Source organism: Megascapheus bottae, chromosome 17 (assembly GCF_031878675.1).
Source record: "Megascapheus bottae isolate mThoBot1 chromosome 17, mThoBot2.hap1, whole genome shotgun sequence".
NCBI lineage: Eukaryota > Metazoa > Chordata > Mammalia > Rodentia > Geomyidae > Megascapheus > Megascapheus bottae.
The window spans coordinates 3,251,476-3,496,956 of record NC_143525.1 but is presented as its reverse complement, the minus strand read 5'-3'; the positions used below and the strand labels follow the sequence as shown (position 1 = coordinate 3,496,956).

General features: G+C 46.2%; 4 protein-coding genes across 11 annotated transcripts; 3 read left to right on the top strand and 1 right to left on the bottom strand.

Annotated features, from left to right (window-relative positions):
- Positions 1–7,251: 7,251 nt before the first annotated feature.
- Cops3 (COP9 signalosome subunit 3) lies at positions 7,252–39,225 on the top strand. The gene is made up of 12 exons (XM_090349397.1): positions 7,252–7,398; positions 11,465–11,594; positions 17,123–17,235; positions 17,325–17,374; positions 19,016–19,108; positions 22,338–22,517; positions 27,044–27,184; positions 29,023–29,196; positions 34,876–34,962; positions 37,267–37,380; positions 38,272–38,352; positions 38,912–39,225. The coding sequence occupies exons 1-12, from the start codon at positions 7,344–7,346 to the stop codon at positions 38,963–38,965; spliced, it is 1,272 nt and encodes a 423-aa protein (XP_090205523.1). The 5' UTR covers positions 7,252–7,343; the 3' UTR covers positions 38,966–39,225.
- A 3,778-nt stretch (positions 39,226–43,003) lies between these two features.
- Flcn (folliculin) lies at positions 43,004–65,934 on the top strand. Its single transcript, XM_090349396.1, has 13 exons — positions 43,004–43,349; positions 44,860–44,968; positions 46,660–46,933; positions 49,780–49,926; positions 54,235–54,456; positions 55,208–55,368; positions 57,685–57,776; positions 59,536–59,726; positions 61,166–61,279; positions 61,904–62,027; positions 62,719–62,850; positions 62,963–63,068; positions 64,656–65,934. Exons 3-13 carry the CDS (start codon positions 46,685–46,687, stop codon positions 64,855–64,857), a joined length of 1,740 nt encoding a protein of 579 aa, XP_090205522.1. The 5' UTR covers positions 43,004–43,349; positions 44,860–44,968; positions 46,660–46,684; the 3' UTR covers positions 64,858–65,934.
- A 5,781-nt stretch (positions 65,935–71,715) lies between these two features.
- Pld6 (phospholipase D family member 6) lies at positions 71,716–76,263 on the top strand. The gene is made up of 2 exons (XM_090349395.1): positions 71,716–72,229; positions 75,623–76,263. The coding sequence occupies exons 1-2, from the start codon at positions 71,806–71,808 to the stop codon at positions 75,868–75,870; spliced, it is 672 nt and encodes a 223-aa protein (XP_090205521.1). The 5' UTR covers positions 71,716–71,805; the 3' UTR covers positions 75,871–76,263.
- Positions 76,264–84,485: 8,222 nt separating this feature from the next.
- Positions 84,486–211,767, bottom strand: Mprip (myosin phosphatase Rho interacting protein). Of its 8 annotated transcripts, none has more exons than XM_090349387.1 (25): positions 211,298–211,767; positions 180,857–180,934; positions 178,999–179,064; positions 134,550–134,701; positions 130,425–130,509; positions 129,199–129,418; positions 127,807–128,317; positions 124,439–124,580; positions 123,585–123,698; positions 121,611–121,667; positions 120,355–120,423; positions 117,457–117,546; positions 114,316–114,425; positions 110,725–111,295; positions 107,944–108,060; positions 101,260–105,069; positions 96,532–96,679; positions 95,847–95,964; positions 94,433–94,592; positions 92,042–92,161; positions 91,475–91,561; positions 90,082–90,244; positions 88,265–88,350; positions 87,699–87,764; positions 84,486–84,842 (listed from the first exon to the last, which is right to left on the bottom strand). In XM_090349387.1, exons 1-24 carry the CDS (start codon positions 211,418–211,420, stop codon positions 87,732–87,734), a joined length of 7,230 nt encoding a protein of 2,409 aa, XP_090205513.1. In that variant the 5' UTR covers positions 211,421–211,767; the 3' UTR covers positions 84,486–84,842; positions 87,699–87,731. The 8 variants fall into 8 exon arrangements, with proteins under 8 accessions (XP_090205513.1, XP_090205514.1, XP_090205512.1 ...); XM_090349388.1 differs by having other exon boundaries at positions 87,703–87,764; XM_090349386.1 differs by lacking the exon at positions 87,699–87,764.
- Positions 211,768–245,481: the final 33,714 nt, after the last annotated feature.

Genomic DNA, 245,481 nt, shown 5'->3' with positions numbered 1-245,481 from the left:
TAGTGTCAGCCTTGAGCAAAACCACCACCTCACCTCCTGGAGACTGGGGATGTGGCCTAGAGGTAGAGTGCTTGTCTGGCATGCACGAAGACCCAGGTTCGATTCCTCGGTACCACAGACATAGAAAAGGCTGGGAGTGGTTCCGAGGCTCAAGTGGTAGAGCTCTAGCCTTGAGAAAGTCCAAGGACAGTGCTCAGGGCCTGAGTTCAAGTCCAGGACGGTAAAAAAAAAAAAAAGTGTGTGTGTGTGTGTGTGTGTGTGTGTGTGTGTGTGTGTGTGTGTGCCACTCTTCAGGCTTGAATTCAGGCCCCGGGAACTATTCGTTGCTTTACTTTTTTCAGGACGAACATCCCAACACTTGAGAACTACTTCTGGATTTTTGGTGCTTAATTGGAAATAAGAGCCTCACACACGTTCCTGCCTATGCTGGCTTCAAACATCAACCCTCAGATCCCAAACTCCTGAGTAGCTAGGATTACAGGCGGGAGCCATTAGCCCTGGCTTGCCTTCCCCACCCCACCCACATATCCAGTATCTATTACCATGAGATTAAATAAGTTGTGCTATAGCCATAAAGTAGAATATTGATTAAAAACAAAAAAAAGAGGAGCCAGGCACGGTGGCTCATGCCTGTAATCCTAGCTACTCAGGAGGCCAAGATGTAAGGATCAAGGTTCAAAGCCAGATCCGGCACAAGAGGACCTGAGACTCCAGTTAACCTCTAGAAAATGGGTAGTGGGGCTTGGCTCAAGATTAGGTCAGTAGCCTTGAGCTGAAGAGCTCAGGGACAACACCCAGGCCCAGGGGTAGAGTGGTAGAAAGAAAATCAGAAAAAGGAAAAAATGGAGGTAAATGCATAATGTGGTGAGTCTTTATGACTAGCCAAAAAAGAACAAATGTATTGCATAGTAAATGACCTCTAAAGGCCCAAAAGCTTGGTCCCTAGGTGGCACTATTGATCTGGTCTGCACTAGTGGCCGGTTTTCAAGTAGTTATGGATATGTCTGTCAAAAGAATTATATGGGACCCTCTTCTACTGCTCATGCCCTCTGGCTTCCTGGTTGTCAGGTAAGCAGTTTTTCCCTGGTGTTCCTGCTGTCAGATTGGAGTCAATCAATCATGAACTGGAACCTCAATAACTGTGAATTCAAAGCAACCATTTTTATTTGTATGTTGTCAAGTATTTTGTTCTAGGAATAGAAAGCTGAACAACATAGTATGGTTCCACTTATATTAATTGCTAGGGAATTCAGTCTAGTATATGGTGAGCGAGGATGGTTGCTAGGAAATTGGAGCATGTGAGGGAGGAAAGGGATTTACGAAAGGACAGAAGAGCCAGCATGGTGGCTCAGGCCTAGAATCCTAACTACTCAGGAGGCTGAGATCTGAGGATCACAGTTCAAAGCCAGCCAGGGCACTAACCAACCATGACTTTCTTATCTCCAATTAACCCCTAGAAAACAGGAAGTGGGCCTGGCTCTAGGGGTAGGACAGTAGCCTTGAGCTGAAGAGCTCAGGGACAGTGCTCAGGCCCAGAGTTCAAGCCCCATGACCCACAAATAAAAAAACAAAAAAAGGACAGAAGGAAATTTGGGGGGCAATGAGGGACTCACTAAGGAGGTGCTTTTACAGGTCTCTGCTTATGTTAAAATGTATCCATTGAAGAAAATGTATCAAAATGTTTCTTTTAGCCAGGTGCCAGTGGTTCATGCCTATAATCCTAGCTACTCCTGAGGCTGAGATTTGGTTGAAATCGAGCCTCTGCAGGAAACTGTGATACTCTTACCTCCAATAAACTACTCAAGAACAAAGCCAGAGGTGGCCCTGTAGCTCAAGTGGTAGAGCGCTAGCCTTGAGCAAAAGAAGCTCAGGGATGTGGCCCAGGCCCACAGTTCAAACCCCACGACTGGCAAAAGAAAAAAAAAATGCAATTTTAAAATATGCCTATGTGGGGGGAGGGGAAGAAAGGAAGGACAGAAGGTAAATGTAATGGTGAGTGATGTTCAGATTGCTACATTGTCTGTATCAGCATTTCATGAATCTGCAGACCAATTGACTGTTAAGCTTGCCAAGAATACAATTCCTTTCCTTTTTTCTCCCTTTATCTGTCTTTCTCTCTTCTTCTTTCCATCTTTTTTTTCATTTTTTACAATACTGAGGCGTATACTCAGGACTTTGTGCTTGACTGGAACATGCTGTTACCACTGAGCCTGATTCCAGCCGTGTGTATGTGTATGTGTGTGTGCTTAGATTTTTTTTTTTTTTTGCCAGTCCTGAGGCTTGAACTCAAGGCCTGGCACTGTCCTGGAACATTTTTTTTTAATGTGTCACGGGGCTTGAACTCGGCCAGGGTGCTGTCCCTGAACTCTTCATCTCAAGACTACCACCTTACCCTTGAGCCAAACTCCACTTCCCGTTTTCTAGAAGTTAATTGGTGATGAGAGTCTCAGGTCCTTTTGTGCCTAGGCTGGCTTTGAACCTTGATCCTCAGATCTCAGCCTCCAGAGTAGCTAGGATTACAGGTGTGAGCTACATGCCCGGCTTAAACCATTTTTTTTTTTTTTTTTTGGCCAGGCCTGGGGCTTGAATTCAGGGCCTGAGCATTGTCCCTGAGCTCCTTTTTCTCAAGGCTAGCACTCTACCACTAAGGCACATTCCCAGCCCCTAAATGAGTGTAAACTATGCTTTCTATAAGTTGCAATGTAGAGTTCTGTAGGAGAACCCTGCCCTCTGAGTGGCTGTGAAAGAGCTGAGAATGGCAGTTGTGTGTAGTTGAGACTTCATGGTTTCAAGTATGTTTAGAAACTTTAAAGGTGGACATGGTAGGAAATATAGTTGATTCCTACCCCCACTCCACCCCCACTCCAAGGAAGTTCCTATGGGTGGGGCTGCCTTGATGACATATGAAGGCGGTGGAGAGCTCCAAGTTCTCTAAGTCAGCTTGGCCATTAGATTCCCATCCTGCCTCCCTTACCAGTTTATAAAAATCTGTTAAGGGACTGGGATGTGCATCAGTTATCGGGCAGATGTTCGTAGGTTATAGGCACATTGTGTATCATTTAATATAAAGGCCTTGTGCAGCTGTGGATTTTGATGTCCCAGGAAGATCCTAAAACCAAGCCAAAACCAATTCAGAAGGCCAGACAAGTGTTCATTGTATTAGCTCTGTCATCAACTTGCTCCCCTGAAAGCCCCTATATTGGTTACCAGAAGTCCTTGTTTATTAGAGCTTTCCTCTGATTGGCTTAGCCTAAGCCATGGTGGCTTGGCTTGCTGTTGAGGAGAAGTGAGAGCCACTCCCGCCTCTTGGGTTCAGAGTTCCATGTTTGGTTCTTGGAGGCATGTATATGCATTTTCTCACAGAAATGGATTAGCACTAGACTAACCACATTGGCATCTTTTTCCCCTGTCTGAAACACACAAAACTTGTGTGAGTCTTTTTTTTTTTTTTTTGCCAGTCCTGGGCTTGAGCTCAGGGCCTGAGCACTGTCCTTGGACTTTCTCAAGGCTAGAGCTCTACCACTTGAGCCTCAGCACCACTTCCGCCTTTTTTCTATGTATGTGGTACCGAGGAATCGAACCTGGGTCTTTACGCATGCTAGGCAAGCACTTTAACCACTAGGCCAAACTCCTGGCCCCACTGTGTGAGCCTTAAGGTCTCTGTCCACCATGCATGTTCCTCTGTTTTCAAAGCTGTGGCCTCAGATCTCTCTTATCAGCTCCTTCTCACCCTTAGACCTCGGGGAAACATGGCCTTTCCTTCCTAAGGTTCAATCCCTGTCTTTGCTTTTCTCCACAGTGCATATGACCACCCCCCACCCCCCCCTACCCCGGAATGTGTCCTGTTGACTTGCTAATAATCTTCTCTTCCCAGTCACCAAGGACTTCTTCTTCATCAAGGATATATCTTGCAAATGAGGTATAGGGTTTATACTTCTTTGATACAAAGTAAATATGTGTTCAAAGAATGAAAGAATGAAGGATTCTAAGTATCAGCTCACCCACTGCTGAGTCAGCCTTTTGTCTGTTAGGCTTGTTTCTAGTCATTTCTACATTTTCCAAATGACCTGCTGCTGAACAAAAATCAGGCAGGGTGTTGGTGACTTATGCCTGTGAAATCCCAGCTACTCAGGAAGCTGAGATCTGAGGATCATGGTTCGAAGGCAGCCTGGGCTATGGGATTCTTTATCTCCATTTCTTTTTCCTATTTTTTTTTTTTTTTGCCTGTCCTGGGCTTGAGCTCAGGGCCTGAGCACTGTCCTTGGACTTTCTCAAGGCTAGAGCTCTACCACTTGAGCCTCAGCACCACTTCTGGCTTTTTTCTATGTATGTGGTACCGAGGAATTGAACCCGGGTCTTCATGCATGCTAGGCAAGCACTTTAACCACTAGGCCAAACTCCCAGCCCTCTTTTTCCTATTTTTTTAAATGAACTCTGGACCTGGGCACTGTCCCTGAGTGCTTCAGCTCAAGGCTAGCACTCGACCACTTGAGCCACAGGGCCATCTCACTCTGTTTTCTCATGGTTAATTGGAGATAAGAGTCTCACAGAGTTTTGGACTTTTTGTCCAGGCTGGCTTCAAACCTCAATCCTCAAATCTCAGCCTCCTGAGTAGCTAGGATTACAGTTGTGAGCCACCAGCGCCTTGCTTCTTATCTCCTTTTAACCACTCAAAAACTGGAAGTGGTGCTGTGGCCCAAAGTGGTAGAGCACTATGCTTGAGCAAAACATCTCAGGGTCAGTGCCTAGGCTCCAAGTTCAAGCCCTATGACAAAAAAAATAAATTAAAAAAATCTGAATATAGGGGCCGGGAGTTTGGCCTAGTGGTAGAGTGCTTGCCTAGCATGCACGAAGACCCGGGTTCAATTCCTCGGTACCCCACATACATAGCAAAAAGCTGGAAGTAGTGCTGAGGCTCAAGTGGTAGAGTTCTAGCCTTGAGAAAAGTCCAAGGACAGTGCTCAAGCCCTGAGCCCAAGCCCAGGACTGGCAAAAAAAAAATCTGAATATATTCAAAGTTTTTTTTTTTTTTTTGCAATTTCAAGTCTTCCAGTTTATTCTCAAGAGAAAGAAAGAAGGGTGGAATTGCTTTTGGCTGTTTCGAAGCAAGTGTAATTTCTGTACTGGCCCAATCTGCAAGAATTACAAGAAATAGTCACAATGATGATAAGAAAACTTGGCAGAATTTTATTGGATAAGCAAGCAAACAAATAGAAAGATAAATGAGTCTACCAGAGTATGGGTGCTCAAAAGAAGACATACCAAGCTCTTTTGCCATTAACGATCTCCAATGCAGGATTTGGCTTAAAATTATTCTAGTATAAACATTTTTCTTTTTTTCTCTATTCTCACACCTGACACATTTATTTATTTATTTATATTTTTGCCAGCTATGGGGCTTGAACTCAGGGCTTGGGCACTGTTCCTGAGTTGTTTCCTTTACTCAAGGCTAGCACTCTACCACTTGAGCCACAACACCACTTCTGGCTTTCTCTGTGTATGTGGTACCAAGGAATTGAACCCAGGATTTCATGCCTACTAAGCAAGCACTCTACCACAAGCCACATTCTTAGTCACCTGACACATTTAATCACTCTTGGTGTTAGACTTTTATCACTTGGGCTTAGGGTCTCCAAGACTGGCCTGTACATTAAACTTTGGTCATTGATGTCATGGCATCCCTTTAAAGAAAAATGTATTCTGCCACACATAGTTTTTCCAAGACAAATACTCATCCTTAAATTAAATACTTTGTGCCAAAAGGAGTCATTTTTCCCCATGTATTTGCTTTTCCAGGATAAATATCTTTATGGTGTCCCTGTTCAGTTTTCAGAGCACATTGATTATTTGTGGGCCAACAAGCAAGCTGATTTTCCTTCTTTCCTTCCTTCCTTCCTTCCTTCCTTTTTTTCTTCTTTTCTTTCTTCCACTTGGTATTGAGTTCTGTCCCTGAGCAAGACTAGTTCTCTGATAGTGTTGTGCCCAGATTGCAGGGTCCCCAAAGACCACCAAAGAGCTGAATCGGATGTAATAGCACGAGAGTCTTTATTGCAAGCTTGAGCCTGGACTCACAACTGACACCATCACAGCAGGTCTGTGAGAGTCCTGCCTTCTGGTTGCACAGGGTTTTTTTTTTTTTTTTTTAATAGGGTTTTGGGAACTTTCCAAGCATAGTCACAAGTTTGAGCAAATCATAACACACTGCGGGAAAAATCAAAGAATAATACTCAAAGTTGATTCGTGCACCTAATGGCAGGCAGGTATTTGACTAGAATTGGTTAGCTGGAAGGGTTGATGAATGAATTGATTGGCTAGTGCTAGGGGATAAGTGCAGTTTGTGCTTAGGGGATATGTGCCAAACTGCAGGGCAGCTGAAGGGCAGCTGGTCAGGATATCATAATGGTTATCTCAGGATGTCTCAATGGTTATCTTACCCTGGAGCCTTAAATCACTTTTACACAGGGAGTCGTCTGGAATTCATTTTGAAACTGCTATCTCTGCTGGTTTAGAGTTCAGAGTGACCTTCTGGCAGGGCCTGCTTAAAAATAACTTTCTACTGAAGTTCATCGAACTTCCAAATTAATTGAGGCCTCCCAACAGTTGATCCACAGCTCCTCCTCCGGAGTCTTGCCGTTTAATTGTAGATAAGAATGTCACAATCTTTCCTTCCGAGGCTAGCTTCAAATCTCAGCCTCTTGGGATTACAGGCGTGAGCCACCAGTGTCAGGCTCAGTATATATATCTTGGGTGAAGATGCAGTGCTTGCCCGTTTGCTAGGCGCTTTTCTAAATGTTTCATGTGCTTAGGACATTCTGAGGTTTGTACATATTAGGAAAGCAAGCCACGGTGCTGTCAGGTAATTTGCTCAAATCACAAGGTGCTAACAACAGAGGAGGCACTTGAGCCCAATCTACTGAGAGCATCAAATGCTACTTCACAGGGAAAGAATATCATGAAAGACATGTCCAACTAGCTGTGCTGTAAGGATCTTCCAGGTGAAAAAGATCCTCGCAAACTCCTAGCAAAATCCAAGCTGGAAAACGTACTTAGTTTACAAGTAGCGGTTACACCGCTGCACTTAACGTGGGGAGAGTTTTCTCAGGGGCACAAAGCGAATGGGGGGGGGGGAAGAGCGACTTCCGGCGACGGTGAGCGGCGGAACTGTCTCCTTGGAAACAGCAGGGGCGTTCCAGCCCGAGGAGATCTCGCGGTGCTTGAGTAAGCGGAAGTGACGTCGCGCCGCTTTCCAAGCCCTCTAGTGTAGCGCTGCGGCCCCTCCTCCCAGAGCGGCCGCCTTTTCCCGCGCGAGCTGCTCCTGCCGCTCGGGCCGCCTGCGGGAAAACATGGCGTCTGCCCTGGAGCAGTTCGTGAACAGTGTCCGACAGCTCTCAGCTCAAGGTAAGGTCTTGAGTTGTAGTAGGACTGGGCCTGGGGTGGCCCCTGGGTCTGGGCCTGCATCCCCAGGCGCCAGCGCGGACGGCTGGGACCGCCTTCACAGACTGATGGGCTCTGGATAGCGAAGCTATAGACCGAGGCGGGATGGAGCGCGGCTGGGCGTGAGCAGCACCTCCGCTCCGGACTTCAGCCTGGCCGCCGCCCGCCCAGCCTCCCCGCTTTCGGGCCCACGGGACACTCCTCCCCCCGCCCCCTCCCAGGCCCGGGCCCCAGCCACCGGCGCTCCGCTTGACAGTTTGGGGCGTGACTTCCGCCGGGCTCTTTCCGGAGCTCGCATTGGCTCGCTGGTCTTCCGTTCTCCTCGGTGATTGGCGCAACACCCTGCCCGTCTTGTCCCTCCTGGCCGCCCCTGACCTAGGCCTCTGGGAGCCGGCAGGAGGCGAGTCCTTTTTGGGCTCCTTGACTTGGAGGCTCTTCTTGGCTGGCCTCTCGGCCCGCGGCTGGCGCACGCTTGCCTATTTTGGGCCTACAGAATACCAGGGGAACTCTCGCTTGTAGAGCTTCATTTCTAGGGGATACAATTACAATTGTTGCCTTGATGATTGACCCGTAGTTTTCATGCTGTTGGCTAAATCATCTCATCTTCCTAATCTCAGAATCTTGGGAGTCGAAGTCATTGGAATCAACTATGTAGGTCCATTTAACTATTTGTGCTTCGGTTTCTTCATCTGCGAAGTAAAAATAAATCCCCCCCTATATGGCGTTGTGGGGATCGAATGGAGAAACCATGTAAAAATACTCGGTTGCCTAGAGTATGTGATCAAATCAATTACCGCTACAAGTCCTAGAGCTGTATGACCTTGGACACGTCACCTTTAATCTCTTCGAGTCTCATCTCCATTTGTGGAAAGGTGTTGTGTTTGTGTCTGCTATACCGTTACTGTAAGGCTTAAAAGATCTAGTACGAGTACCTGCTTGTGTGAATCCATGCTTAGTAAATAACACTTAGTAAATAAACACTAAACATGTGTTTAGGAATGAGGACACCTTCATCATTTGTGCCATAAATAATTTTTGTTTTCTAATTTGTGATATGACTAGAAGATTGAGATTGGAACCTCAGTCATTTCTGTGAGCATTTAATTTTATTGATTTTTTTTTCTTGCTAGTCCTGGAGCTTGAACTCAGGGCCTGAGCACTGTCTTGGGCTTTCTCAAAGCTGGAGTTCTACCACTTGAGCCCCAGCACCACTTCTGGCTTTTTTCTCTGTATGTGGTACTGAGGAGTCGAACCTGGGTCTTCCTGTATGCTAGGCAAGTACTCTACCTCTAAGCCAAACTCCCGGCCCCATCTGGGAGCATTTTCATTTCTTTAAGCCAGTATTGTCATTGACAACATGAAAGAGGAATGTTGGGAGAATTAAGGAAGGTCTCTTCAGCTTTGTTTTCAAATCTGTGTAAGACACTACTTTTTTTTTTTTTTTTGGCCAGCCCTGGGCTTGGGTTCAGGGCCTGAGCACTGTCCTTGGACTTTCTCAAGGCTAGCACTCTACCTTGAGCCTCAGCACCACTTCCGGCTTTTTGCTATGCATGTGGTACCAACGAATTGTAACTGGGTCTTCATGCATGCTAGGCAAGCACTCTACCACTAGACCAAACTCCCAGCCCCTAAGACACTACTTCAAGAACAGTCTGCTAGGAAGAGATAAATATAACTTTCAGTGTTGTCAGCTTCTGTGCATATTTTAGCTGCTATTACTCAGGATTTTCTCTTTCTCGTGTGTGTATGTATGTATGTGTATATGTGTACATGTGTGTACGTGTGTATGTGTATGTGCATGCACGCGTTCCAGTTCTGGGGGTCTGGGGACTTGAACTCAGGGCCTAGGTGCTCTCCTTGAGCTTGTTGGCTTAGGCTAGTGTTTTTGTTACTTGAGCCACAGTTCCACTTTCAGCTGTTTGGTAGCGATAAGAGTTTCCTGCCTTGGCTGGCTTTGTACCATGATCCTCAGATCTCAGACTCCCGAATAGCTAGGATTACAGGAGTGAGCCACCAATGCCCTGCAGTACTCAGGATTTCCTAATGTGCATCTAGAGTGAAGAGAACTTTATTTCCAGTTTTCACTGATTAGAGGGAATTTCACCAAACACATTTCTGACTGGGTTCATTTCAAATGTATATGACACATGCTTTTGATTTTTTTTTCATTGGCCTTGCACTAGTTAGCTATTTGATAATTCCACACTGTCCTAGTTTTCATTGTAAGATTCAACTCCCTATTTAATTTAATTGGGAAAAACTAATGGACAGGAATGATCATTTCCAGGTATTTCAGATTGTTGATTTATTTAGAGTAGTGGGTTTAAAACAAATGTAAATTATTCAATGGAAGAAGCTATTTCATTCTATCATTAGGTTGTAAAATAAAACAGCGGTGTGTTGGTATTGGTGCATTGGTGAATTTATAGTGTGAGAAATAACAATGTTTTCCATAAAACACTGAATTTAAAAGTGTCATTCAAAAAAGTGCCAGAAATTATTTTAAATGTTATAAGGAAAATAGGAAAAAAAGTAGAAATATTGAAAGGTAAAACTAAAAACGAATGCCCATGGACTTATACATACTACATATTACTGCCTCTAGAAAGTGAGTCTGCTAGTTACCAGAATAACATTAACATGAATCGTAAAGTACCAATTCAGTACTAATTAGGCTCCTTGCTTTTGTTGGTAAAACATAGATCAATTAAATTATTTCAAGCTGCTAGTTGATGGGCTACCCAACAGGCACTGTATTCTGAAACTACATAAACAAGATTGATCTGAATTTATTATTACCTTCCCACCACAATCCCATGTATGCAAAAAAGGCACAGAAAGGCCAGATGTCCAGTATAATCATAGGGATGAGGGTGAGGTGAGGCTTAAGCTAATTGTTAAGTGTGAAATAGGAGTTAGGTAGTAGATGGGGAGGAGAGGGATGGAGTTTAATGTCACAAAAGAAGGTGGTGTGTGAGGGGTGGTAGCAGGATGTAAGAGTGGAGAAATAGCAGCAGACCAGTTACTGCAGGGGCTTTGTAAGCCTTGAACTCAGGGGTGTTTATATTTCTTAAAACCATTGGAGTAAATAAGCTGAGTTTAATATCATCCCAACCTGCTCTCTGTCTGGAGCTCAGGCTTGAGTACTTTCCCTTAGCTTTTTTTTGTGTGTAAGTCTGGCAATTTATCACTTGAGCCACACCTGTATGTCAGGTTTTTTATTTATTTATTTTTTGTAGGTTGTGAGGCTTGAACTCTGCCTGGGCGCTTCCCCTGAGCGCTCCAGCTCAAGGCTACCACTCTGCCCCTTGAGCCACAGTGCCACTCTTGGTTTTCTAGTGGTTAATTGGAAATAAGAGTTTCCCAGACTTTAGTGCCCAGGCTGGCCTTGGATCTCGATCCTCAGATCTCAGCCTCCTGAGTAGCTAGGATTACAGGTGTGAGCCACTGTGCACAGCTTACTTCAGGTGTTTTGGAGATGAGAATTTCAGTGACTTTTCTACTTGGGCTGACTTTGAACCTCAGTCTTCAGACCTTTACCTCCTTCCTGAGTAGCTAGGATTACAGGTGTGAGCTCCTGAATTTCATCTCGGAAAGATGGAAGCAGACATACTATTAGAAGATTATGATATAGTCTGGACAAGAAATGATGGAATCTAAGTCAAGAGGGGAGAGAAAGGAATATAGCTGAAGGGTTTAGGGAGTAAAATCATTGGATGGCCTTTAGGGTATGGTGGGGGAGATGAAGGAGGTGGTAATAGTAATGTATATATTTTTGGCTTGGGGGACTGGAAAAGGGACTAGAGGAAAAGAAAAGCTTCTAGATCCTGAGGGAAACAGGATTATCTTTTGATTAGTTCTAATGCATAAGTAGATAGTTTTACTTCTTTGTTTCCTTCAGTGTTCAATTGAAGGGAAGGAGACCTAAGAAATCAGCTTTAGGCATTTCAACTTTAAGCACAAAATCTGGTTATAGTTCCCTTAGTTGGGTTTAGTATTGTGACTGAATGTTAACATTCCTGTTTTGCAGGGCAAATGACCCAGCTTTGCGAACTGATCAACAAAAGCGGGGAACTCCTTGCGAAGAATTTGTCCCATCTGGACACTGTGCTCGGGGCTCTGGATGTACAAGAACACTCTTTGGGCGTCCTTGCTGTTTTGTAAGAGTCATTTTCTTTCACAGTTTCATGGTTGTTAAAACTGAGCATTCTGTACCTGTGTGTGTAGAAAGTAAGTTATTGTACACAATACTGAACTCCTTTTATAAAACTATAGTTTTACTAAGTTTTGTGATTTGACTCATCCATGTTTATACAGATATGTATTTTATTTATTTATTTTTTTGTGGATCATGGGTCTTGAACTTGGCCTGTGTGCTACTGCCCTACCCTCGAGCCAAGCCCCATTTCACACTCTTTTAGAGGTTAATTGGAGATAAGAGTCTCAAGTTCTTTTGTGCCCGGGCTGGCTTTGAACCTTGATCCTCAGATCTCAGCCTCCTGAGTATCTAGGATTATAGGTGTGAGCCACTGTGTCTGGCTTGTTTATACAGATTTTGAAATTTATTAAAAAAATAAATAGGTCATCTCAGTTGAAGATAATATAGCTACAGTTTACAGTTTTCAGTCACTGGAGTAATTTTTTTTTTTTTTTTTTTTTTTTTGGTACCAGAGGCCTGAGTGCCGCCCTTAAGCTTTTTTTGCTCAAGACTGGTACTCTACTACTTCTGGCTTTTTGGTGGTTAGTTGGAGATAAGAGTCACATGGATTTTCCTGCCCTGACTGGCTTTGGACTGTGATCTTTATATCTGTCTCCTGGGTAGCTGATTATAGGTGTAAGCTACTGGTACCTGGTCTTATTGGCATACTTCTATTAATGTAATCTATAGGCTTTTTTTTTTTTTTTTTTGCCAGTTGTGGAGCTTGTACTCAGGGCCTGAAATCTGTTCTTGGGCTTTTTTCAAGGCTAGAGCTCTACCACTTGAGCCACAGCACCACTCCCAGCTTTTTTCTATGTATATGGTATCAAACAATCAAACCCAGGTCTAGGCAAGCACTCTACACTAGGACAAGCTCCCAGTCTCTATAAGCTTTTGATGTCATTGTTGGTACTGGTGCTTGAACTCAAGACATTGTATGCTTACTGTGCTAGTGCTCTATCACTTGAACCACACCTCTAACACTGCTTTTTGATGGTTATTTTTTTTTTTTTTTTTTTTGCCAGTCCTGGGCTTGAGCTCAGGGCCTAAGCACTGTCCTTGGACTTTCTCAAGGCTAGAACTCTACCACTTGAGCCTCAGCACCACTTCCAGCTTTTTCTATATATGTGGTACCAAGGAATCGAACCCGGGTCTTCGTGCATGCTAGGCAAGCACTTTAACCACTAGGCCAAGTTCCTGGCCCAGATGGTTATTTTTTTACATGGAGTCTCATGGACTTTTCTTCCTGAGCTGGTTTTGAACAGAGATGCTCTGGATTGCAAAACTTTAGAGTAACTAAACTTGTAAGCTTGAGCCACTAGCACCTGGCAATTTTTTTTTTTCTCACCAGTACTGGAGCTTGAACTCAGAGCCTGAGCACTGTCCTTGGGCTTTTTTCCTTAAGGGTAGTGCTCTGCCACTTGAGCCACAGCACCACTTCTGGCTTTTCTATGTATGTGTTACGGAGGAATTAAAAACCCAGGCCTTTGTACATGCTAGGTAAGGACTCTACCATTAGACCAAACTCCTGGGCTGTCAATTGTTTTTCTAAACTAGAAAGAAAATGAGAAGAGTGATGATGGACATGATGGAATACATTAATTGATTTGCTGTTTTATAATTCAAATTAAATAGATGAAATTAAATAGACTTAATTCAAGTGGGCTTCCTTGTAACTTGTGTAATTGACAGTAAAAGTGTATTTTCCCTCAGGGTTATATTATAGATTGAGATTGATGGCAGATGATAAGATCATTTCCATGGAAACATTTTGAAGCTTTAAGTTCTTTTAGTGTATTTTATGGAGAGAGAAGCCTAAACTTGTGACTGTTACCTTGGGTTTAAAATCTGCTATCTTCCAGTTACAAGATATGGGGCATCAACTTTATACTTTCATTTATATAATCAGAAACACCATGCCTCACTGACCTATTGTGAACTCCAAAGTATAATTGGAGATACGAGCTGACATTGTTATGTTGGACAATGCTGTATAGATAGATGGAAGTAGTCAAAGTGAAAGATATAGGGGGATTGTTTATCCTGATACTGGTTTTGATAGTTCTGTTTTTTCTTTAAGAGGGTCTTGAAATTGACTCATAAGCAGTACTCTAGTGGTGGGAACTTGTATACTTTCTCCCATGCAGCCCTCTTTCTTATGGCAAAGGATCACACCATCTGGCCAGTTACTTAAAAGAGACAATTTGAGTACCCCTTTTTCTCCCTGCTCCTTCTTTTGAGTCTTGCCTATCAGTTCTGCCCCCTCTCTATCCCCTAGACAGACTACAGTATCACTTGACTGATTCCTGGCTTCAGTAATTTGACCTGAGCCCCAACTTCCTGCCAGTCTATAACTGTCATGTTGGCTGCCTCAGTACTTCCCTCTTTAAAGCAGGAAAAGCAACACCTGATTTTTGTTTTTGTTGGTACTGGAGTTTGAACTCAGAGCCTCATGCTTGGTAGCCATGTACTTTGCAACATAAGCCACATTCCTGACCCTTGTTTTGTTTTTTTTGGTGGATCATGGGGCTTGAACTCGGCCTAAGCCTGTCCCTGAGTTCTTCAGCTCAAGGCTACTGCCCTACCCTTGAGCCAAGCCCCACTTCATACTTTTCTAAAGGTTAATTGGAAGTAAGAGTCCCAGGCTGGCTTTGAACCTTGATCCTCAGATCTTAGCCTCCTGAGTAGGATTCTACAGACATGAGGTGAGCCACTGTGCCCAGGCTCTCAGCCCAGATTAACTCAGCTCCCAGCCCCCAGCTGGTTAACTTGGGTGTGTTTATGTGGTTTTTGTTTATGTTGTTTGGCTGTTCCTTGGGCTTGAACTCAGGGCCTACACGCTATCCTTGGATCTCTTGGTGCTCAAGGCCAGTTTCACCACTTGAGCCACAGTGCTATTTCTGATTTTCCAATGGTTAATTGGGGATACGAGTCCCATAGACATTTCTGCGTAGGAAATCAGATCTCAGCCTACTGAATAGCTAGAATCCTAGCTATTACAGGTGTGAGCCACACATGCTTGGCTGCCCTTGCATTCTTACTCATGTCTTATTTATTCATTTATTTATTTATGGCAATCCTAGGCTTGAGCTCAGGGCCTGAGCACTGTCCTTGCGGTTTTTTTTTTTTTTTCTCAGTTTTGGCTTTATCTATGTATTTGATACCCAGGAATCAAACCTGGGTCTTGGTGCATGCTAGGCAAGCACTCTACCACTAGGTCAAACTCCTGGCCCTCTTTTTTTTTGTTGTTGTGAGGCTTGAACTCTGGGCCAGGGCGCTGTCCCTGAGTTCTTCAACTCAAGGCTAGCACTCTATCACTCGAGCCATAGTGATACTTCTGGTTTTCAGGTGGTTAATTAAAGATAAGTCTGAAGGACTTTCATGTCCAAGCTGGCTTTGAACCCCGATCCTCAGATCTCAGCCTCCTGAGTAGCTAGGATTACCGGTGTGAGCTTCCTGCGCCCAATGAGCTCTATGTCTTAAACCACACCTCCAGTTAATTGAAGATGGAGTCTCTCAGACTTTCTGCCGGGGTTATCTTCGAACCATTATGCTTCAGATCTCATCTTCCTGGGTAGCTAAGACTATAGGTATATTCCACTAGTGCTTAGGAACTATTAAGTGGGGGTGTTTTTGTTTTGTTTTTTAATGGTGTAGTTGGCGGTAATGGGTCTTGAAATCAGAGCCTCATACTTTTTTTTTTTTTTTTTTTTTTTTTGCCAGTCCTGGGCTTGAGCTCAGGGTCTGAGCACTGTCCTTGGACTTTCTCAAGGCTAGCACTCTACCACTTGAGCCTCAGCACCACTTCTGGCTTTTTTCTATGTATGTGGTACCGAGGAATCGAACCCGGGTCTTCGTGCATGCTAGGCAAGCACTTTAACCACTAGGCCAAACTCCCGGCCCAGAGCCTCATACTTTTTCACTCAAAGTTGGGACTCTACAAAATGAGCCATACCTTCACTTGCAGCTTTTTGTTGGTTAATTGGAGATAAGAGTCACTTGAGGGCCGAGAGCGTGTCCTAGTGGTAGAGTGCTCACCTTGCATGCACGAAGCCCTGGGTTCGATTCCTCAATACCATATTCGCAGAAAAAGCCTGAAGTGGCGCTGTGGCTCAAGTGGCAGAGCACTAACCTTGAGCAAAGTGTCCAAAGACAGTACCCAGACTCTTGAGTTCAAGCCCCAGACTGGCAAAAAAAAAAAAAGTCACTTGAATTTAGCCAGGCAGTTGGTGGCTCACTTCTGTAATCCTCGCTACTCAGAAAGCTGAAATCTGAGGATATCGGTTCAAAGCTAGTCCCGGTGTGGAAGTCTGTGAGATTCTTTTTTTTTTTTTTAAATGGGTCATGGGGCCTGAAGTTGGCCTGGGCAATGTCCCTGAACTCTTCAGTTCAAGGCTACCACCCTATTCCTGGGCCTGAATGATGTCCCTGAGCTTGTTAGCTCAAGGCTACTACCATACCCTTGAGCTAAGCCCCACTTCTTATTTTCTAGAGGTTAATTTGAGATAAGAGTCTCAGGTCCTTTTGTGCCCAGAGTGGCTTTGAACCTTGATCCTCAGATCTCAGCCTCCTGAGTAGCGAGGATTACAGGCATGAGCCACTTCTCGGCCATGAGATTCTTACCTCCAATTAGCCACCAGAAAACCAAAAGTGAATCTGCTGTGGTAGAGCAATAGCCTTGAGCTAAAGATCTCAGAGCACGGAGGCCCAAAGTTCAAGCCCCATGACTGACCAAAAAATAAAAAAGGGAAGAGTCACTTGAATTTGTCTGTTCAATTTGGCTTTGAATTACAGTTCTCAGATCACAGCCTCCTGAGTAGCTAGGATTGTAGAAATGAGTCACCAGTGCCCAACTTCAGAGGGCAGTTCATTGTTACATTTCCATATATATTTAACATTATTCCAGTCCTACCACAGCCAGCAATTCATTTTTAATGAAATATCCTGACTACATTAAACCTAAACAGAAAATTATAAACAATTTTTCATTAAAAATTTATATTTATCTTATTCACAAGTATCAGCAACCTGTATATAGTTGCATTTAAATGAGCTTCTCATTTTGAAAGTTGTCTCTTTTTTGGGAGGGATTGGTGTTTGAAACTCGGGCTGCCTGCTTGCATTTGATTAAGTTGACCTTTTTTGTTGTTGGTCTTGGGCCTTGAACTTGAGTGAGGACTGTACCCTGTCCCTGAGCTCTTTGCTCAACGGTAGCCCTCTACCACTCTGAGCCATAGTGCCACTTCTGGTTTTCTGGTGGGTTAATTAGAGAGAAGAGTCTCACGGACTTTCCTGCTCAGGCTGGCTTTGAACTGTGATTCTCAGATCTTAGCTTCCTGACTAGGTAGGAATACAGATGTGAGCCACCAATGACTGGTAAAGTTGGCCTTTTTTAACCTCACAGTATTGGAAGCAGGAGCACCTCATTTGTAAGTTTACGTTTACCCTAGGAAATACCAGGATAATTAGATCCTTTTCTTCCTATTGTAGGTTTGTGAAGTTTTCTATGCCTAGTGTTCCTGACTTCGAAACACTGTTCTCCCAGGTTCAGCTTTTCATCAGTACTTGTAATGGGGAGCACATTCGATATGCAACAGACACTTGTAAGCTAAATAATATTTTATTCTTGTTTGAATATGAGTTACCTTTATGATTATTTGTATTTTCACTGTTTTGTTATTATTGTATCTAGTTGCTGGGCTTTGCCATCAGCTAACAAATGCACTTGTGGAGAGAAAACAGGTAAGAAATGTCGTGTAAGTATTCATAGTTTTGTTATAACATGTATCTAACTCACATAGTTAACTAGTTTAAGTTTCCAGGTTAGTACTCAGCATCTCAGCACTTAATATATATGGTTCCTTGAACAAACCCCAAGCCTTTGCTGTAAGGATGTCTAGATTTCAGAAGAGTCAGTATCTAGAGAGAAATGACTAATGTTATTTAAATCTGCCAATCTGGGGGGCTGGGAGTTTGGCCTTGTGGTAGAGTGCTTGCCTAGCATGCATGAAGACCCGGGTTCGATTCCTCAATACCACATACATAGAAAAAAGCCGAAAGTGGGGCTGAGGCTCAAGTGGTAGAGCTCTAGCCTTGAGAAAACCCAAGGACAGTGTTCAGGCCCTGAGCTCAAGCTCAAGTGGCCAAAAAAAAAAAAAAAAATCTGCCAATCTGGGCTGGGAGTTTTGCTTCATGGTACCTTTTTGGTATGTGTGAGGCAAATGGTTTTATCCCCAATCAATTACTGTCTGTTATAATATGCTACATCTTGTTAATATTATTCACTTAGTGCACGCATGTGTGTGTGTGTGCGCGTGCTTGTGTATGTGTGCGCTGGTTGTGGGATTTGAACTTGAGGCCTGGGTGCTGTCCCTGATGATGATGATGATGATTATGATGATGATGATGATGATGATGATGATTTTATCTGTTGGAGGGCTTGAATTCAGGGCTTTGGCCACTGTCCCTGAGCTCTCTTGCTAAAGGCTAGCATTCTACCCTTTGAACCACAGCTTCACTTCTGGCTTTTCTTTTTTTGTATGATTAATTAGCTTTAAACCTTGATTCTCAGATCTCATCCTCCTGAGTAGTTAGGATTACAGGCGTGAGCCATAGGTACTGGGCTTGAAAGTGAACTCCTTCCACCCCCAGTCCTGGACTTGAATTCAAGGCCAGGGCACTCTCCCTGAGCCTTTCTGTGCTCAAGGCTAGTGTTCTACCTCTTGAGCTACAATACCACTTCAGTTTTTTTCTGTATATGTGATACTGAGGAATTGAACTCAGGTCTTCATGCATGCTAGAAAAGCACTCTACCACTAGGCGATGCTCCTGGCCTTGAAAGTGAACTTTTAACATTACTGCCTGGAAGGAGGCAGAACACAAAAGGAATTCATTGTTTTTCTGTTCTGTAGAAGTACTAAGTAGAGAATTTGGCAGAGATGACTTAAAAAAATGTTCCTGTCTTGAGCTGGGAGTTTGGCCTAGTGGTAAAGTGCTTGCCTAGCATTCATGAAGACCTGGGTTCGATTTCTTGGTACCACATACATAGAAAAGCCAGAACTGGTGCTGTGGCTCAAGTGTAGAGAACTAGCCTTGAGGAAAGCCCAGGAACAATGCTAAGGCCCTGAGTTCAAACCTTGGGACTGGCAAAAAAAAAAAAAATACGGTACTGGATTATCTAAATATTCTTAAAAAAAAAAAAGTTAAAAAAATATTTCAAAACTTAATGAACACAGGCATTTCCTGACAGAGTGTGGAGACCTCGTTTTCCTATTTGAAAGAACCTATCAATTAGTGTTATTTTTTATTTGTAAGTGACAACATTAAGATCCATTGTGCTGCCAACTTTGAGAACTTATCTGAAAGAGATGTCATTTCTGACAGCCCCTCCGAGGAATTGGCATCCTTAAGCAAGCCATAGACAAGATGCAGATGAATACAAATCAGCTGACCTCAATACATGCTGATCTCTGCCAGGTAAGCAACCGAAGTGTGTGATTCTGAGGCTAGAGTATAAGACTATTTAATAGGTAAAGGTAAATGGCTGTAGATTATGCTATGTTGTAGAAGTTGAAATATGTAAAGTGGGGGCTTGGCTACTAAGCTTTTAGGATAGAGTAATTTTGACATTTTGAAAAATTAAGATCATTTTCTGTAACTGAGAATAAGGACAGGTAACTTTTTTTTTTTTTTTTTTTTTTTTGCCAGTGCTGGGCTTGAGCTCAGGGCCTGAGCACTGTCCTTGGACTTTCTCAAGGCTAGAGCTCTACCATTTGAGCCTCAGCACTATTCCGGCTTTTTCTTTTGTATGTATGTGGTACCGAGGAATTGAACCCTGTCTTTTGTGCATGGTAGGCAAGCACTCTACCACTAGGCCAAACTCCCGGCCCCACAGGTAACTTTTATATGGTAAAAATGTTGTTTAGCCAGGTGCTGGTGGTTCATGTAATATTAGCTACTCTGGAGGCTGAGATCTGAGGATTACAATGTGAAGCCAGTTTGGACAGGGAAGTCCATGATACTCTTATCTTCACTTGACCACACACTAACACGCACACACACACACACAATTTATCTATTTACTTATTTTTTTGTGGCTTGAGGCTCTTATCTTCATTTAGCTACTTAAAAACTAGAGGGGGAGGGGCCGGGATTTTGGCCTAGTGGTAGTGTGCTTGGCTAGCATGCACAAAGATCCAGGTTCGATTCCTCGGTACCACATACATACAAAAAAGGCGTAAGTGGTGCTGAGGCTCAAGTGGTAGAGCTCTAGCCTTGAGAAAGTCCAAGGACAGTGCTCAAACCCTGAGCTCAAGCCCAGGACTGGCACAAAAAAAACAAAACAAAAAACCTGGAGGGGGAGCTATGGCCTAAGTGGTAGAGCAGTAGTTATGAGCACAAAAGAAAAACATTTGGGGACAATATTTAAGTTCTGAATTCAAGTCGCAGAACCAGCACAAGAAAAAAAAAGGTAGAAAGGAAGGTATGAAGTATTCTTTTTCTTGTTTACCAAGCACTGTTTCTTTCCAAAGAAAAACCTGGTAGTGGACCTGGAGTTTGGCCTAGTGGAAGAGTGCTTGCACAAAAGCCCAAGTTTGATTTCTTGGTACCACATACATAGAAAAACAAGAAATGGTGCTGTGGCTCAAGTGGCAGAGCATTAGCCTCCTGAGTAGCTAGGATTACAGGCATGAGCCGCCACTCTCGGCTTTGCTTACTATTTCTATGTATTTGGGGGTTTTGCCAGTTCTGGGGATTGAACTCAGGGTATGGACACTGTCCTTGGGCTTTCTCAAGGCTAGAATTCTACCACATGAGCTACAGCATCACTTCTGGCTTTTTTTGTGTATGTGGTACCGGGGTATTGGATGCAGGGCTTTGTGCATGCTAGGTGAGCTCTCTACCACTAGGCCATTGCTCTCTGCCCCTCTTTCTATGTATTTGTAAGAGTCACTTTGGCAAGGCTCTAGTGGCATACAGCTACTCAGGAGGCTAAGATCTGGAGGATCAGTTTGAAGCCAGTTCAGGCAGAAAAAAGTTCGTTCGACTTCATATTCAAAATAACTGGGAAAAAGCAGAGCTAGAGACATGGCTCAGGTGGCAGAATGCCAGCCCAGAAAGTACAAGGACTGAATTCAAACCCCAGCACCTCTACACACATTTAAAAGAATAACAAACCAGGGGCTGGTTTTGTCCCCATTTCCCTCTCCCCACCTTTGTCGGGGTCTTCCGTCCCCAGTCCCTCTCCATCAGCAGGAGGGACAGGGAGAACCTGCCCCGACCAGGATGAACCCAGCGAGATTAGGGCCCACTGACCACCCAGCCCTCCTTCTCTGGAGCACAAACAGCCACATCAGGCAGCTTCGTCAAGGCAGGAATCTCTCTTTGTTCCGGAAGTCCCCCCTCCTACTATCAGGTGCCAGAGCCTATCAGCACAAAGGTGGGCAGGGCAGGGAGGTCCCACTATAGGTCTCAGCAGAGAGTGATAAAGTAACAACACATTTGTAAACAATGGTAATCAAGTTTTGCGCCTTGCCTCATTGCCCCTTGCCTCAAAGCAGTAACACTTGCATGTTGTCTTGCCTCTCAGCAGAAAGTAATTACTGACGATATAGCTCAAAGTTAGACATGGTGTTACTGGGCCCCCAGCACACCGGAGTTTGGCCGGGAGTTTGGCCTAGTGGTAGAGTGCTTGCCTAGCATGCATGAAGACCCAGGTTGGATTCCTCGGTACCACATACATAGCAAAAAGCCGGAAGTGGTAGAGTGCTAGCCTTGAGAAAGTCCAAGGACAGTGCTCAAGCCCTGAGCCCAAACCCAGGACTGGCAAAAAAAATAAATAAATAAAAGAGAGACAAGGGCCTAAGCTGGGTGCCAATGGCTCACGCCTACAGTCTTAGTTACTCAGGAGGCTGAGATCTGAGGATCGAGGTTCAAAGCCAGCTGGGCCACAAAAATCCATGAGACTGTTAACTCCAGTTAACCCACCAGAAAACTAGACGTGGTACTGTGGCTCAAGGGGCAGAGTGTAACCTTGAGCTGAAGAGCTTAGGGACAGTACCCAGGCCCAGAGTTCAAGCCCAGTACTGGCAAAAAAAAAAAAAAAAAGGAAGAAAGTGAAAGAAAGAAAAGAAAAACTTGTTTGCCCTTCTGTAAACAAATGGGTATTGGCTAGGTTATGTGGTAACTAAGTACATTTGTTCAGTCTTCATTTATTTGCTTATTTATTTATTCATTTATTTAGTGCCAGTCTTGGGGATTGAACTCAGGGCCTGGGTGCAATTCCTGGGGTTTAGTGCTCAAGGCTAGTATTCTTACCACTCCAGACACCATACTACTTCCAGCTTCTTGAATAATTAGAAGAGTCTCACAAACTTTTCTTCTTTGTATGGCTTCTAACCACAATCCTCAGATTGCCGTCTCCTGAGTAGTTAGAATTGTAAGGATGGGCCACCAGTGCCCAGCTTGTATTTATTTTTAATTTGTGGTGTTAGGTAGTTATTGTTTTTAAAATAAATGCTGCTTTATTTTGTCTGACTAAGAATTATGGTGACATTTTGATTATTTTAATCAATAAATTGTAAAATAAGACATTTCCTTGAAATTTATAGAATCTATGGATTTGTTTTCTGCTAAATCCTGCCACAGTAAAGTTAAAATGATGATTTGGGGGGGAAAAAGTGATATGGCATAAATGTTTTCACAGCTTTGTTTGCTGGCAAAATGTTTTAAACCTGCCCTTCCGTATCTTGATGTGGACATGATGGATATTTGTAAAGAGAATGGAGCATATGATGCAAAACACTTTTTATGTTACTATTATTATGGAGGGATGATCTATACTGGACTGAAGAACTTTGAAAGAGCACTCTACTTTTATGAACAGGTAATACTTCCTCTACATTTCCCTGAGGTAATTTGAACTTGTATATCTTAGGGGGCCCCTCTAGGTTTATAACCGGAGTGGATCAGGTGTGGGGCTTCTATAGCTTAGGAGGTAGGTTTTCTCAGAACTTGGTTCCTTTGATTATGTAAATACAAGTCACTTGTCACTTAGATCCTATTAGACTTTTCTTTTCTTTTTTTTGCCAGTCCTGGGCTTAAGCTCAGGGCCTGAGGACTGTCCTTGGATTTTTCTCAAGGCTAGAACTCTACCACTTGAGCCTCAGCACCACTTTGGCTTTTTCTAAGTATGTAGTACCAAGGAATTGAACCCGGGTCTTCGTGCATGCTAGGCAAGCACCCTACCACTAGGCCAAACTCCCAGCCCGCCTATTAGACTTTTCAAGTTAAAAAATCTCTTGACCTTTTTGGCTTTTTTTGTTTTCCTATAGGGAAGAAATTGAACTCAATAGTCTCTGGAGTATCTTCTTATTCTAAAGCTTGATTTGAACCTAATGTCAAGCAATGTCTATTGGGTTGAACTTAGTTCCATACTCTCCCCTACCCCCTGCCTTCCCAAGCTGGCAGATGTGCCTCTTGAACCATACCTCCAGTTCTAGCAACCTTAAGTATGTATGCAGTTATAGATAGTATTATCTAAATTCCAGAAAATGACAGATTTTTTTTTTTTTTTTTTTGCCAGTCCTGGGCTTGAGCTCAGGGCCTGAGCACTGTCCTTGGACTTTCTCAAGGCTAGAGCTCTACCACTTGAGCCTCAGCACCACTTCTGGCTTTTATCTATGTATGTGGTACCGAGGAATCGAACCCGGGTCTTCATGCATGCTAGGCAAGCACTTTAACCACTAGGCCAAACTCCCGGCCCTGTCTCTGAGCTTTTTCAAGGCTATAGCTCCACCACTTGAACCTCAGTACTACTTCTGACTTTTTCTATATATGTGGTACTAAAGAATCAAAGCCAGGTGTTAGTGCATGCTAGGCAAGCACTCTACTACTAGGCCAAGCTCCCAGCCCAAGATGTATTTATTTTATTGATTGTGGGGCTTGAACTCTGGGCCTGAGTGCTGTCCCAGAGTTCTTCAGCTCAAGGCTACTGCCCTACCCACAATACCACTTCTGGTTTTCTGGTGATTAATTGCAGGTAAGTCTTATGGACTTTAGTGCCTGAGCTGGCTTTTGCTTTGAATTGTGATCCTTAAATCTTAGCCTCCTCAGTAGCTAGAATTACCACTGTGCCCAGCTCCTAGATTTATTCTGTATTTATTTTATTATTTTATGGGTCATGTGGTTTGAACTCTTGGCCTGGGTGATGTCCCAAAGTAGCTCAAAGCTACCACCCTTCCCCTGGGCCTGGGCCTCATCCCTATGCCCTTCAGCTCAAGGCTACTGCCCTACCCTTGAGCCAAGCCCACTTCCCAGTTCCTAGAAGTTAATTGGAGATAAGAATCTCAGGTCCTTTTGTGCCCAGGCTGGCTTTGAACCTTGGTCCTCAGATCTCAGCCTCCTGAGTAGCTAGGATTACAGGCCTGAGCCACCGGCATTATTATTATTATTATTATTATTATTATTATTATTATTATTATTATTATTATTGTGTGAGAGTAATTGCAACCTGAAAGCCAGTGGCTCACACCTATTATTCTAGCTATGTGGGATGCTGAGGTTGTTGGGCACCCTTTAATGTCAGATTGAACTGAAAAGTTCTAGAGACCCATTTTTCACTGAGGAGGGGTCTAGCTATATGGGAAACCTAACATAGGTAGACTTGGCCCAGACACAAGCCTAAGCAGAAAAGGACATGGAAATACAAATCATTGTGTCATACTAGTTCACATCTACTAAGATTACTAACATGTAAAAAGACAGCAAGAAAAGTGGCACTGTGGCTCAAAAGTGGTAGAGTGCTTCTCATGGAGAGTGCCCAGGCCCTGAGTTGAAGCCCCACAACCAACAGAGCATATTTTGGGATACAGTTTGAAAGGGATCCACCCTCACTGCTATCATGCAACACATGTTGGTGTGGGGCCTGGTGCTAAACCATTTGTAGATGATCTGTTTCTGGATTGGGTGTGTAGCAAAGTAGCTCTCTTGCTGTGATCTGTTAAAAATGAGTCACACACATGCGCACACAATAAATAAGAAAAGCCATGACTCGGGCCGGGAGTTTGGCCTAGTGGTTAAAGTACTTGCCTAGCATGCACAAAGACCCGGATTCGATTCCTCGGTACCACATACATAGAAAAAAGCCAGAAGTGGTGCTGACGCTCAAGTGGTCGAGCTCTAGCCTTGAGAAAGTCCAAGGACAGTGCTCAGGCCCTGAGCTCAAGCCCAGGACTGGCAAAAAAAAAAAAAAAAAAAAAAAAAAGAAAAGCCATGACTCAGTTGATAGAGCACTTGTCAGTGAGTGTTAGATACTCAGTTTGCGTTCCTTTCTCATACCAAAAAAATATCAACCCTTATCTGGGCCCCAGTGGTTCATGCCTATAATCCTAGCTACTCAGGAGGCTAAGATCTGAGGATTGTGATTCAAAGCTAGCTTGGGTAGGAAAGTCCATGAGATTCTCTCTTTTTTTTTTTTTGGCCCTCCTGGGGCTTGAACTTAGAGCCTGGGCACTGTCATTGGGCTTTCTCAGGGATAGAACTCTGCCACTTGAGCCACAACACCATGTTGACTTTTTCTGTTTATGTGGTACCAGGGAATAGAACCCAGGGCTTTGTATATGCTAGGCAAGTACCCCATGAGATTATCTACAGTTTACTATCAAAGTACTGGAAATGTCACTGTGGCTTAAAGTGGTAGAGCATTAGCCTTGAGCATAAGAGCTCAGAGGCAGTGCCTAGCCCCTGAGTTCAAGCCCCATGACCAGCACCAAAAACAAAACAAAACTTAAAAAATGGTAACCAGTTTTGGCAAAAATGTACAAAATTAAGAACTTTCATAATTTACTGGCAAGCTTGTAAAATGACACAATTACTTTGGAAATGAAGTTGGCAGTTAAACTCAGTGTTTGGGAGTGTAGCTCAATGGTGGAGTACTTACTTTATCTACTTAACAATCTGTACACCCCTACTCCACTCCCCCCAAAAAGAGAAGGACAGAAAAACCTGGAGTTACCATGTTTTACTCCTAAGAATATACGGGTAAGAAAAATGAAGACATATGTCAACACTAAAACATGTAATAAAGCTGGAAGTGGTGCTGTGGCTCAAGTGATAGAACACCAGCCATGAGAAAGCTCAAGGATAGTGCCCAGGCCCTGAGTTCAAGCCCCAGGACTGGCAAAAAAGAAAAAATAAATGAGCCACAGGCTGGGAGTTTGGCCTAGTGATAGAATGCTTGCCTAGCATACACAATTGAACCTGGGTTCAATTCCTTGGTACCACATACTTAGAAAAAGCCAGAAGTGGTGCTGTGGCTCAAATGGTAGAGCAAAAGCTCAGGGATAGTGCTCAAGCTCAAGTTTAAGCCCCAGGACTGGCAAAATAATAATAATAATAATCATAGGTCAGGCTCACAAAACACCATCTGGCATCAGATCTTTGGCCAAAATGAAAACTAGAAGCTCATCAGGTATGGGACAAGTAAGTTTATATGAATTGATAGCAGTTAATGCTCCATGAATAAATTTGATTCACAGTTATGAAAATAATTTTCTTTTTTGCCAGTCCTGGGCTTGAACTCAGGGCCTGAGCACTGTCCTTAGATTTTTCTCAAGGCTAGAGCTCTACCACTTGAGCCACAGCACCATTTCCGGCTTTTTCTATGTATATGTGGTATCAAGGAATTGAACCTGGGTCTTCGTGCATGCTAGGCAGGCACTATACCACTAGGCCAAACTCCCGGCCCAGAAATGTAAGTTTTTATTATTCATGAGACTGCTTTATATAGTGCTTTAAATTATTTTCTACTGATAGGACTAGATTCTAATTTAATTAAGGAAACTTATAAGGGAATAATAATAATAATGCGTCAGGTATTGGTGGCTCACACTTGTAACCTTAACTCTTCAGGTTGCTAAAATTTGAGGATTGAGGTTTGAAGTGAACCTTGACAGGAAAGTCTGTGAGACTCTTATCTTTTTTTTTGGCCACCCCTGGGGCTTGATCTCAGGATCTGAGCACTGCCCTTGGCCTTTTTCCTCAAGGTAATACTCTACCACTTGAGCCACAGCACCACTTCTGGCTTTTCTCTGTATGTGGTATCGAGGAATTGAACCCTGGTCTTTGTGCATGCTAGGCAAACACTCTACCATTAGGCTAAACTCTTGGCCCTTGAGACTCTTTATCTTCAATTAACCACCCAAAAACTGGAAGTAGAGCTGTGATTCAAGTGGTAGAAGCACTGGCCTTGGACAAAAAAGCTCAGGGACAGTGTCCGGGTCCTGAGCTCAAGTCCCAGGATTGGTGCATGTATGCATCCCCACATATGCAAGTAATAATGAGTCATTACCTCTTGCTGTTTCTTCCTGCAGTGTACTGTTTCTTGACACTATACATTCTTCTCTTACTCAGGCTATAACTACTCCTGCCATGGCCGTCAGTCATATCATGTTGGAATCATACAAAAAGTATATTCTAGTGTCTTTGATATTACTTGGCAAAGTACAACAGCTACCAAAATATACATCTCAAATTGTGGGTAGATTTATTAAGGTGAGTTATTAAAATTAATTTTTGTATATGATATATACATAAATTTTAATGACATGTCTCTAATTTTATTTTATAATGATTAAGCAGTTTCCCAAGCAGTTTCAGATTAGCAGACCCTTATTAACTGCCCTGTAGCATTTCAGTTAGTCAGTGTACCTAGCTTCATTCTAGTCCACAAACACTCTGCTTATCTGCTGCAAAGAACATTTCTCAGAATGCTCTTTTTAGACTAAGTACTAAGATGGCAGGTATTTAAGCTGTTTTATAAGGGTTGATTTTTTCAATTTTGATTTCCTCATTACATTTAAGCCAAAACGCTAGGAGAGAGGAGGGGTAGAGGGGGATGATGTTGATTGGATTGAACTCTACCTTTTCAAATGTGGGAACATCTTACTAGAGCTCCAGTATGAAGACCACAGCTCTGTCTCACTGTACTTTTTTGTTCTAGTTCTGACAACCCAGCTTTGTGACAGTATTTTTAAAATACCTTATTTTTTATAAAGTACACATTTATAAAAATTGACACTTGGAAGGGATTATGAGTATAGTCTTTTTGTGTGTGTGTGTGTGGGGGGGGTCATTGGCCTGGGCACTGTCCCTGAGCTCTTCAGTTCAAGGCTATTGCCGTACCCTTGAGCCAAGCCCCACTTCCCATTTTCTAGAGGTTACTTGGAGATAAGAGTCCCACCACACCTGGCTTAGTCATTTTGATAGTAATTTTTACCCTTATCCTTAAAACAAAATTCAAAAGTTTTAGGAATATCAGGCCTGAAAATCTTCCTGATGAGATTTCATTCTGGCTTATTCAAGACAGCTAAATGTTCTTTACCCAAGAGCCCTGTGTGGCTCTCAGGGCTCTGGTTAGCTGGTCACAGGCAAGGGGTGAGTAGATAAAAAGATACTTCAGTCCAGCGACATAGCTCACGCCTGCAATCCTAGGTGCAATCCTAGCTACTCAGGAGGCTGAGATCTGAGGATCAAGGTTTAAAGCCAGCCCCGGCACAAAAGGACCTGAAACTCTTTATCTCCAATTAGCCTCTAGAAAATGGCGAGTGGGGCTTGGTTTAAGGGTAAGGTGCTAGCCTTGAACTGAAGAGCTCAGGGACAGCGTACAGGCCGAGTTCAACCCCCACAATCCACCAAAAAAAAAAAAAAAGATACTCCAATCAAAGAGTGGTAAGCAGTGTAGGTTTAGGACAGCTAGCCTCAGCACTGTGGAGAGCTGTTGTGGGTCCCTCTACTGACCCTTCGGCAGGCCTGTTTTAGAAGGCATGCTTCATAAAAGTAAAGTCTTCATGTTCAGGGCCTCTATAGCCTATACTCATATTACTTAATAACTTACAATGATAACCATTGAAGTTCAAAGGAGCAGTACTTCAAGGTCAGAGGTGGGTTTAAACATGGCTGATGGCTGAGCTTCTCAAGACCTATACACATTCTCTTAGAACTCTGCCTCAATTGCTTAATAGAAATTATAAATTGTTCCACTGCAGGTGATGAGGTATATGTGAGAGAGTTAGGGAAGATGGATGCTTTACCTTCTTTATTCTTAGTAGGACTAAGCAATAGAAAAGCATAGAAACACTGATAGAGGGGAAAAAAGTCCATCTTTCAACCTGCTTTTCAATTATTGATGATAATAAAGTTTTCTTGGTAAATTACTTGAAGTGAATTTTGTCTTAAAAGCTAGGCATTTGCTTTAGGTAAATTGTAAGTTGATCAGAAGAGCATGAAATAGATTTGCTCAAAATAGAATTCTATAAGTTCATTTTTCTTATCTAAGTTTTAGTTCTTTAAAGCTTTAATCTGATTTTTTCCCCTTATTTCCAAACTTTTAGCCCCTCAGTAATGCATACCATGAATTAGCACAAGTTTATTCAACCAATAACCCCTCAGAACTGCAAAACCTGGTGAACAAGCACAGCGAAACTTTCACCCGCGATAACAACATGGGACTGGTGAAGCAGTGCCTGTCATCTCTCTATAAGAAGAATATTCAGAGGCTAACAAAGGTGAGGCAAGCGTGGCCCTTGGATGGTGTCTCCAGACTGTCATGGGCCTGGTTTCTTCTCTTTCCCTTTCAGCATAGAGGAAGCAGGTCCAGAGATAAGTGTGGCAGGATTTCTATACTAAGAGAGAACTCTGTTGCATATGGGTTCTTAGAAGGAGTTTGATTGATACCTTTTGGTCTTTTCAGGGCTAGAGCAGGGTATTTGAGAAGAGGAGCAGGTGAAGAGGAAGCAAGGTAGGAGATACGGCTACACTGGGAGGCAGAAAAAGTAGCCCTGAAGGGGTCACCAGTTCCATATGGGCAGTTAGGGGTGCTAGTGATAATTGGCCTTGAACTTCTTAGGTTGTGCTGATCTCTTCTTGAACATCTTATTTAAACATAATATGACTCTTGACATGACCTTTAGGCCAAGGCTGTATAAATCACATGCAGTTGAATTCTAGGACATAAAGAAATTACATACAGTTTTTTTGTTTTGTTTTGTTTCGTTTTGAGACAGTAGTCTCACTATCCAGAAAGGCTTTGAACTTGATCTTCCTGCTGTATCCTCCTGTGTCCTGGGATTATAGGCATGCTTTACCATGCCTGGTTCTTAAGTTTCTATTTTCAAGTTTAAAATAATTGATGTTTTCTAGGTGCCAGTGATTCATACCTGTTATTCTAGCTACTCAGGAGAATGAGATCTGAGGATCTGCTGTTCGAAGCCAGCCCAGTCAGGAAAGACTTGTGAGACTTATCTCTAATTAACCACCAGAAACCAGAATTGGAACTGTGGCTCAAATGGTAGAACTCTAGCTAGCCTTGAGCTAAAAAGCCCAGGGATAGTGCCCCGAGTTCAAGCTCCAGGAATGGCACAAAAATAAAAGGACTGATACTTTTTGATTGTAGAAAATATGTGCTGGCTTATCTACTCAGAAGGCCTAGGTGGGAGGATTACTTGAGGTCAGTCTCAAAGCATGAAAATGCTCTTATTATTGCTTAAATCATACAGAGAAGCATAAGAAGGCAACCAATCACCTGTATTCAAAAAGCATGCTGCTGCAAGTAATTGGAATAAGAGTATCTTAAGCGAATAGGACATTGCTTTTATTCTGGTGAGAAGTGTGGTTGGAGACTCAGCAGGTGACAGCTAGTGTGATCTTCCCTATCCACATCTGTAATGGGGGGAGGACTTGTAGGAAGAACAGGTACTGTTTGTGGCCAGGCTCTCTCCAGCAATTAGAAGTAGTGATTGACTTAGCAGTGCAAGGACTAGGAGAGGAGTTGGGCAGATGGGCAGGTGATTAAGGACATGCGCTGTGGAGGAGAAAGAGTGTCACTGAGTAGGGAGGAATTTCCTCTGAATACTCGGGAGAGAGTAATATAAAGTTTGCTGAATCATAAGGAAATCAGAGAATTTGTAAAACATTAACTTGTAAGAGAAGAACAGAGAAAATGAAAAAGAAAAGCAACTCAGGAAAGAAAAAAAAATGTGACCAGTTAGCCAGGAAAAAATTGACTCTCAGACTGAAAGGACCAACAAGGCATTGCTGCAGCAGTTGTCAGCTTTTATTTGAAGTTCAGATACAAGTCTTCACTTGAGAATTGTTGGTAGGTTGTAACTTGAAATGTCTGAATAGTAAAATACACTTTTCTGTTTTAGATAGGAAAACTGAGAGCAAGAATTTGACCAAACAAACAGGAAGGGTCTCAGGGTATTCAGGCCAGGGCTAAAGCAGTAACTCACCAAGTCATTTTGTCCTGGATCCTTCAAGTACTGACTTATGGGATATTGTAGAGCTCTGGGCTTATGAACACTGATAGAGGGCAGTAGGGGAGGACCACCTTACAGTACAGGAAGCAGGAATGCTGCATTAACACATACCTAATTCAAAATGTAAATTTGTGATGATGGCTTCTACACTATGCATTAGGTCCTAGTGCCAGAATAATAAAAGCAGAAAAGAGCCAAGGATTTTCTTCCCAAGTGAAGCCTCTTTCTTTCTTTTTTTCTTTCTTCTTTTGTTAGTCTTGGGGTCAGGCCCCAAGGGTTTTCTCAAAACTAGAGCTCTACCACTTGAGACATACCACCATTTCTGGCTTTTTCTATGTATGTGGTATTAAGGAATCGAACCTAAGTCTTTGTGGATGCTAGGCAAGCACTCTACCACTAGGCCAAACTCCTTGAAACTTCTTGAAAGTCAGAAGCTTTTCAAAAAGTCATAGCCTGTGGCCAGAAAGTGTGGCCTAGTAGTAGAGTGTTTGCATAGCATGCCTGGAGCTGTGGGTTCAGTTCCTTGGTAACATACATACAGAAAAAGCCAGAAGTCGTGCTGTGGCTAAGTGGTAGAGTGCTAGCGTGGAGAAAGCTCAAGGACAGTGCCCAGGCCCTGAGTTCTAGCCCCAGAACTAGCAAAACAAATAAATAAACAAAAAACCCCAAAACTCATAGCCTGAGCTGGGACATCAGTGGTTCATACCTGTAATCCTAGCTATTTAGTAGGCTGAGATGAGAGGATAGAGGTTCGAAGCCAGACAGAGCAGGAAAGTCTATGAGACTATTTCCAATGAACCACCAAAAAAGCTGACAGTGGAACTGTGGTTCAAATGGTAGAGCTCAGGCCATGAGCACAATAGCTCAGAGAGAGTGCCCAGGCCCTGAGTTCAAGCCCTAGAACTCTCACAAAAAATAAAACAGAACAGCCAGGTGTAGTGGCTCAGGCCTGTAATCCTAGCTACTCAGGAGGCTGAGATCTGAGGATCCTGAGGATGGATGGGCACTAAAAAGCATGAGACTCTTATCTCCAATTAATCACTAGAAAAGGAGAAGTGGGGCTGTGGTTCTAGGGATAAGGCAGTAGCAACAATTTTGACCTGTAGACTGCATTAATGTAGTGCTAGAAGTACATCCAGTGGCATTGCTAGCTGAAATCAAGCATACAGGATCCTTGACTGAGGGTTTTATATGCTGCCTCTAGTGTGCAGATTATCCACATTTTGTATCTTGTAAAAATTCAGTTGCATGTAATTGAGGCTATGTTCTATATGTTATTCTTTATTTAGCTTGCTGCTTTGCATGTCTTTTCTGTGGACATGAACCTGAGTCATAGTAATAGTAGTCCCTTGTGTGAAGGGATCATGGAAATTCCTACTTATTCTGAGATAGGCAAATGATAGTTTTATAGTCTTGAAATCTCAGTATTTCTTAGTGTTAAACTACTTTGTTACTTCTTAGTAATAATTTCAGTTCCTTGGATATTATTCCCCTATTTTATGGAATTAGTGGGGATTGAACCCAAGGCCTTGGGCACCGGATGCTATCCAGTTTCCAAACTATGAAGATTTTAAAAATCATTGCCTTATAAAGAATTTTGATCGGAGAGTATAGCTTAGTGATAGAGTGCTTACCTGCTATGCCTCTGAGGCCTTGGGTTTGATCCCCAATACTGGGGGGGAATTTCAAGACTAAGGTTTTAATATGCCTGACTCTGAAAATATCATTGTTGTAAATTTTATCAGTTGCCACTGAAAAAAGAATTTGTTCCTAAAATTGACATTTTTCATCAAATCCCAAATAGAGCAGTTGTAAACCTTGCTTTCCTTTGTGCTTTGCAAGAGTGCAGCCTTTCCTCTGATTCTCTTGTTTAAAAATTTTGACATAGGGCTGGTGGCTCACACCCATAATCCTAGCTATTCAGGAAGCTGAGATCCAAGGATCCAGGCAGACAAATTTGAGACTTTTAGATCTAATTAACCAGCAAAAAAGTTGGAACTGTGGCTTCAGTTGCAGAAGCAACTGTGAAAGCAATGAATTAAAGAGTCAAGTGACAGTGCAAAACCCTGAGTTCAAGCCGCGGTACCTGCACTAAAAGAAGAGCTTTGATTTTGAAGGAAAATGTGATTTTATTCTACTTTATTTAATAGATAATACACTTATAATACAAAATTCAAAGGATAATAGAGATCTTTGTTCTGTTTCTGTATCCCAGTGACTTTTTAGTCTTTCCCTACAAATAACCCAATATTTCTTTAAGTTTAATGTTATTGTTGGGGTAATGTATAGAGTTACATTTAATTTGTTAGGTTACAGTTAATTCATCAAGTAGTGGGTGCATTACTTCTTGCACATAGATACCCCTTCTCATGTTTTTGTTCCTGTTTTCTACCCCCACAACCCCTCCCAATCATCTTGCCCCCCCTTCCTTATTTCAAATAAACAAATAAACATATATAAAATATACCGGGTAACAAAGTCAGATATATGAGATTAACTATAAGAGGAAAAAAAAGGGAAAAGGAATAACATAGTACATTAAGGACAATAATCACAAACCTCTTGTTTCCATATCCTAGAGTTCATTTTGTTTAGTCTCATCCTGTATGATCATATGTACATAGCTTTTGAGCTATTGTGATCCTCTGCTAAGAGAGTCCTAGATGTATACTAATTATTAAAAATGAAGGAAATCATGGAGCCTATGTTTCTTTGGGTCTCACTTACTTCACTTAATATGATTTTTTCCAAGTCTTTCCATTTCCTTACAAATTAGGCAATGTCATTCTTTCTGATGGCAGCATAGAATTCCATTCGTCTACTGAGGGCCATCTGACAACCCAGTATTTCTAATGAGTGTTTGCAGTGCTTTCTAGAGGTAGCCCATTTGGACATGAATGCACATGGGCACACAATTGCTTGTGTACACGTGCACATACGTACATGTAGTCTTCTCCTTTATTCAGCTGTTAGCATGTCATATCCTCTGTTAAGCAGCTTTTTCCTTGCTTAATGTATGTATCTTGGATTCCTTCCTTCATAAAAGATGGTCTTACATTTTTTTAAACAACTGTAGAGTAGTCCATTCGTATGGATGTGCTTTACTTAAGCATAATCCTCTGTGAACACAGAGATGATTTCTGGTCTTTCATTATAGTAAACACTGTTTTCTTACAGAAAGAGGAAATTATATATAAGATCCATTTCTCAGGTCAGGTGACCTGTGTGTTGCTAGATTAAGGGTACTGCTGGCTCATCTTCCTATCATCTGTGTACATTCCTGCCAGCCTGCACTGGGGGCCTGCTCCTCACACCTTCACTGGTGCAGTGTGCCATTGTTATCAAACTTTCAGGAGCCTCAGCAAGTGTATAAAATAGAATCTTGATATAGCTTTACTTTATATTTTTGTAATGGTCATTGTGATGAACATTTTTTTCACATGTTGTCAAGTCCTTTTTTCATGTCTTTACTCTTTATAACTTTAGGGACTTTGGCATTTTTCTTGTTAACAGCACTATACATACATATATTAATATGTACATATATTAAATTAAGCCTTTGTCATTAACCTACTTAGGATTTTCTTTGGCTATAACTAACTATTGGGCTCCATCCATTTTAAACTAATACTTATTTTGTGTAACAATGGAGAAAATTACGTTTTTTTGTTTTTGTTTTTGCCAGTTCTGGGGCTTTGAACTCAGCCTGGACACTCTCTGAGCTTCTTTTGCTCAAGGCTAGCACTCTACCACTTGAGCCACAGTGCTACTCCTGGCCTTTTCTGTTGATGTGGTAGAACGCAGGGCTTCATGCATGCTAGGCAAGCACTATACCACTAAGCCACTTCCATTCCCCCAAAACTACACATTTTGAAAAGTTTGTCTTCTGTTATTTCTACCTGTGATTAATTTACTTCTGATTTTCAGACCTTCTTAACACTATCGTTGCAAGATATGGCAAGTCGTGTGCAGTTATCTGGACCTCAAGAAGCAGAAAAATATGTTCTACATATGGTATGTGTGTTTTCATTTAAACATTTTAACTAGTAGATTTGTATCCTTTTAACAGTAATGGCGCTGCTGCATGTAGTGGCCTGTGCCTATAATCCTAGCTGCTAAGGAGATGGTCGCAACAAGTCTGGTTCAAGGCTGGCAAAAACATGAAGCCCTATTCAGAAATAGTGTCTATTTCTGAAACACAAAAGGGGTTTAGTGGGGCATATTTTTAAGTGGTAGATCTTGAGTTCAAATCCTAGTGTCAGCCCATCCCCCCCAATTTATTTATATGTATATATTCAGTGTGGAATAAATCAAGAAGGAGAAGAATGGGAACTCTAAAGTCAGTTACTACTATTACATCTGGTCAAATCCCCTAAACTCTGTAGTATTTCCAAGTCATGGCTGCTAACTGAGCTTTTTCTGTTTTCTTTGTATTACTGCAAGGAACTGCCTTTATGGGGGGGAAATATATATATATATATATATTACCCGAGCGTCAGTGGCTCACGCCTGTAATCCTGGCTGCTCAGGAGGCTAATATCTGAGGATCATGGTTCAAAGCCAGCCCGAACAGAAAAGTCTCCATGAGGCTCTTATCTCCAATTAACTGACACAAAACCAAAAGTGGTGCTGTGGCCAAAAGTGGTAGAGCAGTAACCTTGAGCTGAAGAGCTCAAGGACAATACCCAGTCCAAGAGTTAAATCCCCACAACTGGATTCAACTGGGGGTCTGAATGATATCCCTGAGTCTCTTTGTGCTCAAGGCTCTTTACCACTTGAGCCACAGCTCCACTTCCAGCTTTTTCAAAGTAGTTTATTGGAGCTAAGAGTCTCATGGATTTTTCTGCTTGAAATAGGCTTTAAACCTCAGTCCTTAGATCTAAGCCTCCAAAGTAACTCGGTTTACAGGTGTGAGCAACCAGAGCCCTGTTAGGTCTTCACTTCGTAAAATGGCAGCTGTAATATAAATTGTGTCTCAGTGTAATGGGTGTTTAGAGATATGAGGGCAGGAAACTTGGCACTGGTAGCTCACACCATGATCTTATTAGTCAGGAGTCTGGGATCTGAGGATTGTATCTTGAAGGCAGCCTGGGCAGAAAAGTTTGAGAGACTGTTAGCTGCAATTTAACCAGGAAAATATTAGAATTGGAGGCACAGTTCAAGTAGTAAAGTGTCAGCCAAGGGCAAAAAAAAGCTGAGCTAGAGTTTTAGTTCCTGAGTTTAAGCCCCAGTACCAGCATTAAAAAACAAACAAAAAAAACCATAGGCCGGGAGTTTGGCTTATTGGTAGAATGCTTGCCTAGCATGCATGAAGACCTGGGTTCGATTCCTTGGTACCACATATATAAAGAAAAGCTGGAAGTGTTGTGGCTCTAGTGGTAGAGCTCTAGCCTTGAGAAAGCCCAAGGACAGTGCCCAGGCCCTGAGTTCAAGGCCCAGGATTGGCAAAAAAAAAAAAAAAAAAAATCCAGGTGCTAGAGGTTTTTATCTATTTCCCTAGCTACTTAGGATGCTGAGCTCTGAGGATCACAGTTTGAAGCCAGCCTGGTCTGACAAATCAGAGATGCTTATCTCTAATTAAAGAAGTGCCAACCTTGAATAAAAAAGCTAAGGGACACTGCCAGGCTCTGAGTTCAAGTCTTTTTTTTTTTTTAAAAAAAAAAAAAGATGTAAGAGCTGAGTGTTGTGGCTCATGCCTGTAATCTCAACAAAACTTGAGAGGCTGAAGCAGGAGCATTGTGAGTTCAAGGTCAGTGTGAATTGCATAGCAAGACTGTCTCCAAAAACAGAGAGAAGGGGAGAGCATTTGCCTACTATGTATAAGGTCCTGAGTTTAATACCTCATTGTACAAAAGAGAAAAACGTAAGGATACTTCCACTGTGTTATGCTGAGAAAAGGGCCATGTATGGAAAGTACCTAGTACAAGCAGATTCATAGAAGGCAGATTAGTGATTTCCAGGGGCTATGGGGACAAATGAATGGGGAGTAGATACAAAGGATATTAGGTTTCCTTTTGGGATGACACAGATTGTTTACCTTGTAGTGGTTAAGTCAGCATGGAGGCATATTCCCTCAATCCCACCCTTCTGTGGCCCCAGCTACATGAGAGTTGTAGTTAGAAGAACCAGTTGTAGTCTGGTCCTGGCAAAATTGAGACTGCCAGAAGCCTTGAGTTCAAATCCTAGGGTTGCCAATAATGAAGTAGATTCCTGAATTTACTTATGTGTTGACCTCTGTGCTTTTCTTGGTTATATCCAATGACTAAATTCACATGGTGTTCAGGTCTAGAATTCTTTCTTGATTTTTTTTCTTTATAGATAGAAGATGGTGAAATTTTTGCAAGTATTAATCAGAAGGACGGTATGGTCAGTTTTCATGATAATCCTGAAAAATATAATAACCCAGCCATGCTTCATAACATCGATCAGGAGGTAAATGTGTTGCCAGGTTTGGGCATTTTTGATTGATGGCTTAGGTGCTGTACTGGAAATACTGCTCCAACATAGTTTTAGTTCAAGATAGTTTCCAACTTAAGAACACTATTTAGCAAGCTACTTAAAAAATGGGCTGCTTCAAACTCTTCTGGATGGCTACACTGAATGGTAGGTTAGGTTAGACTTCTTAACAGGCTCACCAATGCCTACTTTAATTCCAGAGACACTTTGAAGGCTCTACTACAATGTTATCTGTACCCAACTGCCACAAGGTAGCCTTGTGTCTATGGATGTCTAGATAGGGGGTGGTCAGAAAGCATCTCTTCTGTGTCAGGCGTAGTAGGGGCAGGGGAAGCAGGAGGAGGATGACACTGGAGTGTCCTGTTGGTAGCAGCATAGGTCTCCCCTGCTGCCAACAGTGCTGCTCTGTGTTCTGGCTATGAGGTGCCATTAGGCATTTGCGTTTCTTATCTCTGAGTAAAGTTATTGAATTTATGTCACATTCAGAAACTTAAAAGCAACACATACATACAATTCCTTTCTTGCAATTAAAAGCTAGAAACTAGAAATCATTTTGGCAATTCATGAATGGAAAATGTCACCTGAAATGATGTATAGTCTTCACACTTAGTTTAAATATGCTTCAGTTTCACTGGAAAAGATGTTGATGTATTTGACTATAGGTGCTGCTCTGACTGCTGGGGTGTTAGATAGAATACATCACTACTTAAATAGCACTCTGAATTCACAGCGTTCTGACTTGAAAACCTGTTAGTGCTGAAGTTCCAGATTAGGAATTGTGAACCTCTGGCACATCTAAGAACAGTTGGGATTCCAGGGGTATGACTGACCCACGCCACCTTGCTGACCCTGAGTTCTGTCATGCAGATGCTGAAGTGCATAGAGCTGGATGAGCGGCTGAAGGCCATGGACCAGGAGATCACAGTGAACCCCCAGTTCGTGCAAAAGGTGAATGGGGTTCCCTTGATGCGACAAAACTATCAGGTGGAGAAGGACAATGGTTGCCTCCTTTCTCCAACCTCAGGCACAGGAAGTTAGTTTTCGGTTATTAATTACTTGGTTGGTTGTCCTTGAAAACCATAATCACAGCTGGGTACTGGTGGCTCACACCTGTAATCCTAGTTACTCTGGAGGTTGAGATCTGAGGATTACAGTTTGAAGCCAGCTGGAGAAAACAAATCCGAGGGACTCTCATTTCCATTTACTAGCAAAAAGCTGGAAGTGGAGATATGGCTCAAGTGGTAAAGTGGCCAGCCTTGAGCAAAAGCCAAATGAAAGTACAAGACCCTGAGTACCAAAAGTGGGGGAGGGTTGTTGTCTACAACATTAGATGTATGCTTAGGAATGTGCAAGCAGGTCCCCCATGTTGATCCCAGGTTGACACTACTGTCATTCCCAGGGTGCCTTCCTGTGGGAAGTACAGGGAATAAATAGCTGTCATGCTTGTTTAGGGTTGAGACCCCCTAAGAAAAGCAATCATAGACCACGTTTGCTTTCCCCTTCACAGAGTATGGGCTCACAAGAAGATGATTCAGGAAACAAGCCCTCCAGCTACTCCTGAAACGAATGCCCATCCTGAGTTGCACAGGCGAACGTCACCTTGGTGGCTGATAGCGTGAGGAGGGCAGCAGGGAGCACCAGGCCTGTTCCACCTGGACATTCAGTTTTGTTTTGACATCTTCAGTCCTATGTGCTTTCAGAAAACCATTCTCTCTGCAAAGAAAGGAAAAAAATTCAAACTAGAGTCTGTTGTGGATTTATTTATCCTCAGAATATTGTTATTATTGCATTAAATTTAACATTTTGTTTTAATTCTTTGAACATTGATGTGTCTTCTGTATCACTTTTTTTTAATATGCATAGCTTTTAAGGACAACATTCACTGTGAGCAGAAGCAGTTGGATATTAGCACTTTTTTGAAGATGTAATCTGAAAGTTGATATCAATCTAAAAAAAAACCTTAATAGAATCTATAAGGTAAAAAGCCAGGTTTATGTTGTTGTTTTTAATTTGTTTTGTTTATTTTTTATCACTACTGGGGCTTGAACTCTGGGCCTGGGTACTGCCTCTGACCTCCTTTTGCTCAAGGCTACTGCTCTACCTCTTGAGCTACAGTGCCACTTCTCGATTTTTCTGTAATTGGAGCTAAGAGTCTCACAGACTTTAACGCACAGCAGGTTATCTCCCAAAATGTAAGGTATTATACAGAGTGGGGCTTCATTGATGAAGTTCCACAACTTTGCTATATGTTCCAATCAATTTTACCTCTACTGTATCACTCTCCCTTTCTAATTTTACTCTTAAATTTTTTTTTTCTGAAGTTGGGTGTGGTGGCTCACACCTGTAATCCTAGCTCTTATCTCCAATTAACCACTAGAAAGCTGGAAGTGGTGCTGTGGCTCAAAGGGTAGGGTGGTAGCCTTGAGCTGAAGGGCTCAGAGACAATACCCAGTCCCAGAGTTCAAGCCCCACGATGGACCAAAAAAAAAAAAAAAAATCTGGTGGGTTAGGAATGGTGGGTTTGTGGTACAGTGCTTGTCTTGTATGCATGAAGCCCTGGATTTGATTCTTCAGTACCACATAAGCAGAAAAAGCAGGAAGTGGCACTGTGGCTCTTCTGTACAGGTTAGGATATAGCTCAATGCTAGGGAGCTTGCCTAGTGTGCATGACTCACTTTTTCAGATGTGTTAAGCTGCGTTATTAATTGTATTTTTGTCTGCTTGTTTATTATTTATTGCTGGTCCTGGAGTTTGAACTCAGGGCCTGGGCACTGTCCCTGAGCTGCTTTTGCTCAAGGCTAGCATGCTACTACTTAAGTCACAGTGCCACTTCTGGCTTTTTCTGAGTAGTTTAGTGGAGGAAGATGAAGAGTATCTTAGACTTTTCTTTTTTTTGCCAGTTGGGGCTTGGACTCAGGGCCTGAGCACTGTCCTTGGACTTTATCAAGGCTAGAGCTCTACCACTTGAGCCTCAGCAGCACTTCTGGCTTTTTTCTATGCGTGTAGTAATGAGGAATTAAACCTGGGTCTTTGTGCATGCTAGGCAAGCACTCTATCACTAGGCCAAACTCTGCCAGGGCTGGCTTCCAACCACAATCCTCAGATCTCAACCCTGATATCTTAGATGACAGGCATGAGCTACCAGTGCCTGACAATGTTTTTGTTAACACATTTGTTTTTGGTTCTGAGGCTAGAATCCGGGTTTTGCAAGCCTAAGCAACTGGTCTGTCATTGAGCCACAGCTCAGCCCATGTTTTGTTTTTCTTTTTCCCTCCCTCCCTCCCTCCCTCCCTCCCTCCCTCCCTCCCTCCCTTCCTTCCTTCCTTCCTTTTGTTTGTGGGGCATGAACACTGGAACCTAGCACACTGTCCCTGAGCGCCTCAGCTTCAAGGCTTACCCCTTGTGCCATAGCACCATTTCTAGTTTCCTGTTGGTTAATTGGAGATTAGAATTTCACAGACTTTAGTGTCCAGGCTGGCTTTGAACTGCAATTCTCAGATCTCAGCCTCCTGTTACAGATGTGAGCCACCAATGCCTGGCTCATTTATTTTGTTAGTTTTATTTTGTGATTTTGTCAATAGTGGGGCTTGAACTCGGGCCAGGACACTGTCCCTGAGCTCTTTTTCTCAAAGCTAGTGCTGAGCCAAAGCTCTACTTCTGGCTTCAAACTGAGATCCTCAACCTCCAGAGTAGCTAGGATTACAGATGTGATCCACCAGCTCCTGGCTTTTCATGTTGAAAAGGAAAGTCTCTCCCTCTCCCCCTCCCCCTCCTCTCCTTCCTCCTCTCTCTCCCTCCCTCTCTTCCTCTCCCCCTCTTCCCCAGTTCTGGGGCTTGTACTCAGGGCCTGGGCACTGTCATTGGGCTTTCTCAAGGCTAATGCTCTACCACTTGAGCCACACCGCCACTTTCTGGCTATTTTTTCTTGTGTATGTGGTACCAAGGAGTCAAACCCAGGGCTTTGTGCATGTTAGGCAAGCATTCCACTGCTATGCCACACTCCCTGTGTTGAAAATCTTAAAAGTGTCCTGAGCCATGATAGAGACCACACTTTGATTCTGTGGCTGTGTTGTGAGTGGCAAATAGATTTGGCAAGGTGTTCATTTGGAACAGACCTATAGGTTTAGTTGAAAAAGCACTGCTAAAAGAAGTAGATAGCTGAGCCAGTGCTGAGGAAGATATTACTGGTATAAATCAAAGCCCAGTGGTGCTTCCTTCCAACAGGACTTTATGAGCCTATCACTATGGAAATAAGTAAGGTGGTGGCTTCTACCAACAACATGAGAATAGAAATTCCTGGGTCCAGCAGTGGGGACTAGTGGTAGAGTGCTTGCCTAGCATGCATGAAGCCCTGGGTTTGATTCCTCCATACCACATACACACACAGAGAACAAGCCAGAAGTGCTGTGGCTCAAGTGGCAGAGCACTAGCCTTGAGCAAAAAGTGTCCAAGGACAGTGCCCAGGCTGAGTTCAATCCCCAGGACTGGCAAAACAAGAAAACAAACTGGTATAAAGTTAATTTTGTTGAAATTTTCAGTACGTCTGGGGCTGGAAGGCAGAGCTCAGTCAGTTGTAGCTTGCCTAGCAAGGGAAAACTTGGGGTTCGATTTTGAATGCACAAGAACACCTACCACTAAGAGAAAATGAGGGAAAATATTTAAAAATTAATCTTAATAAAGCCAAACATGAATGAAAATGTGGGGAGTAAGTGAACCATATTAATATTCCGGATTGCAGGACTGGCCACCTCGGCGAAGTGGAAATTTGGGCTCTGGAAAGCAGATAAGGTGCTGTGAACATCTCGCATCGTTTAAGGCTTTTAAAGCATCTTGCAGACTCAGTAAAATTCAATCCTTTATATTGTTGATGGCAAAAGTAAAAGTGAAATTCTAAATTACCCTCTCTCTCAGAAAATGGAGTCTGTGTCTTCAGCCCAGCTGCCCGTGTGAGCCGCGTGCCAGGTGGCAGCCGGGGACGGTAGAAAGCGGAGGTGGGCTGGCTGAGGGCTGGGAGCCTCAAGCCCCGCACGCCCTCGCCCCGCCCACCGCCCCTGACGCGTCGGCCCCGCCCCCGGCGGCGGCTCGGCCCCGCCTCCTGTCACGTGACGACCCTGCCGGCCCCGCCCACCCTCTGATGGGAGGACGGCGGAGAGGACGACTTCCTTGGCAGTTTATTAAAAATGAGGAGCGAGTCCACCGGGAATGACAGCGCCCTTGAGAGGCTGTCGGTTTGTTTCGTCTCTTATACTGTTGTAAGCGAACGCCAGCATCCTCTCGCGCGGGAAATGGTTTCTTCCGGCAGCCTCCCACCTCCTCCCCCCCGCCCCGCCCCGCCCCGCCCCGCCCCACGCGGGCTGCACCACTCCGCACTTCTCCAAGGGGGACGCTACATAGCCACGACTGAGAAGGCAGCTGAGTCTGGTTCCCTTCCAAACTCGAGTCGTTCGGGCAGGTCTGCGGTGGTGGGTGGGTGTGCCGGGCGTTCCGGGCCCCGCTCCCCTGGCCCTGCAGGGCGAGTTCAGGCGGGCTCTGCGCCCCCCAGCAGGGCTGGGCGGATGGTGCGGCCCGTCCGAGTCACGCGCCCGGGCTGAGGGCGGGGGCGGGGAGGCCGGAGACCACGGCTGAGGGTTGTGGCCCCGGCTTCCGCCTGCTGGTCCCGCGCTGGAGCCCGGGCCGACGTGCCTCTCGTGGGGTCGGGGGCCACGGGGACCCCGCTGCGTCCTCCTGCCTAGCCAGTCAGCGGCGGGGCTGCTGCCTCCCGGGGTCCCGCGAGCCCCGCGTCTCGGAGCCGGGCTGAGGCCGGGACGCGGGCGGACCTGAGGAGAGGTGGTCGGGGGCCGGCAGTGGGGGCGGAGCTGAGAGATGTTGGTGGGATGTGCACGGGTGATGAGGTAGCTTCGAGCTGAGTGGAAGGCGTCGTGGAGACCTCGAGGTGCCGAGGGACGGTGAGTAGCACCTCTTAAATTCGGGGGATGAAGAAGGTGACCTGGGGCAGCCCCTGGTCAGGGTCATCGCTTAATTCCCCGCTCTCTGCCTGCCTCTTGCTCCGGTTGTCTCTCGTCTGGTGCCTTTCCTCCCTGGCTGGCCTGAAGAGGATTCTCTGATACGCAAATAGGCCTTAGCACAGCTTCCTCTGGGGTCAACAGACCCCCTTTTTTGTCTTTTCCTTGGAAAAATTAGCCAGCTCAGTAGTTGGGCTGCGGGTTGATGTTCAGGGTGGTCCACGGAAGGCAGGGGGGCAAGGAGCTTGTTGGACACCTGTCACCATTCAGGGTGCCCAGCCAGCCTGGCAGGAAGAACTGTGTCCCGGCAGAGAAAGGCTACTCTAGTGCTGGAGGCGCTAGATTATCATCATTGTCATTAAGTGATTGAGCAATTGTGACATGTGACACTGTTTGCCCTTCTAGTGTGGTAAGTCTGGGAGCTCTGTAAATAAATAGAAATCCCGGTGAAGCTGGCACAAGTAGGACACAGGGAGCAAGTCTGAGCTGGAAGGAATCTGTGGAAGTTTTCATCCCTGTGTGCTTAGCTGGGATTCCAGCTCCTACTGAGTGAAGCTCCCCTGTGAGGGTTGAGTTTGTAGAGCTGCATGCTTGCCATTGGTTCAGATCCATTATAACACCTTAGTATATACTGTGAGATGCCAGGAGGCCTTATTCAATAGGCAGCAGAGCTGACCATATATATAGTGTTTTGTTATTGTAACAAAATACCTGAGAGAATAACCTGGAAAGGAGGAAAGGCTTAGTTTGCTTCATGATTTCAGTCCATAGATGCTTGGTCCCTTTGAGCCTATGTTGAGGCAGAACACCTCTTGACAGGGGAGTACATGATGGAGCAAAACCATATTTTGGGGGTTGTAGACATTTTGGTATTTGGTCACATCATGGTGGCCAGGAAACAAAGAGGAGGCTGTTTGTTGAGGGGAGGAGAGAAGGGGAAGGGGCAGCACTCCCCAGATTCCTTCAAGGGCACACCCTCCAATGATCTAACTTTTTCCCACTGAGCCCTATCTCCTGAATGTTCTACCACTTCCAAACCACCATTAACTAGGCACCAATCTTGGCATTTGGTAGGCCTTGGGACCTAACATGTAACAACAGGTGAATCTCTAATGAATCCCTCTTGCTTTGCCCTGATTTGAGGGCAGCTAAAATTTGCTTGGGAAGATTTTTTCTTGCTACAAAGATGACTGCTTTTAAGTCAGGAACCAGTGTGGCTGATGCCTGTAATCTTAGCTACTCAGGAAGCTGAGATCTGGAGAATCAAGGTTCCAAGCCAGCCTGGATAGAAAAGTCCATGAGACTCATCTCCATTTAACCACCAGAAAGCCAGAAATGGAGCTGTGGCTCAAGTAGTCAAATAAAAAGATTAAAACAAACAAACAAACTGCTCCTAGAGTTAGCTCTGACTTTTTATTTCCCTGACTTTCTCTGACCTTTTTTCTTTCCTTAGACAATGTCAGGGTTTTAAATCTGAAGTTACCACATTTGATTCATCTGGTGAGACCTTGAGTGCTTTGGCCTAGCTGAGATGGTAGAAGTGTGCTTCTTCTAAATATAAGGTTAGTATTGATGATTTGCGTATGGAGTGAAATAATTGTGAGCTGCTTTCCTGAGGCTGTCTTACTGAGAGATATCCATTTCTCTTTTCGTGTTTCTCCAAGGAGTTTGTAGCATTTTTTTCCAGTGCCAATGCCTCTGCCTTTACTTTGGATTCTGACTCCCCATCCTCCTCAGACTCTTTATTCTGATCAGTTTCTGTCTATCCTTATTTTTTGTTTTTTTGTTTGGCAAGTTCTGGGGCTTGAATTCAGGGCCTGGGCACTATCCATGAACTTCTTTTACTCAAAGCTAGTACTTTACCACTTGAACTACAGTGGCACTTCTGGCTTTTTCTGTTTATGTGGTACTGAGGAATCGAACCCACGGCATGTATGCAAGCAAGCACTCTACCCTCTACCACTCAGCCACATTCCCAGTCATTATATTTGTCTTTTGACCTCACTCTCATGAGTCCCATGAGCCCTTTTTTTTTTTTTTTTTGCCAGTCCTGGGGCTTTAACTAAGGGCTTGAGCACTGTCCTTGTACTAGAGCTCTACCACTTGAGCCTCAGCACGGCTTCTGGCTTTTCTATGTATGTGGTACCAAGGAATCATACCCGGGTCTTCATGCATGTTTGGCAAGCACTCTACCACTAGATCAAACTCCTGGTTCCCCATGAGCCCTCTATTTAAAACCAGTCCACTTGGTTCTTTGCCCCTAATGTCAATGTCCTTTTTGAGGGTGTCTTTTCTAACTTTGCTACCCACTCTAGAAAGTGGAGCCACCTCAGTTATCATCTGCATGTCAGCCTTGCAGCTCAGCTCAGGTCTTCAGCAGAGACAGCCTGGCTGTCCCTCAAAGCACTTTCAGGAGCCTTGCTATGGCCTGCAAGGTCCAAGAGCTCAGCTTTCCTTCCCTTCTCTAGGCTCCACTCCACCTGGCCAGCATGTTCCCGTTTCAGTTCTCCTGGGGACCTCGTTGTGGGATTTTCTTGCCCTGGCTCACCATGTCTTCTCCACAGCCTTTCTCCACATGAGGATGAGCAGTGTGTGTAAACTCACATGCATGTGCATACGCATGTACGCATGTGTGCATGTGCCTGCCTGCCTGCCTGCCTGCCTGCCTATCTACCTACCTAGGTGCCTTATCTGTCCATTGAGATGAGCCCCCAAGGGTGTATCACAACATCCAAACTTGCCTGGCAGGTAGGAGTGCTAGCTGAAGTTCCCTCTCCTGTGGCATTTTCTTTTTCTTTTTCTTTTTGCCAGTCTTGGGCTTGGGTTCAGGGCCTGAGCACTGTCCTTGGACTTTCTCAAGGCTAGAGCTCTACCACTTGAGCCTCAGCACCACTTCCAGCTTTTTTCTATGTATGTGGTACCGAGGAATTGAACCCGGGTATTCATGCATGCTAGGCAAGCACTCTACCACTAGGCCAAACTCCCGGCCCCTCCTGTGGCATTTTCTTTGTGTCTTTCTAGTAGTGCTGATATGGTACTGCATGGTGGCATTCTAAAGTGCATTCTGCTTGTCTTCTGCCTCCTAGTTGAGCTACTTCCACCTGGGGAACTTTCTGTGCGATTAGAACAGGTACCTACCTGATTGAGCTGGCCAGGTGACTTATCTCTGCTGGACAGGAATCCCTTAAGTGATAATGTGCTCTAGAGGCTGTGAACAGGCACAGGTCTGCTGACCGTGTTCCTACCTCCACAGGCTTCTTGCTCATCCTCAAGGCATCATGAATGCCATTGTTGCCCTCTGTCATTTCTGTGAACTCCACGGCCCCCGGACTCTTTTCTGCACAGAAGTTCTGCATGCCCCCCTGCCCCAGGGTGCTGGGAATGGGGATAACCCTGGCCAGGGCGAACAAGCTGAAGAGGAGGAGGGCGGCATCCAGATGAGCAGCCGGGTTCATGCCCATAGCCCAGCCGAGGGTGCCAGTGCCGAGTCCAGCAGCCCAGGGCCCAAGAAGTCAGAAATGTGTGAGGCAAGTGTTTTTTTGGGGTCCTTGGGGGATATTTTGGGTCTTGGAGAGGCAGGTGGGAGGATGGAGGAGACTCCAGGAATGTTGAGAACATTGGATAAGGCCCTCAGGACATGACGCAGACCTCAGGGGCTCTCCTGGACCCTCTGCATGCTGACATTTCCCTCTAGTCCCTTTGGTTCATTCTCATTGTCCCAGTATTAGGTTCTTAAAAAAAATTTTTTTTTGCCAGTCCTGGGGTTTGAACTCAGGACTTAGGCACTGCCCTTGGGCTTTCTCAAGGCTAAAGCTCTACCACTCGAGCCACGGCACCACTTCTGGCTTTTTCTGTATATGTGGTACCAAGGAATCAAACTCTGATCTTTGTGAATGCTAGGCAGGTACTTTACCACTAGGCCAAACTCTCAGGCCCAGTATTAGCATTTTAAGCCACGTATGCCTTAGCATGTTAAGCCATAGACAGTTGCTGCTCTAGTGTGATATTTACCCTTGTATCCACCAACTTCAATTAGCCTAGTCATATGTCCCTTCTGCTGAGTGTCCCCTAAAGGAGTTTCTTCCTTGCTGGATCCTTGTATTTCTCATTGCAAATCTTATGAGCAAACCTCATGTTCTCCCAGCAGGCCACACTGTGTGGAGGTCTTTGATCCTGTCTGAAATCGGGTGGTGGTTGTAGCTATGCTTGGGCAGGAATCCAGCTTTCTTATGCTGGGCATGGTAGTTCACCCCTGTAATCTCAGCTGCCCAGAGCCAGCCCAAGCCAAGAAGTTTGTGGGCCCACATAAATAACCAACAACCAATAAGCTAGGGCAAATTCCCTGTAACAATAGATAGAGAAAGAAAAGGAGGGAAGGAAAGAATGTGGGAAATGTCACAAGGGATTTAATTGTTGTAGGAATTATTAGGCCACAGGAGCAAGAAAGAAGAAAGACAAGGAGTCTTGGAAGGCTGAGCCAAACATCTGGAAAGTTCCTGGATCTCCCGGAATCTTAGCTCAGTGTCCACCTGTGTTCAGTCTTGGGCTGGGACCACTCTTAAGCTTCAGCACTAGTGTGGCAGTGGCTCAAGGCAGTGACCATGTGTCTGCCAGCATAGCCTGTTCCATATCTACTGCGGTAGGTGGTCTGAGTGGTGGTCCTCAGGCTGCCACACTGACCCTCTGAAGCCCCTCATCTGAATGCTCACTCCCTTACCTACTGTCAAAGCCTTTGCCACCTGGGACTGAGACCTAGGAGGAAGTAGATGGTGTGGCACTGCTTTGTGTCCTGATTCAGACCACTTTTCACTACAACCTCAGATGCCATCTGTGAAATGGAAGATATCACTGAAAGGTGCCCAGAGTTGTACTCAGGACTGAGTGAGGTAAAACAGACAGAGCAGTTCTCAAAGCACCTGTTACCGGTGCTGGTCCTGGGGTTTGAACTCAGGGCCTGAGAAATTTCCCTTAGCTTTTGTTTTTGTTTTTGTTTTTGTTTTTTTGCTGAAGACTTACAGTCTTTCCATTTGAGCCACAGATCCACTTACAGCTTTTTGATGGTTAATTGGAGATCAGAGTTTCATGGGCTTTCTTACCCTACTGACTTCAAACTGCGACCCTCACATCTCAGCCTTCTGAGCAGCTAGGATTACAGGTGTGAGCTACTGGTACCTGGCTCGAAGATGTAGGCCAGTCTGGTCTCAAGCTTGCGATCTTCCTCCCTCATCCTCATTACCTGCATGTACTGCTATGGCCAACCCTACCAATTTTTGTAACCTTTGTCGCCCTAGGAGCTTGCTTTTCTTAATTAGGAAACTCTTTGTTCCTGAGATGAGTATAAATCTAGAAGCCAACTATTTATTTATTTATTTTGGCTAGTCCTGGGCTTGAGCTCAGGGCCTGAGCACTGTCCTTGGACTTTCTTAAGGCTAGAGCTCTACCATTCGAGCCTCAGTACCACTTCCGGCTTTTTTTTTCTATGTATGGTACCGAGGAATCGAATCCAGGTCTTTGTGCATGCTAGGCAAGCACTCTGCTACTACTAGGCCAAACTCGTGGCCCAGCCAGCTGTTTTTCTATACAACAGTTGAGAGTTTGAGGGGATGGTACATGCTTGTAAGCCTAACAGTTAGGAGGCTGAGCAGGATCCTGAGTTCTGGGTCAACCTAGGGTGTAGAGGGATTCCCATCATAAAAAAAGGAAAGGGGGCTGGGCATGGTGGCTCATGCCTGTAACCCTAACTACTCATCTGAGGATTGTGGTTCAAAGCCAGCCCGTGCACTAAAGAACCTGAGACTCTTATCTCCAGTTAATCACTAGAAAAGGGGAAGTGTGGCTGTGGCTCTAGGGGTGGGGCAGTAGCCCTGAGCTGAGCTGAAGATCAGGAACAGCACCCATTCCCAGAGTTCAAGCCCCATACCTTTCCCCTTCCTCCCCCCGCCCAAAAAATAATGAAGAGGCACCATTGGCTCACTAGCTACTCCAGAGGCTGAGATCTGAGAATTGTGGCTTAATGCCAGCCAAGGCAGCAAAGTCTGTGAGACTCTTACCTTCACTTAACCAACAGAAAACCAGATGTGGTACTGTGGCAGAAAGTGGTAGAGCATTAGTCTTGAGCTAAAGAGCTCAAGGACAGTACCCAGGCCCAGAATTCAAGCCCCACAACCAACAAAAAAAGAAAAGAAGAGAGTTTAGCTTTTTTTTTCATATATTTTTTATTGTAATTAATAGAAGGGTTACATTATATTTGCCAGATAGAAGGTGTATTACTTCACATACATGGATACGAGAGTTTAGCTTTCTAAATGCATATTTGTGCAGGTTTGTTGCTTGCCTGCTTCCATCTAATAGGCTATTTTGTCCTCTTGGGCAGGGCTGCCGGTCACTTGCTGCAGGGCACCCAGGCTATATCAGCCATGATAAAGAAACGTCAATCAAGTATGTCAGTCACCAGCACCCCAACCATCCCCAGCTCTTCAGCATCGTCCGTCAGGCCTGTGTTAGGAGCCTGAGCTGCGAGGTAAGCCTGGGGCCTGTCTCTGTGGCAGACCCACACAGACACAGTTCAATACTGGTAGAGTGGTTGCCTAGACTGCATGAAGCCTTGAGTTCAATTCCTCAATACCACATACACAAAAAAAGCTGAAAGTGGCACTGTGATTCAAGTGGCAGAGCACTGGCCTTGAGCACAGAGTCTCAGGGACAGATTCCAGGTACTGAGTTTAAGCCCCAGGCTGGGGGTGGGTGGGCGGCGCCCGGGAACCCCAAAACTATAGAATGAGTTATAGTGGGCTCTCTCTGATTTTCCAAGTGGGTGCTAACTTTTTACTGTAAGTACCAATTGTTTTTTGTTTAATTGTTCATTTAAAGAAATTTCATTTTTAAGTAGTTATGCAAAGAGGTTATAATTCTATAAATCAGGTTAAGAGTACCATGCACCTTGATCAATCAATGTAACCCCTTCCATTCTTCTTCATTATTCCCCTGCCCCATCCTTACCTTTGAGTTATGTAGTTTGGGGTTTTTTTTTTCTTTTTTTTTGTCAGTCTTGGGGCTTGAACTCTGGGCCTGAGTGCTGTCCCTGAGCTCTTCAACTCAAGGCTACTGCCCTACCCCTTGAGCCATAGCCTTACTTCCCATTTGCTAGTGGTTAATTGGAGGTAAAAGTTTCAGGTTCTTGAGGCCAAATGAAAGGACCTCCAGGATATGGAAACAAGAGCTGTATAATGAGTGAATGTTGTTCTTAATGTACTATGTTATTTCTTAAAAAAAAAAAAAAGAAATGCTCCACATCTCTGGTCATAACAAAAATGCGAATCACAACAACTCTAAGATTCCACCTCACTCCAGTTAGAATGGCCAGGATCAAGAAAACTAATAACAACAGATGCTGAAGGGGATGTGTCCAGGAGGGACCACTACTACACTATTAGTGGGAGTGCAAACTCCTTCAATCACTATGGAAAGCAGTATGGCAGTTCCTCAAAAGACTAAACATAGAACTGTCCATGAACCAGCAATTCCACTACTAGGCATTTACCCAATCATCCAGAAACAAAGACATACTAAATCCACTAGCACAGTGATGATCATTGCAGCACTATTTACCATAGCAAAGATACGGAACCAATCCAGATGTCCCTCATTTGATAAGTGGATCAACAAGATGTGGTATTTTTACACAATGGAATTCTATGTTGCTGTCAGAAAGAATGACATCGCCCCATTTATTAGGAAATGGAAAGACTTAGAAAAGATAATATTAAGTGAAGTAAGCCAGACTCAAAGGAGCATAGGCTCAACGGTTTCCCTCATTTGTCATAATCAGTGGAAACCTTGGGCTCTCCTAGCAGAGATTTGCAGTTGAGCAAAACCTAGATACATAAGGCCATATAGTATGATGCTAAATGAAAGACCTCTAGGATATAGAAACAAAAGCCATGTAATGAGTGATTGTTGTCCTTAATGTACTATGTTATCTCTCATCTCGTTTGCTGTCCCTTGGTTATCTCATATTGCTACAGTATCTCACTTTGTTATCTGATATATTGGATATAGTTGGTTATTTGAAATTGGATAGGGAAGGGGGGAAAGCAAGATAAGGGGTAGGGGTGTGGGGGAGGGAAATGGGGACCAAGACATGAGAAAGGATATCAATGTATGTGCATTAATGCGCCTTCTAACTGGCCAATATAATGTAACCCTTCTATTAATTATAATAAAAAGTATATGGGGAAAAAAAAGTTTCAGGTTCTTTAGGTGCCAGGGCTGGCTTTGAACCACTATCCTCAGATCTCAGCCTCCTGAGTAGATAGGGTTAGGGTTAGGATTACAGGCATGAGTCACCAGCTGTAGTTCAGGTTTTGCATAATGTAACTTGAATATAATGACTGCAATATAAATTCTTGGTTTTGGCATGCAGGTTATTGTGTGTATAGTTTTATGCTTGCTAGGCAGGAGCTCTACCATTTGAGCCATGTCTTCTCCAGCTCCTTTTTGCTAATCTTTTTTTGTCCATTCCTTTATTTGGTGTGTATGCACACACACACACACACACACACACACACACACACACACACACACACACACACACTACAATACTGAGGCTTGAGCTCAGGGTCTCACATTCTTGCTCATCTTTTTTGTTCATGCCTGGAGCTCTATCACTTGAGTTATGTACCTAGTCCTGCCTTTTCTGATTATTTGGAGATAAATGTCTTCTAGATTTATCTGCCTAGGTTGGCTCCAAACTGTGATTCTCAGATCTCAGCTACTTGAGTGACTAGGATTATGGCATCAGTTTATCTGCAAATGGTTGTACAAAGGGATTTTTGTTAATTCCTGATGGACATTTGTTTTTTGTTTTTTTGTCAGTGGTATGGCTTGAACTCTGGGCCTCAGCACTGTCTCTGAGCTCTTCATATCAAGACTAGGGCTCTACCACTTGAACCATAGCTCCACTTCCAATTTTCTGGTGGTTAATTGGAGATGGAGTCTCTCAGACTTTTTTTTTTTTTAATTTTTTTTATATTTTTTATTGTAATTAATAAAAGGGTTACATGATATTTGCCAGATAGAAGGTACATTAATTCACATACATTGATACCCTTTCACATGTCTTGGTATCTCTCAGACTTTTGCGCCAAGGCTGGCTTCAAACTGCAATCCTCAGCTCTCAGCCTCCTGAGTAGCTAGGATTCTAGGCGTGAGCCACTGGTGCCTGGCTTGGACATTTTTTTTTTGTCCTGGGCCTTGAACTCAGGACCTGATAACTGTCCTTGGACACTTTTTGCTCAAGGCTTATGCTCCGACACTTGAGCCACAGTTCCACTTCTGGATTTTTCTGTGTATGTGGTACCGAGGAATCGAATCCAGGGCTTCATGCATGCTCATTGAGCACTCTAGCACTAGGCTACACTCCTGGCTCAGGAGTGGGTCATGGGGCTTGAACTCGGCCTGGGTGCTGTCCCTGAGCTCTTCAGCTCAAGGTTACCACCCTACCTTTGAGCCAAGCCCCACTTCCAGTTTTCTAGAGGTTAATTGGAGATATGAGTCTCAGGTCCTTTTGTGCCCAGGCTGGCTTTGAACCTTGATCCTCAGATGTCAGCCTCCTGAGTAGTTAGGATTACAGGCCGCCTGGTCTAGACAGGAATGATTTCTATGATGTGTATGTAGTTTACTTTTTTTTTTTTTTTGGCCAGTCCTGGGGCTTGAACTCAGGACATGGGCACTATCATTGGACATTTTTTGCTCAAGGCTAGTACTTTGCCATTTGAGCCACAGTGACACTTCTGGCTTTTTCTTTGTATGTGGTTTCAGGGAATCGAACCCAGGACTTCATGCATGCTAGGTGAGCTCTTACCACTAGACTACACTCCTAGCCCTGTAGTTCATTATTTTACTGTCTGAATCATCACATGTTTTTGGAAACCCAAGGAGTAGATTGATATGTTTCTGAACTCCATAGCTGCTGCTTTTGGTCTACAACAAAGAGCTCATGGTCAAGTCACTAAGCTTTCCTGCCCATATCTGTCCACCTGAGGAGGCTCCTCCCATCCCCTGCTGGTTGTCACTGTTGCCATGTGTTCTCATTACCTGCTATGTGTCTACAAGCCAACAGACTGTCATGTGTGCTCCAAGTGTGTACTAAGTAAGAGTAAGAGTGTTGTAGGGTATGGACTGAGGCCTGAGAGGTGCTGATGGCCAGGTTCTGTCGCTCAAAGTGGTAGAGTGCTAGCCTTGAGTGAAAAGCTCAGGGACAGTGCCAGACAGATCCTGAATTCAGGTCCTGTGACCAACCAAACAACAAGAAAAGTGCAGATTTTGCCTTACAGATTCTGCAGTGGCTGCTGGTCTTTTCCATTCTGCATGAACAAGCTGCCACGTTAGTCTGGAGTAGATGGAATATTTGTACAGAGTGATCTATGGCTCAAGGAGGAAGAAAATAATGAGCCCAATGTCCTGGTCCTGTTACTCCAGTAATGTGACCTCTAGAATGTTTGCTGGAGGTGAGGATGTGGCTTAGCAGTAGACCAGGTGCTTAGCATGTCCAAGGCTTTAGATTTCATCCTTCACATTGTAAAAATGGAAAAGAACTCGTAAATGAAAAGCTCTTCACTCTCATCCAACTCCTCTTGCTCTCCTTGGGTTTCCTGTGGCTAAGCCATGATGAAAGGTTCAAAGAGGGGCTGGGGCTGTAGCTCAGTCGTAGAGCACTTACATAATATATGCTAGGCCCTGGGCTGCTCTCCCGAGGTTAAGGAGGCTTGGACCTGTTTTCTTGGATGCCAGCAGAGCTGTCTTGTGAGTTACCCTGGTTTCCTCCCAGGTGTGCCCTGGCCGAGAAGGCCCCATCTTCTTTGGGGACGAGCAGCATGGCTTTGTGTTCAGCCATACCTTCTTCATCAAAGACAGCCTGGCCAGGGGCTTCCAGCGCTGGTACAGCGTCATCACCATCATGATGGACCGGATCTACCTCATCAACTCCTGGCCCTTCCTGCTGGGCAAGATCCGAGGGATCATCGACGAGCTCCAGGGCAAGGCTCTCAAGGTGACGCTGGGGCAGGAGTCACGGTGGCATCTTTGCTGAGGGCACTGGCAGCTGTGCTCCTCATCTCCTGGCAGCTGCTATGTGCCCAACTTGTTCTCTTGGCTTCAGAGTTGAGGATGAGTGACTACCCTGCTGGCCAGCCTATGGGTTCTGGCCTTGCTTGTACCACCAGCCTGGCTTCTTCCCTTCCATTTTTGCTTCTTTTGCCCTTCCTGTCCCAACTGTCCATGGGTCTGCCTCGATCCCCACCTTGTGTAAGCCCTCTCAGGACTGGCAGGCATGCTTTGGTGACAGCCTCCACCTTGTGGCATGCTTTGGTGACGGCCTCCATCTTGTAGTGTTTCCAAATGGGTGAGAGCTATTCCTTGAGTCATCGCAGGGTACACCTCTGGGTGTCAGAGGCCCTGTCCTCAGAGGTCCCTGCTGGAGTTAGCCACCTGTCTCTTTCACCCACATACCCAGTCTGGAGGGGGGCAAGAGCACTTGGAGATCAGCATTCAAGACTCCTATGGTTTGTGCACGTGTGGTCTGAATGCCTGGCCTATGCCTGAGGTGCCAGGGGTAAGATAGCAGATGGGATGGGAGACATTCTGTGGTAGCTCCTCTTCTTGAGGAAGCTGCGCTACTTTGCATGGGATTGCCAGGCTCTTGGAAGCTTCCATGCGCTGTAAAGGGCATGTCTGCGGCACTGGGTAGCAGTGGCTCTAAAAGAGCAGTTATTGAAGGGGATGCCCCCCACCTTGTATTCCAGGTGTTTGAGGCAGAGCAGTTTGGGTGCCCCCAACGTGCCCAGAGAATGAACACAGCCTTTACACCGTTTTTGCACCAGAGGAATGGCAATGCTGCCCGCTCGCTGACCTCCTTGACCAGTGATGACAACCTGTGGGCATGTCTGCACACCTCCTTTGCCTGGTAACACTTCCCGGGGCTTGGCAGCTGTCATCACATCTTGGGAGGACAGCCCGTGGCCAAGGTTGCTGGCCAGGGTGGAGCTGACCTATGGGTACTGATAAGTGAGCAAGGAACCCGGGAGCCTTGTACCCAAGGGACAGTCCTCTCCCAGCCTCAGTTATCTAGTTGTTATACAGTTAGGTGGAGATCACTTCCCATGACAGGAAAACCATTTCTGTGTCAACCCAATGAAGAAAATATACAGTAGACATCTGGCTTAGGTCTCAGGAATTTGCATTGGCAGGGCCTCCATTGAGTTCTGATTTGAGCTACTTCTGAAGTGGCTCCTTCCAAGGGCCAGTGTACTGTGAGTTGAGGCCTCCTGGAGCCCATGTCCTCAGATTGAGTTGTTCAGGAGAATGGGGTGGAAATCATAGGGCCGTAGGCCCTGGTTTGGTAGGCATGTGTGTCCCTTGTTCAGTAGAGGCATGCTGTGTCACTGTCCCAAGCCTGCCAGGGGAAGATTAGCCTTCAGTGCTTGTAGGGAAGAGGATCAGGGGGGTGAGTTCATGGTCATACTGGATTCCAGTCTCTCCTAGCCACGTGTGGGCTGCTCTGTCCTTGTCCCTTTATTGATCGGCCTCAGTTCTCGTCTGTGTGTGAATCTTGTCTTGGTGTGAGTGAGCTCCTATAGGGAGCTCCTGCAGGTCCAATTCCTAAGGAAAAGTACCTGCCCCCACCCAGTTCTTCCTGTGTTTAAAACATTCTTTGAAGTTGACAAGTAAACATTAAATCACATACACGTGTGCTCTTCAGCATTGTATGTAATATGCAGGCACATGCTACCTTTGGCACTTCATTTAGTAGCCACCTCAGTAGGACAGTTCTCTCAAGATGGTCTTGCCTGAAATGGGTGGCATGTTCACCCCCACCCTGTGTTGTCACACAGTGACAGTGTTACTTCACCTTGCCATCCTTTTCTTTGTGATGAAAAAACTTAAAACCTTACTCAGCTTGCACCTACATTTGAAAACCATTATGAAATTCCACAGGCTCAGAGTAAAGCAGACAGTGCAATGAGCCTCCAGCTCCAGCATCTCTACCATTTCACTTTTTTTCCTGTCCCCCCCCCTTTTTTTTTTTCCTTTTGCCAGTCCCAGGACTTGAACTCAGTGCCTGGGCACTGTCCCTGAGCTTCTTGTGCTCAAGGCGAGTACTGTATCACTTGAGCCACAGCATCACTTCCAGCCTTTTCTAAGGAATTGAACCCAGGGCTTCATGCATGCTAGGCAAGCACTCTACCTACCAGTACGCCACATTCCTTCACTTTTTTTGTGTATGTGTGCTGGTCTTGGATCTTGAACTCTGGGCATTATCCCTGAGCTTCTTTTGTTCAATGTTAAAACTCTATCACTTGAGCCACATATAGCCATTTCTGGCTATTTTGGTGGTTAAATGGAAATGAGAATCTCACAGACTTTTCCTGCCCAGTCTGGCTTTGAACTGTGATCCTCAGATCTCAGCCTCCTGAGTGGCTAGGATTACAGGTGTGAGCCACTAAAACTTAGCTGTTCCTTCACTTTTTTTTCCTAGAATATTTTCTTTTTGGTTGCAGGGCTTGCACTCTGGGCCTAGGCACTGTCCCTGAGCTCTTCAGCTCAAGGCTACTGCCCTACCCCTTGAGCCACAGTGCCACTCCCGGGTTTCGAGTGGTTAATTGGAGATAAGAGTCTCATGGTCTTTAGTGCCTGGGCTGGCTTTGAACCATGATCCTCCTGAATAGCTAGGATTACAGGCATGAGCCACTGCACCTGGCTTCCTAGAATATTTTCAAAGCAAATCTCAGTTACATCATTACAACTACAAGTATACCCATAATAACATTTTACCTAACAGAATTGACTGGTTCCTTAGTGTTAGCCAATGCAGTCCATGTTAATCTTCTTTTTTTTTTTTTTGCCAGTCCTGGGGCTTGGAACTCAGGGCCTGAGCACTGTCCTTAAGCTTTCTCAAGGCTAGAGCTCTACCACTTGAGTCACAACACCACTTCCAGCTTTTTCTATATATGTGGTACCTAGGAATTGAACCTGGGTCTTTGTGCATGCTAGGCAAACACTAGGCCAAACTCCTGGCCCCCATGTTAATCTTTTTGTCTCTGAGATGACCTTGCATCAAGATCAGAACAAACAGTTCCTTTTATTTCTTCCTCACACTCTTGAATGAAAGACCAAATGTCCACATAGGGCCATGGAGTACACTCCAGCCTGATTGTCAGGCTTAGAGCCTTGATGATTTTCTACTTGTAAGGAACCTTACAGCTGGTGCTGTGTTCTTCAGGCTTCTGAAAGCATGTGGCAGCCGACTGACTGAGAAGCTTCTGGAGGGCGCGCCAACTGAGGACACATTGGTCCAGATGGAGAAGCTCGCTGGTGAGGCCGAGTGCTACTGCTCGGACCTTTTGCCTAGGGTTTCTGTGGGGGCCAGCAGGAGGAGCTCCTGCAGTTTTGTGAGATTCCTCTTCCCCTCCCTCTCTCCCTCCCTCTCCCACTCCCTCCATGTCTCCCTCCTTCTCTCTCTCCCTCCCTTGAAAGAGGTAGGATGAGAAAATAACCATGAGGACTGAGTGAAAATCTCTGCCTCTATTGTATGATGATAGCCATGTGCCTGGCATTGTAGCCATTCTCTTCCAGTTTGCTCAGAACAAAGAACAGGTTGTTTGTGTTGGACCTGAGTCTTCATCCAGGGCGGTGGCTCCCCAGCCTACTAGGGGTCTGGCCTCACCCACATTCATGATTGAGCTTCCACACCTGAGGCTGAGCTCTCTGTGGCTGACTTCTCTGGAGATCCTGCTGTGGGGCACCCAGACTATCCTGAGGAGACCCTTCTCCTCAGTTCCCACTGCTGTGGGGTGGGGGGCAGTGCTCACTTGTAGTATATGTCGTGCAGTTTTTTAAAGATGGCCCTTCTGAATAGTTGAAACTCTTTTCTCTGGCAGTACTGGAGTTGGATGTCAGAGTCTTGTGCTTGCTAGGCAAGATGGCTCTGACCCTTGAGCCACCAGTTCTATGTGGAGCTCTTTTAAGGTTTTCTCTGTACCCACATGTGGTTTTTTTGTTTGTTTTTGTTTTTGTTTGGTGGGTCGTGGGGCTTGAACTCGGCCTGGCCACTGTCCCTGAATTCTTCAGCTCAAGGCTACCACCCTACCCCTGGGCCTGGGCATTGTCCCTGAGCTCTTCAACTCATGGCTACCACCCTACCCTTGAGCTAAGCCCTACTTCCCATTTTCTAGAGGTTAATTAGAGATAAGAGTCTCAGGTCCTTTAGTGCCGAGCTGGCTTTGAACCTTGATCCTCAGATCTCAGCCTCCAGAGTAGCTAGGATTACAGGTGTGAGCCACCGAGCCCGGCCCCACTTGTGTTCTTGAGAGCTCTTCTGTGAGGTCATTCAGGAGAGCAGTCTCCATAAAAGCAGAGCACATTCAGAAAAGACAGCCTGTGACATTGCCTGCCTGTTCTCATGGTCAGTTGGCCATAGATGGCTTGTTATTTGCCACTTACAGACTTGCACTTCAGTTCGTGCAGTCATAATGTCTAGGTGAGACCTCAGGTCTACTAAAGGGAGACATGTTGGCGAGTGAGGCTCTGCCATGCCTGCACTGTATTGGTTCATGAAGGAGCTGAGCATGGGCTTAGGCCCACACTCAGGAGTCAAACATGACCTCATATCCTGGCTCTGCTGCCCGTAGGCCCCCCTCCCCCACCCCAGGCCTCATCCTGAGGTGCAATGCAGATGTGATTGTGAGGTCTGCCGTGGGGATTAATTGAAGTGATAAGTCTGTGCCTCTGTCTGTGAGGGTGAACGAGGATGTTGACCAGCATGCTGGGGAGGACTGAGTGAAGCAGTGTGGCCTCCTGCAGAGGAGCACAGGACACCCGCTCTGTGCAAGTGCATGGTTGGTTTGAGCTCTCCCACCCATAGGGAGGAACTCTTCATCTTTCAGTGAGAGCCTCTGAAATGTTTCCTCCCTGGCCCCAATAAAAACTTTCCTGCCTTCCAGATGCCCTGGGCAACAGGCAGATAGCTGAACACCTCCAGAAAACCACAGGTGGTGTTGTAGCCACCTGTAGCTTGGAAGGGCAGGGAGGGCTGGTGTGATCACAGGAGGAAGCCACATTCCTTGTCTTGTAGACTTAGAGGAAGAATCAGAAAGCTGGGACAACTCCGAGGCTGAAGAGGAGGAGAAAGCCCCTGTGTTGCCTGAGAGTGCAGGAGGACGGGAACTGACCAAGTGTCCTACAGATTCATCCTTGCTCTCAGACTGTGGCACCTGGCAGCCCCGAAAGCTCTCAGTCTTCAAGTCCCTTCGACACATGAGACAGGTAAGCACAAGTGTAGAACCCAGGAACAAAGCTGGGAGAAGAGTTCAGACTTCATCCTGCACACACTGTCTTCTGGGCCCCAACTCTTCCAGACCCAGCAGAGAGTGACCAGCACTGGGTGGTTTTAGGTACAGTGGGCATTGAGGCATATTAGCCACAGAAGCAGGGCTCTTTTAGTACAGTGTAGGTCTTTGTGCATGCTAGGCATGTACTCTTACCACTAGGCCATGCTCCCAGCTCTCCTGAGCCACAGCACCATATCTGGTTTTCTAACTGGAGATGAGTCTCCTGGACTTTTTTGCCTGGGCTCTCTTGGAGCCACAATCATGATATCCCAGCCTCCTGAGTAACGTGAGCCACCGGAACCGGCTTCATAGCTTCTTTTTGGCTATTTGGTTTCAAAGTCACTTTTGTCCAACACTTTCCTCTTCTGAAGTGTTATGGTTGGCAAGTTAATGTTCAGGGTGGGTGGGGAGAGCCTGTGCTGGGTTAAAGTAAGGACAAGTGGAAAGCAGCCAAGACCCTGTGCTGTAAAGGATGCTGTTAGGAGGCTGGCACCCCTGGTAGCCTGGTCTGGCCTGTGTGGGCGAATCCCATGTTCTTCCTGTTCCTGGGGTGTGCCTGCTGCAGATCACTTCCAAGCGGCTCAGCACAGCAGAGTATGCCTTTAGGGAGGGTGACTGATGTACACCCTATTCATGCTTCCGAATAGCATTGGGGAGCCGGGCATGGTGGCTCACACTTGTAATCCTAGCCACTCAGGAGGCTGACATCTGAGGACTGTGGTTCAAAGACAGCCCGGGCACTAAAGTCCGTGAGACTCTTATCTCCAATTAACCACCAGAAAACCAGAAGTAGCGCTGTGGCTCAAAGGTAGCCTTGAGCTGAAGAGCTCAGGGAGAGGGCTCAGGCCCAGAGTTCAAGTCCCATGACTGACCAAAAAAGAAAAAAAAAATAGCATTGGGAGAAGAGTATTTCAGTGTAAGTCTCTTGGAGTCTTGTCTTTTTTATGGTTGTGGGGCTTGCACTCTGGGCCTGGGCATTGTCCCTGAACTCTTCAGCTCAACTCTACCACCCTTTCCCTTGAGCCATAGCACCACTTCCAGTTTTCTACTGGTTAATTGGAGATAAGAGTCTAGAGTCCTATGATCTTTAGTGCCCAGGCTGGCTTTGAACTGTGATCCTCAGATCTCAGCCTCCTGAGTAGCTAGGATGACAATGTGAGCCACTGACGCCTGGCAGGTCTTTCTTGTCTTTGAGTTACAGATCAAAGCTTCCTGTGTTTCCTGTCAGCCTCCCCGGGAATAGAAGTGGCTTTGTCCTCTTTACACAGCCTTCTTCGCTGTGCAAAGAAATTTTCTAAATGCAGAAAGTAGTTCCAGCAGGGGAGAGAAAAGCTAACTGTGGGAATGCAGAAGGAGCTGTGTGCTGTGTTTCAGGTTCTGGGTGCCCCATCTTTTCGTATGTTAGCCTGGCATGTCCTCATGGGGAACCAGGTCATCTGGAAAAGCAGAGATGTGGACCTCGTGCAGTCAGCATTCGAAGTTCTCCGGGTAAGAGCATATTTGCTTATGTACCCTGTGGCTGGGCTGTGTCAGCTCAATTCCTGACTTTGGATGTAACTGTGACCACTAGCACAGAACCTGTGTGCCATCTGCCCCAGTCTAGACCCAACAGTGACAGTCATTACCATCACCATGCTTTTTCTTGTGCTAGTCCTGAGGGTTGAACTCAGGACTTTTTTGCTCAAGACTGGTCCTCTGCCACTTGAACCACAACTCTACTTCTAGCTTTTTGGTGGTTAATTGGAGAGTACAGATTTTCCTACCAGGGCTCCCTTTAAACCGTGATCCTTAGATCTCAGTCTCCAGAGTAGTTAGGATTACATGTATGAGTCACCAGCACCTGTTGTCATTCTCAAGATCTATCTCTAATGGAAAGTCTTGTCCTAGTAGATAACCTCCCTATCACCTCCAAGAAGCCATCTTGCAGATGTTCTTGGTTGGTGTGTGAATGATGGTCAGGATAGGAGTTGGGGGCCTCTTGATGGGAGACCACCCTGAGGAACCAGGATGCCCCAAGGAGAGAGGCTGTGAGCCAGCTGCAGAGGGTGTTTAGAATTGAGGTGTGGGGCAGGTGGGACTCTGGTGGGCTCTGAGCTACCCTGTCCTCCATAGACTATGCTGCCTGTGGGCTGTGTCCGTATCATCCCGTACAGCAGCCAGTATGAGGAGGCCTATCGCTGCAACTTCCTTGGGCTCAGCCCGCACGTGCCCATCCCCGTCCACGTGCTGGCCTCAGGTATGTGCCTCTGTTGGGATATGCCCTTCTTGCATCTCAGGGAGGCTCCCCAGCTCACAAGTGGACCCGTCATGGATTTGGGCACTTGCTTTCCAGTGGCTGGGGGCCTCCCCTTCTGACTTGGGAATGGGTGGGAGTCCAAGAGCGAGGGAGGTTCATAGCCCCATGCTTCTCACATAGCCCTGCCTCGTGGCCTTTCTAGGGGTCATGTTAGGAACAGTTAGGAAAGCTCTGCTTTCTGTAAGAAGTTCTGCTGTGAGCTTCTTACACTACCAGCTGAGACCTTAAGCAAATTCCTGAGCCCTCAGGCCTGTCTTGTCTATAGAATGGGAACATGGTAGAGTGAGCTATATGGACCTGAGTGCTGTCCCTGAACTCTTCAGCTCAAGGCTACCACTCTACTTCTTGAGCCATAGCATCACTTCTGGTTTTCTGGAGATAAGAGTCTCACGGACTTTAGTGCCCCAGATGGCTTTGAACCACAATCCTCAGATGTCAGCCTCCTGAGTAGCTAGGATTACAGGCCTGAGCCACCAGTGGCCAGCTACCCAGTGTTTTAAACACTACAACATTACTCTCAGGAGACCTTTGCTTTGGCAAAGTGCAGTGCAGGGTGTTCTGGCTGATTTATGATAATTCGGGGTGTTTGTTAAGGGGTGACCACAGGATGATGTGTTTTGTGTTGCTGCAGAGTTTGTGGTAATTGTGGAGGTCCACACAGCCACACGTTCCACTCTCCACCCAGTTGGGTGTGAGGATGACCAGTCTCTTAGCAAGTATGAGTTTGTGGTGACCAGTGGGAGCCCTGTGGCTGCAGACCGAGGTAGGTGCCACTGTGTGTGTGGGGGTTACCCTATGGCAGGGCAGGAGGGGCACCAAGACCTGCCCTTCATCCAGTGTTGATGCTATGCTCTGTGCCTCTGCCTCATCCTCAGTGGGCCCTACCATCCTGAATAAGATCGAAGCTGCTCTCACTAACCAGAATCTGTCAGTGGATGTGGTGGACCAGTGCCTCGTCTGCCTCAAGGAGGAGTGGATGAAGTAAGCATCGGGCCTCAGCCACCAGAACTGCCTTGGAAAGGCAAAGCTGCCCATGTAGCAGGCTGTACTAGGGGAAAAGCAGAAGCTATTTCTGCTAAAGAGGCCATGCTGTGGCCCCTGAATGTTGACATAAATGGCAGTTAAGAGCAGGGTTCAGAGATCTGCCTTGAAATTGGTGACTTGGAAGGTCTTGCAGATTTTTCTGTCTCTGTTGTCCTTGAACTTTGGTGCTCTGGGTCTAAATCTCAGCCTCCTGAGTAGGATTACAGGTGTGAGCTACCAGCACCACCACCCCCTTTTCTTTTTTTTTTTGCCAGTCCTGGGGATTGAACTCAGGGCCTGAGCACTGTCCTTGGGCTTTCTCAAGACTAGAGCTCTGTTGAGCCACAGCATTACTTCCAGCTTTTCCTATGTATGTTGTACTGAAGAACTGAACCCAGGTCTTTGTACATGCTAAGCCAGCACTCTACCACTAGGCCAAACTCCCGGCACCCAACGCTTCTTTCTTAATATTGGGCATTGGACCTAGGTCTTTGCCCATATGGGCAAGTGCCACATTATTGAGCTCTACATTACCTGATCCCTTCCCTTTCTTCCTTTTGTTCCCCCTTTGGTGGTATGTGGATTTGAACTCAAGGTATCAAGTTTCTTTAGTCAGGTGCTTCATCACTTGAGCCAGGCTCTAATCCCATTTCCTTTTCTTTAAAAGCATATATTATTTTCTTGCTCTTTGCTATTTTTTTTTTTTTGACCAATCCTGGGCTTGCGGTCAGGGCCTGAGCACTGTCCTTGGACTTTCTCAAGGTTAGAGCTCTACCACTTGAGCCTCAGCACCTCTTCCGGCTTTTTTCTATGTGTGTGGTACTGAGGAATTGAACCCCGGTCTTCGTGCATGCTAGGCAAGCACTCTACCACTAGGCCAAACTCCCGGCCCTGCTCTTTGCTATTTTTGCTCAAGGTTTTAGTTAGCCGGATATTGTCCTGGTTTCAAATAAAGCAGTGAAGCTCAGAAATAACCAGGTTTCTTCTTTGACTTGAAGAGTTTTTGTTTTTCTTTGTTTTGTCTTGTTTACCAGTTCTAGGGCTTAAAGTCAGGGCCTGAGTGTTACTCCTGAGCTTTTGCTCAAGGCTGATGCTCTACCACTTGAGCCACAGCTCGGCTTCTGGCTTGTCCATGGACATAGTTCTCATGGACTTTTCCACCCAGATAGCTTCAAACACTGATCCTCAGATCTCGGCCTCCTGAGTAGCTGGGATTGATCATGGGCACAGCCACTGGTGCCTGGCCTTTTTCTTTTCTTTTGAGTATCCCTATGTTTCCCAGAGTGTTTGAATGTTCAGGTGATCATCCTGCCTAGCCTCTCAAGTGGCTAGGACTACAAGCATGCCATACCATGCCTGGATCTTGCTCATTTTTGCTGTGTTGTCTAGTAGTCTTTTGCCATGGGCTAGATACAGGTCTTAATTGAGTAGCTGCTCTTCTGAACCCTTTCATCTGAGTGTGATTTCCAGCAGCTGTTTTGGCCCTATAGCAGAGCTCTGGTGCTTGTGCTGTGGGGCTGAGTGTACATTCTTATGTTTTTGCAGCAAAGTCAAGGTCCTCTTTAAATTCACCAAGGTGGACAGTCGCCCCAAAGAGGATACACAGAAGCTCCTGAGTGTCCTGGGTGCATCGGAGGAGGACAATGTCAAGTTGCTTAAGTTCTGGATGACAGGCCTGAGCAAGACTTACAAGTCACACCTCATGTCCACAGTCCGCAGCCCTACAGCTTCAGAGTCTCGTAACTGACATGAGGGGCATCTGTGTCTGCATCTGGAAGCGCAGCGTGCTCCAGCTGCAAAGAAGAGGCCTGCTGGGGTTTCTCAACTGCTGTGTGGAGCACTCAAGAAGTGTAGATCGCTGGGTTGCCCTTTCCTCTGCTTATAAGGCTAGAAGACGGGGTGGTGGAAGGCATTAGGTGTCTCTGTTAGACAGTCAGGTACAGGAGGCTGTCTGGAGGATGTGCCTGCACCTCTGGAGAGGTGAGAACTGTCTTGAGCCCAGTGGGCTCCAGGCCTGACTCAGTGGGTGAGCTGCAGGAACTGCCTTCTCTTGGAGTTAACAGCACTTCCCACTTTGAAACTCATCAAAAGTTTCCTGGACTTGTGTTTATGTCTTGCTACACTTGTAAATATTCAAGATTGACTACAGCCATCTCTTTTGGCAGTTTACTTAGGGCCCTGTGAAGGCTCTTGGTGAAGCTACTGTGTTCCTCATCTCTGGGCATCTGAAGTTCTTGTTGCTGTGGGGTCATGGTCCGTGGGACTTGAGCCTACAGTTCAAGGATGGAGACCCCGATCTCTAACAAAGATGAGGCTTTGCTGAAGCATCCGATCCTTCTCCCCTTGTCTTGCCCAACTGAAGACACCACAGCCCATTCTGCCCTGTATCATTTTTCCTCTGCTGTCCTCACAATTTATTGTGGCTGCAAGTAACTGCTTCCAGTGTGGCATCTCCCCCACCATACAGTTTTATAAAGGACTCAAGGCTTGGGAAGATTTTTGGCAGATTTCCCAATTTGTTTATAGTTTTGTTTATATTTAACATAAAGATTGAGTTTGTGGGGTCAGGAGCATAGCCTAGTGGTAAGAATGCTAACCTAGCATGCACGAAGCCCTGGGTATGATTTCTTGGTACCACATACTCAGTAAAATCTGGAAGTGGTGCTGTGGCTCAAGTGGCAGAGTGCTAGCCTTGAGTAAAATGTGTCCAAGGACAGTGCCCAGGACCCAAGTTCAGGCCCCAAGACTGGCCAAAAATATGTGTTCAGATTTCTGTATGATGCAAGAACATTGAGACACAGTAAATACGTATTTTTGTAAGTTGCTACTGCCTTGATTTTATGTTCAATGCTTAATAATGAGCTATATGTACTCTCAGGAAGCATGGTATTTCTTACTAGGGGAGGTATGTAGAGCAGGGGTCAACAGGCAACCCATTGTGCAAACATCATAGACAACAGGTGGGACCAGTGTCATATGTGTGGTGATGGAAATATGGTTACATGCACTCAGTTATAGTTAAAGACAGCACAAGGGAATGGCCACTGCTCAGTGGATTGGAATTTAGTGTTCTGGAAGTGTCTTTGTGGAGCATATATTGGAGAGCAGCTAACATTCGCAATAAGAAGGAGAATGACATGAGCTAACTTTGCATTATTTTATCAGGGGATGGGGAGGGTATCTGCATTTCTAAGGAAAATAAAGCTGTGGGAATGGGCACATAGGCTCCAATTCTGACTAGGCTTTTTATGTTGCTGCAGGCCTCCTCCCTGAAAATAGTGTATTTTCCTTTCCTAGCATGAGCATGTCTATATGAATAACTGCTAACAAAAATTAAGAACTTTACTGGGCCAGGCACCCTATAATGATGCATGCCTATAATCCTAGCAACTCAGGAGGCTGAGCTCTGAGGATTGTGGTTCAAAGCCAAACCTGCCAGGACTGAGATAAGGCTAGCCAGCTGCCTACTTCTCTAGGTGGTGGCTGCCAAGTCTTAAGTCATTATCTCAGACTCATCATTTGCCTCAGTCTGGAGAAGAGAGGGAGCACTCATTGCCCAAGCCTGAAAGCTCTTGGTGGTGCTGGAGTCACCAGCAGCATGCTATGCCCTGTGGTGGAGGCCTCTAGAGGGCAAGGTACCCCAGCCTCTATTTGGGCAGGCTCCATATGGTCTTACACTGGCACTTCTTCAAGACCTTTGTGCTCCTCCCTAAATTCAGTATTCCTGGGGCCTGACAAATCTGAAGTGGTAGCAGCAGCAGGGGTTTCCCCATCTGCTGGCATCTTGCCTTGGCATTCCATGCCTTCACCAGCAAGGAGCAACAGCAGCTCCTACAGCTCTCCTCCATCTTCTCGTGGGATAGGTGGTTGACACATTCATCTTTGTCTTGGTTCAGCTCACCCAGGACACCCTCTCTTCCTTACAGATAGCTACAGACTCTTGGAAGGGGCTGACGTGCTCTGATGGCTGGCGATATCAATGCTGGGGTTCATCCACTTGACTCTGGTGGTCCACCTTGTCAGGCGGGTCATGGGTGAAGCCGATTTTCAGCGGCTTCTTAGGTACCTGCGTGTCTTGCTTCCAATCCTGTCACACCATGGTTCCCACTTTTGGGGAAGAGGGCATAGTGTTCCAGCTCTTTCTGGCACTGGGTTGCCAGGTAGGCCAGGCTCCTGCAGCTGCTTGCTGAGTTTTACCTTTGTTGACTCAGCAATTGACAGTGTTTTAAGGTAGAGAAATCCCTCGTGGTTTGAGGGTTTTCTTCATCATCTGGGATAGTCATGTCCTCTGGAGTTGCTTCCTCACCCTATCTTCTTCATTTCCCCCAAACTCCCTCCTTTATCTTTCTAGGGAAAACCAGGAAGCTCAGCTGGACCCGGAGCTGCTCATTCTTCTGTCTTGCTTCCAGGCACTTCAGAGTGTCCTGTGACTTTTGAGTCTCCATCAGGTCCCCCAACTTGTCCCCCAACTCCAACTGCACCTGCTCCTGCTTCAGCTGCTCCAGCATCTGAGTGTGCCTCAGCAACTGCTGCTGCAGGGCTTCTTTCTCTGAGCTCAGCTGCTGACTGGAGGCCACGTCCTGATCACAGGTGGCCCTGAGCTCCTGCAGCTGGGTCAGGTACTGGCCATGCAGCTCCTGCAGATTTTGAGCCACACTGGCTCTATCTCAGCCATCTTTTCCCACTCTTCTAATTCCTCCTCTGGGTGCTCCAGCCTCTCCAGATGTTTTTTCACCTGCTGCTCTGAGGTCAGAATACTGGCAAGCTCTCCCTCTCAGCGCTCAAGCCTGCGGAAAGCATCCTGCAGCTGAGCCAGCTTCATCTTTCAGCTCTCTGTTGTGCACATGTATGCATCTCACGGTCTGGAGGATCTTGTGCCAATCCTTGGCATGCTGTTCCCATTCCTCCACCTTCTCCAGTATCCTCAGCCATTCCTGCTGCTCCAGCTTCTGGAGACCCAGGCTCTGGCTTTCCTGAATATAGATGTGAAGTTGTTGCTCCAGGCTCTTTAAATCCTGCCTATAGTAGGCTTGAGCCTGCTGCTGCTGCTGCTCAGCCTGAGCTGGTCCTGTAGGGGGCTGCAGCTCAGCCAGCTTCTTCCTCAGTTCCTTGCATCTCTCAATCCAACACCTGCGTCACCCCTGCTCCTTCTCAATTGGTTCATCTGCTCTGAGAGCTGCTGGACCTTCTCCATCCTTTTCATGTTGTCTAGTTGTCTTTTCAGTGCAGCCTACTCCACTAGTGCTTGTTGAAACTTGCAAATTCTGATCTTCATGTTGCTCTTCTGTGTCCAGAGCACTTCCAACATCTCCTGCAACTTGTTCACATCCTCCAGGTCGTCATAGCTTCAGTTTTTGTTTTTGTTTTTTCCCTGGAGCTGAAGCATCACATCATTCAGGTCTTGGATGAGCTGTAGGTCCTTTTCAGTCAAATTCTGGTGGTGACTGCAGACAATTATCATCTCTAGTTCTGTGCTGCCCTGCTGTGACACCTGCAGGTGGCTGGCAAGACTCATGTTCCAGTTCTCTCTTCATTGATTATGTGTTGCATATAGATCAGGGCAGATTATAAATCACATTCTGCTGAAACCAACATCTGTATTGATAGCTTGAGAATGTTCAGCTCTGTTTTCAGTACTTCTGCACATACTCTATCTTCTCATTCTCTTTTTCCTGTTGATCCTGTAGGTCTTTCTTTTCCTGCTTCAGTTATTCAATATCACTACACAACTGTTGTTTTCTTACTTTGCCGGGGTCCAGGGCAAGTAGCAGATGTTGGTAGCATCTCTCCAGATCCTCAGTGTTCTTGTGTCCCATCTTGACTCTGGCAGGTCTGACTGTGCCCAAAGGCAGGGAAGACTCAGGGTCAGCATGGTCTTTGGCTGTAGCCTCAGTGGTGTTGGTCTTAGGGATGCCTTCCTTTTTAGTTTTCTTTTTCTTGAATTTTTCAGGTCCATGAGGACAATTCTTCTGCTAGTGTTCTTGCAGTATTTTTTTTCCCTGCAGGTATTTTTTGTCCTGTTTGTTCACAGTGGTGAGCCACATTCCCAGGCTTTCTGAAATCATCTTACTTTTATTCTAGCAATCACTAACAACTATGTCTATTTCCTACTGTATCTCCAAAATCACCTTGATTCTCTTACCACTCAGCTACCTTTACCTTCCTCAACTGCTGGTAGTGATGTGTAAACCAAGAGGGAATAACCTTGCTACTAGGCAGTATGGAATGTGGACATAGCTCCAATTCTTATATCCCATTGGTCAGAAAGAAACATAATAGGAGGTACAGCCAGAATCTTGGGATCCAGGAAGAATGAGTGGAAGTCACAATGACAGCAACTCCTATAGTCCAATCCCCACCTAACTCCGTCCAGTTTGGTTGAGGACCTGCTTTAGCTGCACATGTACTGTCCTGGCTTCTCTCACTCAGCTGTGGCAATTAGAGTTTCCCCCCAGGCTTTCAATTGTCCTTCAGGAAGTGGCACCAAGAAACACAGCTATCTGCCCATGTCCAATGTCTTCTCTTCGTTACTCTATGCATAAGTAGCTCTATTGTCCTAACCATATTGGCTGATACTTGTATTCTGTTCAGGGAGTCACTGAGCTTCATAATGTTCTTGATATAGCGTGCTCTTCCAGCCCCAGTGGGATTGTAGGGTTCAGGGACATCATGGGTCCAGGGCTCCTCTCCATTAGTGCTGGCCATGCTGCTCTCCTAGGCCATGTCTAGAACAGCACATTATACACTTTGGTTGTTGATCTCAGAAGAATCAGAAAAATAATCATGGGAGAAATGAGAGTATCTGAAAAGTCCATGCTGCTGTCTTCCAGGAGTATGTGAACTCCACATCAGCACAAAAAGAAGAACCTGCACAGGACCCAAAACAAATCTGCTAGCCAAGCAGCCAATCCAAATATGTTGTGTCCGGAATCCAAGTTCTGGGACAGTCTTCTACCACTCCAGAGTCCTTGCACATGTATTTCGGTTGCTAAAGTGATTGGTGAGTTCACTGTGTGTAGCCAGGTTTTCCTTCCAATGAAACTTGGTGCTGGTTGTGGTGGTACACACCTTGTGTTCTCTGCTGAAGTCACTTTGGATTAAGGGCTTGTCTCCAGGCTACTATGAAATACATGTTGCAAGGACTTGGGCTTGTGACAACTCCTTAGTCCCTCAACTAAAAGGGCAGCTGGTTCTCAGCCCTCTTAGAGCTGCTTAACCAGCCCATTCTTTTAATCTGCTCTTGGCTAGGCCTCACTGCTCCAGTGCAGCTTTCAGGTCAGTCACTTGCAGCACTGAAAGAGGTTTCCCATCTGTAGTCACATCATCCAGCTCTGCTATCTCACATGAGGTACTTGGACTTGTTTTTGTTTTTGGTCCTAGAGCTTTCTCAAGGCTAGCACTCTGTCAATTGAGCCACAGCATCACTTCCAGCTTTTTCTGTGTATGTAGTACTGAGGAATCAAACCCAGGGCTTCATGAATGCGAGGCAAGCACTCTACCACTGGGCCACACTCCTGCCCCCCTCAGTTATTTCTTTAGGGAGCACTGGCTCCTCTTGCCTGAGAAGGGCATTAGGTATTCTTGTGGCTATTGGCATGGTGTTTGTTTCTGAATCCCATTCATGGCCAGAAGTGGGTTGTGGGAGGGAGGGAGTGAGCACATATGATGCATATTTGTTGGGTGAACCTGAGTTCTAACCACAGGGATCCCTCTAGCCTTCCCCCTTTTTCTTTTAACTTCCCTGTCCAAAAGAGCCTGGCTAGGCCAGCTGCAGGTGCTAACTTCCTGTGAAACCCTGCATTTCCAGAGTTGCCAGGCAGGTCCTCTGTGAAGTAAGCTTCCCCTCCCGGCTGTGTTTTAGGGTCAGCTGATCCCAGGAACTCTCACTCACAGACAGAAGCCGGACTCGAACAGGAATCAGGACTCCTCCCCAAGTAGCTCAAGCTTTGCTCTGGGACAAGCATGCCGGCTCCTCTGGCCTCTGCTCAGAGCGGCGCAAGCCCTTGCGGAACAGGAGTGGGAGGAAATCTGGGTGTTTCTTCTCCCTCGGTGTGGCCTCCACGGGCCCCCACGACGTCGGCAAAGTCACCAGCAGCGTGGAGCCAGGCCTGTTGTGCGGTGCAGGCTGGGTACCCGCACAGGGCAGCCACGGCGATGGCGAGTGACCCCAGCCCGAGGGGCAGTGTGAAGACGTGGGGACGGGAGGACCCTGGTGCCCCCACTCGTTCTCCAGGCTACACAGGGAATGGAGTCTGCCTTCTGCTGCCGCGGTGGGAAGCCGGGGCCGCGGCCCGAGCGCGACGGGGCTGGCTGGGCCCTGGCTGGGCCTTCACAGCCTGGCGTGCAGCCGCTGGGAAGAAGGGTGGGCGGATGGCCTGCACGTGGGGTGCGCCGCGGGGAGGGGTCTCCCGGGAGGGGCGGGGCGTTACCACGTGACGGGGAAAGGTGCAGGCGTGGTGGGGTGAGAGGTCGTGCGTCCGCACGTGGCGAGGCGAGGGGGCGTGGCGAGGGGCGTGGCGAAGGGCAGGGTCGTCGCGCTTAAGTGCGCGGAGAGGCGAAGGCGTGGTGGGGTGAGAGGTCATGCGTCCGCACGTGGCGAGGCGGCGCAGAGGCGTGGGGCGTGGGAGGAGCCCGGCACGTGACTGAGCACGCAGGCGCAGTGCTCTCAAGGCAGGGCCTCGAAGGCGACAGCGTCATGGCGAAGGTGAATTGGCGGTTGGTGGCGGCGGCGTTCGCGGGCGTTGCCTTGGCCCTGGAGGCGCTGCCCTCGCTGGTGCGTTGGCTGAGGGCCGGGCGGCAGCCGCGGCACGAGGTGCTCTTCTTCCCGTCGCAGGTGACCTGCACCGAGGCCCTGCTGCAGGCCCCGGGCGCGGCGCCGGCGCGGTCCCCGGCCGACTGCCCGTGCAGCCTCCCGCACAGCGAGAGCTCGCTGAGCCGCCTGCTGCGCGCCCTGCTGTCCGCCCGCTCCAGCCTCGAGCTCTGCCTCTTCGCCTTCTCCAGCCCGCAGCTGGGCCGCGCCGTGCAGCTCCTGCACCAGCGCGGGGTGCGCGTGCGGGTCATCACCGACTGCGACTACATGGCCCTCAATGGCTCGCAGATCGGCCTGCTGCGCAAGGCAGGTAAGTCGAGATGGGGCCAGGCCGCTAGGCCGCCAGCCCGGCCCGGGCCACTTGTGAGGAGGGCGTTGGACGGGCCGAGGCCTCATGCCATTTCTTTCCCTGTTTGTTTGTTTGTTTGTTTGCCTGGAGCTTGAAGTCGGGGCCTGGGCACTGTCCCCGAGCACTCTACCTTGAGCCACAGCACCACTTCCGGCCTTTTCTGCGTAGGCGGTATTGAGGAATTAAACCCCGGGCTTCATGCATGCTAGGCCAGTCCTCCACCACTAAGCCACAGTCCCAGTCCTTCATGAATTTCTTGCATTGTTTATCCTGGAGAAAGTAGAGTTTGCCTCCCAGGTCAATCTGGCCAACATGGCTGGACTCTGAACAGAGTCCTGCCTCAGTGTGCTCAGGAGGAGAGGAAGAGTCCTGGGGGCAGGTGGTGCCTCTGAAATTCCCACTTGTTCTCATGCCCTGGCAGTGGGCTTGTGACCTGCCTGGGACAGCTTGTACCTAGGTGGAAATGAGGAAGCACCAGGCAACAGTTTGGGAACTTGCAGCCTCAAGTGTTGATGGCTCATGCCTGAATCCTACCACGCTGCCAAGAGAGTTGGGATTCCAAGCCAACAAGAAAGTCCTGGAGACCCTACCTTTAATTAACTAGCAGAAATTTGGGCTGGAGGCACGACTCGAGTGGTAGTGCGCTAGCTGAGCAAGCAAAGCAAGTGTGTGAAGCCCTGAGTTTGAATCCCACCTATGGGGTGGGTAAGCAATTGAAGTATGTAGCCAACAGAAACCTTAAGCCTGACTGCTACCCTGTTGGCAAGTGAGCTAGGCCAAGATTTGGCTTCAGCTATGGGAGATGGGGGAAAGTTGTTCACAGCTGCACTGGTGAATCTCATGCTGGGTTCTGAAAATGCATAAAAATTATCAACTCAAGAGTAGAGGTGACTCTCCATAAGGCAGGGACAGAGGAAGCAGGCAGTATGAAGCAACCTATGTCCTCAGCCTGTGGATTCTCTATCCTTTTACCACATGACACAGGCAGGTGTGTTCTGCAGGTCTACATGTTAGCACCAAAAAGGGTATCAAGCTTGGGTGTCTCTATGGCCCAGGCTACCAGGGCAGTCAGCACACTCATTTATCTGGTCTGGTATTCTGGTGTCCACAGTGGCTTTGATGCTGGGAGCCCATGAGTGGCATCTGGGCAGCATAGTAGTTTGAATGCAGCTGCCCACTAACCTGGGGCACCAAAGCCATTCTGGGAGCAGGCTCCCTTAACTCTGGGTGACACTAGTCTTTACTCTAGGCAGTACATCCTCCTGGGGTTTAGATGTTGGTATTTTTGCTTCCCCTTACTGGCAATCCCAGAATTCTGCATGTAGATCGTTTTGTTGGAGTTGGGAGATATGTGGGTGACCTCCAGCATGCACTTCATTTTACTAATTTTTGGAGATTCCCCAAATCCCAGGTTTGGAAAGAACCAAATTCCCACTGAAGGCTGGATACTCTGCCAATGAGTCTTGCTACCTCTGGGTGACCGCTAGACTATCCTTTAACTCAACAGGAACATTGTGTCCCTATATTGGTTACAGTTGGCTCTCCATGTATAAGCACACAAATCCCAAAGGTCTGAAAGCCTCACGGGCAATGTTAGTGTGGAAGGAAGGAAGCATGGTGGCCAAGATGCTACCCAGAGCCACAGCCAGTATCTTCATTTGAATGAAGCAGTGGAGCACGGGGGTTGGTTTATTCTTTCTTTCTTTTTCTTTTTTTTGGGGGGGGAGCAGCAAGTAGGAGTATCCCAGTTATGAGCTGATGTTAAGAGATAGCAAGAGGTCCTCTGTGGTTTGAAGGTGGGAGCAGCAAAAGAGGCTCAGGGGCCTGTGGTATCTGCTTATAATGTTTCTGTGAGGTCATTGAAAGATGCTTTGAAGTTATAGTTGACAAGATTAACTGATGAGCTGGGCCCTGGTGGCTCATGCCTATAATCCTAGCTATGCAGGAAACTGAGATCTGAGAATCAGGGTTTTAAACCAGCCTTGGAAGAAAAGTTTGTAAGACCTTTTTTTTTTTTTTTTTTTTTTTTTTTTTTTTTGTCAGTTGTGGGGCTCAGACTCTGGGCCTGGGTGCTGTTCCTGAGGTCTTCAGCTCAAGGCTACCACCCTACCTCTTGTGCCACAGAATCACTTCCAATTTTCTGGTGGTTAATTGGTGATAGGAGTCTCATGGTCTTTAGTGCCCGGCTAGCTTTGAACCCCAATCCTCAGATCTTAGCCTTCTGAGTAGCTAGGATTACAGGTGAGACCCACTATGCCAGGCTTGTGAGACTCATCTCCAGTTAAGCACTAGAAAACCAGAAGTAGTGCTGTAGCTTAAAGTGGTAGAGCTCAAGCCTTGAGTGACAGGGCTCAGGAACAGTGCCTAGGCCCTGAGTTCAAGCCCCATGACCTACCAAAAGGAAAAGGAAAAAGATTCACTGGTGAGCTTGTGCCAGGATGGTGCGGAAAGGAAGGGTTAGGTGGATCCTAAGGCAGGGATTCAAGGATAACATCTGATACATTGGTGATTTGATTTTTGTATAAATTAGTAATTGTCAGTGTACTTCTGGAAGCTACATGCAACACACACACACACCTACACACCTGCCTTCCAGTTTTCTTCATTGTTCAACCGAAACCCAATCTCACTCACTTGGAAAGCCTATGGTTTTAGTGGATGAGTGTGACATCCCTATTCCAGAGTTCCTGCTTTCAACTCTTCTTTGAGGTTGTCCTCATTCTGTGAGCAGATGATACTGGCAGCAACTATAGGTATTGCTCCTGATAGGGAGTGGGAAAGCTAAGGATGAAAGCAGAGAAGCTGAGGGCCTGTAGCAGTCGCTTTACCTAGCATCCTAAATCCTCGGGTTCCATCTGCAGCACTGCAAAAGCCCCAAATGCCTCTCCCATCCCTGACACATAAAAGAAGAAGAAAAGCCAGGATCTAGGTTAGGATGGCAGGTGAGACGGAGGGACAGTGAGGTACCTAGAAAGTTCTGGCTGAAGTTCTTGCTCCCATCCTATTCAGGCCTCTCTGTAGTCTTCAGTTTGTCCTTTCCTAGCCCAAACATGAATGAAAATGTTAGGTTGATGCCACATGGCCCTTAAGGTTGCTTCTCAGTTTGGGCTCAAGGCCCAGCAGGGGGTGATAGGATGGTGGTTCCTCAGAGGAAAGAGCACAGTGTTGCTCATGGCCCCTGCTCTCCATGTTTCTCTGACCCTTCCATGCTCTGCCTTCTTCCTCTCCTATGCATCCATCTGGTCTTAGCAGATGACCAGTAAGCTTCTCTGGCAAGCTAGCTAGGAACAGCAGTATTAGTGGCCGCAGTGGCTGTGTGTGGCCAGTGTTGTGAGAAGCTGCCTTGCCCTGCAGGTATCCAGGTGCGGCACGACCAGGACTTGGGCTACATGCACCACAAATTCGCCATCGTGGACAAAAAGGTGCTCATCACTGGCTCCCTCAATTGGACTACGCAAGCCATCCAGAACAACCGGGAGAATGTCCTGATCATGGAGGATGCAGAGTATGTGAGACTGTTCCTGGAGGAGTTCGAGCGCATCTGGGAAGAGTTTGACCCTACCAAGTATAGTTTTTTCCCCCAAAAGAAGCGAAGTTGCTAAAGCTGGGTTGGAGTTGAAGGGGGAAGGGGTCTGAGCTGTACCCAAGTCCCCCATACTAGAAAATGTCTAGTGTGAAACTGGCTCCTTCAGGTACTTTACTGATTGGGAGAACTCAGGATCGAAAGGGAAGTTTCTGTTGATTTAGACCAGGTCAGTCCCATGACAGCCCAGTGCAGGCTGCTTAGCTTTTGCTCGAACTTACCCTGCAATGGACCCCAGGGTTTTGACAGGGGCTCTCCTTCAGAGCTGAACAGTCCCTCTCCCCTCCAACTTTTTTCTATTGAGTCTGGCAGTCCAGTTGTTGGCTCCTGGCTGATGGGGACAGGAAGCCAGGAGCCTCATCCCCAGGGTAGGCGTTTCCTGGCACAAACCAGTACGTGTGTGTGTGTGTGTGTGTGTGTGTGTGTGTGTGTGTGTGTGTTGGCTTTGGTCCTTGGCCTAGTCCCTAGTGTTGCTGTGCAAGGGAGGGTTGTAGGTGGCCAGAAGCTGGGTCCATTTCCTCATTGTGCTTTTAATAGTTAACCCCATCATGTTCAAGGGAATCTGTGTACTTAGATGTGAGCACATCTTTAATGCCTGTGAACACAGCTGTTTCCTGCTTATTGATGGATGGAGGAGCTGTCTGCTCATGGAGGAGCATAAGGGGTGGCTGTGGGCTGTATGTAGTAGTCTCAGCTGAGGTCTGTCGTTCACAGGTCCTGAACATGTTCACATGTTTTTCACGTGTTTGTGAAATGGTTCAGATTTCCTTGGTCAAGCACATCTAAGTGTAGGTAGCACAGTTGGTATCTGGAGCTACAATTTTGCCTTTGTACATGTTGTATTCGCTTGAGGCTTAGTGGATGTCATCTCTCCCCAGCTCACAGCTGAGCACCGTGTGTGTGTGTTTCTTTTTGTGGTACTGGTATGTAAACTCAGGGTCTTGTGCATGTTTCCCCTTTTAATGTTATCTCTGACTTAAAGTTAGTCAAGTAAATTAGAATTTAAAAATATATATTTGGTGGAAACTGAAGTGTAATTTACCCAGATGCAGTCACATGGGAGGTGTTTCTCCCAATGGTCTGTTCTGGAAGGAGGACAGAGGACATCCTAAGAGGATGACTCATGAATGGCCAGTACATCTGAATAAATGTTTTTCTGGAATGTGAGTGTGCCTATCCTTGTCTTCGACTGCTGTGTCCCAGTAGTAACCACTGTTATTTTTGGCAGTACAGAGCTTGAATTCAGAGCCTTGCACTTCTTGCAACAGGTGCTGTACCTGGCTACGTCCAGTCCAGTGGCTACTCTTTATTAAGTCTACAGCAGTTTAGACAGCAGCAGTAAAACAGCAACAAGACTGAAGTGCTACCTGTGCACCTCCTATACTAGTGGTTTTCCAAAATGTCCCAGTTGCTTTGGGATTATTTTGTAAACTTAGAAGAAACTAAGTGTGATCCCCACCATTTCCTTCTGCTCACTTCCCTGACCTGTGGTGGTGAATGTGTGAGTACCAAGAGAACCCCAGCCCCCACCAGCTGTGCCATTTCTTCCAGAGAGAGTAAGCTGGAGGCATGTGGCAGCATGTAGCCATCAGGTGTTACATGCATAGAAAGTAACCTGGCTAAGCCACCTCTAGCAATTCTTGAAGATTTGTGAAGCTGTCATTTTTCCTGCCCCCTCCCCCAATATGGGTGTCAGTCCTGGGGGCTGAACTCAGGACCTGGGTGCTATTCCTAAGGTTTTGTGCTTGAGGCACATAAGTGGTGCTCTACCACTTGAGCCATACCTCTACTTCCAGCTTTTTGGTGGTCAACTGGAGAGTCTCACAGTTTTCATGCCTGAGGTGGTTTCAAACTATAATCCTCAGATCTCAGCCTCCTAGGTAGCTCAGATCACAGGGGTGGCCCCGGTGCCCCGCTCGTTAACCTTTCTGAAAAGAACTTTGTGATAAAAGCTAGTTGTCCCTGAGGTGTTGTTTTGTTTTTTTTTTTCTGTACCTAGAGATGCATCTCTGCATGGTGCACATACCCTAAGCAACAGCTAGGTAATTAGGGCCAGTGAGCACAGCAGGTTGGCTGGGCAGACTGGCAGGCCTGAGGATCTGAAGGCAGTTGAACCATGTATTTGACTTTGACTGAGATCCTTTAGGTGGCAGCAGGTCTTCAGGGCACTTTTTCAGTGACAGAAAGATCCAGGGGACACATGGCTTCGGCTCCATTCCTAAGGTAAGCAGTGCTGGACACAGCATGCAGTGGGAGATGCTTGGGGGAAGGGATTATGATATATGTCACCTGAACTATTTTGCCTTCAAAATTATCTTGTGTCTTAGAGTGTGAGGCCCTGGATTCAAGCTCTAGAACTAGAACACACCAGAAAGTAATGAATTCCCAAGAAGGATTGACAGTTGCTTTGTGAGTATAGCAAATCCCCTCTCCCCCCAACTATCCATTACCAACTTAGTGGTTAGGTCTGTGGCTCATTTGGAGTTAATATTTGTACATGGTAAGGTAGGTAGAGGTAGGCAAGGTAGAACCTCGTTCCTGAAATGTGGATTTCCACTGTCTCAGCATTATTTGATATAATTTATTCCTCAGTGAATGGTATTGACAGTCATTGAAAATCAGCTGCCCATTACTTTAAGGGCCTATTTCTTTCTTTCTTTTTACTTTTGCCAGTCCTGGGGCTTGAACTCAGGGCCTGTGCATTGCTCTTGAGGTTTTTTGCTCAAGGCTAGTGCTCTACCACTTGAGCCACAGCTCCTTTCCAGCTTTTTGATGATTATAGACAAGAGTCTCCCAGACTTTCCTGCCTGGGCTGGCATGGAACCATAATACTTAGATCTCAGCTTCCTGAGTAGGTAGAGTATAGGCACCCATCTTTCCCATATGAGTTTTATCAGTTGCTCATTTTTTTTTTTTTTTTTGCCAGTCCTGGGGCTTGAACTCAGGGCCTGAGCACTGTCCTTGGCCTTTCTCGAGGCTAGAGCCACAGCACCACTTCCGGCTTTTCTATGTACGTGGCAATGAGGAATTGAACCTGGTGGGTCTTCGTGCATGCTAGGCCAGCACTCGACTATTAGGCCAAACTCCTGGCCCCAATACTAACTAGTTTTATAAGTCACTTTTCAGAGCTTTGAAAAAATGTTTTAACTATAAACTACTACACTAAGGCCCATGTCCAAAAACTTAGCTACATACATTTGACTATTCTTTTTAACAAGTAAAACATAGTGTGTGTTTATGTGTGCGTTTTTTCACTCTACCACTTGAGCCATAGTTTCACTTTTGGCTTTTTGGTGATTAAGTTGAGATGAAAGAAGATTAAAATTACATCAGTCTCGTGAGAGCTGTAGGGTTAGAGGCATGAGCCTCTGCCACTTGCAATTAATTTTTTGGCTTCATAAATTACATAAGTTCCTTAATTTGATTTCTGTTTGGTAGAGACTTAATTTGATGTTTTTCTGAAGAGATTTGGTTTCTAACATACTACTCTTAAGAGCTGTGAAAATAATCCAGTTCATTATTTTAAATTACGTTATAGCATACTGGGAGTAGTTTGTTGAATTTTATAGTTCTATGTGTATATATGTCTTGGATCATTGTATAGGATGCATTTTAAAAAACAAAAAATCTTACTGCAAATCTAGCACACAGGAACTAATGTTAGAGGGTAAGACATGACTGCAAGTTAAGAGGCCAGCTTGGGCCTCACTTCTGGGCTAGGAATATGGCTCAGAGCTAAGGTGACTGTCTAGCATGCTAAGAGAGTTCAGAGTTCCTTTAATAAGAGGAGTAGGATATGAGAGTTATAAAAACTGGCGTATGGAGGCAGCACCATCAATATTTTATTTTTTTGGTCGGTCTTGGGGCTTAAACTATGGGCCTGGGCACTGTCCCTGAGCTCTTCAGGCCAAAGTTACTGCCCTACCCCTTGAAACATAGCCCTACTTTCCATTTTTTTAGTGGTTAGAGTAACACGGACTTTAGTGCCTGGGCTGGCTTTGAACCTCGATCCTCATACCTCAGCCTCCTTAGTAGCTAGGATTACAGGCATGAGCCACCTTGCCTAGCTCCATCAATCTTTTTTTGTGGGACTTGTGGCTTGAATTTGGCCTGCGCACTGTCCCAAACTTTCCAACTCAAGGCTACCAACCTACCCTTGAGCCAAGCTCCACTTCCCATTTTCTAGAGGTAAACTGGAGATGAGTCCTTTTGTGCCAGGGCTGGCTTTGAACCTTACTCTTCAGACCTCAACCCACCCCAGTCTAAATAGCTAAGCTGCCAATCAATTTCTGACTTTTGACCTAAAAGGCATGTGGCAGACCTGTCAGTGAATACTACTTACACAGCACACAAAGGGTGATGCAAAAATAGTTTATTATGATATAGCTCATGTAAAGTGAAGGGATATTCACAAAGTAAGAATTATCAGCCACAGGACTAGCATGTCACACAGAGGAATAAATACCTTGAATAAAGCAGCACTTCAATTGTAGTGAACACTTGATCACAAGCTTGTAGTAAAAAAAGCTGAAAGTTAGACCAGAAAGAGTTAAACTGTTGGGTGGGGCAGGCTCACATTCGCTCAGCTCCCCTGCAGAAGACTACCAGCCCCACACTTGGCCCTAGGGGCTTCTCAGACCTGAGGTGGGAGCTGGCTCCATTTGTTGAACCTTTATTCTGCATATAATTTCGAGGTTGGCAACCAAAATCATTTAGTTTTTGAACAGAAATGAAATAGCAGCTTGTTGTTTGAACATTCAGCATGACAGCTGAATGGAAAGAAGTGGTCTGTATGTTTCCTTCATGGATGATTCCTCCCCTCAGCTGGAAATCTGATTTGTGACCATGGAGCTAAGACGTTCACCCTAAGAGGGTATAGTGTATGAAAGGTCACCAAGACTGGATTGTCCTGAGGCCACTGGTAGTTTATGCTTCATAAATATCACTATGGAACTGGGTTTAAGTCTGAGCAGTGGATAGGTTGCCAATATCAAAGGAAACTCTTAAAAATCCTTTAATTTTTTTCAATTGAAATTTTGTGCAACAACACAATAATTTATAGTTCCTTATGATCTATTCTTTGCTAAAATAAAACCAGATAGGTGACATGTCTTAGCAATCTTATAAATGGAAAAAAAGTCAAGGGCATGTGGACCATAGTTGGCTGCGGTAGATTGCCGTATCTGGTGACAACTTGTTTACATTGAATTTGAACTGCATGCCAGGAAGGCCCTGCCAAACATGGAAACCATAACCCAAGCTCTCAGTGAACCCTGGAACCTCACATCCTCCTACAGTGCTGGTAGCTCCTTAGGAATTTTGCAGAAACACGTTGGAAGTTTCTGAGACTTGCCACCATACTATGGGCATTAGCTAGCTGGCTGCTCTGCAGAGCCTACTCCCAAGCAGCCCAACCCTGGGAAAACAGGTGCGGGCGGGAGTAGGCCACCAGCAGCCTGTGCCTTTGGCCGTGATTCCTTTCAGGTCTCCACCTGCAGACCTTTCCCTTACTTCCCAGCTTTTACACGTGGACTCGGGAGGGCTCTAACAAGAACACTAACACACCTAGTAAGAAACAAGTGTGAGTGTAATACGTGGTTATCCTTACTGTACAGATTCTTTAAAACTTTCGATGGCCAAGGCTTTAAGAAAAAGATAGGAGTTGAATTCAATTTCTCCAAAGGATGGGTGGAGCACTGCATCCAACAATCCTCCCCATCTTGGTAAGGCCTGTCCTGATAGAAAATCTTTAAAAAAAAATCCCTGCAGTCACTTGTCAGCAACAATTACACTGCTTTCCCTGGTCAGTCAACATATAGGAAAGTTTGAGGAAAACAAGCCCAGGTGACAAACCACTCCTGTGGGCTGTGTGGTGGCTCTCATATCCTGTCTTTGTACTCCACTTTCAGCCTCAGAAGGAACTGAGAAGGCAGGTGTTGTCCATTTCTACAGAAGCCAGTGTTCTGAAGCAGGCAAATGAGGTGCTGGCTGATGTTCTTCCAGAAGGGATCAGTGCTGTTGCTGCAACTTCAGTGTTCACCTGCTGCCAGGTGCAGGTGGGAGACGGCTGGCTCCTGGTTGCACTTTGAGTCCCTTCCCTGACATCAGGCTACTGCGGGCCTGGTAGTGCTTATCCAGCCCTGGTCCTGGTCTGCAGGAATGCCAGGGTAGATACCATCCCTGGTCTCAAGTCTCTCTGGCCACATGGTACCTGGGCAGCAGAGGTAAAAAGGACTGCACTTCTTGGCATGCTTTGTGGGGTACAGGTGCACTATGCCCCTACATGTCCACCAAATGTCAAGCTGTCAGGACTCCTGGATGTGTTTGTCAAGTTTTCTTTTCTTTTTTTTCTTTAAGTGCTAAATAAGCATTGAACCCTAGGCCTTGTCCTTGCTAGGTAGGTTCGCTGCTCCATTTTGATTTTAAAATCCTGCTAAATTGCCCAGGCTGGCCTCAAATTTGTGATCCTCTGGTCTACTTCAGTTTCCCCTTTTGAAAACCTGTATTCCTTTCTCATGAGTTTGACCCCAAGGAGCATGTGTTTCCATCAGTTCCGGACTGGGCTTGTCCCGGAGGGTCCTCCTGCCTTACACTTGCTGGACAGGATGTATACTGTGACTTGTGACTTAAGCTTCGCCGAGCCCACACTTCCAACTCAGTTTCCTCCTGACTGCTTGCAGCTCGGCTACTCTTAGGGCAGAGCCCTTACCCACACTGCATCAGGAAGACTGGAGCCAGTTCCCCTCCACCCCCCCCCCCGCCCCTGCTCCCCGAAGCACAGTGTTCCCTGCTTGCCACCCCGTGCTGGCAACTTGACTAGCAGATGACTGTGTGCTTGTGCTCTTGTATCTCATATGGCTTACTTGTGGGTATGTGGTACATTTCAAGTGCGTACTCACAGGAAAACAAAACTAGGAAATGTACACATTTCTGCCATAGCTATTTTGTTTTAGCGCAGCCTGAAAGCTCCTAGTTACCTCCACAGCCCCTGCCAGCCTGAGAGGAAACTTCCCAGCCACTGCACAGACCACCTCCACATGCTCAGGTCCTTCCTCCTCCCTCTGGAATGCACCTGGACCATCTTTCCTGCCTGGTTACTCCAGCTGGAGGATAGGACTGACAAAAAGAAAACTCTCTTCCGGACTCAGGCAGGAGTCATCCCCACGAGTCAACACTCACAGCTGCCCAGGCAGCCAGCAGAGGAGCCAGACACAGTCACACCCATGCAGCTTCTCTCTCTCGGGGTGAATCTGGGACCCTGACTTGTAGGATGGGTGGTGCACAGGTGCCCACCCTCCTGTCTCCTGGCTCCAGCCCTCAGCTACTACACCGTCCAAGTTCCTGGATCTGAGAGAAAAGTGATGACAAGAACAAGGGCTCTTCCCACCTGTAGTGGGCCTGCTTTCATGGAAAGGGATGCACGAGGAGGATGGTCACCAAGGAACCACAAACGGTGCTTCATTGGAGAAGGCAGCAGTCCTCAGACATCCAGCCTTGTCCTCACCACTACACATGCCCATGCTGGCATTTCTCAAAGCACTGCGGGAACATGGAACAGTAGTGTGCATCCCAGTGAGGAGTACATGGCGGGCCACAGCCTTCTGACCTCCCAGCCTTTGTCCTCCCTCTCAACTCACTAGGGCCAGTCAGCCTGATCAACTCATCCAAAAACTGATCAGGAATTTCTGTACTTTTCTCTCTCCAAGCATCCATGTACAATCAACCTTGCATTAAGGCACAAAGGAGCGCTCCAGGCCTGGAGTCGGTGGACCTGGCAGCTGGGGCTTCGTGTTTGCATCTTAGTAATACTAGAACAGAAACCCCCCCGAGCAAGAGGTTTTTAGTGCTGCAGAATGTTCAGAGCAGGAAATAGGACCTGCTTAACTTTTAGTATTGGCTCATTTTAGGCTGATACCACAAGGGAATCTTCCAGAATCAAGACCAGTCGGGGTCCTGAGCACGGTGTTGGCTGTTCTCTTGGGGTTCTGATCACCCTTTGGACTTTCCTGACTTTGAGCGGAGCCTCTGAGGCCTTCTCAAAAGCGTAAGAGTTTTTCTGCAGGAAGACTTAAGCCCAGCAACCTTCTCTCTGGAGACTCCTGAAGGAATTCCTCACTTCTGGCAACCAAAGCCTCAGGCTGCAGACCAATCCCAGTGGTTGGAAGACAGAGTGACTGCAGATAAGGGGAGGTATGGGCGGAGGAAGGAATGAGAGGGCCAGGGGGTTTTGTGCAAGATTTAATAAAAAACAAAAATAGGAATGGTTGCTTTCAACATTTTCCAGGTTGTGAAAGGGTTGCCAGGATTTTCTGGGGCGTGGTTCTAAGCTGCATTAGTGGAACAAATACAAAATGCTATCTTCTTCCCAGGCCAAAAAGGCAATGCCTGCAGGGTGTACCCCCACCCCAGGCCGCCGCCTCCTCTAGCAACCAGGCTGGTGAGCCATTGTGGGCCAAACCAGGACATCCAGGTGGCTCTGCTGTGACCAGCAGGGCTGTGTCCATTGGGGGTGCTTGGCCTCGTGCAGCAGAGCAGAGCCACTGGCAGTTTCCTGCACTTGTGCTCAGAGGCAGGGCTAGCTTATCAACAGGCTGCTGTGCCTTAATACTGATAGTGAGTGCCGTGGGACGCCGTGGGACAGCGAGGGGCTGCTCAGCGTGGGTGGGGTGGCCCTCCTCACCCCACTGCTTGAGCTTGACTAATTTTGGAATACCATGGGAAAAAGCTGTGATAAAGACAACAAGAAGTCAGAACCAACACAGCAGGGAATGGTGCAGACAACCCATACACCAGTCTCTCATGCATCCATACCCACAGCTAACGTTGACAGTACAATAAAAAAGGTGCAGACAAGAAGCCACGCTCAGGTTGTGTCGCTGCCAGCCGGGAAGAGTATGTGTTGAGTGGACCAGGACACAGCTAGTCTTTCTTCAAGTCCCTGGATTCAAAGAGCTTCAAACGCTCCTGCACCGTCAGGCCTTCCTTCAGACTCTGGGGGAGATAGAAGCAGTGTTAAACTTGCCCATGTGAGTGCCCGAGTGTTTTGCATGGGCAGGTACAGACGAGGAGGAGGAAGGGAGGCTCCTGAGACTGATTAGTGGGCATGCTGAACACAGCACCCTGTGAAAATGTTACTGGGAGAACGTGTTTTCCTGCAGAATCTTATTTGTATGAAAAATGGAAAATGCAAGAGAAATGAAGCTGTGTCTAAGTAGCTTAATTGTGTACTTTGGAATCTTGAGAAAAGTGTAAGCAAACTGGCCCAGCCAGGAAAGACCCTGTGCTGCTTCCACGCCATCCTGAGTATGGCCATGCACACCTCCGTGCCTGTGCTCACCAACCTGGCCACCTCCACTGGAAGGTGTCTCAGGGCAAGTGCCCTGCTCCCCGGTGCTGCCACTCTGCACCCACCTCAAGCTTTTCCTGATGGGAACGGAGGGGTGGGGTCACTAGATGTTATGGCCTTAGGAATGTATAATTGTGCTCCACTGACACTTTCTGGAATGGAGATGCAATGGTCTCTACATGGAATGCTATGATGTCCCCAAAGTAAGGACAAACCTTAACGGGAAAGATTATTTCCCAATTTACCCTTACAAATTTTCATCTGCATGAAAACATAGAAGCACTTTTTAGAAAATTTGGGAAGGGTTAGGTTCCAGTTGGACCTGGCTTCTCACAGTGCCAACTCCTGTGTGTGTGGTCTGTGTCACCACAACAGAGCCAGGGAAGCACAAGCAAGTAAGGAGGAAATTCAAAGCTATTTCCCAGACTAGTTTTAGTCAGAATTCTGAGCAGTGTGAAACTACCTGCGGGAGCCCCACACAGTGCTGGCTCCTTAGCACTGTGGGCAGCTCATGGTTCTTCCTGAGGTCAGGACCCAGCTTCCTCCTGGGATGAGGGGGCGGTGGGCGTCTGAGTGTTTTCTGTTCTGGGGTACTACTGCATATGAGCAGGTGCCTCCCCACCCATTATTGGCCAGACTGAGCTGGCTAGAGAAGAGCAGAATAGCCGATCACCCCAGGGCAGGCAGCCTGGCACTAACTACCTGCTAGGGCAGCCCCAATGGAGAATGGTTGCGGTGCCCTGCACTGCTTTTAAGTGCTTAACGTTGTAGGACCTTCGTTGAGGATATCAGCAGCTGTTCCAGAGATACATGTAGACAGCCCTTTAGGACTGCTCCCTGCATGTGGCAACAGAAGCTGGGTGACAGGGCCAGTAGGCTTTGGAAGGCTCATAGGCAGAGTAAGCTCAGCTGATTGTGCTTATTATAGGTTCCCCCCCCCCCCCAGCCCTGGGGCTTGAACTCAGGGCCTGGGCACTGTCCTTAGATTCTTTTTGCTCAAGGCTAGTGGTCTGTCACTTGAACTACAGCACCACTTCCAGCTTTTTCTGTGTATATGGTACTGAGGAATCAAACCTACGTCTTAGTGCATGAGAGGCAAGCACTCTACCACTAGCCCCTCCCCCCCTTTTGCCAGTCCTGGAGACTGAACTCAGGCTTGAGCAGTCTTAGGGTTTTCCTCAAGGCTAGAGCTCTACCACTTGAGCCACAGCACCACTTCCAGCTTTTTTCTATGTATGTGGTACCGAGGAATCAAATCCAGGTCTTTGTGCATGCTAGGCAAACACTCTACCACTAGGCCAAACTCCCAGCCCCTCCTCATTTTTTTAAGGTCATGTTTAAGCCTAGACTTAAGTTTTCAGTCATACATTTGGGTATAAGTAATCTGGGATTGGAGATTACTCACGCAATTAGGTGCAAGCCCTTGGGTATTCTGTTTTCTTCCTAAAGCCAACACTTTTCACCTGAGCTTCAGAGATGCCTCTTACTGGCTGCCCAGAGGCCAGAGAGAGGGTGAGCTAGTGTGCAGGAGCTGGCACCTGGGTAATGCCAGCAGGACAGCACTATGCCACCCCTCCTTGTTAAGGCCACTGAGTGGCAGCCACAGAGGACCCTCTCCCCGACCTTCCTCAAACACGTGAGTACAGCTGTCCCCCATCTTCAGGAGGCCCAAGAATCAAGCCCATCATGTTGTTACATGATTCCTTATTGGGTGCTGGTGGCTCACCCCTGTAGTCCTACTCAGGAGGCAAAAGATTGTAGTTCAAAGCCAGCTTGGGCAGGAAAGCCCACAAGCCCATCTCTAACTTAAAAAAAAAAAAAAAAAAGCTAAAAGTGATGCTGTGGCTGACGTGGTAAAGCACGAACCTTGAGCACAAAAGCCCAGAAGCAGTGCTGGGGTCCAAGCCCTAGGACCTGCACACATATCCCCCTGCCTGTGGTCACCAGGCCCTTGCTCAGCCATTTCCTCAGCTGCTGTACATGGTGTACTGCTCAGTTCCTTGGTAGGGGGGAAGGAAGAGAGGGAGGGGGAAGGGCTCGGAGGGAGGAAGAGAGGGAGAGAGCGAGCGAGCAAGAGAGTGAGCGAGAGAGCGCACACAGGCGCACGGCCCTATGTCTTAGGAGCTCCTGGGCAGTCTTTGCTTGACAAGAACAGCAGGTGTCTGCTACCACCTATATTGACACAGGGCAAACAGCTTGTTTCCAGAGAAGGTGTGTGAGCTTACAGCTGTGCACAGATTGATCACCCAGCATGCATGCTGGCTCACACCTGCCTACAAAGCTGGGGAGCTCCCTGGGCCGGTTCAGCTCTGTGAAGGGGTTAGAATGCCAGTCAGCTCCCCAGGACAGCTACTGGGATATCTTACAGATTTTGTATGTGCTTGCTGAGAAAAATGGATTAAAATAAAGTAACGATTATGCAGCTGTGTGCTGTGGAAGTGTGAGCAGTGCATGCAGAGCCGCCCCGTGCAGGCCGTAGGCGGTGGTAGGAAGTGGTTTACCTACACGACTGGGGACCTGGAAGCGGGCGCGAGTCAGTTATCCCATGAGACCTGCTCAATTACGGACTGTCAGAGGAAAAAGCAAAAATAAGACACACACACAATCAAACACACACAATCAATCCTAATGCAGCATGCTGGCCACATCCCTTCCACCCGTCACCTTGGAGACACAAGCCTGACTCTGGGAGCAGCCTGGGAACTGGCCACTGCATAGCTGAGGAGGGAGGGTAGATAGCTTGGTCTCTCAAACACAGTGTGTCAGTGTGATGCTAAGGGCACACAGGGAACAATACAGACAGTGGAACTGCTTTTAGAAGGGGCTGGAATAAAAGCTTGTCTAGAAGGCAAAAGACTGATTCTTCTGTGCCTTCGTTCTTGTCTGTGTGACCAGGAGGTGGTACATGAAAAATGCAAACATTGAAGCCTCCAGAACCAGCCCATAAATGGGCTGGGCTGGTGCCTGGACCTAGGGCCCAAAGTAGGCTTGGGACTGGCCAGTGCCTGGGCCTTGTGTCTCCTCTCCCCACAATCTTCAAGTCCCCAGCAGGGAGTACCCTTCTTACCTTGGACCTGATGTTTCTGAGTTGCCGGGTGACACAGGATCTGTCTTTCTTGAGGAAGTCAGGGTTGCTTTTAGATTTCATTATGTCTGAAGAAACAAACAGAGCCATTACTTTTGAAACCAGATGGTCTAAAAACTCTGAGTTTACCACTAGAGCACACTTTGCCACTTAGTTGAATGGTCTAGGGGAAGTCAAGCAATAACTGCAACACACAGTTGGCCTTTCTGGGAACACAGCAAAGCACCAGAGCACTGGGAGGAGTACGTTGGTGTTCCTGTCTGGGCAGCCTCAGAGAGGAGCAGGGGCTTGCTCCTGCACTGGACCTACCCTATCTGTTGGGTATACCAACTTGCACCACTAATTTGTGAACTACCTCCCCTTGATGACAAGGTCAGATGAAGGTTTTTTATTTTTTGTTTGTCTTGGGGCCTGAATACTGTCCCTGAGCCTCTTTGTGCTAAAGGCTAGCACTCTGCCACTTGAACCACAGTGCCACTTCCAGCTGTCTGGTGCTTAACTGGAGATAAGAGTCTCATGATCTTTTCTGCCCAGGCTGGCTTTTAACCATGATCCTCAGATCTCAGCCTCCTGAGTAGCTAGAATTATAGGCCTAAATCACTGGTGCTTGGTTGTAAGCTGGTTTTGAACCCTGATCCTCAGAGCTCAGCCTCCTGAGTAGCTGAGATTACAGGCTTGAGCCACCAGCACAAAGCAAGGCTGGGCAAAACACACACATTGAGTCATAATGCAACTAGGCTTTTTTTCTGTTTTTACTTAATATGTTTACAGATAGCTCTCCATGTCAACGTTGACAAAACATCTTCCTGACCCTTTTTACCTGCATTCTCTTCCACCATGTATGTGGTTGGGCCATGTGCATTTCCTTATTTGTGCTTATGGTGGGCTATTGTTTCTATGTTCAATGTTCTGTTCACATTCTGTGTCTGCACTCTCTGGAGGTATCAAAACAGATCAAAGTCACACACATTCTCTTTCTCTCTCTCCTCTCTCTCTCTCTTCTAGGCCCACCTCAGAAGCTACTGCTGTTAGCAACTTGTTAGGCCCTTATTGCTGCATATCCTGACTGCCTAAGGAGATAATTGACTTCCTTGGATACTATATTGGAGAGCTTGAACACAGTTTCCTATGTCTGTGGTTATCTAAAAAAAATCACTGAGCCGGACACTGTGACTCATGCCTACCTACTCAAGAAGCTGAGATCTGAGGATTGTGGTTCAGAACCAACCTGGGGAAGAAAGTCTGTGAGACTCATCTTCAGTAAACTACTCAGACAAAGCTGGCAGTGGTGTTGTGGCTGGAGTGGTTGAGCGCTAGTCTTTAACACAAAGAAACCCAGGGTCAAGCCCCAGGACCAAGAAAAAAAAATCATCAAGGTCAGAAAGAATTATGGATTTCTGAATAACAGGGTGTGGCTTTGTACTCTCTCCTTTATGTTTTTAGCCAATCTAGAGTAGAGTCAATCCTGCTGTCTATTGCAGAAGGTGGGTGCTTTCTCTTCTACCTCATACAGGGCCTTTCCACATTTCATGGGAAAACCTATAGTTATACAACCAGCAAGAGCTTCCACCTAGCTATGGAATCTTCTGGAAGACAGACAAAGAGACTTTTACTATGGAAATGTGCTGATGGACCAGCTTCTCTGAGCACTTGCTATGAGATGCAAGAGAAAGGGGTGGCACCTGGCAGCAGAGCCCTCTCTTGCATTCCTGTTCCATAAGGAGATGAGATCTGTGAACTGCATCAGGATCTTGACTAAAGCCCACGGAGCCCCAGAAGCAGTAACTCAAAGTATTCACCATATCCCGACACAGAGGTACTCTCAGGGGATTTCTCTCCCAGTGCTTCTGTGGCTGCTTTTAGCTGCTCCTTCAGCCTGCTGATATCACAGTCAGCCTTGGCCTTGGCAATGCTGAGCTCTGTGTAGATGTCTTTATACTTGTCACTTGCATACTTTTTGTCCTAGGAAATGAGGAACAGAAGCAAATGAAAGCAATGGCTAGGGGGCTGGGAGTTTGGCCTAGTGGTTAAAGTGCTTGCCTAGCATGCATGAAGACCCGGGTTCGATTCCTCGGTACCACATGTAGAAAAAAGCTGGAAGTGGTGCTGAGGCTCAAGTGGTAGAGCTCTAGCCTTGAGAAAGTCCAAGGACAGTGCTCAGGCCCTGAGCTCAAGCCCAGGACTGGCAAAAAAAAAAAAAAAAAAAAAAAAAAAAAAATTCCATTACCAGGCTGGGAGCATAGCCTAGTGGTGCACATGTACAAAGCCCTGGGTTTGATTCCTCAGTACCACATACATAGAAAAAGCTGAGCTGGTCACAGTGGCTAAAAAGCTGAGCTGGTCACAGTGGCTCACGCCTGTAATCCTAGTTATTCTGGAGGCTGAAATCTGAGCATCAAAGTTCAAAGCCAGCCTGGGCACAAAAGAAACTGAGACTCTTATCTCCAATTAATCTCTAGAAAATGGATGTGGGGCTTGGCTCCAGGGCAGGAAGAGCTCAGGGACAGCACCCAGGGTCAAGTCTTCAAGCCCCATGACCCACAAAAAAGAAAAGAAAGAAAAAGCTGTAAGTGGCACTGTGGCTCAAGCAGCAAGCACTAGCTTTGAGCAAAAAATGTCCAAGGACAGTGTCCAGGCCCTAAGTTTAAGCTCCACAACTGGCCAAAAAAAAAAAAAAAAAAATCCATTGACTCCCCGTTTCTAAGTCTAGAATCTCTTAGAGGAGCCAAGTCATGCCTAACTCTGGATGGCAGACAAGACCTTCCTTCACCCCCTAGAACAATCCTCTGGCTATCGTCCTTGCCTGCTCAAGTACCCAGAAATGTGAAATGACAACCACATGGCCATGTCAGCTGGGCTGCTCATTTCTAGAGCTTGACTTTGGAACACTGGTCTTTTAAAAAGTGAAACCTAGGGGCCGGGAGTTTGGCCTAGTGGTTAAAGTGCTTGCCTAGCATGCATGAAGACCCGGGTTTGATTCCTTGGTACCACATACATAGAAAAAAAGCCAGAAGTGGTGCTGAGGCTCAAGTGGTAGAGCTCTAACCTTGAGAAAGTCCAAGGACAGTGCTCAGGCCCTGAGCTCAAGCCCAGGACTGGCAAAAAAAAAAAAAAAGTGAAACCTACTCCAGAGTGGCAGTGCCAACGTGGGCCAACTGCCGCCTTGTCAGACTCTGGTAGTAAGGTCATTACCCGAAGTGCTGTTTGGAGTTCATCCTTGAGAGAGCTGATCTCCTGCTTCAGGTATTGTATTTCTGATTCCTTGACCCGCAACAAGACCTATAATGAAAGACAATGTAGGGACTGACTTTCAGCTAAATGGACAGCTTTTCTTCACATCATGGAGCCAGAATCCAACAGATTACATAAAGCTTCCCCTTCATGTAGAGAACTAGGATGGAAGAAATGACTGCAATCTGTCCCAGTGCCAACAGTTGTATGCTTCAGTCTCTGGACTAAGTGCTGCTGCCCTGCTGGTCTCCTGAGATGAAAGCCACAAGACATGGGACACACTGATCTGGTGGAAATTCTGCCATACTCACCTACCTGCTTTTCTCCACTCTGACAATATAGTCTTCATGCCTAATGAGGCATTTACATAGTAAAATTTTAATCTAATGGGAAAAAACTATGTAACTGCCTAAAGATGCCTCAGACAGCACAATCACATTTTTTCCTGTTTTTTTTTTTTTTTTTTTTTTAAAGAGATGGGATCTCACTCTGTTGCCCAGGATGTAGTATTGAGGTCTGGTTCATTACCTCTAACTCGTAGGCGTCCTTGCCCTGTGTGAGGGGTGATCCAGCTGCCTCCCCACCACCATCCCCAGTCAGCAGTGTTCGCAACCGTGTGATCTCCGCAGCCAGGCGGTTATTCAGCTCCTGAGGGACAGCAACACAATAGAACAATGACCTCCACAGCTACCTGTGCACTTGGGAATGACATTCCTCACCAACAATATGAAGAGAACAAGGCAGGGGTAGGGGAATGGCAAAGCTATGTGTATTTAAAGTTACCATGTGTGAGGTATTACATTTAAGGTTATCAAACCTGTGTGGTGTACATATATGTGTGTGTGTGTGTATTTATTTTTGTCGGCCGTGGAACTTGACCTCTGGGCCTGGGTACTGTCCCTGAGCTCTTCAGCTGTACCACTTGAGCCACAGTGCCACTTCTGGCTTTCTGGTGATTAACTGGAGTTAAGACTATCCCAGACTTTAGTGCTCTGGATGGCTTTGAACCACGATCCTCAGATCTCAGCCTACTGAGTAATTAGGATTATAGATATGATCTACTGCACGGGACATGATAAAGCCTCTTGGGCCAGGAGTTTGGCCTAGTGGTAGAGTGCCTGCTAATAAGTATGTACAAAGACTTGGGTTCAACTCCTTGGTACCACATACATAGGAAAAATCAATATTGGCACTGTGGCTCAAATGGTAGAGCTCTAGCCTTGAGAACGCCCAAGGACCAAGCCCAGAGTTCAAGCCCCAGGACTGGCCCCTGAAAAAAGTTTTTATTGGTATTACAAAGGTGATGTACAGAGGAGTTATAGCTATGTAAGTCAAATAAAGAGTACATTTCTGGGACCGGGAGTTTGGCCTAGTGGTTAAAGTGCTTGCCTAGCATGCATGAAGACCCGGGTTCGATTCCTCGGTACCACATACATAGAAAAAAGCCAGAAGTGGTGCTGAGGCTCAAGTGGTAGAGCTCTAGCCTTGAGAAAGTCCAAGGACAGTGCTCAGGCCCTGAGCTCAAGCCCAGGACTGGCAAAAAAAGAAAAAAAAAAAAAAAGAGTACATTTCTTCTGGGATAATGTCATTCCTTCTCTTGTGCTCTCTCAGTTTTTCTCTCCCTTCCCTACCCACAAACTGTACAGTTCATTTTCAACATAGTCTGTCTAGTGAGTACCACTGCTGCATTTGTTCACCTAGTGTCTTTCCATTTCTGTCTCCTCTTGCACAAACAAAGACATAAATGGACAAAGAGGACAAAAAGAAAACAAAAACAGCAAAAAGAGAAAAGTCTTATTTCCATTTCTCGGCATTCATTTTGATAAATATATATATATATATATATATATATTTTTTTTTTTTTTTGCCAGTCCTGGGCTTGAGCTCAGGGCCTGAGCACTGTCCTTGGACTTTCTCAAGGCTAGAGCTCTACCACTTGAGCCTCAGCATCACTTCTGGCTTTTCTCTATGTACGTGGTACCGAGGAATTGAACCCAGGTCTTCATGCATGCTAGGCAAGCACTCTACCACTAGGCCAAACTCCCAGCCCCTTGGTAAATATTTTGTATGATCAGATTCTCCCATAGTCTTTCAATTGCCTCTAAATCATACGGTACCCAGTATCATGGAGATACCACATGTGCCGTTGTTCTGCATTGTTAGGAAAGGGTGATGAGGAAGTCTGTACACTGCATATACGATTATTCCCCCTAAATATTTTCTACTTACATTTAGTCAAATCTGTGGATGATGAACCAGCAGACACAAAGAGCTGACTATCTTTATAGCATAAGGATTCACACCTTTCTGCTAAACCAACAGAATTGCTTGTGTCATGATTTGTTGCACATAGATTCCTATAAGATCTGGCCATCCTGAGCAGCTCAGGCATGATCCTATGTGGCATGGTAATGAGTTCAGGGAGCCAGGAAGGAAAGGGTGGTGCTGGTACAGGAGTGTAACCTGGTGCCATGAGAGAACTTTACATAGGACCCAGTGTTACTGCCTCCAACCCTCTCCCTTTCCCCAGCTTATGGCCATACTGTCCTGACCTTGGAAGCTAAGCAGGGTTGGGCCCGGTTAGTACCTGGATGGGAGAAACAGCAAATTCTATGAGAATGACCCGATACTTAAGTGTGAAGCCAAGCTCCCATGAATGGAATATCCTGTCTCTGGGGATGAACCCCAGGCTATACTCAGCAATGAACCAGAGGCTCAGAGAAGCTACCAGACTTACAGTCTTGAAGGGCTCAAGACTCCAGCACCTGGTTCTGTGGCAGGGCAGCTTCACTTCTGTGCTGCAAGGAGCATCTGGCAACAGTGAACAGCCAGAAGGCTGTAGGGCTAGATGTCCACTTTATTGTCTTAGAGACTCTCAGGAAAACCTTAAAGGTGAAGCTTTACCCAGCCTGGGCTTACCTGGTTGTGTGCATTAAGCTCCTGGTTCTCACGCTGGCACTGCCGCAGGGCCTGCCGCTCGGCCTCCAGCGCTTGGGCCAGGTGTGCATTCTCCAGGCACTTCTGTGAGTACTGCTCTGAGAGGACTTCCAGCTCCCGCTGCACCGACTGCAACTCCTCCCTGCAGGGGCAGCAACATTCAGCCCTGGGCCAGAGGTGCTTCGCACAACTGACTCCATGTCTAGCCTGCTGCCCTCCAGGGCTGGGAGTCCCTCAGATGGCACCTTCTGTGGATACCACTCTGAACCATCTAGTTACCATGGCCACACAGACATCTGTTTCTGAGAAATCAGGTATGGGACTTGTCTCGCTTAGGAACTATTTGTACAACTCTTGACTTCTGCATCATCTGAAAGCCCAGGAGCCACAAAAGGAAAACAGCCCTTAGGATGCTATTCTCTGGCATCCTGGATTCAGAGGGCTAATTTTCTATGGATGGAGCGGTCCCACCTTTGGTTTACCCATCAGCAGCCCAATCAGATGAACATGTACACCATATGAGCTGCTGTGGCCTGGGCCTGACTGCATTGACTGCTCCCAATGCATGTATGTACCTGGCCCTGACAAATCCCTTTTCAGAGGGGCTCTGCATACGTGTTTGGGGTTTTTGTTGGTGGTGGTCATGGGGCTTGAACTTGGGGCCTAGACACTGTCCTTGAGATCTTTTGCTCATGGTTAGCACCCTACCACTTTGAACCAAAGCTCCACTTGTGATTTTCTGGTGGCTAACTGGGGTAGAGGTAAAAGTCTCATGAACTTTTCTGCCTGGACTGGCTTTAAACTGTGATTCTCAGATCTCAGCCTCCCGAGTAGCTAGGATTACAGGCGTGAGCCACCGTGCCTAGTATACATAGGGTCTTTAGAGCCATAGAGTCTTGAGTACCAAGCCCGGGCCAGACCCTCAGCCCCTCGTAAGAAAGTAGCACTGGAACGGAACTGCTTGACCTTGGTAATCAGCCTTGGCTAAGTCAGGATTTTAAAGTGTCATTTATAACTCCCTTCTGCGAATGGGAAGCAGACAGAGCCAAAAGGAAACAGCAAGACTGCTTCAAGTGCCTATGGTTTGCTTAGGGCCTGGGAATGAGTCAAGTATTACTGAAAGGAGTAGATGATTTTTTTGCCCCTTCACCTCCTCCATGAAAATAAAGTTCATTAAGTTAAAAAAATGTAATTTACTGTACCTTTTTCTTTGGATTTGGTGATTATTCTGTTTTAGTACAGGAAGCTATGTGTGGGGTGGTGTGGCCTGACTCAGCATCCCAGCCTCACAGCCGTCCTGGGACCAGCCCGGAGGTTCACACACCCAGAAAGCAGGGCTCCTGACTCCTAACCACCCCTAACTCTCCCCAGGCACTTGAAGGGAAAGCCAACTCACAGGTACTGCCGCCTAAGGGCTTCAATGTCTGAGTTGATGCTGCTGATTTGAGACCGCTGGCTCTTCTCCAACTCTCGCTCCATTTCCTCCCGGTGAGCATTCTTCATTGCCTCAATGGCTGCAGGAAGGTCAAGACCGTCAGTACCCAAGGTTGGGGTTGTACCCTGTGGTGGCCCTTCCTACCACGTCATTCCTCCCAAGTAACTAAGGAAGACAGACCAGTGTAATATTCACCCACCATTGCCACTGAAACTATCAGGATAAGCTGGGTCTCTCACAGACACATTCTCTGGGGTAGACAGACTGGGAGAATTTCCAAACCAATTCCCCGCAAGGGGCTACAGGTATATTATTTCTGGTGTTAGAAAATCCAAAACCAAATTAGATAAATGTATGAAACAAACAGGTGGCATACTTTCTTTGTTATTACAATAATGCACCTCCACCATGATATCATACAGCAACAGGGCTGTATGACACACACTCAGGGCTGCGACAGAACAGGGAGAAGGGATGGCAGCCCCATGCTCAGGCAGACTGTCTCTCAGAGGGTATGTCTGTCAGAGGGTACTGAGGAGGCAGGGAGCTGGTCGTGGGGCTCCGTGTCTCAACTTTCATCCAAATTAAATTAACTTGGCCGCAAGGCAGTAGACACAGGCATCTCTGAACTGAGGGCCCCTCCTACCTGAGATGGTAGCTGCTGTCTCCTCAGCCAGGAGGCGGTCTTTCTCCTCCCGCAACTTCTCCAGCTCCCGCTGGTGCTGCCTCTGCAGGTCTTCAATCTTCTTCTGATGAGTCTCCTCCATGGCGGCAAAGCCTCTTTCACATGTAGCCTACAGAAGGCAAAAGAACTTGGGTGCTTCTTTCAAGTGGGCATCCCGTGCCAGCACACCTCCCTATTCAGGCCCTGTGAACACTGGCATTTCTGCATGTTACCTATAGTGATGAGATAAGCAAGGAGCAAGCTTCCAAAACATGGAGCAATTTTGAGACTGGATGTTTTGACGTCCATTTCTTTAGGGGGATAATACTCATACTTTCTAGGTAGGTGCTCTACCACTTGGGCTACCTCCCAGACTGAGCCTCATTTATGAGGAAGGTTGGCATTCCCCGAGTGGGAAGATGGTGTGGTGGAATTTCATCTGGCCAATTGTGGGTCTGTTTCACCATCAGGGAGACTTACTGGAAGGAAGACAAGCACATACACTCACCTTGTCTGGTTTGGAGTGACAGACTCACTTGGTGCTGTCACAAATGGGATGATCTATGTTAGTTAACTAGAGGAAGTCAGGATATACTGGGACAAGGGAAAACCTGGTGGGAGGCTCTATCCATCCTGTGGGTTGAGGGTGTGATATAGATCAGTGGGGGGGCCAGACCAGCTAGTGACCTAAAGTTAGTATTTGACCTCTCAGGCATACAACTGAGTCAGAATAGGCTTTAGGATCTTCCTTCTGTAATCTGTCCCTTGTAACTTCCTCTTTTAAAGGGGAACAGAGTAATCAAGTCAGTGAGAGCCTCCACCACCTTTACCAAGACAGGACAGAGGAACCATGTTCCCACCTCACCTGGAAGGACATAGGGGAGTCCCAAGGGGAGCTCATACAGCCACAGGAAGCCTAGGCCTTGCCTGCTAGAGCTGGCTGTACCACTAAGCCACATATGGCCGCATGCCTGTGCTTTGAGCACAAGGGCTCTCTCCATCAACCCTCAAGATCTGCTTTGGGGCAAATTCACTCATCTTAAAAGCTGGAAGAACATATTTTGCAAGGCATTCCAAACCAAGTAGGAGAGGCCTCCCCATTTGCAGCTCTGGCCCTGTGCTTCCTGTTCAATCTGTCCTGTGGATTTAAGAAAGGACACTAAGCACCCTGCTACAATGCCTTGGTGTCTTTTTCTGAGCCACACTATCACTGAATGGCCTTTTCAAATCCTTGGTCACAGCCAGGACTTCACTACAAAGCATGAGCTGCACTGGCAAAGGTCTTTACTATTGTCCACCATGATCAGGAAGGACATCCTGTCTCCTATAGGCTTGACCCTGGGAAGGTGAATATTCTCCTGACCTGATTCCCCACTGGCTGCCCTCACTCCATAGAGAGGCCTGAAGAGAAGCCTCCAGGTCACTGCCTCAACTCTCTGCTCTCCTTCCTACACACTTGGTTTACACCTAGTTCTTAGGCAAATCCACATATCTACAGCTGAAACACCCTTTACCCAAAATGCTGGTAAGACTAGAAGTGTTTTTCAATCTAAGATTTCAGAATATTTGTATGTAATGATTCTGGGGGTAGACAAGTTGAAACATGAAGTTCACTTATGCTTCACCTATTCCTTACAAATATATCCTGAAGATGATTTTATACAGTATTGTCAGTGTGCCTGCATACCAGGTCAGGTGTGGAATTTTCCACATCTGATTTTGGATTCCCAGAAATAGAATGCTCAGCCCTGCAGTATGTCATATTTTGATTCATTTCTAATGATTTGGCATATAAAGACAGGGTCAAAATTCTTTTTCTTCCTCTTTTCTGGGTTCAAGATCAGAACTTGAACTTGGTACCTGACGCTTTCACTCACTGGCTAGTACTTTGCCAACTGAAGCATGGCTCCAAATCCTCCAAAATTCCTCCAACAGATGCACTGAGTTATCTTTACCCAGTTACTTCTCTGTGGAAATGTCCTCCCTTTGTATAGCCAAACGTATGCTAATTCAAACAAACTTTACTGGGGTATATGAACTTCAGGCCTCATGCTTACTAAGCCTGTGTTCTACCATTTGAGGCTTGTCTCCAGCTTCTTCTGTGTCAGTTTCTTTTGTCTGTTCCAGGGCTTTAACTCAGGGACTTGTGCTCTGGCTTGTTCTTTGCTGGCCCGATACCTTAGCCACATTTCCTTAGCTCCTCAGATCTCTGCCTCCTGAATAGCTAAGATTATAGGCACGAGCCACTGGTGCTCAGAATATGTAGCTTATTATTATTTTTTGTCCTGGGGCTTGAACTCAGGGCCCAGGCACTGTCCTTGGACACTTTGCTCAAGGCTAGCACTCTGCCACTTGAGCTATAGCACTACTTCCAGCCTTTTCTGTGTATGAGGTACGGAGGCTAGGCAAACACTCTACCACTAGGCCACACTTCTGGCCTGGATGATTTTTCAAGATAGGGACTTTTTTCTTTTTTGCCAGTCCTGGGACTTGAATTCGGGCCTGAGCACTGTCCTTGGACTTTCTCAAGGCTAGAGCTCTACCACTTGAGCCTCAGCACCACTTCTGGCTTTTTTCTATGTATGTGGTACCAAGGAATCGAACCCAGGTCTTCGTGCATGCTAGGCAAGCACTTTACCACTAGGCCAAACTCCTGGCCCAGGGACTCACTTTATAGATGGTCTGGCATCAATCCTCCTGCTTGTGCTTCCCTATGTTACTGGGGTTGACGAGGCACATACCACCAGGCCTAGCCATTGATCAAGATGGTATCTCTCAAACTGATTTTTGCCTGGGCTGGCCTTAAACTGTGAATCTCCAACCTCCTCTTCTCAAGCAGTTAATATTATAGGCTTAAGCCACCACAAGCAGCATGTAAAACAATAAAGTTCCTCAGTGACTATAACAGAGTTATGGTAGGAGGAGGGGCACTGGCCTATGTGGGGAAGTACTATGGCACCCTAACAAGGTGGAAATCTGTACAGAACAGCTACTCCCGGTGTACCTGTCTGAAGAGATTGTGCTCCCTTTATCAGGTGTTGATGAATGCCAAACCAGTGGGCAGACATCTACATCAAGATGCTGTCTCCCAACCAGCACTCCCTACATCAAAGGAGTCTTCCCCAGGCTTAGTACAATCCTATGATGTCCACTAGCTAGTGGTAGAAGACCCTAGGACTAGGCCCGTCTGACAGCAGCTGACCACTTTGCAGCTAGAGCAGCTACCTACAGAAGCTCCTGGGGTGCAAGAGGAAGTAGTAGGCCTGGGATGCAGCAGGGGAGGGAACGGGAACGATGAAGCAGGTTTGGGGTCAATGCCAAGGTCTATGCCACTTACTTTTTAAACTGAGGGCCTTATGTACTACTGCTTGGAGCATACTTTTTTTTTTTTTTAAACTTTGGTTAATTCTCACATATGGCCTTCCTTGAACCACAATCCTCCTGATCTCCTCGTGAGTAGCTAGGATCACAGGTATGAACCACCAGCACTGCTCTTGTGCAATTAATTTTTTTTTTGCACCAGTCCTGGGGCTTGAACTCAGGGCCTGAGCACTGTCCTTGGGCTTTCTCAAGGCTAGAGCTCTACCACTTGAGCCACTGCACCACTTCCGGCTTTTTTTCTATGTATGTGTTACCCAGGAATCAAACCCAGGTCTTCATGCGTGCAAGGCAAGCACTCTACCACTAGGCCAAACTCCCGGCATTGTGCAATTTACTTTTAAAGTGTGCCTGGACTTAACTAATGGTAGTCAGTAAACTGATCTCGAGGCCGGCAAGTGTACATTTGGAGAAAATCGTCAATGAAACTTCCTCCCAATGCATGATGCGTTTTATAAGGCCTGGGTTCAGGACAAGGACAGCAAGCAATGCCTTAGCTATCTGAGAAAGTGTTCACTGCTGACTGTGTGATAAACTGCAGAATGGGCATGCCCTTCGTCTTCAACAATAGAGGACTAGGGTGTTGGGAAACAATCCCGGGCTGCAGCCCTGGCCAGCAGGAATCAGTACAGCCTTCCCCAGGTGCCATGTGTACCTTCCAGAAGGGGAGGAAATGACACAGCTACCAAGAGATGGTGAGACTCTCCAGGACTATGCCTGGGTCACCACACACATGAGATGGTGTGATGTCACATAAGAGAACCAGGATCCTCCCACTGGCCTAATCCTGAGTGGCCTGGGATGCTTCCTCCTCAGCTCAGGTCTAGGGGCAGAGAGTGAAGCTCCTGGAGATGAGAAGAGCACTTGAAAGCTGCACTTCAATCAAAGCCCTTCTTAGACACTGACCACCCTATGCCAGGTTCTCTCAGGGACCTTCAACACTGACTAGCAAATATTCTTTTTCAGAGTTTTAACTTGGCTCTCCTCAGTCAGAAGGCAGTTTCCCTCCAGGGGTGTGAGGTGGTCTTCAGGTAGTTGGATTTCTGTTGGGGGAGGAAGGGGGGCTGCTTTGGAGAGTGTGGAGAGGCCAGGGGAAAACATTCTGCTCTCCTACAGGAATGCTTCTTTCCTGTTAGTTTTCTTAACAGAGGTAATATTAAGGGTAATATTAAGAGAGATAGCAGGATGTCACCATCATTTTGATTCTCTACCTGCACAGCAGCTCACCAAGAATCACCTCCCATACCCACCCCGAGGGTCCTGGGTGTCCTGTAATCCCCTCCCAGCATCACCAAGGAGAATTAACTCTGCAAATCGAATGGTGTTAAAGACCTTGAGGCTCTCAAAGTCCCGCTGGTATTTTTCCCGTAGTGTAGCTGCATCGCCCTCCAGCTCCTTGTGGCCCAATTCCTCCCGCATGATATTCATCTGGGCCTCCAGCTCCTGGATGCGCTCTCGCAGCCCCATCATAGACTCAGGTTCCTTTTCGGCCTCCTGAGCCTCCCCAGGCTCAGGCTGCCAGCAGGGCGAAGAAACTGAAAGAGCCTGGGGGTGCCGCTGTTGGCAGAGACCGAGAGTCTCTTGCAGGCTCCGTGCATAGTGCTCCTGCAGAGCTCTCAGCTCTTCCTCATGGATGGCCTGAAGCTCCTTGATCTTCAGCTGGAACCTATCTTCCAGTGTCTGCATCTGTTGTACATGCTGCCGCTCCATGTCCTGCTTATCTCTGACTGACGCGTCCAGCTGGCTCAACACCCTGCTGCGTTCAGCCTGCAGTGTGTTTTCAGTGCGATTTAGCTGCTCCACCACACACCTGATCTCCTCCTCATACCTGCCCTGCAGGGCAAACATGCTCTCACTGTGTTTGCTTTCTGCTTCTTTCAGACACCTTTGCTGATGGTCCAGCTGATTCACCTTGGCCTTGAGCTCAGTGTTTTCCCTTTCAATGAGGGTGATCACCTCCAAGTACTCATTCTTTTGCTTGCGGAGAAGTTCTTCATACTCCTCTCGCAGGGCCCCAACTGCTTGTGCCTGCTCCTGGTGGGAAGAAGGCCCTCTGGCCTTCAAGGACGCCTTATAGAACTGCAGTTCCTTTTCATATTCCAACCGAATTCTGCAGGCTGCATAGCACACCTGAGCTTGAATAATTGCATCCTGAACCAGTAATGAAGAATACTGACCGAGGCCTGCCAGACAAGCATTGTATGAGAGATTCTGGGACATCTGCAGAAGCTTCTGACAACCTCTGAGTGAGTCTGTGGGTGGCAGAGCTGGCAAGGCAGCAGCGATCTCTTTGAGGACATCGGCCTTCTCCCTCAGCTGCTGGGCGAGCTCTTCCTGAATAGCAACCAGGGCCCCAGGGCTTTGGTGGAGTAATGGTTCCTGAGTGCCACTTGAGCCTGGCCTCTGTGCTTCTTCTAACAGGCTCAGGTCCCAGGATATGTGGCAACTGTCTTCAATGGATGCTGGATGCTCAAGGGCTTCTGAAATCTGCTGCATCATTCTCTCAAAGTCTGGGGTTTGGTAAGCTCCCAGGATTTCCCTCAGCATACACTTGTGCTGCTGGAGGGCTGTCTGGGTTCCCTGCAGAGTCTCCTGGACTCTCTGAAGCCTACGGTGGAACGACTCCCTTATGAACTGTGTGGCAAAGCTCAGCTCTGCTTGGACCCATGTGGCTTCAGCCAGGCCTTGGGGGACATGCTGTTGTCCACCTCCTGATGTATCAGCTGCCTCTTCTCCCAGTGTTCCCAAGTGCTTACTAAGGGACTCGACCTGGCTCCAGAACTCACCATCCACTAACACCTTCTTGGCCCAGGCCTCCACAGGAGTCCCAGAGGAGACTGTGGTGGCTTCTCCTTCCAGTGACCACTCTCCTGACTGGGCAAGCTCATGAAGAACACGAGATACATCAGAGGTTGTGTTCTTTAAAGAGTCCGCTATTTGGTTAATGAGCGAAGCCTCCAAGGTTATCTGATCAGAGAGCAGCTTCATGTGCTCCTGCTCACTCAGTACTGGCTGGCCAGGTGGCTGCATGAGGGCTGCCACCTCGCCCTCCACAGAATGCCCTTTCTCCTGCCCAACCTCAGCTCTACTCTCTGCAAGAGCTGCCCAGGGTCGCAGGGCTTCAATGGCGCTCAGGAGTGCATTCTCTACACTGGCCAGGGAGGCTGCACCTGTGTCCTGTTCATCCTCTTGGCTGGCCTTCGGCAGAGACTTTAGCTGTTCTCGGCAGTTTTCTAAGCATGCCAGGGCATGGCTGTTCTTTGCTTGGAAGTCTCCCAGCTCCCCAACATGGCTCTCAATGCTTGTGGCCCTCTCCTGCCTCTCCTGCTCCAGCTGGGAGGCCAGTGCACCCACCTGGAGCAGGCTGGTGCGGAGCTGCTCTCGGAGCTGTGCCTCAGTGCCAGCCCATTGGTGGTGCAGTGCAAGCAGGGCCTCGCGACTCTGGCCCTGCTGGCTCTCTAGTCTCACGGTCACATCCTTGAGCTTCTCCTCTGTGACGTAGAGCTTGGTCTCCAGGGAGTGGATTATGGAGAGGTATGTCTCAGAGTCTCCTGTTGTGGGCAGTGTGCTGGGGGTGGCCTCTGAGGACATGCTCTCCTCCGAGGGTGATCGGTCCTGGCTGGTGTCTGATGATGTGCTGCTGGTCCAGGTCTTCTCAGATCCCTCAGGGTGGATATATCTTTGGCACTGGATGGTGGAGAACCGTATTCTTTGCCTTTTAACACCAGATGCTCCCTGATCAGGCTTGGCTGTGCTCTGTAGATGCTCTTCCCTATCAGCCACTTCCACAGACTTGGAGGACACAGCAAGTTCTTCAGGACTGCCACTGCCACGCTCCTCTCCCAGACCAGTGCTGGGGTCTTCATTCTCCAGCCTAATGTGGGGAAAGCCTGGAGGTGCTCCAGCAGCTGGCGGCTGTTGATCCAAGAGCAGAACACCATCCTCCTCTGTGTCTTCTGCAGTACTCCGAGGCTCTTCCCCATCCTTTGGAGACTCACTCGTAAATTTCCGTAGAATCTCTTCCTTTGCTTGCAGCTTAATTTCTGTTTCCTCTAAGCTGCTCCCCAAGGCAACCATTTTAACCAAAGCCTCATTGAGATCCTGATCTTTCTTTTCCAGAGCTCTCTCATGCACTTCCTTGATGTGCTTCAGCTCCTCTTCCTTCTCTCTCAGCAGAGTGCGCATGCTCTGTAGCTGGCCAGAGACTCTGCGGTGTGAGTGCTCCAGGTTCTGGTAGTCGGCCTCTCTTCCTCTCAGCTTCTCCTGGAGCTCAGCCACATCTCCATCAGACATGGCCACACGCTCCATAAGCTCTTGGAACCTCTGCCTAATGAGGTCTCTCTCATCACGGAGGCCTTGCACGTGCTGGGCAAGCTGGCGGATGCTGGCTTCCCGGGCCTCCAGCTGCTCCTCTAACTGGTGTACTTGCTCACTGCCCTCACATGTGGCACTCAGCTTCTCTTTCTGGAGGGCCTCCACCTGCTGTGCATGGCCCTGCAGCTGGTCCTCGTAGGCACTGGCCTTGTCTTCCATCTCTTTCAGGTTCTGCAACAGGGCCTGCTTCTCCTCCTCACAGCTCTCTAGCAGCAGCGTGTAGTTTCTCTGCAGCTTCTCCTCCATCAGCCGCTGGGCCTGCTCACTGGCACCCAACTGCTGGCTGAGGTCGGCAATGCGCTCCTGTAGTCTCTGCACTTCCTTCTGTCGATCCCGCTGCAAGGCCTGCTGTGTTTCCAGGTTCCGTAGCTCCTGCGTTTTCTCCAGCAGCAGGGCCTCGGCACTCTTGAGTTTCTGTTCACTGGCCTTCAGCTGGCCGCTCAGGGCAGCTTCACTGTGCTGCCGCTCCTCCAGCTGCTCACGAACTCTGCCTTGTTCCATCTTCAGCTCCCCTTTGAGTTTGGCTAGTGCCTGCTCCTTGATGGCCAGCTCAGCAGCAGCATTGCTGAGCCTCGCTTGCAGGCTCCGGATCTCGGCCTCATGATGCCGGATCGAATCCTTGGCCTCCCCATAGCTACGTTTCAGTGTCTGAATTTGCTGCGTGATCAACTCCTGCCGCTGGCACTGTGCTTCTAGCTCACTTTGGAGGTCTTGGTTGACTTTATGGAGCCTCTGCCAGGCACCCGATGGGGAGGTGGCCACTTCAGTCTTAAAAAAACCGATTAAATACTGGTTAGTAACACTCGGGCCTCCCCGTTCTGAGTGTCACACCTCTGGCCAGGATCAACCACAAAAAAGCTTCTTGGTGGGTTTGGCTTTTATCCTTTGCACAACTTTTTTCCCATTAAAAAAAAAAATCCAAACACATCAGCTGCTTCCAGGTGAACAGAAAACATGGACAACAACATCAAAAAACAGCTCTAACCAAACAGTTTTTCTAGGAGAAATAAACCAAACAAAACTGAGTAATGGAACACACTGAGAAGCGAAACGAAGACGATAGGGCTATAGAAGACGACCGGGCAGTGGGACGAGGCAGCACAGCATCTGCGTCTGTTTGTTTTGCAAAACAAGGATGGAGGTCTAGTGCACAAATCTTTAAGTGCAAGAGACAGGTAAGTGATGTCACTTCCTTCCAGAAGAGGGAGGGAAGGAAGGCAAAGAGCTGCTCAGAAAATGACAGGGTGTGACATCCAGAACAGTTTCCTTTGGAAAACGTAGCCAGGCCTCCATGGTAACAGGAAGAACTAATCTCTACCTGCAAGAAGACAGAACGAGGGGGAACGCAAACTATGGAGTAAAATATGATAAGTAACAAAACAAACCTTTGTGAAGTTCAAAATAAGAAAGTGAAGCATGAAAAAAACAAAACACAAATAAAACTCCCAAACATGCAGAAGAGACAGAATACAACGTATGAGAAAAACAACATGAAGAGTGAGAAGAGCCCCACCTAGAATCTGTCCTGCCTAGGTTCCCCTCAGTCTGCTGATGGGAAAACCACAGATGTGACACTCAGGTTCCAGTTTGATGCCAAAGCATGCAGCCTCCCCCCCCCCCCCAGCAGTTAGCACAGCTCTCCCCCCACCCTCACCAAGCAGTCACACTTGTCAACCCTCAGCCCCAAGTCCATACCCTTTCTAACTTTTGACTGCAAACATTTCCAAAGCTTGGGGAAGAGGGTCAGTCACTGGTTATTCGATTTACGAGTACGAAGGTGGCTCAGTGCTGAACAACAGGCCTTCAGCATAGGCACATGAAGGGAGTCTACATTAAGACACATAGGCGGGTTGCCAGGTTAGCAATGTGCAAAGCCATCCACAGTGTCTTTACCACCTGATCTGCATCCAGTTCCTCTAGGATGGGGCCCCAACAAAGAACAAAGCCCCATAAATAAGGAAGCATGTATGAACAACCCAAAAGCCCTTACTGAAGGACAAGGAAGAAGGAACATTTACTATGGCCAGTTCCTGAGTTAAGAGTCTGAACTGGGCAAAGCAACAATTTTGCTGCAAGGGAAGAAGTACAGATGTATGAGAGGAAGAGAGAAGCCAAGGGCTTGTGCGACAGAGGAGATACTGGGAGGAGGCAGGAGACGAGGCTCCAATCAGAGGGCATCCAAGCCTCCCTAATCCACCTGCTGCAGGAATGACCAAAACTGAGGAAGTCAGTCAACAATGCTGACAACTCACCACAGACCCTTTGGGTCTTTGAAAGTCCAAAGCCCTCGGGAATCACTAGATCTCTAGCATGCAGCGGCAGGAAGCTGCTGTTGAGGGAGGAATCCTTGCTTCTGGGATCCATGGCAGGGTCAAGACTTGACCCTAGGCCCTGATTTCAATGTCACACATTCTTGGCTGTGCAAGAGCTTGGATTTAGCTGGGTGTGGTGGCTCACGCCTGTAATCCTAGCTACTCAGGAGACTGAGATCTGAGGGCACTAAAGGATATGAGACTTTTATCTCCAATTAATCACTAGAAAACAGAAGGTGGGGCTGTGGCTCCAGGGGTAGGGCAGCAGCTTTGAGCTGAAGAGCTCAGGGACAGCACCCAGGCCCAGAGTTCAAGTCCCATGACCAACCAAAAAAAAAAAAGTTTGCTATTGCCATGCTATTGCTCCCCAGCACTTATCCATTCCCTGCCAGCATGACAGCACCAGAGGTCAGGAGTGAGTGTTTAACGCTTTCCAACTAGCACAGGGCCTGGAGGTGGGACGATTCCTGCCTTGTAAACATCCACATCAGGGCTGCTATACCCTGGGGTTGTGAGGGCAGTCATGATTGTGTGGCAGACAACTCTGTGACAGAGGAACACTGGGCATGTGCTGCTGGCTCAGGACTGGGGCTGACACCAGAAATTTTAGTCTGCGAAGCAAGTAACGTGGGGTCCTAGTAGAGATTGAAAGCCTAGGTCTCCATAGTGTGGTAGAGACAAAGGAGGGGATGGGGGCCTGTTGAAGCTCTGACACAAACTTGTCAATCCATCCAAAGAAAGCCCTTAGGGGCCAGGAGAGTAGCATGGCAGTAGAGTGCTTGCCTAGCATGCATTGAAGCCCTGGGTTCAATTCCTTGGTACCATACACAGAAAAGGCCAGAAGTGGTGCTGTGGCTCAAGTGTTGGAGCACTAACCTTGAGAAAGCCCAAAGACAGTGTTCAGGCCCCAAGTTCAAGCCCCAGGTGTGTGGGGGGGGGGAACCCAAACCCAAAAAATCCTTAGTTTGCTATATTTGCCAATCTATACAATGGGACCAAGGCTGCTACTGTGGAGACAATGAGAAATGGCATGCAGATGTTTGGTATTCATTACAAAAACTATGCTGATAAAGCCAAAAGGAAAGATCACCCAAATGATTTCATTATAGAAAAAAATTTTCGATGTCGAGGTTTCAGACACATTGTTAAAATGTCACAGTAGTAGGAACATGAACACAGAGCACTCCTCACATATTGAGAGCCCTGGTACTTGGAGGAGGGCTAAGCCCATTCCACCAACTTTGCACATTCCTAACCTGTAGGCCTGAGCAGACCTTTCACACCGAAGCCCCTGGGTGTACTGCAGATCTGGCAGCCACGCCCACCCTACCTGCAGCACATAGCCCTCCCGGGCGCTCTGCTCTCGGCCCAGAGCCACCCTCAGCTGATCTTGCAGGAGTCGGTTCTGCTCCAGAAGGTCCGAAGCCTCCTTCTGACTCTGCTCCAGCTGTCGGTAGAAAGACATGGGATCTTAAACATGATAGGCAAACAAAAGTAGCCTGATAGCTGACTTTGCTCCCCAGAGATCTTCCCAATCCCTGCACTAGCAGGATTCCAGGCCTCCACATCTTACTATACCTATGGCATCTGGAACTGAAATTCCAGCTCAAGCTGTATATGACACTAGCACCTTTGCTACCCTCTAGGGTCTACGAGACAGGCTGTGATTCCTCGATCCAGGGAACGGGGCCCCTCGGCACTCAAGACGACTTCCATAACTGCTCACAAATGTATTACGTAAGTCTCAAAACTCATGTGGGAAGTTCTTTTCTGAGGAGGCTCTACACCTCTGTGAGGTATACCTCACTGAGAAGTGAGGACCGTGAGTCTGTTAGGAGGAAGATCACACCACAGGGCACTCCAGTGGTCCTTCACATACAGCTGTGGTTCAAGTGGTAAAATGATAGCCTTGAACAAAAAAGCTAGGCAAGAACACAAGGACCTGAGCTCAAACCCCAGTACCAGCACAAAAAACACAAAAGCAAAAATAGAAAAGTCAAAGCAATAATGTTAGTGATAGCCATCATCCTCAAAGATTTAATAAAAATGGTAAAACAATGAGAAATGCCAGTGCCAAGGTAGCAGATACATGGAAAACTTAAAGGCTACACAGGTTAAGTATCCCTTTTCCAAAACAGTTCAGATTTGAGGTAGAAATGTGGTTAAAGTAAGTGTTGCCTAGTAAATGCAAAGCCCAGAGTTTAAACTGCATTACTGCCAAAGTAATATCAACAATCACAATATTTTTTAATTTTTCTTTATTTTTTTTTTGCCAGTCTTGGGCTTGGGCTCAGGGCCTGGGCACTGTCCTTGGACTTTCTCAAGGCTAGCACTCTACCACTTGAGCCTCAGCACCACTTCCGGCTTTTTTCTATGTATGTGATATCGAGGAATCAAACCCGGGTATTCATGCATGCTAGGCAAGCACTCTACCACTAGGCCAAACTCCTGGCCCCAACAATCACAATAATTTTTAAAAAGGACAAGCTGGGTTCTTACCTATAATCCTAGCTACTCAGAAGGCTGAGATCTGACAATCATGGTTAGAAACCAGCCTGGGCTGAAAAGTCATAGCAACTCTCTAACTAACCAGCAAAATACAAATGTAGCTCAAGTTGAATGACAGCTGTGAATGAAAAAGCTGAGCAAAAACACAGGCCAGGTGTCTATGGCTTGTGATCATACCTACTCAAGAGGCTAACGTCATGGTTTGAAGTTAGCATGGGCAAGAAAGTCCTTGAAATTCTTATTTCCAGTTAATCATAAAAAGCGGGAAGCAGAGCTGTGGCTCATGTGGTAGAATGCTAGCCTTGAATACAAAAGCTCAGGGACAACTCTTAGAACCCTGAGTTCAAGTCATAGGACCAGTATTCAAAAAAAAAAAAAAAAAGAGAGAGAGAGAGAATAAGGTCCTTAGTTCAAGCTTCAGTACTACTAGCATGAACATACACAGACATAATATTGAGACCTTCAGTACTTCAGACATTTTTCTTATAAAAGTCTGGAATCGTATATATAGAGAACAATTTTAACAGGGCTCAAGTTTAAACATGAAATTCACTTATCTCTATCTTACATATGCAGTCTCAAAGTAATTTTATGTAGAATTTTTGGTTTTGGCAGTGTTGTGGATCAAATCCTGTATATGCTAGGCAGGTTTACAAATGCTAAATGCTTCCATATAGTGTTTTAATTTTCTGTATAAAAGTTTCAAGGGAGTTTGGCCTAGTGGTAGAGTGCTTGCCTAGCATGCATGAAGACCCAGGTTCGATTCCTCGGTACCACATACATAGAAAAAAGCCGGAAGTGGTGCTGAGGCTCAAGTGGTAGAGCTCTAGCCTTGAGAAAATCCAAGGACAGTGCTCAGGCCCTGAGCTCAAGCCCAATACTGGGGGGTGGGGGGGAGTTTCAAGGTGTGAAATTTCTGCTTGTGGTATCATCATGATGCTCAGATTTGGAAGCACCTTGTGTAGATTTGGGACTGAACTAAAGGATGCTCACCTTGTGATCACCTTGGCCACAGAACTGATCAAACCCAAAGCACCAGATGTGATCTCATTTTTCAGAGAAAATACTATGAGCAGGGAATGCGGGGGCTGGATCTTGCAGCTCTGCCCATGTCCGGCAAGGGCCTGCTTTTATCTAACTCTTGCCCTGCCCCGGCACCCCACACCCTGTTTTCATATCCTCAGTATCTGGGGGTCCAGTTTTTGTTTCCCATGCCTGTACCTTGTCCCTTTCAAGTCTGACTGACTGTCCCTGGGCCACTGTCAAAGCAAGTGGCTTGTATCTGCCTCTAACTGTGGCCTGTTCCCTTCAAGGCTGCCTCATGCAGGTCAAAAACTAACTCCTCTCATATCCCTTCACTGAAAGTCTTTAGCTTGCACCCTCTGACTGGTGGAAAAGTCCTACACTGGGAACTCCTCCACTGTTCTAGAAAGATGTGCCAGCTTTCGCTACCAGGAATCTCTTAGATACCACCTCAAGAGTAAGAACTCGCCCTTGTGCCTGTTTCCTCTTGGAGCTTGCTTGTGGCTGGACTTAGGCCACACAGACTGCAGAGCTGGCACTCAGCATAGACTGCTGCAGGGATGGAAATGCCCTGCATTACCTCCTTCTCCAGCAGAGAGGTCAGCTCATGTGTGGAGAGCCGGTCACTTCCATCCTCTGAGGACAGGTGCAAGGGGGCAATGGGCACCTGCTTTTCTTCTCGTAGAGGGGTGGTTTCCACCTGATGCCATCGCTGCTCTATCTCCACATGAACATTCTGTGTCTTGAGATCCGTTCCTGGAAGTCCCGGGCTCCGGTCAACTTCCATGCGTAGGGCTATGTCCTCAGCACTGGGTCCATCTATGGCATCCAGCACCCCAAAGCGTTTGCGGCGCTCTTCCCGCCGCCGAGCACGTTCCCGCTCCAACTCTCCAGATTCTGCTTCAGGATGACCAGGGTCATGGGAATCAGAGGGCCTCATGGCACTGGCCCTCTCTTGTGCCAAAGCCTGCTGGATGGGGCGGAACTCAGCCCAATCAAAGGTCTTAGAGCGGCCTTCCCGCCTCCGCTCGCGAGCACGGCTTCTCTTCTGCTCTGGATCCAGTTGACTAGAGTCTGCCTCTTGCTTTTCATGTGGCCTGGAATAGGTCTCAAAAGATGAGCTGCTTTTGTTCTTTTCCTCTGGTAATGAGCTACAGGGCAGGGGAAGCAAACACAATACTTGTTAGGAGACCTGAGACACCCTGGCCCACCACAAAGCCAGCTAAAGCAAGCCATGGACACCTTCTGTCCTCAAACTGGCTTCTAAGAACAGAGGGAAGGAATATGTGCCAAGTCATCCCTTCCCCAGAGAATCCAAAACAGGCTCTGATTTGGTGAGGAGGAAGAGCTTCATATGTTCCCGAGGTTTCTAGTGCACACCCCTTTAGGAGATGCTATGGGGGGGGGGTTGGGGTAGCCTGCCATCAGGATGATAGGGACAGGGAAGAGCAGGGACTCCTATGGGCTCCACAGTAGGAAGCACCCACACAAATGGTATGGCAGATTCTGAAGTAACCCCATGTTCACAGTGGTGAAAGAATAAGAACTGGCCACCTCTTTAAAGAGCAAATGATCAGCTGATTTAAAACCCACTCTGGCCACTCACATAACATGTGGGTCAGTGAATGTTGAAATATGCTGTATAAAGGACAGGCAGTTTGTTTAGCCACAGCTCACAGCGCAGGGAAGAAGGCAGTGGTTCTCTCTGATAAGGGAGATGTCCGGGCCAGGTTGCATAGGTTGTGCAGGTAGGTGCTCAGGTAGCCTGCCCAGCAATTGTAACACTGCAGAAGATGGTCAACTAGAAGAATTCCTTTTCTACTCTGGTCTAAAGAAAGATTCATGAGGATGTCACCTCTCTCTCAGAGGGAGAGCAGAGAGCAAAGGTACTGCAACAAGATGCTGGAAGTGGGCTTGTTGGTAGCAGAACCCAGTGACCACCGACTAACCCACCCAAGGCTAGAAGAACAGTCCCTGATCCTATCCAGACCTGAGTAGAGTGGGAAATGACCTTGGACAATGAGGCTCAAGGCAAGAGAGCCAGGAAGCACCTGTGCAAAGAAAAAGGGGTTCTTCTTGCCATCAGGGGTCATCAAAGTGCTTCTAAGTAGCAGGACGGGAAGAGTCCAGTCTAAAACCAATGAATCAAAATGACCCAATGCTGGGCACTAGACACTCACGCCCACAATCCTGGCTACTTAGAAGATCTGATCCTCAGATCTCAGTTTGAAGCCAGCCTAAGCAGACAAATCCAAGAGACTCCAAATAGCCAGCAAAAAAGATGAGCAAAAAATGAGCCATGAGCAAAAACAGCCAAGCAAGAGAACAAGGCCCTGAATTCAGGTAACAATAGTACTTACACGTGCACACACACACACACACACACACACACACACACACACCCCCAAAGCTAGGAGCCATAGTGCAAACTATAATCCTAGCACTTGAGAGTCTGATGAAGCAAGGTCAGAGTTAAAAGCCAGTCTAGGTTACACAGTAATTCCCTGTCTCAAATACAACAAAATAAAATAACCCAGAAAGGAGCTTTTGGCATCATGAACTGAGAAAGCAGGCTTAGACTCAGATCTGTGAAGGGTACTGTGATGGCAGACAGAAGCAGGCAGGGTACAGCAACCCTCAGCCAGGATTCCAACAGGTATATTTCAGCGGAGGCCTTTCTATCCCTGAAGGCTGGTAGCACTCTGCCACAGAACACAGGACAGTGATGAGAAGCACACACCAATAGCTCTGACACTTCTATTTGTGCTTATAATATCTTCTCAGCTTCTAGCACTGCAGTAGTCAACAACTCAGGTTTTCCTTAACTCACAAGAGTCAACAGAATTCGGGCTAAAAAAAAACTTGGTTGGAGCCAGTCTACTAGCTTCAAGAGAACTTCTTGGAACTCAAGGAGGACCGAGCATGTGGGAGTCTGCCCTTTGGAGCCATATGCAAATGGCATGCGTGAATGTGGGGTGTTTCACTTCTTTTATCCACCCCCTTTTGGGGGGAAAGGTGGGAAATAATACTGAGATTTAAGCCAGACTTGGAGCTTTTTGCTTTTTTAAATAGCAGCTCACTTTCTGGCCTGTGATCCTTGTACCTCCCATATAGTTGGGGGGACAGGAGTATGCCACTGCATTCATTTGTTTGTTTGTTTTTAAACTGAGGTGGGATCTTGTAAACTTTTTTTTGCTGGGTCTAGCCTCAAAATCTCTGCCTCCTGAGTAAATAGGATTACAGGTTAGTTATGCTTGTCAAGTATGCTTTCATACCCAACTTCTCCCAGACACAACCCTCACTGTGCATGTGCATCCAAGCATGGCAAAGATGTGGTGGCTTCATCTACTGCCACTGCCTGAGCAAGGCAGTCCAAAGTGCCTTTACCATTTTGCTCCCAACTGGGTTGGCCATGGAGACCGGGAGGTTCTACTCATCAACCAGCTCTAACAGCTCCTAAGAGACACCTGAGGCCACAACCTCCTGGTCCTGTGTCATAGGAACAGCTAGATACTGTTTGCTAACAAATGAAGTAATGGACACATGAGATATACTGGAAAGGAGGTTGACAGCAGTTATGGCTGTGGTTGCCACAGGCCAGCACTTTCATGCTTGAAACACTTGTCGGCAAAGTAAACTGGAATCCGGCTGGGAAAGGAATAGGGACTCCAGATGCACGAGGCTCTGAGGACTAGAGGTGCTATAGCCAAGCCAGCCCCATACAGCACAGCTACCTCCACGTCCTTGATGAAAACTGGCAGGTGGTTCACCTTCAGAACAGGAGGTTAACACAGGACAGAACATGCCTTTACAGGCCTGGGTGGCTGAATACTGCTGACAAGATGATCTGGGTTTGAACTGAGGGCCTCTCACTTGCTCAGCTTGCTGGCTTGGCTAGCGCTCTACCACTTGAGCCAGGCCTCTGGGTCCCTCTGACAGGATGGATATCTGACAAGCTTAGTCCTAACAACAGGCATAAGCACAATCTGTTTGACTGACCAGGCCAGTTTATAAGAGGAAACCCCAACCCATGGGAGAAAAACCAGAAAGCCACTGACTGAGCTGCCAGTGCAACAGGAGGAGTGCAGTCCAGCTCCAGTGTCAGGGGAGGGGCAGGTGCAAAAACCACGAAGGCAAGGGGGGATCCCTTGGGTACCCCTGACAGTCTTACCTGGTCACATCTGGGGCTGTGGTTGGGTGCACATGCTTCATGATGGTCTGGATCCAGTTCCGCCGGATCCCAGATGTCATGGCTGACAGGGTGAACTGACCCTCCTGTGTCTATACAAAAGACATGGGTATCATTAGTGACCAGACCCCTTGGGGGTGACATCTCTTCCCACTCCATGTACTGGCCAGTGAAAAAGTCCACAGGGAGAAAGGCTTATGTGTGGCCTCCTCAGCTGTGCTTTCAGAGAATCATAAATCAAGGCCACATGCAGATGGACAGAAAGCAAGTTCTCATTCTTAAAGGAACTTTCAGCCTGGAGTAAAAAAATGGAAGTAGGATGTGGGGGCAGTGGTGAGGGCAGAATAAAAGGGGAGGGCACTGAGAGCCCAGGACAGGGCTCCGCATAGCAAAGGGGAAGGGTGGAAAACATCAGTAGCTAATGGTAATCTCCACCTGCTCAGGGCAGAAGACTTATGGTATAGCTGCTGTCACTGTCCAACAAGAATTAAGATGGTGGCAGAATACAGGTCACAGAGGGGCACACTGGATTTCCTGGCTGGACAGGAGAAGGGAGGAGAGCAACTTAGGTGGCAGGAGAGGCTCCTGCTAACAGTGGGGGGCATTCCAACAGAATGACACAAAGAAGCATGCGGCTTCAGAGACACAACCTCTGCATCCCCAGGTAGCTCTGGCCAGGCCTGACCAGGAAAGAATGAGACACTCAAGAGTGGTCCACCGGCTTCTGCATTCCAAGGCTTATACTACAGCACTACTTAGTAAGCTACTAGGTTGCTCACAAACTCAGAGGATATTTCATGATGAAATACTAAGATAGCTCGGGCCCAGAAGTAGTATAACTACAATTGTGCTCTGGAAGGTATAGCACAGACCTCCTCCTCCTCCTTCTCTACCATGGGCCAGCCACAGCCCCTCCTCGTTGTGACCTTTAGCCCTTAGAGTGAGTACACTGTGTTGTGGAGTCACTCTCACCCTCTTCTTTGGGCCATCCATCTCCACCTCAGATGTGGGTGTTTTCTAGTCTAGACTCAGCTGAGTTGTTTTCCAGCTTCAAAGATAAACAAACATAACCCATCACGTACTCCCCCAGACCCCTACCCCTACTTCAAGAGGGTTTACCTTCTCCATTTAGCCACATCATCGGCCAGGTCTACATGGGCCTCAGCACACCTAGGTTACCCCAAGTGTGGAGACCTCGTTTACCTACCTTTCTCCCCAGTGACACTCAGTCTCTCCTTCCTTTCTTAATCACCACAATGCCCATTTGTCTGACATCCTTTCTGGTTGCGCTGTAAGACCTGCCTTGTGTGGCTGACACCTGCAGTGCTTTCTACAACTTCAGGGCAAGATCAGCCAGTTTTTGTTCATGGTACTGTCCCCAATTTGCTTTTTACACTCAGATCCTTCTTCTGTGCCATTTCAGGACCCCAGAACGAAACACTTCTCTAGGAAGTGGCCCCACACTGAAATCAGTATCTTCTGACATAGGACTTTCAAAGCCAGGAACCCATCCTAGGAGCAAGCAAAGGAAGGCAGGCTCTACTGAGGGCTAAGAGGCCACCTTCACTGTTAGACCTGGCTATCAGTGGGAGACAACAGGTGAGTTCTTGGACTGCAGAAGTCCTGATCTACTGATAAAACTGGCCTGGAGGTTAGAACTGAAACAGGCAGGACACATATTTCAGTTCAGCAGGTCTACTAAGAATAATTCTTTGGCCTGCCCTGAAATCAGGCCCTGGGTGTAGCCTTGATCATTACACAGCTCCCTCATAATCACGCGCATACACGTGGGGAATTTGTGACCAGGATTCTTTCTAATACCTAACACTCTCATTTTCAGGGTTACATACTGATCTTCTCTAAGTGCAGTACTCCAAGTCTGCCTCAAAGTGCTTCACTGTCTCTGAATACAATAATACAGCTGAGTTTCTAGGCCCCAAAAGTTTGGTGATCCCACTAGAGTTGTCACAGTCTCAAATAAGAAAGCAAGTCCCACAACTCTGAAGGTTCTTGTGAGGAAAGAAAAGTCTACCCTGTCAGGCCAGGAGCGTGGCCTTGTGGTAGAGTGATCGCCTAGCACACACGAAGCTCTGGATTCCATTCCCCAGAACCACATACACAGAAAAAGCTGAAGTGGCGCTGTGGCAAGTGGTAGAATGCTAGCCTGGAGCAAAAAGTGTCCAAGGACAGTGCCCAGGCCAAGTTCAAGCCCCAGGACCGGGGGGGGGGGGGGGAAAGTCTACCCAATGTAGGACAATAGCCAGGGCCCTGCAAGCCTAGAGTTCTGTGAGTGACCAGAGTGCTACCTGGGGCCCAACTAAGACCCTGCTTGTAGTGTTGCTGAAAAGACAGCTTGAGGTAGAGATGCTGGGTCAAAAAGACTAGCCATGAAAGAAGAGGGTTGGGGCTTGACCTCCTGAAATCAGTTGGTTCCTAGGGAAGGCCTGGAGTGGGAATGTTCCACAGAGGCAAGAACTCAGTATACCACCGCAGTTAGGAAGCTGCCACAAAAACAGCATCGTGGCCTGGTGAGCTTCACATCAAGGTCTCTCAAGACAAACTCTCAAGACATGCCTCTCAAGACAAACTATGGGACACATACACACACAAGGAGTCCCTTCCTTAGAGTGGTTCTGCCTGAATAAAACTGCTTATAGTAAAACCAATAGTAAAAACAGCAATTTCTTGAGCTCTGTGAGGCATTCTAGACAATTCTGGAGGGGGAAAGAAGGTTGTTTTGGAAACCCTTGAACTTACGACTGTATCAGAATTTAGAGCAGATATGGCAGCTAGGAATTAAGAAAAACTCTCGGATTTAAATAATTGGTAAATGATATCATTTTTATTCCCTATGACCTACATCCTTCCAATGGCCCCAGACTCCAGCATTAAAATTTAAAGAATAGGTGTGCTAGTACAGCCCTATAGTTCCAGCTACTTGGTAGATAGAGATTATGACTGTGGCTAGGCTGACAGAAACATTGATGCTAACAGAAAAGAGTGGTCAAGTCAGGCCTGCCTAGAGGCAGGTATCTCTGGCCAGGATTTCAGGTTCTTAAGAGACTTGACTATGCCAGTCAAGTTCTCACCCATCTCATTCCCCCACCTTGCCCCTGGGCTCACATGTATCTGGAAGCCATAGTTTCTCTGCACTGGATACTCAGTGACATCATAACAGGTGGATAAGTCAACTTCCCCATCCAAGTCAGCTGCCTGCAAAAAGAAGATGCCTTATAAGATATACACACACACACACACACACACACACACACACACACACACACACACACACACACACACACACACACAGCAAGACAGGTACCTTTAAACTCAAACCTAGTACTGTGGGGAGGGCATTAAATGGTTCAGAAAGAGCCAATTCCTAGATGAGCACATTTTCATGAGTGATTTCCTGTATAGGCTGTTCATGGAATTAGACTTTGACTACTTGCAGAGGCCCCGACCCTGGAACATCAGGGGCCAAAGATTCAGCCAAAGATACTCCATGCTAATGGTCCCTATGCATTTGGCAGAGCTCCTTCACACTTAAGAAACTAAGGGCCATTAAGAGTTCTCATATATGTGAATTTTATCTATCAATGATATTTACCAATTAAAGTGATAAAATCTAAGTTTATTTGTTCATTCACTTAAGAATAAAAACTCTGACAATACAATTAAAAACAAACAAAAACAACTGAGTACAGTCAGTTGCCAGTAGCTCACACCAGTAATCCTAGCTACTAAGGAGGCTGAGATCTGAGGATCACGGTTCCAAGCCAGCCTGGGCACAAAAGGACCCGAGATTCTTATTTCCAAATAACCCCTAGAAAATGGGAAGTGGGGCTTGGCTCAAGGGTAGGGTGGTAGCCTTGAGTTGAAGAGCTCAGGGACAGCGTCCAGGCCAAGTTCAAGCCCCATGACCCACAAAAAAGAAAAAAGAAAAAAAAAAGTGGTTTCTGTCCCTTGGTTATCTCATATTGTTACAGTATCTCACTTTGTTACCTGATATATCAGATATATTTGTATTTGGTTATTTGAAATTGGATAGGGAAAGGGGGGAAAACAAGATGAGGGGTGGGGGTGGGGGGAAGGGAAATGGGGACCAAGACATGTGAAAGGGTATCAGTGTATGGGAATTAATGCACTATCTATCTGGCAAATATCATGTAACCCTTCTATTAATTACAATAACAAATATATGAAAAAAAAGTGGTTTCAAGTAGACACAGAATTGGAAATGAAAAAGTGTCAATGGCCTTTTCAGGTACCTATAGCTGGCCTTCTTTGGTGTTTATTTCTCTAGGTTAATGGAAATGAAGGAATTCTCTGTGCTGTTATCACTAAAATCTATGGTTTATCGCTATGGGGATGTCTTTCCTCCTCCCTATCCCATCCAAGTTGTGGGGCTTGAACTCTGGGCCTGCATGCTGTCCCTGAGCTCTTCAGCTAAAGGCTACCAACCTACTCCTGAGCCACCAAGCCCTGCTTGGGATGTCTTTTTTTCAGACATAGTTTTGCAACATTATGTATTAGTCACTTAGAAGATATTAGATTTTGCATAAATTCCAAATGACCAGACAATTCATTAAGCATGTTATTCATTATGCATGTCAAATAATCACCTATTTTATCAAGAGAATAATTAAATAAAGGGAAGCTTCCACGTTCACCATGATAACCACAGGTTATGAAGTTCTCTCTCTCTTTGTGAAACAGGATCTTGTTGTGCTGTTCATGTCGGTGTCAAGCAGCCTTCCTGCTTGAACCTCTCAAGCAGCCCAGACACTGTACCGGGCCTAAAATTTCTTAAAAGCTTGAACTATGTTATTAATAATCAAGTCTGACGTTTTCATCGAATCAAAGAGCCTCTTAGATCATTTTCATGGAAATATCTGCCAAATCTCCAAAATAAATGAGCATCATTTCTCACTTTTTTCTTCAAGCATTGATGGTGTTGTACAAAGGAGCAGCTAGTTCAGCTGGCAACTCACCCACCATCTGTGCAAGTTTGTAGGCTCTGGGATGCAGCTGTGGTACTATTTCCACAGACAAAGAGCACTAGAGTCAGGCACTGAAAAGTTGAGAATAAACCAGCAACCTTTACTGCCCCATAAAGGACCTTTCTATACATCATGACTGTTAGCAGTGCAAATACAGTAATTGCTGGTACAGCCTACAGCTAAGTCATACCTACCTCTGCTTTTGTGACATCATTGAGGATGTCAATACAGTAAATAAAATTTTGTATTAAACACAATTTGACTATTAACACTGTCCTGAAAGAACTAGGTCCAAGACCACACTCAGAACCTCTCAGTGTTACCAACACTTCATTACATGCACCTTCATTCCCAGTTTTCACACAACCAAGCCTGTCACCCACCGTCTATAGCATCCTTTTTCAGCTCATGCAGCCTCTAAGAAAATGTGGGTCTTTGCTACTTTCTAGTATAAAGGTATGGAATAGTTAACTCGAGACTGAGATCTTTTTCTAGACGTGTGAATGGATCTGAAGTAGAGGAAGTTACCAGGAGGAAGACTTGCCAGATTATCTCAGAGATGTTTTGGGGGATTGGGTAGTGAAGAAAAGAGCCCATCCCAGTTGATCCTCAATCATGGAGTTTAGGGCCCAAACCAATAAGACGTGGTACAAAACCCAGCTTAATGCTCCTAGTGACTCAATTTGCCACAAAATTTCTGTAGAAAAAAAACCAGACTGCTCATCCCAAGTGCTTAAATTTCAGTGTTCTTAAGAAAATGAAAAAAATAAAACAAAATAAAAATAAAAACTGCTGAAATCTACCGTACCTAGGTATCCAAACAGGACCTTAGAAGAACAGGTGTCAGGCATCTCTGCTTTATATGGATGCACTCTGTCCCACTAGATTGAGACTCCGACACTTAAGAAGGCAACAGGGACAACCTTCCTCAGACAGATGGGACTTGAGCTTTGGGTTCCTGAATGTTATCTATACCCCACAGACTATCTCTGCAGAGAGGTGAAGCCAGGACACTCACCTCTTCAGCCACGGAGTCCCTGTAGTATCTCAGGCTCTGATCAGCCAGGACAAACCAGTGCTTCTTCCACTAAAAGGGAAGAAAAAGAAACTCAGCTACCATGCAGCATGCTTGCTGCTTCAGGGTGATCTGCAGCCGAGTCCTGGGGTCCTCCAAGAGCACAGGTAAAGCAGAGGGCAGTCTAGACTGCCAGGCATGCGCTAACAACCTTTGGAAGGTTTGCTAAGCTGTGGCTCCTCTGTGAAGAGGTGGTAGAGAGTGGGTGGGCCTCGACTGGGGCTTTGTGATCCATAGTGGTGGCATGGCTGGTGAGCAGAGTTCCTCTGAGAAGAGGTAGCAGAGAGTGAGTGGGTGGGCCTCAGCTGGGGCTCTGTGACTTATGGTGGCATGGCTGGTGACCAGAGCTTTGCAGGCCTCCATTCCAATAGAGGTTGCAGATCACAGCTAGCCCATAACATAGAAAGGTGGGTGTGAAAAAGAGCAGAGAGCCACAGCCACTTGGCTGGCTCACCAAAGAGGCACATCCCGCTACACCAGCAGGAACAAACTAACCCGCTAGAGTCTCAGTCTTCACTGTGAGTGGCAAGAGGGGAACTTGAGTCTTCAGGCAAAGCCAAGGAAATTGAATATAGAAGAGGGAGAAGAGAAAAAGAGAGAGGGTTTTTGGCATGATCTGTGGAAAGCGGAAGGGGGAGCTCCAGTTATCTGGGCTTAAGGACTTCTAGGCCAAAGATTCAGCAGGCTCCTTTATGCCTTTTTGGGATGCTTGGTTTTCTAGCCTAGCTCAGGGTCAGGGTGAGGCTGACAGGCTTTTCCTACTTGAATTTAAAGGCTGCAATGTACCACATTTACTATCCCCAGAGCCTAATGCTGGCACCACAGCTGAACTGCTCTTTCAGAGTCAAGCTCTATCTTTGCATTTGGAAATACAAGCTAGCCCCATAGCCAGAGGCCTGCCCTGCTCCTTGGAAAACCTCGGACCCTGATGAACTTTTAAGAAAGGCACACAGTTGTAGAATGCTGTGTTGTGGAATGTCTCCAAGGCCTGAGGCTGAGAAGTGTTGTCATCACTGTGGCAATGGGAACCCTACACCTGTACTGTGAGCAAGTGGAAGGCCCTGCTGTAGTCTTGGTCTACGAGACAAGCATGTGCAGCAGAAGGTAGGGAGACAGAGCCAGGGCTCATGGACCCCACTCGAGATAAGCTCACATCTGTTGCCTGGCATTCACAGCCCCAAGTTGCTCCACACACTTACCTGGCCATCCTCATACTGCTTGGTTAGCCAGCCTTTCTTGAAATTCAGCAGGTCAGGCTGAGGGAGAGAGAAAAGAATGGCTTATAGGAAAGCCTCATGGCATCCCAATTGTGGATAAAACATGTCTGATAGGGCTGACATGGCTGAGACATTTTGATCTAAATGAAGCGGCATCAGGAATAGAAGTTTCTCTACTTGCCAGACAAATCTGCGCACTGTCTCTCACTGTATTCTGTGATACTGCATGCCTCTTCGAGGAAGGAAATGGCAGGCAAAGGGAGATGACACAGTCTTATTTGCCCTAGGCAACAGCAGCACAGGCTGCCAACTGCCCCAAAGATCTCTGTGCTGAGGCAGATGTCTGTACAGGGCCCATTGTATAGCCTAACTGGGGGCAGAGCACAGGCCCAGAGGTAGAATCCCTGAGGACTACACACAAAGGGATGCATCTGCAGCAAATGACTAAAGCCTCTTGAAGCTACATGAAGATCCAAGTGAGGCAGAGACCATGTCTGGTATGGAGGAGCAGCACCAATAGCTCTGCCCAGACCCTCAGGCCATTTCCTCAAGAGGAAGTCTCCATGCTCCATCAGAAGTAGGACAACAGACAGGAAGATCTGCACCTGCCAACAGGACCTAAGTAGAATGTCACTGCTATTTAACCTTTCCCATTCGTCCTGCTCACTTACCTGGGACCAGTGCACAGCCTGAAAGCTCATGGCATTAGGACACCTGTAGCCCATTCTCAGCTGAGACCTTCACGTACTACACAATGTGTCTCTGTGGTCAGGTTCTACAGACTTCAGCTAACCCTTTTGTATCCCTAAGCATTCTCTGCTTTCCACAGCCATCCTGATCAGAAACTGCCTTTAAATCCTTTTAGTATTTCAAAGACAAGGTGTGTTTTAGGAGAGTAAGTGAGAAATGGCAAGACACCAGGACAATGTTCTGGGAGCTCCTACTTTGTCACAGAGAGACCACAGTGGAGTACTGTTTGACTAAGGCTGACCACAACGATGAGAACTCCTGTGAAGGCCTGCTTTGCCCCACTTCATGCTTCCCATTAAACAGTAACTCTGCCAAAGTTGTTTGAAGTACCAACAGTAGGTAACAGTGAGAGATTAGGATGCCTCAGCTCAGAGATCTTTAAAGGAGAAAAGTTCCACTTAGGTGCAGATGGCTATGGTTGCTGCCTGACACTTGAGATGAAGGGCTGCTCTCTGCCTCTCTGTCCACTCTGATGAGCTATAGATCTGTAATAAAGACTCTTAAAACTTTCTGCTGTGGTTGTGTTACAGCAGCCTTGTTGGAACAGTGTGGGTGAGTCCCTGAGTCTTTTCTCTGGGTCTCTGATTGCTTCTCGGGAACCATGACAACCAGCTGAACTGACAGAGAAACAGCTCTCTCTGCCTCAGGGATGAGAGCCAGAGAGCAGAGCCAGTATCTTCAGGACACTAGAGAGAAAGAATGCAGAAGAGTGAGGCTAGCATGCTGAGGTAGCCTAGACCTCATTTTATCCGTTCCAGTTGAGCAGCTTCTACTGAAGTTCTAGGCCCAGTGGGAGGACCTAGGAAAAGCCTACTTTCCTCCAATGCATAATTCTCCAACAAGACAAACTCCTAAGACATGGCTCCTCCTCTGAAATGCCACAAAAATAAACACCCAAAATGAGAAGAGGAGAGGGTCTGTGGCCTGACTCTTAAAAAATCAGATTTCCCTTCTGTGGCTGAGATGACCTACACTCAGGATGCCACTTAAGACTCCAATTGTGCTGAGCCTAGAAGGGGAAGAACACAGGATCTGCTTCTGACAAGCTGGGGCCAGCAAGCGGGGCACTCATAGACATGAGGGCCTGTGCACAGAGAAATGGCCAGAATGGACAGATGGACACTAACAGACAGCAACCCAGAGTGGGCAGAAACATCAGTGGCCACAGGGGATCTTCAGAGAACTTGGCATGTGGCCTGGGCTCACCGTCATGGAGGACTCCGTGGACCTCCTGTCCAGTGACTTGGCTCTTCGGTGTGGAGACAGGGGGGAAGCCGAGGCATCTGAGAGAGGAGCTGTGGGGGCTTCGCTGGTGAAGTCCTGTGGCAGAGAGCAGCCGCCCATCAGTACAGCCTGAGGCAGCTCAGGCAGGCACAGGATGGCAGCTGAGTGATCAATCATCCCTCTCAAACAGGAAGGTGCTTTGCTCCCAGAGAGGGATAACACTCTATGTAGGCCCCACTGCAGGTCTGGGACAACCTGGGCCCTGGGATGCCCTGGTTAGTAGAGATGTTTTTTCTTTTCGATGCCCAGTCACCATCACTGTCCTGGCCCCCACTCTATTTTTAGCTTCTGGAGACCCAGAAAAGCCAGTGGGTGCCTCATGAGCAAGAAAGAAACCGGGGAAGGATGGAGACAAAGCAGGATATAGAAGAGGAAGGTTGGCAGGCACGGGCCTAGGAGGAGGACTGCTGAGGTTGACGGCACTCGTAGACTGAGCAGAGAAAGGAGGGCATGGGTGTCACTAGAAAGACAGGAAGGTGTGATGTTCAGCCTTGTTGGTGGACTGCCTCCGAGAGGAAAAGAAATGCTAGTTATGACCTGGGATCTAAAAATTAATTCCAACGTTCTCCAGCAGAGAAAGATGAAGTGTAGAAGAAAGAGGCAGAAGACAGACTTGCCTCAAGAGGCTCAGTAATGAGGCTATCAAGGAGCAAAGGCCTGGAAGAAGCATATCCCTTGTACAGGAGCACTTGAAGTGCTTAGCAGTACAATACCCAGACTCCCGTCGCCTCTGGGAGTCTCACCTGGACCTGGGTACTCTGATCCCAGGGGCTCACCCGCTTCCTAGGGAAGGTCCTCTTCTCACTGCGGCCCTGCCGAGTGTCGCTTGATGGGGAGGGCATGGCTGATGCATTGGTCTCCATATGTTCTGCCTTCTCAATGTCTAAAGCCTCAAATTTCTCAATTACCTGGGATCTCCTGCAAGAGAAGACACAGGGCTGTCTGAGACCAGAGAATCCCATGTCCCCAAGTTAGTCTTTATCTTGATTAAAATGGGCTCCTGCACCTTCTCCCTTTACCTGGCCCATTCCATCAGGTCCCTGCACCAGTTTCCCCCCAGCTTCCAACTGGCACTGACTGGGCTTAGACAACCCAATCTGTACCCTTTTCATGGCAGGCTGGAACACTGCAAGGCATGGCTCTTTCCTGCTAGACCTGTGCCCAGCCCTGCCACCATGCTGAAGGCCCCTGAGGCTCTGTGGTGCTGATCCACGTGGCACTCACACACCTTGACACCAGGCAGCTGTCCTTAGCCACAGACCTAATCAAAGGGCAATCACCATCTCTACATACACTGCGCTTTTCCACAATCACAGTACAGCCTCACCCCAAGATGTCCAAAATTAGCAAGAAAAAGACCCATGAATTAACATTTTTGCCAACATTAAAAAGGAATCAAAAACCAAATTAAAAACAAAGCAAGTTGATTTCATGTAAAAGGGCTGGCGGCCTCATCAGGTGGTCTGCCGCTGAGACGAAGCTGAGATGGGAGCGAAGCGGGTGGAGGAGGCGCGAACGCCACAGCGACACAGCAGAGGGCGGAGAGGGCAAGACCTGAAAGAAAACAAGGCTGGAAAATGAATGAACAGAAAAGGTCTGCTTTTAAAAATCAAATAATGGTAAATCAAAATTATTCAAAGAATTAAAGCAGCAAAAACCCAAGGTGAACGCTGAGGAAGGAGAAAAATCCCCATGATTATCCCAGTCTGAGGAGTCACCATGGTGGGGTTAGGCAGGAAGGCTGTGGGCTGTCCTAGGGAGGGAAGTAGTGGATTGGAATTTGGACTTAAGACTTGTCAGGAGAGTGGTCTCCTTCTCACTGACCCCGGGGCTACCTTGGTCTCCACTCTCAGGGAGAATATATTCTAAACAAGTGGCCCTAAAAGTCAGGGGAAACAATGAAGACCCTGTACTCAGAAGACTAAAATCTACTTTACAAAGAGGGAGGGCTTGGGCCCTGGAATCCTACCCTTTGCCCTGAGGCAGCCTCTCTTTAAAGGTTTGTGTTATCTACCTCCAAAGGCCCCTTCTTCCAGGAAGGCAGAGCTCGGGAGGCACTCTGGGTATCTGCTTCCTCCCACAGCATCTTTTTTCAGAAAGAGGCTCATGCCTGGCCAGCCAACTGCACCCACAAAGAAGGCAGTGCTAAGAGGAGCAGGAGGAGGTGCGTTGTGAGAGCAGGAAGCTAAGAAGCTGCCAGATCACCAGGCACAAGGGAAAGGGTCCAGCCAAACTGCTGCTATTACTGGGCCTTAGTGCTGCTGCTCCTTCTGGCCTGAGAGCCCTTCCACCTGACTTGGAGGTCTGAAAGGCTCTGTGACAGCATTGAGAACTGTGATGGGCCAAAATGCATGCTGTAGACCCATGGGGCTCCAGGCAGAGGAGTCAGGTCAGAAAACAGGCAAGCACTTGCTCTGATGGCTCCATTCTAGGAGATGTGAAGACCACAGGCTCAGGCAACCTCTGCCATAGCTCACTGTGCAGAGTGGGTGGTGCAACAGCAAGCACACCACTCAGGTAGAACTGAGAACAGGTGCTGTGTGCCTGCTTCAGTACTGGGGTTCTCAAAGCATTTCACACAGGATCATGGTTTCCTTACCCTTAGTAGCCAGACACAACTCCAGCTGTCCAAGAAACATCTGCAAAAGACTCTGGAAGTCTGAACAGCAGACACTTGAAGCTCAGGGCCCATTGTGATCAGAATTGTTTACTAGCTCAGTTAGGGCTTGTCAAGGAACTGACTCCATGATCAAGACAGCGGTGGCTGATTTCTTGCCACTTTGGAGATTGAGCTAACAACTAGAGGCAGGATCCACTCTGGTACAGAGTGGCCTACCCAGGAACTGGTGAGATGAGCCAGATCAGCCAGTCAGAGGTCATCAGGATCCATGAGAAAGGGACAGCTACAGGATTAGTATGCATAGGCAGAATCAAGGGTGCAAACACCAGCTAAAACCCATCCCACAGTGGCAAAGAACATGCTAGAGCAAAGTCTCAGAGACTGCATCTATCCCAGGCAGGTAGATGAGAATGAGTTCAAAATTAATCTAAGAAGAAGCCAAGCAAAGCAGGTATGCACAATGTTAATTCTGTGGTCTGGCACTAACACAGGACATGGCCAATCCCACTCTGGAGCCATGACACACAGCCTGCTCATTTGCCAGTGCAGCCTCCTTCGCCCGCTTGCTCAGCCTCCTTGACTGTAATCCATAACTTGTAAGTTTGCTTAAATGTTTAAAAGAATGGGACCCTTGTCCCTGGGTCATTTATAGGAATAAGAGCTTAGAACTAAGGCCTCATTAGGTATTAGCATGAGGTCACCTTTCTGGGTGTGAGGCACCTTTTCGTCTGGACCCTGGATTGCAGCCTCAGAGGATGATTGCAGACTCATCTTTACCATCCACAAGTTGGAAGTGACAAGAGCTCTGATTCTCTCTAGGAAGAGTGGGGCACTTTACTGGATAGCTTCCTTGGAAAGTGAACTACAAAAATCTAGTAAGTGTTGTACGTTTTCTTCACAGGGGGGGAATATATGTACTTCTAATTTGTCCTGCAACATTTCTGGGCCTGCACATTGCTTTATGGTCTGAGACAGAATCCTGTAGTTCTTAAGAAGCTTGGGCCAGGAAAGCAAGGGAAGGCAGGCAGGAGCCTCCTCTTCTCAGGGAGTTCTGTATCTTGACCTTTTTGCCTGCTGTCCAGATCCTGCCTTTCCCCAAGAAGCTGGAACTCTGCTCTGCCTCTTCATTTCAACCAAGCCCAGAGGGCAAAAATGATGCTATGAAAGCACTTATGAACTCAAGAGAGGAACCTGTGCTGGCCTATCTTCCTATGCCTCGGGGTCATCTTAGACAACAAAAGCAAACCAGGGAGAACAAGGCCAGCCTTCTAGATTCCAGGCAGCTGGAACACCCTCCTCTCCTGGGTACTTGAGGTCCCAGGAGAAACTAAATGCAGCAATCATCCTCTGGGGCTAGTCTAGGACCCAGAGAAAAAGGTATCTGACACTCTGAACACAAGAGTGCTCTCTAGGGAAGGTGAGGGAGCATGTGTGTGAAAATGTATGTATACCTAAATGTGTATGTGTACATGTCCATGTACATGCAGTGTTGCACGTGTATCCATCCTTTAGTCTCCTCCTTACCTCCGTTCGTTGCCAAACAGACGGGCCACCTCTTCCCTGCCAGGGCTCCGGGCCCGAGTCCTACGCTCCAGCCGCCTTCTCTCCACCTGGAAGGCTTCTCGGTGGCTGATCCTGATGGCCTTAGGGACGTCGGCCAGGGCGGCATATTGCCTGCTGGCTTTAAAGGCAAAGGTGCTCCCCAGTCCTTCTGTTTCCCGCCCCCCAGCGCTGCTGGAGTCCTCATGGATAGGAGGCCGGCTGGCCTCACCCAAGCTGCTGAGGGAGATGCTGTAGACCATTCGGCTGGGGGCTCGAGGACCTGGGGAGTGAAGGGAACGGCCGAGCTCCTGGAAAGGTGACTCAGGGCAACCATACCTGCTGTTGGGGGTGCTGGGGCTGGGCGGGGAGAGCGGCAAGGGCAGCTGCTCCTCCGCCTTCAGGTCCTGCTTGGCCTTCTCCAGGGAGAAGTAGCCACTCTCAACCCGCACCTTGCGGCTACAGTCCACTCGGTCGCCATTCATGGCACTGTCCTCTGGAAGAGAAGGTGGGGAGGAGGCTCACTTAGACAGCAGTCAACTCTGCTGGGTGCGTTTTCCAAAAGCCAATATAAGATCAAGCAGGGAACACTCAAGGCACCTTTGTCAGGAAAGAATTGTGGGGTGGAATGCTTATTCCACCCATACCTTTTTCCCTTCTTTTCTCCTAGACAGATGTGGAGGCCTATCTTGGGCTTGTGTGGGCTCAGCTGGGAGAACAGGACTCCGTACCAAGTCCAGGAGGGAAGACAACTACCAATTGCTTCTTACCAAGCCCCAAACAGCCTTTCCAGCTCTTGTAGGTTCGTGGGGTGGAGAGAGGCAAAGGGCTTTTGTAGAAAGCCCTTGAGAGAAAGGGACGGTAGATGAGGGTAGGCATGTGCTTGAAGAATAGGCCACAGAGGAAACTTGTTCTGTTCAGGTAGTTCCAGCATGCCAAATGGAGAGCTGCTTCCTCCTGAGCATGTCATGTTAGCTGGGGGCCAGGCAGGATGGACCGAGAAAGGAGGCAGGACCCAAGGTAATATATACAGTGTATATCTAGGGCTAACACCATTAACAATGAGAGTACGTGGTGTAGGAGCAGGGACCTCCACAGTCCTTGAAGCACAGTAATTTTGATTCTCCTGATAGCTCCTGGGGCTGACAGCCTTCAGGTATTATCTGCCTCCTTTATGGATGGATTTTAAGAGCTACAAGGGGCAAGGCTAAGCCAGTCTAAGAAACTCAGTCCATGTCAAGTCAGTGCTATCCAGAGCTGATACACAAGAGAGAAAGAGGTCCAGGGTTTTGGTAGGCTAGAATGAAGGCCTACTTCAGCACTGTAAGACAAGACACCAGAACAAATATATACACAGACCAGCCAGCTGCAGCTTACCTTCTTTGTTGTCTAGCCCTGGTTCCCGCAGGGAGCTAGCTGTAGGAGGCTGGCTTTGGCTGGGGCTTTGGGCTGGGCTCAGGCTGCCGCTCCCTTCAGGCTGGTCCTTAGCCCGCATTTCTTCCTGCCACAGGGTGGATTTGGTGGTGGGGACTTTCTCAGCACTTGGGATACTGCTACTGCTGCTGCTCGTGACAGCTACCTTGGCAGGCCCAGGCTCCTGTGGAGACAGTGGTGTCAAGGGTGCAAGTCCTGGCTACCCAGCTCCAGGGGACACTAAGACAGCCCTATAGCGTTAGAGTCTGGGAAGCCATACAGACAAACTCTTGTCTGACATCACAGTAACCTCCATGCCCTGAAATACCTAGTCTAGGGGGCCTCAAGCCATCCAGACAAATACACAGGAAAAGGTCCCAAGTTTCTGCCAGACAACAGGTAAGCCTCTCCCATCATACAACCAGCCCAAGAGTCAATGGCAAGCTCATAGGAATTGGTTCAGGATCCATCACTGCCCAACTTCCAGGCACTTTAGATACAAGTCAGGGAGATATGACAAATGAAGGAAGAGAACACACTTCTGAGTAGAGCCCACTGAAATCTGAAATCGTTATTATGAATGTAGAGAATGAGTTTCCACAGCATCTATACCTAGCCAGTCCATGTGGCTTCATTCGTTCTGCTTTTGGACCTGAATGGGAACACCGGTGCTGGTGGCTCGCACCTGTAATTCTAGCTACTCAGAAGGCTAAGATCTAAGGATCATAGTTCGAAGCCAGCCTGGGCAAGAAAGGCTATGACTCTTATCTTCAATAGACTACTCAGAGAAAGCCAAAAGAGGCACTGTGGCTTAAGTGGTAGAGCACTAGCCTTAAGCAAAAGAGGTTCAGGGATAGCACCTATGCCTTGAGTTCAAGTCTCGGATGAGAAAAAAAAAAAAAGAGGAAAAGGAGAAGGAGCAGAAGCAGATACAGAGGCAACAGTTTAAATGAAAGTTACTGACCCCAGATAAATACTATGGCCTGAATCCTACCAGAACCCCTGCATGTTCCCCAGAAGCCAAGGATGGCCATATTCTGTTGCCTGCTGGCCCAACTCCTCCCTGCAGTGAGAGGAGTGTGCAGGGTATGACCACCTCAACACTAGCTTGACCCCTTCCTCACTCTTTAACCTAAAGTTCACCTCCCCCCAGGTTTCAGCCCCACTGGGGGAAATGACACCTGGCCTACCTGTGGGGTGGGTGGCTCCACTTTCCGTTTCTTCTTCTGGTTCTGCTTGTTGGTCCTGGGATAGACCATAAGCATCTCTAGCCACCTGGGAAAAGGAGAGGAGAGAGTATCAGGTAAGACTCTGGCTCTCAAGAACATGATCCATCCCAGGCTGGGATAGTCTAGACCCCATGCCCTGTGTTTCCTGCCTGGAGACAGTCATCTAACAGCCAAATCTCTGAGCACTGAGCAAGACAGAACATAACCCCAGATGAAAGGTGCTACAGTTGGGAAAGGCTGTGCTACAGAGTGGGCCTGGAGTGGCACAGTATATACCAGAACCAGGCCAGACAATGACAGCGCTACAGCCACTGTCACCAGGGACTAAGGGCACAATATAGGCTCCATGCTTATAAAAAGGCATGCTTGACCACAAGCTTTGGTGAATGAGTACACATCTCTGACCCATACCTACTTTTATTCCCAGGGCTTAGAATTGATTCTTTTGTTGTTTTTTGCTAGTCCTGGGGCTTGACCTTAGGGTGTAGGTGCTGTCCCTGAACCTCTATGTGTTCAAGGCTAGTATTCTACCACCTCAGACACAGAGCCACTTGCAGCTTTTCTGAGTAGTTTACTGTAGATAAGAATCTCATGGGTGTGTGTGAGAGTTTTGCCCAGTGGTTAGAGTGCTTGCCTAGCATGCAAAAAGACCTAGGTTTGATATATACACATACATAGAAAAATCTGGAAGTGATGTTGTGGCTCAAGTGGTAGAGTTCTAGACTTGAGAATGCCCAAGGACAGTGCTCAGGCTGAGTTCAAGCCCGAGGACTGCCGCGCCCCCACCCCCCGCCAAAAAAAAAAAATCTCACAAGGACTTTGCTGCCCCAGCTGGTTTTGAACCACAATCCTCAGATCTCAGCCTTCTAAGCAGCTTGGATTACAGGTATGACCCACTGGTACTGGGCTAGATTTGATTCTTAAACTGCCTGCCCAAAGTGGATTTGGAGAACACACAAATAAGCAGCAACTGAAAGCCAGTTAGGGATATCAAAGCAGATAGATTTTGGCTCCAAGAAGAAAACCAGGAGTTCACCTCAGGAGTAAGCAGTTGACCTTCTAGACCATCTCTTACAAAGGAGAAAACCGGGCAGAATTATTCAGAAATATGTCTCCCACTCTATTTCCATACACATTAGGGCCTACGTGCTGGAAAGGATACTCAAGACCAGCAATTCCTCTTGGGAATGGAGGAATTGCAGGCCACAAGGCCAGCATCTTAGATCTGGCTTTACCATAGTCTGACTATACAGCCTCAGGTACTTTTAGCAACTTAACAATGTTATCCGCTCATTTTTGAAACTGGGAGCTAGATCAAGCCATGATATAAACACTATTTCTTCCTGATCAGACTTTCACAAGGATAAAGGGACTGAACTGCTAAGGAACAGGGGACTGCCTTGGCTGAATGGCCAGGGCAGCCAGCATTCCCTCTAAAGGGGAGGGAACCACAGGAGACACAGGTCTAGTCAGACATTCCTGAACTCGTGCCTGGGATTATGGCAGTAGCTGTGCTGACAAAATGCAGCAGCAGCTGGTGCTCACACCTATAATCCTAACTCCCCAGGATGCTGGGATCTGAGATTGGAGGTTCAATGCCAACCTGGGCAGGAAAGTCAGTGAGACTCTTATCGCCAATTAGCCACAAGAAAACCGGCAGTGGTGCTGTGGCTCAACGTGGTAAAGGAATAGTCTTGAGCCAAAGAGCTTGGGGACAACACCCAGGCCCAGAGTTCAAGCCCCAAGACCGACAAAAAGAACAAACAAACAACCCAGCAACATCCCTACTAGGGCAAGAGAAGGACTTGCAACACTAATTTGAGGTTGTTGATTTGAGGTTGTTGTAGAAGGGAGATGGTGGGGCAGTAAGTGGCTTTCTGGGACTGCCGTAGGAAGTGTCGTAGGAAGCTGGGAGCTGGGGGATTAGTCTCAGTGCAGGGAATCTCAGTGACTACGCCAAAGGCTACCCTTAGCCCAGTTCAGACCATGACCAGTAATGATCAACTTTCCAACTACAGGCAAAGGCTTGCATTATTAGAGCCGCAGGTCTTGCAGTCCCTTTTCTGTGTGCTTCACAGAAGAAAGGAGGGTGCAAGTGAATCTGCAAAGCCAGCCAACCATTGGGCTTCCCAGGATGTTAAGCCCTTTTCCTGCTCATTCCTCTGCTGAGACAGAGGCCAATGGGCCTCCTGGGCTCCGGGAGCTGTTCCTGTGGAGCTCATAATGGTGGCAGTGGCCGACATTTCCACCAGGCACTCAGAGGACCTAGGTCTCCACAGGACTGTCCCTACAACTTTTCCAGACTTTCTACATCAAGGTCACCTTTCTCCCTGAGGATCCCAGGTGTGTGGAGAGTATAGTATGGATTGTAGAACCTTAGGGCACCCAGGTCCCCTAAGTCTTGCAAATGCCAGCCATTGGCAGTGCCAGCAGGCCATTCAGGATAGTTTTGAGCGAAGAGGAAAGGGCTGGCAACTGTGCTGGGTGTGGACATGGCACCATTGGCTGAACAGAGCTCTTCTCTCTCCTTATCCTGGTTTCTGTCCACCAGCCAGGTTCTATGACAAAGGCCCACCCATGGGCCCTGCACCTCTCCTGACCCAAGCAGCAGCTTCCTTACCTTCCCCATATTCTGGGTTTCCTAACCCTAACATTTGTGTAACATATATGTCCTGGGGACAGAAACTTCATCTTTTCCACCTCCTCTCATCCTTGCAAATGCTCCTTACTTGAGTGCTCTCCACAGCTTGCTTGCTCATTTTGTGCTCTATCACTTGAATTGTACCTCTAGACCAGCTTTTGGGAGGAGACACTCTTGCTGACTTTTCTGCCTGGGCTGGCTTTGAACCACAATCTTACAGGTCTCAGCCACCTGTGTAGCTAGGATTATAAACATGAACCTCTAATGCCTGGAAAAAGCAAGAGTTCTTGAGAAACCCTGGACACTTAGATACCACACTTCTAGGTTAAGCTTACAGACAGACAAAACTTCCTCTAGGTTGTTCCCTGGAACTTAAGAAATTTGAACTCATATCTGCCCAGCAGGGGGCACCCCACAGCAAGTAATGGCTCTAGACCCTGTTCCCTCTTCCTCCTTCAGACTGGCCAGGGCTGCAGCTAAAATGTTAAAAATAAGGCTGTACTCCAGGTATTGCTGCATGTGCTCAAATTGAAGGAGTCATCTCTCCAATTTCCTTTCTGCATTGCAGCCACCTGATTTATCTCCTCAGCTTTCCAGGTTTGTTTTCTTACAAATTTCAAAATCCACCAGCCTTAAAGAATGAGCAGGATTCTGAGATTCACTCCAAAGGGCCAGGCCTGTTAGAGCCTGTTAACCCGTGTGTACCATCAAGTTTTTCACCACTGCTTAAGTCATAAGGTGTTTGTAGTAAATGCCCTACTCCCTAAACTTGGAGTTGCCTGATATTCAAGAGCACAAAGTTCATGTCCTTCAGAATATCAGCTACTTCCAAACATGGCCTATACGCCACAGAAGTGAGCAGGCGGGTCAGTTCTTGTGAAACAAAGAAGTGGTGGCAATAGTGTGGCTCATGCACATGGCACAGAGGACATGAGTCCCAAGGGCTGAGTGTGGATCATCAGGAGTTTTGAGAATTCCCACAAAGGGGAGGCACAAGATGACTCAACAACACGAAGGAAGAAGGTTGTTCAGGATTGAGGGGATGGATGGTAATATATCACTCAACACCACTGAGGTATAGGGCAGTAGAGATGTTGCAGAACTATGAAGGATCCTGTAGACAGACCTGTTAAGCAACTTGGTGGGTTTCCTCCATGATAGGGACAAGAATAGGTGTGCCTTGGGTGACCAATGAAGAGGCCTCAGAAAGACACTGTGGCCCCGAAGTTTATAGGACACACAGGTGTGCATTTGGTAAGTGTGTGGACAGCACAGGGGTGAGGCATGGGAACACAATGATACTGACAAGGAAGATAGAGAGTTCAGAGGGAAAGCCTCTTGGGTAAATTATCAATGATGATGCAGCCAGATTAGTCCATGATCTACCCTGCTGAAGGTACTCAGGCCTGGTTCAAGGGCCTGCTGTTTGGCTCTGGGTAACTCACCCACTGATGATCTCCTTGGTCTCTGCTCTGATGAAATGCTCTTTCTCAGGTGTCAGGATGCAGAGGGAAAACTTCTGCCCAGTGCGGCCTTCTCCATCCACTACGTCTGTGCACTGGTTCATGTTGATGGTGCCCTGAGGGAGGGTTGTGGGCTGCAAGAGCAAGATGGCAGAGTCACTCAGAGGCAGCAGCAAACAGCAGCAAGACGTGGTGCTGGATCCCATAGCCCTTGGCCCTCAAAGTTATTATTTCCTACCCACCCACCCAGGGAGGAGTAGGGAAAAGCTGGGTTTTTTCTGAGGACTTTACTTCCTATTTGGGAGAACAATATCCCAGCTTGTACTGGAGGGAGGGGTGAAAGGGAGAGGGGAAGCACAGGAAGGGGACAGCTATGGAAACAGTAGCAGCCACATTCCCAGTCCCAGAGGGGATGCTAATCCAAGAGAGAAGTAAGGAAAAGCTCCACAGATGGATTCCAAAAAGCTAACTTTTTGTGGTTGTTATTTGTTTTGCTTTGGTTTGGTTTTAGATGCAAGGAGGAGGTCAGACCAGAGCCAACATCCTTGAAGCACTGACAATGGGGCTGGGGGAATGGAGTCAGGAACCCACCCACTCCTGTCCAGGCTGTGAAACATCCTACAGAGGCTGTCTTGGCTCAACAAGCAATAACTTTTTCTTCTATTAAATAGCAAAAACATTTATACCCAGAAATTAGGGACAGAAAGCCAAAAATAGGAAAGGAAGTCTTTCAGAGAGCTAGCCTTGAGAAAGCCCAAAGACAGTGCCCAGGCCCTGAGTTCAAGGACTGGCAAAACAAACAAGCAAGCAAAAAAACAAAAAACTCAGGACCTGTTACTTCTCTACCACTTTTGAGTCACAGTGCCACTTCCGGTTTTTTGAAAGATGATTAGAGGTAAGATTCTTACAGACTTTCTTGCCTGGTCTGGCTTGGAACAATGATCCTCAGATCTCAGTCTCTTGATTGGGATTACAGGCATGAGCCACAGGTGCCCAGGTCATGGGAAGGAACTTTTAAAGAAATTCACATTGAGGTGAGGGGCTGGATAAAAGATCCTATTCTTCTTATGTTTTATTTTGCCAGTGCTGGGGCTTGAATTCAGGGGGTCTTGCACTCTCTTGGTTTGCTTACTCATGGCTGGAGTTTTACCACTTGAGACATACCTCCAGCCCTGAAAGGTCTTTTCTGAAAATAATGTATTAGCCTTTGTGTCTTCTAGCCTTACATTGCCTCTAAACATGAGGATGCTTTCAGAAGATATGAGCTGGGACCTGTCTCTGCCACCCTTCCTTTCACATTGCTGGTTTCCACAAAGAACAGCAACAGAACTATTCCTTAAGCCACAGGTAGGAGACCACCAGCTTCACCAAGCCACTTACACCTACTATTTGCTTGGTCATCTTTCTAAAGAAGCAGCAAAAGCTTCCACTTAAAAAGCGTAGTGGCGGCTGAGGGAAGCCTATAGTTGGGCTGTCTCCTATAGCTTCGTCCTACCACTTTTACCACCATCCACTGCCAGCCCCCTACTGATGGTTGAGGGTGAGGGGGGATGATCTGAGAGCAGGATATGGGCCTGCCTGGCACTCACACTAAGCTTAGAACCACCCCACCTCTGCCCACTTCATCTGCCAAATGCAGATTAGGTGTGAGCTCCCTAAACTGTTCCACCTGAAGCACATGTGATTTTTTTTTTGGGGGGGGGGGGGCAGTCGTGGGCTTGAGCTCAGGGCCTGAGCACTGTCCTTGGACTTTCTCAAGGCTAGAGCTCTAACCACGTGAGCCTCAACACCACTTCTGGTTTTTTTCTATGTATGTCATACCGAGGAATTGAACCTGGGTTTTTGTGCATGCTAGATAAGCACTCTACCACTGGGCCAAACCCCCAGCCCCTGAAGTACATGTGATTTTGCCATCAAGCTATCCATGAGCTCCTCTGGCTGACCTGCCTATCCAGCACACCCTGATGATTGCCAAAAGGATGATGCATGGGACAGCTGAGTCCTCATCTACATAAGGTCCTCATCAGTTGTATGACCCATGAGACCTCCATGCCCAAGAGCCTTCCCTTGAAGACCTCTGAGCTCAACTAAGAACCACAGGCCCAGCTCAGAAAGCAGACAGCACAGAAGAGGCTGGACTCAGAGGGACTCTGGCTTTCTGTGGCAAAGAGCAATGTGCTTTGGAGTCCAAGTTCACAGAACACCTGCCTCAGAGAAGTTGAGAACGGCAGGGGCGGCACAGGAGGGGCCTCTGGTAGGCTCAGCACAGCTCTCATTGGTACAACAGCCCATAGGTGCTAGGTGTCTTTGTGATACTCATAGAAAGCCAGCCAGGTGAACTATCCCACAACTATGTAGAGGAACTCCCTGGGAAAAAGGTGATGACCTCAGATCCCTTCTTGCCTGGACGCAAGTCTTCACTACCTTCTGGCTAAGGAGATGTAGAGCATCACTTACAGCTTCTTTTCCCCAGGTCCAGATTCTTATTCTAGTCTATATATGTGCTAATTCTAGACCTTGTCCAGAGGACTTCCTCTTACTCAATTTTGTGCAAACTATCCTCTTGGAGCTGCACCCTTACCCGCAGGAACCCGTTATTCCTGGACAAGGCTCACTGTTTCTCTGAGGCGGAAGAGAAAACTAGTGGCTGTTATAAGGACTTAATGACAGAAAGCCATGAAGTAAGACAGAAGTGACCATGGAGGGGAGAAAGACTTTGCCAGAGCACCTCTTCCACGCTGCTGCATTTCCAAAAGTTGGTACACAGCCCTTGGGCCCAGTGTCACAATTTTGACATGTGCCCCCAATAAGGGATAGATCTGTGTCATATCATCAATAGATTATAAAATATAACATATAGCGCACGTGCATGTGCACGTGCACACACACACACACACACACACACACACACACAGATAAGTAAAGTGGGAATGAGGGAACATATCAATGGAAATTCTAGTATATTCTTCTCAGAGGATTACCCATAGGCCTACTTTGACATGAATGTTCCAGGGCTCAGTGTCACCAAACTGCTCATTGTCTCCAGAGGTCCACTTTCCCTTCTGTGCAATAACTACGTGCTGGGCACTTGGCCACCAGTCAAAGACTGCTTTACAGCTGGGTGTGGTCATGTTCTCAATCTCACCACTCCAAAGCAAAGCAAGCCTGACCACCTGTCTGCCTCTCTGCGCCCCAGTTTCCTCATGTGTGAAATGAGGGTTCTATTTCCTTCCAGAAAGGATTTCAAAGGTGTTAATAAATGGCAAAGATATACCTACTACCTGATAAATGTAACTATAACCCGACATTATCTCGACAATTAACAAAAAAGATATAAACTAGCCTAAGAACTAAAGAAGTCAGTGCTCATTTACCACCTATGTACCAGAATCTCACATTTACAATCCGTCCAGTTGTCCCTTTAATATTAGTTACTGTGAGGGGCATTATCTGATCGTATAGCAAATGCAGCGAAAGGAGCAAACAGTCAGAGAAGAGAACCTAACCTACTTATGGAGCTTCCAACAAGGTGGGAAGAAACTCTCTCCTCCCAAATTAGATGATCTCATTCTTAGTTAATCCCAACACTGACTTTTCTTTTTTAATAACAGCTTTATTTCACACACCATACAATTTACCTATTTACAGAGTACAATTTAATGGCTTTTAGCCTGTTCATAAGAGTTGTACAATAACCGATTGTAGAACATTCTCACTGCCCCCCTACCATTAGCAATTACTTTCTTTCTACCCACCCCCAGCTACTAATCTGTTTTCTGCCTCTGAAGATTTACTTATTCTTCAGATAAATGGAACCATATAGCACACAGCTGTTTGTGTCTGGCAGCTGCTTCTCTCTTCACAGTACCCTCTTAATGGTTTGGCTGTGCTATAATATATGCTCTTTGTAGGATGTGCCGCATTTTCTTTAGGTGATGAGCACCTAGGTTATTTCTACTTTGGGAGTGTTGTAAATACTATGAATATTCACATGCATATACTCATGGATACATGCTCTTATTGTTCTTGGGTGGGTACATTACGAGTGGAAGTGCTGTGTCACATGGCAACTGGATGTTTAACTCTTTGAGAAACAAGTATACAAGTTCCCAGAGTGACTGCAGTTGACATTACTGCCAGCAATGTCAGGATCTGGGGGGGTAGGGGAGAGAGAACACATGTGCATGCCCACAGTGAAGCTTCAAATTAGGGCCTCACACCCACTAGGCTTTGTGTGTGGGCATGCTAGTCCTGGGTCTCAAACTCAGGGCCCTAAAAATTAGTTATGTTAGTAAATGAACCCATACCTTTGGCTCTGCAGCTAAACCCTTTGCTACTCTTTCACATCTCCTACACACACAAAGCTGGAACACATTCATTCAAAATCAAGGACAAGTATCTAGGCTGTAACCCAAATTCAGGCAGGGAGAACATCTAACTCTGATGCTGTCAACAAGAGGCCAGTTCCAATAAGCTCCCTGCCCTAGTTCTACACCTCCAGAGGTCAGACAGTTGGGCCTCCAGAGACTGAGCTTCACCTAGATTTGGTTGTTCCAAAAAGAGATGGCTGTCTATAAGCTATCTAAATATTAGTAAGTTGCAGTTACAGGCTCTGTTCCTACCAGTCCTCTAGTCATCAGGAACTTTCAATTTTGTTGGATCCTTTACTTCCCTAGCTAGGACACAGGGCTGTTACAAGCTGGAATCCACTTAAGCCAGACAACAAGCAGGGAGGAACAAGATCTCTAAATAAAGAGAGGCAAGAGCCTAGCCCTCCTACCAGTCTCTGCTGCTGGTTCACAAGAACTGGGAATCCCTTAGCACTATACCAATCAAGAGTTAGAGCCTAAGGAATGTGGAAAGGCAAGCTTCTAAGGGCCTAAGAGGAAAAGAAAAGGGAAAGAGGACAGAATCATATGGTTAGCATGGAGTAAGGAGAGGCCCTTTCCTGAAGGTAAAGGTAAGATGATATGGGAACAATCCAGGTCATCTCTTCAGCATCCTGTTCGCATTCAGATGGGAAAGAAAACAGAGACCCACAGAAACAAGGCTTTTCCAGGTGGCAAATAATCACTCCCTACCTCTCAAAGTCAAAAAAGAGCTTGTCAAGGTGTGACCCTACCCACTGCTTGAGGATTCAGAACAGCATTTTTTCAAATGCACCTGGCCACGACTTACCAAGAATATCACATTCATTTAGTGAAGAGCACATACATATTCAAACACATGCTCACGTGCAATGAGAGATTACAATTCAATGTTTTTACCACATGCAACACTTTCATAGCAGTCACTTTAGGAATATGAGAAAGCAATGCTTGCAAGCTTGGTGATAAACAGGCACCCAGCTTGTCTACACAGTACCAGACAAAGAGGCTTAGCATACTCCAGGGAGGATAAGCAGGTACCATCAGTCAGTAGGAGCCACACTTGAGAAGTGTGCCCATTTCATGAGTGCTCACTGGCTAGGCAGGTCCCTTGTCACAGGTGTTGACTTACCCTGACCAGTCTCTGAGTGCAGATATGTCACTGTATTTGCACCATGTTTCAGATGTACAAACTGGAGCACAAAATGATCCACTGATACGACATCCCTTTTTCTGGAACTCTTGGCATCTTTATTCCCATGTGTTAGGAACCATTGGGTATGTACAAAGTCATACCCAAGTTCAGAGGGTAACTATATATAGACAGGTCATCAAATCTGGACTATACCGAGGACTCTGTCCTGTTCTTCACACTGGTGTAAGCACAAGAGACTGTGGGTTCCAATAGGCCTAGAGGTACATAGCCTCCCTCTTCCTTCGCCAAAGCAATATTAATAGCATCTACAGGTTAAGTTGGACCTCTTAAGCTGGCTCTTTGGGATGGATCTTAGTTCTTTAAAGAAGAAAAGCAACTCCTAAGGAGCTCTCGTCAAGTTCTGGAGTCACAGGCATCCCCAAACCTCACAAATTCTTAGGAGCAACACATCAGCTTGTTCACGTCAGCTTGTTCATCACCTGCTTGGGTCACCAAGAGTCTCCAGCACCTTCTGCTAAGGCTAAATATCCCTAGAGTGTGATTCTAATGTATAACAAGAACCCAGGATGAGGGTGGGGGTGTGACTCCAAGTGTACCTAATGTAGAATGGGCACCACCTTTTCTGCTCAAATCCTTCCTCTCATGAGCAACATCCTCTCTAAACAAATATTTCTTGAGCCCAAATCCTCTGAAGAAGTTAGAAAGCCCACCTAGACTCAGGGGAACAGTTTCTCCCTACACTCTGGGCCATAACCTTGGAAGCATCAGGCAAACCACAGCCAGGGCCTAGGGGCCTATGAAGAAGCAGATGCCTGCAGGCATCTTCCTTCCCAGTTGCCCCTGTAGCCCCTTGTGGACGCCATGATCCCATAATTTATAGGGTACTGACTCCCACTGATAGATGCTAAGACCCATGACTGACAGTGTACAAGAAGTTGGGTGCATGCTTGTCATCAAGGCTTACAAGCAGTGCTTTCATTCTCTGAAGCAAATGAAACAAATAAGCATACACTGCATGTGGCAAAAGTATTGATTTGTAATTTTCTACTGCACATTAGTGTGCATTTCTGCATGTGTACTCATTGCTAAGTGAATGTGGTATCCTCTGTTGGTCTTGGTAAAATGTTGTTCTGAGAGCTCAAGTAATAGATGGGATCAGGTTTCACTCTCCACAAAGCCCATCCCCCTGCCCAGATGCCCATCAATGGATGGATAGACAGAATATTATTCAACCATAAATTACTGACATGTGCTTAAACATGAGTGAAGCTAGAAAACATGATGTTGGGGGGGGCAGGAAACCAGTCACAAAGGAACAAATATTATGTAACTGTATTTTGGTTAAATATCTAGAATAGGGAAATACAAAGACAGAAAGTAGATCAGTGGTTGCTAGTGTTAACAGGGAGACTGGAGAAGGATTTCAGATGTAGGTGACAAAAAGGTTTTGGAACTAGAAAGATGATGTTGCATAATACTATGAACACACTAAAATGTCACTTTGTGGTAGCTAAAATGGTAACTTTCTGATGACTTTTACCTGAAATTTTCCACAATAAAAAAAATTCCATACCTACAGATGCTGTTCACCTGAGGTGGGAATCAGCTACTCAGGACCCACCCACCCATATGCACTCCACTAGGGCCTAGGGGTAGTATATAGATGTGCCTTATAACAACTCCTATGGGAAGTGTTTTCATTTCCTGGATTGGAAAGGCAGAACTTATGGAGTGAAGGAGCTCCAGGTATAATGACCACTATCTTATCTGCTCCATTCAAAGGGAAAGGAAATCTTCATGCAGATCCTGGACTTCCTTTCCCTTTGACTGTTGCTTACATCAAATTGGCTTTCAAAAGTGCCCGGTGCTGCCCTCCTTTCTTGCCCCCTGCCCCTTCCCAAAGAGAAAAAGAAAATGACAGGCCAAATTCAGGGGTCTATCCAGAAGCAGTAGAGCAATCTCACACATTGTTGGTATGCCTGGAGGCTCTTTTCCTGGCCACAGACAAGAGCCAGAACCTAGTTTCTCAGGCTATGGCCAGATGGGGAAGTTGGGTATCATCTTCTGTGGAGTCCCAGGCTGATGGCACTGGGTTCTAGATGCTGCCTCTGCATTCCCCCCCCCCCCCCCCAGGTGCTCTCTCCACTGGCTCCTAGTACACACCAGCCATCTGCAATTGCTGTATCCCTCTCCCTACCTATGGTCACTCAACTGCCAACTGATCCAAACTGAGCACAAGGTGGTGGGAGCATCATGGGAGAGACTTAGCACGTGGGAGACTTAGCTGAGAGAGTCTGTGCTCATCCTATCTCAGCAGCTACCTGCCTGAGACTTTCACCTTACTTCGTAGCCCTGCTTGCAGACCTGAAGGACCCAGAGCCAACAGCTTTAAAGGTCAATGTCCTCAAAGCTGGCCCCTAGCAAAAACACTCACTGGTGTTCTTCGCCTCCTGCTAGGCCACCCCGATGCCATGAAGGGTGGTTCTGTACAAGGCTCCTGACTCATGTGCATGTCACCCACTTGCTCTCCACACTAGACTGGAAGGCATTAGATAAAGTTAATTGTATTCAAGTCTACACATCTCCTAAAATGAGCTTCAGTAATTTCTTTTCTTTCTTTTTTTTTTTTTTTGGCCAGTCCTGAGGCTTGAACTCAGGGCCTGGATACTGTCCTTGGACATTTTTTTGCTAAGCGCTAGCACTCTGCCACTTGGGTCACAGCAATACTTCGGCTTTTTCTGTATATGTGGTTCTGGGGATTTGAACCCAGGGCTTTGTGCATGCTAGGCAAACACAATACCACTAGGCAACACTCCCAGTCCCTCGGTAAATATTTTTAATGATATTTAGAACAACCCAAGTGCTCTGGATCACAATACAGCTTTATGATATAAATGTATTATTTATATATGTAGTACACATCTTATATGCAAATGCATTTCTTTATAAAATAGTAAGATCCGTTTTCACTCAAACACCATGTTCTCAGGGCTGCGAGGGTAATGTGCAAAGATGATGGGTCCTACTCCTTGCAGAACATGGGGAAGAAGGGCTGTCTGGAAGGACACACATGTCCAGGGATGGACACACATGCTCAGGGATGGGCTCCACCTGCAATGCAGGGTCTATAGCTTCCTTCCCCTGATGAGAGCCATCTCTACTAGCCAGGGTTCCATGGCAGCTAGCAGATAACCAAGGCGGCATAGTGATGCTGCCTCACTCCGTTGATATGAAGCACATAGACAGGATGGCTGCCAGAAGCAGACACAGACAGTAGACAGTGTTGCCAAGGACAGAGGAGAAGACTGGAGTGATAGTCCCAGGTATAGTGCTTCTCCTAGGGTCATGGAAAAAAGTGTAGTGATGGTGTTACAACCCTGTGATTCTCCTAATAGACCAAGCTTCACTTGTGAAGGGGTCCATGCTCAGGACAAGAGTGTCTGAGTGGCTGTTCCTACTCCTTTGAGGTTCCTCTTTTAAGACTTGTTCTGGTCTCAGCCTGAGATAGCATGAACTTTCTGAGGCACGCAGGGCTTCCACAGATTTGTAGAAAAGGGCTTCTGAGACATGGAGCACCTGTGAATCCCAATAGTAACAGTGCTGGATGAGTGCATCATGGCCCCAGCCTCAGCCTGCAACAGGTGGGCTGAACCTGGGGCTGCGCACACTGAAGTGGTCCTGAGGACTCTATGAGGTACAGAGCTTCTGCGAGCAGAGGGAACGAATGGCACGTCCTTAGGCCCAGCTAAACCTACTTTTGTAAAGGAGAAAAGAACAAAATGGCTTTTTTCACTTGTTACCAAGACCAGGAAATTCCTTATGATACCTGCTATATCAGCCCTGCCTACTATCTAGGGTTGCTAGGCCCCACCAAGTAGCCAAAAGCCTCAATGACTCAAGGCCTATTCTCTTAAAGTTGGGTCTAAAGCAAGAATTTTTACAGATATTAACATACTATGTCTGCTAAAGCTTCATTTACAATAGCCACTTTACCTTTCACTAATGGATGAATGGATAAATGAAGAACATACATACACTGGAATAGTATTTAGTCATAAAAAGAGAGGAATTTTGATATGTGCTATAATATGGATGATCCAGTCACAAAAGGACACACACTGTATAAGTATTTTCATGAGGGACCAGGAGTGCTCGGCTTCAAAGAGATGAAAAGTAGAATGGAGGCTGTGGGAGAGATGGGACATTAATGTTTAATGGGTACAGTGTTTTCAATTTGGAAAATGAAAGATCTAAGATGCCGAGTCCTTGTGGATGGAGCCTGGAGGCCGGCCAACTCTCACTCCACTTTTGATGGACTTGCTGAAGCCTCCCCAGTAGTAAAGAACTGAGCCCAAGGTTGGGCATGACCCCATCTTCTCACATCTCCCATGGCAATCCTCAGCTCCAGGCAGAGGCAGCAACTGATATAACACTTTGCCAGAGGCTCTAGCCCTATGACCCAGTCAGGACTGTACAGGTCAGAACTTAGCCTGTTCTTACTCAGCTCAGCCCTAAAGGTAGTTTATGGCCTTCCTACCAGCAAGAGCCATTCAATTTCCTCTGGCTACACAAACAGCTCTAGTCACAGTCTTTAGAAGCTGGCCTTAGTTGGGTGTGGTGGCTCACGCCTGTAATCCTAGCTATTCAGGAGGCTGAGATCTGAAAATCAAGGTTCAAAGCCAGCCCCAGGCACTACAAAGTCCTGAGAATCTGATCTTCAATTAATCTCTAGAAAATGGGAAGTGGGATTGTGACTCAAGGGTAGGGTGGTAGCCTTGAGCTAAAGAGCTCAGGGACAGTACCCAGGCCCAGAGTTCAAGCCCTGTGACACCCCCCCACCCCGCTCCCCCCCAAAAAGAAGCTAGCCTTGAGGATCTGGTATATACGAGTGGCCACTTGTCCGGCATCTGGACCTATAGCTAGTGGCCCAATCCTACGTCATTAACTCCACAACATCCAATGGATCCTAGGCCAGAAGCTGGACTCCATAGGAAGGAGTAAGCATGGCACCCAACTCAGGTTGCACAGGGCAAAGGAAGAGACACAGAGGGTGTATATAGTCATCACTGCCCACAGAGATAAGTGCTAAGCCAACAGTTTGAGTTAGGCTGTGGGCATGGAGGGCAGGCCTGAAGAAATTAAATCTTTAGGCTGCTAATAACTGCCCTATGAAATCTCAGAAAAAAATAGGTTCCAAGAGCAGGTGAGCAGAAGGAAGAAAGTCTTTGGACAAATGTATGTTCTGTCCCAACTGTGAGGCGGCTGCATCTTCACTATCATACATTGACCTGGCCAAAGCTGACCCAAGTACCAGGCATTGGAAACCCAACTATAAACTGAATTAACAGAAGTCTTGACCTTCTCAACTCATCTTTCAGTTCTACAGTTAATACACCAAACAAGGTAGACGGACTGTGACAGTTGTAAGGAGCCATGGTAAGTGTAGAGGAAGTCAAAGGGCATGAGCTTAAAGGAAAATCCTCTATGGAAAGGTGTCAGAAAGGAGCCGTGGTGCTAAGGGAGAGTGACCAGCCTCAGTGAGAGCCCTGCACAAGTTCAAGGAAGCAGGAAAGGGCGGGGTGGGGGGGGCAGAGTCTGTATAATCAGTAAGAAACCATTGGCTTTCAAGGAACATAGAAACACTAGCTGATGGTTCATCCATCCTTACATCTATGTTGTCCTAGGGTCTTAAAAAACACATTATCCTAAGGTGGACACCAGTGACATACCTGTAATCCTAGCTACTCAGGAGACTAAAAACTGAGGATTCAAAGCGGGCCTCGATGGGAAAGACTGTGACTCCTATCTCCAATTAACCATCAAAAGCTGGAAGTAGAGCTATGGCCCAAGTGGTAAAGCACTAGCCTAGAAAGGAAAAGGCTGAGGGACAATGCCCAGGCCCTGAGTTCAAGCTAATGCCCCCCACACATACACACACTGTTCTGAGAAGGATGTCAGTGTAAGGGCTACTGGCATGCACAGCACGCACGCACGCACGCACGCACACACACACACACTTTCCTAAGCCATCTACCACTAGCCCCTCCCACTATAGAGGCAGAAAAGGGGATTCTGGATGAACATGTGGCTCCTTAGGGTACCAGAGGGGAGGAAGGTAGTTTCTATACAGGAACGGGGCCCTGAGTTGGCCCTGGACACCTACCAGACCTTCCTGTCCGGGGTTTGGGGGCTTCCCCATCCTTTAAAAGCAGGCCCTCTTTGCAGTGTGGATCAAGAACAGTTCCGAATCTCTATGGTAAATCTTTGTTTTTGCCTTTTTTTTTTTTTTTTGCTAGTTGTGGGGCTTGAATTCAGGGCCTGAACACTGTCCTTGGGCTTTTCTCAAGGCTAGCATTCTGCCACTTGAGCCACAGCACCACTTCCAGCTTTTTCTATGTATGTGGTACCAAGGAATCGAACCCAGGTCTTTGTGCATGCTAGACAAGCACTCTTACCACTATGCCAAACTCCTGGCCCCCGTTTTTGCTTTTTAAATCCATTTTTAATTTAAGAATAGATCTAGATATGCAAAGAAGTTATGAGTTCCCATGTACTTCTCCTAACACAGACAAAACTGTGTTCAGCTCTCCCAAGTTTTCTCCTAATATCCTTTTTTGCTCTAAGACCACATCACATTTACCCTTTTAGTCTATTCTTGTCTGTGAGTATTTTCTCAGATTTTCCTTATTTTTAATGACTTTGACAATTTGAGGAGTGCTTGTCAGGTATGACTATCCCTCAGTTTGGGAGTGTCTGATGTTTTTCCATGACTAGACTGTGGCTATGGGTTTTAGGGAAGAAGACTACAGAGGTAAAGTGACTTTTCTCATTCTATCATATCACGATCCAAACTCCACTGTTGGTGTTGACCTTGGTTTCTTTGCCACTGGAAAGGAGGTGAAAGTGATGTTCCATCTCTTTTACTGCATGGATTATTTGGAATTCTTTTTTTTTTTTTTTTTTTTGCCAGTCCTGGGCTTGAGCTCAGGGCCTGAGCACTGTCCTTGGACTTTCTCAAGGCTAGCGCTCTACCACTTGAGCCTCAGCACCACTTCCAGCTTTTTTCTATGTATGTGGTACCGAGGAATCGAACCCGGGTCTTCATGCATGCTAGGCAAGCACTTTAACCACTAGGCCAAACTCCCAGCCCTATTTGGAATTCTTTTACTCAGGAGACTGTCCTTTCACTTTTATTTACTTATTTCTTTACTCATTTACTTACATCGGCATAGATGTGCGGATATTTACTATTATGTATTATAACCCAACCCTATTTATTTTGTTGCTTATATCATTCCATCTTTAGCCACTGGAGCTTTTCCAGAGGCTCTGGTATCTTTCTGACCCACTCCTGAAAATATCTACATCATATGTGATCTCAAAGCACCTCCTCCTTCTGCAGGACAAGGTGCACCAGGCACATCCAGCACATTTCCTGCCTTAGTCCTACCTCAGCTACCTCCCCCAAACAGCCAGGGCTCCTTTCCTAGAGAGTGGCAAGAGAAAACAAAATCTGGGTGGTGGCTATACTCATTACTCTCAAGAGGGTATAGCCTCCAGGCCCTTTCACTGACTAACAAGAAAGCACAACTGCATTACAGCTCAGGTACATAACCCATCTATAGCATACTCTTTCTTTACACCTCTCTACCTACCTCTTTCTCTCTCTCTACATACATACATACAAACATATCCTTATATGTCCACTAACATCCATAATTAAATACATTGAACTCAATTTTACACAGCAGATACCACATAAACCTAGTCTTCTCCTTATTTGCTGTTTCCTCCCATTCGAATAGCATCTCCTACTTTCCACTACTCCTACTTCCAATGGTCACATGAGAAAGAATCACATTCCTGGGATACAGTGCTTAACAGCTCACCTTCCTGAAGCAGCAGATGCCATTCATTTCCAATGCACACTCTTCCATTTCACTACTGCCTGAAATGTCTCCTGACGAACTGCTGAAGAAGAACCTGCCACTATCCCTGTATACCCATGAGCTCAGCAACAGATGGAATATTGTTCATCAAAAATGTTATCTCCTTGGCATGAGTTTCTGAGACCTTTCAATGGCACATTTGGATGAAGAAGGGGAGAAAACAGGAGAAATAAGGAGAAGTACTAGTTAGATTTCTGTCACCCTGACAGAAATGTCTGAGAAAATCAATTTTAAGGTAGAAAGATCTATTTAGCTAATAGTTTCAGTATGTAGTCAGCCAGACAGATTGTCCTGAAGGCAAGAGTACACAGTAGATGAAGCTGCTCATTTCACAACAGCAAGAAGAAAAGGGAAAGGGGAAGGAACCAATGAAATAATAAAATCCTCAAGGACACACCCTTGGTCAATAATTTCTTCTATGTTTCTACTTTTTTTTCTTTTTCTTTCTTTTGCCAGTCGTGGGGCTTGAACTCAGGGCCTGGGCACTGTCCTTGGACACTTTTTGCTCAAGGCTAGCACTCTGCCACTTGAACCACAGAGACATTTCCAGCTATGTATGTGGTACCAGCGAATGAAACACAGGGCTTTTTGTATGTGAGGCAAGCACTCTACCACTAGGCTATGCTCCTACCCGCCTCCTGTGTTTCTAATGCCTTTCAACAGGCCATCAAATTATGAAACCATCAATGGATTGGTGAGATCAGAGACCTCATGATCCAGTCAATCCCTTGCTTCCTAGGAAAAGCCCAAGCTAGCAACCAAGCATTTAGACAGGGCCTTGGAGATCTTAGGCCTAAATCATAACTAGAGGAAACAGAGAGGACCAGGAAAGGGATTAGGAGACCCTTGGCACCCAATCTGAGCAGTCTCAGGAGTTTGTGTACCACAGCAAAAAGGAGGAAGGCTACTCTGAAGGGAAGCAGAGATGAAGCCCAGTGGGGTAGAGTGCTACTGCTGAGCCTGGGCCTTTGGTGGAATTCCTGGGTCCTACAACACCTAGCTCCTGGCTTCCTCCCTCCCCTCTCTCCTGTAAGGGAGAGAACATTGCCCCCTCCACATGACATGGTTAAACTGCTTTTCTACCCAAAGGCCTACCATGTAAACCTAAAGAAAGCAAGTTGTGCCAGGCACTGGTGGTACACACATGTAATTCTAGCAACTCAGGAGGCTGAGATCAGAGGATGGTGGTTCAAAGCCAGCCTGGGCAGGGAAGTCCATGAGACTCTTATCTACAATAAACTACTCAGATAAAGCTTCAAGTGGAGCTGTGGCTCTAGGGGTAGTGTTAGCCTTGAGCACAGAGAGGCTCTGGGATAAAGCCCAGATCCTGAATTCAAGCCCCAGGACTGGGAAAGGAAAGAAGGAGGGAAGGAGAAAAGGATAGAGGGGGGAGAAAGAAAAGGCAGGCAGGCAGGAAGGAAGCAAGCTATTTGTTAGACTAACCAACAGTGTAGTAGCTGTGGAGATCCTATATCCACTTAGTTACATGCTGAACACCTTCCTACTCATCCTAAGGACTGAAATCTAATGGGGGATGGCCAGAGCACTTTAAGATTAGTCTTAAACTGGCCCTGAACAATGGCACTCAATTTTTGCTGGGAAGAAATAAAAATAAGAAGTTCCAAGTCCTAATCATCTGATTTAAATATCCTGAGGTGGAGCTGCATTATCAGATTTTTCCTTAAAGTTCCACCAGTATCCCCACCACCACCCATGCACCTCAGCAGTCCTGGGGCTTGAACTCAGGGCCTGGACACTGTCCCTGAGCTTCTTGAGCTTTGCTCAAGGCTAGCACTCTTCACTTGAGCCACAGTGCCACTCTGGCTTTTCCTGTTTATGTGGTACTGAGGAATCGAACCCAGGGCTTCATGCATGCTAGGCAAGTACTCTACCACTAAGCCACATTCCCAGCCCTCACTAGTATTTCTCATATCCAGCAGTACCTGGGAGGTACTGCCTCAAAGAGAGATCCTGATCTCTATTTGCTGCCACAGCAGGCCCTGCTCCCAAACTGCCTGTCCCAACAGCTAGCAAACCAGCTGTATGAAGTCACTTACAGCTCTCCCCAAGGCCCAACAGGACCTGATGAAAGCTAATGTGGAAAGAGAGTAAAGATCGAACACAGCTGCGAAGAGCTAGTATGTTATGGATGTAGGCAGTAGAGAAAAGATTTCACAAAGGGTTTGGGCCAGCACTCCAAAAGTAAAAAGGAAATCCTCAGCTAACCTGGAGAATATGGACAGGAGAAGCCATAAGAACTTCAGAAACAGAAAAGGTAAAGGCTATGTCAATCAATCACCCCATACCACAGGAAAATAGCCCCTTTTGAGAGGCTGAACTGTAGGACTCAGTGCAAGCATATGGCTGAATCTGATCATTTCTAGACTTGCTGCTGGGCAGGTACAACCCATGCCTCTCACACGTGCTCTTTCCCCTCAACCACTTTCACACTGAGTCTCAGCATCATTGGGCCTAACTCATCATCGGCTTGGCTGGTCCCACACAGATGAAAGCTGAAAGGAGCCAGGTGTGGAGGCTCATGCTTGTAATCCTAGCTACTCAGGAGGCTGAGATCTGAGAATCTCAGTTCAAAGCCAGCCCGGGCACTAAAGTCCATGAGACTCTAATCTCCAATTAACCACCAGAAAGCTAGAAGTGGTGCTGTGGCTCAAAGGGTAGGGTGGTAGCCTTGAGCTGAAGAGCTCAGGGCCCAGAGTTTAAGCCCTACAACTGACAAAAAAAAAAAAAAAAAAAAAAAAAAAAAAAGCTGAAAGGACTTCAGTCACCCTTTGGGGGAAAACTTATCCCCCCCCAAAAATGGATAGAGAGAAGAACTCAAGACTGAGCTCACAATGCATCAGAAATAGCCTTTTAGTTTGATCCAGATCTGGAGACAAAAGGAGACAGAAGGAGATAAGGAGAGCAAGGCATCCGTGACTCATGGCTGTAATCCTAGTTACTCAAGAAGCTCAATCTAAGGGTCACAGTTAGTGAGACTGAAATCTCCAATAATCTCCAATAACAACCAAAAATAGCCAAGAATGGAAGTGTGGCTCAAGTGATACAGCACTAAAGCACAAAAGCTCTGAAACTAAGTACCAGCCTATGCCCAAAGTTCAAGCTCCAGGATCATCAACAACAATAAGAGAATCCTGCAGCAAGGGACCTATGAATAAGGTCATGGCCTGGACACCAAGTCCTCCTGAATGTAAGACCAGGTCATGGCCTTCCGGGCTGGCCCTCCAGAGGTACCACAGACCAGTAAAGCCTGCTGTGGCTCAGGCAACAGCTTGGGCTTGAGGGAAAGACCTTCCTATCTGCAAGGGCCTGAAGAGCTACTACACCATTCTCAGGGGCAGCACAGCCCTTCCCAGGAGGACAACCTATTTCAAGACTATCCCTACCTGGCTAAGAATGAAGACCTAGAGAATGAGTCACTTCCAACATAGTGAACACTGCTGGCCAAAGAGTGGCAATTGCCACTCAGGGAGTAGCATGAGGCCTATAATGAAAGAAGGATCCAGCATCCTCCCAGCCCTCCTCAAGGCTACCACCAGAGGGTGATGAGAGCATGCCAGAGGCAACAGCAGGCACAGCTGTTTGCTCCTGGCACTGGAGCAAACAATACCCATCTCACATTACACCGAATCAGATTAGTGTAAATTTGAGGATGAACAACAGAAGTATATTTGTAGACTTTGTGCATGGCTTATATGATGTCAAATCTGGAAATCATGAGCCAAGAGGAACCCAGGGAAGAAAGATATGAAAAGCACACATAGGGGAAGCATAAGGCCATTCTGCAGGGGAACTTGACATATGGATACCCTCAGAAAGGCCTCTGCACATTGGCCCCTCCCTAGACCAAGACAACCCAAAAGAGGCAAGCTCTCCTAAAGGTAGAAGACTCAAAAAGTATCACACAGGGCCTGACTAAGCTCGGGGAAATAATACAGCTTCTGCATTATTTCAAGTTCTTAGAAGAGGTTAAGACTAAAGGGCAACTTTTTTTTGCAAGCAAGCCAATTGGTACAACATTGAGAATGTGAAAATAGTTATCAAGGAGGCAGTATGGAGATGTAGCCCAAAAAACAAAATCTGGGCCAGACATGGTGGCTCATGCCTGTAATCCTCGCTACTCAGGAGGCTGAGATCTGAAGACTGAGGTTCAAAGCCAGTCCGGGCACTAAAGACCAGGAGACTCATCTCCAATTAACCACTAAAAAATGGGAAGTTGCGCCTTGGCTCAAAGGGTAGGGTGGTGGCCGTGAGCTGAAGAGCTCAGGGACAATACCTAGGCACAGAGTTTGAGCCCTAGAGCTGACCCCCCCCCCCAAAAAAATAAACCCAAACCCACAACCTGGTCTGCCTCTCTATGATAAGACATAGACAGCCATTTTGCTAACAACCAGGGAAGAAGCAGATAAATATAAGAGAAAGGATAAAGCAATGGCTTTATGTCTATAGCGTCCCTACCCAGACTTGAACACAATTTGGGGATATAGCAACTCTACTTGGAGGGAAGACTCTCACTTTTCTTCACAGCACATTTCCTCCACCAGTGGACATAGGAAAGGAAAAATACCTTAACCAGTTTGTATGGTCAAAGGCTCAGTGCAGCAAAAGCCTTTGGACATGCAGTCTACACTGATGTGGTTTGCTACGTGCATCTAAAAAATGATTACTCACAGAAAAAATGCCATAGCATGGTAGGCAACAGTGAAAACAACACAGCAATGTGACGAGTGGTAAGGGTACTATCCTTATGTTCTCTAAGCCTCAATTTCTCTAATCTATGAAATGGAAGCATACGTCTTCTAAAGGATTAAATATAAATGCTTACACACTTAAAAATAGTGCCTGGAGCCAGAAGCTGATGGCCATTCATTCCTATAATCCTAGCTACTCAAGTGGCCCAGATTCAGAGAGGCAAGGTCTGAAGCCAGCCCAGGCAGAAAAGTCCTAGAGACTCCAGCTCTAATTAATCAGTAAAACGCTGGACTGGAGGTGTGGCTCAAGCGCTAGTGCACCAGCTGAGCCAGAAAGCTAATTAAATGCAAGAGTTCAAATCCCATCTTAGTTTTACTCTAAAGGAAACAAGCTCAGGCTCAGAAAAATACAAATGAAGCCATACTGAAATCCCACTCTGTACCCACCAGGATGACTGTACTATGGAAAACAACAGTGACTGAACATGTGCCCTGAGGAGATGCAGAAACCAAACCCTTACAAACTTCTGGTCTTGTGTGATCTGGGACAGCCACCATGGGAAACCATTTGGATGTTCCCCCAAAGGCTAGACATAGTGACCCAATGACTCCGCAACTGCACTCCGAGTCATACATTCGAGAGCAGTGAAAAACATAACTGTCCACACAAAATAGCTCAAAGGTAGAAAAAAATTCAGATGTCCACCAACAGATGAATGGATAAGCATAATTCGATCTATCCATAAAACATGTTAATTTTCAACTTTAAAAAAGAATCTACCATGCAGGCAAGCAGGCAGGCAGGCAGGCACGCACGCACGCACACACACAGAGAGCTAGCAAATTCTAACTCATGAATGAACCCTGAGAACATCATGGCAAAGGAAATAAACCAGTCACAACAGAATACATACTGCTTAATTGCATTTACATGAAATGTCCACAAACAGGCAAATGCAGTAACAGAAAGCTCCTTAGAGGAAAATGAGGGGTAACAACTGAATTGTACCAGGGCTTCTCACAGGTATAAAAATGTTTTAAAATTGCCATGATGGTTCAAAACTCTGAATGTACTAAAAACACACTGATGTGCTTGCTTTGACTTAAAAAATCTGGAAGCCATGGTTCACACCTGTAATCCTACTCAGGAGGCTGAGATCTGAGGATGGTGGTTCAAAGCCAGCCTGGGCACTAAAGACCGTGAGACTCTTTTCTCCACTAGAAAATGGGAAGTGGCGCCTTGGCTCAAGGAGTAGGGGGGTAGACTTGCGCTGAAGAGCTCAAGGACAGGAACCAAGGCTCAGAGTTCAAGCCCCACGACCAACGAAAACAAACCAACAAACAAACAGTACCAGGACTTGAACTCCAGACCTTGAGCTCTCATTCAGCTTTTCTCATGGCTGGTGCTCTACCACTTGAACCACATCTCTAGTGCAACATTTCATTGGCTAACTGGAGATGAGTTTCAAAGACCTGTCAGCCGAGGCTTGCTTTGAACCTCAATCCTCAGATCTCAACTTCCTAAGTAGCTAAGATTTCGGGTGTGAGCCACCAGTGCTGGGCTGAAATCTTTAAGTTGGTAAATTGCATGTCATGTGACTTATATCTCAAGAAAATTATTACCCAAACCTTTTTCTCAACTCAAGTTACACATTGAGCAAGGTCAGGGAGGTGCAATCCCTGCATACTTGCCAGGTGTTCTCTACTCTCAGGTGACTCACTTCTCAATGTCCAGGCACACCGGCCTTCACTCCTGGGTTAATCTCCCAGGGACTTTTCTTCCCAGGCTAGCTTTCAACTGCAACCCTTAGAGCTCAGCCTCCTGAGTAGCTAGGATTACAGGCATGAGCCACCAGCACCCAGCTTCAAAGAGAAAGTTTAAAAATATGTTTGTGCTAGTTGAGGGGAGGGGTTGGGTATGAGAGTAGAGTAACAATGGAACCCCTATCCTGACTGAATGGATAAGTGTAACCTTATACCAGTCTGGAGGCTCCAAGAGAGACTCCCATTGGAGAGATCTTGGACCCATTTCCTCCTTGGTATATAACCTGGTACCTATTCAGGATTGGCGTCAGGGAACTGAGGCCCATGTGCATACACCTACACACAAACCATTCTCAGCTAGTCTCAGAACATCCAGGAAGTAATTGGCAGAGATGTAAAGCAGCTCCCACTTCTTCATTACCATAATAGACCATGTGACCCTGAGGATCTGACAACCTAAGCTATTCTGTTTCCATGGATATGAAAACTCCTGTCTCTTCTGAGGTCTTCAGCACTCCCTGTGCCTCTCTTCCAGATCTGAGTCACACCTGATCCTCCAGAGATCCCTGAGCTCCTCCAGCAGCTTCAGTTTCCTCCAGACACTCATCTGGTACCTGTGCACTAGCTGTGAGCACTCCTTTCAACAGGTATCTTACCTCCCAACAGGACCTCCAGCTTCCTAGGGACAGGGAAAGATTCCTCTCCCATTTTCCAGGTCCTTGCTTTACAGCAGAAACTCAGCAGATGATTGGGAACATTTGAATGAATGAGCAAGTCAACAAACAGCAAGGAACTCACTTTCCACTCAAGAGATTAAGATTTCAAATGCTCAACTCTATTACAGAGCAATGGTCAGTGCTTGTTAAAATCAAGGTACCAAGCTGGGCACTGATGACTCATTTCTGTAATTCTAGTTACTCAGGAGGCTGACACCTAGAGGATTATAGTTCAAAGCCAATCAGAATAGCAAAATCTATGAGTCTTACTACCAATTAACCATCAAAAAGCTGGGCTGGAGATGCAGATCAAGTACACTACAGCATCAGCTGTGAACATGAAAGCCAAGTAAGAGCTCCAAGTCCTGAGTTCAAGCCCTGGTACCTCCATACATACCCAAGAAGTCCTGAGATAGAAGAGCTAGAGGATGCTGGGGGGGGGGGGGTGGAATCAGCTGCGTACCAGTGGCTCATATCTGTAATCCTAGCTACTCAGAAGGCTGAGATCTGAGGATAGCAGTTTAAAGCCAGCCTGAGCAAAAAATTCTATGAGATTTTTTATCTCTCTAATAAACTACTCAGAAAAAGCCAGAAGTGGTGCTACATGGCTCAAGTGGTAGACTGCTAGCCTCCAACTGAGGCTCAGAGACAGTACTCAGGCCCTGAGTTCAAGCCTCAAGACCAGGAGAAAAAAAATATCATCCCATGGAACAAAGGGCCCCAAGAGAAAAGTGTTCAAGTCCACGACTGGGTATGCTAGCCAACAGGCATCAGTGGACAATCACCTGTTTCCTCATTCACCCAAGACAACATGAAATGAGAAGTGGCAGATGGATCCCAGCTACTACGATCAGTATGAGGACCAGCATGCCCAGGAAGATAGCGATACCAACATCATGTATATCAGCAATGGCTGTTAAACCTGCTGCTGTGTGTGTTATCACCTGGCTCTTTCAAGCCTAACCTAAGCAAAGGTCACGTAAAGTAGATATGATCTCAAAGCCACAGGAGATGGTGACCCCAATATATGGGGAAAAGGGAGAGCTTACCAGGCTCCTGGTCTTTACCCTAACAGCAATCAGGATAATGCATTCAGAGTGACTCATCCTATCTTGCTCCCCTGAGTTCCTTCCTGCCCTGTAAGGACCATCATACCCCACTCGTTCAGTATTTCTTCCCAATGTCATGGGTTCTAACCATCTCTCCTACAAAACTAGAGAAATGCTTTAATTTTAGTCCCAGGATAATACCTCTAATGAGTCCAGAAGCTTGAAGTATTTGTTCGGTAACCTCTACTGGCCTTGAAACACTGACCCAGACTCTTGGTGGGGGAGGGTGTGGGGGTGTATGTATGTGAAGGGGTGTGTAAGGGTGTGTGTGTGTGTGTGTGTGTGTGTATACACATACTGGAAGGTGTGGAGACTCAAATGTGAATATATTCTATATACCATGCCCAGAGCCAATGGAGATATATATACATATATATATATATATATATATTTCTTTGTCTCTAGGGAAAAGTTACATGACTGCTCCCCAAAAAACACTCCCAGCCTTACATCCCGGGAGAGATATCCTGTTGCTAAATTGGGGCAAAAAGCTTTACTCGAAGATATGCCTTTTCCAGATGAAAATAAAACAAGTACATCAGGGAGTTGTGTGCAAAGGTACACTGTCTAGGACAGAATATTAGAAATCATTCCATATTTTTCAGTATTCTTTTCACTTTCTGATATCCTAATACAGAAGACACTGGTTCCTAAGGCAGGGAGATTGTATGAGCAAAGAGCTAACATTGAAGCTAACAGCCTACTGGAAACCACTTAAGGGAAGCAGGGCCATGGGAGGGGCAATACTCTAACAGCAAAGCTGTTTCCTGAAAAAACAGATTCGCTTGGTCAGGGTATGAACTTCAATTCTTCAGTGTAAGAGAAGGGTAGATACAGGATCAAAGCACAAGGTAAGCTAGGCAAACTCTACCAACCAGGTCTGCAAGCAGGCAGCTTATTAAAGAGAGAGGAGGTGCTGCTTCCAACAGCAAGAACAACTAGCCACTCCCAAGCCCATGCCTATTTCCCAGTAGTGCTGATGGGAGTAAAGGGCTCCTAGTCACCAAGGGCTGAGGATCTGGCAAAACCTAGTGATAAGCTCCTATATTAGATGTTAGCTAGTTCAACAGGACTACTCCAGGTTTTCAAAGCCCACCTGACCAATGCTCCCATTTTAAAGATCCCTGTGGCCAGGTGGCAGAAGTGACTTAGCCCAAGGCTGCTTGGAGTGGTTCCCTGACCTATAGCCCAGGATCTGCTCCACTACACTGTCTCCCTTTAAAGGAGATGAGACTTGAGAGATGGAGGAAACAAAAAGCTACACCTGGAGCCAACATTACTTAGGTCCTCCAGACACCTGTGCCTGAATTACTGCTATGTACCTCAAAGTCCACACTTACCAACTCTGTGGCATATGTGAAACAGAAGTGGTCATAAAAGAGAATACACAAAGCTGAAGCACAGAGGGGATCTAGTTTGGATCAGAAGGCACTGGACCTCCAACTTTATATAGTCTAGCAGGCTGTTCCAAACACCTTTAAAATGAAGTTCTCTGGGAACAACTTATACATCCTCTAGGGCCCACCATGGGAAGGAAACATGCCTGGAAAGGGATTTAAACTATCATTGCCTGTAGTGGTCTGCACATGTACAACAAAAGCCAAAACCTGAATCTAGTCTGTTCCCTTTTATGTTTTTCTTTGTTCTTCAGTGGTTCTGGGCTGGAACTCAAGGCTCTACCTACCTTTGGATCCATGCCTCTAGCACTTTTTACTCTAATTATGTTTGAGATAGGGTCTCACTTTTTGCCTGGGCTGGCCTCTGCTCCAGCTATTTATGCTTTCTGTTATAGTCAGGATGACAGGTACATATTACCACACCCAGTTTTTCTGTTGAGATGGGAATTACAAACTTTTTCAGTCCGGGTGGCCTGAACTGTAATTCTCTCAATCTCAGCTTCCCATATAGTTGAGATGATAGACACATACCAATAGTACCCAAATATTGGTTAAAATTAGGTCTTGAAAACTTTTTGCCTGGTTTAGCCTAGAACCCTGATCCTCCTGAGTAGCTAGGATTACAGGCATGAACCTGGCAACCTTTCTCTTTCAAATTCTATTTCCAGAATTCTATCCTCAAGAACTAATGCAAAAAATAGGGAGCTATATGCACAACTGGAGACAATATTTCTGAAGCCCCTACTCTTCAAGATATAGAGAATGAATTCAGAGCCTTACATTTGCTAAGCAAGTACTCTTCCTCTGATCTAAATTACCAAACCCCAAGGTTTTTTGTTTTGTTTTTTTTTTAAACAACATAGAGAATGTAAACTTTTTAAAGTCTGGATGTAACATCACATCTTTTTCACCAGTAGCAGGCATCCTTGAGCCTGAGAGGGAAGGGACAGCCTCATAAGGACAGACCCTTGTCGGAAAGCCACACAAGCACAGCAAGCAGGACACAGTGATGGGTTTCCTGTTTTCTCCCTTGCTCTAAATGAATACTCAGAGAAAACAGAAAACATATCCTAAAAAGCTATTTTCACATTCCACCCTGATACAGATGAGAAAGGTCTTGTTTATAGAGATTGCAAAGGCATCCAGAGTCAGCTAACAGATGGTAGCACTAGAATTCAAATCACACATATCAATTCAAGTATTTTCTGACAACTGCCAAAGGACAAACTAATTCAACTTGGTTTTATCTGGCTAATTCCACAAGAAGGGGGATAAGGAAGCCCAGCCTGAAATAAGCTATCAGTCTCAGGACTCATTTAGCCAATCACATGGTGGTCTCTGAGACTGTGTATATGCTCCAGGTTCTTCTTTATACCAGACTAACCTGGGGGTTCAGGAAAGCAGCAATCCTCAATAATCTAGGTATCAAGTCTAAAGCCTTCTGGGATGTGAATTACAGCTTCCAAGTTTATCCAGCATCTACAATGCCTACCTGGCTCTATGCCCTGGCTCCTACAGTGCAGAGGTAGAGTTGCCAACTGTATCCCCAGGAAACATACCCAGTCTCAGTCCCAGGAGGAGATACCACACCAAGGACAAGCATATATTCTTGTCCTTTACTATCTAATCCTATGACACTTAAAAGGGTTTTTTTGGGAAAGTGAACCTAAAAGGATTTGTTTTGTAAACACCAAACATTCACATAGAGGACTTGGATGGAGAATTAGTTGGCTCTTCATCTTTGTGTCTTCCTGTGTTTACCAAAATGTGTACAGTAAATATATTATTACAACTGGCAGAAATAAAGGAATACTAAACAATCTCTGGGGCACTTGCTCTGCTACATACAATCTTGGCTTCCACATCCAATGCCATCTTTATGTCTCTTCATGACCTATATTTTAGAGGTAAGTTTGCTTTGAGAAATGTAAGCGGAAAAATGGAAAGTTGCAAGAAGTGCAAAGGCAAGGACAGTTTTTACATCTCCCTGTGTTTCCACAGAAGGATGTAACCGCCTGCTGAACCACTAAGAAAGAAGAAAAGAAGAACCTGCAAAAGAGGAATGTGACTAGGGAGAGGCGAGCACAGCCAGCAGCTTTCAGCTGGCTCTTCTCAGCTGGCATGTTCAATGCTGTGCCTCTGACAGGGCTATTTTTGGATTTCTCAGTGGGGTGAAAAAAAAGAAAGAAAAAACATTTTGAGTAGCCATTTGCAGGGCAGCTCCCTGGTCCTGCTCTCCCTCTCATCCCACCATACACAACCCCTCTGAGAAGGAAGCAGACCCTCACATATTTTTGCTCTCCTTAGCCCCCTCACACCCCTTTTTCCTCTAAGCTTCTGGAGAATCTGTAGGTCTCACCCACTTGCATGTCTCTTTATGCAGAGCTGGGAAAATGTTGAGATAAATAAAGCCTCAATTAGGCAGGCATCCAATGTTTGGGGGTAGAATGGGAGGGGTTTGAGGCTCTGTCCCAATCCAGGAATGCCTGAGAAAGCTCCCAGGGCCATAGGAAGCCTGGAGGGTAGAAGCTTCCCACAGCCCTGTCAGCCTGTGCTTACCAGGCATAGCCAGGATCTGGGAGCTGATCCATTCCCACACACAGCTCAAGGCAGCCTGGCCTGTTGTACAGGTCAGGGCCTAGCTCCTCTTATCATCCTACATACAGAGAAAAGAAGGAATCCTTCCTCTTACCCTCTTCCTTCCCCTCCCAGAGAAGGAACTGGGACCTGCAGAATGTGGACTTGCCCTTGGTGGCAATGGCATTAGCCTGGCCAGACGCTGTGGCATCCCTCCAGGCTCAACAAAGGCAGTTTTTCCCCTTTCAACTTTGGAAACTCAGTGTTCTTATTTATTCCTTTCTGAGCCTGGAAAGAGAAATGAGAGGGAGATCTTATTTCTTTCCCTAAGTCTTGAGTGGGGAGAGAGCAGCATCCCACGGAGCCAGCAGAGACATGAGAATTAAACAAGCAGGGACCTTCTGCGGATGGAACTGGTTTTGTTTCCATCCCTATTCCAAAAGGCCAAATGAGTGGTGTACAGTTGGGGGCCGAAGGAGGGAGCAGAGGTGTTTAGATTCTCCTAAATCAAGAGCTGGGCTCCCTGAACACTCTGTCATCCTCTTTCTGGGTGAAGTGAAAAGAAAGAAAATAAATACCTTGAGTTGCTGCAGTCTAGTCAGTTTCTTCAGAGCAGAGTAAGAGGCACTATTGTACAGCCAGCCTGGGAGGCTAAGCCCTAAGCAAATTGAGCCTGTGATCTCTGCTCTTGGCCTCCACCTACTCAGCCTCAGTGGCATGGGTAAGCAGTGAAAGGACTGAGGTGAAAATCCATCACCACAGGTCCTCTGCTATTGGTTCTGATCTGACAGTAGGGGAGAGAGGCAGAATCTAAAACAAGATTTCTTAATGGTCTGAAGTCCTCCAATGGATATGGCTACCTCCGTTTTCAAAGACCACAACATAGTGTGTCAGTTGTAGCCTGCCTTACTCAAAAAAATCTCTTACAGCTAGGGGAATAGTCACACAGGTCTGTGGGTAGGACACAAAGAAAGGCTACAGAAGACAGGGAAAGACCACAGGAAAGACCACAGTCTTCTTGCTACTAATAGGAGTACACAGATTCTGAAATACTTTCCATAGTCCATAGTGTGACAACCTCTGCATCAAACAACTCTACTTTTGAAAGTATTGTCTCCTAGCCACTATAGCTGAAAACAACTTGGAAGGAGTAAGAGATCACACACAATGATAGAATAGTCTAGTTAATGAAGGCTATACTTCCAAGGGTGACACAGGAAACTGATAGATAGGATATTCACATCAGAAACAACTGCACAGAAATGGAGGGACAACGGGTGAACAGTGGTACAGTGCAGCTATGGCACTCATTAGACACTGTTGCAAATGAACTATACAATTGTGAATGTGAGGGGAAAACGGGGAGACAGTGAGGGAAGGCTGATGTTGTCCAAAAAGAAATGTATTCATTATCTGACTTATGTGACTGACCATCTCTGTATAGTACCTTTATAATAATAAAAAAATAATATTTATTTTTAAAAAGAACAGGATTTGGGGCTGGAAGCTTGGCTGGTAGTAAAGTGCTTGCCTAGCATCACAAAGACCTGGGTTCAATTCCTTGATATCACATACATAGACAAAGCTGGAAGTGGTGCTGTGGCTCAAGTAGTGTAGCTCTAGCTTTGAGAAAGCCCAAGGACAGTGTTCAGGCCCTGAGCTCAAGCCCAGGACCGGCAAGAGAGAGAGACAAGAGAGATACAGAGAGAGAGGAAGAGAGGGAAAAACAGGATTTATTTATTTATTTATTTATTTATTTATTTATTTATTTACTGTCGGTCACGGGACTAAACTCTGGGCCTGTACGCTGTCCCTGAGCTCTTCAGCTTAAGACTAGCACTCTACCACTTGAGTCACAGCACCTGTGGATGGGCAGGGACCATTCACAATGTGTTTGCCTATCTCTCTTATAGCTTATGCTATCTACAGCTGCCAACCTCTTGTTTTTTCTGGCTAGACTGTAAGATCTTGGGGAACCTTTTTCTATCTTTCTTTTTCCAACATCAATCACATTCAAGGTATATCAGCAAGGCAATAACACACAAATGAGTAAGTTCAACCTTTCATAGTTTCCCGAGGCCATAGGTACAGCACTCAAGGAGACATGTGGACTGGAGAAAAGGAAAATACACCACTGCTCAAGCTCTGAAAAATAAGGACAAGTCTGAGCCCCAGGTCTCCCTGGTGGCATTTCTCAAGGCTGCCAGAGTATCGGTGGCAGAACCTGTCCTGGCCCTGACAACAAGGGTCTTATTGTTGGTCCCAAGTAAGTGACTGGGCCCATTAGTAAAGGGCTCATTCACAAAAGAAGATTAGATAAACTACCTCCATCCAATTCTTCTAGAATAGCAGTCATCATTAACTCTTGGGCTTCTAGCAAGAGTTCCAACAAGAAATCTTCAATTTCAACTATTAATAAAAGTATCTTTTCTACAGGCTGGGAGTTTGGTCTAGTGGTAGAATGCTTGCCTAGTTTGCAAGAAGACCCAAGTTCAATAACTTGGTACCATATACATAGGGGGTGCTGTGGCTCAAGTGGTAGAGCCCTAGCTTTGAGAAAGCCCAAGTGCTCAGGCCCTGAGTTCAAGCCTCAGGACTGGTTAAAAAAAAAAAAATTAAGTATCTTATCTTCATAAAGTAGGTTGGAGCAAGTCACAGAATTATTTAATTCAGGATGCTAACAAGCAGATGTCAGTGGCAGATGTGGTATGTTCACATTCAACATACATACAACAAGTACAAATTGATCTACATGGGACCAGAACAATAATATGAACCTCCCAGGACCACACAAAGCCAGGAAACAGAAATAAGGAAGGTAGAATAGCCTGCCCAGAGTAGAGACCAGCATACCTCATCAGCATGCAGACCATTTCCAACATACACAGAAGGTATCCAGTTTGGTCAACCAAGCATAGCCACACATTTAATTCTCTGCTGAAATGCTTGTTTTAAAAGGGGGGAGGGGGGGCAGGAGTTTGGCCTAGTGGTAGAATGCTTGCCTAGCATGCACGAAGACCCGGGTTCAATTCCTTGGTACCACATACATAGAAAAAAAGCCAGAAGTGGCGCTGAGGCTCACGTGGTAGAGCTCCATCCTTGAGAAAGTCCAAGGACAGTGCTCAGGCCCTGAGCTCAAGCCAGGACCGGGGGGAGGGGGGGAGCCACAAAGAAAATAAAATCAAAACTCCCAATGCAAAAGACTAGAAACTAGAAATAAGACAACAGCAAACATATCACAGCAGATAAATTCTGGAATGGGGAGTAGCTGGATACATGGAAAGTGGAGGTGGAACAGAGAAGAAGGGTAAGGAGGAAACAAGCTAAGACTGCCTCGGAGCACCAAAAACCTCAAGTTTGGAGGCCCCAACCAGAGATTCACCATGTTCCTGACAGCAGCAATCAGAGTCACCCTCTGAAAATGCTCTGACTCAGGGGCCAGACATATGGCTTGGAGATAGTCTGCATCCCAAAAGTCAAGGCTCCATCCTAAGTCCTTCTGCTGCAGAGGTCTCCCTATACTGTAAATGAGGAAATTCGTATTTGGGGAAACTGAATAACCCAAGAGAAGGACTTCTTACAACTGGCATTTTCCAAATAATAGAAGTGGACAATGGGGTTCGTCTTTGGGGACATCTGAGGATTCTCTGAATTAGTAAATCCTTCTCGAGAAGAATTCATCAGTAAGCACACTCCATGCAGACACAGTCTCATTCTAAGGGTCAACACTCACTTGAAAAAAATGCAAGGGTAAAACCAGCAGAAAGGAAACTAGGAAAGTGCATGTCAGAACAGAGCAGATCATACTTCAAAATAACTCTTAATTGGGCCAGGACTGTGGCCTAGTGGTAGAGTCCTCAGTACCACATACACAGAAAAAGCCTAAAGTGATGTAGTGGCTCAAGTGGTAGAATGCTAGCCTTGAGCAAAAGTGTTCAAGAACAGTGTCCACTCCCTGAGTATAAGCACCAGGACTGACGAGAGAGAGAGACAGACAGAGTGAGAGAGGAAAAGAAAAGTAAGCTATAAGAGAAGAAAATCAAGAACTGGAACAAGAGCACAATAGAAGTGCCATAAGGCTATAAGTCAGGGATAATACAACCTCAGCCCAACAAAGCAATTCACAAACAGTAATGTTTGTGAGACTATCCAGAGAACATGGCAGCAACAATCTCAGGCACTGCAGAGGGAAAGAGCAGGAAAACAACAAAGGAAGTCACAGAGGAAACAAGCATAAACACAGGCATCCACCCCAAAAGAATGGGACTTTCCATGTTGAAAGACGCACAGGCCTCCCACTTGATAAAAGAAAACAGCTCTAGACCAAGGCTTATCTCAATTATTTTACAGCTCAAGGAATTAAAAGACCCTCCAACATTTGAAGAAGGAAAACTAAGTTCATTTACAAAAGATTAGGAATCAGACTTTTTTTCTCAATAGCACTATGGAGGTTAGAGACAAAGAACAATGCCTTCAGAATTACAAGGGAAAAAATGATTTCTGATCCCAGAAGCATAGCAAGCATAGCTTTTGATCCAGAGTATGGATGGGAGGCATTTTTAGATGGTAAGACCTTCCTGTCTTTCTTTCTCAGGAGAGAATGAAAGGGGAAAACCAAATATGGACCTAAAGAACCTGGGTAAAGAAGGAAATCCCTAGAATAAGACAAAAGAGATCCAGTTAAGAGCCAAAAAGCAGGCAGCAGACCAGTCAGTCCATTATAGTACAAAAGGGCAAAGGTCCCTATAAGGGGTGCTGCTACTACAATAAAAAAGAATCTCAGCTCGGGGCTCATGCCTGTAATCCTAGCTACTCAGGAGGCTGACATCTGAGGGTCGAGGTTTAAAGCCAGCCTGAGCACTAAAGACTAAAGACTTATCTCCAATTAATCACTACAAAACAGGAAGTGGGACAGAGGCTCCAGGGGTAGGGCAGTAGCTGAGAGGAATCACATTTCTGTTAGGAAATTTGAAGTTCAATTAGAGATATTTTAACAGAAAATCAAATGAAGGTGGGAAAAAGCCAAATTTGCATAAGAAAAGGCAAGCAATCCTTGAATGTATACCTTGTATACTGTCACTGTCATGGTGATGTAACTACTAACTCTATCCCAACATTTAACTCAGCATAGCCACCCTTCAGGATGAAGGATGAGAGATGTGACATATATGTGCTTGGATGTGACACACATGTTTGTAGAATCAGACCAGGAGGGTAGAAAGAACTAAATACTGTGTGTTTGTGTGTGTGTGTGCACTAGCTTGAACATAAAAGCTCAGAGACAGTGTCTAGGCCCTAAATTCAAGCCTCGGGACACACACACACACACACACACACACACACACACACACACACACACACACACACACACACACACACACACACACACACACACACACACACACACACACACACACACACACACACACACACACACACACACACACACACACACACCACGTACGTATGATCTACCACTTGAGCCACAGTTCCATTTTTGGCTTAGCCTCCCTTGTCTTGGCTAACTTTGAACCTCAATCCTCAGATCTCAGCCTCCTGAGTAGCTAAGATTACAGTGTGAACCCCCGGCACCCAGCTTAATCCTATTTTACAGAGCATAAAATCAACACATGGTATCTTTTGAAACTCAAGAAAAGGTAGTAGTAAAAACATATTTGTTACATGAGGGATGGGATATAGCTTGGTAGTCTAAACTTGTCTGACAAACCTAAGTACTGAGCAGTTGAGACCAGCTTCTTTTTTTTTTTTTTAATTGTAATTAGTAAAAGGGTTACATGATATTTGCCAGATAGAAGGTACATTAATTCACATACATTGATACCCTTTCACATGTCTTGGTACCCATTAGAGACCGCTTCTTTTGTAGCTGAACTCAGGCATAGGGAGGTCTGAGAGGATAGTACTATGTACATGTATTGTTTTGAAAAAAAAGAAACCCCTTAAAGTCTTGAAACTTCCCATTTCTCCCATTTTCAGCTACCATATTTATTAGAACATAAAACTCAAGGGTAAGTACTGAATAAAAGGGAGAAAAATGTAAGTATATGCCATATAGTATATCTCCTCCTCAACTATCATATCCATGAGAAATCAAAAGACCTTTCTAAGAGTTGAGTTCTGTTCTCAGATACATACAGTACATGCACTTCTCTGCTTGCATATGTGCACGTTATGTTCCCTTCACTGGAAGCAAATCCTAAGGCAGTCACTGAAACAAAGTTCCTGCTGCCTGAAGAAGCTGATACTGACCATTTCCAAATGCCATTATTACACAGTTCAAATACTTGACTTTAGGATGAAAAAAAAAAAACTTAAATCAAATGATGATGTGTTCATAAAAATCTAATATCAGACAAATGTTTTCTCCTAATGGAGAAAAGGGTACCTAGCAATATATGGAAAAGACCAACAGTGCCAAACTGCCACCTGTTTATGCATTCAAATGTGAAATTCCGCCCAAAGAGACATGTTCTACACAGTAGGTCTAGCCCTCTTCTTCTCTTCAAACTACTGCACAAGCTGTCTCAGGGCAGTCTTCAAGCACACCCACCTGTTACTTCCCAAATGTCTACAGATGGAAGAAAAAAATCCACAGTCACAGCACTCCCTGCCCCACCCCCACCTTGCCCTGTAGAGAAGACAGGCAATGGTGACAACCTACTCATCTGGCTGGCCCTGTTCCCATCACCTCAACTGGCAGCAAGAGGCCTGGGAATGTGGCTAAGTGAGTACTTGCCTAGCATGCATGAAGCCCTAAGTTCAATTCCTCAGTACTATATAAACAGAAAAAGGTGAAAATGGAGCTGTAGCTCAAGTGGCAGAGTGCTAGCCTTGAACAAAAGTGCCCAGGCCCTGAGTTTGACTCAGGACTGGCAAAACAAAAGGGGGGGGGGGGGCAGCACAAGAAGGAAGTGTCCATCTTTCCCTACAGAACCTCTAAAGAAAAAAGGAAATGTGAGGTGACATAAAGAGTAGTCACTCCCTTCCCACTCAGCACAGCAAGCTACAATCAGTGGAGCAAAGGAAGAGACAGAACATGGACAGGAGCAAAGTAAGAGATATCAAAGGCATTCAGAAGCCTTACAGAATCCCTACCAACCCTGTTATGGTCTCATCATCTATTCCTAGTCCAGGAAAAATAGTGAGAAGGTAAATTCCAAACCTCTGCCTTTCCTTCCTGATCCTCAGGACATGGCAATGTCCCCACGGTGTTTTGTACATGCCCCATATATGACAATCAGGATGCATCTGATACACTGACAGCCTGTCCTCTCTGAAGCTCTAGTGCTGGCTATAACCATGACCAAACAGGTCTGAAGTATGAAGCAGAGAAATTGAGGTGTGACACACAGACCACAAGAGTCTTGTCAAAAATTGTGCTATGTCTCTCACGCTCCCATGAAAGAGATATGACACAGACAATGGAAACACAGAGCCAGGGCCAAAGGACCTGTATAACAGAATTCATTTATTGCTAAGAAGTGGGCAATGGGACTCTTGGTTTAGCAACATTGCCCAGAGGATCACCAGATCATCAGTGACACAGCAAAGTTTTCTTTCTTCCTTTCTTTTCCTTCCTTCCTTTCTTCTTCCTTCCCTCCCTCCCCTGCCTTTCCCCCCCTCTCTCTTTCTGGTGTTAGTACTAGTGGACTTGATATTAGAGCCTCATGATCTTGCTTGGCTTTTTCACACTTCCATTCCAGTTTTTTGTTGGCTAATTGGAAATAATCTTACAGATTTCTACCCAGGCTGACCTTGAATATCTATCATTAAATTGCAGCCTCCTGAGTACTAGGATTCCAAGTGTAAGTCAGGATACATTTTCACCACAACATCCCTGCCCCCTCCTACCTACTATAGCCTCTTGCCTTTCCTTCCTACCTTCATACTGTCTAGAATGAGGGTCCTAGCAGTCCCTGTCTTCTAAAGCTGAGCGGGTAGAAGGACGATGGATCATGTACAATCCTGGATGCCATATTCTACTTACCCACCATTACAGCAGGCCGACTGCTCACTTGAGGATCTATTAGATGGACATTATGAGGAGTAACTCACTAGTTCATTGAGGACAATGCCTTGTTCACATAAACCCAGCCCTGAGAACCACTGATGAAGGTGGAACCACCAAACAGGTGGCTGTAGAGTCTGCTAAGAACCACTGATGAAGGTAGAATCACAGACAGGGACTGCGGAGCCTACTTCCTTCCTCCCCTTTACTCAGAGGGGAGGGGGTCTCCGCTTCCTGTCCTGCCACAGGTGAGCACTTATCGCCAAGGCTCCTCCCTCTTGACACTACACCACATGCATCTACTAGGTTGCCAACGCAATGACTCATGCCTGTAATCCTAGCTACTCAGGAGGCTGAGATCTGGTTCAAAGCCAGCCACGGAACAAAAAAGTCTGTGAGACTTTTCTTTTTTGCTAGTCGTGGGGCTTCAACTCAGGGCCTGAGCACTGTCCTTGGACTTTTCTCAAGGTTAACACTCTGTCACTTGAGCCACTTCACCATTTCCAGCTTTTTCTATGTATGTGGTACCAAGGAATCGAACCCAGGTCTTCATGCATGCTAGGCAAGCACTCTACCTCTAGGCTAAACTCCCGGCCTGTCTGTGAGACTCTTATCTCCAGTTAACAGAAAACCAGAAGTGGTGTTGTGGCTCAAGGGGTAGGGCAGTGGGCTTGAGCTGAAGAGGAGCTCAGGGACAAGGCCCAGAGTTCAAGTCCCATGACTGATCCAAAAAAAAAAAAAAGTTAAGAGGTAGCCTGGCCCTCTGCTCCCAATGACTTCCCTGTACCATACAAGCTCAATGCACATACTTATGTTTTCAACAGGTACTGAGCCACATAACAGTGGCCACAAAGGTATGAGGCTTCTGCTCTAGATCATCCTGGCACAATAGCACGCAACAAACATTAACTAGATAAGGCTCTGGAATGTCCCAATCCATGGGCCTATAGCCTATGGCAAGAATGCCAACTCTACCTGGAAAAAACCTCAACCTTGGGCAAGTTACGGACCTTCCTGGAGCTGTGAAAGAAGATACACTGTGGTGGTAAATGACATCTCATTTTTGCATTGATGGCTGAGGCTACATAGTCCTAAAGATGCAGGCGGTGCCTAGAGAAGTGAGCTTTAGGGCTCTATGACGATACTCACTGTACGCCGTGCAAAAAAGAGCTGATGGCATCAATGTGCATTGATATGACCTGCTTTCAGCTGGGGCACAGGTACTACCAACCAGGCCCTAGGCTGTAGGCACCTTACTGGCTATCACTTCTTCAGCCAGAAGACAGGAACCCCAGGGTGGGCTCAGACACAGAATGAACTGTCACATGGTAGACTCTGAGGTGCAGTGATAAAGGTGAAAGCTCAAAAGCAAGGTTATTTCAAGAAGGACAGGAGTGGGAGAGACTGTATCTCCAAGACTTTTCTGCCCAACAGGACAAGCCTGCTTTGTGAGGCTGGCTGGAAGAAGGACACAGCTGGGACTGCTCCAAGTCCTTCAAAGCCCAGGTCCTCTTCAACCTGATATGTCCTTATTTCTTTATTTCAGTGTTTTGGGTTTGATGTAAACTTTATAGGTGAGAAGTAAATTTAAGGCCAGATTCACCATAGGATAATAGACTCTTAAGGACAACAAACAATCTCTTTTTCCTCCTGTGAGCCCTCTCATTGCATAAGTCACTTAACAGTGCTATAGCTCCATTTTCCACTGTGGGGTTTGTCCCTTGAGCTGACCTATCACCCTGTCTGCAGAAGGGTCTGGATCTTTCTGGTCTTCCTCACATGGACATTCTGATGCTTTCTTACTCTAGAAAAAGCTGACACCCGGATAGCACTGGCACAACCTATCCCTGTGGCTTCCTTTTTCTAGACAGGTTTTTTTGTTTTGTTTTGTTTTTTTGCAGGGCCTGGGCACTGTCTTTGAGCTTTTTCAAGGTTAGCAGTCTACCACTTGAGACACAGCACCACTTCCAGCTTTGTGTGTCTATGTGGCACCGAGGAATCAAACCCAGGGCTTCATGCATGCTAGGTGAGCACTCTAGCACTAGGCCATACTCCAGGCCCTCCTTTTTCTATCTGTATTGGCTCACCTCTATAGCACCATTGGTGAGTCTACAAACCACTGATGAGTTCCCCTAGCTCACTGAGAGCTGAAGAAAGAAGAGAGGAAGAGCTATACTCTCCACTCAAACAAAAGCAGAAGGTCTGCTAGAAAGAGGGAAGGCCCTAACCCACTGCTCTCCTGGATAGGTCCAGGCAAGGTCACGATAGTTCTCAGGTTTGGCTGGCACCAGTTTCTCTGGAAACTACTGAGCAGGATCTACAAGCCTTTCCTCCACACCATTTGGTCAAATCTTCTGCAGCTGGCTGAAAAACAGCTCCCACAGCCATATATATGTTCCTCCTGAAACCTGTGAGCATTCTATTAGTTGGCAAAAGGCAGGTAAGATTAAATGAAAGATGGGAGAACGCTCTTGGTTTTATCCAGATGGGCCCTGAAGGTCTTTCTCATCAGAAAGTGGCAACAGGAAAGCTGGCAGGGCACAGAAGAGAAGTTCATATGCTGATAGAAACCAGAGGTGGCAGGAACAGTGAGCTGAGGAAGGCAGGCAATGGCCACTGCAAAAGATAGGACCAGGAATTTACCCTCAGAGCCTTAGAAGGAGCAGTCTGTCCACACCCTGATTCAGACTTGACTTCTAGAAACAGAAAGTAAATATGTTGTTTTAAGTCACTTGCCTTGTGGCAACTTGTTACAGCATCAATACCTACCATGTTGTATATGTGATTAGTGCTTACCCCACAAGAAACTATCTTATAATGTATACCAACACACCTCAGACAGGTGTCCATACAACACAACATGAGGACTGCCCTAAGATTCCTCACATTACTCACTTGTGTTTCTAAGACCCTATCAACATGACTTTCTTCCTGGGCTTGAAAGAGCTTTCTACCATGATTTTAAAAATAAACAAACAAACAAACAAACACCTTTTCCCCTTCTTCCTTATAGCCACAGTAAGCATTATGAAAGTGGGTTGAGCAGGGAGAGAGTAAGAAGACAGACATTAACATATTAACCTTCTTGACAACAGTCAGCCTTCAATTCACTGGGTAGGTACCATGCCAAGAGTATAGTCTTGGTTCCAGTGTGTATAAGGAAGGGAAAGGGAGGAGGGGGAAAGGTAATGATGGAAAGGATTTACGCTGAATAATTTGGCAGCCTCCATGATGGTCCACCTTGTGCATAAGCATGATTGTTGCACACTTATTTGTAACACACTAGGATTAGCAATAGGCTTTGCTTTTTCATCCCCTATGTTTTCTGTTGTGAACTTCCATAAAATGACACTTTCTTAACAGTTCTTTCCCTGCTGCTACTTAATTAGTTACCAAGCCAATTATTCCAAGCTGTTCACTTTCCTAGCACTCCTCTCTCTGCAGGAGGGAGACATCCAGCCCATAATCACCACAGCCTGAAACCTACAGGACAAAGCCCAGCAGCTATAGAAACCCTATGTGTGCTCTGCAGGTGGTGACCAGATGCCAATCACAGCCCATTCTCTCCATGCTTCCCGAGGAGAAACAAACTACCACCAATGTCAGAAAACTGCTCCCCATATCTGTAAGAATAGTATACATGACAAAGGGCTGGACAGATGATGTCCAGGTAGACAAGACACATATATACCACAGCACCCATAAGCCTACTTGCTGGATAACTGCAGGCACACTGGGAAAGGAGATTGTCTGGGATCTAATTATGGCTGCCTTTGTCTCACAATTTACAATACTGTAGAGGAGAACAAAGATACTGGACAGTCCCTAAGGCAGAAAGGTGCTCACTGGTACCTGAGGCTGTAACTGGGCTCTTAAGGCTACTACTCCCCCTCATTATAGTTTGAAACTTGAAAATGTAGCTCTCAGATAGAGGCCTCCTCAAAATGTTTACAACAGAGACACAAGTATCAAAGAATAAGGGAGGATGGCAGGCAGATGTACCACCTTCCACCCATTATACACTGTTATTACAAATGCCCTCTGATATAGGCCTAGCCCTCAAGGTGACTACTACCCTATAAGAGACACGCACATGGAAATAGGTACAGAGTGCTCTCTGTGCTCCAACAGGTGCCTTGGAAACAAGGGACACAGGCAAGGGACAAACCACCTTTATCGTCTGCATGGGTTGACTGTACCTGCCACCACTTGCATGGATTGACTGAGTCTGCCAGCTAATCCTCTCTGCCTACCTGACTTGTTCCTGCATACTTTTCTTTATTTTTCTTGATTTATTTTTTTCCAGTCCTGGGCTTGAGCTCAGAAGCCTGAGCACTGTCCTTGGACTTTCTCAAGGCTAGAGCTCTACCACTTGAGCCACAACTCCACTTCCGGCTTTTTTCTATGTATGTGGTACTGAGGAATCAAATCTGGGTCTTCGTGCATGCTAAGCAAGCACTCTTCCACTCCTGGCCCCTCCTGTATCTTTTCTTTAACTTCTTCCCTTTTCAAAGCTCAGGCTGGCCATATCCATCTCCCACAGTGGAGGTAAAGTATTAGACAGCTCTGTATCACTAGTAAAATACTAACATGGCTGCTTAGTAAGAGAGGTTTTGGTTTTGCTCATGTTTCTAGAGATTTGATTCCAATCCCTTCTAATATTGGCCTTTAGTACATGTGTCACATTACAGTAGGAGTGCATGTCAAAGCCAATGATACTATCCCTAATCAAGAAGGGACCAGAGAACCAAGTTCCACAATCCCTTTTGCTGTCACATCTCCAGTGATCTAAGGTACCAGCTCTTAAAGGCCCATAAAGCATCTCCCAACAATACCCCTAAGAACCAAGACTTTATATATATATATATATATATATATATATGTACCTTTGGGAGAACACTCAGTCAAAGTGAAGCAGCACATATCTTTCAAACTGGTTGCACAGCCAGACAGAGAGACAGAGACACAGAGACACAGAGACGGAGGGAGAGAAGAAGAGGTGTGGGGGAGGAGAAAAGGAAAGAGGGAGGAAGGACCTCCTTACCTGACATATGTAACTGTAACCCCTCTGTATATCACCTTTATAATAATGATTTTTAAAATTTTTTAAATTAGATCATTTTTCTGTCTCACTTCCAAAAAGAAAAAGGAAGTCCTTGGGCAGATGACATCAACATCTTAGCCAAGTCAGTCCCTAAGAGTTCCAGGCATAGTGAAAGAGTCTAGGAGAATCATGGTCAACCATTAATGGGGAAGAAAGTACAGAGAAAGTTTCTAGATTCTGTGCTCCATTCTCCCCTGAGAAGCAGGAGGCCTGGTCAAACTTCTTAGACTCCTACTAGTGCAACTACCCAGAGTCCACCTTTCCCTGCCCCGCATCTGGAAAGTTTCTTTCCCTTTTTGGGAAATCTGCCCCTCTTGCACATTCACCATTTACAACAGTACATGGGTATATAAAAAAAGAGTATTTCCCAAAAAAGGAAAAGACTGAAAAGTGATCCCATCTCTTAGCTGCCTGGAAAGGCAATGGTCAGCCCCTGGAGATTGACTGAGTCTAACAGCCCCTGCCCTGGTAGAGGTTCCCAAGGCTCCCTGGAGGGAGAGGGATTATTTGCTTCCTCTTGAGGGCATGCTGTAACCCTCAGACATCCACCTGCCTCCCCAAGTCCAGCCTAGAAAGATAACATTTCCCATTCAGAGTCTTCAGAATTTTTAGGAGTATCATATATTCCTAACTTGGCTAAGATCACTCCTACCTATGCCTACCTTTTCCAAAGCTGGAAATGTAAATTCTACAAAAAAGCACTAAAAAGTAGGTGAGCTCAATGTCAGCTGGTATTTACTAGCTCTATACACAAAAGACAATGCAGAGACACACCAAGAATTATCAGGAACATAACAATGAAGAGGAGGCAGGCAAGACCTACTTGGTAACATTTAACACATGAAAGTAAGTATAATATTGTACACTTAAAAACATTCCAAGTGGGAATTGACCAGCCATAAAAATGTTACAGTTACACAGAACAGAAGGGTCAGTTCCAGCCAGGGCTGGAGCTGGGCCTAGCAGGACTGATAAGATCAGAGGTGAACGTAAGACTACTCACAGCCGCTGCTCAGGGAGACACCATGGAAGCAACATGTAGGTGATGCTTGGGGTACAACATAGTCAGTTCCGCTAGCCCTGAGGTGGCCTGAAGTCAGAATGCCTCAGAGAAATCCCTCCAGACTAGGAAACAATCTACCCCTATTTTACAACTGTCATTTCCCGTAAGGCTGGAAGCCAAACCATCCCTATCACGTTCTTTAGTGTGAAATCTAACTGATGACTTGAGTCCTTTGCTTCTGAAAAACAGAGCTAATAGCAAATCAAGCTTATATTTTAATTATTTTATTTGTTTTTATTTTTTTGCCAGTCCTGGGGCCTGGGTGCTGTCCCTAAGCTTCTTTTCCTCAAGGCCACCACTCTACCACTTGGGCCACACAGCCGCTTCCAGCCTTTTCTTTTTATGTAGTACTGAGGAATCAAATCCAGGGCTTCATGCACGTTAGGCAAGCACTCTACCACTAAACCACATTCCCAGCCCCTATATTTTAATTTTTTTAATAAATTAAAATTCAGGCCAGGAGTTTGGCCTATTCCTCAGTACCACATACATATAAAAGCCAGAATTGGTGCTGTGGCTCAAGTAGTAGAGCACTAGCCTTGAGGAAAAGCATAAGGACAGTGCTCAGGCCCTGAGATAAAGGCCCAGGACTAGCAATCAATCAATCAATCAATCAATCAATAAATTAAAAGTCAGCTAGGTACTAAGAGTTTGTATTTATAATCCTAGCTGTTTAGGAGGTTGAAAGCCAGAGTGTCACAGTTCAAAGTCAGTCTAGGCAGATAAGCCTATGAGACTCTATCTCCAAAACAAACAGCAAACTAGGCTGGAAGTGTGGCTCAAGTAGTAGAAGACTACCTGAACAAACAAGCCAAGCAAATTCAAGGCTCTCTGTCCAAAATAATACTGGCAAAATAATAACAGTAAGTCGGACACCAGTGGCTCATAGCTGTAATCCTAGGACCAACAGTCAAAGTCCAGGCAGGGAAGTGTGTGAGACTCTTATCTCTAACTAGCAAAACATAAAAATGGACCTGTGACAGAACACTAGCCTTTAGCATAAAAGTTCAAAGATGGTGCCGAGGCACTGAGTTTAAAGCTCCAAGACAGCTCCAAGACAGGCATTATAGCAATAATAAATAGTAATTAATTAAAATTTAAGTAAATCACTGACCCAATTATTCAAAGGGTCTCACCCTTGGTATTGCTATTATTTTGGCAATACTTATTTGTTGTGTAGGGCTGCCTTGTACATAGTAAGGTATTACAGTATCCCTGGCTTCTACTCCCTAAACACTAGGTATATCACTGCTCTGATTGTGACAAAGATAGCTACAGGCATTGCCATATATCATCAAGGAATGATATATGGAATACCACCAGTTTTAGGTATTGCCAGGAAGAATTCTGTGCTGAGTCTAGCCATGTTGAAACTGCCTGCAGAGACTCTCCTACTCTAGGTCTCAGGATGCTGCCAACCCCGCACTAGAAAGCTGGCAGCAAAATTAGAGTTCACAGGCTCATCTGGATGTCCGCTCATCCTGGCTATCAAGGACAAACCTTGATACAGACTACCAGATGTGGGGAAGACCTTTCCCAGCCTCTTTAAGGAGGGCTTCCATGCCTCCTACTGTTTGGCCTCCATAACCATGGCCTCCTTGCAGCTTTCTACTCATATAAGTTTCCTGATGCAACAGGGAAGGTCTTATAAGCCCAACGTGATGCTTTAAAAACATTTCAACACCACTGCCACTGCTGGTTTTTACTAGTGGAAATAATACCCCTGGAGGTGCGCATGAGTATCACTCACCATATGAGTAGAACACCACCAACTGGTTACCCAGTCACTCCAGTTCCAAGGTCAACTGTCAGAAAGCAGCCAGTGCAGAAGATCTAATACCCTAATGCCCTCTGAACGGTCCAAGTCTTTCCTGGGGCTTCTTTTATCCCCAACATGTCTGACACTGGGCTATGTTTGGCCCATACCACATGAAATACTAGCCAGCTCACAACAGGCTGTTGGGAGACCATGAAGGTTGTGCAGTATCAGAACTCCTGGCATGTGCTCTGTGTTTATGCCAACATAGAGGCTGCCCAATAGTCACCTTCTTTGTGCTGTGCAACTGAGACAATGGGAAGAATGGGTTTTGCTAAACTTAGCTGGTCCTGAAAACGGATTTCAATAATTGGTCACCAAGGCTAGGAGTTTGGCCTAGAGGGAGAGTGCTTGCCTAGCATGCATGAAGCTCTGGGTTCAATTTCTCGGTGCCTCATACATGGAAAAAGCTGGAAATGGTGCTGTGGCTCAAGTGGCAGAGCACTAGCCTTGAGAAAGCCCAAGTATAGTACCCAGGCCCTGAGTTCAAGCCCTAGTACTGGCGAAAAATAAAAAAGTAATTGGTCGCCAAGGAAAGTCCAGGAAACAGCTTTAGCTCAGCTTGAATACAATGCAATGATCACTTGAAGTTTCTTCTATACTATTATCCAGTTGCAGGGCTTAAGGTCAGTCAGGTCTAGGGAGGGCAGGGTAATCTCAAAGATCATAAGACCTCAGCCTTCACCCTAAGGCTGAAATGTGTCAAGAGCAAAGTAAGGTCTGTCCCCTTCAGACCTGTGTCCTACCCCAAGGACAGGTATGTCGGTATTCATCTTGCTCTCCTATTTTACCATCCTATCATCCTTCCAATCCAGTCATCTCAAACCACTCTGCATCACAGGTGGCTCTATGGCAAAACCCTCAGCAGCCCATTCACTGAATACAAACTCTCACCAGAAGAACTAGGAAACAAAACATCTTTAAGAAGCAAGCTATGAAGCATATACCTATCATCACAGCTACTTTGGAGGAAATTGCAGGAGAATACAATTTAGAGTCAGCTGAGATAAAGATAGATGAAACCTCAAAAAGAGATAACTGATGCTAGTGGCTCACATATGTAATCCTACTCATTCAGGAGGCTGAATTCTGAAGATTAAGGTTCTAAGCTAATCAGGTCAAAAGAGCCCAACTCTACTGCCAATTAACTAGCAAAAAAAGCTGGACTGAAGATATGGCTCAAGTGGTAGAATGCCATCCATAAATAAAAGGCCCAACAGGAGCTTGAAGCTTCAAGTTCAAGCCCTGTTAACAGCTACCAAAATGGGGGGAGGGGGTGTTGGTGGCACAGCTCAGTAGAGTGCTAGTCTATGAGTAAAAACAACATGTACAAAGTTTGAGTCCCAGTCTTAGACCTAAAAAAGAAAAAGGAGGAGGAGGAGAAAAAGGAGATGGAGGCAGAAAAAGGAAACACAAGCAAAATGGCTAAGAGCATTGCTCATGTGTGACAGCACTTGCCAAACATACCTAAGTCCCTAAGTTCAATCCTCAGTACCACCCCCTCCAAAAATGCAATGATGTGGTGTGGTATGGGGTGCGTGTGTGTGACAGAGACAGAGGCAGGCAGGCAGGCATACGCATGCATGCATACATGCACACACACACACACACAGACACAGACACAGACACACACACACACAAGAAACAGAGGATACCAGGAATAGGGTCATACTATTAATGGTCTCCAGATCAAGAGTAGACAAAGTACCACAAAGAACAGGAAACAGACCCATTCAGGCCAGTTATAATGTGAGCTGTAATGATCATCCCCAAATGTCCTTATAGTTCCTTGGATGGCAGTTATCCCATTCACATATACTAGTCTCTTACCACTGTAAAGAAACAACCTCTGCATGTAACAAGTGAGGCTAGCCTATCTGACACAGCATGACTGGATTTTCCAGGATGGTCCCAATTTTCAAAGGCTCCCTACATGTATGCACATGCATAGCCACACCGTTATCCACTCAAGTAGCACAGCAAGAGGCAGTTTTCTATCTTTAACCCTTTAAAAATGCAGCCATACTTCTAACTAAGGAAGAGAAATTTCCTTTGTAGAAGAAAAAAGGCAAGAGTTGGCACGAATGGAAAAAAAAAAGCCAAACGTTTCACCTGTTTGTGTTAAGGAGGTTGTCCTTTAGAGTAAGAGCATCACAAACACTCTGGAAGCAGGTGAAAAACTACATTAAGTAGCAGAGCACAAAGGGATCCTTATACCTCTGGCCTGGTGACTAGAATACTGATCCTAAGGCCAGAAGACCTCTTACATCAGCCAAAAAAATCTATACCAATATCTTATGTGACAAATGAAACCATTCACACTAGGAACTGACAGGCAGCCCTGGAAAGACAGCACATGAACCCACCTGTCCCCACCCATACCTGTAGTTTCACAGTCAGGTCAAATCTCCACTGAGACCCAGGACTTCCCTAATGCCAAGTCCAAACTCCATATAACCCTAAACAGAAGTGACTTCCTCTCTCAGTACTTCTTACTCAAGACCATTGAAGGATATGCCTCAAACCCAGAGTTACCTGGGTTTATCTGCAGAGTTATTTCTACTTGGTACCTCCCAAACAGAAATTAGAGTAGGACTACATTGACACATGATGCCACCAGTTACACCCACAGGGGACTTGACAAAGGCTGGGGACAGAGTGGTGAGGACACTTACCATCTCATCCAAGGCATAGCGTAAGAGGCCGTGCTCATAAAGGATGAAGAATCGTCGCTGCCATTTCTGCAACAGAACAGAGTCAGTGAGTAGCAGTTAAGGGTCTTGGCCCCAGATTTCACCTGGGTGAGGCATTGTATCTAACAAACTCCTATCTATGGAATGCTGGCTCCATGGATTCCATTTCTGAGGTGGATGACAGGAATAGAAAGACACATAAGCACACTGATTGATTAGCCATGCTGGGGGCACGAGAGGGACCCAAATCAACATGTCATGTGGTTCCACAGGAGTTATCAAGATTTAATAAGAAGTCTCTTTTTATTGTTAACCACATGGTGATCATTGTTCTGTATTCATGGCAGTAAGCACAAAAAAGCTGTTGCATGATTTATGTTGATACTTATGGATGAATGAGCCAACATTATTTAGAATAACCTGAGAATAATACCACTGATTCACCACTGCTGAAAATATCCAGGAAACTGCTATGAAAAGGGGTACTCTGATGATCTGCCAGAAGATGGGAAGACAATCAGATTCCAGAATTCACAGAGATGGAATGAACTAGCAAAAATAAAAAGGGAGAAGAAGCAAGACCAGAGGGAGCAGCCCCACTATTCAGGGTGTGACTGACTGAAAACGGCACGTCCACTCACTATCCAAAGGGCAGGCCACAGAGCTACTGCCAACAGGCAAATGCAACCAAGGGCCAGAATGAAAAGGACTGTGTAAGTGGACATACGCTTTCTGTGTGGAGAAAGGGCCTAGTCTACAAAACAAGGTTATGGGCTAAATCACAACTGACAAGGGCCACCATTAAATCCCAATGTTAGCAGCAGGATTCAGGACCTACTCTCAACATAAAAGTAAACAATGTATGTGTCTTTACTTTAGAGCAGAATTATATCATTTGCAATAATGACTCTCCCATCAGGAATTGGAAATGGCATTTCTGCACAAACAAGGGTAGTTGCTCCCTGGAAATTGCAATCTGACTAAATCTATCTCCCACCGAAGTGACAGGAATAGGACCTTGCCTTAAGGCAAGACACGCAGGGATTGCTTTTAGGCTACATGTGCAGAGTGGGGCTGCCTGGGCCTGTCTTCCAGAAGCATTTCCTAAATATAATCTTTGAAATCTAAACCCACTCCAGAAGGACATCCAAAGACCAGAGATATTATGCCAGGCTTGTGGGGCCAGAATATGTAGTCATGAAGCCCTGTCCAAGATGGGGAAGGGAGTAAGCAGAAGAAACGAAAGGGAAAGGGAAGGGAAGCTCCGAAGATGAGAAGCAGGCACTGGAGTAGTTCATAACAAGAAGACAGTGCATGAAAAAGAAAGGACAGCATTTTAATTGGAGCTGGACTCAAAGGGGCTTCCTGGCACAAAAAGAAACCACGGTCAGGATAATGCTGGTTTAAGCATCTGCAGAGACCTGCCCCAGGAGATAAGGGAAATACGCAGCTTAGTGAGAGAGGAAGTTAGGATTCCAGGACCCATCCCACTAGTACTCATGAGCAGAGCCCGTAGGTCAGGAGGGAGCATCAGAAGGCAGGGTCTTGGCATTGTAGAACTGAAACCCAAATTAGTACAGTACAAACATGTACTCCACTGCTCCTTCGCCTTTCCCACTTAACTGGTTTAAGAGTACAGGTGACACCCACATGAAAATGGCTCATTTTGAAGAGAAGATTCTGAAACAAGTCTGCTAAATGAGTGGATCCTTGCTAACCTTGGCATCACAGAGCAATTGTTCAATTCCTTTCTTGTTCTCCTATCTCACCAATCTGTCCTCAAATGGACCCTTCTCTGTGTGGTTTCTCCTACTCAGAATATTCACTCTGGTGTCCTTACCCGAGACCGGTGAACTGGGTTGTCAAAATCAGTCCCATCTGGAGCCAGGAGTAGCCAGCCACCATAAATGGGTTTTGCCTGAGAGAGAGGGGGGGGGAAAAAAGGCAGATCATCAGCAACTTTGGACCAGTGTGGGAGAGCCAGGCAAGAAAGCCAGGCAAGCTAACAAGCAGGAAGTTACCTCTCACACCCTAGCCACAAGCTGATGTGTGTACAAAGTAGATGTTTGAGAATAAGAGGCTACAGGGATTCTGTAGCATCCAGTATTAACAAGGGGAACACAAAACCTCATGAATTTGATAACCCACCAAGTATAATATTCCAGAAGACACAGGCATAGCTTCCCTTAAGTTCCTGATCAAGACATCAAGATCAGGGAAAAAAATGGCATTCAATAATATGTTAATGCCAGCATGTGTTCAACACTAAGAATATAACACAAATGACAACAAAAGCAACGCCCAGAAGAACCAAAGCCCAGATCAGTCAAAGGCATCAGCTACCTGCTACAACCAAGTAGCAGGATTTCAAGTCTTCATTGAGTTGTTTTTCCCATGTGAAAGGTGGAGATACCAACAGTTCTAGAACCTACACCTCAGGAAATTCATGCAGTTCATGTGAGAACTGATTAAGATAATGCAAATAAACCCAGTATAGTAAGGTAAAATGATGCAACCACTTGGGAAAACAGCCTGGAAATTCTATAAAAGGCTAAACACAGAGTTAATTTGAGCCCAGCCATCCTACTCCTAGGTATATGCACCTGAGAGAAATGAAAACATGGAAGCAAATAAAAACCTTTACCTCAATGTTCTTAGCATTTCTCAAAACCACTTGAAGGAAAACCTACAATATTCGCCAGTATATAAATGGATGAACAAATTTGTGGTCTGTCCCCACAGTGGATATTATTTATCTATGACAAGAAGGAGGTACTGGTACAAGCTATGGAGCCTATGAACCTTGAAAACAGCCAGACACAAAGACCCACATGCTGTAGAACTCCCCATACGTAAAACATCTAGAACAGGCAGACCCACAGAAGGCAGATTAATGGCTCCCAGGGGTGAGAAAGGAATGGAGGGGTTGCCTGCTAATGGGCATGAGTTTTCTTTCAGGAGTGATAAAAGTGTTCTGGAATGAGATCTTGGAGATGTTTGCGCAACATTGTGAATATGCTAAAACCCAGTAAATTGCGCTTTTTAAAAGGGTGAATTTTATGGTATGTGAACTGTATCTCAATAAAAATTGTGTAAAGAAAAAAACACTAAGATGGTGTCTGGCCCGTAAAACCTTCATAAATGTTAGGCACAGTTATGTTTTTAGTGCAAAGAACCTCCACTCCCAGACCCTGGCAATAGAAGCTCAGCATTGCTTACAGGATAGGACAGATACACTTGCTCTGTCCTCCTTTACAGCCACATCCAGCTGGTGAGAAGGGCTAACAAAGGGGTATCAGGGCCAATGTGCCTGCTATCCTTTGGGAAGCAGTAACACAAACCCCCTGACTGCTGTTCACGCAACTATTTCTGAATAAGCTGCAAAGGGGCTCCTAAATGCCTTTTTCTTTTTTTGTGCTGATCCTGGGGCTTGAATTCAAGGTCTGGCACTGTCCCTGGGCATTTTGCTCAAGATTAAGAGCTCCACCACTTGTGTCATAGCTCCATTTCCGGCTTGTAGGTGAATAGTTGGAGATGAAGAGTCTTGTAGACTTTCTTGCCCACCTGGCTTCGAAATACAATCCTCAGATCTCAGACTCCTGAGAAGCTAGGATTACAGGCATAATCCACCGGCACCCAGTTTAGTATGTTTTTTATTGAACAATCTCCCAACTGGGAAGCCCCATCACATTTAGCTGTGGAATCTGTGACTCAGAGAGGGCAGGCTGCTCGCTGGAGGTCACACAGCCTCTAAATGAGCCAAGAATCCTCTTTTCTTGGATTCTTTTCACAGGCCCTTTCTAGGCCCCTGGGAGCACTAAATTTTCCCATGCATAGAGTGGGTAAGAAGGGCTATGGGCCAGGAGTAGGGTGGGCTGCAGAAAGAAGAGACTGCTTTGATGAAACAGGAATGAGTGCTGGCAGAAGACCAAGGGTTAAAGTGACACCAGCAGTGCCCAGCCAGTCCCCAGGAGGGGGAACAAGCATACTCTCCAAACCACTCCAGATGTGTATCCTAAGTGGACCCCCATGGAAGGTCATCCACAGCGTGGGAGTCAGACCTCTCACTGTGTGTATCCTGTACCTGGTGAACTCTGCATGGCCTCTCCACTGGCATGTACAATCCCATACCTGAGATATCAGCTCAGCAGTCTGGACAGCTACACTGCCTCTTTGCCTGGCTCTGTGCCATCATCCTAGCCTCTGACTGTAGGCTGAGGACAACATCACGTCACCAACTACAACCACTTGACCTTACCCAAAAAAGGACAGGAGAGATCTTATTCAAGTTCCTTTACAACCCAAACCACGATTCCAGGTCTGTGTTCTCATTAGCAACATTATTCATTGAACAAGTATCTACTCAGGCCTACTTGTGCTCACAGTCATGTGCTACACACGAAGGACCTACCCACACCACCTGGCTGGTCCACAATCATAAATTACAGATCAGATTCTGAAGATGGTAAAGGGACCAGGTACCAGTGGCTAATCCCTGTAAACCTCAGGAGGCTGAAGTCTAAGGCTCACGGTTCAAAGGCAACCCAGGTAGGAAAGTCTGAGACTGTTATCTCCAATTAACCAGCAAAACACCAGTGGCTCAAAGTGGTAGAGTGCTTGCCTTGAGCTGAAGGGCTAAGGGACAGAGGTCATGTCCTGAGTTCAAGCTCTACAATCAAACATGGTAAAGGTGTCCTGGCAGACACAAAGTACGAGAACAAGCACTCTGGCAGGAGCTGACTAGGAAGCTGGTGCTGCCCAGTGAAACGTTAGAAAAAGCAAAACTTTAGCTTAGTAGGGGACTAGGATGATAAAGGTACAGAATTTCTTTTGGAGACAAGTGTTCTAAAAGTGACTCTGTTGGCGGCTGTACTTCTGGGAATATACCAAAATTCACTGAATTGTATACTTCAAATGGGTCAATTGTACAGGATGACCACAGTAAAAGCTGTTTTAAGAAATCATTTACCGGGCCGGGAGTTTGGCCTAGTGGTTAAAGTGCTTGCCTCGCATGCATGAAGACCCGGGTTCGATTCCTCGGTACCACATACATAGAAAAAAAAAAAAAAGAAATCATTTACTGGGGCCATGAGTGTGTCCCAGTGGTAGAGCCTAGCACGCAGGAAGCCCTGGATTTGATTTCTCAGTATCACATACACTACGGGGGGGGGGAGGGTTTAGCTGGGGCTCGGAGTTTAGCCTAGTATTAGAGTGCTTGCCTAGCATGCACAAAGACCGAGGTTCGATTCCTCAGTACCACATACATAGAAAAAAGCTGGAAGTGGTGCTGTAGCTCAAGTGGTAGACCACCAGCCTTGAGAAAGCCCAAGGACAGTGCTCAGGCCCTGAGTTCAAGCCCCAGGACTGGAAAAAAAAAAGAAGAAGAAAAAAAAAAGAAAATAGAAGGCCTGGAGTTTGGCCTAGTGGTAGAGTAGTTGCCTAGCATACACTAAGATCTGGGTTCAATTCCTTGGTACCACATACACAGAAAAAAAGTTGGAAGTGATGCTGTGGTACTTAAGTGATAGCCTTGAGAAAGCCCAAGGACATTGCCCAGGCACTGAGTTCAAGGCCCAAAAAGAAAAAGAAAAAAGAAAATAGAACTACAAAGTAATACAACTTCAGCGATATTCACAAGACAATATGTTGGAAATGAACTTTACAAATTGGAAGAGGGTGGGGGAAGAAAAAGTGGAAAAACATAGGAAAGGGTAACAATGTTCAAGAATTAATGTACTCATTACCTTACAAATGTAATTAACCCCTCAATTCATCACCCTAACAATAAAGTAAAAATAAAAAAATGATAAAGTCGGGGCTGGGAGTTTGTTTGCCTAGCATGCACAAAGACCTGGGTTTAATTCCTCAGTAACACATACACTCAAAAAAGCCAGAAGTGGTGCTATGGCTCAAGTGGTAAAAAAAAAAAAAAAAAACACCTCAAAGACAGTGCTCAGGCCCTGAGTTCAAGGCCCAGGACTGGCAATAATAATAATAATAATAATGAGGAGGAGGAGGAGGAGAAGGAAGAGGAGGAGGAGAAAGAAAGAAAGAAAGAGAGAGAGAGAAAGAAATACAACTCAATACTGATACAAAAGTGAACAAAAGTAGCAAACAGAATTCAGCAATATAATTAATTATAGAACTAGACAGTGATGCCCATTCTCAACTCAATATAGTGCAAGAAACTTTTAAGAATTTTAGCACAATGAGAAGTAATGCACCTTCTATCTGGTGAATATAATGTAACCCTTCTATTAATTACAAGAAAAATATATGGAAAAAAAAAGAATTTTAGCACAATGACCAAAGAAAAGATTCAAAGCCAAAATAGGCAGGAAAGCTCATGATATTTTATTCAATGAACTACTCAGAAAAAGCCAGAAGTGGTGCTGGGGCTCAAGTGGTAAAGCAGTATCCTTGAGCAAAAAGAAGCTCACAGAGAGTGCCCAGGCACTGAGTTCAAGCCCAGGACCAGCACAAAAAAATAATAATAATAATAATAAATTTAAATTAATTTAAAAATAAAAGGAGAATCATTGACCTACTCATTCACAAAACATATACCAATGGTATTTAGAACAATGCAGAATGAGTGGTCAGACACATTGACCATTGCTACAGAAGAGAAAATGAAGAATTAAGACAACACAAATGCATCAAACTTAATTTCTGACAAAGGTATAAAAGTAATTCCACGGCCACGCATAGTGGATCAAGTGTGCAACTCTAGCTACTTCGACGATAGAGATAAAAAAAAGAATGACTAAAAACTAAGTGCCAGTGATTGTATATAGATTCCCTTCTTGAATACTTGTTAAACATGTCATTTGAAATATGATGTAAAAATCAATGTTAATAAATTATTTATTAAAAAAAGAAAAAGAATGTGGTTTGAAGCTGGGCGAGGTGGCTCACATCTGTAATCCTAGCTACTCATGAGGCTGATATCTGAGGATTGTGGTTCAAAACCAGCCAGGGCACTACAGACTATGAGACTCTTATTTCCAATTAACCACTAGAAAGTGGGAAATAGGGCTTGGCTCAAGGGTAGGGCAGTAATCTTGAGCTGAAGAGCTTAGTGGCAAAGAACAGGCCCAGGGATAGGGTGGTGGTAGCCTTGAGCTGAATAGCTCAGGGACAGCGCCCAGGCCCAGGGTTCAAGCCTCATGACCCAGAGAAAAAAGGTTCATGAGACTCTATCCTGACCAACGGCTGGGCAGTGGCATGTACCTGCCATCTCAAGCCACTGGGGAAGTGGGGAAGTACGGTGGCTGAGCATGGTGGTATGCACTTGTCATCCCAGTAATAAGAAAAGTTACAAATAGGACTGCAGTCCAGTCCAGGTGAAACCCCCCTTTGAAGAATAACTACAACCAACACAAAGAGCTAGGGGTATGACTAGCAAGTACAAGGCCAAGTCTAAAATAAAAAAAGAAAAAGAAAAGTCAATTTAATGAAGGATAGCCTTTCAATAAGTGGTCTCCAGCTATGATTCATCCACAAGCAAACTAAAACACCTAACTCAAAATGGAAATAAACTGAAGCTGATAAAACTGGAGTTCATTAAAATGAAAAAGTTTTGCTTTGGCCCTAGATGAAAGTAAAAGATAAGCCAGGAAATAGTATGTAACATTTGTTGTCAGGTACCAGTGGTTCACACCTGTAACCCTAGCTACTCAGGAGGCTGAGAGGTGAGGATTGAAGTTCAAAGCCAGCCTGGGCAGAAAAGTCCATGAGACTCTTACCTCCAACAAACTACTCAGAAAAAGCCAGAAGTAATGCTGTGGCACAAGTGGTAGAATACTAGCCTTGAGCACAAAAAGGCTCAGGGACAGCGCCCAGGCCCAGAGTCAAGCCCCAGAACTAGAAAAACAAGTAAAAATAAAATATATGGCAGCTACCTATCAGACAAAGGATTAATATCTAAAATAAAGACCTATCAACAGTAAAAATGACATCTCACAGAAATTTATAGGCAGCAATGTCTTCATCAACCTTCATCATTAGCTATTAGAGAAATGCAAATTTAAAAGCACAGAACAAACCAAATGCCTGTGGCTCACATGTGTAATCCTATTCAGGAGGCTAAGATCTTGGGCCAGGAGTTTTGCCTAGTGGTAGAGTGTTTGCCTAGCATGCATGAAGACCAAGGTTCAATTCCTCGGTACCACATGCAAAAAATAAAAGTCAGAAGTGCTGCAGTGGCTCAAGCGGTAGAGCACTGGCCTTGAGAAAGTCCAAGGACAGTGCTCAAGCCCTGAGTTCAAGCCCCAGGACCGGCCAAAAAAAAAAAAAAAAAAAGGAAGGATTAGCCAGGCAATGGTGGCTCAGGATGCTGAGATCCTCTGAGGATCAAGGTTCAAAGCCAATCTGGGTAGGAAACTCTCAGACTTACCTCTGGTTAACCACCAGAAAACTGAAGGAGGCACTCTGGTTCAAAGTGGTAGAGTGCTAGCCTTGAGCAACACACACACACACACACACACACACACACACACACACGAAAGACTAAATACAACACCTGAATACAGAGAATCAGAATGAGAGAAGAACCAATCCACACAGGCAATACACAGTTGACACACATGACGTGCTATGTGAGTCCCTCAAGCATTCCTGAGAAGTGAAATCTATAGGAAGTGAGAACTCTTTTGCTGAAGTGCAGAGGCAGTAATGACAGACAGGCAGAGGCAGGGCTAGGAGGGACATGTCTGCTGTAGGGTGTCACCATCTGGGGACTGGGTGAAGAGTACCTTACAGTTACTGTATAGATTCCATAATGGTCTTAGCATAGGAGAGGTGAATCCAAACCTATTACTTCCTCAAAACTCCCTTTGCCCAATCTACAGATAGCTGTACAATGCTATCAGAGAACCTGCTGCAGCTCCAGAGTCTAAGACTTTGGAATAAGTCCTCGGGGATCTGTACAAATCCTCCTGTAGGCAATGCCAGCTAGCAAAGGTTTAAGTTACATAGCTTGTGCTTCAACTTGCCTGGCCAAAAGATTACCTTAAAAGCCAGGTTCACCCATACGCAAATGCAAATACATTCTCTCTCTCTCTCTCTCTCTCTCTCTCTCTCTCTCTCTCTCTCTCTCTCTCTCTCTCTCTCTCTCTCTCTCTCCTCCCACCCCCACTCTCTCAGGCCTATTTACTTGTCTACAATAAGGTTCCTCTGCCACTCTCCCTTGGCAGATCTGGATTAAATCAAAAAGTCAGTTTTCTCAATTCAGGCTAGATAAGTGGGGCAGAAGCCAAGAACCTGGCCTACACTCAGTTTTGTCAGCTGCCACAGGGATGCTCCCTAGACACACACTGTCCTCTGGATACAGTACTATATCACAACCAGCCCCCAAGGCATCCCAGCCAGCACATGACACACTCAACTCTTGGCTCCACACAGCCTGTCTGTGGCTCATAGACCAGGGTTTCTAAAGGGTAGTTTAACCAGGTTTCTTGTTTCCTTGGAGTCACCCTCCCTCAAAAGGCATGCCAGTATGGATGGAGCAAGTCAGTCAGACACAAAGCTATACACCATGCAGTACCATGGCCAGCAGGCAAAACAACTGATACAGATGTGTGGGTCTTATGCTTTCCACTTTCCATACAGCAATGACACAGGGAAGGCCCTCCAGTCTGGTGTCCCTCATTTCTCACATGTAGCATCTTCTCTGTGGGATAGGCTAAGTTGCCACTGCTCTCAAGATCCCATGGCCCCAGGATCATGGTAACAGATTCAAAGCCAGCCATTTCTGGAATGTGTGCTGAAGTCGCTCTCTAAATGAGGCCCCAACTCTTGCTCGTCTGATCCCCTCTGTTCCACTTACACATGCACTTGGGGCTTCTAGGCTTGCAGGGTGGTATACATTCCTCTGAAGCAGCTCCTGCTCTCTTCCAAGGTCCCACCGCCTGGCACCACCCTATTTCTTTTCTTACAACAGCACATCTACTAGAGGGGACAAGAATCCTAGTTCTCACCTAACCAAGTACCCTGTCCAGAACTAGGCTCCAGGAATTAAATGAGCAACTACATAAGTGGGTGACTGCATACTCTTACTGGGAGCATAACCGCTCCCCAGCAAATTGAGAGTATTGCTGAGGTATCCCTAAAATCTGGCAAGCCCAGTAGCACACCTCTGAATTCCTCACACAAAGCACCTAAATCACTAGGACAATAAGGGTCAGTACTCAGTGCCAAGAAAGCAGTATGCTGACACAGAACAGCTGACATGCGTACAGCGGAGCTTCAACTCACCATTCTCTCTCCTCTAAGTCCTCAGTCAGACTACTGTATGTACTACACTGGCTAAGTCAACAGACAAGCGCACGAAATGCTGACACACAGACAGCAGAATGTGACCACATGCAGCAAGAATCATAATGTTTTTATGTTCCTGGTGCTATAAACGCCTGGCTACATTCTGGGCCTAAAGAAATAACAGAGCAAGGCAAAAAGTTTCACTCATGATGCAGGAAGTACTCACTGCCCAATTTAGACACTTATGTGAATGTTGGTATATGGCACTACACCACCATTCCTATCAGACCTGCACTTCCTACCTGAGCCCCAGTGGTTTCACCCATTCTGAATCCGGGTGACCAACACACTCTATATATGATATAAAATCCTCCCAGAAGCTGAAGGCATCAACATGAAGCACATACAGTCCCTCCCTCAAGGGGGAGGGGCACTACAGGAAACCAAACCTGTGCCTAGGATGCGAAAGTGTTTACAAGATACCTTAGAAGGGAGCCAAGCACGGTGGCTCATGCCTGTAATCCTAGCTACTCAAGAGGCTAAGAACTGAGAATAGTAGTTCAATGTTAGCCTCCAGCCTCAGCACTACAAAGCCATGAGACTCTTATCTCCAATTAATCACTAAAAAAAGTGAAGTGGGGCTGTGGCTCAAAGGTAGGGCAGTAGCCTTGAGCTGAAGAGCTCAGGGAAAGCACCCAGGCCCAGAGTTCAAGCCCCATGACCCCCCCCCAAAAAAAAGATATATTAGAATGGATGATTGGGAGTTGCTACAGTTGGGACCCTGTCCCAAAGGGCCAAGCCAAGTGGGATAGTATTATTGGGACGCAACAGAAACTTTAGGGAAGCCAGGCGTGGTGGCTCATACCTGTAAATCTTAACTACCCAGGAGGCTGAGATCTGAGGATCAAGGTTCAAAACCAGCCTGGGCACTAAAGACCATGAGACTCTTATCTCCAATTAACCACTAGAAAAGTGTAAGTGGCACTGTAGCTCAAGGGGTAGGACAGTAGCTTTGAGCTCAAGGACAGTGCCCAGGCTCAGAGTTCAAGCCCCACGACCAACAAAAGAAAAGAAAGACTAACTTACTTTAGGGACTTCTTAAAGTCATAGGGAACATGTCCTAGGAAGGGATTTAAGAATTCTGAAACCTCTTTGTTCTTTTTTGCTTCATGACTGAGGTAAGTTTGTCATGTCATGTTTCACCCTCAGTCCTACAGGCAGTGAGTATGCCCAATTATGGCCTAAAAGCTCCAAAACTTAAAAAAAAAAAAAAGTAATAATAATAAATAAAATGAAAGTTCCAAAACTGTGAGCCAAAACAAACGTTCCCTCTTTATAAATGTATTAGGCATCTTGTTATAGTGACAGAGAGCTTACACAGAGGAGAAAACAGTTATGTTGAGTGCTGGGTTCATGAACAATTACTGGAGTGCTTTTGTTTGTTTTCACCATCTTAGTGAAGTAAGACTACTACATAGTATTCATTACAGTATTAACACATAGATTTGTGTGCCTGTGGCTGTGTGCATGCCGGTATTAGCTACAGGTTTCAATTCAGTGTCTCACACTCTTGCTTGGCCTTTTCTGTTCATGGATGTTGCTTTATCATTTCAGCCAGATATCCAGTTCCAACTTTTTGCTGGCTTATTGGAGATAAGTGTCTCACAGACTTTTCTATTCTGGCTGGCTTTCAACAACAATGATCCTCAGATCTCAGCCTCTCAAATAGCTAGGATTATAGGGGTGAGCCTTCAGTACCCAACATAAATATTTGAAGGGAAGACAAGAAGTTTGCCTGACTATGCATGCATGGCTTCTGATGCAATCCTGGCAGAACAAGAAGTAGGCAGAGTTAACAAACTCCTACACACTCTTCTTGCCAATGACCTAACCTAGCCTCGGATTAAGGATGCTTAAGATAAATTCTGATTCTATGACTTATTCATTGTGTGGCCCAGGGCAAGACTGAATCTCAGCTCCATCATTTACAATAATAGAAAAATATATATGTTCTAAGTGAGGCACTTATAATTCATGCCTATAATCCTAGCTACTCGGGAAGTTGAGATCTGAGGATCACAGTTCAACGCAAGCCCAGACAGTAACCTCTGAGACTCTTATCTCCTTAAAGCCCAAAGTGGCTTAAGTGGTAGAGCTCTGAATGAATAAGCAAGAGATAGCACTCTGAATTCAAGCCCCGGTACTAGTAACAACAACAACAACAAAAATACACACATGCGCGCACGTGTGCACACACAGACACACACAGACACAAGACACACAGACACACGGACACACATACATCCTTCCGTGTAATTTAAGAAACAAAATCATGTCAGACACAATCAGATCAGGGCACATTTAAAGAAACCTCAAGGCCAGAAGCATCAATCCCAGCATGTATGTGTACCCACAGAACACAACTTGATACTGATACTTTACCTATGCTCTGAGGAGGGAGATCTGCAATGGAGAACTCCCAAGCAGTGTACTGCTCAGTAATGACAGACACTGGATGGGAGCATTAACTATATGTTAGCTGCAATAAAACAGGAAATGTCAGGCTTTAATAAAATATAGATACTCCTTGACTTACAATAAACCCTTCATGTATGGAAAACATCCTACCTTGAGAATGCACAAGTCCATCAACATAATCAAGATCACCCAGCCCAGCCCACCACAAGAGCTCAGGTGCTCACCTGAACCTGCAGTAGGGTAAAACTATCTCACAGGAAGCCAGTTTCATAGCCAAGTGTTGGCCAGACATGTAAGTTATGGAATCCTGCACTGAACATGGAAATAGAATGCTTATATAGGGAACACCATAAAGTTTAAAAACCTGTACCTAAACAGTTATATGTCAAGGGCTATTTGTAATAGAATATATGAATTGTAAGTGAGGTAGGGTGGTAGCTGTTTGGAGGTATTTTTGTAGTCACTTTTTGAGACAATATGCAGAGCTTATAATTCACTCTTTTAAGATGCATAGTTAATGGTCTATTATAAAGCCAATTTTAGAACATTTCTATGCCCCCAAAGAAATCCTATGCTATTTCATTCTCACTCACCCTCCTTTCTCAAGACCGCAACCCCTGCAATTGCTTTATCTACTTGCTGTGTCTATAGATTTGCCTATTCTCAACATTTCACAGGTGGCCTCTGAAATTTTTTTGGCAGTATTAAGATTTGATTGCCAGGCAAACATCCTACCAGTTGAGTCACACCCTCTACACACATAGTTTCTTGTGACAGGCTTCATCCACATTGTACCATCTGTCAGAAATGCATTCTTTTCTGTGGGGGTGGCAGGAGGAGAGTTATGGGCTTGGACTGGGCACTGTCCCTGAACTCTTCAGCTCAAGGCTACTGCACTACCCCTGGGCCTGTGTACTGTTGTTTTTTTGCCAGTTCTGGGGCTTGAACTCAGGGCCTGGGCACTGTCTACTCTATCACTTGAGCCCTAACATCACTTCCAGCTTTTTCTGTGTGTATGTGTGATACTAAGGAAATGAACCCAGACCTTGTGCATGCTAGGCAAGCATTCTACCACTAGGGCCACACTCCCATCCCAAGAGAGGATTCTTGAAAGGCAGTTTCCCTGTGGACAGCACAAGTCAAGCAGTCTAATCTTGGACTCGAAGAATGAGCTTGGGCTCAAATCTCTCCAAAGAAACCTACCCAGACCTTTCTCCAAGGTTTTAAAAGGGGATAAGTAGTGAGAGAAAAATGCAGCAAGAAAAACATTTTCTCTAATGAATGTCATTTAAAAATAACATCACCACATCAGTTGGGGCATGATGGTGTCTAAAATCTCAGTACTCAGGTGACTAATAACAGGATCGAAAGTTAGAGGCCAGCCATATCAACTTAGCAACTCTGTCTCAAAAGAAGAAGAAAAAAAAATGAATTGTGATACAACTGGAAGATCCAAGATCAAAGATAACTGATTCACTTAGTGATGAAAACATCAAAATTCCAGTCTGGTCAAATCTAAGGGGCAGGACCAGGTTGAGGAACTTGTTAATTCCACAAAGAAAAGGCAATTTTCCCAAAGCAGAGTCAAAAGGTTAATGCAGTTGTTTTCTTCAATAACCACAGCTTCCAATTATGCCACATGAATTCGTTTTCCAAGAGCCTCAAAACACCCTTTGATTTCCTCTGTCTGCATGCTTACAGAGTGAAAGATTTAATAGCCACATTTTTTCTGAGGTGGGCGGTGGGTCGGTCATGGGACTTGAGCTCCAGACCTGGATGTTGTCCCTGAGCTCTTCACCTCAAGGCTACTACCCTACCTTGAGCCACAGCGCGATTTCAGGTTTTCTGGTGTTAATTGGAGATAAGAGTTTCATGGACTGTAGTGCATGGGCTGGCTTTCTTGAATTGTGATCCTCAGATCTCAACCTCCTGAGTAGCTAGGATTACAGGTGTGAGCCAAATGCACCCAGCTCACACCACTTTCAGAGTAAAAACTCCAAAGCTCACTCTGAGCCAAGGCAAGGTACCCAGCAACCTACCACAACCAACCTTGTGCACAAACATTAAGCTCCAGGCCAAGGACTGGAATGTGATCCTGGAAATCACTAGACACCCCCTACTCCCAGGAATAAGTAGGTGGGCAGAATGAGGTCAGCTGGTCTCTAGGGTGAAATGTTAAGGAGCAACAGAGCCTGGAGGAGAACCTGCCCACCAGTCCAGGAGTCCTGAAACTACTTCTGGTTCTTCCTTCAACTACTTGAAAGTCTTGCTCCCACTTTGATCTAGAGTCATACCAAGCATTTTGAGCCCTCCCTGCATGCAGCCCTAGGGCATGCTGAAAAGTATCTTTACACTTTCCTTCCCATGCCTCTGGCTTCTGCCTATTTTCAGTCTTTCTCGAATGCCATGAACCTCATCAGCACTTTCACTGACTCCCTAAAGTCCCTTGAAGCATGCAACAACTATGGCTCAGCCTGGAACCTGCCTGGAGCCCCAGAAAACATTTATCCAAAGTGGATGCTGTCACTATTTTATGTGTCTGTACCAATCTGCCACCTCCCATGGGCGCTGCCCCAGTCTCTATAATCAGCTCTATAATCAGCTCCTGGTGGGAGTCATCACTACCACCTTTTGAGGCATGAAAATAGTGGGGGTCCCTCTTGTCCTTCTGAGGATCCATGAGCCAAAACTGCTTTTATAAAAACTACTAAGGCATAGCCAGGTGCTAGCTGCTCAAGCCTCTAATCCTAGCTACTCAGGAGGCTAAGATCTGAAGATGGCAGTTCAAAGCCAGCCCAGGCAGGTAAATCCGTCAGACAGGTATCTCCAATTAACCACAGAAAACCACAGGTGGCTCTGTAGCTTTAAAGTGGTACAGTGACAGCCTTGAGCAAAAGAGCTCAGGAAGGGCCGGGAGTTTGGCCTAGTGGTAGAGTGCTTACCTAGCATGCACGAAGACCCGGGTTCGATTCCTCGAAAAAAGCCGAAAGTGGTACTGAGGCTCAAGTGGTAGAGCTCTAGCCTTGAGAAAGTCTTAAGGACAGTGCTCAAGCCCTGAACCCAAGCTCAGGACTGGCAAAAAAAAAAAAAAAAAAAAAAAAGCTCAGGAAGAGATCCTAGGCCTTGAGTTCAAGCCCCACAACTGACCAGAAGGGAGGGGGGGAGTGTGTGTACACAAGGGCACCAATTGCATTTTCACTTTTTTTTGTCCATAAGGACTTGAGACTGACATAGGACTGCAAAATATGAGTGATTCTGGCTTCCTAGATTTGCAAAAACAGAAAATAATTTAAGTTTTCAGCAAGCTGTTCTTGTTTTAGAAAAGCTGCTGTTCAGAAGAGTTAACATATAACCAGGCTTACTGTGTTTTGTTGTTTTTGGCAGTAGTGGGGTGTGAACTCATATTCAGTGGTCTTGCACTCTGCTTAGCTTTCTTGCTTGAAGTTGGTACTCTACATTCATGTCTCAACATGCCTCCAGTTCAACTTTTTGCTGTTTAGTTGGAAATGTAGCGTCTCACTGACTTTTCTGCCAGGTCTGGTCTTGAACTTCAATCTTTCAGGTCTCAGTTTCCTAAGTAGTTAGAATTACTACACTTGTGCAAGTTAATTTCTTTTTTTTTTTTGTGGGGGGGGGAAGATTCCAGTTTTCTGGTGGTTGACAGGAGATAAGAGTTTCATGGTCTTTTCTGCCTGGACTGACTTTGAAACATGGTCCTCAGAACTTAGCCTCCTAATTAGGTAGAATTACAGGTGTGTGCCACCAGTGCCTGGCTTTGTTAATTATTTTTAATGACTTCATAAATACCTTAAAACGTCTGAGTTTCCAGTTTCAATACCAATAGTATCAATGGGTATATTCACACAAACAAAAATCCTGTAAGGGCATCCATAACAAAGGCAAACTAAAAGTTTGGAAGTACTTATCCAGCCAGCCATTCACCCACTAGGCCAAAGTACCTCCCTCACTGCACTTCACTGATTTTACATCCATTTCTTGGCTTTATTTCAGCATCCTCCCAACTCTCAGTCCTTTCAACTGGACAACACTGCCTTAAAAGGCAACTTCTCACCCCATATGTGCTCTAGGCAGCTAGTGTGCTACCTACAGTCCAGCTGGAAGTGGAACAGGTTCCCAGATACCAATGGACAGGACAGTCTCCATCCACCACCACCACCCCACCGCCGCCGCCACCGCAACCCCACTGGCTGTTTCTAACCTGGGGAAGCCAGGAAAGAAGCTGGGCAATAGACAACATCTGTTCACCAATGAGTCCTGCCTGTCCCCACCAAGGAGGCCAGTACCCACAAGCAAAGACAAAGCACCTCAACTATGCCTCAGGAATCACTGCTGAAGATCAGGAGAGTAGAAGCAAGGAACATACTAGAATGAATTCCCATTCTGAGTAGTTCTCCGGAACTACTCAACTATCTTTTCCAAGGGCAATGCTAGGATCACTGCCTGAGCTACACAACCCCTACTTCCATTAGTTCAAGTGACCTCTGATGGAAAAATCACCATCAGAACACCATCAAAGGATACTCCAGTAATGTACCAACATTCTTTTATGAGCATTCATAACAGTATTCAGAATTCTACTAGATTGTGTTGTGTGTGTGTATGCACATGCATGCATTTATCTCCTGGGGTCTGAACATAGGTCCTAGGCACTGCTCCTGAGTTTTTTTGCTCAAGGCTAGCACTCTACCACTTTGAGCAACAGCATTACTTCCGCATTTTGGTGGTTAATTGAAAAGAAAAATCTCATAGACTTTACTGCCTGGCTACCTTTAAACTATGATCCTGGGATCACAGTCTCTTGAGTAGCTAGGGTTACAGGCATGAGCCACTGACAATAGCTCACACTAGATTTTTAATTGTGTATATATGATATTGATTGATTTTAATTGCAGCAAATTTGTTTTTCATGCCATGAAGCCCCCTGGGGACTGTGCTTTCCAGTATCTGGTGTCAGAGCAGGAGTCCTCATAAGTGGAGCCAGAACCACCATCTTTAACACAGAAATTCATATCATTCATGTTTTGTTTCAAGGGGCAAAGAAAAAAAAAGGTTGAAAACTGATAATATCATAGCAAACAGGGAGAAGCCCTTTATCTCCATCCAACCCCAAGATTCTCTGGATGCTCTAACAGGACACCATGGTCCCTCCCCAGCAGCTCCCAGGCACATTTCATTCAAGTGACCAGTGTCTTTCTGGACTATTCTTCACATACCACTCATCCCTTGGTTCTCATCTCATCAAATCCTAAGGCTGGTTGATCTCTTCTCAACTCACATCTTCAGATAAGACAAACAAGGAGGAGAGAGAGCAGCAACCTCAAACTGGCTAGGCCACCCTGGATGTTGCATGATCCCTGTGCCAGTCCCTCACAACTCACACAATGCTTGCAACCCAAGAGGCCCCCATGAGTCCTCCCTGGAGTTCTCTTAAGTAAGGCACGCAGGGCTATAAGCAGCATCATGAGGGGTCCACATCTACCCTGGGCTGGTTCAAACTCAGGTTACTGGCAGAAATGTCACTGAGCACCAATTCCACCCTCAGGTCTCCATTCAAAATAGCTGAAAGTTGATGTTCCAACGAAAACCTACATATGAATGTTAACAGAAACATTATTCACATTTTCTTTTCTTTTGCTAGTCCTGAGGCTTGAACTCAGGACCTGAACACTGTCTTTGAGCTTTCTCAGGACCAACGCTCTACTACCTGAGCCATTTTCAGCTTTTTCTGCAGATGTGGTACTGAGGCATCAAACCCAGGGCTTCTTGCATACTAGGCAAGCACTCTACTGCTAGGCTAAACTCCCAGCCATATGTAGGGTTTGTTTGTTTGGGGTTTTTTTGGGGGGGGATGTTCATTCCTGGGCTTGAACTCAGGGACTGGGCACTGTCCTTGAGGGTTCTCAAAGCTAGTGCTCTACCACCTGAGCCACAGCACCACTTCTGGCTTTTCTGTGTATGTATACCGAGGAACTGAACTCAGGGCTCTGTGTATCCTAGGCAAACACTCTACTGCTAAGACCACACTCCCAGCCACATTTTCCAAAACATAATGTGATAACATTCACATAATGGAATATTATTCAGCCATAAAAAAATAAGAAAATGTTACTGTGCACTACAAGGTGGATAAGCCCTGAAACTATTATGTTAAAAGAAGCCAAAGGGTTGTATATTACTTGATTCCATTTGGATGAAGTTTCCAGAGTAGGCAAATACACAGAAATAGGAAGCAGAGTTACAATATCCCAGGGCTTTGGGGGGTGAGGAGTACAGAGTATGACTGCTTAAGTTACGAGGTGTTCTTCTAGGGTGTAGAAAATGTTTGCAACTAGAGCATGCTGGTGATTTCACAATATCATGAATGTGCTAAATGCAACGGAGTTGTATACTTGAAAATTTCTTCAACCAAGCTCCAAAGCAACTCCCTGACTCACTGGCACTGGCAGCTGTGGCCGTGCTCCTCCTCCACTCTGCTCCACTCACACAAAGGCCCTGCAAGGGCAGGCCCTCTCAGGGCTCCTCCTCAGACTCCAGCAGCTTGAGGGAAAGAGGGACTTTTAAAAAGTCTCTTCCCTGTTTGGTCTTGACAAAGCGCCCATGGCCGCAGAATTTTTGGAATATGACGCCATGTGTGGCAGAAGGAGGAATGCTGGAGAATGCGTGGGGACAACCTTCTGGAGCAACAGCTTTGCAAAGAAGAGTCATGACTGGTTTCCACAAAAAGCTGCCCTTCCCATTAATTCACAGGCAGGGCAGGAAAGTATGATGGAAAGAAGGAAGTCTAGGAAGCGATAGGAAGTCTAAACAAGGGCAGCCCATATCCCAGCCACCAGCCCCACCCTTCTCCAGCATATGCAGCCCCCAAAGCCCAGGTGACCCCCAGTAGGGTCAGCATTTGCCCAGGGTGAAGAGGCCTCCCAGGTCTGGGATTCAAAGTCACATTCCCTTTTCCCATCCAAAATGCCTAAATCTACCTGCAAAATGGCTGTGACTAATCAACAGTGACCAGGCCATTTCTGTCAGCTATAAGTACTGCCAGCAACCCCAGAGCAAGCCAACCGTCCCTGCAATTTCAGTTCAGGAAGACCTCCATACCATAGGAGGCCAAGTTCTACAGGAAGAGGAAACCCAAGCTCCTCGGGGTCCCCGGCAGGAAGGCAACAGTGTACTGGGCTGCAGAGCTCTAGACTGAAGGGGGATCAGAGACAGACGTGGGCTGGATCCCAGCTGTTGGTCTCTGGCCCATTTGCTTCCTACTCTTTAAAAAGTCTAAAACCTTGTATTTACATTCAGCCTACATTTACAGTCTGAAAATGAAATCCACACAAGCATATCGACCAGAGCCATGTGAATCCCTGTAGCACTGACATGAGGGTGGTGCTAGAGATGCAGAGCAGCTGAGGAGAAGAGGCTACATGGGCTTCAGAGGTTCATGGCTGGTGAGATGGGTTAGAGGGCCATCTCCTCACAAAAACACAACAGAAGGTCAGGAGTGTGGCCTAGTGGTAAAGTGTTTGCCTAGCATGCACAAAGCCCTGAGTTTAATTCTTTGGTACCACGCACACAGAAAAAGCTGAAGCGATACTATGGCTAAAATGTTAGAGTGCTAGCCTTGAAAAAGCTCAAAGACAATGCCCAGGCCATGAGTTCAAGCCCCAAGATTGCCCCCCCCAAAAAAAAGAAAAAAAAAGAAAAACATATACACACAACAGAGGGCCTCCTCTCTGAGCCCATTTCTCACTTTCTCAAGTATAGCTTCAGTTTAGAGCTCAAGCCCTCTGAGGTCTCTTTAACTCCAGTCTTCTAATGTATTTACTTCCAGGAGAGCCAAGGCATTAGCTGCCCTTTGCAGGTCCAGGGCCTGAACAAGTAGGACAATTAAGAGAAGATGAGCTAGACATGATGGCATACACCTGTAATCCATGAGAAGTGAAGACAGGAAGATTATGAGCTTGAGTGAGGGCATCCTGTGCTTGTCTTCAAAAAAAAAAGTGTCAGAGACATGGCTCAAGTAACAAACCACCAACCTTGTAAGTATAAGATCTGGAGTTCGGGACTGGGAGTTTGACCTAATGGTAGAGTTCTTGCCTAGCATGCATGAAGATCCGGGTTCAATTCCTCAGTACCACATACATAGAAAAAAGCTGGAAGTGGTCCAAGGACAGTGCTCAAGCCCTGAGCTCAAGCCCAGGACTAGCAAAAAAAAAAAAAAAAAAAAAGACCTGGAATTCAAATATCAGTACTGAAAGGAAAAAAAACAAAACAAAACAAAACAAAAAAAAAAAACCTTAAAAGCAAGGAAACAAAGAAACAAGAAAGAGCAGAGCAGACAGACTGGCCGAAATTAATGTTTCCTAAGGGCAAGCCCTGTGTCCTGCATGCAGATTCCATATTGGTAAAGGCCTATTACTGGGCTCCCACCATATACCTACTTTTTCAAGTTCAATCTTTCCTGCCTGAAAAGTTACTGGGGGCTGTGCATATACCTCACATTGTTCCCCAGGAACCTTGTTTTTAGATGAAGCAGAGGAGCCTGATTTATCCACAAGGAAAATGCTAAAAGCCCCTGCTATTCCAGTTGCCTTATGTGGCACACTGAAATAAAAAGTAGGACTGTCAGATTTCTGGGTCAGAGCACATCCCCAAGCAGTGTCAGGCTTATAAAACCCTGACCTTCAGGGATTCTGGGGTGCCCATATCCAAAATGGCTCTTCATTCCTGTCCATAAAGCTGGGTATGAAGTAGGAGACTCTAAAGATATGGCCCCTTTCTCTCAGTTGAAGTTTTTAGCAGCTGACCTCAATTCCCATGGCGCCTTCTGCTACAGGAAGGCCCGAAAGGAGGTAAGAAATTACATGCAGAGTATATACCGCAGAGCCGCACTGGTCTGGTAAACTCAGTGCTTCAGAGCCTGCAGGATCAAGGACATGGCTATTTCCTGGTTTTGAATTCCTCTTTTAGGGGAAAAATAGTGCTTGCTGTTCAGGACCACAAAAGGTGTGGTCATTGCCACAGGCCAGCAGTCCATCTGGGGGCTGTGGAGCTCCCTGTGGCTCAGGAGAGGTAAGGAAGAGCTTGGTAACTAGGCACCATCGAGTACTATCACCAACACTGCCACCACTACTCACCCTCCCCAGAACTAAGGAGCCCAAATTTGGACAATGCCCAGTTCCTGATAGCAAAGGTTAACACTTATCAGAGCAGGGAAACCAAACAGCCTTCCTGTGACCAGCAGGTTGCAGAATCCTGGGTTTCATCCATCTGTTCTGACAATTCCTCTCCTGCTTAACAGGGGACAATCCATGCAGATGCAGGCCTCTCCTCCTAGGGTAGGACTAGAAGTCCATTAAAAAAGTAAGATCTAGGGGTCGGGCGTTTGTCCTAGTGGTAGAGTGCTTGCCTAGCATGCATGAAGACCAGGGTTCAATTCCTGGTACCACATACAGTCTCGTTGTGGAGCAGCTGGGTGATTTGGGTGGGCAGCTCAATCACCCTGAAACTCAATGCATCTTTCTCTGTTTTTCATCTGCCACAATGCCACCAGTCCTGCTGGCCACTTTGCAGAAACCTTTGTGAGAACACAGATCTGACAAGGCTCACAAGAGCGCTGCAGGCCCATCCATGCATATTAAAGCCAGCTCCCTCTCTAAGCCACTATCTAGTGCAACATGCCAACCACCAAGCTGGGCCCAGGAAAGGTTAGAGCCAGAAGAGTTATAGGCTCCAGGCAAAATCCAGACTGTGGTTTCATGTGAACTCAGATGACCTTGACTGAGAAAACCAGTGAGTGGTTTGGAAGACTCCAGTTCCAGCATCCACAGACCAAATGCCAGCAAATCAACCCACTGGGCTCTCTTGCCCCAAAGGAAGTGATAGTACAAGGCAGTGGTGATTCTATTCCAGGACAGTCTGGGACACAGCTCTGACTGACAAAACTGAAGCAAGCACAAAATCTGGGGCAGAGCTTTCAAACCTGCTCCTGATCCTTAGGTAGGACCTGAGATTCTCCCATAAGTTAGAAGCCTGCCATTTTTCTCCAGCAGCATAAATAGATAGCATTGCTGTAGACCAATCTGCGTAAAAGACTAGGATTTAACGAAAGGCTGAAAACTACTAAAATGGTCCAACTGGGTCATCCAGACAAGAAATAGTGGCCTGGAGAACAAAGATAAAAGGTCACCTGTTCTCTGAGGTCAAATGCTCCAGACTAGAACCTGTGACTCTCCCATTGCTTCTCTCACATAACAGCAATAGTGAAAGCAGAATTCTGGCAGTGGGATGTGATTCCCAATTTGACTACAAAACACTCCTCTCTTTGAGACTAAATGGCAGTCTGAAAACAGTTTAAAGGTGAATACTGGTCAATCTTTTTTTTTTTTTTTTTTGCCAGCCCTGGGCTTGAGCTCAGGGCCTGAGCACTGTCCTTGGACTTTCTCAAGGCTAGCACTCTACCACTTTAGCCTCAGCACCACTTCTGGCTTTTTGCTATGCATGTGGTACCGAGGAATCGAACCCAGGTCTTCGTGCATGCTAGGCAAGCACTCTACCACTAGGACAAACTCCCAGCCCCTGGGCAATCTTCTTAATTTCAACTTAACACTAGGATCTCAGAAGTCATATCATGGCCAAGCAAAGATTCTTTGCCACAGGACAAGCTACCAGCATGCTTCCCAGAATATTAATCATCATTTGGGCCTTGAGGTCTCCATGGCACACCATATCTCCCTGTAAAAAGAAGGCAGGGCTGGGAGTTTGGCCTAGTGGTAGAATGCTTGCTTAGCACAAACAAAGACCCAGGTTCTATTCCTCATTACCGCATACCTAGACAAAAGCTGGAAGTGGTGCTGAGGCTCAAGTGGTAGATCTCTAGCCTTGAGAAAGCCCAAGGACAGTGCTCAGGCCCTGAGTTTAAACTACAGGATGGCAAAAAAAAAAAAAAGGCAGGCCCCTACTTTACAGGTAAGAAGAGACCCTACTTCATGGATTGTAGCAAATGTATATGGAGAACATAAGTTTGAGACCTTCCATACCAAGAAAGAATCTCTAGCTGAGCATTGGTGGCCATGCCTGTAATCCTAGCTACTAAGGTGGCTGATATCTGAGGATCACAGTTCGAAGTTGGCTCAGGAGGGAAAGTTTGTGAAACTCATCTCTAATTACCAAAAAGTCAGAGCACTAGCCTCAAGCAAAAGTCTAAGGAACAATGTCTAGGATCTGAGTTCAAGCCCCAGAAATGGCACAAAATAAATAAGGAGAGAACTCTGAAGGGCTCAGTAATAGACCAGCATCACAAATGCCAAACATTGGGTGAAGACACACAGAGCTAAGAGGTACATAAGGTACAGTCACAGCCATAGTCACATATGTAATAGGCCTCACTGTGAACAGTAATAAACCCTGGCCTGTCACACAAACTCATTTCCCACAAGACAGTCCCAAAGATAATGTTACTGGACCCTGGTAGGAATTCTCCACTTTTCTGTGCCTGTACCCCAACTCTGCCTATGAATGGGCATGGGGATCAAAGCCTAAGGACATCTTCCCAAATATACCTTAAGGAGTTCAAAGTAGTCACAAAAATCCTCAAGCTGTGTACCAGTGATTCATGTAAATAACCCTAGCTACTCAAAAGGCTAAGATCTGATTTGAGGATCCCAGTTTAGAGCCCATCTGGGCAGAGAATTTACTGAGACTTCAATTAACCACAAAAAGCTGACACAGAACACAGAAAAACCTGAGTGGAAAAATCTGAAGGCATGAGGTCCCGAGTTCAAGCCCATATTCCAACACACACACACACACACACACGCACGCACGCACGCACGCACGCACGCACGCACGCGCGCACGCGCGCACACAGCAAAGCAAGAGCAAGGGATAGAGAACACCAAAAGTAGTAGCAGATACAAGAGAACCAGTAATGCCAGAACCCTCTAACTGCAGAGTGTTCTTCCGACTGCCACCAGGAAGGAGAAGAGCCCTAATCAGGAGGCCCCAATTGTGACTAGCACAGTAGGTACCAACATGGCTCTTTGAATCAGGGTCATAAGGAAAAATATGAACATTGTAGCTTCTCTGCATGTTGAATTACAGTACTCTGGAAGGATCTGGAAGGATCAGGTTAAAGAAAGTACAACAAGGGAGTGGGGGGGGAAGAAAGTACAACTAGCAGGGCACTGGTGGCTCATCCTTGTAAATCCTAGTTATGTACTACTCAGAAGGCTGAAAGGTGAAGATGTCAATTCAAAGCCAGGCAGGACAGGAAAGTCTGTGAGACTCTCATCTCCAATTAAACTACCAAAAAGCTGGAAGTGAAGGTGTGACTGAAGTGTTAGAGTACCAGCTTTGAGCAAGGAAAAAAAAAAAAGGCTCAAGGATAGTGCCCAGGCCCTGAGTTCAAGCCTCAGGACCAGCACTAAATAATGAATTTCACCTGTTTTACATTTTAATTGAATAACTACAACATTTTAAACTATATGTGCCTTCCTTTACAGCTCATTTGGATAGATAGTCTAGCCCAGGAGTTGGCCAGCTATGTCTCATAGCTAAATCCAGTCCACCATCTGGGGGATTCTGGAGGGCTTAGTTTTGTTTTTCGTTTTTTCATTTTTGATATTTTATTTTGTTTTGTTTTGTTTGGGGGAGAGGAGATTGCCAGACCTGGGGCCTGAACTCCAGCATAAGCACTGTCCCTGAGTTTCATTGCTCAAGGCTAGTGTTCAACCACTTGAGCCATAGCACCACTTCTGGGATTTTGGGTAGTTACTTGGAGATGAGTCCTATGGACTTTCTTGCCCAGGCTGGATTCAAACCATGATCCTCAGATCTCAGCCTCCTGAGTAGTTAGGATTACAGGTATGAGCCACTAGCAACTTTGCCACCATCTGATTTTAAGACTTGAAACCAAGAATGGTTGCTGTTTTGGGGGTTTCTTTCCTGGAGTTTGAACTCTGGGCCTGGTCATTGTCCCTGAGATTTTTTTGCTCAAGGCTAGAATTCTATCACTTGAGCCATAGCTCTATTTCCAAGTTTTTGTTATTTAGTTGAAGCTAAGAATCTCACAAACTTTTCTGTCGAGGCTGGCTTCAAACTGTGATCATCAGATGTCAAGCCACCTGAGTAGCTAGGATTATAGGTGTAAATCACCAACACCTAATTTCAAAGAATAGCTTTTGCACTGTTATCGTATTTTTATCACTTTGTAGCCCAAGCTACTGGTCTCAATCTCTTAATTCTCCAGCCTCTACCATCCATGAGCTGAGATTATAAGCAAGTGCTATCATGTCTAGTTTCCTTTTACATTTTTAAAGGATTATATAAGTACCTATATAAATACCTGGATTTTATCTGTTGGCCTGTAATACCTAAAATATTTATTATCTGGCCCTTTAAGAAAAAAGTTTTCCAATTCCTGGTCCACATTCTAGAATAATCAGATATTCACTTCAGGTGTCATTTTGGGTATGGGTTTGTAGGGTATGACTCTTGAACGTTCCATTTTTTTTTCCCGCTTTTTTCCTCCTTAGGTAAAATTCATAGAACATGAAATTAACCACTTTAAATGAACAATTCAGTAGCATTTGGTACATTTCACAATGTTGTGCAACCAACATTTCCATCTAGTTCCAAAACATTTCATCACCCTCAAAACAGAACCCCAGTCCCATTAACATTATCCCTTAGCACCCTTCCCCCAATCTCTGGCAATTATTGATCTGCTTTGTGCTTCTACTGGTTTACCTATTCAGGAGATTTCAGATGGGTGGAATCATGCATATGACCACCTGTGTGGTTCTTTCATTTGGCATCATGTCTCGCAGTATATCTATGCTGTAGTAACGCTCCAAGATATTCCATTTAATGAATACAACCACAGTCTATCCACTCATCAGCTGACAGACATCTGGATTACTGCCACTTTGGGGCTACAGTAAAGAGAGTTGTTGTGAACATTCACACACAAGTGGTTTACATAAAATTTTGAGGGGCATACCCCTCACAGTGGAACTGTTGGCTGATACAGAATTACTGTGCTCATTTATCTTCTTGAAGAACTATCTAAATGCAATGCATTCTACAGCAACTACACTATCTTAATCCCACCAACAAGGCATAAGGGCTCTGATTTCCTAACATCTTCACTTGTTAAATTCTGTTGTTTTGATTATCTTTTATCAGTCGTGGGGCTTGAACTCTAGGCCTGGATGCTGTCCCTGAGTTCTTCAGCTCAAGGTTAGCTCTCTACTCCTTGAGCCATAGCGTTACTTCCAGTTTTCTGGTGGTTAACCGGAGAGTCTCACAGACTTTTGTGCCCAGGCTGGACCTGATCTGTGATCTACAGATCTCAGCCTCCTGAGTAACTAGGATTATAGGTGTGAGCCACCAGCGCCTGGCTTGTTTCGAATTTTAGTCATCCATAAGAAAATGAAGTTGCGCCAGGAGTTTGGCCTAGTGGTTAAAGTGCTTGCCTAGCATGCATGAAGACCCGGGTTCGATTCCTCGGTACCACATATAGAAAAAAAGCCAGAAGTGGTGCTGAGGCTCAAGTGGTAAAGCTCTAGCCTTGAGAAAGTCCAAGGACAGTGCTCAGGCCCTGAGCTCAAGCCCAGGACTGGCAAAAAAAAAAAAAAAAAGAAAAAGAAAAAGAAAATGAAGTTGCATCTCACTGTGGTTTTGATTTGCATTTCCCTGATAACTAATACACTGAGTATTCTTTCACATCCCTAGTATCCATGGCTAAGGAATTTTATGTGTTTGGGATTTTTGATACATTACCTGTAAAACAATGTACCAACCCACAAATAAGTTACAAACCTACTAAAAAGGATGGGATGATATTTCCTCATTGCTCCTGTGCCCTGAAGAAGGGAATTCTCAAAAAATGCTTTACAGAGACAAGTTCTCCCTTCTGACCCCAGCAGTAATGATAGCAGGGTATCATCTGGCACAATCAAATTAGGAATGAGAGCTCACAAGAGATCAGTCCCAATCCCATTTCATAACAAACTATAGTTCATGGGACCAATCCTCACAACTTTGCTTTATGAATTTTTATTGGGGTTGGGTGCCAGTGGCACATGTCTGTAATCCTAGTTACTCAGGAAATAAAGATCTGAGGACTGCAGTTCAAAAGCAGCCTGGACTGAAAAGGCCCGATGAGATTCATCTCCAATTAACACACTCAAAAACTAGGAAGCGACACTGTGGTTCAAGAGGTAGAGGTCTATCCTTGGACACAAAGAGGCTCACAGACAGCACCCAGACCCTAAGTTCAAGCCTCACAATCGACATAAGTTTTATTGGGATACATCCATACTCATTATTTATGTATTGTCTTCAGCTATTTTGCACCATGACAACAAAGTTGCACAGTCCCCTCAGAGACCATATGGTCTAGAAGGCTTAAAATACTACCTTTCATTTTATAGGAAGCGTATGGGTTCCTGACCCCAAAGCATACATAGAAAAGCATATATAGGGCCAGGAGTTTGGCCGAGTGGTAGAGTGCTTGCCTAGCATGCACAAAGACCCAGGTTTAATTCCTCTGTACCACATACATAGAAAAAAAAGCCAGAAGTGGTGCTGTGGCTCAAGTGGTAGAGCTCTAGCCTTCAGAAAACCCAAGGAAAATGCTCAGGCCCTGAGCCGAAGCCCAGGACTGGCAAAAAAAAAAAAAAAAAAAAAAAAGCATATAAAGAAAACTCTTGCAAATCAATGAGGGCAAGGGAATAACTCTACAGAAAAAAATGGACAAATACAAATATGTAATTCATAAAATAAAAAATATTTCATAATTATGGAGAGGCTAATCTTGCTAGAAATTACTGAAAATTAAATCAGGCATGAGCCTGTAATCCCAGCTACTATTCAGGAGCCTAAGATCTGAGAATAATGGTTCAAAGCCAGTACAGGAAGAAAATCCATGAGACTCCTCTCTAAACACCAAAAAGCCTCAAATGGAGCTGTGGCTCAAGTGTTAGAATGCCAGCCATGTGCAAAAAAAAAAAAAAAAAAAAAAAAAAAGCTAAGGGACAACTTTCAGACCCTAATACTGGCACTGAAAAAAAAAAATCATTTGATAATATCCAGTCCTGGAAATGTTTTGACAGAGCCTTTTTTTGGAAAGCGATTTGGTGGTATCTGTTTAAAAAAAAATGTAATGGGCTTGATGTCAACCCAGTTACTCTATTTTTAGGTATCTGCCTCAAAGAAATACTTGCATTCATGCACGCACACACCACACAACCAAAAAGCATTATAAAGCTGTTCACTGAAGCAGTCACTATTTGTAACAGCAAAATTGATCAGTAGCCTTCATGCCCATTGGTAAGGGAATATCCCTAATGGTATATGCAAAATGTCACATATCTGTCTATATCTGATAGATATATTCTTTGTTTTGTTTTTGCCAGTCCTGGGGCTTCAATTCAGGGCTTATGCACTATCCTTGGGCTTTCTCAAAGCTAGTGCTCTACTTGAGCCACAGCACCACTTCTAGCTTTTGCTGTATATGTGGTACTAAGGAATCGAACCCAGGGCTTTGTACATGCTAGGCAAGCACTCTACCACTAGGTCACGCTCCTAAGCCCCTATTCTTATGTGTAACACCATGAAACGAGTGAAACAAGATCTCAGTCATGCTGTTTCATAGGGAAAAACAAACCAGAGCAAATACAGAAGCACAGCTCAGGTAAATAACATTTAGATTTATTTATCTTAGTCTAACACAGAGAAATACACTGGAAACAGAGGCTCAGGACTGCAAGAGAGGATGACAAGAATGACACATTATCATTATGTATCCCAGATCACTCTGAATTCCCAAGAGAAAAGGCAAGGAATTCCAAATCAGCATCTTCTGCAACACAACCACCCCTGACCTCCCTGTTTTGATGTGCTCACAGGACAGCCACTGTAGACATTGAATAGCGTCAAGGAAAAGAATCTTGGCTATGCCCTTTCATTAGCCAAGCTGCTTCCCTTCTCTGGGTTTCAGTCTTCTCAGTGGTAAAAGGAAGTGGTTGGATTAGCTGATCTCCAAGTTCTTTCCAGGTCTGATGCCACAATACAGGCCCTAGAAGAGGTTTCTGTACTGTACCTCTCTTTAAGGGAAAAGCAAACAAACAAAACCCACAGCTGAGGAAATAGAGTTCAAATCAGAGCCCTCTGAGGAATGTCCGCTCCTGGGAAGATGACATCCCAAGAGCAAAAGCTGTCTCCGCCTCCCCGGGCTCAGTGTCCTCGCCTATTAAAGAGGGGGTGGCCTTGATGATCGATGATGTATCTTCCAGCTTGGACAGTCTAAAATAAGCTCAGGGCAGGAGGGGCAGCAGGAAGCAAGGGTTTGGGGGGAGACTGATGGGAACGGATTGGCTGACACTTTCTAATGGAGCCAGAAGGATGAGAGCAAGAGGCTTGGGGGGGGGGGGGGGCCGGATACAGAGAGCAGCAGTGAAGGCTGTTGGCAAGAGTCAGTCTCTCTCCTCTCCTTTCAAGAGCAGTTTCTTCCTGAACGATCCTGGGAGGTAGAAGGCTGGGCTAATCTCCCCTCATACAAATAACCCCACTCATTATTTCAGAAATGACCATTCCAGTTGTGCCCGGGAGAGGTCTTAGGCCTGTTTCAAAATCCACAACTCAACTTTAAATACAGTGTGACAGTACAGTACTTAAAATTTGCCTCTCCCCCTGGAATTCAATTAATAGTCAACAATTTATAATGCTAATAGTTTTGGCTCAAACATACAAATTCTACTCTAGTTTATCTAAGCTTAAGAATCAGAAAACAGACCTTAGGTGGCTTATATGCCTGATTTTGCCAATTCTGGCAGCTACTTAGAATAACCAGGAAACTCACAAGTCTCTCTCAAAACAGCTCTTGCCAACCTCAGAAACTTTTAAAATCACAGTTTGTTTTGTAGGTGATTTGCTAAACTGTATGAGGAAAAAAGTTTGATGAAATATTATCCCTTGCTTTTCCCAACAGCTCTGTGGAAGTGAGCCGGGGATTACATTTACTAATTTGCAGATAAATTAAAACACACAGAGGTAAAGTGACTTGTTCAAGGTCATAACTACCGAAAGTCACAGGCAAGTCACCCTAGAATCTGCTTCCCAGAACAAAACATTCATATGAAAGAAGAAAACCACATCTTTCTTCCTTGAAAATTGAACTCTACTGCTCACCAGTATGCCTAGTACATCCCAGCCTGTTCCTAAGGCCCTTTGGTGTCCCCATCACCTATGACTTTGAGAGTTTGATTAAGCTTCTTGTTCATTTCCTGGCTGTTGGAAAACACATCTCAGAGAAAGGCATCATGTCCTAGGTCATAACCTCTGCCCTACCATCCTACTCTGGTCTGCCCTGTAAACAGTCAAACATTGTTTGCACTCAAAATGGCATTAAAAACAGCCGGGCAGGAACACTTCAAAGCAATGTTTTGTGTCTAAGGGGTTCTTTTCTAAAAGGAGTGGCTACAACTAGGTCACCGTGGACTGGAATGTAAAGGGAGCTCCCCTAGCCTTGTGCAGATCACAGAGAGCAGCTCAGGAGAGGACAGAGCCTAGGGGAGAGGGGCAAATAGAGCATACAGATTCCTCTACACCAGGAGTGTGGAGAGCAGCCAGAGCAGGGGCTCCCAAGGACCAAAGAAGACAGTGACCAAACCTTGGGGGGGCCTTGTTACTCCCACAGTACCCCCATCTCCTAAATCACTTCACAGTGGAGCCCAGCCAGCATTCTATTCCCGATGTCTGTGACTAGGATGCAAGTTGAGGGGCTACTACCTATTCCAAAGTCCTCTCAATTGACAGATGAAGCCAAAAAGGAATGGACCAACTCTCTCCAGGATCCACAGGTCTCTTGAACTCCTGGGCTACAGGACCAGAGACCTGGGAGAACAGGGTGGGGAGGAGGGCAGACTCCAGGCTTAAGTTCAACAGCAAGATCCTCCTCCCCAAACTTGAAGACCCTTCCACCCTCTACCCAGCCCTCCCTCCCACCCCCTCTCCCGTGATGACAATGACTTAGAAGGAGGGGAGTGAGCTGGTGTCCACAAGATGGAAGCCCACTTCCCATTCCAGTCAAGCCAATCCCAAGCTACTCTCTGGTGGATCAGTGCGAGTCCAGTTCCAAGACAAGAGTCCGGGTTGGGGGGGGGGGGGTCCTGCCAAGTGGCAAACAATCCCCAGCGTTTTGTTCTTACCAAGAGAAACCAGGCCCTTTTTTTTTTTTTTGAGTCACCCAAAAAACATGAATCACACGACAGAGCCATGAGAATGAGAAAGGATGTTATTTTTCGGCATACTTGAGGATTTTCCCTTTGTCCCGGCTCTATCAGTACTCTTCCCGCCCCCATCTGCAGCCCCATCCTCCCCCAGCACACACGCATTTTCCCTGCTCCATTTTTTCTTTTTTTTTTCCCATTTTTCCCGGTGGCGCCCCAGGGCCCGCCCCGCAGGCCCCGGAGGGCTCCGGGCTCCGCGGCCCCCGCAGGCCGGCCGCCCTCCCGCCGCCGCTCACCTGCGTCAGGTCCTCGTCGTTGAGCAGATGAGACTCGCGCGGCTTGAAGCAGTTCTGACACTTGCTCTTGTTAAAGATATTGGCCTGAAATTTCCTGCACGGATTCTCCTTGGCCGCCGACATGGTTGGCGCGGCGGCGGCGGCCGTGGCGGTGGCGGCGACGGCGCGGCCCGGCCCGGCGCGCTCCCGGAGCCTCGGGGCTCAGCGCGGCCGCCGCCGCATCTCCAACCGGCCGCCTCAGGCCCGGCCCGGCCCGGCCCGGCCTCTCCGCGGGTTCGCCGGGAGCCGCCTGCTTGCCGCGGCCTCACAGCGCGCGCGCCACCCCTCGCTCGCCCGCACCGCCGCCGCCGCCGCCGCCGCCCCCCTGCCTCCGCGGGCCCATGGACGCGGCCTCGGCCCGCTGCCTCCGCCGCGGCCGCCGGCCCACCACTGGTCGTGCAACCGTCGCCGCTGCTTCCCAGGGCGCCCGCGGCCGCTGCAAATGGGAGCGGGACGCCGCGCGCATTCGGGGCGGGGCGGCGCGGGGCGGGGTGGGGCGGGGCTACACTGGTAACCGGCAGCTCCCCCAGCCAATGGAAGCTGCGATCTACCTCTAACAAAGAAATCCCTGGACCAATGGGCGGCAGGAGGTGGGGCCAAACGCAACCGAGCGCAAGGTAACTTGTGCCGGCGGGGGAAGGTGGGGGCGCCGGAATGGGACGTTCAGGTTTGGTGGACTGGCGCCGAGGCCCAGGGCCCTGACAGCTAGCTGGCTGCTGGACCGGGCGGGGACGGAAGGGCGGAGCGGACCTCGGGCGGGGGACTCTCCGCAAGCCCCTTGCTTCCAGTGTGGCCTTCTCTCCGGTGCCCAGCCTGCGCACCCGATGGAACAGAGTCGTTTCATACCTACTGTGTGTCAGCCCTGATCGTCGTAATCCACAGTTTAATGCTCACTAGCGAGGTAGCTTTCCAAGTGCTTATTAAAAATTCCACAGCCTTTCCACCAGCCATCCCCGTGGTATGTAGGAGGAAAGCGAAGCACAGAGAAGTTGGGCAATAAGAGGTAGTGTGTCCAGAGATGACTAAGAGAAGATGTCAGCAGCCTTGAAGGGCTGTCGGCTCTATGATGGGACATTAGTGAATGCTGACTCGCTGCCAGGTCCTGAGCTAGGCATTCTTACCTTCATTATGTGCTTGAGGAAATCAAGGCTCACACACAAGAAGTAATTTGTGCAAGGTCACTCGGCCTGGAAGGGACCTAGCTGTCACTCCAGACCTCCATCGCCCAGACTCCTGGTCAGAGAGGGCACCTTAGAATTAGAGTGGCTTGTGAACTCAAGCAGGTAGTGAGAAGTTCATGGTGGCTGTAGGAAGAGGTTGAGAAAGAGGGTAAGTGGATTTGGTCAGGACTAGATCACCCAGGACCTTGGATTCCAAGCTCAACCTGCTGGCTGTGGTGGTGATTCTGTTGAGTTTGAAAACAGACAGTGAGCTAACTCAGCTTTCACAGCAGAGGTGACATTGGAGCCTGTGGTGACAGCAGCTGTTGCTTAGGAGATAGGAAGGGAAGGCTTCAAGAGATAAGTAAGGATGCTTCCAGAGTGGTGTACTTTTCCACTGATCATCTGGGAAATGGATTTCTACTTTTTTTTTTAATGCTTCTGCTGGGTGCCTATAATTCTAGCTACTCAGGAACCTGAGATCTGAAGAGCACGGTTCAAAGCCAGCCCAGGCACAAGGGTCCATGAGAGACTTTTATCTCCAATTAACCAATTAACCTGAAGTGACACTATAGCACTAGTCTTGAGCTGAAGAGCTCAGGGACAGCACCCTGGCCCAGAGTTCAAGCCCCACAATCAACCCTCCCACCCCTCCCCCAAAAATGCTTCTCTTGTAAAGGGAATGGGAAAAAATCAGATCAAAGTCCTGCAGCCTGAGTAAGAAAAGCTAGCCCAACCCCTCAACTCTCTGGTCTTGGGCATCTTTTACCTTGACTGGTGTCTCCAGTGGCCACCTGTACAAAACCCACATAATCATACAAAACCCACATGATTTGATGCAATTATAAGCCTTAAGAAATGCAGTGCTTGTAAAAATTTTTTTCACAAAATGTGGCAAAACATTACTTGGTGAATCTGGGGGAAATAGTGTTAATTGAACTATTTTTGACACTTCCTTTTAAATTTCTTTTTCTTTTTCCTTGTTTCAAAATAAAACAAGAGGATAGTAAAGGAGGCTGTCAATTCTTACCTGCACAGAATGTCTGAAAGTAATACCAATGGTGGCCCCTGGAGAAGGGAACTGAGCAGTTGGGAAGTGACCTACTTTAAATTTTCATTGTAAGCCCCTTTGTTCTTTTGGATTTGATATGATGTACATGAACAACTTGTTTTAAAATAAAAATGTTTAAGTCCTGCTCATGCCTTGGAACCAAAGCAAAGGCCACTTCACTAAGAAAATGCTTATATGGGCCAGGAATTTGGCCTAGTAGTAGTGCTTCCCTAGCTTGCACAAAGACCAGGGTTCAATTCCTCAGTACCACATATGTAGAAAAAGCCAGAAGTAGTGCTGTGACTCTACTGGTAGAGCACTAGCCTTGAGAAAGTCCAAGGACAGTGCTCAGCCCTGAGTTCAAGCCCAGGACCAGCAAAAACAAAACAAAACAAAAAAAACCACATTTTTATGTTCTGCTCCCATCAGTATATCCAAGGCCTGACTTGGATAGGAGTTGGGGACACAGTTGGGTGTGTAAAGAAAAATATGATTCAGGGGCCAGGGTTTGGCCTAGTGGTTAAAGTGCTTGCCTAGCATGCATGAAGACCCGGGTTCAATTCCTCGGTACCACATACATAGAAAAAAGCCGGAAGTGGTGCTGAGGCTCTAGCCTTGAGAAAGTCCAAGGACAGTGCTCAGGCCCTGAGCTCAAGCCCAGGACTGGCAAAAAAAAAAAAAGAAAAAGAAAAATATGATTCAGGCATCTAAGAGAAACTGCCTGCTCAATACAAGCCCAAGCCCATACACAAGAGGCTGGGGACACATGAAATCAGGAAGTAAACAGATACCTTCCATTTGAGGAGCTTTGGAACACAGGCTTGAAGACCCTTTTTTCTCATAGGTATCCTCATGGGAAGCTCCCAAAGAAGGCACTGACTGGATCCAAAGGGCAGCTAACTAAGACCTAGCCAGTGGGAAAGTCATCAGGGGAGATTCTTGGGGCCTGTTGATGAACGGTACTAGCTAGTTACCATTCCAAGTGCTCCATATGCTAGCACGGGTCTGACTCTCAAAAGGCATGGAGGCCAGGCATAAAGCAACACAGGATGTTGGATGAAGGGATAGTGCAGGTACAGCCTGTTGGCAGAGACAGGTATGTTAGAAAGTGTGCTTACCTTTGACAGAAGATACTGATGAAGCTCAGAACACATGAACTTCCCTTTGACGTGGTTTTGGACGCATTGTAAGTGAAGCTTCAAGGCTGCCACCAGAGCTGCCTGGGCAAGATATACCCAGCTGTGCTGTGTCCTCGTTTTGTTTTTAGTACTGAGGATGGAATCCCAGGCTCATACATATGAAATAAGTGCTCTGCCACTGAGGCCCACAAAACCTAACTTTGGATTCTTTTGGTCAAGTATTTAGATTAGAGCTAGTGATCAGGAGAATGAATGGGAAGCAGAAGACTAGAAACAGAATCCATCAGGAAACCAGAGCATAGAAAAGGTGGGTCCAAAGTAGAATAGGGTCAGCATGGGCTGGATTAATTTGGAATTAATTTGGACAACACTGAAGAGTGGTACATTCCTGGAACTTCATTAGTTAATGAGTATCCTGAGGACAGGTCTGAGTCTTGGTTACTATTACATTATCTCTGCCCAGGTCTGTCCTGGGCCCAGAGTAGGTATCCAATAAATACCCAACAACCAGTGAATGGATAAAACAATGCTTCACTGGGTGCCAGTGCCTCCTGCCTATAATCCTAGTTACTCAGGAGGCTGAGATCTGAGGATCGTTGTTCAAACACAGCCCAGGAATGAAAGTCCATGAGACCCCTATCTCCAATTAACTGCTAGAAAACCAGAAGTGGTGCTGTGGCTCAAGGGGTAGGGTGGTAGCCTTGAGCTGAAGAGCTCAGGGGCAGGCCCAGAGTTCAAGCCTCATAACCTACAAAAAAAAAAAAAAAAAAAGCTCAGGGACAGTGCCCAGACCCTGAGTTCAACCTTATGACTAACAAAAAAAAAAGAAAAAAAGCAACAATATATTATATATACACGTATATGTGATATATATATATATATATGATTCTAAGCCAAGCACCAATGACTCATGCCTGCAATCCTAATTACTTGAGATCTGAGAATTGCAGTTTGAATCCAGCCTAGGTAGAACAATCTGTGAGACTCCATCTCCAATTAATCAATGAAATGCTGAACTGGGGGCATGGGTCAAGTGGTGAAGCATCAGCCATAAGCAAGAAAGCTGAGCAGGAATGCAAGACCCTGAGTTCAAGCTCTGCTACAATAATAATAATAATCATGATTCCATCTTGTATTGAATTGCCTCCTCTATCAGAGTACAAAAATCCACATGGAGTGACCAGGAGTTTGGCGTAGTGGTAGAGTGCTTGCCTACCATGCACAAAGACCAGGGTTCAATTCCTCAGTACCAAATACATAGAAAAAAGCCAGAAGTGGTGCTGTGGCTCAAGTGATAGAGCTCTAGCCTTGAGAAAGCCCAAGGACAGTGCTCAGGCCCTAAGTACAAGCCCCAGTACTGGCAAAAATAAAAAAAAAAATCCACATGGACAAGCCTAGATCTTGGGTGAGGCCTTGGGTTATTTTTCCAGGAGTCTAGAATAGTACTTTGCACCAGGTCCAATACTGTTATTTACTTATTTATTCATTTATTTGACCATACTAGGGATCAAGTGCAGGCCTTTGTATATGCCAGGCAAATATTTGACCACTGAGATGTAGAAATCAGTATTGTTAGGCTATACAGTAAAGATTAGTAGAGTGCATTGTGTATATCTCAATGTGTAATGTACATCTCCAAATAAGCAAATGATCAAGCAAGAAAAGGCATCTCCGGCAGCTGTCAAAGACTGCAGCAAAGCCTCCATCTACATTTCTGATTGTCACAACGGGAAGACTTCCTTGCATCTGATTTAGCACACACATACACATGCATGCACACACACACATACCTGCACTGATAGCCACCATTTTGATCTCCATCATCATAGATTAGTCTTGCCTGATCTTGAACTGTTTTTTTCCCCTCTGTCGGTCCTGGAATTTGAACTCAGGGCCTGGGCACTGTCCTGTAACTTTCTCAAGGCTAGAACTCTACCACTTGAGCCTCAGCACCACTTCCAGCTTTTTCTGTGTATGTGGTACTGAGGGATTGAACCCAGGTCTACCACTAGGCCCTGATCTTGAACCTTTTATAAGTAGAATCTTCTCTGTGTCTGGTATTTCTCACGTCCTAGCATATCTGAGAAACCCATATACCCACACAGACATTGTGCTAGCAGCACATATGACCCTAGTTCATCGCATAGACACGTCATGATTTCATGATTTAACTATCTAAGCTTTGGATGGCCACCAAGGACAGCTCTAGTGTAGGGCCTCTTGAATAAAGCTATTATTAACATTTTTGTGTATGTCTTTTGGTAGCTATCAGTGCTTATTTCCAATGAGTATACCCAAGAGGGGAGATGGGATAGCTGGATTGTTTGGTAAGTTTCTCCCTGAGAAACTGCCACACTGCTTTCCACTCCTGAAGAGAGTCTGCCAGGAATTTCTTATCTCTAGGTAAGCTTTAGAAATGAATTCAGTGAGCCCCACAACCAACCTAAAAATAAAAAAAAGAAGAAATGAATTCAGAAGATGGAATCATAAGTCTCAAATCTTATACTTTCTTTTTCTTTAAATAATCCCTACTCTGAATATTTATATACACTTATATCTAATATTTTATATATTATATATTTATGTATAAGGTAGTGTGGGGGGGGGGGTGTATGTGTGTGCAGCAGTACTGGGGATTAAACTCAAAGTTTGGAAGTCAGCTTTTTCATTCAAGGTAAGTGTTTCTACCACTGGAGCCACACCTCTGCCTCTGGCTTTTTGCTAGTTAACTGTAGATGATTATTTGTCAGCCAGGACTTACTTGGAACCATGATCCTCAGTTCTCAGCCTTCTGAGTGTCTAGAATTACAGGCGTGAGCCCCTGGCACCCAGCTGAACCCCTGCCTTATTGTTCCTTCTGCTTCTGTGAGTTGCCCTGGCACAGCTAAGTGGTTTTGCCAGTCTTAATGGGGGGGAGGGGAGGGAATCTTTTGGAAAAGCATAGTTGCATGGCAGCAAGAATTGGGTCATCTGGAGACAAGACTGAGACCCATGGGCTGGGCTTTTGGGCCCTCCTCAAAGCCTTAGATCCTTTACTTTCCCTCTGGCGTCCCCTCTGCTTTGCCCATCTCAGCAGTCCCCAGAGTGTCCCAAGAAGCAGGGAGCAGAAGCTGGCAGTCCTGAGAGGAGCCTGGCATTGTACCACATGTGGTTAGTCAGCATAACCCATGACACACAATGATGCTAAACATCAGGCGGGAGGGCTGCCCTGGGGTAAATCCTAGACAGAGGGGGGTGTCACTGCCCTATATGACCTTATCCATCATAAACAGCAACCATTCCATTAGACTGGGAGGACTAAACAAATGAACAGATAGGACAAGTTTAGAACAATCCCTGAGACAGAGGAAGTGCTCTATAACATCAGCATGTATTATTATGTCTATAGCCCCTGTGCCAAGGGGTGGCATCTTTCTGTTTTTTTTTCTATAAAAGGCCAGATAGAAAATATTTTAGTGTTTTAAGGCAATGTGGTCTCCATTGCAACTAATCATCTCTGCTGCTGTACAGGAATCATTCGTAGCTACAACCTACAAGACGAAGACTTTCTTTATAATCCTAAACCATGGGGTTGTTTAAAGCTCTGGCTCCCCACTACAGAGGGAGATATAGAGAGACCTGGTACCTTCTTCAAGGTTATAAAACCAGTAAATGATGACATTAAGATTCAGAGGTGTTCTGTGTAGCCTTCAGCCAAGGGAACTACTGGCCTACCTCAATGGAAGGCCTTAAGGTGAAATTTCCTGCCCCAGAAGTAAAGTCAAAAAACTTCCAAAGGGCTGGGGGACATGGCTCAAGTGGTCAAGCACTTGCCTGGTATATACAAATCTCTGAGTTCAGTTCCCAGTATGAAGAAAGATCTCCCCAGCTCCTCTGAGCTCAGCTGTATCTCAAAGCTGCTTTTTCTACAAAAAGCACCAAATGACAAGTCTTCAGGTACATGTCAGGACAGAATGTCACCTACTATATATAAGAAAACCACCATATAGACAGATTAGCAGTCCTATTAAAATTTGAGGCCAGGCATGGTGGCTTATGCCTATAATCCTAGCTACTCAGGAGGCTAAGATCTGAGGATCATGGTTCAAAGCCAGCCCGGGCACTACAAAGCCTTGAGACATTTATCTCCAATTCATCATTTGAAAATGGGAAGTGGGGCTATGGCTCAAGGGTAGGACGGTAGCCTTGAGCTGAAGAGCTAAGGGACAGCACCTAGGCCCAGAGTTCAAGCCCCATGGCCCACTAAATAAATAAACAAATAAATAAAACTGAAATATGGCCAGGGTCCCGTGGCTCATGCCTGTTATCCTAACTACTCAGGAGACTAAGATCCAAGGATCATGATTCAAAACAAGCTCAGGCAAGAAAGTCCATTAAGCTTTTATCTCCAATTAACCACCAGAAAACAGGAAGCAGTGCCATGGCTCAAAGTGTCAGATTGCTACCCTTGAAAAAAAGAATCTCAGAGACAGAGCCCAGGCCCTGAGTTCAAGCCCCAGGACCAACCAAAAAAAAAAAAAAATTGAAATATGCCCTTAGTGATTCCACTTCTAGAAAGACAGATTGTAAAATGGTTCATACAGATACACAAAAGTTTATTTGGTACTGGAATAGGCGCTTCCTGCTTAGGTTTTGATTTTTGTTTTGTTGGGTTTATTTTATTTTTGAATTAGGTCTCACTATGTAGCTTAGGCCAGCCTCAAACTTATGACCCTTTTGGCCTCAATCTCTTGAGGGCTGGGATCACAGGTATATACTACCACACCCAGCTTCATTATTCTTAATAGCAGAAAATTGGAACTACTCCAATTGTCTACCATTAGAAAATCAGATAAATAAATGATGATTCTTTGATTCAGGAGAGGCCATTAAGAACAGAGATCTGAGTTAGGTGCTCACACCTATAATCCTATCTACCCAGGAGGCTGATATCTGAGTATTGGAGTTCAATGCCAGCCTAGGCAGGAAAATCCTTGAGACTCTTATCTCTAATTAACCATCAGAAAGCCAGAAGAGGTGCTGTGACTCAAAGGGATTGAGTACTAGCCTTGAGTAAAAAAGCTCAGTTGCTCCACAACTGAATAAACAAACAAACAAATAAATAAATAATACAAACAGAGATCTGTAGACTGACCAACAGTTTACAAAAATTGTGTGAAGTTGGGCCGGGAGTTTGGCCTAGTGGTAGAGTGCTTGCTTAGCACGAAGACCCGGGTTTGATTCCTCGGTACCACATACGTAGCAAAAAGCCAGAAGTGGTGCTGTGGCTCAAATGGTAGAGCTCTAGCCTTGAGAAAATCCAGGGACAGTGCTCAGGCCCTGAGCCCAAGCCCAGAACTGGCAAAAAAAAAAAAAATTAAAAAAAAATTGTGTGAAGTTATAAAGCTAATAGAATGGGGCCAAGAGTTTGGCCTAGTGGTAGAGTGCTTGCCTGGCATGCACAAAGACCCAGGTTCGATTCCTTGGTACCACATACATAGAAAAAAGCTGGAAGTGGTGCTGTGGCTAAAGTGGTAGAGCTCTAGCCTTGAGAAAGCCCAAGGACAGTGTTCAGGCCCTGAGTTCAAGACCAGGACTGGCAAAAAAAAAAAAAAAAAACTAATAGAATGCTGGTGGCTCACATCTATAATGAAGAGGCTGAGATCATGGTTCAAAGCCAAATGAGCAGTTAACCACCAAAAGGCCAGAAGTGAAGCTGTGGACCAAATGGTTAGAGCACTAGCCTTGAGTATAAAAGCTCTGGGACAGTGCCCAGGCCCTAGTTCAAGCCCCAAGACCAGCACAAAGAAAGAAGAGGGGCTGGGAGCATGGCCTAGTGGTAGAGTGCTTGCCTAGCATGCATGAAGCCCTGAGTTCAATTCCTTTGTACCTCAAAGAAAAAGTTGGAAGTGATGCTGTGGCTCAAGTGGTAGAGCCTTAACCTTGAGAAGCCCAAGGACAGTGCTGAGGCTCTGAGTTCAAGCCCCAGGACTGGCAAAAAAATCAGAAAGAAGAAGAAGAAGAAGAAGAAGAAGAAGAAGAAGAAGAAGAAGAAGAAGAAGAAGAAGAAGAAGAAGAAGGAGAGACAGAGAGGAAGGAAGGAAATAGAAAGGAAAAGAGGAAGGAAGTGAGGAAAGGTAAAAAAGAAAAGAGCTAATGGAATATGGCAAAAGGGGTGATTATTTTCAAAGTATACTGTGTGCAAGTATGGAAATATTATAATAGAAGCCCCTCCTATTACCAATATATGCTAATTTTAAAAGAAAAAGGAAAAAAGCTAGTGGAAGCCTAGTATTGTGTTTCATACTTATGGTTCCAGTTACTAAGCAGGTAGAGTCAGGGGTATTGCTTGAGCCCAGAAGGTTCAGTCTAGTCTAGACAACAAAGTGATAGATAGATAGACAGATAGATAGATAGATAGATATTGGGCTGTGACTCAAGTGACAGGGTACCTACCTTGCAATTTTGATGCTCTGAAATCAACCCCAGGATATGTGTGCAGTCAGAATTTGCACAGAGAAAGCTAGAGGAACAAAACACCTGTGCACATATCCAAGGATTCACTATAATTAACTTTAGGAGCAAAAGAATTAACAATACTCTAACCCACACTATAGATTTTTGTTTGGGGCAATATGGAATTTGAACTCAGAGCCCCATATTTCCTAGGTAGGTACTGTACCATTTGAGTCACACATCCAGCATATTTTGCTTTATGCTATTTTTCGGATAGAGTCTCCTACTTTTTCTCAGCTAATCTCAGACCTTGATCTTCCTACTTACTTCTCCTGCATAGCTGAGTTACAGACCTGTACCACCATGCCTGGCTTTTTGTTGTTATTGTTGAGATGGAATCTTGCTTTAAAAAAAAAAAAAAACAGGACTGGGCCTGGAGTTTAGCCTAGTGGTAGAGTGCTTGCCTAGCATACACAAAGACTGGGTTCGATTCCATGGTACCACATACATAGCAAAAAGCCAATTGAGCTAATAGAATGCTGGTGGCTCACATCTATAATGAAGAGGCTGAGATCATGGTTCAAAGCCAAATGAGCAGTTAACCACCAAAAGGCCAGAAGTGAAGCTGTGGACCAAATGGTTAGAGCACTAGCCTTGAGTATAAAAGCTCTGGGACAGTGCCCAGGCCCTAGTTCAAGCCCCAAGACCAGCACAAAGAAAGAAGAGGGGCTGGGAGCATGGCCTAGTGGTAGAGTGCCCAGGACTGGCAAAAAAAAACCCAAAACAACCAGAACTGGCCTTGAGCCAAAATCCTAATTTCTACTTCCTACATAGGCAGAATTATAGAAGTCAACATGACCAGCCATGTTTAAGTTTTTGTTTTAAATAAGCTTTCATGCTTTCGCTAATGCAGAGAGGTTATTTTACAACACAGCTTCAGCTCCATTAGTTTGTGACCCATCTTGATGGGGTGGCCTTCAGACTGGCCACTCCTCCCAAATTTCACTAAAACAAGTCTCAAAATCATACCACTTTCTTCCATAAATATTACAGTGTGTGTCTGTAAAAGATAAGGGCTCTTTTCAACAAGTAGCGACAATCCTGTTAACAAATTTTTTTCTAAAAAAAATAATTCTTTGATATCATCAAATGTACAGTAAGTAATTTTCAGTTATCTCTTGAAAACAGGAATTATTTTTGTGTATGGAGAAAGAAAAAAAAAGGGTTGAAAAAAAGTTTATCCAAGGGAATAGATTGGTATAACTTTCCTGAGGTTTTATTTAGTGATATTTATCAAATGCCTTAAAATATGTGTTTATCTTTTGCCCCAGATATCCCGACCCATGAATTTAGACAAAGAAAGAAAAGAGGTAGTGCATACACATTGTTCAACAAAGAAGAGGTTTGAAAAATATTTGTTGAAGTTCATCTCCAGAACTGTTGTTTGAAGCTTTGTCTTCAAAAGGAAAAACTGAAAGTTAAGGAAGTTATCTGCCCTAAAGATGCCACCTGGGTAAGAGGCCTGTGATGGAATACTGTCATGTCCTCCAAAACCAGGTTCCAGTACTTTATATGCCCATATCAAAACAGAACCATGAAACTTGTTGAAACCATTAGAAGAAGAAGAGAGAGGGGGGAATGGGAAAGAGAGATAGAAGAAGTGAATTCGACTAGGATACAAGAAAATGTCACAATGAATCACACTTTGTACAAACAATATGTGATAGCAAGTCATGAGATTGTCAGCTACCCTGTGAGGTGATACAATGGCAGGGATACCTCGGCTCTGTGATTTTCTGTCCCAAACCTTTAATCTCAGTCTCATTATGGAAGAAAGAAGAAAACACACACACACACACACACACACACACACACACTCAAATGGAGGACAATCCACAAAATACCTGCACACTTCACAAAGTTCTTGAAATGCCTGAGGTACTCTGCATACTTGTACGAGATTCTTGAGTACTCTTTGAAATGGCCAAGGCCACACACACAAAAAATAAGACAGAGCCTCTGTCTGCAAATGGGCAGAGACCAAAGGAGCTGGAGGAGACCCTTACATTAAATACTACATGGCTGCCTCAAGAGATCCTGAAACACAAAAGTGGGATTGGTGGATGAACTGACTGAATCTTGATAAATTCTCCAGCATCATTCTATTTTACTAATACTGATGTCTCAGTTTTACCAACTGTACCTTGGTCATATAGGAGAAAGGTGGATTTGAGAACACTGAGTTCTTTTGGCAATTTTATTCTAAACCTAAAGGCACTAATATACATACACAAATACACATATGTATGTATAAATATATATAAAAATATTTAGGTCTGAGGCTATAGCTCAGTGCTCTATCATTAGCATGTGCCAAGAACCTAGGTTTGATACCCAGAACTATGAAACAAAACAAAATGAAAGAAGGATTTCAAAAAAAGTGGGCTTAGATGTAGCTCAGTGGCAAAGCACTTGTCTACCAAGTACAATGTCGTGGGTTCAATTCCCCAATACCAAAAACAAACAAACAAAAAGTAGGATGCTAGCTTAGTATGGCAATATATTCCTGTATTCCTATCACTCAGGAGATTTAGACCAGAAGATCAAAAGTTTTAAGCCAGCCTGGGCTACAGAACAAGACTCTATCAAAAAAAGAAAGAAAGAAAGAAAGAAAGAAAGAAAGAAAGAAAGAAAGAAAGAAAGAAAGAAAGAAAAGAAAAAGAAAGAAAAGAAAGGAAGGAAGGAAGGAAGGAAGGAAGGAAGGAAGGAAGGAAGGAAGGAAGGAAGGGAGGAAGGAAGGAAGGGAGGGAGGAAGGAGAGAGAGGACACGGCCATTGATAAGTATGGCATTACATATCTTTAGCCAGGCACTGCTGCTTCACACCTATAATCCTAGCTACTTAGGAGGCTGAAATCTGAGGATCGTGGTTCGAAGCCAGCCTGGGCAGGAAAGTCCATAAGACTCTTCTCTCCAGTTAGCCTCCAGAAAACTGGTTTCAAAGTGGTAGAGTGCTCACCTTGAATGAAAAAGCTCAGGGACAAGGGCTGAGAGTTTGGCCTAGTGGTAGAGTGCCTAGCAAGCACAAAGATCGGGATTTGATTCTTCAGTATCATATACCTAATAAAAACCAGAATTTGGGTGGTGGCTCAAGTGGTAGAGCTCTAGCCTTGAGAAAGCCCAGGGACAGTACTCAGGCCCTGAGTTCAAGCTGCAGAGCTGTCAAAAAAAAACAATTTAAAAAATATTGATAGAGGGCCGGGAGTTTGGCCTAGTGGTTAAAGTGCTTGCCTAGCATGCATGAAGACCCGGGTTCGATTCCTCGGTACCACATACATAGATAAAAGCCAGAAGTGGTGCTGAGGCTCAAGTGGTAGAGCTCTAGCCTTGAGAAAGTCCAAGGACAGGGCTCAGTCCCTGAGCTCAAGCCCAGGACTGGCAAAAAAAAAAAATATATTGATAGAAAGAAAAAAAGGCTCAAGGACAATACCCAGGCCCTGAGTTCAAACCCCATGACTGATGAAAGAAAGAGAGAGAGCCAGAGAGACAGAGAGAGACAGGGAGAGAGGGAGGGTGGGAGAGAGGTGGGTAGAGAGAGAGGTATGAAGGGAACAGGTATACATGTTTTCACTGAATGAAACCATTTGTAAAGTTACCAATATGGTGGGCTACATACTCAGGAGTCACAGATGTACGTGTTCTCCACATAGAGCAGGGAAACGAGTCTGGAAGCCTGAACTTGCAGGGCTACAAATCCAGGGGCCTCCAGGTACAACAGGCAGTAAAAACTACAGCTCCTCTGGGTGAGCCAGTGTTTCATGTCCTTCGGTCCCACAGCTGTCTCATGGCCCCATCCAGCAGCTGTCCTGCAGGCCAAAAGAGACTGGAAATCCAGGTTGTCACACACATTTTCAGGACCCATGCAGCTGTGGGGAAGAAAACCTTTAGGGTCATCTGACCAAGAAAAAGGGGGCTGGGACTGCTAGAGGCAGGTAAGGCCAATCATCCATGGACTGGGCTGTCCCTGGCTTGGCCCCATCATCTGCACCAAGCCTGGAGGGCAGCCAGCTGGCCAGGGCAGAGTCTGCGCTGTTCCAGCCGGTTAGCAGGCCTACGTGCAGCCAGCCTAGAGAGGAGGCAGGTTTGCTCAGAGGCCACATGCCTTGGGGCTCACACTGGTTCACCAGATCACAAAGGGGAGGTATAGCTCTGTGTATCTGCTTGTGTGTCTATGAGCTAGGAAAATAGGGTCTCCTTTGTGTCCAGGTCTCAGGTGGGGGTCTCTGGATGTCTCTGATGATATCTCTAGGAACCAACCTGTTTTATAATTATATGTCTAAGCTGGGCACAGTGGCTCACCCCTGTAATCCTAGCTACTCAGGAGGCTGAGATCTGAGGATCACAGTTCAAAGCCAGCCTGGCCACTTAAAATTCTGTGAGACTCTTCTCTCCAATTAACCACCAGAAAACTGGAAGTGGTGCTGAGACTCAAGGGGTAGGGTGGTAGCCTTGAGCTGAAGAGCTCAGAGACAACACCCAGGCCCAGAGTTCAAGTCCACGACCAACAAAAAATTATTATTATTATTATTATTATTATTATTATTATTATTTGCCTATCAAGAAGTTTATCCAAGATCTCTACCTGCTTGTGACTATGTAATTTATACCATGAATTAATCTTCATATATGTATTGTGTGATATGAAGGACTATGTGGTGGGTTTGTGTGCGTTTGTGACAACTGCACTGTCTGTCTCACCCCAATGCACACACAGCTAGCCTTCCATCCCAGTCACAAGCCTGAGAAGGGGGAGGGTAGGCAGCCACAGGACCGAGACTCAAAGGACACACACATGCACATATATGCATGTGCACACATGCAATGAATGCAGCCTTCCCCGGCCTAACCTCTACAATCTTTGCCCTTGGCCAGCTAGAGACTGTTCATTTGGGAAGCAACCCACACCCCATTACTTCATCATATCCCCCCAACCCTTCCTGCAGACCATTTGTGCATCAAAGATGAGCTTAGACCGGCCTGTTTGGAGCATTCCCCAAACAAAGGCTCCGGACACAGCCTTTACAAGGTGGCTAGTGTGGCTGGGACATCAAAGAGGTGGTGGTGGGGTGGTAATTTGGGCAGAGTAAGGAAGTAGAAAGCCTTAGAGACAGAGCCATGGTGGCCCTGTGAAGATTCTCTGGCCTAGTACCTTGAGACACACTCTACCTCATGATTCAGGGCTAGGATTGAAATACCAACTTAGATCACCTAAGAACCCAACCTTAAGGTTATTTTGTCAGTAAGGCAGCTCCAGCCATGTGTGGCTACTTTAGTTATTATAAGTAACATGAAGGTAAACAGTGAGCAGATGGCTTATGCCTACAATCCTAGCTACTCAGGAGGCTGAGATCTAAGGGACACAATTTGAAGCCAGCCTGATGTAGAGTGGTGGCAGTGGTAGAATGCTAGCCCTTGACTAAAAAAGCTAAAAGAAAGCACTGGGCCCTGAGTTCAAGCCCCAATAGTCACACATGAGCGTGCACGCACACACACACACACACACACACACACGGGCACATGGTAAAACGAAGGTAAGTTTAGCAGTTCCATACTGTATTTCTGATGCGCCTTAGCCCATAACCTAGGTCTGGTTAAGAGAGAACCATGTTCGCCTTTAAGCTGCCCTGCTGGACCATGCTGGTCTATAGGGATGGAGGGTTAGGGAAGAAGTTCCAGGATCGTGACATTTGCTCCTTCTGAAAAGGAGCAGGCCCCAGGACCAGGCACCAGGAGGAGGTGATACAGTGGATCAAGCTGGATCAAGCTGTGCCTGAGATTGACTCATTTGACCTTCTCATTCCTCTCCTCTCCCCCCTTGGTGCCCTCAGCAACCTTTCCTTAGTACCATTCTTGGATACCCAGTCTCACAAGCTGATTAAACACTCCTGTCTGTCCATCCTCTAGTCCCTATGTGAAGTATTCAGGGTGGGTCCCAGGGTGGGCTGGAGGTCTAGCATCAGACTTCTGTCTCTGCATCACTCTTTGGTGCTAGTGTTCTTGAGTTTGTGGGGAAATCCTTCAGGCTATTTGGTTTCTCATGAATTTTCTCCACAGTGACTGTTTCCTGGGAGTTGGTAAGAAGGAATCAGCTTGCTCTGGACCCACAGAACATAGAAGAGAAAGTTCTGATCTTCTCTTGCAACTTGAGGGATTTTAGTTTGATCTGAGAATAGACTTCTTTCTACAAAAGAAAAAAAAAAGCTGATATTACAGCCTTGTATTACCAGTAGACAGGATATCTAGGCCCTTAAGCATAGGATAGACTACCCCCTGGCTGGGTGAATGCTATTTATTCCTCAGACACTTGAACTTCAGGACCTTTGCATTTTCCAGCCCTTGGCCTAGAGGCTCTTTCTCCAGGACCCCAAGGATAGTTTCTTTCTCCATCTTACTCCAAAGTTCCCTTCCCCCCCCCCTCCAAAAATGGCAGGGATGGCGTAATCCACAAGGTCTCATTCCTCAATCATTGTATCTATCTGCTGCACAAAATGTCACCTCCATAAGCACAGGGCAATTGTCTGTCTTGTGTCCTTCTGTCCCCCATGTTTGAATGCTGCCTGACCCTCACTGGAGGCTCTCCATGAAGCTGGGGAATGTGTGGATAGAAGGGGTGAGGCGGGAGATGACCCTCACCCAGAGGTGACTGTGTAACAGCCTCATCCACGAGACCCTGCATCATCACCCACCTCTACCCCCGAGGCAGACAGGGAGGTGAAGTGACTCCCAGAGCAGACCTAAAGGGACCTGAGGTAGGGCAGAGAAACCGGGCACAGGCCTGTGCCCACATTGCCTTTCCACATGCCAGCTCTCCATCTATGCACAGGCCTCAGCGTCCCCTGCTAGGCCCCACCTGGAACATCCATGCCCAACTCAGTTAAGACCACCACAACAAAGGCTCCACCCACAGTGCTCAGTGACACATCCACGCAGTAAGGGACAGCTGGAAATGGTATCCGAGTGGCCTTAGCTATGCCCTAGGCACGCACATGGCTGTGCCCAGCCCAGGGCCAGCCAGACCTGCCGTCGTGGGTGCCCCTGCCACTCCTTAGGCTGACATCAGCTGGGTGGACTTGGGCAGCCAGGAGGAAGAATGCAGCTCATTGTGAGCTGCCTGGGCCAGGATTCCTTCCCGACTGGCCCCACCCAGAGGCGGGGTCAGTCCAGGCCCAAAGCAAGGCTGGGTAAAGAACTGGAGAACAGCTGCCCTCTCACTGCCCTGTGGTGGGCTGTGCAGCTGCTCGAAGGGGGAGTGGGCTAAGGGTCAGAGAATCCACTGTCTGACATTACTACCATGCATAATGTGAGAATTTCAATGGGGGGCGAAGCATGTGGTTGTAAAAATAACCTCTGCCTCGCTTGTTCGATCCAGGATTAATCTAAGCACTAGCTCATTTAATCCTCACCGTAAAGTCTAACCAGGAGGTTGGATCAGGAGCCACATCATGTGCTGAGGCTGGAGGAACTTGTATACACACACCAGCAATACTCAAATGCCCCTGCCACTCAGAGGAAGGGACACAAAGCCAATTAGCAGGAGTCTTCTGGGGTGGGGGGTGGGGGCCCTGGGGCTTGAATTCAGGACCTGTAATTTTTTTTTTTTTTTTTTTGCCAGTCCTGGGCTTGAGCTCAGGGCCTGAGCACTGTCCTTGGATTTTCTCAAGGCTAGAGCTCTACCACTTGAGCCTTCAGCACCACTTCCAGCTTTTTCTGTGTATGTGGTACTGAGGAATCGAACCCAGGGCTTCGTGCATGCTAAGTAGGCACTCTACCACTAGGCGATGCTCCCAGCCCCATCATGCCTGTAACCCTAGCTACTCAGGAGGTTAATACCTGAAGATCAAAAGCTAGTTGAGACCAGGAGTTTGGCCTAGTGGTAGCGTGCTTGCCTAGCATGCACAAAGACCCGAGTTCAATTCCTCAGTACCTCATACATAGAAAAAAAGCCAGAAGTGGTGCTGAGGCTCAAGTGGTAGAGCTCTAGCCTTGAGAAAGTCCAAGGACAGTGCTCAGGCCCTGAGCTCAAGCCCAGGACTGGCAAAAACAAGACAAAACAAAGCAACAACAACAAATCCAACTAGTTCAGTTCAAAAACTAGCCCCAAGCAGAAAGGTCCCCTTGAGACTCTTATCTCCCATAATCTACCCCCAAAAAGCTAGAAGTGGTAAAAGCTATAGCTCAAGTGGTAAGAGCACTAACCTTGAGTGCCCTAAGTTCAAGTCCCAGGACAGGCAAAAAAGAAAGAAAGAAAGAAAGAAAGAAAGAAAGAAAGAAAGAAAGAAAGAAAGAAAGAAAGAAAGAAAGGAAGGAGGGAAGAAGGAGGGAGGGAGACTCTGGCTTAAATCTCAACCCTGCTGTTTGGGAGCTGGTGTTTTGAGCTGCTGTTCTCTCTGTGTGATCACACATGAGCACAGCAATAATGGTACCAGAACAGCAACGGAGTGGGTGTCTGGCATTTGCCACAGTGCCTCACATACAGGATTTGATAATTGGCAGCTGTTATCAATAATGAAAGATTTACATCGCAGACCAGGAGGCATTTATTCCACAAATATTTGCTAAGCACTCTGTGTGCCAGACACTGGGTCCGGCTCTGGGGATAGAGCAGACCTGCCTCCTTTGCCTACAGAGCTGACCTTCCTGTTCCTTCTCTTGGTCAACAAATGCTCACTGCAGGGCTGATAAATGTGTCTACTGGGAACCAAGCCAAGCTCTTCTTCAGATGGAGTGGATTCTATGTCCTGCCTTGTATCTGTTTCCTCAGGCAGTCTGGCCCATCCAGTGGCTCTTGGCACCTGTCACCCCCAGAAAGGTGGGACGGAAGTCCCAGGAGGTCATTGCAAAGGATGAGAGTGTGATCGCCCTCTGGGGAGCAGTTGAGTTCTACCCACAAGATGACCCTTCACCCAGTTTGCTTTCATCTCTTCTCTGTCACTTCCACTTCCTTATGGTGCTACTAAGGCTGAATTCTCCCTCCTTCCCCCCCCCCCAAAAAAACCCACAGCTCCCTGATCCTTGCCTCAGCATCTGCTTTGAGGAGGCCCTTATCTAAAAGAGTTGTTGGCCAAGGAAGGTTAGACAAGCAGAGGGGGACAACGGTGGGGGAGGTGGGGGAGGTAGGGTTGGCCCCACCAGGACAGCTGGGTGGAAAATGCTCCACAGGCAGAGGTCTTGGTGACCTGGCCATCCTTGGCTCTCAGGGATACTCCTGGCTGTTCTCTCCAGTTCTGTGTGCACCTCCTGGAGGACAGCTGAGCGAGGAGACGTAACCCATTGAGCTGAGGGAGGAGGGAATGGAGTCAGGTGCTCCCCAGATGGGCCCGCTGGAAGTGGTCCTGAGTCTGGGCATTGGTGAGAACCTTTCTCATGAGTCCCCCCCCCCACACACACACTTTCTGCTTGTGTGTGTGTGTGTGTGTGTGTGTACACACATGCATGTGTGCGTGCGCATACCCACATACACACGTCAGTGCTGGGGCTGAACTCAGTGCTTGAGTGCTGTACCTTAGCATTTTCGCTCAAGGCTGATGCTCTACCGACTGAGTCACATCTACTTGTACTTCCAGCTTTTTGCTAGTCAAGTCGAGATGAGTCACACAGACGTTCCTGCCTGAGCTCTCATCCTAAAGAACGCAAGAGGCTGAGATCTAAAGATCCAGGGTCCAAGCCAGCCCAGGTAGACAAAAATCCAAAAGATTCTCATCTCCAATTAACCAGAAAAAAAAAAAAAAGCCCCACAAAAACCCAAAGTGGAGGTGTGGCTTCATGGCTTCACTACTAGAATGCCAGCCTTGAACAACAACAAAAAAAGCTGAGCAAGAGCATGAAGCCCTGAGTTCAAGCCATAGGGCACATACCAAAAACAAAAAAACAAAAAACAAAAAACCCTCCCATGTAATTGTGAACAATTCAGTGCTTCTTACTCCACTCAGAGTTGCACAATCATCATATGATCTAAGTTTAAAACACTTTCTTCACTCTAAAATAAACCTCTGTACCTGTGAATTGCTCTTTCTCATTCCCTCTACCCTAGCCCCTAGAAATGCTCTGCTATGTGACATTCCTAGCTGGACATTCCATGTACATAGAGTCACATAATAGGTGGTCTTTTTCCTTAAAAAAATTTAAATTAGGGCTGGGAGTTTGGCATAGTGGTAGAGTGCTTGCCTAGCATGCACAAACACCTGGATTCCATTCCTCGGTACCACATACATAGAAAAACAAAAAAGCTGGAAGTGGTGTTGTGGCTCAAGTGGTAGAGCCCTAGCCTTGACAAAAGTCCAAAGACAGTGCTCAGGCCCTGAGTTCAAGCCCCACAACTAGCAAAAAAAAATTTTTTAATTGTTATCATAAACGTGCTGTACAGAGGGGTTACGGTTACATAAATCAGATAAAGAGTACATTTCTTTTTGCTCTCTCCCAGTTCCTCTCTCCCATCACCTTCCACAAGTGTCTAAGTGAGTACACTTACTGCATTTGTTCTCCTTTGGTTCCTCCATATCTGTGCCTCCCCTTACACTCCCAAAGACAGATAAGCAAGCAAACAGAATGAAAAAGAAAGAAGACAGAAACAGAGCAAAACCCTCGTGTTTTCATTTCCTGGAGTTCATTTCGATAAATGTCATGTTGCATGATCAGATGCACACAGGCATTGTGTCTTTCTGTTCCTCTCATAAATGTATCCTCCACTGGTCTCACTGTGTGTGACTGTCTAAATCCTTGTTTTTCTTTTTCTTTCTTTCTTTCTTTCTTTCTTTCTTTCTTCCTTCCTTCCTTCCTTCCTTCCTTCCTTTCTTTCTTTCTTTCTTTCTTTCTTTCTTTCTTTCTTTCTTTTTTGTTGTTGTTGTTGCCAGTCCTGGGGCTTGAACTCAGGGCTTGGGCACTGTCCTTGGACACATTTTGCTCAAGGCTAGTACTCTGCCACTTGAGCCACAGTGCCACTTCTGGCTTTTTCTGTGTATGTGGTACCAAGGAATCGAACCCAGGGCTTCATGCATGCTAGGTGAGCACTCTACCACTAGGCTATGCTCCCGACCCCTCTTTTTCTTTCTTTTTTTTTTTAAATGCCAGTATTGTGGCTCCAAGCTAAGAGACAGCACCTACTCAGGATTTGGGTGCTGTCACTGAGCCTTTTTTGTTCAAGGCTATCACTCTACTACTTGAGCCACAACTCCACTTCTGGGTTTTTGGTGGTTAATTGGTGATAAGTCTCATCTGAAGCATGGCGGTTAAATATCTGCCTGTAAGGAGCTTGGATTATAGGTATGAGTCACTGGTGTCCAACTAGTAGGTGACCTTTTATGTCTGATTCTTCCACTTAGTGTCATGTTTCTGAGGTTCATCCACATGGTATGTTCTTTCTTTTTAATGACTGAATCACGGGCTCTTGTGTTCACACAGCACATTTTTTATCCATTCATCAGTTTCCCTGTGCCACCGTGTTGTTTCAAAACAAGGACTAGAAGCATGACAAATGTTCATATGTGTTAAACTTAAGTGGTAGAAATATGGAGATTTGCTCAGTATCCTTATGTTTCTACATGTTTGAAGATTTTCTTTTTTTTGGTGGGCTTCACTTCTTTTGTTTTTTTGTTTTTTGTTTTTTTTTGCCAGTCCTGGGCTTGAGCTCAGGGCCTGAGCACTGTCCTTGGACTTTCTCAAGGCTAGAGCTCTACCACTTGAGCCTCAGCACCACTTCTGGCTTTTTTCTATGTATGTGGTACCGAGGAATCGAACCCGGGTCTTCGTGCATGCTAGGCAAGCACTTTAACCTCTAGGCCAAACTCCCGGCCCCTGGGCTTCACTTCTTTGGAGCAAGGATTTCTTTCTTTCCCTTCCTTCCATCTCTCCTTCCTTCCTTCTTTTCTCCTTTCTTCCTTTCCTTCTTCTTTTTTTCTTCCTTTCGTTGTCCAGCACCAGTTTTTTAACTAAGTAGTGTAGGCTTGCTCATCTAAGTACTCTAACACTTGAGCCATGCCTCCAGCCTGTTTGTTTGTTCATTTTGTCGGTTGTAGGACTTGAATTCTGGGCCTGAGTGTTGTCCCTGAGCTCTTCCACTCAAAGCTAGCACTCTACCCCTTGAGCCACAGTGCCACTTCTGGTTTTCTGGTGGTTAATTGGAGATAAGAGTCTCACGGACTTCTATGCCTGGGCTGGCTTTGAACAGTGATCCTCAGATCTCAGCCTCCTGAGTAGCTGGGATTACAGGTGTGAGCCACCGCAGCCAGGTGCTTTTTGTTATTTAAGCAAACAAACAAAAACAGCCAGGTACCGGTAGTGGCTCATGCCTGCAATCCTAGCTACTCAGGAGGCTGAGATCTGAGGATCATGGTTCAAAGCCAGCCCAAGTAATACAAAGCCAAGCCGAGAGACTCTTATCTCCAGTTAATCTATAGAAAAAGGGAAGTGGGGCTGTGGCTCAAGGGTAGGGTGGTAGCCTTGAGCTGAAGAGCTCAGGGACAGCACCCAGGCCAGAGTTCAAGCCCCATGACCCCCCCCCCCCCCCAAAAAAAAAAGATAGGAAAAAGACCTGGCACCAGTAGCTCATGCCTGTAATCCTTGCTACTTAGAAGGCTGAGATCTGAGATCATAGTTTGAAGCCAGCCAGGGCAGAAAAGTCCATGAGACTATTCTCTCTACCTGAAAATCAGAAGTGGCACTGTGCTCAAAGTAGTAGAAAACTAGCCTTGAGCAAAAGTAATAAGAGAAGAAAAAGGATTCCAGAATTTTTTCCTCGACTTCCTGTTCTGCTCCTGACTAGTGTCCTAGAGACAGAGACACTTCTTCAGCTTCATCTGTGAGGCTGCATTCTTGGCTGCCTTCCCAGCAGGGCTCAGCAAGGGGTCAGGCTCAGGTGTGAAGGTGAGAGGTTGTTTCTGAGAGTGACAGGTACCAGTCATGCCCTTTGGCCCTGCCTAGACCTCCAGCCACTGAAGCCAACCTCAGGATTTTCCCAGCCTGTCACATGCATCATGGAGCTCACCCGTTTACAAGGTGATCCTCTCCCTGCTGACCACAGTAATCGCTCTACATCACCTCCCGATTGAGTTCTGTGGTCCAAATCAAAGAGCCAGGAGGTCAAATGTGTTAGGGGACCACGGCATGGCCTCGCCTAACACTACCACTTATGAACCATGGACCCTGAGCCTGGCACCAGCTCTGGGCTTCCTGTTTCCTTTTCTCAGTGGCTACAATATGAGGACTAGGACAGCCCCTGTGGAAAGACGGCACGCAGAGAGGCAAAACATTCACAAAGGCCCCACAGTGAGGACCCCAGCTCATTCTGCAGTCCATACTCTCCCCGTCAACCCAGACAGAAGGCCTGGGACTGTGTGGCTTACCTTTGCCCAGGGACACCCAAGCTCAGCTGGCCAACAGTCCTGTTGGCCTAACCCTCCAGAGCAGAGTGGAAGGTATGTCTTGGGCCTGTATCCCTGGACTGACCCAGCCAACTACGTCTAATGGCCCATTGTGTTTAGAAGCTTGTTTGGAGTATTTGAGGCTGGGCATCAACACAAAGGTTGTGTTGATATCTTCACAAGCCTGTGTGGACTGCAAACATGCATCTACATTTGTCATCTAAGAGGATGCCCTGCTGGCACCAATGGCACAGGCTACTCAGGAGGCTATGATCTGAGGATCAAGTTTCAAAGCCAACCCAGGCAGGAAAGTCCATGAGACTCTTATCTCCCATTAACTACCCAAAAGCCAGAAATAGAGCTGTGGCTCAAGTAGGAGAGTGCTAGCCTTGTGTGAAAAAAGCGTGAGGACAGGGCCTAGACCTGAGTTCAAGCCCCAAGACCAACACACACACACACACAGAACCAGAGAGAGAGAGAGAGAACAATGCTTTAAGCAGCAAGGATTGATGGCAACGTTTTTGTTGGTGTGACTGGAACCTAAGTTTGACCCAGAGAAAAGGTCACTAGAGATAGTGAAGAAGGGAGGGGAGGAGAGGGGGAGGGGAGGGGAGGGCAGGGGAGGGGAGGGGAGGGCAGGGGAGGGGAGGGGAGTGAGCTCACCCAGCCCAGTTGAATTTCTGGGCCATGCCAGCCTTTGACTTTTTCCTCAATGTCCTACCCCGCCCCATCCCAGTCTGGCTGAGTGGAGTGGGGGTGGGAGGGAAGGCTCCTTCAGAAAGATGAGCACAATAGCGCTTCTCAGGAATGAACATCAGGAGCCAAGATGGAGATGGGAGGGCTCAGGATCCCCGCCTACAAGACTGGCATTCTTTCCGTGGAACCTTTCGGAGTATGGCTGTGGGACGTCCCAGCTGCAGCCTGGTACTCGGGGCATCGTTGAAATGCCAGGAAGGCCTTGCACGCTGCCAGCTGCCTGTGTCCCAGCAGCCGCTGTCACCCCCAGGGCCCTGAGCGCGTGGCCCCTCCCACTTCATGAGTCCCAAGAATGTTGTCATGTGGCCACCCACAGCCTTATCAGTGTGGCCTTTCTCAGGGTGGCTGGGACAAAGGGCGTGGGTGTTTCCAGGACTGCGGGGGATCCTGGGAATGTATTGTTGCCTTCCCAAATTGCCAACCATCAGACCTGGACAGACACTTTCTCTATTTCCTCACTGAAGGGGAAACTGAGGCCCAGAGGTAGGCAGGAACTGATCTGAGGTCTTATTCTGCTAGTGTGAATTGCAGTAGTTCTGCTAATATGGAGCTGCTTATTATTTCCGGTCACAGATTCAGTTGGGCAGTAAGTTCTAGCCCATCACTCAGATATGTTTGACCTGGCAAGTGACCTCAGGGATGGAATGGCCTTGTTCCGAGCCTGGACAAGGATCCTGAAAACCCCTCATCCCCAATTTTTTTTTCCAAAGAGGCCCAAAATTATCATTGTCCTTATTATTGTTTGTATGCTGGTCCTAGGGCTTAAACTCCGGGCCTAGGTGCTGAGCCACAGCTCCACTTCTGGCTTTTTCTGGGGGTTTATTGGAGATGAGAATCTCAGGGACTTACCTGCCCAGGCTGGCTTCCAACCATGATCCTCAGATCACTGCCTCCTAAGCAACCAGTGTGAACCAACGGTGCCTGGCAATCAAAAAAAAATCCATTTTTCCTTAAGAAAAAAAAAAAACGACTGATTTTCAAATGTTGGAAATTCAGAAATATACAGTTTGAGCCTGGTGCTAGAGGTTCATACCTGTAATCCTAGCTACACAGGAGGCGAGATCTAAAGATCCTGATTCAAGGCCAGCTCAGGCAGAAAAGTCCCCACAAGATTCTTATCTCCAATAAATGTCTCAAAAAAAAAGCCAGAAGTAGTTCTGTGGCTCAAGGGTAAAGTACTAGCTTCAAGCACAAAGTGGCTCAGAGATAGCACTCAATCCCTGTGTTCAAGCCCCAGGACCAGCAAAGATTAAGCACAGCTGTCAGCCAGATGCAGGCTGAGGTCCACCAAGTTAAGGCACTTGCTTTCCCCCTGTCCCTGGGAAAGGGTGTGCACCACACCCTGAGCCAGTGGTGATGTTGTCATAGGCTGGGGTTGATAGAGCACTGGACAAGGAGTCCATCCAAGACTAGGCTTTGGCCTGGGCTTGCCTAGACTCACAGGAAAGAACTCATCCCAGTTTAGGAGCCTGGGGTGGTTAAACAAGCTGTCCAGGCAGCTGCCAATGGACCTGCGAAGGAGGGGGAGGAGATGAGGTCAGAGCAGTGGGTGTCAGCTCAGAAGTCAGACCCTGTCGGTCCTGGAGGGTTGACTGGGCGCTATCTGGAAACAGTGAGCAAAGGTGGACTTACTCCAGCTCCTTTTTTCATTGGCTCTTTAATTCCCTCACTGATCCCCATCCAGAGTCAGAGATTAGATTATGCTGTTGTTCCTTGGTGTCAGTGAGAAACTAGCTCTGTGTTCCCTGAAAATACTCAAATCCACAGATGCCCAAAGCCCTCATATAAAATCCCATATAAATAAATATATATACATATACCCTTATATAAAAATCCCATATGCATAGATGGGATACATATATACACATATATAAATATATATATATCTTTATATAAAAGTCCCATATATATGGGACACACATATATATGGGATATATCTACATATATACATATCTATGGGATATACACACACACACATATATATATGTATATATATATATATATAGTTGAGTGCCTGTGGCTTACACCTAAAATCCTAGCTACTTATAAGGCTGAAATCTGAGGATTGCAGTTCAAAGCCAGCCCAAACAGGAAAGTACAGGAGACTCTCATGTCCAATTAACCACCAAAAAGCTAGAAGTGGCGCTGTGAATGGCTCAAGGGGTAGAGAACTAGCCTTGAGCCCAAACCAGGAGCAGGTGGCTCAGCCTGTCATCCTAGCTACTCAGGAGGTTCAGATCTGGGAATCAGAGTTCTGCGGTTCATAGTCAACCTGAGTAGTAAAGACTGTGAGACTCATCTCCAATTATACAACCAAAAGCCTTAAGTGAAGAAATGACTCAAGTGGAAGAGCACTAGCCTTGAGCAAGAAGGGAAAAAAAAAAAAGCCAAGTAAGAACCCAAGGCAGGGCCGGGAGTTTGGCCTAGTGGCAGAGTGCTTGCCTAGCATGCATGAAGACCCGGGTTCAATTCCTCGGTACCACATACATAGAAAAAAAAAAAGAAGTGGTGCTGAGGCTCAGATGGTAGAGTGCCTCTCCTGCCTCATCTGTCTCCACTACTGCCCTCCCTTTCAAGATTTAAAATGTTCATACTCTTCTGCCTCAGGGCCTTTGCACTTGCTTTTCTCACTGCCCAACCTAGCGTTTGCAGGTGACCCCTGGGAGCCACCTCCCTTCCCTGCCTACCTGTCCCCTTTGTCCTTGGATGGCATCATTGCCTGTCTTTTCCTTCCCAGCGCTACAACACCCTGCTTGAACACTTACTCCTTTCTTCCTTCTAATACCCCGAATTTAGCTCCTTGAGATCAGGCAGTGGCTTCCCTGTCCATCCTATGTCTTCCCCTCTGCCGGGAATCTGGCACACCAGAGTATTCAGAGACTGTGAATTGATCTTTCTTTCTTTCAGCCTGGTCACTATCCCCTTAGCTTTTCTTTTCTTTTCTTGCCAGTCTTCGGCTTGAGCTCAGGGCCTGAACACTGTCCTTGGGCTTCCTCAAGGTTAGAGCTCTACCACTTGAGCCACAGCACCACTTCCGGCTTTTTTCTATGTATGTGGTACCAAGGAATTGAACCCTGAACTTTGTACATGCTAGGCAAGCACAAAGCTAGGCCAAACTCCCGGCCCTCCCTTAGCTTTTCTGCTCAAGGCTAGCACTCTATCTCCTGAGCCACAGCTCTACTTCTGTCCTTTTGGTGGTTAATCAGAGATAAGAGTCTGCTGGACTTTCTAGGCTGGTTTCAAACCTCAATCCTCACATCTTAGCCTTCTGAGTAGCTAGGATGACAAGCATGAGCCACCAGCATTTAGCTCCAGCTTGGGTTCTTTTCAAGAGCCAAGAAGCTATCTCTGGGTGTAGCTTGGGACAGATGGAAAGGCCTCTGTCCAGGGAGGGGCCCGGGGTTGAGAAAGCCACAGTGGCTGGACAGGTTTCCAGCCAGTTTGGCAGGATTGCTGAGGACAGCACTCAGCCCAGCCGCCTGTGCCGACACCCGTGCCCGGGTTAAGTGGGTAAGGCCAGATCTGTCTCAGGAGGCATGGCTGAGCTCTCCTGGCCTCCTCTGTGACATCTGTACTCTAGGCTCTCTGCCCACGCGTGCGGCCATGCCCTCCAGGGATTAGAGGACTCACTGCCCAGCTGAAGGGACCAGAAAACAGAAAGAATCAGCTCTCAGCCCTGTGCAAGTAGCTGTCAGGCTGCAGGGCGATATCGAGGGGCTGCAGTGTAAACTGGGGTGCGCCTGCCTTCCTGGAATAGCCCAAATCCTCAAAGCAACAGGGAGTGGGTGGAGAGGGGAGTGGGAAAGTCAGTGTAGCACAGGCCGGAGCTGTGGGCCCCTAGAGGGGCTTCTAACGCCCACCTAGAAGGTTCTATTTCCCGCTTACATTTTCCCCCGATATTGGTCAGAGGACAGACTCCATGATCTGTATCCCTTTGCACTGAGCCCCACTTCCTGCAGCAGCCTGGCTTCTGGCATAGTAGTATGGTCCTATTTAATGGGGCAGAAATCTTTTATACCAGTCCTTGGGCTTGAACTCTGGGTCTGGGAGCTGTCCCTTGGCTTTTTCACTCACGGCTAGTGCTCTACTGTTTGAACCACAGCTCTACTTGTAGATTTTCTGTTCGTTAGTTGGAGGTAAGAGTTTCACAATTCACTTAATTATTTAGGCCTGAGCTGACTTTGAACTGCAGCCCTCAGATCTCAGCCTTCTGGGTAGCTGGGATTATAAGCAAAGCCACTGCTATTCGGCTGGATGGTCATATTTGTAACTAGGATGGGCACCCCGAGGTAACTTACTGCTGAGGAATGCTTCCCCAAAGAATAAACGAACGCTCACCAGCCATCCAGACCAGGCCCCTGTATGTCCTGCACTCTGTGTGTGACCAGAAACCCAAGCAAGCTCTCCACCAATCCGCTCCATCAACTTCCAAAGGAGGAAAGCAGATTCCCATAGACCTGAGGACGAGCAGAGGAAGCGGCAGGGCCTGGGCTGAATGGAACTAGTTATCTGGACCTGGAAGTTTGGGGAGCCTAGGAAAACTCAGCAAGTACTAGCTAGAACTCAGACACCCCCCCACACACACACCCGTCCCCCCCCCCCCCCACTCCAAACCTTGATCATAGCCGCAGCACAGACGGGAGATTCCCTAAACCACTGACTTAGCTAAACTTCCCTAAACTGTGACTTAACTTGTTTGCCCAGCTCTACCACTTGAGGTACAACTCCAGCCTGAAATTTTTGCCAGTTAATTAGAGGTGTAGTTTCTTGGATTTACCTGCCTAGGCTGGCTTTGAACCAAGATCCTCCAGGTCTCACTCTCTTGAGAAGCCAGGATTAAGGGAGTAAACCACCAGTGGGTGGCTTTAATTCCATTCTTTTTTTTTTCTTTCTTTTTTCTTATTCTTTTTTGTGGGTCATGGGGCTTGAACTCGGCCCGGGCACTGTCCCTGAGCTCTTCAGCTCAAGGTTACTACCAAGCTCCACTTCCCACTTCTAGAGGTTCATTGGAGATAAGAGTCTCAGGTCCTTTTGTACCCAGGCTGGCTTTGAACCTTGATCCTCAGAGTAGCTAGGATTACAGGCATGAGCCTCTGCACCCGGCTTTTAATTCTATTCTTAACTCACTCTACACAAGGCTCAGAATTTCCTTAAGACGTCAAGAGTTCCAACAAGTCAATAAGGAAAAAAATTTAAAAGGGCAACAGAAATGTGACAAGAATATGAAAGAGTTCACAGAACTGGAACTACAATAGCTCTAGACCCAGGGAAAGACATTTAGTCATATATAATTGGAGAAGTGCAAATGGAAAGAGTAATCCAAGACCATTTTCCACCTATCAGATTGGTCATGGTCCAGAACTGTGATAACACAGAGTTGGTGTGGGTGTGGGAGATGAGAGCTCTCATACATGGCTAGTGGGAGTGGAAACTGGCACAGCTGCGATCAATTTTGTTTTAAATGTACAAGGTATTTTTTTGGTACTGGTCCTTTTTGTTCAAGGCTAATAGTCTACCACTTAAGCCAGAACTGCACTGCCAGCTTTTTGTTGGTCAATTAGAGGTAAGTGTTTCACAGATTTCCCAGCCTGCGCTAGCTTTTTTTTTTTTTTTTTGCCAGTTCTGGGCTTGGGCTCAGGACCTGAGCACTGACCCTGGGTTTTCTCAAGGCTAGACTAGAGCTCTACCACTGGAGCCACAGCACCACTTCTGGCTTTTTTTTTTTCCTATGTATGTGGTACTGAGGAATAGAGCCTAGGTCTTTATGCATGCTAGGCAAGCACTCTACCACTAGGCCTAACTCCCAGCCCCTGGGCTGGCTTTGAACTCAGATCTTCAGATCTCAGCCTCCTGAATAGCCAAGATTACAAGTGTGAACACTCAGCCTAAATGTACATGACTTTCGATTTAAAAAAGTTACTCCTAGGGACTGGGAGTTTGGCCTAGTGGTAGAGAGCTTGCCTAGCATGCATAAATACCCAGGTTCGATTCCTCGGTACCCCATACATAGAAAAAAAAAAGCCGGAAGTGGTGCTGAGGCTCAAGTGGTAGAGCTCTAGCTTTGAGAAAGTCCAAGGACAGTGCTCAGGCCCTGAGCTCAAGCCCAGGACTGGCAAAAAAAAAAAAAAAAAAAAAAGTTAATCCTAGACAATTTTTTGTGGGAGGGGGAGTCATGGGACTTGAACTCTGGGCCTGGGTATTGTCCATGAGCTCTTCAGCTCAAGGCTACCGCCCTACCCTTGAACCTCAGCCCACTCCCTGTTTTCTAGTGGCAAATTGGAGATAAGAGTCTCACGTTCTTTAGGTGAGCCAGCCTGGGCTGGCTTTGAACTGCAATCCTCAGATCTCAGCCTCCTGAGTAGCTAGGATTACAGGTGTGAGCCACCGAGCCCAGTTAACTCCTAGACATTTATCCTTACACAAACATTTGCATACCTGCAGGTAAGACTTATCCTCATGCTATGCTTTTCTCCTAATAGTAGCAGATTGGGAATTGCAGTACTCATAAGTAGAGGTTGGTAAGATCTCTAATAATGTACTAAATAAATGAGGACTGCAGCTGTTAAAGAAAAAGCAGGAAGTCGGGCGTGGTGGCTCACACCTATAATCCTAGCTTCTCAGGAGGCTGAGATCTGAGGATCAAGGTTCAAAGCCAACTCAGGCACAAAAGAACCTGAGACTCTTATCTCCAAGTAACCTTTAGAAGTGGGAAATGGGGCATGGCTCTAGGGTAAGTTGGTAACCTTGAACTGAAGAGCTTAGGGACAGCGCCCAGGCCGAGTTCAAGCGACATGACTCACAAAAAAAAAAAAGAAAGAAAGAAACAAAAAAAGAAAGAAAGAAAGAAAGATAGAAAGAAAGAAAGAAAGAAAGAAAGAAGGAGAAACAGGAGAACAGGAGGCAGAGGAGGAGGAGGAGAAGGAAGAGGAGGAGAAAGAGGTGGAGAAGGAAGAGGGGGAGGAGGAAGAAGAAGAAGAAAAGGTCCCAGTCTGGAATTATCTAGATAAATTATTACATGAAAAAAGCTAGAATTAAGAAGAGAAGATTACTATGTATGCTTTAGGGTTTATTTGTTTGTTTTTTAAGGGAGGAGATTTGAACTCAGGGTTTCCTACTCTCGCTTATTTTTTGTGTTCAAGGCTAGTGCTCTAGTAGTTGAGCCAAGCTCCACTTCTGACTTTTCTTCTGGGTAATTGGTGATAAGAGTCTCACAAACGTCACTGCCCAGGCTGGCTTCAAACCATGATCCTCCAGATCTCAGACTTGTAAGTAGCTATGATTGCAGGTGTGAGCCACTGGTGCCTAGCCTGTTACTTTACTTTCTTTTGTGTATGTGTGCTGGTCCGAGGGCTTAAACTCAAGGCCTGGATCTTTTGTGCTTCAGGCCAGTACTTTACCACTTTGAGCCACAGCAACGTTTCCAACTTTTTAGTAGTTACCTGGAGATAGTCTCATGGATTTTCCTGCCTGGGCTGGCTTTGAACTGTGATTCTCCAAATCTCAGATTCCGGAGTAGCTAGGATTGTAAGTGTGAACCACCAGTGCCCAGGCTAAGTTGTTATTTTTTTTTAACTCTTAATCAAGACCAGATATCTTTGTCTGGTGGTAGATACTATACATGCTTCGCCAGAACTTCTCCAACTCCTCTTACTATTTCCTCAGGCCTGAATGAGCTGTCCACACCAGTGACTCTTCCCATGCCAACCGTTCTCACAGCTGCACATGGTCCCTCTTCTTTCCCATCTATTACTCCATTCCTATTAAGGTGCCTATATTTCATAGGCTGCTGTATATATACAGCTGCCATCATTGCCCACATGCCCAAAGCCGGAATCCCCAACCAACTCTTATATCAATCAGTGTTCCTGAAGATTCCAAAACCCTTCCTTAGACCCGAGGGCAGAGGAGTGGAGGACAAGACACATCTTCCAACAACCTACTCCTTTCTCTTGAATGCTGGACTATCCTCGTGTGTGCCTGTGTGCTGTGACACGTACTGGGGCTATTTTCCCATTACAGATAAGGAAACGGAGGTCCTTCCAGCTAAATGACCTGCCTAGGTGCCAGTAAGGAAGTGACTGATGGTTTTAAGACCAGATAGTCTGGCCTTAGTGTCAAGCTCATGTTCACTGTTACATTGTGAACAGCCTGGAGAGCTCACACCTGTCATCGTAGCTACTCTGGAGGCTGAGATCTGACAGTTAGGATTCGAACCCAGCCCAAGCAGAAAGACCATGAGACTCTTACCTTCAATTAACCACCACAAAGTGACAAGGGGAACTGTGACTGAAGAACTAGAACACCAGTCTTGAGTGAAAATGCCAAGGGACAGAACTAGGCTCTACATTCAAATCCTGGCACACACACACACACACACACACACACACACACACACACACACACACACTGGGGCTTGAACTCAGCGCCTAGGCTCAATTCCTTAGCTTTTTCGATCAAGGCTGTGCCCTGTCACTTAAACCACACCTCCACTTCTTTTGAGGACTTTCCTGCCTGTATTGGCTCTGAACTGCAATCCTCAGGTCTCTGCCTCCTGAGTAGCTAGATACCAGGCTGGAGCTACCAAGTGCCTGGCAAGCCTGCTCTTAAAGAATCCCATCCACTCCCAGTGGCACTGCAGGCTGAGGACCAAGGTTTTACTATCAAACTTTGGGAGGACATAATCCAGGCCATAGCACCAAGGCTCAGAAAGGAGATTACACTTGTCCAGGACGTCAAGGAAGCGTGAAGCTGGAAGGCCTGTTAGATTCATTACTTCTTTCGAAAAGGTAGCTGCCTCCTTCTGGCTGCTGGAAATAACAGAGAGGGCCAGATGGGGTTGAACGTTTTCCCTCCCCAGTGCCAGTGCCTCCAAGCATGCTCAGGGCCCCCCCCCCGACTTCCTTTAGTTTTTTATCTCCCTGAAATTTGCACCATGCTCCCAGCCCCCTCCCAGGAGCAAGGAGCAGAACACAGCTATCAGGCTGTCAGAGGACATCCGGCTGGAATGGTGAGGAGGGAGGGTTGTGCAGAGAGGGTCCCCAAACAGTCCCACACAGAAAGCAACTCCCTGAAAGTGGAGTCTCTTGGCTGACAAGCCATGACGTGGCATCCGGGGTAGGAACTAAGGGAGGAAGGAAGGAGTCAGCTCTCTTCAAAGGGGTGCCTGCCCTAGTTCCTGAGGAATCTCTGTGTTTATGTCTAAAGAGACCAGTTCCAAACACAGCCTAGTTCAACACCCTTCTCAGACCAGAGCCTGCAGGCAGGGCCACTAAGAGGACCCCTGCCCATTCCTACAACAGAGCAGGGCAGCTCACCTGTGTAGTCCCTCTCAGAGCCCTGTAGGATAGAGTCCTGAACAGCAAACAAAGTAACTTTTTTTGTTCTTGTCAGTGCTAGGACTTGAATCCAGAGTCTAGGTACTGTTTCTTAGTTTTTTCACTCAAGGCTGGTGTTCTATCACGTGAGCTACAGCTCTACTTCTAGTATTTTAGTGGTTCACTGGAGATAAGAGTCTCAGATTTTCCTGCATAGGTTGTTTTGAACTGTGATCCACCCATCTCAGCCTCCTGAGTAGCTAGGATTACAGCATGAGCCACCAGTGCTCAGCAAGCATAGAAAGATTAACCATAACCCTTCTACATACCAGAAAGATCTCATTAATTCACAGGATCAGGAAGCAAGCATATCTCTAAGTTACCTCTGGCCCTACCTGTGACCTATTTGACCTACTGGAAGCAGAGCAGTGTTCATTGCCTACCTAATAAACAACCATGCCAACTTCTCCAGTACACAGTTTTGTTTCCTGGGGGGGGGGTTGTTGTTGTCGTTGTTTTGTTTTGTTTTGAAGACAAGGTCAATGTATTGGTTTCTGTCTTTTGCATATTTTCAAGAACTGTCACTGTTTTTGTTTGTTTGTTTGGAGCAGCGTCCTTGGGCTTTCTGAAGGCAAGAGCTCTACCACTTGAGCCACAGCACCACTTCTAGCTTTTTTCTATGTACATGGTACCAAGGAATTGAACCCAGGTGTTTGTGCATGCTAGGCAAGCACTCTACCACTAGGCCAAACTCCCGGCCTATGCGCCTATGTAATCCTAGCTACTCAGGAGACTGAGATCTGAGGATCACAGTTCAAAGCCAGCCTAGGCAGGAAAGTCCATAAGACTCTTATCTCCAATTAACCACCAGAAAACT

Excerpts from the sequence above, each read along its gene's own strand:
- Mprip (XM_090349386.1), bottom strand. The coding sequence starts at position 211,420 with ATGTCGGCGGCCAAGGAGAATCCGTGCAGGAAATTTCAGGCCAATATC. Across the intron at positions 134,702-178,998 it reads GCTATGCCTTGGATGAGATG|CCCACAACCCTCCCTCAGGG; the intron begins GTAAGTGTCCTC and ends TTGCTCTTGCAG. Across the intron at positions 124,581-127,806 it reads CTGTTTGGCAACGAACGGAG|GAGATCCCAGGTAATTGAGA; the intron begins GTAAGGAGGAGA and ends CTTCTCTTGCAG.
- Flcn (XM_090349396.1), top strand. The coding sequence starts at position 46,685 with ATGAATGCCATTGTTGCCCTCTGTCATTTCTGTGAACTCCACGGCCCC. Across the intron at positions 49,927-54,234 it reads TTAGGAGCCTGAGCTGCGAG|GTGTGCCCTGGCCGAGAAGG; the intron begins GTAAGCCTGGGG and ends GTTTCCTCCCAG. Across the intron at positions 57,777-59,535 it reads CCAGATGGAGAAGCTCGCTG|ACTTAGAGGAAGAATCAGAA; the intron begins GTGAGGCCGAGT and ends CTTGTCTTGTAG.
- Pld6 (XM_090349395.1), top strand. The coding sequence starts at position 71,806 with ATGGCGAAGGTGAATTGGCGGTTGGTGGCGGCGGCGTTCGCGGGCGTT. Across the intron at positions 72,230-75,622 it reads CGGCCTGCTGCGCAAGGCAG|GTATCCAGGTGCGGCACGAC; the intron begins GTAAGTCGAGAT and ends CTTGCCCTGCAG.
- Cops3 (XM_090349397.1), top strand. The coding sequence starts at position 7,344 with ATGGCGTCTGCCCTGGAGCAGTTCGTGAACAGTGTCCGACAGCTCTCA. Across the intron at positions 17,236-17,324 it reads TCGATATGCAACAGACACTT|TTGCTGGGCTTTGCCATCAG; the intron begins GTAAGCTAAATA and ends TATTGTATCTAG. Across the intron at positions 27,185-29,022 it reads TTGTGGGTAGATTTATTAAG|CCCCTCAGTAATGCATACCA; the intron begins GTGAGTTATTAA and ends CCAAACTTTTAG.